Source organism: Anarhichas minor, unplaced genomic scaffold, assembly GCF_050575085.1.
Source record: "Anarhichas minor isolate MPS153535 unplaced genomic scaffold, ASM5057508v1 ptg000040l, whole genome shotgun sequence".
NCBI classification, from domain to species: Eukaryota; Metazoa; Chordata; class Actinopteri; order Perciformes; family Anarhichadidae; genus Anarhichas; species Anarhichas minor.
In genome coordinates, this window is record NW_027466486.1 from 11,513,256 (window position 1) to 11,801,613 (window position 288,358).

General features: G+C 44.0%; 8 protein-coding genes across 9 annotated transcripts; 4 read left to right on the plus strand and 4 right to left on the minus strand.

The window, feature by feature from the left end:
* Positions 1–430: 430 nt before the first annotated feature.
* kbtbd11 (kelch repeat and BTB (POZ) domain containing 11) lies at positions 431–4,309 on the minus strand. The gene has a single exon (XM_076108331.1). It carries the CDS (start codon positions 4,307–4,309, stop codon positions 2,453–2,455), a length of 1,857 nt encoding a protein of 618 aa, XP_075964446.1. The 3' UTR covers positions 431–2,452.
* A 2,793-nt stretch (positions 4,310–7,102) lies between these two features.
* Positions 7,103–41,778, minus strand: arhgef10 (Rho guanine nucleotide exchange factor (GEF) 10). Its single transcript, XM_076108515.1, has 29 exons — positions 41,742–41,778; positions 37,859–38,257; positions 36,585–36,944; positions 35,696–35,732; positions 35,325–35,413; positions 34,948–35,004; positions 34,483–34,670; positions 33,377–33,493; positions 32,742–32,853; positions 32,430–32,542; positions 32,256–32,333; positions 31,996–32,175; positions 31,281–31,397; positions 30,927–31,019; positions 30,277–30,447; positions 29,698–29,843; positions 28,875–29,059; positions 25,369–25,484; positions 24,070–24,197; positions 22,702–22,802; positions 22,393–22,514; positions 21,868–21,954; positions 20,766–20,992; positions 20,180–20,337; positions 16,864–17,006; positions 14,616–14,790; positions 8,673–8,795; positions 8,009–8,542; positions 7,103–7,931 (listed from the first exon to the last, which is right to left on the minus strand). Exons 1-28 carry the CDS (start codon positions 41,776–41,778, stop codon positions 8,025–8,027), a joined length of 4,377 nt encoding a protein of 1,458 aa, XP_075964630.1. The 3' UTR covers positions 7,103–7,931; positions 8,009–8,024.
* A 7,151-nt stretch (positions 41,779–48,929) lies between these two features.
* On the minus strand, positions 48,930–52,383 carry cln8 (CLN8 transmembrane ER and ERGIC protein). Of its 2 annotated transcripts, none has more exons than XM_076108183.1 (3): positions 52,270–52,383; positions 51,212–51,874; positions 48,930–50,907 (listed from the first exon to the last, which is right to left on the minus strand). In XM_076108183.1, the coding sequence occupies exons 2-3, from the start codon at positions 51,752–51,754 to the stop codon at positions 50,581–50,583; spliced, it is 870 nt and encodes a 289-aa protein (XP_075964298.1). In that variant the 5' UTR covers positions 51,755–51,874; positions 52,270–52,383; the 3' UTR covers positions 48,930–50,580. The 2 variants fall into 2 exon arrangements, with proteins under 2 accessions (XP_075964298.1, XP_075964300.1); XM_076108185.1 differs by having other exon boundaries at positions 51,212–51,877; positions 52,270–52,362.
* A 7,198-nt stretch (positions 52,384–59,581) lies between these two features.
* On the minus strand, positions 59,582–192,830 carry dlgap2a (discs, large (Drosophila) homolog-associated protein 2a). The gene is made up of 16 exons (XM_076108120.1): positions 192,813–192,830; positions 183,950–184,004; positions 125,589–125,657; positions 116,498–116,504; positions 101,927–101,948; positions 101,224–101,585; positions 100,443–101,190; positions 92,105–92,319; positions 84,854–85,004; positions 83,689–83,902; positions 71,363–71,748; positions 65,186–65,274; positions 64,608–65,047; positions 63,909–64,000; positions 60,596–60,769; positions 59,582–60,142 (listed from the first exon to the last, which is right to left on the minus strand). Exons 1-16 carry the CDS (start codon positions 192,828–192,830, stop codon positions 59,936–59,938), a joined length of 3,249 nt encoding a protein of 1,082 aa, XP_075964235.1. The 3' UTR covers positions 59,582–59,935.
* A 603-nt stretch (positions 192,831–193,433) lies between these two features.
* Positions 193,434–199,267, plus strand: erich1 (glutamate rich 1). The gene is made up of 6 exons (XM_076108422.1): positions 193,434–193,753; positions 193,988–194,128; positions 194,313–194,459; positions 196,240–196,623; positions 197,445–197,639; positions 199,011–199,267. The coding sequence occupies exons 1-6, from the start codon at positions 193,735–193,737 to the stop codon at positions 199,109–199,111; spliced, it is 987 nt and encodes a 328-aa protein (XP_075964537.1). The 5' UTR covers positions 193,434–193,734; the 3' UTR covers positions 199,112–199,267.
* A 7,797-nt stretch (positions 199,268–207,064) lies between these two features.
* Positions 207,065–219,866, plus strand: LOC142968638 (uncharacterized). Its single transcript, XM_076108612.1, has 12 exons — positions 207,065–207,393; positions 207,920–208,040; positions 209,748–210,359; positions 210,566–210,618; positions 215,700–216,199; positions 216,586–216,682; positions 216,815–216,881; positions 217,621–217,681; positions 217,919–218,015; positions 218,161–218,277; positions 218,364–218,423; positions 218,550–219,866. The coding sequence occupies exons 2-12, from the start codon at positions 208,001–208,003 to the stop codon at positions 218,637–218,639; spliced, it is 1,794 nt and encodes a 597-aa protein (XP_075964727.1). The 5' UTR covers positions 207,065–207,393; positions 207,920–208,000; the 3' UTR covers positions 218,640–219,866.
* A 1,057-nt stretch (positions 219,867–220,923) lies between these two features.
* Positions 220,924–233,339, plus strand: LOC142968678 (CD109 antigen-like). Its single transcript, XM_076108657.1, has 32 exons — positions 220,924–221,003; positions 221,134–221,285; positions 221,376–221,404; positions 221,525–221,758; positions 221,871–221,999; positions 222,118–222,157; positions 223,025–223,106; positions 223,188–223,293; positions 223,398–223,494; positions 223,583–223,692; positions 223,782–223,973; positions 224,257–224,361; positions 224,495–224,557; positions 225,049–225,219; positions 225,319–225,471; positions 226,208–226,277; positions 226,453–226,537; positions 226,624–226,741; positions 227,076–227,189; positions 227,367–227,585; positions 227,682–227,823; positions 228,473–228,649; positions 228,794–228,875; positions 228,954–229,185; positions 229,354–229,528; positions 230,106–230,296; positions 230,416–230,571; positions 230,718–230,783; positions 231,424–231,563; positions 231,701–231,857; positions 232,878–232,980; positions 233,137–233,339. The coding sequence occupies exons 1-32, from the start codon at positions 220,924–220,926 to the stop codon at positions 233,337–233,339; spliced, it is 4,173 nt and encodes a 1,390-aa protein (XP_075964772.1).
* Positions 233,340–254,093: 20,754 nt separating this feature from the next.
* On the plus strand, positions 254,094–256,777 carry LOC142968305 (uncharacterized). The gene is made up of 5 exons (XM_076108121.1): positions 254,094–254,584; positions 254,772–254,865; positions 255,569–255,743; positions 255,909–255,973; positions 256,457–256,777. Exons 1-5 carry the CDS (start codon positions 254,448–254,450, stop codon positions 256,775–256,777), a joined length of 792 nt encoding a protein of 263 aa, XP_075964236.1. The 5' UTR covers positions 254,094–254,447.
* Positions 256,778–288,358: the final 31,581 nt, after the last annotated feature.

Below are 288,358 nucleotides of genomic sequence, written 5' to 3' on the forward strand. Positions count from 1 at the left end.
GAGGCTCTATTGCATTACTTCTATCATATTGTGTTTCACTATTACTTCTCAGCCCTTTAACAATTGTTCACTGGCTATCCACCGTCTAGTGACACGAGTATTGCATTCATACTTTTTTTTCTCCGCATTTGGAGCAGTTAAACTCTTAAATGACAGGATGGACAGGACCAACAAAGACACATGCATTTGTTTTATTCTGTTTCATGTAGTTAGATAACATCTTGAAAATTGTTTAATGAGTCAGGAGAAGCATCTCACTATGAAATAATATATCATAATCACAGGGAACGTTTGAGAAAGTCAACGGAGTCATACTATCTAATCATTTTTATTATTAGACACAATATCTCATATATGTGATATATGAAAACACAGTTATAGGATAAGAAGTTTTATCATAATGATGTTCACATTGGCTTGAACTCGTAAAGCTCATGGAATTTCCCTTGACGTGATACTATGAATATTAAGACAATCACATGTATTAGAAAGGGAAATACAGCCAACCGAGTTCTTAAATGTGTTGTTGGGCACGAGCTCATGTTTGAACCGGTGTTACTGGGTGCCGTTACAGTCAGGATCCACTAGATGGCAGCTCTGTTTCAGGTTAAAATAATAATCCAGCACTTCTCCTCTCCCCCCCATTAAAGACATAGTGGAAAAACAGATCATATTCAGACACAAAATATTTTATTTGAAGCACTTATTTCTGACTGATATACATTATCCAACAGCAAGTGTGTTAGCCCACTCCATATGCCTTGAACAGGAAGCCTCACGTTGCATCACTTTACTGTCCATCACAGCAGCAGCAAATCCATACAGACAAAAGTATTCACAAAAATACAGATGCCAGCCAGCGAAATATCAAAACCACATCCATTTTGTCCTGCCTGGAGACATTCCTAAAAAAAAAAGTTATCAAAAGCAATTTATTCCAGGAGTGTAACCACCATTAGCTTCCATTGAAATGTGTTGTTGCAGCAGCAAACGGATCCTGTGAAATGTCTAAAAGAAGGAAATTTAAAGAAAAAAAAAAATGGTATTAATGTGCACGGATGCAAAAAGAACATTTGTTAGTGTCATGACAGCAGGGTGTCTTGTTTGTGGATGCAGTGAGGGCCACGACCCTGACCATGTTCCAGCACTGTAGTGGTGGAGTTCACCTTTGACCTAAACAGGGAGGAAAAGGAAACCTGCTAGCACTTGAACATGGGTCCTTTTACAGTTTCCTTAAACACCAACAGGGAAAGAAATACAAGAGCATATTTGCATCTTTATGTGTTCTAAATGGCTTACTTTCCCTCAACTTCCCAGACAGTGACTGTTGGCAGCTAACGTGATGCCCTTCCTCTCAGAAAACCACCGATTGCTTTCGGTTTATAACTCAACTCCGGTGCTGTCAGTGGAGCGCTTTTTATAAGGAACTTAATCCACAAAAGATGTAAAAGTCTTTGTCAGTTTTGATAGTTATTTATCTTTGGCAAGTGTGCTAAATATAGGACCTGTGGCACATGTGAGTAGAGTATGCTCTATCAGCAAAATAGCATTATTCTGAATGCAAACGTGAATATATGTACTCATGAAACTTAAAGTTCAGTTTCCAATTTTGTTTTCTGTAAGCCTGAAGCCTCTTGAAGACTGTTTCTGCAACTACTTTTGATTCGTTTTCTCAAGGAAAAATGGCAAACATTTGCTGTTTTCAGTTTCTCAAATGTGAGGATCTGAAGCTCTCTTTTATAATATATAATAATAAAACCAAAATATCTTTGGGTTTTGAACTGTTTGTTGTATAAAACATTCAAATGCATCTCCTTGGGGTGTATCGTTTCATTATTATCTGACATTTTGTTGACCAAACAATAAGTCACAAAGAAATGCTGAAAATAATCATAAGTTGCAGCCTTAGATCGAAGAATTATTGTATTCCTTCCAAGTCAGATTCCCATTATAGTAAATATTAAATAGCATTACAGCAGACACACCGGTCTATTCTGTCTCCTTTGCATAGAACCTGTGTTGCATCGTTCATAAGGCGCACTACGACTGCTTCCGTTCTTTTTTTCTTTATACAACTTTCAACAAAAACACCAGTCAACGAGTTAATATGTTCTAAATAATATCTATTCTATTCAAAAAAAGTGCACAAAATAACCTACAGTCACTGTCAGCATGTCATTATCTACAGTCAGATACAATTATTATTCATTCAACTCAAAAAACAAAAACAAAATCCTTATTAAGGCTTAACCCTGCAGACACATTAAATTGCCATGCAAATACACACATTCCATTGCAAGCAGGCAATGAGACACCGAGATAGAAAGCTGACATTGAAGAATGTATATAAGGTCTTCTGCTTATTCCAGTTTCGCTATTACGCATTTATTTTGTTGGTCTGGAACACACACGCACACACACACACGCGCACAGACACGCACACACACACACACTATGTCACTTTCTCAGGCTTTTCAGGCAAAGTGAGAACAAAAGGAAACAGAACACCTTTTGCCTCCAGAGGCGCCCTCAGGGCCTCCTCAACAAAGTAGGCGTTCTCCTCCTCCACCACAAACTGAAGAGTCTGGCTTTTGTTCACACAGTAGATGCAGTTCCCGATCACGGCACACCTGAAGGGCAAATGACTTCCGAGCCTCTGCGCTGCGCAGTCATGCCACATCTTCACGATGCTGTTGTACTTGAACACGGTGATCCCCTGCTCGCGGTTGACGTCAAAGCGGTAGATGAAGCTCTTGAACGCCACCATGTCGGTGGACTTCTTCCTGCTGTTGTTGAAGGGGCACTCCTGCCACTCGTCCCGCTTGGTGTCGTACTTCAGAAGGCGGTAGAAGAGGGAGCCCCCTGACACGTAAAGTTCTCCGCTGCAGGCGGTGGCCTCGTGGGCCACCGCGAAGGCTCCCTTGGGCAAAGGGGCCACGGCGGTCCAGCGGTCCATGCGAGGGTCGTATTTTTCCACTGTAAACAAACATTCCCCTCCAATGGCGTACAAGTAGCCCTCCATGGACACGAGCTTGAGCTGGGCACGAGCTTGGGTCAGAGGTCGGACCTCGGCCCAGCGGTTGGTTATGGGGTTGTAACAGAAGACCTTGTCTGAAACCTTGCCCTTGTCCCCGTAGCCCTTTATCCCCCCTGCCACAAACAGGTAGTTATACATTGTGCAGATCCCGCATCCTTTAGTGTTTATGTCCTCGGGCATCGCAGTTAAAGGTCTCCAGTCATTTGCGGTTTCGTTGAAGCAGTAAATCATATGACTCTCCTCCAAAGACCCAACCGACAAAGGGCTCTGCGGTCGGCTGCCGCAGCGGCTCGGCGGCCGGCTCCCAACGCGATCGAACACATCGTTTATCTCCGCCACCATCAGAGTCTTCCTCCCCTCCATTCTCTTCTTCAGGATCAGATCCCGCTCGGACCCGTTCAGGCGCCCGTACGCAGCGGGGTCTTTGAGGACCCGGAGGAAGTTGTCGCTCATGAAGCCGTAGGCGGTCTCCTTCAGTTCGCTAAGTCGCTGCTTTTTGGCGATGGCCAGGATCTCGTAGCAGTTCTCCGCGGTGATTTGCTCGGACATGGAGTCCATGGCTGCCTGGACGGCGCAGGGGATCTGGAGGATTTTGGCCCCCGTGATGACTTCCACGACATTGCCCTTGCAAACATTCATCTGAGAAGTGTAAATATAGTCGATTAATGTAGACATAGTCTTGTAACTCACTCCCTTCACTTTCAAGATGTCGCGTGACAGCCGTGCTTTGAAGTAGTCACTCTTCTCCGCCAGGACGGCCTTGTGAGCGTTGATCTTCTGCCCGCCGACTTCGATGACTAAATCAGGCTCTTTTGGGGACTTTCCAGCTCCCTGGCTGCCGTCCCTGCGCTCGAGGTTCGATTTTAGGACTGACCAATCTCTTTCCTGTTCGGCTTGGCCAGGCAGGCCAACTGGGGAATCTGCATTGAGAGACACTTTCGCTCTGGCGCCATTGTGGATTTCACAGTTTTGTTGCGGACCTCCGTTATCATTGGAGCGGTGATACTGAGCCGCCCTCGAGATGTACGGGACGTCGCCTTTCTGGTGGCCGATGTGGTTATTCTCCATCAGCATACCGTCCAGCAGGTATTCCTTCTCAAACACTGGAGGGGGGCTAAAATCCTGGTTGTCCTGCGGGAATCCTTGGACGTACCCTGGACATAAATTCCCATCGTCGTCAGAAGGCGTGACAAGGTCAGGGTTCACGGCGTGGAGGATGACGTCGGCCTCCACGGTGACGGCCCCTCCATCATGCCTGCGACACTCGTTCATCTCGACGTGCTCACTTGTGACGGGAGGCGGCGCCTTCACCGATCATGCTGAGTGGATGGACAAGCTTGTGATTGTGCTCCTCTCTGTTCACCTACAAGGGGGGGACACAAGGAGGGAATTCAACCAAGGCCAATGAAGGAGGTAAAAAAGGGTCATGAAAGCTGCAAAGGCTTCTTTATTCTCTAAGGGGCGCCCTTTCTCCAATAACAAACAGATTGGAAACCTTGAAATTGAAAGGAAAACATGACTTTGTGCTGCCATTTCCAGCTCTGCTGAGTATTACACTCCTTTCTTAATGTTTCATCGGGTGAGTCAAAACCAACTGCAGGCTTCAGCATGCAACACCTACTTTTCAAACAAAAGAAACCTATGCAATCCCCAACATGCGGCTTCTCGTGGCTGTAAACTAACTGCATGACCCACTGCAATAATCACTCTGCCGGCCCATGATTTGTGGTGGTAATCTGGAGCCATTCAGAGCGCATGCGCAAATGGTGTAGCGCTGATGGAGGGATTAATCTCCAATAAAACTGAGAAAGGGCGTTTGTAATCACGTCAAAACTCCCGTCTCTTGTCCAACGCGTTATCCCATAATGTCGGACACACGCCGAGAAAACAGCCCAGTTTGTTAAACCAAGAAAGAATATAAGTAGGCTATTTTACGTTAACCTAGTATAAATTAAACGAGTACACATAAATACAGATGTATGTCCATTAACAGTGTGATGTGATTTACCTGCGTTTCCTCTCTGCGATTAAACAGCTCGGCACCAGCAGTTTCCCTGCCAGTCCGGCACAAAGCTCCGTTACGTAAGGCAGTCCGCGATACTGGTGATCCCAGCCAGGCTGTGCTCACTCCACCCACAGATCCGATCCCAGACCCTCTCAGCTGCTGCTGCTGCTGCCGCCTCATGCGCCCCTGCACTGCGAGCTCCCCCCCGGGTTCAGTGGTGGAGGCGAGGCAGGCAGAAGAGGGACGCTCAAACAAACACCAGTCATTTCAGGTCGCACCTCCTCCTTCAGATCGGCAAGATCGCAAACTAATTTCCTCCGGTGGAAGAGGGGAGAGCTGCCCGCGCACATTCACCAACGCGTCGTCCTCCAGGAAGCGGGAGCTGTCCAGCGTGGGCAGCAAGAGGCACTAGCTGTCGGACCTGCCAGGGCTGTGCTTTTTGTTGTGTGTGTTTTTTTTTTTTTTTTTTCTCGGTACCGTTGACTACAGTGAGGCGGTCATCGTTGAGCAAAACCACGCCCCTTCAGTCGGTATTAACCCTACTCTCAATAGCAGGCGCACGAGGCTCCATCTGTTAGAGATGCGACATTCCTTTACGCATCATCCCCGTCCCGGGTACAACTCATTTCATCATGAAAAAGTGGGACCCTTTATATGAAATAATCCTATAGAGAACAATTTAGTAGGATATTACAGCTGCACATTAAAATATAATTAAACACTAGACCCCCAAAGGAATTTTATATTACACCAACGCTGTTCAAAAATCAATAGATGGTCCATTAATACACTCCACCTGTTTGTGCATGAGACAGTTTATCATAAAATATACCTGTAGGACTGACATGATTGCTCTCTAAAGTAAATTGCCGAACGATGCTCTGGAAATATGAGTCACACTTTCCTTTTATTTGGAAATGATCCAGCATCATTTCTGACTAACTCCCACACGAGATACAACCAGAACCAGAGTGTAAAAGTAACAGAGTTGGAAACGTTTGTGTTTCTACAGTGATAAAAGAGGCACACAGCATGTGACGAGGCCCGATTAGAAATAGCGAGACCTCACAGGGCAGCAGCAGTTATTTTATTCAGGGTCCACAACCTCTCCACCGAGGAGACTGCGTGTCTTAACTGGCCTTCAGATGTAAAAATAGAGGGGAGCCACCGCAAGGGCATCACACAACTATCAGCCGTGTGAGATTAGAGGGCATTCAGCTGGGAGGTTTTAATGCCGGGTATTTTGAGAACAAAGAATCGTCGAAAGACTGATACGCAAAATGAGTTATCTCCATGGAAACGTCAGGGTCAGAGAGGGAAACAAAAGACTTCTAGTTGCAACACCCAGCCAGACAAACTGATAGCTCGGGTTGGTTCAGCGGACCGAGGCGTTGCCACGTTTTTCTAGAAGTTAATAAATACAAGCCAGTATTCAGTTACAGAAGTTAATTATCTTAGGCTCAAGTCCCCATTAAGATCAGACAATATTTGGAATAAGCCCAGCAGGCCGTGGATTCTAGCATGGGATCAACTCTAAGCCGACATCCGCCTATCTTTGCTTGTAAGAACTGACGATGTAGTGAAACGCGGTTGTGCAACAGTGGACGTGGGCGTCGCAAGAGAGGAAAAGCCTTGACCCTCTCCTTGCGGCAGTGCGAGAAATGAGCAGTGAAATCCCGGAAGAGCGGCATCGGGCTCGGCTCCTGCGGCCCCTCAGGCACATTGCTAGTCCCAGCATGTACCGATGTCTGCACACAAGCCGAGTGGAGCACAAGTGCAAGGTTAGTTTGAGTCAAGAGAAATAGGCACACTAACACTCTCTCTTCCCCGGTCTAAAATAGGACTTAAATATGTCAGCGTTAGTAACTGGTGCATTGCATTATTTATTTTTAGCTGGAAACTTGCGAGAGAAGTTGCCATAAACTCCATGTGTATTTCCCCGGAAGAGAATCTTCAATGAAACAATACATTAGGATGTATAATGATACATTGTGGACATAAGTGGAGAACTGCATGCATCCTTTGAAGAATTGGTTCAAATGAAGTACACAAGGTTGCTCAATAAAACAGTTTATGCATTTGTTAATACACAGAAGTAAATACAAATTGTGACAAAAGTATAAAGCTTTTTTTCCTTTTTTTAAAATATCCTTATGCGAGACAAAACGATTCATTGGGAGAGGAACTCTCTCCTGGTGATGACAACACTTTCACGCCTTTATTATTAGGAACCTGGCCAGCCAGGGATCCTCATCAAGCCTTCCCGAACAGATTCAGTCATCGATATATTTCACCTTTTCTTTCCCCATCCCTTTTCCCTCCGTTACCAGAATGGTAGAAGCGCCACGCTGGCACAAAAGATGACCCCGAAACTCACACACACACACACACACACACACGTAGTCCTGAGTTGTCATACTTCATATTTACAACTCGGGGCCTCGACAGATGACCGACAGGCCTGGCCAGAACCCTACTCTTAATAAAACTTTTATGTAACAGATTGAAAGCCCCATCGTTTCCTTACACACCTTTCATGAAGTCATCAACACTGATATGAATACTGCAGTCCTATACAGTCAACTGGTACGGCACAGACACTGGAGAGTAATGCGTTAGCCATGTTACAGAAAAAAAAAAAAGAGCTTTCAGTGTTTTCCAACAAGTATACAGTATATCCTCCGACTGGTCCGGAGGCTGTTTGCTCCGTCAAGCGTCATGATTGAGTGGTTATATTAACCCTTTGTTTTTCTTTTCTTTAGGAACATCATCTGGAGTATTGTGGAGTGCTTGATGCATTTCTCGTTTCAGTTTTGATTGATCCCAAATATTCTGTGAAGTGTAACAGATCTCCTTTGTGAGAGTTGTGTGCAGCACTTTTGTTGAAACCTGAAAAAGAGAGAGGATATCGGTAAGATACAAGTATGTATTGCTTGGTTACAGAGAAAGTGTTATTTCCAACCTACTGAGGCACTTTGGGTGTCACATGCTGAGCAAGGGGATCTGCCAGATCATGATGGTAGAGGTGGTGTCCTCGTGGCGAGACTGTTTGGTCTTCTTGCTGACCCTGCGGTGGCCAAGGCCTCCAGACACCACCAGCAGAGAGCTGACGTCCACCTTGCTGACCCGGCGGCCCCTCTGGTGATGGGCCGGGTCGTGGAGCACGTCGTAAAGGGCCCCGTCCTCGGGCCCGTGCTCCAAAGAGACCAGGGACGGCGCTAGGGAGCCGCAGGACGACGAGGACAGGGAGTCCCGGAGAGCCATGGCGGTGCAGCCCGCCTCTCCCAGCCACACGCCCCGTCCCTGAGGGGCGGTCGGGGCGGAATCCGAGGAGGGGGGCTGGGTGTTCCCCCCATCATCGTCCACAGTCTCTGTTGGCTGAGCTGAGGTGGGCGGGGTGGAGGACGACGGACCAGAGGAGGGCCGGTTACACACCGCGGCAGCCACGCTGAGGAACTTGACCGGACCGTTGTGAGCGTGTAAGGACACCATGCCCCGACCTGACAACAGGCACAGACCCTTTAATATTCACTGAGGACGTTTCACACACTTAGGATGAAAATAATCCAGAGTTGCGGGACTGTGTCCGAGTACATCTGAATATGCAATACAGTGCTGCGACGGCGTTACCTGTGACTTTGGGGATCCCCTGCAGTCTGGGGACAGAGAGGGCCACAGTCACTCCCAGGTTGGTCCCCACCAGCAGCAGACCATGACAGACCAGCAGACTACTCACCGACACTCTCTGGTTTCCTGTGGGGGGGGGGGGGGGGAAGAGAAAGAAAAATGGAAGCATAACTTTAGATTCAAGATTTATACCTTGCATGTATCAAATGTATTTCTGAAATATTGAGAGAGCGATTAAGTGTTGAGCATGAACCCCTAGACCTCACACGGATGGACGGTAATCAAGCATCACTTGTGTATCCTGGAAAAACCAGAGAACTGCATAGTTAATGGCACAGGGCCACTCGAATACAGCCCGATGCGTGGGAGGGAGGGAGGTGTGTTGTGTTTTTTTCAGCGAGTGGCGGCATTTCGGCAGCGACAACGGTTTTCTGTCTCCAGGGCAACGTAAAAAGAGGAGCCTGGATGAAAGCAGCTCTTTTCAAGCGTCTGAATGCAGAAAAAAATGCACCATTATGGGTCCGCTTTGACTCAGACAAACAAACACAAAAGTGTTTTGTCATAGAAGGAGTGAAGCGTAATGCTGTAATTAAGGAAAGGAGCTTTGGACAGTCTGAACTGACCTTTTCCCTTCTGGTCAGAAGAATAAAAAAAGTCTCTGTGATGCCTCTTTGGACTGTAAAATGGCGTGATTGTTAGTTTAACTGCACCTCTCAACGAGGACGGCAGTAAAATCAGGCTCGCTGTGTTAGGTGACTTATTATGTGTAATTTGGCACTCGTCTCAGACCGTCCGCACACAGAAGCTCTGTCAGGACTAAGCTGTGCAACAAATGCTATCGAGTAACACATTTTTATCATCACTTTTTATGATTGTAATAAGAATCTGGGGTTTTTGCAAAAACAGCCTTTTGGGTCCCGCTATGTGGGAGGCGAAGACTGTCATGAGTCATTACTGCTGCAACAGCTTGACTTGAATTTCCTCCCTCAAAGTAATCCTCTTGGGGTTTAGGGGAAAAAATTACTGCCAGCCTCTCTGCCTGACCCCCTCACTGGAGCTGACCCCTTGCATGGGGCGCACACACACACACACACACACACTACATACTTCCAGGAATCATGCCAGATAGGCAGGCAGGTACAGTTGAAGACTGGGCCCTGCCCACATGTGCTTCTAATGAGGGCCCGGAGTTAGCAGGAACGCACGGACTGCTGGTCGGGGGCCTTGCTCAACTTCCTCCTTTCATAATATTTGGAGTTCCCCACCCAATGGGTGAACTAAAATAAACCCAGAGTGAACGTCAACACGGCCCAGCTCTGGCCCTGATCCTACACCGGAGCACCACTTTGATCCGCACTTAGTCCCGACAAGCAACAGCAGGAGGGAGGAGCAAATCCCAAGCGTTACAATAATACACTTGATCAGCCATTCAGTCTCGAAATAACTCGGTCGGCCTATATTACCCCTATTGTAATGCTGCTGGAAGCGTTCTAGTTCCTAAATTCACACCCACATTTTCTCTTTGTTCACCCAATGAAATACACTAAGAGCCACGTTTACGGCTCTGTGAGCATGTACTTAGGGACAGCAGTGCTTTGAACTAGATGCTAACGCTAGCATGGCAACATGCAGACAAATTGACAGTGTTAACATGCTGACGTTTAGCAGGTATAATGTGTACCACGTTCAATTTTAGTTTAGCATGTTAGCATTGCCTATTTAGAGGATCAGAGGGTGATCAAAATGGTGAGGGGAAAATGAAAGTATGCACTGAATTTCAAGGGACTCCAATAGTTGGATATCACAAAATGCCATGGTCCCCAGAGGATTAAGTCAGGAGGCTTCATCCTCTGGGGACCATGAACGTCTGTATACAATCTTATAGAAATCTATCAAACAGTTGTTGAGATTTTTCAGTCCGGACCAAAGCGTTGGATTGACCAATCGACAAAAAAAAAGGGAAGCACCATGAGCTCTTAGTCGGCGAGCCGGAAACTTCACACATATCTTAAAATCATCATACCTCATACCTCACTGATCGTGAGGAATTTCCATGTCAATCTGAAACATCTCAGAGGAGAAAAATCGAATTAGGACGAGTTTGAACCAGAGCTTCTTCACATTGCAGCCTGTCATCCAGTCCTTGTATCTCTAAGAGAGGTGGATGTTCTCTCATTAAAAAAAAGAAAGTGTCTTATCCGTGTTGGGACGTGTGCAACAACAAACAAAGAAGAGCTGGAGGTGTTATTTACTGACCCCCCCCCCCCCGCCCTGATGTTTGTCTCCCATTAAGCCATGCATGGCTGCCTATTTAGGTCACAGAGCAACAGACAAAGGCAGACTAGAGCCTCAGCGCAGCAGCCTGCCAGCTCGCCACCTTCCTCTGAGACGCCATCCTGGTGCAGTCTGCTTTGATGGAGAACCGCTGCCTTTTGAAGTGCTTATTATTAGGAGCTTTTTTTTTTTAAAGCTTTTACTAAATTTGAACTTAATTTGCATTATAATTCTCCTAACTTTTTTTTCCTCAAAGACAAGCACTTTATGAATATTTCAGGACTATTTTACAGCTTCTGTACTCGTCCTGAGGTGGATCCTCGTCCCACTTTCCTTTGAGATTCAGTGGGTATCACAGAGGTTCAATAAGATAAACCCATACTCCAACAGGGAGCTCTAATAACATGTCTAACTTAGAGGAAAATATATTTTCAGATTAATACTTTGGAATATACAACTAAATTAGTCTAAAACATGAGCCACACACGGTTCCTCAACAACCACTAGCTATGGATTACGTTGGAAACGACTGCTATTACAACACATTAGCTCACTGTCTGTTGAATGTAGGGAGTTAGCAGAATTGCTCCAACATGCATGAACATGAGGTGGATTACTCCACCTCGAGCATCTCCTGCATTCAACACTGAACCATTTACAGAGGCATTCACGCTGAAGACAACGCCTCCATTTCTGCATTGGTGTGCCAAGATTGCGTTAGGTGTTGTAATACAATACACCTTCTTAACAATGTGGACTTCCTGGACACATCGATTGCAGGCAGTCCCTCCCGTCCAAACAGTTTGGATGGCAGTTCCAATTACATCAGAGTTTGTGCAGAAACAGCACTTTTTAGATCTCAGAAGACCACGGAAAGAGCGGCATACAGGTGGACTTCATGCAACTGCTTCACCAAAAACGCTGCTATCAGAAGGAAGTGAGCTCTTAATGGCGAGGCCCAGAGGATGAAAGCTTTCGAGTGTAGTCGTCTGTCCCGGAACCAGCTTCCTCTGCGGTTGCATGGATCCTATTAGCAGTGAGGTCCCAAACCGGGCTGCTTTTATCATTCACATCTGTTTGACAAGGAGGCCCTTCTACTTGTTACTCTAAACACTGGCTATCAGAGTGAGATCCTCCCACAATATCAAGTCAGTGTGGACGGCTGGTCATTACATTTTTCACATGCAATTAGGGATTTCCTTCAGGAAACTCGGGGTTTGTAAATGTAGTATTTCTGCTGTTGCCAATGCAGTTTATAAAATCGGTTTCCTCTGCAGACGGCTCAGCAGAACTGTGAACCAGTCTGCCTCTTGGAACAACTTGTAGCCATGGATACGGGAAGCGGTGAGCGGATGGCTCTTTCACGCGGTCTGTATTTAAGCCTCGACATCATTGGATTCCGTCTTCATAGCCGCAAGTGGTATTTAAAACTATCTCCCCCAAAAGCCAATTACAGGAGATGCGACACTGCTGCTGATTTATAAATGCTGCTTGAAGTGTCCGATGAAAAGAGCGAACCTGCTTCAGCAGATGTTACGCAACCTCCAGACAGTCTCTTTTGCTACCTTGCGGCAAATAACAGAGAAGTCGCTCTGAAGACTAACTAGAGCAGAGCTGGGTTAATAACGGCACTGAGATGAGATTGCACAGAACAACTGTGGGCTAGTCGTTGATTGAATCATCAGAAACCAAAACCTCATAAACTCAATACACTGTAAAGAGGAAGCCAATAAATAAATCCACATAAAACTTCTAGACAACATCAGGCCAAACCACAGCTGTCTGCATTTCTAAGCATGCCGGAAAGCGAGACTGAAAGCAGCAGCGATTGCTCTGTACTAATCCTGACTTTCTACCAACAGAAGAAGAAACTACAATCATCCTTTTTTTTTTGGGCTGTGTGTGTTTGGGGTCAAGCTGATGTAACACAGCAGCTTATAAGATCCAGAGCAGCAGCAGCAGCACCCCGACGACTTCAGCCCGGGACACTCGTCACAGTAACAGTCGTTTGGTTTGACGTTTGACTTAAACACACGTGGCAGGAAACTGTTGCAGCATCACAACCAACTGCCGCACACCAAATACAATACCATCTACTGTGATGACAACAATCGCCTTAGCAACACAACTAATGTCCGTGCTGAAGCACATGTTCGAGAGTTCTGCACGATGCAATACACTGTACGTTACATATATGATAACTTCAACTTCTCCATTTTTCAGAGCTTCTAAAGCAAACATTTGCTCCCCACAATTACGCCTCATCTCGTATCAAATAGTCACAAATGGTGAAATACGGCTTATTTGTCTCGCCTCTGACGCAGTCGGGCAGATATTACTACCGAGTGATGACAGGTTTACATCTGGAGTGCACAGTCAGAGAGCAAAGGTGGACCATTACAGCAGGATGATGTAAGTGAACTGCTTTTCAAAGCAGGAACAAACCGCTGCTCTCATCTAGATTACTGCTCTCACTCGATCGTGTCAAATGAAATAGATACTCCTACATTCTGATTGATTTTTAATCGAGATAGCTTTGGTTTTAACTGTCATCACAGTTCATATTTTTTTGCCAGAACAACATTCTGATCGACCGACGTTACTAATTGTATTTCTACTTTTTAAGTGATGGATGTATTAGCATAATAGTGAGTTCCAAAACAAGCGCTTGATCTTTGGTACCATCGATGTTTCAGACAGCTGAGGAATGTTATTTTATGCTGAACTAGTAGCTCAGATGCAAATAAGCCCTATATTTCAATGTGATGTCATAATTCATGTCGTCTTTGTTTGGCCGTTTATCAAAACGATGTCTCATGATTTGTTTTTACAAGTGTTCAAGTCTGGGCTGGAGTTTCCCCTTTTTGACAGCGCCTTCCAGAACACACAAAGTTTCCTAAAAGTGACTTGACGAGGTCAAAGCTTTCCTTTGTGCAACTCAGGAATAGAGAGAAAATGAGAGGTTCCCGATTCCCTGTTTAGACTACAGGAGGACGAGTGCATGACGAAGCTGCCACAACAAGAGCTGTCTGGATGAGCACCTACACTGATGACAGGCACAGGCAGCACTTTGAAGCCATGAGGTCGTCGGACCTGCACAGCAATCCACAAATGCTGGGCTGTATCTGAAAAAGTACATTTGACTCGAAGATCAAATATCAAAAAGAGAGAACTAGGCTTAGCTGTTCTTCTTCAGACAGTTTGATACTCTCTGAAAAGGTTTCAGTCTCAGTCAGGGGGGGGGGGGGGGGGTTGTTGAAGTGGTAAATGTGGTTTGATTGACAGAAGGTTCATTTTTTTGAAAGTGCCACCCTTCTCTAAACAGTTTCTAATGCCGGCTTCTCAAATGATTCTGTGTAACAATCCGTCGGGTGGGTCAGGATGTTCGTGTTTAATGCTTTTCCTTTTAACATCGTAAACCTCCAGGACTTACTTTGGAGAGGGAACGAGAAGATCCCAAAACAGATTGTATTTGTCCAACAAAAATAAAATGTTGGGGATGGGACACGGAGAAAAGAAAAACAGTAAAAACAAAGCCATGTGGGCCGACTACATTCCGTCTTTGATGCTGAACCTTTGAACTATAGACTTGAGGCGTTACTAAAATGATTTTCAAATCTGTTGATTGTCAGCATAGTTGACCCTGGATAGGTGAAGGGACGCATGTCTTACCAGGTAGTGTGTTGTGGACAGGTGTGGCAATGTTAATGTCCTGCAGGTGCTCCAGGGTCTCGGTGTGGAAAAGGCGCAGAGTGGAACCTGAGCTGAAGGCGATCCATATGCCCACCCCAGCCACCACCATGTGGGACACCACCATGCCCTCTTCCTGGTGGGCCTCCAGCTGCCTCTGGATGAAGGGGGACAGGGCAGAGTGACAGGCCTGAGGCATTACATACTGCACATTCATAATAACTCCAGCACAGTAACATAACCATTATGAAGAGTGAGTGTATTCAAAATAGACTTCTAAGGACTTTTCCAGTGGTGGTCGGACTAAAACAGAAAAACAAATTAGCAAGTATGAGTTAACATGAGACCTTTGAGAACAGCAAAAAAATGAAATCCGACCAGAAAAACTGAAAGGTACGGTTAGTCTGTATTGAAGAGTAAGATCCGCAGCAGCATCTAAACGAACCAAAGTGGTATATGCATGCTGTTCAATGTTCTGTAGCTGATTAGCAGTGCGTTATCTGATTACCATCTAATTAGCTATATAACCTGCAAACCTTCACTGTGAATATTTGTTCGGTGGCTCCTTCAACGAGTTAAGTTGCCGGAGACTCGAGCATGAAATCTTCCTTAATCTGGGTTGTTGTCCGGACTCTGTGGCTCTTATATTGTGTACGAGGTTGCTGTCTGCTTGACAGTCTGCCCATGAGAGAACACCGATGCCCCAAAAGAAACTGCACTGTATACTGTCGTTGACATTTTAAACCCAGGCTAAACACGACAGAGGCTGCAGGGTTTCTTGTGTGACTACAAACTAGAGAAACTAAGCAATCAACCCACAGAGAGCCTGTCCCAGACTGTTTAGACTACAGCAGCACATGCATCGTCAGTGGTTGTAATGTCTGGGACCCTGTGATTATGCTTTACCATCCAAATGGTATCAAACGAGTCGCATTTCTACAATAAAGCAACAATGGTTTTTTTGGGGGCCAAATGCCCAACCATTAGCCAGACGAATGGCTATTTCTATATAGCAGTTCTTAATGCTTAATTCTAAGTCATCGGTGCCATAGGGACTGGACTCCATACACGAAATCATGCAGGATCGCCAGAAACCCCTTTAGCTCAGACTCCAGCGGGCTGTGGTCGTATTTCTGGGCACACTGGAGGGGCCGGAGGCACGGGACAACCAGGACCGTGCGGGGGAGACTGTGAGACCCTGCTGCAGTACAATGTGAGGTTTTCTAAAGGCGCTTTGAAACGCTACCGCCTTTGTCCACAGGAACCGCCAAAATCAACACAAAATTAAAGTTCCTTGTAGTAGCTTTAAATTAAATCAACTTTTCACAAATCATTTTTCTTTAACTCTTGATTTGGCCTTTCTTTCATTAGTGTGGACAAGAATAGCTTCAAATATGCGCAGAGTGTAATTTTAAATTCTCTGGTCATGGAGACCACTAAACTGGGCTTTTTCCATCCCCACTGGTTACATAATCTCACCACACATTGCTTCACATGTAGGTGGAGTTATGTTTGGCAAAGGAGAGCCCGTTCACAAGTGTGTCAGAACAGTAAAGTGTTAACGAAGGAGCATGAAATGTTAGTGCAATGCCCTGCATTGTGTTTAGTACACATTTGTAACCATTGTCATTTAAATTGTAACTACATTTGATTATTTATTACATACCTTTTCAAATTTAAGTCTAATTTCTCTGCATCCATCTCACCATTTCTTCCTCTCCGTCTCTGCCTCTCTCTCTCTCTCTCTCTCTCTCCCCTGTTCAACTTACAGTCACCACTCTGGTGTAACTGAGTCCTCAGTGAGGAGAAGAGAGTGAGACAGGCAGGCGGTCCAACATAATGAGCTTAATGAGGCTAAACGGATTATTAGTGAGTGCATGTCACAGGAACGCTACTATTCCCGGACGCATGGCAGGTGCTTCCGTTCCCTAAACCAGGCCAGAACACACACACACACACACACACAGGCAACACCATCCATACTTCAGACTATGGAATCAAGAAATCCCAGGAAGGGAAATGGGGCACCTTCATCTACTTGCGATTCTTTATACTTTAAGTAACTGCAGTTTACACTCTTAAATCTCCCCAATGTTCCTTAAATGTTACTCTGTACTCTTTCCGACAGATATACGAGGGTTATTTACACCACACACGCACATCTGCTAAACTGCTCTGTTTATGATGTAGACATGGTGTGCAATAGTAGCCTCCAGCAAGGGTTACGTACCTCCACACAGTGTGTGTGGGCACTGATGATGAAGACCTGTCCACCTGTTGAAGCCCAGAGGTGCTCCTCCACAGCCAGCATGGCCTTGACCGGGAGGACCCCCAGTTTCAGCACCGTAGGCTTCTCGCAGCTCCACGAACCATCTGTAACAACAAACACAATACCGGCACCTCAGCACTCAAGCAAATAGACAGTCTGCATTTCACAAAACGCAGTTTAAATGCAAACACACACACACACACACACTCTTTTACAAAGTAACCCTCTAGCAATTATCCACGTAACCGTTACAGAAGAATGGTTTACACTTCATATGGAAGACACAATAACAGACAGTGTCTTTATAAGCGTTGCCTGAAAAGGTCATGTGCATTCATGGCTCCGCTAATGCTGGTGGAGAGGCCATTGATGGTTTTCACAGCCTTCACTGTGAATACAGATGGGCTGCGAGGCATTAGTCAGAGCCGAGCTCTATCCCACTCGCACCTCCTACACACTCGGTTCTACATGTGCCTGGGCCCCCACGGCGTCAGCTCTACTGCAGTGAAACAACCCCATGCAGTGCCTTGATAAATAGCAACACATTACATTCCTTCAACCATTATATACACTGGCTGAGATTTCAATCAATGTCGTCATCCAATAAGGGGCCAATGTAGGAGCGGCGGACGGAAAAAAGCTCTACATTTGATCGATTTTAATCGGGCTTGGAAAATAAATTGATATCATACCGATATTGTGGTAAGAGACTAGATATCAAATCAGATTTTGCCTTTACACACTTATAATCATATCCACTTTGCTGATGATTATTTATCAAAAATCGCATTGTTAAAATATTTTGTAAAAGCACCAATAGTCAACTTTACAATATCATCGCATAACGACATCAAGGTATTTGGTAAAAAAAATGTTGCATTACTTGATTTTCTTTGACGTGCACTTTTGCTTTGCCCTGTGTGAACACAGACTTCATTTCCTCCAGATACCACATTCCCTGAGCCAATCTAGGCCAGGAAGTGAATGAGGCCTCACCAACGGTGTTGTTAAGAGAAGGCACAAAGGCGGCTATTGAAGGCCGAGGTGCCACGCAGGGAGAGGCGTTCTTTCAGAGGTACAGTAATGACTGGGGAAGTGAGGGCAATCTCCCACTGAAGGGGCTAGGTGGGATTAGCATTCCAGCAGTGCCCCGTGTATATTATTCTAACAATCATACTGTGTAGGTAGATGTCCACGAGACAGAGAAAAAAAAGAAACGGGGGGGGGGGGGGGAAGTACAGTGGAGAAAAAATAAATAAAAATGAAAGGAGTGCCAACTTGCAGTCTTACGTAAGCCTGCCCACATCCCTCACTTCTTAAACTGTAGCATTCCTTCAAGTCAGTGTCAGCTGGCATAAACTACTCATCACAGTGTGTGTGTGTGTGTCCAAATAGCAGCACACAAACCAGACAGTGAACGCTGATTAAATAAGCCAATCATCTTTCATACTGTGACATCGCTTGCAACAAACAAGACGTTACGCACCATACCCTCAACGTGAAGAAGTAGGTGATGCAGGATGAAGCCGGACGGAGTTTATGTTCCGACTGGCTGGCTATGACGTACGACCTTTGCCGAATCATTGCCTCCTTCTCTCTTCGTCTCTCACACGGTCAGTCACAAAGGAAACAGCCAGCATGGCAGAATGAGGCCGAGCGGCCAGCTTCAGACACGCTGCGTCTACAGCGGGAGAACTCGGCCCCGATGGCTTTAAAAGACAAAAAGCAACATCCCCAATCTGTTCGGTTGTTTCTGACGTCTCGTCACTATTCACTGCGAGGGTTGCCTTCGAACACGCGACAGTTTACCGTCAAAAGAATAACGGCTGATCATGTCCCTCGTTTCTGCTCGCTTTCTTCTCTGCGATGTAAACCGTGAGTCTACTTTAAATGCTAATGAGGTGCCGACAGAGCCTTTCACCGTGATGAAGTACTGGAGCAGCATTACAGCGGGGGACGGTTTCCCTACCAAACTATGCGGGATGACTCATCATTCTGGCGTCAAGCATCATGTTCCAAGTGACAGAGCTGTTGAAGGGAACAACGGGATGATCTAGGGCCAGGATCTTCGTGTTGGAATCAATTCGACTCACCAGTGGTGACGAACGATGAAAAGTGGCTTCTGAAACAGCCAACACTGGCATACTCGTAACTGGTGTGTGTGTGAGAGAATGAAGGTGGGGGAGAGGCGACATGAGCATCAAAACAAGGAGAAATGAGTAACCCTGAACATTCCTGAACGGTTGCATACATCCGGTATGTTTTATCCAGGCAAACTCAACTGTGGAATGAGCGAGAATAGTTTTCCACCTGTGCTTCTGTCCTCAGGCCATCATCTGTAATCTTTCGGTGTCTCTTTATCGCACACAGACCAACTTAACAGAACAACCAAAGGTAAAAAAAGGGCACTTAAAAGTTCTTCCTTTGGAGATTCAATTTGTGTCATATGAGCACATGGAGAGGAAAGAATATGTGGGACTGAGGTTGGTAAAACATGCCTCTAGCAATGGTGGCATCACAGGAGGATAGGGATACCGATATTTGACAAGGAGTCTGTTCTGAAATGTGTACTTATCTTAACCCACATTGTGACCCAGAGGAAAAAAAGCAGAGAGAAAATGAAACGCAGAGACAGAGAGAGGAGGCCCTCTGTTTGCACCGCTATGAGAGCCAATAAGAGACGGAACAACACACGGAATGGGAAAGACTGTGGGAAGAGTGAAGCTCGGATCCTCTCTGATGCGTCTGCACTCGTCTGGGACGGAGGACGTTAAATAGGTCACCGACAACAGATTGGCTTCTCCCAGACAACCGAGCAAACGGGAACAGAACCTCAACAGAGGAGACTCCCGACCTCGAGCTCCACAATTTTGCATTGTAGCACACGAAATGTCCTGCCCATCATTGGAAAAAGTAAACAGATATGGTGCTGGTTGCATTTTTGGTAGATTAGGTGAGCAGAAGTGTGTTAGAAGCGGTTAAATCTAACAACAAAGTTGCCAACAGTGCTCTTACTCATGGCCAATGGTTAAGGTTACAAAACTCAGGGCTGGTGCAGACTAAATATTGAGGTAAACACTGTCATCCTACACAGTTTATAAAACCAAATCTAATTAACTCAATGAATGCATATTTCTGTTTCACACAAAACCAGTGATTTACCTCGTAATTGCCCTAATTATGGCTGTTTAAGAGTATCAACAAACATTGCGGAGGGAGAACTCAGACACTATAACGGGAGGAGGCACGCAAATCCCTCCCCTCCTGAAACACACACCTTGTGATCTGGAGTAGACGGCCACAGAGCCGCTGACCAAGCCGACGTACAGACAGTGTTTCTTATGGACCAGGCTGGTGACGGTGGACTTGTCTGGGGTGAAGAAATGCTGCAGGCGGACTTTCTTGGACCGTTGGCTGCTCTTATACACAATGATGCTGAAGAGGACGGGAGATGAAATCAGATCAAACTCAATACTTTGATACGCACGGCTATCTGCATGTTGCATTTTGAACGCTACATTGCATTATGGGCCACTGATAAGTGGACAAGTATCATAAATCTATTGGCCACTGTGTTGGATCCCTCTCTAGTGATTAACTACGGTGCTAAATGAAAAGGCTAGAAAGACGCCCCTTGTTCTTTGATGCTGACATTCACCATTAATGCATAATTAAAACCTGACATTTATCATTTATGGATGCAGAATTAGAAGTCTGCCCTCTTATTAAAAAGTAACAGTGTGCATGGTGCGGGTACAGATGACTTTAAAAGTTTCACAAAATTACGTTTATTGTAATTTGTAGACATTGAAAGATATTAAAAGGAATGCAGACACAGTATTGAAAGTACTCGCGTGCTGTACCTGCCCTCCTCCATGCCCAGACAGACACTGGGAGAATCGCCGGCCTTCGCTGCGGAGGCGTGGTTGTTTTCGGGAATCTGCTCGCCATTCTCTTGAGGCTGCTCCGCCGGGACGTAGGCCATGCAGAGGATACGGGACTCCACATTGAAACACTCGGTCACCTTAGGGCTGGAGCTCTGCATGGCCACGATGGATATCTGGCCCATCTGGTTGGTGCAACTAGCAACCTGAACAAAGATAGAGACGCCTTTTGTTTTAGGGCTACTTTCATTACTAATAAATAAATAAATAATATAGCCCGGTTAAAAACGGAACATCTTCAAGAGTTACACAGCATGGAAAGCGCAGTATAAGCAAAACAAAGCAGACAGCGCTCAACAAATAAGCATTCGACTGAAGCACTCTTAAAAGTATTTATCCAATTCATGCCATAACGTGCCAATTCAAAAAGGCAAGATCCAATAAGACTGATACTCATCTATGACATTAAATCATGTTGAAAACAACCAAAATCGAACAGTTTATATCTTACCTCACCATTGAAATAACAAGCCAGAGGGATGTTTATATCTTCAACAGACTCGCGCTTCTCCCTGACGGACTGAATCACTGCATGAGCAGTGATTACCACCGTTTATTTTGAGAAAAACTGAAGTACTGAATCAATCATTTGCAATCCCAGATTTTTGTCTCTCTAGGGGACATTAGAACATTTTAATTGAATATCAAAAACCTACCATCTGTACAGCCAACACTAAAGAAACACATTTTTAGTGAAAAACAGCTTTCTGCCAAAACTAAAAGTCAGACTCACTGAGTGAAACGTGGTGAGGCTTAAATCATCTAAGCTGCTGAAAATAAGAGGACTGCGAGACCATTTGCCAAGATACAGCTGTTAAAGCCTCTCAACACACTTAAACTAAATCCTCTCGTCTAAAACTTTCAGGGTTGAAGGGCTCATGAGTGTGTTCTTCCTCTGGGTGGAGGAAACCCAGATATGTGGAGGTTAGCTGCTCTCATTTTGTGCAATTCTTGAAATGTAAGCGAACACCTTGCTTCTTTTTTTTTTTTTTCATGAGCGGAGTGGAAAAAAACACCTCACCCAGACACAGCCGTGGCCCACGACGGGAGTATCTGCTGTGCTCTCCGTGTTGATGTGGGGCTCTGGATTATGAACGGCACATTCCACCTGACACAGAACGGCAAGAAATAAGAGAGGATGAGAGAGAAACATGGTCGGATGAGTGGGAATCCACAGGGTAAATAAAACAGGTGTCCAGTTAGTGTTAATTAGTGTCAAGATGAAAAACCTAAAAAGATGTCTGAGAGGTTCAGCCCTGAAGCAAATCACCTACATGAGACTACAAGTCATTTTATACTGTGAGAATTCAAATGGACATAAAGTCAGGTAGAAACAGCCCACGTTACTGTTATATTTCCAGCCAGCGTCCAACAACATGAGAAACTCTCTCTGTTAACAGGCCACACATGTCAATGCTGTAATGTGAGCATTGGCCCGTACGGAGATGGAACCCACAACCCTGGCATCACTAGCACCACACTCTCGTTGACTGAGATAACCAGCTACCTTCTTTTAAGACCGTTATAGGAAAGAAACAGGTCTCACCTTGAACTCTTGGAGTTTTGACATGACCACGGGCATCTGTCGAAGCAAGAGAGGGTGTTTCTGCTTTTTGATCTGATTCCCATCCTCCTCTGCGAAGAGCCATCCCTGCAGGTTGTCCTCCTCTGATGTAACCCACAAACAGCACTCGATTCATTAATGTGTACAGTATGCAGCAAATGTTTTTGAACCACAAGTTATCCGTCGTCAGAATAAAAAACTCCAGGCAACACATTGTTGTCATATTTTATAAATGCACGCATACACAATTGAAACGGTAAAGACAGCTGAGACAGTGGCGGTGTACTGTACCTAGAGCCAGCTTGGCCATCTGCAGGTTACTGATCCATGACTGTTTGATGGCTGGGCTGAGAGTGTTGAACACCGCGCTGAAGTACGTCGGTTTACCCGACCTTCCAAAACAAAAACACGAGTGATTAGAACGTGAGGAGAAAACTCCAACCGTAAACACAGTCATATCACAAATATACGATCAATGCATTCCAGGAGATGTTTTTTTTTTTAGTGCCTCCACTTTCTCTCCTTCTCCTCCTTGATTTACTTTACATATTCTTGTTTTTAAAGCTCTATGTGATGACTCAGCACAACAGTGACACACCAACTGGACAGAAGATCAGAATTCACAGCTGCAAGCTGCTGCTTTCACCTTTCTATTCATTACAAACAAAAAACTCCTCACAATCCGTTTGTGGCTTCCATATCACGCCAGTTTACTAAGTTAATATTTAATACATAAAAGTCTTCACATAGAGCTTTAAAAAAAAAAAAAAAAAAAAAAAGTACTCATGTTGCAGAATATGTCAAAACATGAGATGCTTTAACAAGAGTGTACTGAATGAATAATGTGCCAACACTTTGGTAACCATAGGGCCTGAATTTGCATGAACATCTCACTATGCAGCCATGTCGATGTTTGAATATTCTTCTACACACACCAGTCCAGTGTGTGAGCTCAGCATCTCTTAGGGTAAAATACCAGATATGTTCAAATGAACAGATCTCTGTCTGGCTTGAATCCAAGCCGAGGGGGCACATGAGTCTGCCCATTCAATGCTGAGTGACTAGACACACTGTGACAGAATAGCGATACAAGTCAATGCCAATTGTCGTTTCTATCAGCAGCTCATGTAGGCATCGTGTGTGTGTGTGTGACTCCTGTCATTGGCTGATTGTGAGAAGAAGTGTGTTGTGTGCTTTGCGATTGAGGGATCGGGGGAGGAATGACAGAAGCACAGCTGTGTTTCCAAACATACCCGTGGATAATCTCACCCGCTAAGAGCAGCAGGGGTGAGGGATGGGGAGAGGGAGAGAGAGCGTGTGAAAAAGCCAAAAGTATATGCACCCGTGGGGGACCACGTGCCGACAATAACAGTGTGTAAATATGCGACATGTGCCTTTGAGTTAAGCAACAGCTGCAGCACTGGGTAGCCTTTGGTTGCAAACACTGATGCACATTTCCTCCCCTGAGATTCATGGCTGGGATTAGAGCTGGTGGAGGAACTTGTTTATCCAAATATCCAAATGTGCTCTTATACTCTCTCCTAAAGCTATAGGCACAAGGGGAAGAGGGAAGGAGAAAATATGATAAAAGGGGATAAAGACAAACCCAGGATAAACAAGACGTGTGTGTGTGTGTGTGTGTGTGTGTGTAACACAAACTTGTCATGTTTGCCAGGCAGCTGGAGCTGGATCCTACACCGGTCAGCTGCCCTGATCTCCTCCTCCTTCTTCAGTATCAGCCTCTGGAGACCAGATACCCAATCCTGGGCCACTGTGGAGTTCACATTCTGTACACAGGGAGGAAGAGAGTCATGAAATTAAGGGGGGGGGGGGGGGGGGAGATAATTGAGTGTGCACAATAATGGGAATAGGAATAAAACTATTGTACTTGAGAGCATTTAAACATCTATAAAACACATTACATTCATTTATGACACAAACAGAAAAGGCCCTGACTGAAATGCAATCCAATACATTACATACGGACATATCTCTGAAGCTGAAAGTTGTGTTTTTGTATTGGACTGCATTATATTGGACTGTCTGTGGTTTCTTGCATCTTTGCTCCTCCGTATTTGTCAACAGAATAAAATGCTGTTGAAAGTACAGACGTATCATATAACTGACAAATCATACACGAATAACTACAATAGCCGTTTAACCAAACTGAAAATCTTAATTGCAGTATATGCTTTACGGTCTTATAAATTATCATCAGCATTGATGAACAAAATGTATGAAGAAGCTATAAGTATATCTAATATTACAAGACTGTCAGTATCATTTAGGTTACTTCATTTAGAGTTGAGGAAGAAGCCGAGCAGCGTGCAGATCAAACATCTCAGCCCGGCTTCTTTCTTTCCTTTCCCATCAATGTCTCCGTCCCTCCATCTCTGGGACACATGTCTCTCTCTGAGAGCCTCTCTGTTACTCTGCCTCCCACTCTGCTTCTGACAGACCTACCAGCACAGCACAAACACAGCCTCTCACACACACACACACACATGCTGTGCTCTGCAAACTAAACCTCCACCCTAAGAGCACAGACAGACTTGTGTGGATATGTGTGTGTGTGTGTGTGTGTGTGTGTGTGTGTGTGTGTGGCCACATGATATGACTTAAATGGTGCAAATCAAGACTTAAGAGACTCCTTGTCTCCCAGAGACAGATTGCCTACTCTGGCACATTCCACGGTTTAAACATTATATGGCTTCATAGCAGCCCAGCCCCTTATGGACATCTGAGGGGAAACACGATGAATGTGATTTTAAAAGTCCGGAGGTACACGGGAGGAACATTTGTCTATGTCAACTTTTGGAAAGCTTCCAAGAATATTAATAGACAGTGAAACTATTCCAACTCTTAGTCAAAGTAACACAAAAATAGTACTTCAAGGGACAATGAAGACTAGAAATGTATTGAGTTGAACTGATGTACTTTAGCTCAGTGACACAGTACCTGGTAGTTGCCTTTGAGGCTGCTGATCATGCCGGAGATCTGGCTGACCAGGCTGAGGTCATGGATCAGGTTCTGCAGATCTTGGTACAACTGACCGGGGCCCATGTACAGCTTGTCTACAGAGAAACACACAAAAGCAAAACATAAAAAAAAAAAGAAAAAGAAAAAAGCTTCATTTTTGTTTTCGGTAATTCACAACTTTTAAACTCTGAATAACTTGCAATGGATGTGAAGCTAAAAAAAAGTGTTCAAATGAAGTGTTTTTTGTCACAAAGCTTTAATCAGCTCATATCATTCAAGGGTGCTTTATAGTCTCATTTTCAACTCACAGATAGCGGTGACTCATATATTTAGGATCCATCCGTGAGCCGGAGAGAATAAACACACAGCAGTGAAAAAGAGCTGAGACCTAAAGAGCTGCAACAGCCCCCTAGTAGAACGTCTGATACGCAAGCAGCAACGAGTGAGACAAGCAGTTCAAATTGGACTAACAAGGACGAAGATCAATAAAGGCTAATCAGTCAGTTTCCCACGGGGAGCGGTGACGGCTCTGCAGTGATTCTCACCAGTGTGCTCGCTTGTTGAGCTTTCAGAGGTCAGCAAGTATCATCCTCACTGTTCTTTACTTTGTGTATGAATGCTGCAACAGGTACGCCGTTAGGTTGCTCTGCCTCTCGTAATTGTTTTGCGCAAAATATCAAACCTCATGATGCTGTGTGATGTGACCGTTACCGTGCTGTTGTTCTGTATCGAAAGGAAACAACGACTTGCTTTGTGCAGCGCTGCTCTGAACACAACCACATAGCTCATCAAAGGCACACACACACACACACACACACATACTTTGTACAGAGCAAACGGGGGGGGGAATGCCTGTCAGTTGGCCAAAATTGTCAACAGAAAAGTTATCCATGTCATTCAATCAAACGGCTGAATTAACAAGTAGAGGCCTCTTTCCAATTAAAACCTAACCGCAAACCACATGAACCACGTTTATGTGCGTATCGGTGACCAAATGGTTAAACTGCATCAGTCTTTGGCACCAAAATGACTTTGTTTGCTGCTGCCATTCTACTTTCTCTTCCCCCTTTCCTTCCTTCTCCTACAATAGTCAGTCTGCCTGGTGCTCCAAACTCCATGGCAACCCAGTCCAGTCCTCTGAAGGTCTCGCTGACTGGCCATTCAGGGGACACTTTACCCCCGTTTGTGCGTCGCCAAAATCCACATTTGTAGGTGGTCTCTGGGAGAATTACTCAAAAATGTCTCCCTCTGAGCTTGTACACAGGAGGCTGCTCACTTCCACAGAACCTCTCTGTTGTCCTTACACATGCATGAGCAGCCCTGGACACAAAGGCGCAAGCAGAACACAGCAGGCCTACAGTAGTGTGTCAATGGGTTTTAGATTTCTTTAATGTTTTCATGGTCAATTACCTCTTATTATATTTCATTCACTGGCTCAAATCATAGCCACCTTTCAATACAACTACAGGTCACGTATACTTACTCAAACCATTAATACGATGACGTGATAAATGTATTGTTGCAGTTTTGTGGAGCTGTAAGCAATTTTCATGGCTCATCTGTCTCAGCAAAACGAGTCGGAGGGTTGAATTCAGGTCAGGGCAGAAACGCTGAATAAACCTCTCATGTGTTCTCGATGGTGTGTCACGCTTGGAGCAAGTGCAACTACAACAGCTTATATACAGCCAGTGTCACATGATGGAGCACAATCCTAAGGCATTGTTTAAAAGCAGAAAAGTGATCGCATTATCCGAGTTTAAACAGGCATATAGTTAAAATTTGAAAATCTTCATTTTACTCTGTAGACCTGTGATCAGTGTATGACGAGAGTCTGTGCTCCCTCATTTCCAACCGTCTTTTGCTGTATATTGTCTGTATTTAACAGTACAAATGATAAGACGCAACTGAATTGACCGTTCCCACAGCCAGAACTGCCACTGTGCAACTCCTTTCAACCTGGGTCCAACTTCCTGACGGCTCTTTGTGAGAGTGCCAAATGCCGGGAGTTTTTCAAACAAATCAAGCCGGGCGGGCAGCATCATAGGAAACATGGCAGTCATCCCAGCAATTACACACTTCCTAAAAACAAACAACATATCTACAAATTACATACCGACGGTGAGCCGCAGGAGAACGTAACCTGAAATGAAGGGGCTGCCTGGCGGACTGATTGCTATGCAGTGGAGAGAGGAAGAGTTGAACTAAGCAGAAGGACATGAGAAGAGGCGACCTCATGTGCGGGAGAACCTTTTCATTGTCACAGAGCTGCTTTTGGCTGCACACAGTCGGCCGAGAAACAATTGTTTCCACTTGTTGAGAGTTCCTGGACTATGCACACATCTGTATGCAGACAAACATCCCCCAGAGACGTACACAAGGCTGAAGTTGGTTGGGGAATAGCTAAATCAGAACAAGGGAATAGAGCGAAGGTCAGCTTTTTTTCAAGCACTGTGGTCAGATCACATCATTTCAATATCTACAACATCTAATTCACTTAACTGCTATTTGTAAGAACAAAATAACATTTATACTTGACTGTATCCTTGTCTGTTTGCGCCATCTGTTACTTACAATCGTGCAATTGCTCGACTTTTCATACAGCTCAGTGAAGTAGAGAGAGAGACCGGGGGTCTGAAAGAACATGGGTGCAATAGAGAGTGTGCCAAGTGCGGCTGAAGTGAAGGTAAAGGAAAAAGGGTATAAAAGGCAGATAAAAGAGGGGTACAATATTCTAAGGCTGTGGAAGAGCGGAAAAGTGGAACAATCTAACATGGCAGGTGGGCTGTCTGCTACAACACACAAAAGAAAACACCAACTATTAAATGATAAATGTGACACCTGGCTGCAAAAGACTGAACATTATGTAACTGTGTTGCGGATGTTAGATTAGAGGGAGCTGGAGAGATGGACAGTGCGAGAAAAAGAGAGGGAGCTATAGAGTGCAGTGTGTTTTTCCAGTGGTAGTGATTCCAGCCCACTAGCATTTAGCAACCGACAGACTGAGCCTCCGACCTCGGCTTGAATACATAAGACCTTTGACGTACCAGGGATAATACGGCATCAAAGCACTCGCCACTTACCTCGGCACAAACGCGGACACACAGAAAGAAAATCTACATCCTGGAATAAAAACTGCAGCGCTCTGACCACAAAAATATAGACTTTCGTCATGCCTCGTGTGTGTTTTTTTTTTTAAAGTGGCTGAGCAGCTGTCTTTGACAGGGGAGAGCCCAGTGGAAAGACTGAAATCATTGGACTTGGAAGGCAGCACACCAGAGGATTGCAGAAGGAAAAAAAATACACCATCGGGCTGGATGGTCTGGGCCAGACTGACCCCATTCTAGAGATGTGAATGTGCTACAACAACAACAATCAAATCTCTCCGACTACTATAGTTTTTGCAATGCTGCAAGCAATATTGATAGCTACATATAGCATAGCTAATATGAGCTATGCTTTAAAACCTGTGACAGTGTGGTTCATACTTGGCTTAGCGTTGATGACCACCTTCTCCCCTGAATGGGACGTTGGGTAGCGGCTGTTGTCGGCCATGTCCTCGCTGGATCCGAACTCCAGCACTTCCACGAAGCTCAGAGGCACGCTCCACTTTAGAAGGAACTTCTGGTCGGGCGGGGCATTGCCGCTGCCACTCCCACTGCCATCCTGACACCTGGGCAGAGCCGAAAAGAGATGAAGGTCATGTGACAAAGTGGCTCCTGTTCATGTTGTTTCGTGGAAAAGAAATGTCTCTTTGGCACCGTGTGAGGAGGAAATATGAGTGGAAGAAAACATCAGTGCAGTTTGAAAGATAAGAGGAGGTAAATGTCACTCATCTTGAAAATGTATATATTTTTTTGTACACGTCAGTGCATGTTTCCAAGAGGAAGTATGTGGTGACCATCATGTTACAATTACAGGACAGAAGCTGAAAAGCCGCGGAACCGGGGCTCTCCGTCACTCTTGGCTGAAAAGCAAGCCGCAGTGGGTACAAATGGGTCCAAACCTCCAGATCCAGTGTGGTCAAAAGTCACCCGAGGTGACCAGTTTCATACGTGTGCTGACCATTTTAATTTAGTTCTCTTTAAGACAGATTCTTACCGTCAGGAAATCTTACTTACATTAAACACATTCCTTTAAGTGAACTATACAAACAAGACCACAACAAAAATACACACACACACACACACACACACAACAATTAATTTCTAAATTTGTAAAGTAGTAAAGAGATTACAGGATATTGCACCCAAGGTGCAAATTAGGGGACAGATTCAGGGACAGGTCTGTCTGGTTTGCGGGCACTCTTACCGGATGTTGGGCGTGGCACACATGAGAACGTCATTGAGGAGGAAGAGGCGTCTCTCCTTGGTTTTGATGATTTCCCCACGCTCATTGTAGACCGTCTCCACCATGTCGTCGGAGCGGATCAGGTAGCGGCTGCCATTACTCAGAAGCTAAGAGAAGGGGATGATAAATGATACGAACTAAACTCCTCTGCCTCATATAGGGTATCCTGTAAACACATGAGTGGGTGGCGGCAGATAGACAAATAATTACACCTTGGGGAGAGCTGGTATTGTGTGCATATGTGAGAAGCCACGCGCTAAACATATGCTATTCATGCAAGAGAATACTTGAAAAAAAAAAAAAATGTGAAGTGCCGGATGGCTGCCCACACTGGGACGGAGAGAAATGCCACAGCATATGCTCAAAGACTCGAAACATCATCAGCCAAAATGTGTGTACTGACGGCGCAATGAGTAAATCATCAACTCAAACCAATCGCACGTGCAACAACCTCATGTGTCAAGAACACGGACTCCGTTATGCTACAGCATCGTACTGTACGATGATTCAGACCACACACACACTGAGCAGTGGGCGGACCTTGTTGAGGTAGCGTTCGTTCATGGCCTTCGCAATGTGGCGGATCTCGCAGCGTTGGTCGGCTTCCCTCTTCTTTTCGTTGAGCTTCTCCGCCAGTGTCTCCAGTTCGGCCAGGGCCATCTGCAGGGGCAAACGGTCTGCGTGACCCACTGGCGTGTTCTTCAGCATGTCCTGATGAGGATGCACAGAGAAGTCACACTTTAGTCATCATTCGCTGATTTATACACACACACACACTGAGGACCTCTCTCCCAGTGTTTTCTAACCAGTACAACTATCCATACATCTGCATAATTGCATCCCACAGCATTTGAAAGCATGCTCTCTGTCTTCTCATCCATTTTTCTATATAGCACACATCCTCATGACTGAAGTGTTTTTATAACATAATGTGCTCTTACACGTTTTTACGAAAAAAATAAAGCAATCCAGTGTCCTATATTTTCTGCAAGAGGCAGAGGAAAAGTCAATATGCCGAGCAAGATTAAAAGAGATCTGAGAAAATTATTTCCCCCGAGACCATTTCTCTGGTTGGTAAGAACTTTGAAAAACAGAGCACCTTGATTTATGTGTACGGCACTCCCTCTGCTGGTCAATGAACATACCACACACTGTCTTCTAGATTACTGTAAAGTAAGAATTCATCAAACCTGAAGGAGCAGAATGAACTGTGGGAATCTCTGGATAGGTTTCATCATCAGGCCGTACAAAGTCATCCGGTCGCTGCTGGTCTCCTGGCGATGCTGTAGGTGAGAAGACGGGTCAGTGCAGTGTAGCGAGAAACCAGTCCAAAGATTTTTAGAGGATGCATTAGGACGTAAAAGCATGCCAGCAGGGTAGCGAGTTGTATTTACCAGGCAAATCCATGTACTTTGAGTAGATTTATTTTGCATTTATCTGTTATATGTATTGAATGTAATTAGCTGTCTTTAGCACAACAGTAAGAACAAAAAATCCAAAGATAACATTTATTCATGACACCGTTTCAACAGTTTTTCTCAAACCTTGAGGAATTCCAGGAAGCCAGGTTTGGCGGCGCACGTCTTCCTCACCACTGCCATTGCGGTGCTGAAGTTGTTCACATACTCACTGTAGGCATCCAGCACCATGGACTTTGAGAACTGTGGAGGAACACAAATGTTTAAAACACATTACAGCTGGGGTTGGGATCTTCTTCAAAAAAATGTTTTTGTGAAAAAAAAAAAAAAGCGGTATCTGTAGCTCTAAAGGCTGTAATAAGGCTGTCCAATTATTAACTTCAGGCCCATCGCTGTGTGTGTGTGTATATGTATGCGTATGCACGTGCTGGTGTGCAAGTTCTGCTGTTTTATGATGCGATATGAATTGTGAGGTGACAGAGGGTAGTGAGCAGACTTCAGATGGGTCTCACTGCTCCTCTGATGTCATGCCAGGAGTCGATTTTCTTACAAAAACCAGGAAGTGATGTCGTGAGCAGGGACTGTGGGAAATGAGGCCTTTTGTGTTGATCCCTGCCTCTGAGTCGCTAAGCAGGAAGAAGGTGGACTACATGCTATAATAGAACAGACTTCAATTTCTGCATCTGCATGAGAGCATGCGTCTGAAGACGGTAAGAAAGAGGAGAGCGTGGCTGTGCTGCATGTAATCACAAATGTCATGAATATCAAACTAGTTCAGCTGGAATCAGGGGTACCACAGCTAATGTTAAAAAAAAAAAAAAGCTTTACAACCCCAGCTTACCGATGCAACAAAGACATCCCCGATCATCTCCAGGCTGTCCCACTCAGCAACGCGGCTTGCCAGGGCGATCTGGAACAGGAAGTGGCACTGCAGGATCTCACGCACCCGATAGAAGGTCATCTTCAGCTTCCTGTCGCTCAGCAGCCTCGGCTCCAGCTGGGACAGCGGCTTCTCATATTGCTGATAAAGCAGATAATGTGAACTGTGTTAACAAACATTTCAAAGTGGATTTGTCAATCGCCGCAGCCGCACTTGCTTACCTCTAATATCCTTTTCAGGGCGTCAAGATAGTTCTTCTCGCTCTCCAATATAGATCCCAGTATACATCTTCTCACCAGCTGTGGAGGAAACACACCAACACATTCGGCATGGTTTTCTTAAAACGGCAAAGAGTTGCAGAACTTGGGATAGACGTTGAAAGGCGCGTTTATCACCTGTTGCTGTGAAAGACCCGCTGGTGCTGGACACAGCACGGGCTCAACATTGAAACAGTCCACCTCAATGAAGAGTTCAGACTCCTCGTCCTCAAAACAGGCCGACTTCCTCTCTGAAGGATTTAAGACGAGAGAGCAAGTAAAGCACCAGGAATACATGACCGCAATTAAACAAACAAGCCTTCATGCTGAAGAGACAGAAAAATGCTACGTTGCCGTTTGCTAAAATGCTGAACCTTCTTTACATTAACACCGGTGTAACGTAAACAAAAAGCTAAAGGGATTTGCTGTTTAACAGAGCAAACTACATACCCTGACAGAATGACTTGGTTTTGATGAAAGAGCGTCCCTTCTTCACTGCAGCTTTGGTTTTCTCAAGTCCATCTTTGGTCCCTTCCTTAGCTGCCTTCACCAGCTTTTGCATCTTCGACGAGACAAAATACACGATTATCTACATCGCAAAAGTAACACAAATTCTATATTTGTCTACACCTGTGGCTGAAAAAGCTACTGAACTGAGAGCTAAGCAGGACGGCAGCAGTGTTAGAGGAGGGATGAAGGTAAACGGCAGGTCATGTAATACAGGACAACAGGAGAGCAAAGTCGACCAGAGAACGACACAGTAAGTGGGACATCAGCTGAAAGGAACAGATACTAGAAATACAGAATGACAGCTTTCAGCTACTTTTATTAGTGAAATATTAAAACTCAATCGCTTCACAACCTCCAAAGCACGAACGTATAATGAGACAGGTGAGTGCAGCAGACAGGGAGGCAAATGAATTGAATGCAAACCCATCACCAGTACCACCACCACCACCACCACCAGTCATTCACATCAGAGCAGGATGAGGGGACCGAGTCAGTGAGAGACGCCCAGAGTGAGAGTTAAGGGTTTGGGACTACTGTCTAGCACAGGCAGGTGAGGTGAGCCTCAGGTAGTTTACCTTCTGCTCGTGTTTCTGTTTTAACTGCTGCAGCTCTACCGTTCCCACTGTGTTTGCCATTAGATCTTTCATCTTTTTCTCATAGTGTTCTTTCAAGCGTGTCAGATCTTGAGAGAGCTAAACAAAAGCAAAGCAGGCGTTACTGGTTATGGTTTTGGAATGACCTCGCACCTTAGACCTACCAGCAAACTCACTTTAATCTTGATATACGTGTTGCTAGACTGCTGATCCTATCTTCTTCCAAAAAACATTATTTAGCTTAAACTCATTTAAACTGTGAATCAGGGGAAGAAATGGACTTTTCCAAAGAGCATGCCTTCCCCTTGATCTGATTTTTTTTCCATTAATGGGCCCAATGAAATATGCAGACAAATCTGAACATATTGGGAAATTAAGTTATACTAATACTAATCTGATTCACCTAAAATCAGTTTCTGAAAAATCGTCTATAACCACAATACCATTTGGTTTTTATTTGAGGTTTTTTCACAATGTTGCATTCATATGTAAATAATCATGTATCAACTCAACACATAACTTGTACAAAATGATTTATCTTGCCAGAAGCAATCATTAATATCTGACCACGGTTCACTGAAAACAAAAGCAAAGCTGAATTCTCAAAACCACAATCCAAAACATTAGAGTGCAGCACGCCGACTGTAAACCAGAAGCTGCAGAAACAAAGAAACTATTGATTCCGCATCCATGCACAAATAGACTGTACATTATTGAAATCAATATCCACCAATAATTTGACCAAAAGGTTCAAAATAGGCACATTAAGAGGATTTGTTTCAACTTAGAAATGAAAAATACAACTTCATATAAAAAATAAAAAAACTTCATATTCGCAAATATGTCAGATCTATATCAATGATAATGTATATCTGTAGATATGTATAGGGTAGAAAAGAAGACACAAGCCCTCTTGCTAATCACAAACAATTTAAAATGCAAAATTGCAGATTACAAATAAAAATGACTCTCTGCTTCATCCACTGCTGTTATCCACCCACCTACAGATGTACAGTGATATACGTGATAAAATATGTGTTTTGTCTGTAATGCTGTCAGAGCAGTGGGAGTGTGATTGTTATACACACATGTGTTTTCTTCTGGGGGGGCTTTCCTCTCATGAAGGCATGCGGCAGGCCGTTCTCAGGGCGACCTTCCCCGTCGCTGGCCTCGTCGTAGCTTTCAAACTCGCTGGAGCTCCAGCCGTTGTCGAGGGAGCTGTTGCAGCCGCCCTCCTCGCCGAGTTCCACGTCATCGTAGATCATCTCATCTGGATCTGTGTGAAGCAACAGGACAGACACAGAAAACGTCATCAGAAATACGAAGGTTTAGTGAGTCAAAGCACCCACAGAAACAATTTGTAGGGTTCTTCTATCAAAGGTCAGTAGCATAAATGTATATGCAGATTTATATCGAGTATTAGTATCTTAGTTTTTGACTAAAGAAATTAGGACAATAGAAGTGAAAGTGAGCAGTGCTGACAGGCTTAAAGCTACAGACGGGAACAAAAATACTGAATTTGTGAAATGTAGATTTCTTTTTTTTAAACAAACCTGTGTTGGAGTCAGAGTTCTCTCTGGGCACATCATCGTAAATCACCTCGTCTGGATCTGAAGCATAAAAAGAGCCGTTCACAACAACTAGTGTCTGATTTGTCACATCACACAACAAACAGGATGCAAGAAGGGATCTAAAAGAAAAAGCACGCACACACACACAAGGCTGTGCTTCCTCAAAAGAACAGGGAAGGAAGTGTCTGGGAATTCAGCAGCGTCAAAAGAAGAAACAGAGATAATATCCCCCTGAAGGCATGCACTGTGTGTGCAGAGGCAAGTACAGGGGACTGAAACAACAGCAGCAGCATTCTTTCCACGAAAATGATTCATGCATCCCGACAAGATGTGCAACTGTTGTGGGCATCGCTCCTTACTTTCCATCCATGCAGTGTTGGCGGGATCGGATGCCCATTTAGCCAAAGCGTCCTCTTCTCTAATAGGTGGAGACTCTTCAGTGAAAACACTGAGAAAACATGCAAACAAACACAATTATAACTGCAAAGAAATACATATTTTCTTAGGCAGAAAACCAATAAATAACTTAATTTTTTCTGTATTAATACAATGATATATCTATGGCATGGCATGAGGGGGGTTGTATTTTATTACACACTGGAAAGGGTTTAGTAAGCATGACTGTAACTGAAAGTGGGAAGTATACTCTGCGTACTTCTCTTGAGACATAGCCCTAAATGTACTAAATGACTGGTATAGACTTGCTTCAGCTGCTTAGTATGAAACATACCTGTCTGCAGAGGTGTTGACAGTCCCAACCACAGTGACTGCAGGTACAAAGAGAGAAAACATTACCGAGAGGAAACCTACAATGCTTACTATTGTTAAGAGCATGGAATGAAGGATACATTTATTATATTTAATATATCCTCAATATAATTGTTCCAGAAATCAGCACGCCGCATGTCAAGCAAACGCAAATAACTAACAATAAATAGATTAAGAAACTCCGTTGTAATTTTCCTCATACGCCTCCAGGTGTCACTGACGATTCGGTATCTCCTCAATTACCGTTCGATTTAGTCAAGATGATATTTTCTTATCAATGTGCTTCCACAAATGTCACTTCACAAATGTACCCAATTTAAAAATGATAAGACTATAAGAAGAGTAGAGATGACTGTATGTCATGGCCAGAACTTGCAGATGACAACACTGCAAAACGTGTACAATTATTTTCTACATCACACACACACACACACACACACATACACACACACACACACATCTATGACTCTCAAAACTCTTTTCCTAAAAATCTCAGTATTTCAATGTGGTGTGACCGTGGTAAGATAATGACAGTGTAATCAGACTCTTCAGCTGAGCCCGAGCCTGTGGCCGGGCTCAGCTGTTGCCAGATTTTAAGGAAACCGGAAAATCCTCACAGCACAGCACAGATCTTTGGGGAGGGCTAAATTTAGCCCCTACTTCCTTGTGGCAAGGCTTTGGGAAAAACAAGAGAAAGAAGAACGGACGGAGGATAGAAGCAGCTGAGACAGCATTTACGTGTCATTGCATTGCATCTCTAGGTCCGAGTGCAGTGAGAAAAGGAGAGGGAAGAATTTCTCTCAAAAGTAAAAAGCAAAACAAGAGACTTTTCTCTCTCGGCTCTACTTTACCGTCCTCATCCATGGAGAGGTGCCGAATGAGGACGGGTGTGGCGTACGTTGGTGTGATGAGCGGCACACCAGAGGGGGTTGCGTAGCCACAGGGCACTGGGACCGAGTATCCTGAAGTGATGCTAACGGGGCTGCTGGGGATATCCTGGGATTCTCCCTCCGGCTCCTTGGGCTCCGTTGGCGAGCAAGCGGTGGAGTCGGAAGAGGAGGGTCCATGCTGCTGCTCGAGCTGCTGCTGCTGCAGTTGGAGAGGAGTGATGTCGATCACAGAGTAAGGGTTGACTTTGCCCTGGGAGGAGCTTCTGGGGACGGCCTGTGGAGGGTGAGGGTCACTGATGGACTCGTCCTGGCCTTCACTGCCTGGTGAGCGACAGAAGATACATCACAATATACCACGTCAGGGAGAAGGATACTGAAATCTAAATGAAGTCTCTGACTGAAACATAGTTAGCCTGAAACTAACATTTGGACAAAATGCTTGCTGCACACGTAACACTACCGAGTGTTAGGATCCCACAGTGTTCCCATTCTTCCTGCTGATGCCTCACTTTTGTCTTCTTAACAGCTCAGTATTTCGGTTCGGCAGCTTATCAAAACTTAGTTCTGGGTTCATTAACCTGTTGGTAGAGCATCCCATCACACAGCGGCTTTTAGGCATTTTTCGGTTATTTTCCAGGCACCTTCACGCGAGTAAAAAGTCTTCTTTTACTAGAAACTGATCGGGTGGTCCACCTCAAGAATGGGAAAGTGTCATTCTGGATGAGCCTTTGCAAGCAGCTCTGGTTAAGGGCACAGAAGATCAGGGTACCATGTGGCATTTTAAAGTAGTAATTTTGAGAGGTGAGAATCAGAAGATATACAATTTCTCATGATGATGGAAATGCAAGGCCTGTGAGTGTTCAAATCACACATTCTTTAAAAGGGGAAAACCTGAAAAATGTGTGCAGTGTTGACGTCCCTTCACTGCAGTACAACAGAATGAGTGAGAACAAGTAGAGCCTAGCGCTTCCTGCTGCTGTCAAGGCTTTCAGTGATAAAAGCCAGACAAACTCCAGCACCAGGCAGCCAGAGATACAAGGTGTCATGAGAGAGACAGGCTGCCCTACTTTAGCATGAGCTGAAGGGGCTATATCACAGCCAGATAATGTACACAAACATGAAAGGGGAATGTGGAGAATTCTTTTTTTAAATCGCTGTTATTTGCAGCGAACTAATTTCCAAATACCGTAGTGCAGAGAAACTTCTGCCAATGTCAACACTTTTGGGATGCAAACCTGTTCTCGCAGGATCCGTCTCTGCGTCACCTTCAAGAGGAGGGGGTGGAGGTGGTGGTAGATCTGTCTCCATGTCATCAGTGCCCTCAGCAGCAGATGTCCCCTCTCCTTCTGCTGCTGCTGCTGTTGCTCCACCTGCTGCTGCTGAGGATCCGCTTGTGGCAACTGTTGTGTCTGCCGATGATGGAGCTGTGTCGGAAGGTGCTGGGGGGTCCGGGCCGGTGAGATGGCCCTCGGGGGGACCGACCCCCGTCTTGTCCCGATCATTGGTGCTTGGGGCAAGAGGAGCTGGAGGTGCAGGGGGCAGGCGTTCAGCTTCAGGGATGTCATCACAGCTGTCATCAAAGTCGAAGGCTTCGCCCTCGTCTTCATCTGCGAAGGGGACGCTGTCAGCCAACACTGAAACAAGAGAAGTCTTGTGAAGGTGAAGCGTCAAGCGTCAAGCATACTATTAAATAAAGTACTAATATCTAAACTTCTGAAAGATTGTGACCCGTTTATCTACTGCAACAGCCGAGTAGATACACGCTTTGTATACAAATGAGCTTCGGCTAATAACATACAGAACTCCTGGATGACAGACAATCACACCACACCGTAGGCTTTTCAGGATTTGGCGAAACACAAGTTAAATTTAGGTAGGATTTAACTCAATAATCATATAATTCCACTCCTTTAGAGAGTGTTTACAGATACGCTGTGGGTGGCAGTTTTAGTGCTTGGGCTGCTTCAAGTTAAAACACTGAGCCACAAACAGACTTATAATTAAGGGTGGGGTCTACGACAGCGGTATGTTTTCTTACACGAGGGGATCGGTTTCTGCACCCAAAAAAAAACACCAGCTGCTCTACTTTATAGCAAAGACAAAGTAGGGCAGAGCTGGGAGGTGTAGTTAACGTTCAAAAGGGGCGTCACACTCGCATCAGCGCACTCGCTTGGCAGCAGACAGGAAAAGGGAAGAACAAATGTCTTTCCAGTTTCCACACTGCAATTAGGCCTGCAGGAAGGAGGGCCGCTACTCCCTTCAGTGACGAGCACAGCCGGAGCTTTGCATTATTTCTGATCTGATGAACAGAGCGTGGGCCCCGAGTCAGGGAGAGCTCAGTAAAAAGGAGCAAGAGAGAGAGTTAACGGATTAGGAAATGCCAAGGCTCGACTTTCATCAGCTGGCTTCATGTTTTTGGGCCCCGAGCTGAATGTGTGAATGAAAGTATTTCAGGTTTCATTCAGTGGCGGGGTGAAAGAAAAAAAAGAAAAGACTTCAGCAAAGAAAACATTCAAAAATATTAGGCAATCCTTTAAACCGGGTTCACAGAAGGATAAACCACAGAGCCTGAATGGAAGGAACTCCTAATCGCACCATTTAACCCTTAAGTGTCGCTGGGCCAACCTGCAACTTTAAGGATGATATTCTATCTTTGTCACAGCTTTGCTTCAGAGCATACCGCGCATTCTTCGAGAGCACTTTCATCAGTAGCCACAGCTTGAGTGTATTAACTTACAGTCTAAAAAGCCGGATTTTCATATCCTGTGTTTCCCAAAGAAAGCAGAAAAATTCCAAGTTTGCGCAGGTTCATTTTAGATGTCACGGTTCGATCCCGAGTTTCGGCATTTTGACCTTTCCCTTTCTTCCCCCGGCCATTTCTGATTTGCAGATAAATGTGTAGATCCTCCACAAAGCTTTGCTGTAGCGCCATGGCTCTACCCTCTCCTTTTGACACATGTCAATATCCATTTCCGATGTTCTTCCTCCCGGACGCAAGTCGACTTCAGCATTTACGTGGCCATTTTTAAAGTTCAGCGGATAAGGTTATTCTCCCCATCAAAATACGCACGTTTCACCGTTGCAACATGCCGCGTTCATTGAAAGTGACCAAGTAAACCTTAACTCAAAAAGAAACTCCCTGTCGCAAAAACCCCGCAGTAACTTTGAAGTCCCTAAGAGCAATGTACACACAGCTACTAAATCACCGGTACGATCCCCTCCGGCTGTGACAGGTGGTTGTTCCACGCTGTAGCGTGTGAAGGAACGGTCTGTGACTAATGCTCCAGGTCAACACTGCGACCCCACGTCCATCTGCAGCCACGACTACAGTTACCACGAAAAGAGGAGGTGCACAGAGCAGACCTGGAAACAGAGATGCCATCTGTCTTTTTCCATGTGTTCCAGTAATGACACTGAGATAAGGCACAACTAGCTGGCTCATAGTCAGCGCTACTCCAGGACTGTGGGATGTATACATTCATATGCTCATAACTGCCCCGATGTGGACGCAGATCCTACCTCTGTGGTGTCGACGTGAAACACTGGACTTTGTCAGAGTACAACAGGGCCGGATTGGAGTGGATTTGGCCAAATGACGAGTCACAACCGGCCCTTCAGTAGTACATCTGCAGCCATGAGTACATGAGACCACTGATGGCCGGCTGTATGGATATTAGGGCTGTTAACGAATATTCTGATTTCAAATATGTATTCAAAACCGAATAAGACATTTAATATGGTGACAGAGAACTCAGACACATCACGTCCTAACAGCATTATGTCACGTAATGTAAAGAAACCACGTACCCATCAGCTGTGTGCTCCATAACAGACTGGAGATGTAAGCACTTTAAAAAAAGTGGGCGAGTAGTACTTCCTATCTTCGGACAGTTGTACTTTTTAAACAGAAAACACAAGTTTTATATTGTGGTATTTACTGGAAATGACAGCCCTAATGTGCCGGCAGCCTAATTATGGAGACTGTGCTGCTGGATGTGGACCTGACTTTACAGTGCAAGCACACATATGAGTACGTACACATACACACACACACACACACACAGTTATGTGAGGATCTTACAGCCCTTCTAAACTACATTGACAACCAAACCATGAGAGGATTTCGCTCATCCTTTGTACAATATCATGAAGCACACATGCACACACACATGCACACACACACCCTTGCTGAGGTGCCCATTGTCGATTCATAATGACAATATGGATTCTGTTCTGCGGACCCGTCTCCACTCTACTACATAATAGACCGCTCGAATGAGTCACTGGGTTACGACCCGTTCAGGCATCGCCCCGGCAACAAAGCAAGTGACTGGCCAGCAGGAGACGAAGCATTTCTCTGGCCTGTGTCAATCCCCGGAGGCTGTGTGCGTGTGTGTGTGTGTGTGTGTGTGTGTGTGTGTGTGTGTGCGCCGCAGCAGTATTCAGCATATTACTGAGGCACATTGTCTGGTATTCACAGCAGCACAGCACATTTCACCCTCCTCGCTCCTCTGCCCACACACTTCTCAGCGGAGAAAAAGAAGAGAGGAATCTGTGCCGTTTACTCCCACTGTCCAGCTTCACCCCCCCCCCCCCCCACCACCCCCCCCCCCAGGAAGTGATGTGACCACAAGACGACCCACAGAAGCTAGCAGGCGATACTTCTGGTCCAACACTGTAATCTTTTTCTAAAAACAGACAGAAATATGTGTGACAACACTTACACTCGCTTACAATCAATCAAAGTAATGTAATGTCACTGGTATAAGGGGGCGTGGCCACAATTGTAATAGATAGGCCACACCCAGTGGAGAAACTATTATGAAAAGAAGGGTGGGGGGGGGGGGAATACTACAAAGTAGTATTCAAAGAAGAGTAGAAAATCCTCACAATTTAGAACGACAGAACGTTTGACAAAAGTCCGAAACAGTTAACCGATTAGAGAGAATGCCTATCAAATAATGTCTCCATTCATCTGTTCTCCCATCACGGTGTCATCATTCTCAAAAGGTAAAGATTACGGCCCGTATGGGGATCGAACCCGCGACCATGGCGTTATTGGCAGCATGCTCACACCAAGCCGTGTGTGTGTGTGTGACAATGCTTTGTTGACTTTACTTTCAGGAGGCGGGGGAGGAAAGTCTTCCACGTCCATGCTTCCCGCTCTTCTCTTCAGACGGCAGCATGTAGGGGATCAACTACGCCGACACACATTCCTGGAGGAACAAGACAAACGTTGTAAAATGTCAAAAAATAGGTGGATGTTACACACACGTGTTTTCAAATCAATTTAGCACTGAAGAATGTTTCCATGCATCAGCGGTAAGGGACTTGACTGGCTCGGCATTTGTACGCCGGTCAGTCTCCAAAAAAGGCCCCAACCACACTTATTCATTCCATGTTATTCAATCACAGCAGCAATTTGTCAGCAGAAGGTTCACGGCTGTGCTGCGGTGGTCACGGTCTGGTACCTTTTGTGTCAACATCAGAATCTGGAGCAAAGCTAATTCAAACAAATGAATGGAAACAAAAGAAGCTCTTGCAGCGCTCCTGGGGACTGTTGACACTACGGCGAGTTCAAGTGTACACACCATTCTCATATGCTAATCGTGGGCGTGTGTTAATGTCACGGCTATAAAAGGGGGGCCTGGCCACCATTGTCGTCGACAGGCCACATAGCCTGTGGAGAAACCATTAAGAAAAGAAGGGAGGGGGGGGGGGGCTTGTATAAAGTAGTATTCAAAGCAAACTCACGCACAGACTTGCACTCGTGTAATATTTTACTCAGCTGTGGCTCGTTCAGTAGTTACACGTGCACACTTAAAAAACACAGCCTAAGGCAACCACTGCTCGTATCACTTTGAGGCATTTTTGTTTCAAGCCCAAGAACAGTCTTGATTATTCAAAAGGTTGCATTCCGCCACAGACTGAAATATGTTCTAATGTAAACTAAAACTCGGGTACATTATTAAGCCTGTAGGTTTAACTACAGTATGTATGCGCATTAAAAAAGGCGCAGAGGTCAATGTGTCGTTTTTGACAGCCGCACATTTCGGCCCAGGAAAGCATGCCGAGGCAGGAGAGGTCTTAGGACCTGCATGGGCATGAGAGACACCGCATTCCTCAGCAGCACGGCCTCTTGTTTGCAGATGTACAGTTCGTATCCACAGGTGACTGTTACTGTCGAAGGCCTCCTCTAGAAAAAAAAAAAAGCTCTGCTATTTTCAGACTTCAAGAAGTTGAGAGCAGATGCCAGAGTCGTGACATCATGTCGTTGCATAAAGCCGCCATTGTTGTGGTATGTATGCCCCCCCCCCTCCGTAATCTATCCACGCAAGTTTACAACAAGTTAAATTCTGCCAAAGACAAAACCTACACCGCAGTACTGCAGCAAAGAATCATCCGAAGTATAACTCAGAGAGTCTCAAAGCTTTGTTTTGTCTGTAAATAATGATGAAATCCTCTGCTTCTTTGTCCTCCTCCTTTGTCCTCTGGCACGGGGCCAGAAACAGTGGATGTGAACACACAGGGCCAGTGTCTGCGGAATACAGTGCGGCTAACAGATAACACTAGTGCTAACAGAGGCAGGTAGAGTATGCGTAGCCTGAGGAGAAATAGCCCCACACAATAGAGGCAAAGAGACAGACGGCAGCAGGTCCGATGTAACGCAGTGCGGCGGATGATGAGGCCCTCTTTAGGTCACTTTTCTGCATGTATGAAACAGGTAGGAACACGACAACTAACAGCCAAGCCCCGACTTTGAAGGGTGACTCATCTCTGCCCTTCAAATGCATTGCTCGAGGTCTAGGTCAGTAGGAAGGAAGGAAGGAATAAAAGGAAGGAAGGGAGGGGAGACGAAGTAAAATATTCAGGTGTGCTCTTCTTGACACAAAAAGGCACAGAAGAGAGAAATCAACATGTTTGGTAGAAGTAAAAAAAAAAAGGTTCTCTTTTGTAACTAAAAATGGAGAAGCGAGGAGAGACCTTCTCACTCCTGTTTTGAAACCAGTCTGAGGAATCCTTCATTCCTCCTCACTCCTATAATTACTCAAGATTTTTTTTTGTCTTTTTACCCGCTTCTTGAAGCAAACTAAACGCACCTTTCCACAAGTGACCTCCCGCATGGTCTGTGGTGTGGGCGCGACTTCAAAATGAGCGCCACACAAACACTCGGCCCATGGAGATGACCGACTCGACAAAAGCGAAAAATATACACAATTAATATATAAAACGCTGTGCTAATATGTTAAGTGTTTCAATATATACGGTACTCTATTACGGTCTGATCTGAGAGCAGTGATTGAGGAAGACACCAGAGAGGTAAAATCAGCTGTGTGGTTGATGACAGACTCAGCTGAGCGTGTCATTACATGCTGGGATGGCTGAGCTGTGCTCTGCAGACGGGAAAAGAGAGACAATTTGCCTCCTGGTGTAATGCAGACAATTTGCTCGCCTGTGTTTCTCTAATAACCTCTGCTATAGAACAGACAATAACAAAGATCAAAACACACATGTATGGTCCATAGTGTGGAGGAAGAACCGACGCCTGTGTCCACTCATTGAGGACATTTTACAGCTCTCTACAGGATAGCACTTTGCATGTCAATTGCAAGGTTTCACATGACTCGGTTTAAAAGTGAAACTTCTTAAAAGTCATGCTCTGTTACAGCAAAATCACCTTTCTCTAAATGTATAGTGATGCACAAACTGCACATCTTTATAGAAGAAATCAAGGAATGATGAAACAGACAGACAGCATATGGTAACTGGAAATCAATGCTTTTCATCAAACATTCCTTGAAAATTCCCAACCAGGATTAATAAACGCTAACCTCTTTCAAATGTTTCTGATCTGCTCCAAACTCCTTACTCATCACTTATGGCAAACAGATTGAGTCGCGTGTGCTTATGAGAGCGATTCTGCACCAAACACCCTGGTTTTTGTGAAGGGTTTAGATCCTTCTGTAGAGTTTTCTGGGGCGCACTTAATGACAAGTGGCATTCCACACACAGGGCTGAAAGTCATAAACAAAAGCCTGGAGGAGAGGGTGGTACGAGGGAGCGAGACTCGGAGGCTGCTGAGAGTGTCTGTTTTATTGAGCAGCGAGTCCCAATAAAACATTCAGCCAAAGACAATCTTCTGCTTCTGCCAGGATTACAGTAATCAGGCCTTGACCGAGGACAACACATCCCAGGCCTACAAAGAGCGCACGGACGGGCTTAACAAAGTACTGTAACGGATTTTGCAGGAAAGTTCAGAGAAGGGCAGGACGGAGTCCTGCAGCATACTAACAAGGAAGGAAGAAGGTACCTATTTGTAGCCTTTGCACAGCCAGTATTAAAGAGTAGAACAGCATAGCTACAAAGACCTTGTACTGAGTAGTTTATGTCATTAAGAAAAGGTTTTACTATGACATTATATATTGCCTGTGCTGCAAACAGGCACAAGATAGCTGACTTTCAAAACAGAGAATCCTGACTCGGAACGAATTAGAACCATATTCATAGACATATAATACATCCCAGCTACACAAGCGATCTTCCTCATAATTACATCTCCTAGCAGCAAAAGCCCCCCACTGAATGTAACATAAGCTGCCTGTCAACACACTGAACAATCAACACGACCAGAAGACCAGTGCGGTATTCCCCATCAGCTCCCAGTTATAATTATAGGCCTAATGGGAATGGATTGCAGCGAGTGCACTTCATTAATCCGGGCCGCAGGATTTGTATTTGATGTCAGAGGTGTGATCTATTGGACATGTGAGGGGGGGGGGGGGGGGGGGGGGGGGGGGGGGGGATCAGCTACGAGCTCTGGAGGCATGTATCTAAACGTGGTCAGTGCTAAGCTACCACAGCGACTCAATGCTGCGTGGTGTCAACCATCGCAGAACAGTTTTACCATCATGATGCGTCACAAAACGTTATAATACCCCATTATAACCAATAATGTTTATGTTTTACATCGGCCTAAACTTGGAGCCAGATTCGGTTTTCAGTAAAAAGACAGGAGGTAGTGACGAGGCCCGGGCAGACAAAATGAAAGACTGTGGCTGTGTGATAGTTGAAACATGGCGTCCATTTGAAAACAGAGGCCGCTGCAGTCACTCTCCACCAGTCTCCTGCACCCACCCAGCGAGCCACACATGTCACCAGCGGAGCACTGTTCAGTGGACTGCTTCAAAGAGCCGTTGACTGTGGATTTAAGCTCTGCGTGCATTTTAATATGAACAGAGCAAACAGGAAATGACCACAGGAAATCCCAAACACTCTTGACCGTCACTGCACTGACTTCAAAAGGGCGGAGACCCTTTGTGAAGACAAGATTGCCGCTGACCTCTGACTTTACTCATCGCTATGCAGGGCAGTCATCGGTAGCTCCAGTCACAGAGCGTGGTACTTAAGCTGCGTCCCATTTCAACTGGGATGTCGGAATTTCCATATTCCCAGTCGTAAATTTCAACTGGAACGACGCCTGAAGTCGGATTTCGGACTATAAGTCAGAAGAATCCAAGATGGCTGCATGGACAGAAATATGCTGTCTATCAGCACTTTTGTCATACTTGTGTCTCATTACACCTACAGTACGGTCTGACTTCTATCTGTAGACATGTTGTGTGACATATTATTACTCTCTCTTCCCCCCCCCCCTTAATGTCCTGTCTCTCTATTCATCTCCTGTCATGTAAGGGCAATCATGCCCAAAAAAAACCCTTTTCAAACTGTTTACAATGTATGGTAAGGTGCATACTAAAAAAAAAAAAAAATCCATTATGCACTAAACTTATCTGACATATGTTCCCGACTGCGAAACAAGTGTGTGGTATGTGAGCAATTTCACCAGTCCACCTGCAGAAGAGCAGTCCTATCCCAGCTGTGGCTGAGCTGTGTCCCTCCTCCACGTCTTCTCTCAGTGGGTCCTCAGTGAGGCGGTGGGTGGACAGAGATGGTATGCTCCCCTGCTCAACCACTGTGTACTGTGAGTCTGTGACACCCCGAGCTTAGTCGTGGTAAACACAAGGGATTCCCATGAGCCGAATACGGTCTCGCTAAGCATGTAGAGAACCGACATGGCAGATAGCATTAGCATCGATTGCCAACAGGCCTTTCCTCGAAACACCAACATTTATTTGTCCCAGAGGTATCTGTAAACATCCAGCGTGAGAGCGGCTGGGAGTTTGGTGGACAGTGTCGCAGATAAAGGACTCTGTGTCCACAGGACTTTGCATGAGTGCTCATGGAAAATTGTGGTGAATTTGGTGCAAGGACAAAAAAAAAATATCTGTGCTCTGAGGGCAGCTTTTGCTGGGTGTTATTACAGCGTGGGGAGGTATTAAGCGTCCGCGTTTGCAGCCAGGCCACCCTGGCTATTTGCTTAACAAACTACCAGTGGAGATTGTTGTGTACATGCACGTGTGTGTGTGTGCGTGTGCGATGCCCTCAATGTTCCATCTCAGCCATGTATTGGCTGAGTGAACTGGACATGCAATGACACCGGATGACACAAATGCAGATCAAAGCTCTGATCATAGGCAAACTGTTTTTGGAGGCTTGGCTTAACTAAACAGATTTCCTGAAAGCACTTTCCTCCAGCTGTGCAGAGAGACAACTCCAGGTAAACAGTGTAATTCTATCATGGTGTCGCTACCTATTCAGACTGGTCTTCCAGTTGACTGAAGGCGCGCGGGGCTTTCACTGAGGAATGCTATGCATGACTAATTTAATTTGTAGTTGGGGCCGACTGCCGCAGCTCAGGAAGACATTCTCACGTATTCATCATTTTACGTGTCAAAACCCACGAGGGTTCTTTTAATTGTTTCAGTCTTATAAAAGACAAACACGTTATCGTGCACCTGCAATTGCACCATTGAAGAGGGACAAAGGGGTTAAAGAAAGAGTACGAGGTGGAAATCTATCAAAATGTAACATGACAAGAGGCAAAGCCTGAGGAAATGCTCCATCATGTTCAGTTAAAAAAAAAAAAAAGTTGAGTTGATACGTTTCAAGTTCTCGTGAGCAGTAGCTTGCTAATGTCAACATAAGGACGTAGTTAACGTCAAAGCGTAGAAACAAGTAGCTAGTTCACGTCGTACACGTTAAGTTAGTTGACAGTGTTGGCAAAGTTAGCTGAGGCGCCACGTTATCGCATCTCCCACTGCAGCGTTTTAAAAACATTAATACACTTGTACCGTTACTTTACATTGTCTTTTTTATCACATATTTAGCCTAACACAACTGCTCAACTGAACCAACTTAACAGTTCGTTAAACATGTTTGAGTTATCTTAAAACTTTGACAGAAACTTAGAAAAATGTCCTCAACTCACCCATTTTATGACTTTTCCCCAGAATATATATATATATATATATATATCCCTCCGCGGTAACAGCTCGCAAGTGTTAAACACGATGCATTTCTGACTTCAACACATCAGAACACAGCGCTCGCCCAGCGTCCTTCTTTTAACTCGACTCACTTCGATGCAAGCTGACTCCATCCATGTAAACCCCGTACCTACTCCAAGTAGCTGATTGGCCGACGTGTCGACCTGGGCCAGCTGTGATTGGCTGCGCAGAACGTCAATCAAGCTTCCAGCGTCTTCGCCGGTAGGAATCGGCTCGGGATCGTACGGAGGAGTTCCACACTGCCCACGTGACGTGGCGCCCTTCGAAACAGCTGTCCGGAGATGAGGTTTGATTTGATTTTTTGTTTTGTTTTAATGAGGAACTGTTTTAACCAAACTGGACTATTTTTTTTCAACAGTCCTGAAACATAAAACATCACTTTAATAGATACACATAGAAACAAACAATTTTAATAGTAAAACAAAAACAATTAGCACCATTCATTGTACAGCACGCAAAATAAAAGTAAAACATTAAGACATCAGAGCATGTACCAGCATTTCTATACATGTATATTGTCAGGTGCATGTTAGTAACAGAGGCATATGGTGGTCTAGATGTGCTCTCTTGCAAGTACACATGCAGATAATTGCTTAAAACTGGAAAATAAAACGTTCCCACTTAATTAACTTCTCCACACCATTTACAATTGGAGAAAATAAAACTATATTTTTTCTCTACAAACTGCACAGAAACAAATCCATGTTACGTTTTCATATCACTACTTGATTATTATTAATGATACAATATGAATCGAAACCAACTTGTATACTTTGTAACATCAACTTGTTAAAAATGGACGTGTTAGTCTTTTATGGACAGTAACATTTGGACAGTAAAAGCATGTCAAACTCATGCATGTCAGGTCAAATAAGAAAAACTAGTGCCACACACTTAATGACTCTTATTCTGCCACCTACAGGCAGATGCTTTATTGCAGACTGAACAAAATAAAAAGACACAATACTGTATATTACAGCCAACATTTTATTCTGAGACTCATATTAAAGCATTTCCCAAAACATACAGCATGTTAAACCTTCGATCTTCATTACAAAGTGAAAATCAAACCCTCTCTTATAATAAAGTGAACACAAATAAAGTGAACACAAATAATAAAGTGTGTTCAAATGTACAGTTAGAGGACAAATACTTGTTTATGAATGAAAGATGAAAACACCTTTACATTTTATAAATACATTTGCTTCAAACGTATTTGTGTCAATGTCTAAATTCTAGGGCTCATACATATGACACATGAGCTACAATGCTGTTGAAGCTAAAACACGGTTTGTAAAATGGGAGAATCTGTAACAGGGTCGGGCAGTTTTCAGCAGAGTGACAATGAAACTAAAACCTCAGATATAAAACAATGGACACACCCAACACACAATGCCAAGGCTTCCAGTACAGTGAGGCCATTGTGTGAAAACCATAATTTAAGTTTCGCATAGGTAGAAATAAAACTTAATTTGATTCGTACAGTAACACCAAAAGAATATCCTCATGATTAACAAATAGCTTGGTTAACCAGTAAACGGCTTCAGTTACGCAACGTTACATCTCCATTTTGAACAAAGGAGCCTCTATGGAGCGGGACCAGTCCGGCAGCTTCTTCCACAAATAAAGACGGTTGTGTTGAAGGCCTTTTCTTTCAGGACCACGGTCAACATTCCCCTCTCTGCTGAGAGAGGATCCACAGTCCAAAAACACCAATGTGACTCATGAGTGGACCGATCCAATTGTGCACTTAAGTATGTAATAGCTTCAATGACTAACCGATGGAACCTCCTTCTTTAAACGTAAACCAAGTTTCCTGCTGAACAACAATGTCTGTTATAAAAGTGCCACTGGAGCTGTGTATGACAAAGGCCACACTGTGACAGGGCTGTTCCAAGTCTACTGAGAGAGTTTAACATCTCCTCTCTCCCTCATCACACGCGCGCGCACACACACACACACACACACACACACACGCACACACTACAGCATATAAATCTTTCAATACTGTAGGCGTAGAGTACCTATAAATGCTGCGGTAGCAAAATAATTTCCCCTTGTGGGATTAATAAAGTATCTATCTATCTATCTAGAGTGGCATCGGAAAGTATTATTAAGACTCCTCTGTTGTTGTTTTTTGATAAACAGGACTTTATATTTGCAGGTTTGCACTCAATGGCTCCTGTAAGAAGCGCTTTCTCGTGCATTTTGTTGTGAATAAATAACCAAAGACATGATTGGCAAACTGGATATTTCACAACAGTGTACCGAAGGTGATGCAACCAAACCTATTAAAAAGATAAGCTAACCAGGTGGAAAATCTAAAATAAACCAATCTGCAAGTTAAGCCTGAGGGAAGACAATGTGGCAAACGTGATCAAGATTAAAAACGTGATCAAATGTTCCTGTTAGTGCTTTTCTGAATAGCAAAGTTCACTCAAGGAACGGGTGTATAAAAACGCTTCATAAAAGAATAAACACCAATCGTACTTCTATCACTCTAAAAGTAACTTCAAGCTCTCATTAAAAACGTCTTCCTCGGTTCCCCATCAGCTGGCGTGGGGTTTGACAGGAACAGCAGCCTGACCCTCCGGGGCTCCGTTTAGGGGGGCGGGCTTGTCGGCGAAGTTCCAGTCCACCGGATTGAGCAGCTGCATGGTCTTCTTGTGCGTCCAGACGGGGTTGATGATAAACGTGAGCAGGACGAGGCCGATGAAGAAGATCAGGCGCGTGGGAAGGGCCACGTGGGTGCTGAGCTCTCCCCAGTGGGTCAGGGACACCCACCACATGTAGTAGGTGAGCACCATGCGACAGTGGAACGAGTGGATCATCACCCACTGGTTGGCTCTCCAAAACAGGGTGCGTGCCCAGCCGGCCTGTCAGGGAGGAAGAAAGATGGAGAGAGGAATGATGCGAAGCATTGGGACACAAACTTTAAAATACCTTAAAATGCACATCCTTGTAACTTGTAACTTAAGTCACATCTGTGAGCAGGAGGAACCGAGAAAGTTTAGGTACAGACTCAATCCTTTTTATAGAACTTCCTCTTTGTAAGAATGTTATCTCTGCACAATCAGGAGGTGCACGAAACCCAAAAAGGAACTAAAAACCTTGCGACTCTTCCAGTCATTTCTATGGTAGTTGAACACACAATACACCAAAAAAAAAAGCCCGCACTACCTTCAGTAACATCCAGGATATGCAGGTGAATGGCGTGCTGATCTCCAGCAGCAGCGTCACCATCGACAGGAAGTGGCCCGAGGAGTCCCAAACCACCGCCGACGCGAACCCCGACAGGGCGAAGAAATGGTGCGTCGCCAGCGGGAGGTCAAAGGACCGAAACACCACACTGGAGGTGTGGAGCGCTACATTCTCAAACACGAAGAACCCCGTGGCCGTGAGGACGTTGAACCACGACCAGTCTTCCTGTCCCCTCACTCGGTCCCTGGTTAACGCAGAGTCCTCCTCGGTCAGGGCCCGGAGACCGGCCGCGGTGCTCTGGATGCCAAACACCGCGCGAGTCGCCGCGAGGTTCCAGAACACCTTCTCCTTGGCTATCAGGGAGCTGTAGGTGCGGGACAGCGCCACGGACAGGAGGTGGGAGAGGAGGAATATCCCCGCGTAGAAGCCAAAGCCCAGGCCGATGAGCTGAAGGCGGTAGTCCCACGAAAAGTAGTCCGCGCTGGGCTGGGGGAGAGGGACGGTGTGCTGCTCGGGGTCCATGTTGTGTGAGGGAGAATACCGGAGCTCAGCTGCAGGTGGGACTGTGACAAGGGGCTGGTAGGTGCATGGTGTGTGTGTGTGTGTGTGTGTGTGTGAGGCCACCTACGGAACAACTCAACCCTGCTGAAAGAAAGACATCATTCACTAAAACACTCAACTTTAAGTTACATGCATCAAAAAAAAAAAGTTTTAATAGATCTTGAGTCTGGACCTGAAGCAACATAAGGTGAGAGCGAACCTCTCATGTCGGTAAGAACAAGCTCACTAGTTCGAAAGTACAAAGTACAAAGTATCATGTTATCCGTTTCAGCCACTGTTACGTTCAAGCCCTTCACAAACACGACGAGTCAGCCAGCCTTAACCTACAGTAACTGTGCTGTAAAGTTAGCACAACAACGACCGAACACGCTGTAACGTTAGCCGGCTCAAGCTAATGAAATGCTCAGACGTCTGCTGTTAAGCAGTTTTCGTTTTGTCGCCACAAACAAGTGCGCGGACATCATTGTCATACGTACCGTATTCAGCGGCGCTTCTGCTGGACACGGTGTCCCGGTGCTTTGTGTGTTTAAGTGCTGTCCACAGCAGGACACATCACAAGACTTCAATCTGATCATATGACCCCCAAACAGGAAGTGACGCCCACTTCAAACCTCCGGATATCCCATTGGTCAATGCCGCTGTAGCGCCCCATCCGATTGGTTATTTCCTGGCTCATTGGTTATATGCATAAAGTGGTGTATACATTTGTAACTATGTTATGTTTGACTTTATGACACACACAGTAAATAACACAGATATATATGGTTGTATGTTTTACATATAGTTAATGTTAACATCTACATATTGCAGACATTATAATTAAAAATAGCCATCATAATGCAATGTAAAAATAAAAATGAAAATGAAGAGACATTTCAATAGATCTGGACTGAAGGGGATAAATGGTCTTATACAGCAACTTTCTATTGTCTTCCGACCACTCAAAGCGCTTTACGCTGCATGTCGACATTCACCCATTCACACACACATTAATTCACTGATGGCAGGGGCTGCCCTACAGGGTGCTGCTCATCAGGATCTAATCTAAATGCTCATTGACACACATACACTCGCACACTGATGGCTCAGCCTTTTGGCGTTCAGTATCTTACATATACGGACTGGAGGAGCCGGGGATCGAACCGAAAATGTTGAAACAGCACAGCAGTATTTGATTATGACAGGTTGTGCAATACAATCTTGATTCAATTTCTAAACTTTATGTTGGAGGGTTGCAGGAGGAAGTGCAGTTTACCCTCTCATGCACTGAGTGATAACACACATTCACACAGACAGATAACCACAGAACTGCTGGAGGAAACCCACAGAGACACAAGGACAGTATGCAGGCTCCACACACAAGAGGCTGGTAGAGCCCAGGAACTTCTTGATATGATGTGCTTGGTGGTTCAACAACTGATTCCACACACACACACACACACACCATGAATGATGAAGGAAGAAATGTGTGCTGTGAAATCCAACTGCAACAACCCATGAGTTTCATTCTTTGTCCAACAGAGGGGGATCTTGCCTTGTATATTTGAAATGTATTGAGAGAGGGCAAAGGGTTTGAGTTATATGAAGTTCTTAATGGAAATGACCTAACCCTAGTTAAGTGAATGGCTGTTTTTTATGACATTAACATAATAACTACAAGAACATATAAAACCAACAGAAGTTTAATTGAAAGAAAAAGCATAAAGCAGTAGGATTTTTTGAAAAACAACATACTTTTTAAGGATTGCCACCTTCCGGACTCTCCCGTAAACTAAAGACCGTGTAGGTGAAAACGTTGCATTAATAAAGACTTACACCTGAGAAGAGTGCAGTCCTGAACCACTGCAGCATCATATTCATGCAGACACACCTACAACCTGCAGAAGTGTAAGTAGATGAATATCATTCTTAAAACGTCTACTTAATGATAATAGGACACAGGCGGTCTAAAAGGAAATCTGCAAGAAAATATTTGTCTGCCACACCAATTATACAACGCTGCCAACAAAACAGCTACACAGCATGAAACCTGCTGTGGTTTCGTCATGTGCCTCAGTCAGATTAGCATTAAAATATCAAAACCTAAACCTGTCTGTTATCATCATGAAATACATTGTCAAAGACTATCCACAACCAACTCTCCACATGTCTTAAACTGTAACAATATCGCCACTCAGGCCACATTTTCATGTGCATCTTCTGTAAGAATTCCTCTCAGACAAATTGTCAAGATTTCAATCGCAGTGGTGTCTTAATCCTGATCTTTGACCAGTGTTGTTTTTGAGCTGGAGGATCTGATCTTTTCAATATTTTGCTCTTTTTTTAAGGGATCACAGTCAAAGGTGAGTGAACTCTGATTGATTTTGATGTGTCTCTGAAAAATAAATAAATATCAAAGGGGCTGTCAGCAATTCTAATCCAATGCACTTTTTTTTGTCAAGTTCAGCAAACATCTCCACACTCAGACAGCTACCTGTCCACTCTATGTGTGTGCTTTCACACATTGCCCTGGCTCTGCAAATGCGACACTACATAACACTATTCCAGTCAAGCAGCAACAGAAGGGCGTTAGTGCACAGGGCATTGGAGAGGCCATGGACTATAAAGAGAAAGGCAGTGAGAGGGACGGTACATCTGGAGGGGGGTATTTGTTTGGGTGTAGAGTTCAAATATCAACAATCTTTCTCCAAAATCACTGACTCCACCTTGAAATGATATATATCTTTTTTTTTTCTTTTAATCTTAAGCGATATTATATTCCAAAACACAGATAACTGTCCCGACTCAGTAAAACAGTGAAAGATAAATGCAGCATTTTCTTTGACGGATGACTCAGAGCTGCTCTTCATCTTTATTTCATTCCTACTTTGGTGAGCTATACAGATTTAAAATGCATGAAATGTCAAGAAAAGTTAGATAAATTCATTGAGGTTTCCTCCTGTAACCTGAAATACTACTGCTGTTATTGGGACAAGCATCTGATGGCTGAATAATGTAGTTTGGTGTCTGACAATAGGAAATCATCTTTAACAAGTTTTATGTAAAATATTTCACAAATTGGAACATTTTTTATTTTAATTGGCACAGTAGCGTGAGTGCACGACTTAGTTCACAGTTTGATCCTTCAAAGTAAAGAGGCACCACACAGACACATCTTTCCAAACGTTTTCTTCAAAAATTTAATTGCAGAACTATTTACACTGGATGACCTCAGCAATGATCAAACTACTCAAAGAGGCAAAAGTCTTTCAATAGCTCAGCTAGGAAAGAATGGAGGGAAATGCAGATGTGGTTGCAAACTACTCAAATAAAACAAAAACAAAAAATAACCCAATGATAACGGCAACTTGCACTGAAATAACACACATTGAGAAATGCATATGTGATTGAGTTAAATAAATACATAACATATCAGTGGGACAGTGGCATAAGTTCTAACTCTCTAAAATTAATAAATAAGCCTACATTCAGAATCAGTATTTCGCATGCCATTGTATCAGCTTATAAAATAACCATAACAAAGAAAAGATGACAACAAAAACATGAGCAAATGCAGAAAATAGTCATGTTTCAATGAAGCATATATTATATATTTATATATCTATATATATTTCTTTACAAATAATGAATATTTGGCATTATATTCATCCTCACTATAGATAAGATATACAAGAGATGAAAATAGTTTTAGCTAAAGACTACCTTTTTTAAATTTGTATCTAGTAATTATAGAGTGGTTTCACATTCCACGTTCAAGGAAGTGTTGTACGAGTCAGTCTCAGTGAGGCTGACTCTCTCTTCACGGCATGGTTACGAAAAAAGTCCCCTTGAAATATTTCACATCACGGGTCCTATAGAGTTAAAAGCAGACAGTAGACAGTCGTACCAGAGGTGAGGCCACGGATGTCGAGATACGAGCTGAAATAACAGAAAGGTGTGATTGGAAATGGGGAAAGGAAGTTGATGGCAGGAATGGTTTGTTTACACATAAACGGGGATAATGTGGCTGCGCAGATGATTTTACAGTATGCTGGATAAGTCAGAAAAGATGGCACTTGTAGTTAATTGCTGCCCTCATGACATTAAATGTGACAATGGTGCAATTTGTCTGCCCTTAGGGTTTCCAAGGTTTTGGTGGGTGACTAGCTGTTAAATTACCCTAACTTCACCACAGTTGAATCACAGTCACGTTGTATTCCTCCAGTGCTCACATGCACGCCACACAAGCGCACGTCAACCAGAGGGATCGTACATAAAACGCCAACCGGAGTAAGTTTCAAGGAAAGACGAGGTCACATTGTGACAGGAGGCCCTCACAGCTGTTCATGTGAGTTCATACCTATTTGGACAAAAATGAGGGAATAGGTTAGAAACTTTTTTTGTGAAAATATTTTCACTGGGAGACAAGGGAGACTTGACCCAGCTACAATTTGCATAAAGAAAAAAAAAAACCTCTGTTGTTTCAAATACAGCCTTCAGTGAAACTAGCTGAGCACAGATTGATGTAAATACGTGTGGCGCTGATGCTTAAGTTCTCCAGTACAGGCCACTATTCAGCAATACATTTATCAACACAAGCTTTGAAGGGCCTTGGAGGCTGTTTGATTGATCTCACCAAGGACCTGAAATCTTACATAAGCTGCTTTGCTTAGTCAAAGGCAGGCTGAAAAATACCCAGCACAGCGCCTAGCGATCGTCACAGAGCAGCCTTCCAGCTACACAACAGCGTACAGCACCAGCAGTTTGGGGCTCAGCGCGGAGCTCTCGTCTCCTCTAAGCCAGCATATGTCAGGCCGAGTCTGTCTCTCTCCCGTCTGCCTGCCGCTGTGGCAACAGCAGGGGAACGTCTCTGCTCTGCCAACTGCCTGGCATCACACAACCAGATGCTTTCCAGAAACCCACTGTCGTACTGTTAAAGGTCCCTGCCTCTGCGATGAAGAAAACCCCCCAGCAGCATTATAGATTGGTGTGCTTTTAAAGAAAAGTGTAATCTAACACTCAGCCTTGGGCTATTCAAAGCCAGATATTTAATTGAAGTATTGCACTGCATGTTTGAAACACTGTCCCCGCTGAGTTTGGTTACTTGGTGATTTGTAAGACTGAGTATACGTCTCAGCTCTCTGGAAAGTATTGTCAGAGCTCTGCTACAAGACTTCATGTAAACTAAACCATGTCTCATGCATACTGATCCCGTGAAAGGTTGTAAACAAATCAAAGCAAAAGACATCTGTACTTGAAGTCACGGTGGGTTGAGAGACAGAATTCCATAAGACCCCTGCATATGGATAAAAACAAATTGGCACCAAAAAGTAAATTATATGCTATGGTATGGTATTCAAAAAAAAAAAGGATTCTGGAATCACCCTCTCTTTTCTGAATGTGTCAGCACTGCACTACAAACACAAATGTACTTTCTCGTTAGTGCCATATGATGAACTTCCCAGCTCCGACCCATAATGAACACTGGCACAATCCCTCAATCAAAAAGTCATAAAAATAGATTTTTATGTGATGTATTCATCAGCTGACAGCGCATGTTGTTGCATTGATCGTTTGTTGAGTACTGTATTCGTTAAATAAAAAGCAGCACCGTGCAGTTGGTTGATTACCCAAAACTTTCACCAACAGACTTCAGTTCTTAGATCAGTAATTTTAATATGACATTAGCGACGCAATTAAGACTGAAGTTTCTGACTCCAAAGTTTGATGATAAAGAGCAGCAGAATTTTAGCTTTTGCTCAAGATGAGTTAACTATATGAGAAATGTGTTTTATAACTACCTGGAAGTAAATTCTATAACCACCAGAGACTCCTATACAAGGCCCCATAACTTTAGCCTTTTCACTTTCACAGCACGTACCATGATTGGGTCGCACCAGCTCTTCATAAATCCTTCACTGAGTTTGTGTGGGAAGTCTTTTTCTAAATTCTTAGCATCTATCGGCTTCTTTCAAATGAGTTGTTTAGGCTACTAAATTGAGTTGCACCGTAAAAACCTGTACTACTCGTGTCAGCAAGCGTTTAGTAATTCAAATTAGAAACACGAGTTTCAGGGTTAGCAGTAGTATTCATGCAGTTTTGAAAAGAGTTCAAAATAGCTGATTAAGCTAACGGCCATTTAGCCTGCACGTTATTAGCATACCGCTATGTAATTTGAGGTGTGTTGTGTCCTTTTCATGAAATGTAAGTTAAAATCTTCACAGTTTGCATCATTATTAAAAGACATTTTGATCCAGCGTGACATCATGTCAACTATTTTTGTTATGAACTCTTTAACTCCTCAATCTCTTGCTATATATATTTTTCAGTGGGATCAGTTAGCTAGGTAACAGCTACACCTGGCTGGTGGTATGTGTGAGTATTTTGTGACAACTTATCTGCGGAATCTATTTGTGTGGTCGACCCATTTCTATTTAATGCAGAAACCTCCACTTAGCGTTAAACACTTATGTTATCAGAAAGCTAAACTTATGAAGAGCTGGTGCAATTGGTACATCTCAACATTGTTACGGGATTCAAAGGCAAATGATAATGTCTCGCTCTCCACATCATGTTATGACAAAATATCTCATAGCTCTGCATAGCCACAGAGAGCCAATATCTTATTCCTCATGTATTTCCTTTTAACAAACTTGCAAAGTTTGAGTTATTTGGGACGTGCTGCTTGCATCCCTGTGGAATGCCTTTGCCCTACTTTAGTGTCATTATTTCCCCGCCTTTTTCTAGAGGGAGTGAACGACTCCAAGACACTGCTTCAGGAGACTTTCAACAACACAGAACTTTTCAAGAAATATGAAGATTACAAATCATTTCTTGGATTAATGAAACTAGTATGCGGATATTTTGTTGTTTATGTTTTGGCAGTTTTTCTATCACTCCTCATTAACTGTGGCTGAGGGCGCTACTTGAAAGGGCCTGAGAGACGTTTATTAGATGAAAACACAGCAGCATGGTTTGGTGCGTGTGTGTGTGTGTGCGTGTGTGTGTGTGTGATCGAGCCACGGTATGTATGCACCAAATCTTAAATTTGTCAAAAGCAATAGAGAGGGCAGGCAAGAAGTGGACATGAGGGAAAACAATGTACACCATGAATATTCTTCCCGCTCACAATTCAAAAATACAACAGTACTATTGTGAACTTGGGTATGTACATTTCCCTTGGAAATAGAGAGAATTGTAATAAGTGCATAAGTGCATTTGTCTACACATTTTGATCTAAGGAGTTACACAAACCTTCATCGTTTTTTACTACTGCATTGACATAGTGAAAATGTTGGCACAAGACTTGCATGTTTTCAGCTTCAAGTAAATGTCAATATTTGAAAGTTGGCAACAGGAACATGAGCTATATAGGAAAGTTGTTTAAAATGTGCATGTAAATGAGCTGACCGATGTCATTCTTCCACAATCCAGACCGAGAACAACGTTTGACTACAACCAGATTGAGTAGAAAACTGCATTTTTCAACACTGACCAGTCCAGAGCTTATAAGGGCTGCCTGAATAACCTTGAATGGGTGATCAGTGCCACATGCACATCGTTGAGGTATTTCAAGCATTGGCACTTTTCGAAATATTTGAACTTACGACAATTTTGTGATATTTTGCTTGTAATTAACATTTATCCCATAAAGACAACAAAAAGAGTCATAATGTAACCTTAAATTATTGAAAAATACTGAAGGGTTACTAACGTTGACCATTTTTGCACAACTTTAAATAAATATAGTTTCTATCATTTACTCTTTTTAGCTCAAAGGCCTGGTTGCTGGTAGGTTTTCAAAGCTGCACTTTTTAAATGGCACTTTGCAAATGCTGAAAAACTACGGACGTACCCATCCAGGAAATTGGATGAGAGAGCTTGTAGGCTGGGTATCATGATCACCAGCAAACCAAGGAGGAACCCAACCGACCCATGTCAGACATACATATCTGCTCACACTTATTCTGGCAATGGGAGAAGAGGCTCGGCACATCCTACAGACCAATGGTGTTTGGCGATGGGCGCTGAGGATGGCGATCGAGATCAGACAACGGATGGATAAAGGAAGAGTACAGAGAGTAGCAGTCTAGAAAAAAGGCTAGTTTTGAAGTTGTTTGAACGTGGGAGCAGGGAGACGCGTCGACCCTGGACCCTATCTTCTCAAAGTCTAGTCTGAGCCTCGGGAATATAGATCTCGATGCTGTCTGCCCGCTCCGAGACTGAGTTCTGCCGGAAGGAGGCTGCCCGCTTGGCTGCCATGAGCCTCCGACGGGCCTCCTGCCGCCCCCTGTCTGGGAGGTCCAGGGATTTCTCCCTCGTCACCATACTCCTCTGTCGAATTGTCTTCTTTGGTACAGGAGCTGGTGGCTTTAGGAAAAAGTGAGGATTACTAAGGCGTGTTTGTACAGCTTTGATGAGTACTTCAACAATTTACTGGGGACTACAGTGATCAAAAAACACGAACAAACGCAGCGTCCAGGATGTTTATGCAGCCCTGTTGGCGTGTTTTGATCTTTATCACAAACAAATCTGTTTTTCTGTTCTACATAGAAATTAATGATGTCAGTGATTTATGAATTTTGTTGTATTCAATGATGATCTGAAGACACTCTGGTCCGATGAATACAAATTTCATAATTCTGTCACAAAGACAAATAACTGTTCAGTCTTTGTTTCTGTCCTTTAGTAAGATTTTTGCTAAGGGACTGTATGGAAATATACGGGAGGTGGAAAAGTGATCAGTTTCAGTCTTTGAGGTTTTATCAGAATCATTATACAAAATACATGCAAGTAAAAACGCAGTAATATCTTCGGACTCACAGTGCCGAGGCGATCCCTCACCTTCTTCTCCGGGCTGTCTACGGGCCTCCAGTTGTTGTTCTTGATCTGCTGCAGCTGGTCAAACTTCATGGTGACATCATCGATGGAGAGCTGCAGTAGGTCCCAGAACCCAGCCAGGTCCTGAGAGGTGGGCCGCGGCATGGCACTGGGGTCCTTCGAGGGAAGAGGGGTAAAGAAAACATGAGGTGGTGACGTTGAAGAGCCACATTGTTGGTTCAGTGCCTGTATTCCAGATAATAAGCACTGTAACGCTGGCACACAGATTCACACTGTACTGTACATACATACGCATACAAAAGAGACACGAGCACACCAGTTATTGTACTTCAGCTTAGAGCCACTAGATGTCCTTATCAGACTTCAGACTTCACGAATGCCAGTTTTGGGGATTTTGGTTGAAACGAGGGATGTCGACTTGCGATGGAGACCAATCCTGTCTTATTTCCATGAATGAGCTCGGAAATAATAATCAGCCTTTGTCAGTTCAGTCCTTTTCATCACTTAATTCCTGACATGAAAGAAACATACGACTGAGGAGCGCCTCATTGTCTCTGCCACCGGCCGGCAGTTGCTGCAGGTTTTGTTGAGTCATGAGATTCTGTGCTAATACTTGATGTTAATAAAAGATAAACAGGTAATTGTATTCTAACTTGTTCTGTTAGCCTTGGGCTTTGTATGTAGTCCCATCTGTTCACCATGTTCATTATTCATAAGCAAAAAAAAAGGTCATCGTTTCTGCTTGCAGACGTAGATATGAACAGAGATGCTTGAAAATAAAACACACCAGCTGTTTCTTTACTCTGATACATATCCAATCACCATCACTGAACATTGAGTGTGACCTATGACTGTGAATGTTACCAGAAAAATCTACACCCCACCTGTGTAACCAAGTCGCTTTATGCACTATCAAAGAAACAAATGTTTATGGGTCACATAGTTTCAATGTTGAGAACGAGGTCAGGTGTAAGCATTTGTAATCCAAAATATTCGCTGTCTATCAAAATTCAAATGTAAAAAATTTAATTGGAAATACGGGTTAACTGGACAGAACTTCTTGCTGATGCTGGACTGATCTATGGTGAGACAGACAGCCTTGACTTAACAATGGTCTCACAAAACAACACTGTTTCATGTATTCAGAACCTTTTACACAACGTTTCGCTGAAAAATATCAAGGTCATGTGTTTGCTCTCTGTGTGGCCTGTGGACATTTAAGAGGCAACCCTCAACACATGAATGAGTTAACTATGACTAAAGCAACGGAGCACTGAGGAAACGGTTTATTATAAAGCTGTTCATGTGTTCCAGATAAACATCAATAGAACCTTTCAGTCCTTCAGTATTTTTTAGATTTACACCGTTTATGCACCTACTGTATGTTGTTCATGCACACATTGCTTTAATTATAAACTAATCCTACTTGTAATTGTACTTCAAAATAATTACGTATTTCATGGCTTGTGTCTAAGGGACTATGTCTATGGGATGCACAGGCATAATGGTAATAGCTAGGTGGCATATTGTTTACAACTAGCATGATTGCACTGGTTGTTTGAGAGTAAAGCGGTTGCACATATTTATATTTAGTCTCAAGCCATCCGATTCTGCAATTTAAGCTATGATGGGACCTGTTGACTCGGTAACAGAGACATTCCCGCACTCACATATCTCATGACATTTAGATTAGGTGGCTGCTGAAGGGTGCGGCTGTCTGATGGTATAATATATTTACAGTACGGCGGCAGTGCCTGCTATTTCCTATGCTACATTTATCGGTGAGTTATTTCCTTATTATTTATTTTATTTATTCATAATTTTGTTTATAGTGGCTTTTCCTGCACGTTATCCTGTCGTACTACCCTGTTTTAACAAACAATATATCAAAGAAATGAGACACGCCATGACCCTGTAAAAGCTAAATGCTTCACAATAAACAAGCTGAAAATGTGAAAGAAAACACTTTTTATTCAGCTCTTTCCTTAAGTTACAACTCATTGAATCAGATGACTTAAGACAAATTGTGCATCACTATTGTGTCAGTGATACTGAGATTAAAGTTGACTGTAACTTTACGGTTATTTAAAAAATAAATCTTTTGATCTGACTCAAATCCTCTAAATTTGCACAATATTCCAATAGAGAGCCGGCGTTTCACTTTGATATTGTCATAACATTTTGAGATTGGTATAATTCTCCTTTCTAAAGGAAATAATAATTCTAAATGACTCCAGAATCACTCCATCATGTAAGGTAAGCAGGGAACAGAGCGCATTTCTGTTATCTGCAATTACCGAGGGGGAAGCCTCGGCACTTCATCAGCTTTATTCTGACCCCTGAACTTGTGACGTTCTGCAAACTGTCTCAAAAGTCTCAAGGCTTCAAATATCCAGAGCTGGCAGATTTAGGAGGAGTCGGTGAGTTTTAAGCCCCGACTGAGGAAGTGTGTAGCTCTTAATCCTGGATCTCCTCCCAGAGAAGAACACTGTTTGTCTCTCGTTTAGAGCATTTTTAAAATCAAGCTTTAAGAAAGTTGATCCAGGTAGAGAGAAATTAGACTAACTTGAGGGACATTTATTTAACAAATTAAGCCTAAGTATGAAGTAAATGTTGCATTAAATATGAAAATATGTGCATTATGTCATGTGGAGAAATGCTGCATCTTTTTGAAAATGATGCAGTAAACCTGCATTGTAAACCTGCACAGTGTCCTCCAGCAGGACATATTACTTGACTTGGTCTAAAAGGCTGGTTCACTGTATCTAATCCCGTTTGCGGTTCCTTCTTCCCCCGAATGAGCAGTTTCTGCTGCACATTGCAAAACAAGCAACACTTTCTCTCATTACTCCTCACCAACTTCGTTTGAAATATTGTGTACTTGCTCGGATCAATAAAACGAGTTGTGAATAGTGCAAGAAAGATACGAGGCAGAAATCTCTGACCCTGTGTGTGTGTTCCGGCACTGGATTAACAATAGAGTGGCTGAATACGTAGGTCTATTTCCACCCAGGTTTGGCTCAGCTCTTCTTCTCTTCTCAGGACAAAGCTGCATCACCACGCCCATCCATGCTCACGCATTGGTCCTCTCAAAACCTTCAGGTCACGTATAAATGTGCTCGATGGCTATTGATTCTCAGTGTTGTAGCTTTCCCCAATCAGTGATATTCAGGGAGCTCTGATTCAGTGTCATCAGCTGTGATCACATAAGTCCCTTGACATACAGTCATTTTGAGCATGAAGGACACACACACACTTACACACACACATCAACTCTCTTAGATGGGTTTCTTACCAGGTTTTGCTGACACAGCCAGTAGAATTGCTGGAATTTCTGGGACATAAGCAGCTGAGCGCTTCCCACTGCACTTCGGATTTTACCTAGGGCTGGAACACACAAACACAACATATCAAGAACAACACAGTGCAGTATATTAAAAACTAGAATCACTGCCTCGTGGTTGTACGCCTCCGCCAACTAGTCACGTTGCAGTGTACATCCATGTACAGTATGTCCAAAATGTCATCACTTCATCATTTATTTCCTATTAGAGTTTTTTTGTGAAATCGGCATAATAAACATATGAATTCTTGTTTTGTGAGGTCATAGTGACCTTTCAACTTTGACCACCAAATTCTAATCATTTTCACACGAGTGCAAGTGGACTTTTTGGTCAAATTTGAAGGAATTCGCTGATTGTGTTCTCGAGATATCTCGTTCAAGAGAACAGAACGGATGTGAGGCCCCAGTGACCTTTGACCTTTGACCACCCAATTCTAAGCAGTTGATCCTTGAGTTCAGGAGGATGTTTATGCCAAATTTGTGGAAATTCCTTCTGGGTATTCCTGAGATTCACGAGAATGGACCGTATGTATGATGGACGACCCGAAAACATGATAACTGGTGCGGAGGCGTAAAAATCCATCTTTTAATCTGCCTGCGCAGAAGCAGCCTCAAATCAGACAAACATGAAACTTTCAGCACAACACTCACTGTCCTCTGACATGTCATTCTCTTCAGCTTCTGCCTCCATCTCTTTACACCAGCCCTCAATCCTCTTGGTCTCTGTGTGGAGCAGTTGCATGAACCAGCTCCCATCCCTCCTCAGGGAGGGGGATGCCCTGCCAGACTCGCCCGACGAGGCCACGTTCTCCCGCGGGGAGGGGGGTTCCAGCTGCCAGTTGGTCTCGCTGGTGGTCTCCCTCGGGCTGGGGGGTTCAGCGGTGGTACGGTAATCCTCGCGGTAGCTGAAGAGCCCCTGGGTGCGCACGGTTCGCACCGCCCCGTACTGGGTGGGCGTGGTGGGCTCTGAGTGACGCTGGAAGCCCCCGCCGAACTGCAGGCCCTTGTCCTCCATGGTAGGGAAGCCCTCCAGCTCCATGTCAGCCTGCACACCTGCAGTCACGCTGTTGGAGCGTTTGAACCTGCCTTGTCTGAGGTAGAAAGACAAAGATGAATGCACACACACATACGTATATACCCACAGACCATAATGGCAAATAATGGCAGGGAGCAAACATCAAAGATGGAGGTCTTCTAATGAGCTTAAAATCCCAGAACCATTATCTCACCCTTTCTTGTTGTCCTCCACCTGGATCCCAACAGAGTGGTACTCCCGCAAACCTTTGCTTTCAGACTCAGAGTCCGTGGCTGCTTCCACCTAATGTGAAGAAATGATACAAACCAACAGTGCTTCTCATTATGTGAGCTTCCATTCCCCAGTGCCTCTGGGTTTATTGGTTCGGGACTGGACGGAGCACCTTAACTGTACACAGCCTGTCAGAAAGTAAACACTGTGTGATTTATGGAGGCAGCAAAGGCAACGAGACAGAAGAGGTTTCCTGCAGAGGATTTTAGGTTTCTACGGAAGTTAATCTAAAAAAATGAGAAAAAAGGGAGAACGTGCTGTATCTTATATTGCACAATACGTAATGTCTAAAAAAAGCTCATTTTAGTTATAAATGTTCATAGTTCTAGTATTTAGAGTATTTAGGCTTATTAAACAGTTGCCTTGCTTCAGTTCGGTGATGAAAATAATCACCACATTCAGTATGTCACCATGTGATTCTCAAATTCAGCTCATATGATTTATCACATCAAATACACAGTAGAGGACGCAAAAAAAGGGAAGGTATGGATTATTTTGTTGTACTATAATCTTATATTTTATAAATCTTACAATTGTTAGCATCTTTCAGCTCAGTGTTTTGGTTTTTACAGCCCACAACATTACTGGTTTGGTCCACTCACACCACTCTCATCAGCATCCTTTCTGAACACGGGCGGTACTTTTAGTGACAAAGCTCTGATACACCCGCTGTACTCTACCTGCCCAGCAGCAAACATGAGAACCAGCTGGTGATCAAAGTGCAAATGATTTAACAGCTGAACAGCCAGATATGTTGCTCAGAAGTTGGTTTGGACCAAACAAAAGCCAAAAGGAGAGTGAATATTGGATTTACACTCGTCAGGCGGCCAGAAACACGACTTCAAATGAATGCTAATGTTGCTCCGTGTCTGCCGGACGTGTAAATAGGCAACTGTTCAATTGATGGCAAAATCCCCAAGAAAAATGCTCCGTACTTAAAGTTGGATAGTATGGATTGGTCTTTGTCAAGTATCCACAGCTGTGCGATCACACAGTGACATATAGGGCAACATTAGTGGATATTATGGGATGGGAAGGAAGAGTGACTGATGATGATCCTGCCTGCCCCTGCATGGCTGCCGTCCTGATCCAGGAGCCCGGGCCCAGAGCCTCTTCATCGTCGCCTGCACCGCTCCCCGGAGCCCCATGTCTTACCGACTTTATGGAAACCCTGTCAGTGCTCACCATTTCTGCTACGCTTCTCTATCTATTTGTATCTGTCACTTCTTCCTGGTTCCTCCAGTTGTTCGTCTCTTCCCTGATTCATTTCTTTGCTTTCTCTCTTTGACTAGCATTAACAATTTTCTGCTGGCTTACTGTCACAATATTTTGCTTTTATTTTGCTGTCTTAAGCCTTTCTTTTCTATTTTTTTTTGCCATTTCAGTATTTCTTCTTCAGTGCCCACGGAGCTTCTTTTTTACTCTGACTACCAGACAGGGTCTGCAAATAACATATAATGGTAGAGAGTGGTTGAATTCTAGGCCGGGTCGATTCAGAGAAAATCAGATGTCGCGATATTTTTGACCAAATACCTCAATATCGATATATTGCAACCATATTGAGTTGACATAGGTGCTTTTACAAAAATATTTCCAAAATGATATTTTTGATAAATAATCATTAATGTGGATATGATGACTAAGTGGTTAAAGGCAAATAATAGAACAGCTAGAACAGTCTCGAAAGTTCAGAAAATCACTTTACTGTAATGCAGCCTTTAAAAGCAGGAAAAGACAACATGTACGCCATATTATTGACGATATCTGCTCTCATATCATGAGATTGACATATTATCAATATGTTGCCCAGCCCGGCCGGGTAATGAGAGAGATGTACAGCTGCTGTTCAATATCTTGGTTTATGGCCAAAGATTCCCATCAGCCTCAGATGTACTCTGTGTTTGGTGCTAATTAGCAAATGTTAGCACCGCTGAGCCTAAGAAATGACTCGATGAGCTGCTCGAGTGGCTGAAAGATAAATCTGAGTATATTCCTGTACTAAGAAGAGCATCATCTCTGCCTTCTCCACCGCAAATATCAATGAGGCCTTTAGATGGTCTGGCATTAACAAATCTTCAGCTCGATGTACTATTATGACAATGAGAGTGAGTCAAAAGCGCTGGTTCGCAATAGGGCATGCCTCTGTTGTGAGGAAATGTCAACACTGCCGTTAGCGTAAAGTGGTTAGTATTGGAGCTTGGGAGTGACATTTTTGGAGAGCCATTTTGTATACCATCAGGCCGTTTGGCTGAAGCCGTTAGCAGGGATGAAATGTGTGTGGAGCTGCTCGCTGAGGTGACCTCCACTGCTTTGTGTTAGAAGCAGCGCAAAGTCCACCTCATGAAAAGAGAATGAGTTTCATGTCTGTGATGGATGAGGACTGAAGGAGGACAAAACGTCCAGGAGGCTTTAGAGAGGCTGGAGATTTATGTCCAGCAGGTTTACCTCCCCTGAAGATGTCTTGGTCTACCTACATAGAGATACGCCGGTGTGCGCACACACACACACACACACACACACACACACACACACACACACACACACACACACACACACACACACACACACACACACACACACACACACACACACACACACACACACACACTGCATCAGTAATTACAGTCACATCGTCAGCACAGGTGTGGAAACTGTGAGCATCAGCACAAAGTTGAACAGAGCCACTGTGCCTTTCATCCGAAACACACAAACAGCACCTGGTGACATTTCCCAGCCAATAACTGTGCTTAAGATTAAAAGCTCCGACTTCCCTCGTCGAATGATTACGGCTCCAATTAAAACTATTTCTGTAAATACATCAATTAGTATTCTAGAACACAAACATGTCTCAGCTAATGTGCATCCAAGGCACCTATAGAGTGGTCCTGAAGGACAACAGGAAGTCAGACAACAACACGTCCGCATGGACAAAGATCAAAGATCAAAGATACGTTGACCCTGTCTAGAGGTGTCAAACAGGAAATGGCAAATCGATACAGTGGCAGACTAATTGAGGTTAATTATACAGTCAGTAGTAGGTGAAAGCAGACTGTGATATTATGTCGATGCAGGACAAAGTTGTCTGCATTATAGATAAATCAATACTTGCCCCTAGAGTTGCCTGCTGCGACACATTATTGTCATCTCATCTAAACTGGCAGACAACAATGTCGTAGTGATAGAGAGCAGCTCACACCCCCCACTCCACACACGCAGAAAGTCTCAAACTTTTGTAATTTGGATATTCTTTTGCTATGCATTGAGGTAGCAACGAAATGTTTCTTGGTGCATATAATTGGAGCAGTTCTCTCATGGAAATTCTCTAAAAATCAACGACTGCTTATGAACTCAACTAACCAAATTAAATTTGAAATAACTAACTCGGAATTAGCATCAGAATAGAACAATTTAGAAAACATCCTGGGAAATGTGGCCCAGTTAAGTAAAGCATTACTGTATTATTTCCCAACATGCTCTCTCTGAATGCTCTCTTAAAGCCCACACCATGAAGCCAGGAATACAAGTCTGGTGTAAAATGAATAAACTATAAATACATTTATTTTTGTTGATCTAAAACAAGTCAAAATTAAATAAATTGACCTCCACCAGATTGATAAAATGCCAAAAATTCACAAAAGAGATATGACCTGTCTCCTCAATGTGAACTCCCTAAAACTGTGATGTAAAAGCTGCCCACTCTACATTTCTGTCCCTCTTGGATGTTTCTGTAAATGTAGACGTTTACTGCACCTGCCTTGGTAATTAAAAGTGATGATGGACTCCACACACATCACTGGAGCCCATTTTAAAGCCAATATAATTCCCCGTCGTCACTCACATGCACATGCATACAAATACATTTACTTGCTCCTCTTTCCTTTAATTCACGTTCACGTCCTCATAAAGGTGAGGATAAACACTGTCCCCTATAGTTATCTCACCCACGCTCACACGTTTGATTTGTATTCCCCTCAGTTCGTAATGAATTAACTGAATTAGAGCCGCATGCCGGTTGATTTTGGAGAGGTGGTGCAACCATTGCGTGTAGCCCAAATTCGCTGAAGCATGACAATGAGGTTTTTTCGTGTTGCAGTTCTGCTGTTTGAAATGAGCACCCATCAGTGTGGTGAGGTGCCCTGAAACTGTAGGTGTGTGAGGTCATTTGGTTTCTGAGAGAAAGAGAAAGTCACCTGCTCTTTGAGTGAGTGATGCGGCGACTAAGACACTGAGTGAGTGAGTGAGTGAGTGAGTGAGGAAGTCATACAATCAATAAATGAGTCATGGAATGAACACTTTGGGGCCTGAGTGAGCAAATGAATGAATGTGAGATGGAACAATGTTTTGCATGTGAGTGAATCAAGATGTTTTACACGAGGCAGGTAATTACTGGAACCTGGTTACTGTGAAACCTGCATTCAACTGATTTCTCCCCTAACTCCCGACTATATGTGTGAAACAAGGCTGGCATCTGTACATGTATTAGTGATTACTGATGATGGCTCAGATTCAGGCTCTGTTGTGAGAAACCAGCTTTTTTTTGGAGGGGCTTATTTTAAACATATCAGTTTTAGTATCAGTTAAATGTTGGATTTGGCCGAACACACAAATCATTTTCACAGCTTAACGAGGATGGCCAGAGTACAAATGCAAATTAAAAGTTTGAATCTAGCGACCAATAGGCCCATTCAAATATTACTCAGACATAAAATGCAGATTTCTAAGGTGTGAAAATATGTCCAGGCTCCGTAGTGCCCCCTGTAGTGTTCGATTTTTACCAACACATTTTTCTGTTTTCCCCACACGGACTTGAAAACTGTAATATAGTAACTATGGTCAGTCAAGTTAAAGTCTAAAAATCTGCGGTGGAGGTTTCTCATGTAAATTACAGTACATCACTTTAATAGGCTGCTAGAACTAATGTGTTGGAGGCTATTTTGAATTGCTCCCATTTACACATTACAGTGAAATGTAATGTGTGGGCAAAACTTGCTGCTGGGTACTCTCTAACTTTGGATGTGATACAACGCAGCGAGTGTAGCAGGATCAATTGACTTTGAAGGGATTATTTATTCTCTGGCTGACCCCCCGATGGCAACATCTGACAGTCAACGGCTTCTTTGTAATTTGGGTGTTAGGCCAATCTCCAGCCATCTCTTCTTAATATCACCTCGGAAAAAAACCCAAAAAGAAAACACAGCAATTACCCTTAAAGGTGTGCTTGAGTTATTTGCGCAAAAAAACTTGAACATCGCCCAATGACATTGAAACACCTACAGCATGAGATTAATGAAGTGGTCGGCTTTTCTCCCTTGAAATATTTGAAAGGTTTAACTTTGTCCCGGACTTTGAGTAAATAGCTTTAACTAATGAGTACACGAGGGAGTGATTAATGAATGTAGACGCTGACGAGGGGAAATAATGACGATAAAGATAATTTAGTGGCTGAGACCAAGAAGAAAACAGAAAGAAACAGGAAAACTACCACTAACTATGCACAGAGCAAGAGCAGATGCCAACAATGGCTTTGAAAATCTGAAATTCACACAATACCTTCGATAGTCTGCTTTGATGAAATACCATTACTGGCCCTGAGGTGATGGTGTGAGCTGACACTGATTCCTCAGCCTTTGTTGTGCAACCTTTAGACTGCGACTGGAGATCAACAACACCATGACCTCAGCTTGTATCAGAGAATGAGGCAGACAAAGCCAAGATTAAGATCACACAGAGTGGGAGGTGGAGAGAGAGAGAGACAAAGAGAAAGAGGGGAGAGAAAGAGAGAGAAGGAGAGAGGGAGCGTGAGGTTGGAGAGAAAGAGAAACAGGTACAGTAAATGGAAGAGGAGTGAATGAACCATGGAGTGAACTTCATTCACTACAACCTGCTCCAGCATGAGGTGAATCTTAATGGATGGATTGTGGTAAGATGACTCACTCTTGCTATTTTTAGCTGCTGAAAAGAGAACATTGTTTCTGAGTTGAATTTATGTGTGTGTGTGTGTGTGTGTGTGTGTGTGTTTGAGTAGTCTGTATTATTATGCAGTCATGCATAGGTCCCATGTGAGATCTTGTCATTATTCACACTCTCAGACCAGACTAACCTGTATCCCTATAGAGGATCGAGGGGTCTTCAAGTACTCCTCGGCCTTCGACACCAGGATGGCCTTGTCGCAGGTGAGCACCGAGCTGTGGCTGTCTGTGGACGGGTGTCTTTTTCCAGCCATGACTCCGGCGGCCTCCATGGCTATGGTCACAGCCTTGGCGCTGTCCAGGCTGTCGGTGGAGTTATAAAGGGCCCTCCCTGGGTTCAGGCCCAGGCTGAGGCCGTCGGGGGCCCACATCCCGCCATGAGGGTGCCTCCCCTCATGGTAGGCGTCCTGGGTGGACTCGGTGCTGCTCTGGGCCGTGATGGAGATGAGGGGTTTGGAAGTGGTACGGGGCGGGACTGGAGGAGGGGCCTTCTTGTAGTTGGGTGTGTAGGTGATGGCTGGAAGAGGTGAAAAGACATAATTATTTAAAAAAAGTGAATTTATAATAATATAAAAAATATTAAAATGCTGCATTTATATTATCAGGTCACTGCCATTATGGGATTTTATATGTACTGTATAAGTTTAATGGCCGTTGTTTAAAAGTTACTGCAGAAAATATAATTTTGTTAAGTTTTCATGATTTAAGAATGTAATAAAGTTCATCCTGTAAAAACATTCCGCAATTAAAAACAATGATTCTACTTAAAACCAGAGTATCTCCTGTAAAGGAGGAAAAGTGAAGTAAATTCCCAACCATGCACAGAAGGTTACTAAATCATAAATATTCTCTCTGGTGTTTCATCCTTCATAAATTCTATGTTTATTAAATTGTCTTGATACGTATTTAACAGGCCATCACATGATTAAGCTACTGGGTCTTACCAGACGGTTCTGGGCACGTTTTTTGTCCAAATATTTATTTCACTGCAACATGGACGTGTGTGTGTGTGAATCTACACACTCCTCCCAAGATCAGTATATGGCAGAGACATCATGCAGGCACCACATATTTGTGATATGACAACAAGCCATTAAAATAAAGTACTTTCCAGTGTATTAGCGATTCAATTTAATTAACTCGCTTTCATTACCTGACGACCTCATTAGCATACGCGGCGAGCTAATATATCATGGCAACTATGATGGGAAATTAGGCAGCAACACCATTTGTTTCACAACTTGATCAAATATAGCTGGTTACTAAATATGTCTAAGCATAATTCATGGCAAACTGCTGATCATCTTATCGATCCAAAGCTCCTTGGCTGAGTGAGTACCTTCTGTTCAAGAGGCACGTTTGCCCAGCCTGGTCTCCTTAAAGTTACGTTCCCATGCAACAAAACCTGCGTCGTGAGTTACGTATTTTGTCGTGGATTACATTTGCTTTCAAATAAGTTTCACAATGTAGTTTTGTAAAAGAGAGGGTCAGTTTACCTCTTGGTCCCCTCCTCCTTCAGCACTCAGATAAGGGAGGGAACGGTTGGAAATGTGGGCAACGTTTAAAAGCTCTGAAAAAATATTTTTGGGGAATAATGAATAAGTCGATGGAGTAACAGAGAACTCCAAAGCCTCTGTGACACGAGACACTCATCAGACACGGATGACGGTAAAAAAACAAACAGAGAAGTAATCAAGAGTACTCATGTGTGGAGGATCCCGGTGAGGAGATACCGTTCAAAGAAGCCTGACAGCTCTCGTCTTCTTATTCCGTCCATTTCATGACAGAAAGAGGGGGAGGATTACTTCTTTCAAGTGCAAATCAGAACGTGGACTTAATCCACAGAGAGATGGACTTGAGGAACGGGTCACGAACGCCTGCTAAGCTTGACGTGTCTGTATTTTCAAACGAGGCTTTTAGAGGGAAAAGCTCAGTCAGTGTGGTTACGGGCTGAAGAATCTCAAGCACAGGCTGTGCTCGGTGCGTTTTGATCAAAGCTGAGAGTGTGCCAGGCACCTCAGAGCCAAACAACAGAAGAAAGAGATAAGGCGAAGAGGAAGAACACCGAGTCACGCTGCAGGTTAAGTTATGGGTTATCGTTTTCCTTGACAAAAGAGGTAAACCAGCTTGAACTCTGTGTTTCTGTTTCTGTCTCACAAATGCTTACATCACACAAAGCAATTAAGGAAGTCCTTATGAGACCGAAATGTGATCTATTTTGAGTTCTAATGAGCTGCACCCCCCCAACGCAGAATCCCAAAAGTTGTGCCGGAGAATTGATAGCATTTCAGCCTAATTACATTGTAGCCTGAACACAAAGGTTTTCTTCTAGTTTGCAACCCTTTTTACAAAGAGCATCATTTGTGGTGAGAATACAAACCCAGGGCTATATTTACCTCGAGCCTGCCACACCTTTTGGCCTTTTTCCCATTCAGACTTTGGTTGTGTTTATAAATAGCTAGATGTCTGGTCTATGAAGAGTGTTGTGCTCCGGGGGCTTCATGACTCATGCCGCTGTCCATTCACAAAATGAACTTCTCATGGCTGAAGAGAACAAGTAAGAGAGAAAATAGAGATGTAGAGGTGAGAGGGGGGACAAGAGGAGAGTGGATCCGTGCCGACAGGATGAGAGGGTGAGAGAGAGGGTGTGTGTGTGTGTGTGTGTGTGAGATAGAGAGTGGAAGATAAATCAGGGAGCGAGGAGAGAAAAAAAGTAGGAAATAGATGACCCATTCAGGGTTCATGATTCAGCAGGAGGACCAAAATAGAGCCATTATTAGCCAGCCAGTCGTGCAAAGGGGAGCCATAATTCCTGCTCCCATCTTGGCAGTGGCAGCGTTACTCAGCATTTTAAGATTTCATCTGAAGTCAACACAGCCCGTGCACACTCGCACACTCGCTCGCAGTAAAAGTGTGCACATCAACAAAATGATTCACTATAATCGTACAAAAAATGTGAAAACAAAGCGGTGTGCAGACTCTCATAAGCACAAACGAAGCTCATCAATTGCAATAAACTGTCATATTGAACATCATGTTGCCTGTTTCATCTGACAAAGTACTGAACAACCACAGCTGGATTAACAATGAGGCAACTGCGGTGCAGTGTGGTTGTGCCGACAGTATTTCAATTAATTGCAGATTTTTTGGCAAGGAATTTGCCCCACAATATCAAGGCGCGTCCTGCGTTACCTAATCTTGTGGCCCTGTCTTGTTTTCAGACTTTACTTCGGCTTTTATCAGCGGTTCTCAAACCGTTCGGGAAATCCACTGCAAGGCGAATGGGGGGGGGGGGGGGGGGGGGGGGGGATGCAGGGTGCATCCAAAGTTGAATTAATTAGATTTATCAGATTCATTTGTGAAGGAACAATGGCCGAGCAAGCATGGCTATCAAGATATATTCAGGCAGTAAAACAACATGTCAAGTAAAAGATGGTCAGATTTTGGACACGGAAGAAATAAAAAAGAAAAGTGGAGTAGATAGTGTGAATGTAGAATATGAACAGCTTCAATTATTGGCGTCTAGACCCCGACCTGGCCACTCCCCACAAGGAAACACCAAGCTCAACAAAGCAAGAAGTGGGGAGTGATGATAACTTCCCCCCTTGGGGAGTGTCAATTCATATTTTTGAGCGAGTGCTTAATATAGAGCATATTCCTAAACAACTTTGTGCTGAATCAAATGGCCTAAAACTGACACATGTGGAAAGCTAAGGACAAGGTAGCGCACCAACATTTAGGAACTGTTTTCTGGTGTACTGTACGCACAGAGGCAACCACAGAATAACTTATTATGTAGCATGCATTAAATATATAAACACTAGTTTGGATCTAAAGCCATTTAGCATCTAAACAATTGTCAATATGCCTCTATAAACATCTCCATGATAGCAACATGTTTCCTTGTATACCAGGTTTTAGGAAACAGTATGTAAGGTGAGTACAGTTTAAAAGAGGTGCGTCAACAACAGCGGCATCGTTAGAAGCTGCTTAATGTATCCATTGTGAATACTCCATTTAATCTCTCTCTCGCTCTCTTTCTCACACACACACACACAGACACACACACACACACAGTACAAGTACAAACAACTACCAGTGTGCCAATGAGTTTGATTAACGTGAGACACAAAGGCAGTGATTCAACCACTCCATCTCTGTAGGACCTCTCTATTTATCAGGACTGGCTTGTATGCTAACATGGGGGTGGGGTAGGGGGGAGCTGAGTGACACGTCGTTAAGAGTCTTTCTTCCCCGTTGGATTTATCACTGTAAAGGAAATGCAGCAGTTTGTTTTGCAGCAGGCTTTTAAGGATATGTAAATGATCTTGGGTCGAGGGAGGGAGAGGAAGAGCGATGGCCAACTCCGTTATTGGCACTGTGAGTGTTGCAGGCAATAAAGACATTGTTGTAAAAAACAGCTAACTATAGATAACAAAATAAAACAGACTCAGAGTCTTTACTCCAACTCGCTTAACCGACCCTGGATGGTTTGCAAAAGTTTAAAGATTGTGATGAAACGCCGAGAACAGAAACACTTTTTGCACCAAAGAAAACAACCCTTTAGCAGCAAATAGAGACATTTCACAGAGAGATTCTATCGATCTGCGGATCAAAGACGTTCCTTTGTTTGGCCTATAATGCCTCAGATCAAGTCACACTGCAGAGGCCGTCTTCAAGTAGCTCTCCTGCTCCTGGTCCCGGTGACACATCTGCATGTCACCAGTTAGATGCATGCCACTGGGCTCTTAACCTCACCCTGCATGAAAACAAATCAGCTTCTCGTCCACTAGATGGGTCACTTAATAATGGAAACATGCTGGTGTGTGCGCGCTCGTGTGATATCGCACACTTTGAGATGGAGGGACGCTCTGTCATGGCTACAGAGTTAAACAAAAGGAGGATTGTTTCAGGGAAGGGAGGCGTAGTAAAGGTGTAGCGGAGCAACTGCGTCCTTCAATCGAGCTGCTATGGAGTCAAGTGCTTCATGAAAAAAGATGTTGTCGCGTGAATGACTCATTTTGTATTCAATAAACTCCTAATTGCTAGTTAGAATATCGCCGCTTGCTCGCTGCATGGTGACTCGTAGTTCATTAAACGTGTGAGCAATTGCATAAACATTATTTCAACATGTGCTTAACAACAACTTGCTCGAGGACAACTCGAAGTTTCATTGAAATCTCTGGCATTGAAGCGGAGCAATGGAGGATGCCCCAGGTAGCAGGATTACCTGGGGTTTGTTGGGGAGTCCGATCAATGCTGCAGGTGGAGGGGAGGCAGAACTGGATCCCTGAAAACAAGGGAGTGGGGTGGGTATTCAGAAAAGTGGGCATTTCTGCCCAAACATAAAGTACAATCTATCCACTACACAAAACATACGCAGAGTGGACATTAGGTAACCAGCACTCACACAATTGCTACTTTTTTTCCATCTTTGAATGTTTACTTATTATACATATCTGATGTTTATTGTAGACCATTTTCAGATAGACACGGAGAGACTTTTTTTTTTTTTATTGAGGTTGGTGTAACACATCACCTCCCGACATGGTCTTACCACTGACCGGAAACTGCTACACTCTTACAAGATGACCAAATATAGAAAATAGATTCCAAAGAGCACGTTTAATGAAATGAAAGCTGACGCCCGTCAAGGTCTAGTGTACTCCCATGGTGTCGCAGTACAGTGGCAGATGTTGGTCTTGTGTGATCCATACAAACCAGGGATCAATTGATTTTTTTTACCAGTCTGGGATGAGTGGAGATTATTTCTTGAAAATGTAATGTCATTTTGCTGATGTGTTCTTGATACCAGTATACATTTTTTTTACTTGTAATCGGGTAAGAATGCATTTTCATTTCTGTTTTTATGAACGTAGCATTTTGAATGTATTATGTGGCAAGTGCTTGTTGAGGTGCAAGATCACGATCCCAATTTAACCTTGTAATTGGAGAATGTTTCTGCAATTACACTCCCCTTAATCTGTAAGACATTCACAATAAAGGAAAGTAAATGAATGCGGAAAGCAATCAAAACAATTATGTGAACTGCAGTAGAGCAGTTCACTCTTCTGGCAGGCCACTGAGGTTATTGGTTTCCTTGTAACGCCTTTGAAATAATATAATGTAAATCTTGTGTTCTAGGAAACACAAAGACAGCAAGCATGTTTTTTTCTGCTAAATATACCTTCTTAAGCAGACATTTCACAGCTACTCATCAGCATCATTGCCTCGGTTACAAAGTTATTATACGCATAGATCTTAACGCATGACTGTCCTGAAACAGTTTATATTTGGATTATATCTTATGAATAAACACTGCAGTACAGGGTCAACTATGTGCTACTTTGAGACAAATATGTCGCAAATGAAAAGTTAACCATGGAAGGGGTCCAGGGAGGAATAGGGTGGTGCCTTTGATGCCGGTGAAATGAGCAAAAAGAATACAACAATACAACCTAATTAACTTCCAACCCCTTTGAAAACCTTTCAGAGTCAGTCAATTTAGCAAAACTTCCATAAAGTGCTCTGCGCATATTCAATTGGAGACAACACACACAGGAAAATCCTTTTCTGGCAGCTCACTGATGTTCAGCTGAAAGACTCTTTTTGTTCCAGCACACTTTATTAGAGCACAGACTTCAGTGGGCGATTCCATATAGAGCCCGTTAATTGGACAGATAGCACAGATGTATCTTGTGATTTGCCTGGCTCTTTAGTCGTTCATTGCTGGTCGCAGAAGTCTGCGTATTCTGCGGTATGTAGGCTCCTTTCATTGCACGGAATATCAAAATGAAACAATGAACAGAACCAAATACTTACAATGAGGCACTGTATATGAAATGCACAAAATATATTGAGGCCATCTGTCATGCACCATTACATCATTTTCATCATTCAGTATCACACATGTTATATCATATTTTGTACACCTCTTTTCAGGAAGGAGCACAATTCAACATGTCATTACACTTATGTCCCAGTACTAAATTCTTCGTCTTTGATTCCTGAGCATTGACATATCTTACATTTAAAAAATCACCTCTCAACAAGGCCTGTTATTACTATAGTCAGATTAGCAGACAAATTAAATTGATTTTGTGTATTTTCTCGATACATTTACCCTTATACTTATTGTCCAGCAACGTTGTGTGTGTATATATGCTGTATGTTTGGCAGCAAAGTGTATGCGCATGTGTAACATGAGGTTGCGTGTACAAAGAGGCTACATACCATAACTGTACTGGTTCGTCATATTTGAGCGGGAATTTAAATAATGGGAGTTACTTTCTATTTTCTGTTAACAGTACAATATTCCAGCTCAGTCGAGGCTTGTGCAAAACATCATTCCACAGCATCACACCCTTTTTCTTTATACCCGCAGAGTCCATCCAACAGCTCACATAGTAAACAGTATGCTTTCATAGTTATATGATAACTGCGAAGATTTACTTCACTCCACTCTAGAGTGACAATAAACAGAGAGCTCACAAATAAGTACAGGGAAGGAAAGTTTCCATCATCATTGCAAGGGTTGTCAGGACCTTGCATACATTAGGCCATCTTGTAGTCTATAACAGAGCTCCAAAAGAGTCTGTCAAAATAGATGTGTCAAATGTCTTTGATGTAATACACTGACAGAACAAGAACATTCATTATTAGTGTATCCAATGATTAAAAAGGCAGTACTGTCCTGGAAGATAATTCACATCAGTGGTGACAACAGCTTCAGAAAAATTCATACTGCTTTCAATAAATGTCTTTAAAGCAGGGTTGTTCAGTTAATTCATCACCGCCAAGGGTTCATCGCATTCTTGCAGTATGGTGCAATCACCTGTTTTTTTTTTCTGCTGCTACAAATGCAGTCTTTTTTCATGGGATATTAATGCAGGTTTGTGTATGAGGAAGTCCTTGCTTTGAATGCCAATGCTCACATGGCATTTAGATCTGCACGGTGCACTCCAGCGTACTGGCAGCTATAAACCGTGAGCTATAAATATACTTTGAGCTACATTTTGTCTGCTGAGAATGAGGTATGAGCTCACAGAGTAAGAGACACGTATGTGATTTCTGCACTGTTGTACTCGTATCTCCCGCTCCAGAGTTCCACGCTGTTACTCCTGTGCATATTTTTTGGTTGCTGGCCCCTCCTCTGCCACCTGTACCACAGAAAGGCCTGCTCGCTTGAGGAGCTCTCCGGACTACCTGGGATCTCTTCTCCCACAAGTTCCCCATACTCCTGGGATTCAGCCATACATTCCAGTGTTTCTGCAATCATATCATCTGGCTCCATGGGTGCAAGATCCACTGAGGGTATGTCTTGGAGATCTGGTGGTGATGAATCTGTATCTGGTGGAAGGGGATCTGGGGCTGGACTTGTGGGTCCAAAGTCTATTTCCAATGATGTATCAGGAGATACTGAACTCGGAGGGGATATTGTGACAGTGACCTGTGGTAGTGGGACCTTGTGTATTTCTGAGGCTACATCCTGAAGCATGTGAGCTAAGCGATACTCAATAGCTGGATCCAAACAGACAGATTCTGTTGACAGTGAAGGATCCAAGGGGCACACTGTGGCAGGGTCAACAGTGGGTAGGGATGAACTTGAACTATCTGATTGGTAGAGGGGTGGATCTAAATCCTCTGTAATAGATGGAGAGTCAACACTCAGGTCAAACGGATCTGGTTCAGGGTCCATAAACACAGAGTCAAGATCATCTTCATCAAAGGAAGTCAGCATGACTAAATCAAAGTGGACCAGATCGGCATGATATATAGGGGTGGTATCAAGTGGTTCAGGAAGGGGTGGCCACTCTGAGTCTTCTGGGTCAGTGTCGGGTTGAGTTTCTACTAAAGTGGAAGCAAAGGCTGAGGCCGATGTCATTTGCTCTGGGGGAGGGTCAGAAGGATCATCTGGAAAGGTGATAATGGGCTCTGGATTTGTGTCACTATCAGTTGGACTTGTAGGAGAATCTGTGTCAAGGTACTCTGACACCACAATGGATGGACATATGATGTCAGTCTCTAAATTACATGATGTAGCAGTATCAAGATCAAGTGTGGGTGAGCCACAGACCGAGAATGGGCCTCGACTAACAGGGTCAGATGAGGACACTATTGGTAAGTCTGATGGTTTTGATTCTAATTCTGTTGGGTCTGCAGGATCTGGATCATCTAATCCTGAATATGGTAAAGACACAGCAGCAGGGTCTTGAGACACTGGATCTAGTTCTTCCACAGTGATAGGATCCGGAGACTCTGAATCTGACATGATGTCACAATCACGTTCCTCAGGTGGAGACACAGTAACTACAGGAACCGGATGTGGTATCTGTATCTTATCACTTTCAATTAGTTCTGAGTCTGTGGATTTCATGTCATCAGGGTGAGATGGTTCAGTATCGGAATAGGACTCATTAGCTGGGCCTGTAGCTATTAGCTGTGCAGTGACTGGCATTTGTTGTTCCACTGTCACAGAATCCTGTGGGCTCTCAAGGGCTGCTTCTGAGGAAATTGGCACTGTACCATGACTGGTGACTGGCTCATTAGTGACCATGTCAGATGAACTCATAATTGCATTGTCTGATGGCTCTAGCTCTGTTTCTGGTTTAGCTCTAGAGGGCAGAGCAGTCAAATCAAATGTCTCTGGTTCTGCTGCCCTAACAGAGCCTGGAAGTATTGGATCCAAAGAAAGTGGTATGGCACTCTCCACATACATTGACTGTGGACAGGCAAGAATGCTTGGGTCCATAGAGAGCTGTTTCGGCAGATTTCTGCGGCCTCCTTTCTTTTCCTCCTTCTCCTCTGGACAATTGACCGCTGCATCTGCAGTGCTTTGCCGGACCAGGACCTTGCTTCTGGCCTGGGTCCCCACAGACACTTTTGAGATCTTGGGTTTCTTCTCTCTAGCTCCCCCAGTGCCTCCATCTGCCGCAGAGGTTCCAAGTCCGCCTGCTCCTACACCTACACCTACACCTGCCCCTCCCCTTGGTCCTGTCCCTGCCCCTGCCCCTGCCTCTGCCCCTACACCTACACCTACACCTACACCTACCCCTGCCCCTGCCCTTGGTCCTGTCCCTGCCCCTGTACCTGCCCCTACACCTACACCTACACCTACCCCTGCCCCTCCCCTTGGTCCTGTCCCTGTCCCTGCCCCAACCCGTCCACCTGAACCCACCTCAGCTCCAGCAGCCATGTTGCCACCTTGGGGAGACCAAGTGTTGTAATGCTGCGTGAAAGTGTTGAAATTACTGTTGAAAGCACGAAGCTCTACACAGAGGTCCCTCCTTAGATCGGCTAGCTCTCGACGCATGGCTGAGACCTCTTCCTTCCACTGCATGCTGATAGCTGCAGCCAAGGTAGCCGACTCTTTGATACTGGCCTGGATGGCTTTTGGCGATGGCCGTTCTGGGGCACTAGATCTGGGGGATCTGAAGAGGCTTGGAGAAACAGGTGGTCCAGACAGAGGTTTGGCTGTAGTGCCCATGTTATCTTGTTGGTAAAGCCTGTCTCTTCTGATGGGGCAGCCTAGATCATCATGAGCCAAAGGGGCCGTGTCTGCCAAATCCTCAAGTACACTGGCCTGGTCGGGTAAACAAGAGTCTTCCTGCACATAATTTCTATCTGGAAGACAAATATGAATACGTCTCTGTAATATGGCCACAGGTGTGAGCAGCTGGAGAGAATGTGCTTTTTATTGCTACAAAAGCAGTAACATCAAATCATGCACTGAATGCCATGAGTCAAAATAAGATAATAGCAGAAATCTACAACAACTAAGTGCTAACCTTGTGATTATTGCCCCAATTCACTCATCTGTATACTGTAGATGTGTATAGAAGTATTTTTATTCTAGAATTTTTATTATCTGTGATATAATCATACATTACGGTGCTGAAAACCAGTGTAACACTGGGAAAGTACTCCCATTTTGACTCATTTCCATTAATGGTTTACACTGCCTTCTCAACCTTAATTTGAAGCATGCATTCTTTGCATCTTTTCAATGCACAAAGCTGAAACTCCTAGCTCCCGGAAAACATCACAGAGAATGGACAATATTTCTAATAAATGAGGTGTAAGAACAATCTTTGCATGCTCGTCTGCTTTCAGTCGAGGTAAAGAAATGTGTACTTTGTGCAATGAAAAGAGGCAAAGATGAGCAAAGCTTCCAAACCGTTTTCCATCAATCAGGAAGTATAGTATGAACCCTATTGAAAAAGTGAGGTCCAGTTTGACAGATTGATTCGCAGCACCAATTGCCTCATGTCTAAAATAGTGGCGAAATCTATCACATACCAAACTCTGTATCCTAAAAATGGAAATATATTTGAGTTTACTGAGAAAGCAGTGAAAGTAAACATTTATGAAGAATTGATCATAAGCACAGCTCCAGATGGCCACACCTCTAACCTTCCCTATTATAGTCCAACTGATGTTGTTAGTTCATGAATCTACTGTGGGAAAAGGTGGAATCCGCTCAGACTTCTCATCCCGGACACTTTTTCTTCTTTTCTTCCAACATCCTTCATCTGCACAAGGACGCATCATTTCCTCTGTGAAGCCAGCAATCACGGGAATCGTTGAAACCACCAGAAGCTTACAATATATAATCAAAGCTGAGTATCGGAAATGGATGCACGCGTCAGCTGAGTAGCTTTTGATTTATTGTAACAAGTTTGCATTATGTGATTATTATATATGTGACGAACCAGTGTGACAGTTCAGTTACCAGTATATTCATTGTCGGCATTAGATAATTCATGATCCAGGTCTAGACACAATAGTGTGCACTTCTGTAATGTGATCTCATTGTGAGTAAACAGGAGCTTTGCAATGATACAAAATAATTTGTGTGAAGTGAAAAATCTGTGTGCGAAGAAACCTCATAGTATATGCTGTGATATTTAAGTGTAAACTGGGTTTACAAGTTAACAATGCAGACTTTGCATACTGGAATTTCCCCATTTCTTTGCCCTGTTCGCAACAAAGCCGTATGTAAGTGTCAAAAGTGTCATCCTGTGGCACCACAAAGAAAGTCAGACTTCCAAAATGTAGAGGAAAAAGCAGCCATGTTCTTATCCTGACCTGAGTTTGTTCTTCAGACAATTTCCATTTGTGATTTTCAATAGGGTTCATAGCTTTACTCTCTGATGCATCCAATGGATGAGCAGATGAAGCACTGTATCCAAAATACAGTTGGATGAACTAGCACAGCTCACAAGTGGTAGCTACGGTAATCATACGTCCATCAAAAACAATGGAAACACACAAGAGTGATTCATGCAGCGATATGAAGCTGTGTGCACTAACTGCTCTATATTCATCCATTAACACACGTTAATGCCAAATGTAAGCTTTTGGTGTTAATTTGTAAGTACAAATAAATAAAAATACCAACATCCAGGATGACACACATTGAGTTGTGCGGATTGAAATAATGTCAAAATGCCCTTACCTGTGGTCGACCTGATGGTGGAGGTGACAGAGGCCATGGGGGGGATGCAGTCATCGTCTTGGGAGTAGCCGGCCTGGATGGCTCGCAGGTAGCTGTGACTCCGGGTTCTGAAGCAGCCGGGCAGGTCCAAAGCCTCCATGGCCTGGGATTCGACCTCACTGAACACCGACTCGCACACCGATTCAAACTGGCCGTTTATTTCTGTTTCACTCACCTGTGAGAAAGAAAAGCCGTCAGCAATGCTTTCTCCATTGTTAAAGCAAGTGAGGTTATTTCTTTGTTCATCTGGAGAAATTAATTGGTCGGTTGTAAAAACCTCACATTGTGTTCTCTGTCAATTTCCCTTCAAATAAAAACAAAGTATTTCAGACAAACAAGTTGCTAAAATCAAAGAAATGCGTGTGTTAAAAAGACAGCAGAGAGATCAAAGGAAGATGTGTTCTTATAATGTCACAAAAAACACACTAGAAGATAACCTGCGTGCTGGTTCAGTAGATCTCGCTTTGTGTGAATACAACCAAACAGCATGGTGTACATTTTCATTAAATCAAGGTCATACCTTATCAGAGAGTTTGCCGTAAAAGATTTGTTGTTGATGTTGACCAGAAGTATTTCTGTTTCCTATTACAGATGGGTTTGATGCATCGAGTAATGTCTTTGGATACTGACTTGTTTGGCAATATCAAGAATCAAAGATAAACATCTTATTCTATCGGGATTTTGAATTAGGAGTTTAGTTGAGCTTTTAAGACTCTGAAGAAATCAATATGCCCCTCATTTAAGAGGTAGATGAATATCTCATCAACCCCTGCTGGAGTCTTTTAATCTATCCAGATAAACAGTGTGCAATGAACTGTCATAAACAAATATGTGTCAGTAAAATGAAGCCAAAAAAAAGGGATGTTTGTGTGGGTTATTGAAAAACGATATCTACACGGTAGGAGAATCAAAATTATGTTTAGGACAGTCATGCTTTTTCAGGAGTTTCAGGAGTTTTAAATGAACAACTTTGGTGTGAAATTATTCCAATCCCTTTCATTGAATACTCCCTGGGACCTCTTCAGGGTCCCTGAGCAGCCCCCAGTGTACAAACCACCGCTCCCCAGGACAAGTTTGGATTTGAAAAGCCCTCCTAATTGAAAGGGCGCAGACTCACCTGGCTCACTTGGCTAACACAGCTAGCCTGACTGAGGGTGCTGACTGCCCGCATGTAGCTCTGGTTCCTGGAGCGAAACTTGGGAGAGTTGTAGTTGGCAGAGGGATCCAGGGCAATGCTTGGGTGCATGTCCCTGGTGGCTTGCAAGTGGTAGCTCTGACTGAACAGAGAGAGAAAAAAAGAGAAGCAGCAAGGGAGTGGGACTTCAGCCATGGTGAGGATGTCTTCAGCAAGTCAATAAAACACAATTTAACTAATAACCAAAGCAGTTTGTCCAGTGGCTACAGGTGTAACACGATGGCAAACACAATTAAGTGTTCTCCTCTGGGCAACCTGAACTTAAGAAGGAGACAGTTATGACATTGGGCGTCTCCCCCACTAGACTGATGTCTTCACCAGCGTCCTCAAAAAGGCAGTTCGATTTCTGTTGTGCTGAAACACCCAATCAATGCTTGGAAATGAGGGAAATGCAAAACAGGAGCTAGTTAGTGAGCAAGCGCTTCAGAGAGCACCCCGGTGTCGGCCAGGTCAATTAAATGTGCTACCCCAGCAGTGCAGCAGGGAAGGTCAGAAAGCCAAGCCTGGTTTGAAATCTGCTGGAGAGAAGACAAATAGAAAAACATGCGAGAAGAAAGGCACTTTAAGTAAACTAGAGAATGCTATGTGAGTCACATTAGGAATACCAAAGTGAGTTTTCCTCCGCCAGAGCCATTTCTAATGGCAGGCAGAGATGAGTAAGCAGTTTCGGGGCTTTTTATAGAGATAAACACTGGTGTTTGGCAGCGAGGAAAATGCCAGCGTGATTAAAAGTCCCCCAATCCATCTTGTAATGCTGAAGCAAGGCTGTGTGTGTTTGCAAAGTAATATCAACCTTCTTAACATCCGAAGAAACCCGAGAGCAGGAACGTCCAGAGATTAAGTCTGAATAAAGTAAAGTAACACAACTGAAAATGGGAAGAAGTACGGCGGTGTAATGTATAGCGGTGAATCAAATCAAATCTATTTTGTGCTTAACAGAGCCCCATCCTTTGCCAGTATGAGCTGGCTTCCCCAGGTGACCTCTCATTGACTGGTCTTGAGTGTTTGCTCCGTGAGGCGTTCATATTGGGTATGTCAGCAGGGCAGCGAGCCAGCTGGCTCCGCCGTCTGACCACTGCAACATGGCAGCAACAGAGAGGCAAGGGGAGGGGTGGCGCTGTGGAGCCTGTATTCACCTCAAGTCTGCAGCAAAATTGGTGATGTAGTTACGCATGTCACTGTTGATTTTATCCAGGCGGTAAGAGCTGTGGGTAGAGAAGAAAACAGAGTTACTGGGTCCCACAAGTGGGAGTTGGATGGATGTGACGTCACTGGGCACAAGTCTAATGGAGCTGGCCCTGTATGGGATCTGTGGTGAACTGAATGTTTGCTTGGGAGAAATGCTGCAAACATTAGAGCAATACAATATGACCGACATGGGCCTCAAGTAATGTTACAGGTACATTACGCTGGCAGTAAGAATTGCCTGGTCATGGCAATATCTTATAAATGAAACATGAACAGACACGTTATGAGGAGTGTATTATGGATTTTGTCTCGCAGTAGGCGTACACACACACACACACACACACACACACACACACACACACACACGCACACACACACATACACACACACATACGTACACACACACAGACTGTCTGCCACCACTGACCAAAAATGATTACAAAGCACTTGATGACAAAATGCTGCACACAAAATACAATTACACGACATCATAAAACACATTCTTCCCCTATGTGGCGAATTAATTGCTTAATTGAGCCAAGTGAGAATTTAAAAAAAAAACATCCTTCCCTGAGGAATGAAACTTAGTCGAGCTTTATAGCTGACAAGATCTGATATAAGTGCACCAGCTGAGGAATAACTGAGGCATACTTCGTCAGTCCATGCCTGTAGAAATGTCTATTATCGTCAGTTGAGTGAAGGGAGCCTGTTTTAAGAAAGCATTGGCCCTTTATCAAATCACGCCAGAGCAAGATTCCTCTAATGCCTCTGATTGGTGCTAATCCACTGCCATTGTTGACCAATATTAAGGCAAGGCATGATGGGAATCTGACACCTCCTGCCTTTCACGCTGCCAATGGAAGTACTCTGTGGTTAAACAAAGCCCGGCCTCGACAGTAGCTGGCGTGTGCTAATTTCTGAGGAGAAACGTTGAAAGTAAAGGCAGTTGATTGAAAGAACAGAAGGAACGAGGACAAAGGACAAGGACAAAGACGATTTTGCAAGAAGGGTTGACATAGTGCTAACACAAGTACAAACTTGAGAGCACAAGGATGAGACTTGTGTCTGCTAGTTTTCTTCCTGGCGTAAAAAAATGCACCGCAAAGCCCTGTGGAGGATAATTACTTAATCATGTGTTTAATACACTTTGCAACGAGTGTATTCACAGTCTCCTCACTCTGTCTTGTAAAGCACACACAACGGTATACTGTGTGTTCCGTTCAAGCCACTAGCACAGAGATCAATACAGCAGTTGACACCTTTCTGAAGGTAGCCTGATCAATCTTTGACATGGTATTAAGTGTTACAGGCAGAGAGGTGTTGAGAAAAAAGCCCTGGCCAACAGAAAGGTAAGATAACTATGCATGACACGTCCCACGCAGCCACAGATCAATGGTCGGGAATCCGGCTATTGACCTTGAGCTCTGAGGGAAAAACTCTCATACCCAATGCAGAAATGAGTAATTACATTAAGTCAAATCAGGAATTATCGAATGCTTTGCGATTGCTAACTCTGATTAATTATGGTGCCTCAAGAAGCTAATCATGGATGGGGGGGGGGCAAACAAACGTGAGTTATTTTCGAAAACTGTCAAAAAATGGGCGGGTTTGATTGACTTGTGGTGTTTAGACACCGGGCCAAAGTCATTTAAAGAGAAGTGAAGTTGCCCGAGATGGATGTTAATTGTCGATGTTCTTCTGTGCACGTGTGTGTCAATGCAACCTGCTATCAGACTCATTATGCTGTTGGTTAATAGTGAAATTTGCCAGATGTCATTCCGTTCCCATCATCGTTAATCTATTTTTAAACATCTTTGGCAGGTCTTACTACTGCACAAAAAAAAAAAAAGCTGATTCATATTCAATTCATCATAGCTGTCGGCTCACGGGACGTACAGGACCCCAAGGTTAAGTTGTAATGGAACGGGGGCTTGGAGGGTGTAAATGATTATTAATTAAAACAATCATTGACATCTAATTTTCCCTCTAGTGCGCAGGCTGTTCCAGCTCAGCGGGCCCGTGACTGTGATGTATTCTTTATTGGTGTGACGAACAAAGAGGCCGACCTGTCAACCGCGAGAGAGCTTGAAAGAGGGAAAGATGGAGGCGGGTGACAACCTGACAGTCTGTTCTCACTTTAACATGATTTGCTTCAGGGAGCCGATGTTGTCAAATTTGTCTTTGACCCGTCTGCATGGCCCCGCGGGACATCAAATTGCTACAAGAGCAGAGGAAATCCAACCCGCACCTTGTCTGTCTTGAATCCAATCTAATTCCATCCCAACACGCCCAATGGACCGTAATAGCATGAGAGCTCTCATGTCAGGTCGCATCCGCGGAGCCTTTTATGTGTGGACTCAAAACAGTGACAGATATGGATTACAGCACAATGGTGCCAAGGACTCAGCCTATGTACTCTGTAAAAAGTTGAGAATATCTTTGTCTAAGTGGGTGATTTTAAACGTTAGAGTGTTAAACAACTGTTGTCAACAACTCTGAGTATTTCCCCCTTTTGCCCAAAAGCTGTCTTCACCAGCGTTTGGTTTCCTGTCCCTTTGGGATCCTTTGGTAGAAAACGATCACAGACAGACGGGTTTGCAAAAATGAGTGTGCCGCCGTGTATCCTTTAGTGTTGTCAGCTGATTTATGGGAATTAAAGTGCCCTGCACTTTGAAGCTGATCTGTACCCTGTTCCTATCAACCTCACTGGTCTTCTTCTTGTGCTGCTGTAATGCAATGTTTTCCTCCAGGGATAAATAAAATGTGATCTCATCTTATCTTTTAAATTAGCTATTTAAAGAGTTGTGACCCACTGAGTGGGTCATTCTAAGTTGAAAAATGAACATGTTAGTGCTCCATGACACTGTTTCTAAATGACCTCACACATGTCTTTTACCTTTCTATTTCTGTAATGCAATTTCTTGTTATTCACTGGCCAAAAAAGACGGCAGTATCAATATATATATATATATATCTGCCTTTACCTAATATTGATCTCACATCGTTGCAATCAGAAGAAAAAAATGATATTTCCGAGGATGCACAAAACTGATATATGTCCATTTAATTCAAGAGCAAAGAGACCATATTATGGCATTCTTTAGAGTGGGTTCAGTGTCGTATCAGGACTCTTCTTCTGTCAATGGACTCAGACGCAGGCCACACAGGCTGATCCATGCTGGTCAATATCTTCCTTTCAGCTGAGCCCAGCATGACCCTCGGCCTGAGCACGGAGCGAGCCATTATTTAGAGGGGCCTTGGAGTACAATAACTGCAACCGATAGCCCTTCCTGCTGTTGCATCCTCATAAATCATTCACTGTTTACAGCTATTCAAAATGGATAGCCAGGGGAAGCTGTGCAAGATGTGGGGAAATGAGCATACCTCACTGTAGCTGCCTCATACATTACCTCACACTCTAAAAGAGCCGTTGAAAAGGCTGCATCCTCTCCGACAGATATCATTATGGTCCGGCCTGATCGCAATCAATAACGTTCGATTTGTCATTATATATCCTTGGGGATGAGTTACTGGCATATTATGTAAGCATGCTATTGCCTGTTGCCTAGGACTGTAAAAGCTGAACATCTCTGCTGCCCCTCTTCTATCTCCTGTCATCCTGCAGAGAGATGTCCAAAAACACTCTGCCAGAGATGCTCATCGTTTATTCTGTTTGTGCGTTTTCATCAGGCTCAGGCTAACAGTCAACATTAGCGGATTCTGTGGGTGCTGCTCGCTGCGGTTTCCGAGCTTCCGGGGAAAAATGCTGTTCTCTCCGAGAGAGAAGCAATTCCAAAGCCTCTGCTGAATGGCAATGACCACGGGGTCGTCGGCGCGCAGAGCGAGGGACGAGGACATGACAATAAGAGTGAGGGAATCATCAGCGTTATTCGATGTGTGTATATCCCCGCCTCTCGCTGTGACTGTCCGACATCACATACTGCAGCGACGTGTCTGTCACAGGCCACACTCTACACTGAGGTCAGATACAAGGTCTTCCCTGCATAATGTCTACAGTTTATGTCAGATGATGTGCCTTTGGGCTCGTGCGGACCAGAAGCGGAACAGACACACACATGCAGTGCCATTTATGCTGCAGGCCTGTGAAGAGCTTTTTCTACACAGTCCAGCAAACCCTCCCTGAGTAAAACACGCTGCATGAAGGAGAAACGAAGTAGGAGATACTCACATTTTGCTCCAACAGATGAAGCAACAGCGTCCCAAACCTTTTGACAAATAATTCTAGCAGTCATAGTATTTTATTTTCAGCCACTGCTGTGACTTGTGATTGGATAAACACAGAGTACATCTATTCATTTCCCTCTCTTTCTCTATCTGTATTCCCAAATATTTACTGAACATTTTATTATTGCGTTTGGACATAACGCACTTTGTAGCACTGATGCATTCTACTAGCTAGTAATGCCAGTTGTCCAAGAAAAATCCATATTTTCTTTTCTATCAAGACACTGACAAGAGAGACTGAAGAAAGTACACAGATTGTGTCTAATTAGACAAATTTTTCAATAAATTCAGCATAAAAACTGCAGTTTTTTGTTCATAGTTTTGGATTATTTGAAGTCCCACACACACACTGGTTTTAGTTGATGGGACAGAAAACAGGTGATTTAATTGGTCATAAATGAAGGGAGGCCCACGACAAATTGTAAAAGCACATTCCTCTAAAACCAAACGTGCAGTTTTTGTCACATGCCGTTGATTAACACAAAAAGAGCTTCTGGGAGTCATTCCAGCAAAGTGTAAGTTACTTCTAAAGTTCTCTCGAGCAGAAATGCATAATAAAAGGAAAAACTGCATCCAACTGTGGAGAAATGACAAGGTACAAACAACCGGGTCTTCTTTGCGGTGCGGCTGAAGGCCGTCGATGTGGACCTTCACGCTGAACTCAAACCTCGACTGGTAGATGGACTCAATATACACGGCTCACAAAGCACAGCAAATGCAGATAAAAAGATTGTGTTTTAAAAGAGCTGGCCCGGGAGATTTTTTAAACTGGAAATTAAATTGTTAAAATAGGCTTCTGTTTTCAAATGAAAGAGGAACAGGTCCCTTTGAAGAGTGAACAAAAGTGAATTTTGCTTCCTCGTATTGCCACCTTTTAAAAAAAATGGCAAGAAAAGATGAATCAGCCATGTACAATGCAATAATTTGGTGGCCCAAGTCTCCACGTATCTCTCCATAACAAAGTTGCTTCTGTTCATTTTTCTGTGACATTGTCTTCAGCTCGTCTTATCACGTAATCCTCTTATGAACGCTTCCTTCCGCCGTCGAGGAACCACAACAAAAGCCCTCTATTTCCTCACCGCTTAATGGGACGCATCCCAGAAGAACCCGCTGAACACTTTCTTACAGTTGAAGACAGATATGAATGTGCACGAAGGGATTCTAATGAGCACAGGGTTCGAGTTCTCGACGCTGATGTAGTGGTGGGGCACTAGTAGCACGATGAAACTGCCAAGAGGAAATGTAACAAGTATGATCAAAACAAGAGCAAATATTAAGCGGACCAAAAGGTGTTCTCTTAAAACGTAAAACAGGAACGCAGAAAGCAGCATGTCATGGAAATACAAACATGCATTGACATACTCCCATTCCAATACATCACATTGTTTTCTGGAACAAGCTTAATTACATGATAATAACATTTGTTGCACACCCAGTGGTGGTATTAAACACCTCAGTGTGCCTAGTTTGGATCCCAGGGAATCCCCCCCCTAGGGAACACTAAATCAGTGGGCATAAAGGTTTTTTACAAACAAACAAAAACAGAGAGACGATATAAATAGATTAATATCCTGTGATCCTATCCACAGGGTTACCTTAAGATTTCAAGACACAAAATGAGAGTTGAATTGGCTGATGAATTGTTACGATGGACAATGTTCGCTTTGCGACATCTACCTCTGAGGTGAAGTGAATACATAAGCAGGGACGTGCACAAAAACAATATTCTTAAAGCGGCATGTGTTGTACCTCTGGGAGTCCAGCAGCTCCCTGGGTCTGATGATGGCCTTGACCAGGGCGTCAGGTCGCACCAACTTCTGAGGCGATGTTTTGGGGCTGGAGTCCGACTCTCCGCTCTCCTCGTCCCCCATGGCTTTAACGTAGCTGCTGCTCCGCATCCGACGACAAGGGATCTCGTCTTCCTTCCCACCGCCAGGGTAACCCCCCCAGTCATCCTGGGGCACCTGGGTGGCATGGGGAGCGTAAACAGTCATTGTAATAAAATATTTTTTTGGTCAATTGTCATATTAACATCAGGCTGCCCGATGAATGTTTATCCACCTTCCCATTTATTTCTGCTTTAGTTTCATCACCTCCTGAGGAAAATATCTGACTCTGTAGCTGCTGAATGTTCATCAGAGGGATCTGTCTTTGGATATTGTTATGCATCCTATAACTCTTTTGCAAGACTGTACGTGTTGCCTGTATCTTCACAATACCGGAGGTAAAATGTCATAATAGTACACTCAGGAATATTCCCACCTCTGCATTACAAGAGCACAACAATACAGTCTTGAATATATTATACAAGGATTTTATAAAGAGATTTTTCTTAACTTCTGAACCCCGTAGATCTAAATGGAGCAATGTTAACGCATTGAAAACATCAAATCCAGTGTTTTTCCCAGTGATGAAGCATCGTGCTATTTTATAGACACTTGAATTGAACCCCCTTTCTCTCGCACAGTTAGTTCCACCATTGAGTTGCACAGGACCATTTTCCACGATGAATCAACACACATTAAAGCCTTCCCCACAGCTGCTCAGTCTTTTAGCTCTCCTGTAGTTTGGCCAGGTTAAAATCTGCTGAAAACCCCTTGACTGAAACGATGTCATGAATTTGGCTGGGCTGTTAATCATAATTACTGGCAATATACAGCTTGAAAATGGAGAAAGGGAGCTCCCTTTGTGTACCCTCGTCGTAGCTATCGCACATGGAGACCTGCCATCAAAACAAGCAGTTTACATTTAGAGCGAGAACAGGGTGTCTCACTTGCGCTCGTCTTTACTACATATGGAGCGAATATTTCACGCCGATCACGACAGTCTTAAATGTTGAATGTGGAGCGAGCAGGAAGACAAACAGAGCGTCTTGGATACAGGCTCTCTGCAGCAGTAAGTTAATGCACTTTGACATTAGTCTGGCATGCTTTGCTCACAGAGGCAATTTTTGTTATTGTAATCCATTTCAAGCAGACCAAATGTAACTGATATAATAGTACAGAACATCTGTGAATACAGATCGTGTGGACCAATTATTTTCTGAATCATGGTGTGAAAGAAAAACGGGGTTCCATTATTGTTCGTGCCATTATACACAAGACGTGGAAATGTTATCAAGTGATCCTTTCTGTATTAGAGGTGGTGGTGTGGTTTATTATAATCTGCGGGATCATTTCACCCGCTCGTTGTAAACAACTGATGATGACTGTTCCCAAGCTCATTACACACAAGACCACTCTCTCTTCCCCTGTCTCTAACTCACACACACACACACACACACACTCTCTTGCTTTGCGTTAGTGAACCAGTACAGCATAATTCAATCACTGGGACAACAACAGGAGCTGCTGAGTCAGGGTCTCCTTCAAACACACGCGTAGACGACACAATACGACAGACGCAGAGACCCTCTGCGGTCGCACAAAAGCACAAACCTCTCTCGCTTCTCTTCCCCCTGTTTCCCTTCCTTTACTTTGCTGACGATGTGTGCTTGAGCTGGACGCGCATTTACATGGTCAATGATTTTGCACTCATAAAATATGACATTGTCAGTAATCATCACATTCTATGTGGAAGTTGAAGGCCTCAGTGACGCATCCATCCGTCTCTTTAACATCCTGGCAGCCGGGTCAGCCTTGGCCCGGCTCTAGATTTCATTAAGTTAAATCTGACTTATATTGACTTGACTTTATAGTGAGACTGGACCAGAGCTGTACTAAAGAGGAACGTTAAAATAGCCTCCCAACCACTATTCCTAATTCAAATACTGTATCAATGTGTTGTTGTGCTTAAAGCACTGATTCTATGTTCTTCTCAAACTCTCCTCAGTGACTAACTCACTACTCACAGGTTCACAATGAACAGGGCGGCAGCTGACTGGCTGTGGGAAATGTCAGGAGGAGATAGGCTGCATCCAAATGTCACTAATGCGTCAGACTCGAATCACTTTCGGATGCAAATGTCATCTATTTGGAAAACAACAATTGAAAAGCAATTATTATTCAAAGAGATACAAAAACAGACATTATCCATTTCCAACACTGTACCGTCAAGAATAGAAAACCAGCAGTTTCGTACCGGAAAGACAAGAACAGCAGCTGGAATTGTGAACGAAATTTTTTTTTAAAATGCAAACACGTCAGACGCGTCCCATGCAATTCTTCAACAACAATGAAGGTATCCGTTCGTTTACATCCTGGAAAAAAACCGACTTCCCCCTCCGACACCAATTCTACTAACCCCTGGCATCAAAGCACGCCCACACAATTACTATTCTAACGAGTGTCACATCAAATCAAAACAGCTTGAATAATTGATCAATTATGGCTTTATTACAGCCCACTCTTTGTTATTCACAGAGACTGCAGAGTCAAAGCAGCCTTTGACTCTTATCTTTCATCTATATTGGGATGATAGCATTGGGGGGGGATGGGTGGGTGATGATTGATGCTGATTATGGTGCATCCACTCGGTCTGTAAAGCTCGGTAACAAATTTTACGGCAAGGATGGTGTTACATCATAACAAGCAGGTAACGGCAAATGTATACGACGCATGGAGACAAAGCCGTGCAGAAAGGGACATGCATGAATTTGGAAAACTTAAGCTTACTGCCACGCCCCCTTTTTCCAAAACATGCACGCACAGATGTACACCCCGAACGCACACTCAAACACACACTCTGATAAAACAGGCATGCACCAGCTACCAAATGGAGTCGATGGGTTAATTAAGTCTTGGAGGGGTTTGATATTTTTAGACGTCTAATTAATGAACGTAACGCCAGAGGACAGGCGCAAGCTGTGGTGAGATTTGTTTAATTTGGATTCGCTGATAAACTGAATAGATTGCAGCGTGTCTCCTTGTGCAGATAACGAAACAGCAGCGCGCTCCTATCGATTGCTGGGAAAACACAAATGGCGCCCCAGCCTGTTCAATGGAGTTGAAATAGGGTCACTTGTCATCATGAAACAAAGATCCTACAAAGGGAAGGCCATGGGATTCAGTGGTGAGCATGCATCCGCAAGTCATGTGCAAGTATTCTGTGTATTTTCGGGGGCGTTTTTGGAGGATTCCACTGTTCCTAAATAAATGCGCCGCATCCTGTTCTGTTCAGACTTGAAGCCCTTTGTGAATATCAGCCCAAGTTTGTGGGAGCAGTGTGAAAATTCACAGCTCAAGTGTGAAGATCCATAGTTAAAGTCACATTATCACAAAAGCAGAACTTTCACTTCCTATCATTTTTTTTGGATTGTGCTCAATTAAGAACAGGAATGACTTGGGGAAAATGATTTGCCTTTTTTCTGATGACAACAACTCCTCACACATACCGTGGAGCTCTTTTAGCTCTTCAACTTTGCCAATAAATTAACATCGGTGAAATGGATCAGTGTCTCATAGCAGGATTATGCAGACATTGGCATATTGGCTGTGTGTGTGTGTGTCTTTACTTGCAGTGCTTTGATCTTGTGTGTATTTATGTGTGTGTGTGTGTGTGTGTGTGTGTGTGTGTGTGTGTGTGTGTGTGTGTGTGTGCTGGCAGGCCTCAGCCAATGCTCCTGCAGTGCAGCAGTGCATTTCATTGATTAACTCTGCGGCTCTATCTATATACAGCACCTCTCCCACGAAGAAACATAAGTCATTGTCATTAAGTTACGAAATAAAGTGAGATAGACAGAGAGAGAGAGAGAGAGATAGACAGAGAGAGAGAGAGAGAGTTAGAGAGCTCAATCATTGTTCTATCATTCCCACCCACCAGCCTCCAGCCCCTCACTTGCTCCCACAGGATTGCATGGATATGCTGTTTGTGTGTGTGTGTTGGAGAAGGTGCTGTTTTCTTTTTTCTCTCTCTTACTAGCCAACAGTTACCCTACCTGAGCAAACGCCTACCGCACGCCCACCACCAACTCTTCCTCTCTCGTCTCTCTCGTTCACACATACATACGCCCACACATGCGCCACTGTGTCTGTGTTCGCCTTGTCTCCGTGTGGTTTATTTGCTGACACTTTATGCGTTCAGATGTTAGCAAGGAGGTGTAAACAGACGTGCTCGACGAAAAGGAAAAACTGATCAACCGACTTCCATACTCTTGTCCTTTTGATTGATTCTAATAGTGGAAGAAAAAACCAATGCTATTTCTGAAACCAACTCTGAATCTAAGTCTAACACTCACCAGAATATTGAGCCTTAGTGTCGAACAACTTATAACTAGACCAAGAGTCTTCAGCCATGCTGAGTGCTTTGAGCTAAATGCTAACTTTAGCATATAAAAATGCCCCCAAATGACTGTGCTAGCATGCTGGGGTATCATAGACTGTATATAAGAAGTGTTAGTGGTCTGCGTGACGTCACCCATTGGTTTGTGGATTACAGTTTGAAGCCTCAAGATCGGCATTTTGGCCATCGCCATCTTGTTTTTTTGCAACCATAAAAGATACGAGAGGATGGAGCTAAGTACAACTGAATGCTCAATAAGACACATCCAGGCAACCAAAATGTTACATTCACCTTTCATGGACCGCAAACAAACCGTGAAAGGGTTAAAGTTGTAAGACGAAAACACGAAAAAACAGCCAGACTGAACAACGCCTCGGTAACAATTTGTCAATTGATAAGAGCAAAATGAAGCAAAGTGCAATGGAAACTGACTTAGTGAATAAATCATGATGTACATGAATTAAGTGAAGCTTCTTCACCAACTCCGGTAAAAACAAATCTGGCTCCTTAGCTTGCCAGATTTGTGATTTTTTTACTTTAGCTGGTCTGTCTGCTGATGGTGCTGGGGAGATACCATAGAGTTGGTTTATTTAGAGACTTTTCTAAGTGAATGGCTGCCTATGGGAGACTGGGGAGAGCTGTTCAACAGACGGAACAGGACACATCAGAAAGAAGAAACAACAAATCAAAGCCAGTACAATAATGTGAGGGGTCCCTCTATCTAACACCATTACATTCTCTAAACACCATGAGAAGCTACAAGGTACTGTAAGTCCTGGACGGGGCACCACATGGCATGAGCTTCTATGTTACAAGACTCTAATAAAGTGACGAAAATGCTACTAAAGCAGCACATACTGGTATTAAACCCTCAAAACATTAGGACGCTATCATAGCTGGCCGGTCGTATTGATTTGGCGTGGGAGAGCAGCTGCACACACAAAGAAGATATGGACGAATGTGCTTAACAATTAAATGGTTATAGCCTGACAACCTCCTCTGAGAATTGAAGGAAACTTAAGGTTTGAAGTAATAAAACACAAATATGAGCAGATGCTCGCCGTCACGGTGGTAACCACAGAGCCACGCTGTCGCCTCAGGCAACAGAGATGAGTAACATTAAGCTACAAACCGCCGTCTGATCCCAGAGTCAAGGCCTGATAGCTGTCTGGGAACCCCCTTAATAAAAAAAAAAAAAAAAAGAGTTAGGGAACCCCAGTGTGGTGGTGTTACTGTAGCTTTCAGTCACAGTGCCAGTTTTGTTTCTGCTGCTTTGCACTTCACTTTTGTAATTTAATCAGCTGCCTCTCTGCCTCTCAAGCTCCACCTTTGGCAAGCCAACACGACAATTAATTGGCTTATTAAATCCCTCCGCACTGCCCTATCAGCAAAACGATCAAAGACTAATCCTGCCTTTGTACTACAGGACTGCATGCAGGGAGAGAGCGGAGTAGCGTTTGCTGGAGCGGCTGACTTAATCAAGGCTGAGAGTTGTCACTGAGACAAAGTTATTGTGCGGTGAAGTTATGGACTGGGTGCAAGGAAGGTGGAGGAGGCTTTAATTACAGCTGTTGCTGCAGTCCAGGTGTATTTGCATATCTAATTTAGAAAGTGTTCACGGAAGAAGGTTTCGCCACAATCACCTCGTTTCATTAATATCAAGCTGACGGTCAAACCTGTGAGCATCCTAAACACTATGTGTGTGTGTGTGTGTCTTGGGGAGGACTAATTGAGGCTAATTTGTGAAATGACTTAGCCAGAGACAGAGAGCGATGGCCAATGCCAGGTCCGATCCCGCAACATTTGTCATTTCAGAGAAAGGGCAGCCAATATCACTCTATCTCTGTCTCCCCCGATGTTCAGTTAATCGATCTCTCACACGCACACACAAACACACACACACACACACACACACACACACACACACACACACACCTGCTGCATTCACACAGAGATTAACAAACAGATACTTCAGCGTGACAAGTCACGCATTTCTTTCTGTCCGCTGTCTCCTCGCCTTTCGCAACACTTCAGAAAGGTTTTCATTCCCTCCGTCATCAACCAAGGACGCAAACAAGGTGACTAGCACATCATCAAACCATCTGGTGTGCGATAAATAGAAAAAAGAAGAAAAAAAACCACCCCCCCCTCCCACACAAGACACACTCACTCACACACAGACAGACATTCAGTGCACACACTCTCCCAGGATACAGCTTATGTTGTTACATTGTAGACAGTTGTGGGTAATCCCAATTCAGCAGCCAGGAAGGGGAAACTTCTCAATGTGACCCCTTCGGTGTGTGCAAAGCATCCTCCCTGACTGTTGGTTCTATCTCTCTGCCTGACAGCTCCTGGTGACGAGCAACGACTGTAGCCACCGTGAGCAAAAACAGCCATCTCTTTTTTCTCCCCTCTGCTTCCCCGGAGCATCCGAATGCGTCCACAGAGGCACAGACCTCGGCGGCGTGTTGCCCCTCAACTTTCTCCCTGGAAACATCTCCCAGCTCCCTGAGAGGGCATTGATTCTCCTCCGGGGGGAGGGACGATGTGTCACCCTGCTCGGATTGGATTGATAACGCTGGGCTAAATTTAGCCCTGCGGCAGAAAGGAGGGGGATATTTTTAGAAAGTGTTTATAGTGCCGCGACTCGGACACTACCTCAGATGAATGACCAAATGGAAGTATTCAAGGAGCTGGGGGGGAGAGGGGGGGCACTAAACCGATCCGACTCTCTCATTGAGAGATTACTGCACTTAGTGGGATTGTAACAATCTTTGAGTGGATGAGTGCACTGCCTGTCCAGTTCTCAATGTTCATCGGTTATGTTTAAAAACACGCTAGTCAAGATGAGTCCTCTAAAACATTTTCTGTTGACGTAAGCTCAGATTGAGTGGTTTCCTTGGCTCCATTGGCTGATTTGAGTAATGTATTGGTTTTCCGTTTACAACAGCCTCTAATCCATACGACACACTCCTGCTTAGAGAAGTGCTCACTTTTCTTTTGGCTGGAGGCGGTACTTACATGACGCTATCAGATATCGCATTGTGGTATATTGAGCAGCGTTGTTACACAATCTATTTTTGCCAGCTTTTGCAATTTGGGATTTTCTTTCACATACCCGCCAGCATGCATATAAAACCTGTGAGACACTTCGGTGTAAAGTGCTGACTCGCTCTGGATTGATCCCCGCGGAGCCATGGGTCTCCCGTAGAGCCTATCGTGGGCTAAATGCTAACCTTCTTCTCAGGGCTGAAACCTATGCAAAATCGAAGCAACAACGCTCTCTGGTCTTTTCTTCTCACATTGCTGAGTCTTCCCCTCCAGCGCAGATCATTTGTGGAGTTAATTGATTTGTCCTGCTGTGCTCGCGCCTTCTGCTGCCAGCCACACGCTGAGCCTGAGGACAGGTTCCCATTGTAATATCCAGGGCAGCCACGAACAACACACTGTCTTTTAGATCAATTGGGAATCCAGCGGGGATGAGCAACTTTTCTACCTTGTCTACTCGCCGCCAACGCCTGTAGAAGAAGATTGCTTTGTGTTGTACGACACAGGGTTAAGTTTTGGGATTGATGCTTTTTTTCCCTCAGGTTCTTATAAATTTTACATTATGGTGAACGGAGGCTCAATCACTGTAGTGGCTGAGAGATGAAATGGATGTTTTTATCATCTCTTCAATCGCTTGTCGCTATCAAATCACCATCTTCTCCTCTCACCAATAACCTCCGAGTACCCATCACCTGGCCACACACAGATCCTTGCATTTAAATACACTAAATATCAGAATGTGAATTTCTCCATTCAAGTCAAATCATCATCAAAGTAATGTCCACAAATGACACATGGCAAAATAAGCCAAACTCACCTGTAGATAGTGGCAGGGCCTGGGGTTGGGCCTGAGGTCGGTGGGTGTCATGGGCTTCTCCAGGTTGAGCGAGGACTTCCTGTAGGCCTCCTTGGCTTGGCTGACCGTTAGCGTTGACCAAGAGCTCCTCTTCATGAACTTTCCCTCTGGCGCCATGCTTATGCTCTCGCAGGCTGAGCACTTGACATCGTTGTTACTCTTGGAGGTCTTCAGCGACAGTTCTCCAGCCAGGTGGCCGTGCATCGAGTCAGGGTAGCAGTGGCCTATGTGGTCCACAGGATGCCGTGACATGACGCTGGGCGTTCTGTATGTGCTGTCACTATCCAGGTTGTCGTCCGAACTCCACCAGCCTCCCGAGCGTTGCTTGCCGCTGCCGTCAGACTTACGTTCTTTGCTCTTGCTGCGTTTGCTGTGTTTGTGGTGGCCTTGGTGGTGGTGATGGTGGTGGTGTGAGTTGTCCCGTTGCGAGTCGCCTTTGGTTCCGTTCATTTTGGAGGAACCTTCTAGAGAGTGCGACTTTGTGAAGAGCTTCTGTACCGAGTGGACCAAGTGGCGTATCCGCCCGGGGCTTTCGTTGCGCTGCTCTGTAGTCGTGGTCGTGGTGGAGGTGCGTTGGTATTGCAGCGTGTGGAAGCCGTCCCGGTGCAGGGGCATCTGCTTCTCAAATTGGTCCAGGAGGTTCGCTGGGATTCGGTTCATTTTGCCGCTGCCGCCATGCGAGGAGGAGCCACCGTCGTCTCGGGAGTCCCTGCCGCCGGAATTGTTGCCGCCGCTTTCCCGCGCTGCGCTGCCATAGTGCATGCGGGGGAAAGTGCTACTAGAGATGGAGTGGTCGGTGGCCGACATGGACACCGGTACCACCATGCACTCAGAGTGGATGGAGCTCCGCGGGGAGCAGCGATGGTGACTCTCGAGGGGGCAGCTCTCTGTGGGGCTGAGGAGGTAGGAGGGGGGCCGTGAGTTGCCATGGTGGAGGTGATGGTCCAGGGAATGGTCGCATTCAACCAGGCCGCAGGTGTGGGCTGAGGTGGGAGAGGTGATGTGGAGCTGGGCAGGGCGGCCGCCAGAGAGACCCTTCATGTTCCTGGGTGGAGAGGAGTAGCTGTCCTCATCGAAGTACTGCGTGGGCGACCATGAATACTGCTGGTCTGAAAGAGAGACAGAATATTAGATCACACTCAGGGTTAAAAAATAAAAAGCGTTTTTCCAGAAAAAGAAATGCATATCACATTAAAAGATGAGGGGGAGAAAAGCCTAGTCGCGAATTACTAGGCTTCGGACAGGTTGGTCATTATCGCCCCATACGCTCACTCTCCCCATCCACTTCAACTACAAAGGACATGAAAAACTCAAAAAGTAGCACATCGGAAATGTGAAAGTGAAATCAACAGATTGCACGTACAAAATCCATCCTATTTCATCTCTGCTACGGCATACTGCAGGAGAGACAGGGAAAAAAGAGAGAACGGAAGAAAGAGAAAGGCAGGCGACAGGTCGGAGCCAGCACTGCCATTTATCCAATGCAAAGTGAAATAATAGCCTATCACTCCGTGGTGCTGGTGTCATCCGTCAAAGCCCCGAGGAGAGCGCTGTGAGGCATACGGCCAGAGGGGCGTCCTTGGGAGACTTGATCACCAAATGCGCCCTCCCTCCTTTTAGTTTCTGTTGGCCATTTAGTCCGAGATTAAAACCCAGTGCTGCGGGCAGACGTCCCAGTACTCTGTTCCATTGTGTTGAACTTAATCGGAGGATGGGTTTACTTTATCTTGATGCCTCACCACCGTATATCGTCAGTCATTACAACATCAGTCCGTTCAGTCACGTCAGAACAATCGGGGTTAAAATTCAATGTGGAACAATAAACACGACCCCGTAAATAATATTTTTGATCATCTGTAACAATTAAAATGTTAAGTATAAACCAATCTCAAGGCCTTCATATGAATACTTTTACACTTTATGAGGTTTAAATTAGCCAATGAGTGACAATTAAGTTATGCTATATAACAAGAACATATAAAAAGTGTAGAATCTTATTAACAACAAGCATTTCTAGTTACCTGCTGGCTGTCTTTCCTCATTACTAGCTTCACCATGAAAAACAGAATATTGTAGCAGAATATCTAGCCCAGGTCATATTTTAAACTTATCTGCATCCTGTCTTGTCCAATCGCAAATAAACAAACAAAAAAAGAATAGCCGTATCTAAGCTTGCCTGCCAAAGTCCCGCCTCATAAACCCGTGCACCTTCACTCTCTCTGCCCCGTCAAATGAAGGAGAGCTTTTATGAGCTACAGTAAGAGAGGGAGAGGAGGACCGGAGTTTTAGGCCAAATTGTAGCACTTTTAAACTATATCAATGTACTGACAAATCAATAAATTCTTAATTATTAAATATCGACATAGATACCATTAAGAAAATGGGCAAGAGGACCGTTGTGGAGGAAAAAGCACCTTAACTTAGCTCATGCAGGTGCTCCAATGATCCAATCTTACTGCTATAGGTAAAATGTTCATACCGGTGGTATTCTCAGTGCTGCTGTTCCTCAAAATGAAGGCCACATTACCCTTCAACAAAACTGGTGTCTGTTTTTTCTTCTTGTCTCAATACCAATAAAACCTTTGTCGATATCTTTACCAGTGAGGACAACAAATGTGTCTTTCCCAGAAGCAGCTCCCTCTTTCCTGTTAAAGTGTAATCTATCATCATGGCGCGCTGGATACGAAGAGCATGCACTCTTCTTTTTTGTCAAAACCTGGCGATTTGGGTGTCTTGTGCTAGTAACTAACATTGCCTAAAGCAGAGATAAAGAGCGGGCTGCAGAGGTCTGGTAAGCTCACTTCTTTCTAACTCCACACCTTCACATTTTTCAGACTCGCAGTCTTCAGCCCCAACCAACGCTGACTCAGGTGACATCACTAGAGCAAAGTTATTAAGACCTCATGCACCTCCTTATGGAGCCACAAAAGCCTCCAGAAGGAGCTCCCCTTCAAACGTTGTGCCATAAAATGAAATAAAAAAAGTCATTTTAATTAACCTGAGCAGGAATGACCAGTCACTCTCAGGGCTCTTAATTTAAATTGCCTTTTTGCTGATGGACAATGTGTGGAATGTTAAAGGCTTCGGACAAAACTAGAAATGAAAGAAAGAAGTCTTTATTAAGGCCCTAAAGAGACTAACCTGCAATGAGGGGTTGGATATATGGTGCGGTATGTTGAAAGTTACTTTGTCCACCTTCTACAACCGTAGAACGGAACACTGGAACACTTTATAAGGTCATATTACACAAACTGCCTCCTCTATTTTCACGACTCAGAAAAGAGATTTTAAATCTCATTGAGACTATCCTGGAAAAATAAAGGTTTGACAAATAAATCCTATAAATTAAATACCTGACAAATAAAGTTACTTTATCACACTTTGTCAAAAATCCTACAGCATTGCCACATTGCTCAAAAAGAGCCAAATGAGGATTGGCAGATTTGCATCTCCGAACCTTTCCTGCAACTACCCAGCAACAATTCAGTTATTAACTTAAAACTTGTTTTATTTACTGGAGGTTCTACATTCAAACACATCTGTGTCAGCTTCACTCACACAGGTTACAAACCAGACCGGGCTTCTCTGTTGAACCCCCCCCCCCCCCCCCCCATGCCCTGTCCCTGCACCCTCAGCATGTTTGTCACTGGGTATATTGAGGATTTTCCTCGTGATTATTTTGCCAACAGCTCTAAGAAAGCCTCATTTTTGCAAATCCAACCCGTCCGAGATCACAGGAACGACTACTGTGATGTTAGTGACTTGTGACTAAGGGTGGCTGTTTCTTTTCATCTTTCAAATTGGATAAAATGTATTCCATTCAAACTTATTTTTAATGAGGTCTAAGATCTCAACCCCTGAGGTACAGCCTTGCTCTTCCGTTTGCTGTCGTCTTCCATCTGTCGAGATGATAAAAAAAATTCTCGTTGTTTACCGGCCTTACACGAGGACGTCTAACTCCGCAGCCTGATGCAAAATGAACCCAGGCTGCTGCTCTAAGCATGCATGAGGACATTTCTCCTCAGGAGGGACTGCTTTGGTAAGGCTGCACATCGCAGAGCTGAACATGCAGAACATGCAATAACATCACTCCGGAGTACAGCTCTACAGGCTAAATCAGGTGCGCTTCCTGAGCCCGAGTCCGGTTAACTGCTTGCTAGTCGTTGCAGCAGAAGGATGATGGTGCATGATTGATTGATTTGATGCTACATTTCTGTCTGAAGTTATGTCACTGTCTTACTCCAAGGCCTTTCTCTGACGGCTGACTCTTCCTTGAGGTATCTCAGGGAGCTGCTCAGAATAAATTATCTACCGGCGGAGTTACGGCATTTCCTGGGATTACACACGACAGATGACAGACTCATCCGGCCTCCATATCTCGTTCTCCTTTTTTTTCTTCTTCCACCTCTTCCTCTGCTGATACAAAATTAAAGTTTTGCTTAAGGAAAGGAAAAAAAAGTATAGACGCACGATTCAAGGAGTGAGTCCTACAACACATTTCGAAGGCTATTTCATATTTTACACGAGACGGCTCGAAGGGAAAGCAGCTCTCTCTCTCGGTGAGTGTGAGTCCTTCTGGCGAGTGCTCTGCAAACGTGGGGAGGAGACAAGTACCTGTGACACCTGTGGACAGAGAGAGCTGCTTGTTGTTTTTACACTGATACCAGCACCTGCCGTCACATTATCGGCTTCCTGGCAAGGGTGCCAACTGCTGAGATGGACTGCTAGGATGGGGGATGAATTTAGAAACTGGCTGGCAATTAAATGTCAGCACAATATCCAGCATCATCATCTTTGAGTGTCGGGCCATCGTTGATAGGAACAATAATTATCATGCGGATGAAGACGAATGAGACTATTGGATATTTTTAAGAAAGGAAAAGACAGGGGTCCTTAATGTTGTCCTCTGTAAAACAATCCACTTGACATATAGGGGTTTTCAGTCCTCCATGTGATAAGCAGACATTTCCCTCAAGAAAAAATGAACCAATCCCATTCAGCTCAACAATTGGCACATTGGGCAATCTTCCGATCATGTCTGACCTAACACCTGAACCAACTTCCAGCTCTATGATGTAGTCAAATCCCTCTGAGCTCGACGGAGATAAAAAAAAAAACACCTCATATCAGCGGTGGAGAGTCAGAGGAAGAGGCTCATTTATTAAGGGCTTTTGTTTTGTGCTGCTGCTCCGCCCGAGTGCAGAGTGTGAGTAAAGGTCGTTTTGCTCCTCTTAACACATTAGCATTTAAATAGCATTGTATCTGCACAGAGTATCCCTGACAGCCCCCACTCCTCCACCGGCCCGGACCTTAACCGGAGTTGAAAACAAAGTTAAAAGATAATAAAGCGCTGGACTAGACTGAGAGATCAAAGGCGTGCGACCTTCAGACTTGGCGGTTAGCGTGGTGGGTCGCCACCGCACTAAGTGACAGGCGTGTGTGAGGAAGAACTCCCGATGTTTAGGCCACACATGAGAGACTTAGGATGGCGGCTTTTAATGTTTTTGCATCAGCGATGAGATCTGTCATTTCGGAGTTTTCTGGCATCAAACGCGCCAAAACTGCTTCAGTACTTGTTGTGTTTTGTGCCCCCTGTAGAGAATCTGAACACTTGGAAACATCTGTCATGTTCATTTCAATCCTACACGCTTTTAGATTGGCTTAAAAAAAATCTCTACTGTGCAACACATGTTAGTAGCGGAAACCAGAATGATTCAGAACATATTTCCAAAAGGCTATTTCCAGCAGCATCCCTTCCAACTGGCCGGAGGGAAGTCACACCCCTCATTTTCGACAGAGGAGCTTTCTTATCCGTCTCCCAAAGGTTAAATGCTCTCCGCAGAATTCTGGCCTTTCTTTAGAAAATCAAAAGGAAGGGGAATTATGTCCTCAACCCTCGGTGCAAATCAAGCAATGGTTCTGAGCTATTAGATTGGGGAAGGAGGCAGCGGACAAAGAGGCAAAGCAGCAAATCTGTCAGCTTTGCAAGCCTCATGATATCCACCACAGCAGCTCCGCTCAAAATAAGGCCCCAGCTTATGGCTCTGGCAGATATCCTGCTCACTTGTCCATCCACGTGACGTGCACATCGTGGGCTGAAACTGAACCCGCTGCATTTTAATTGCTAATGCGATGCTCAACTAACGGAGCTGTTTCAAACTGCCACCGCAATTGGGAGCCAATCACTTGTCACTGATACATTTTTTTCTCATGGACCATCTGTCTCTGGCCGAGCGTGACACCTAAAATGGCAGAAAAAAAACCCCCTCTGTTCCTTTCCGTGTTTGCTGCTACGACTGAGCCCTGATGCTGAGACAAAGAGTCTGTTGTATTGCTTTGTGCTGAGTCAGCACTGCTTGTGTCACACGAGGACATGTATGTTCGCATGGCTGCTCATGCAGTCACGCGACGGGGGAGAACCCGCTCTTACAACTGGCCTTAAATCAAACTGGGAATTCATGCTGGGGGGGGGGGGGGGGATTCAGAGCACAGCCGGTGCGACTGAGCCTACACCACAACGATGATTCAGCAGTACGCACACGCTCGCCTCTGCGAAAATACACAGGGACACTCTGGAGTCTATGATGAACTTTATCACCTGTGTTAAAACAATGACATTCAACACAGTAAAACAATAACTGTGATTAGCAGATGCACAGTTCACAGGGAATGTACATCATGTTGCTTTTATTTTGGAAACATCTGACTAAAGTCCCATTGCAGAAAATAGAGATATCATCGTCAAGTGTTGTGCTTTTCCACAAGTGTGTTTGCATATCTAAGAAGATGCACTGGGGTTGCATATGGGGAATTGAGACCCTTGCATTAACTGGGAACTCTGGCCAAGAGGTACAAGAAAACAGCTGCAGGTGGATCAGCGAGAGCATAAGATGCTCAAGAACAAGGTTCCACTGCTTTACGTCACAAGCAGATAAAAGAGATCTACCTCCCCTGCGACTGCCTCATCAGGTGGTACTCTCAGGTAGGTGGTCCCAGACAACCACTCTGACGCATTAAAACTGGAAAGAAGATAAGCTAACAATCTATTCTGTGACGTTGGCATTTTTACTTTGCAACCTCAAAGACAGTGTTCTGCTAAAATATAACCATATAATCTAATTGAGATGAAAGAAATAAAAAAAGAAACTTAAACACTACTCTGTGATGATTTATTCACAGTTATGTGATTAAAATGACACAAAAATAATCCAATTCACCTTTATTGGCCAAGTATGTGAATACATGTACAAGAAATTTGACTTCTCTTGCATTGCTCTCAATGTACTGACACAGCAATAGGCATACAGTAGCAACTAGAAAGTTAAAAACTAACAGTGGGAAAGATATGCAAAACTCCACCAAACTGCTGAAACTCAGAGGCATTCAAAATAACACTGCTATCATATAATCTTCAAGTCGGCCTATATTGTGTTCACTGTGCCACTACCCGGGTCCTGTATGGTGCGTGTACGTTTTGATAGTTGCTTCATTGGATTAAATCCAACGTGGCCAAAACAATAAACAACGACTCGTCTTTGACATGTTGATAATTCATGATAATTCATTTTTGAAATGTTTTGAACTAAAATACTGTCCTATAGCTTGTTGCGCTGTAGCCTCTAGCGGTTCCTGTTGCACCAAGCTGCATGTGGCTATTCTTACACACCTGAGAGGGCTGTCTGGATGTGAGAGATGTCAGAAAGAGAGACCCTCGCCACCGCTCCCACCCTCCCAAACGATCGAAGCCTACAACCCACTATCTTTCTCCCAGCAGGGGGGAGGTTTGCCTGCAAGCACAGAGGGGTGGATTACAGGAAGGAGAAGCTAGCGGAGGTAAGCGGGTATTCTTAGCTTCTGTAAGGAACAATTATAATTGAGGGAAGACAATTTGCGCGTGGCTGTATTGTTTTGGAAGAGTCCGTGGAGTTACCAGGCACAGGAGATACAGATTGATCCTGATGTGAACAGGACTACAGCAGCACATATGCATATTCCTGTAAACCCCTCCAAAGAGCTCTGCACACAAAAGTCTCTCAGCCTCGGCACTAATCTCTTCAAAAATGATTAGGCTATTGGCAAGCTGTCCCAACAAACATAAAATGGCAATTTCTCTTCTCTAACACCCAATTCCACCTACAGAGTGGCGAGCTGAAGGCAGCCATAGTATTTAGCTGCAGAGAGATTACGGCGGCCAGATAAGGAGAAGCCGCTGAATGGCTGAATACTTATCGTGAGTTTGCTAATGACGAAGTGTGTTATCTGCGCTGCGCTCAGCGCTCCTCCTCAGCTCCTCTCTCTCTCTCTCTCTCTCTCTCTCTCTCTCTCTCTCTCTCTCTCTCTCTGCCAGTCAAAGTGGACGGAACGATAGGTGGTAGAAATAAATTTAAAATAGTGTCAGGATCAGCGTTCCTTGTTCCTCCCAGAATGACAATTGATGGGGCTTTTGAGCTTCCCAAACGTTCTGGTTCCTCTTTTGTATTTTGCAATTGAAGACAAAAGGCTGCATTAGCAATGCTTACTGAACATGTACAGCCCATCTCATATTCAACATCACAACTGCAGCAGCAACGGTGTCAAATTGTCTCGCAATCTATTGTATCATTTCTTATTCAAGCAAAGGGTCTCCTCAATCTGAATCTTTTCAAAGACCCCATTTAAGTTACAACAGCCCCAGAAATTGACTTGGACTCCAACAAACAGACTGCATGGGCTTGCATTTACATGGTAGCATCATAAATCCAGTGCAGCTACCCAGCTATGAATAACTCATGCTGAATGTGAAATTCTGCCACAGGAAAAGCCCTGTCTGTGTCTGTGTGTGTGTGTCTGTGTCTGTGTCTGTGTGTGTGTGTGTGAGAGAGAGAGAAAGAGAGTAAGTCACATCTTATGTAACAGCCAGGACTGCATTCCCAGGCAACTTGTTAGAGGAAGCCTCAGAACTGCTCCTGGTTGCCGTAGCAACACGCTCTGAAGTTCCCATCATCCTTTGCAGCCACTGAGGAGTTCAGGACAAAATGAGAGATAATTTGATATTGTCAAACTGTTATTATTTGCAGGGCTGACGTTAAAAACAAACACACATGCCCATAAAGAATCGGATGTTTTTTTAAAGCTCCGGTGAGCAGCGGGTTCATCACTGACTGTATCCCGGCAGACGGGGGAAGGTCCACACCAGCCCCCCGTCCCCAGAGACAATCCCATCACGGAACTGATTTTAAAAACACTACAGGTCCCCTGGGCCCTGCAGGCATCCACACTCCTCAGCCTGGAGAAGACAATTGAAAACCTTTCCCCTCTAATGTAATTTCCCTCTCTACAGACCACAGCGGAGCAGAGGGTGGGGGGGGGGCCAAAAGGACTTTTGGGAGACAGAAGTGATACCGACAGTCCCCTTCAGATCCTTGTCTCTCATTCGCCGGTTTCTCCAAAGACAGCCGGGACATTAGAGGCACAAAGTCAATCAGTGCATTAAAGGATTTGCTGTGATGTTAATCAGGACAAAATCTGATTGGAGAAATTACGTTGCACTGACATTATTTGAGGGTGGGAAACAATTAGCACTGATAAGAGTGCTATGCAATCTCTTAAATGCTACAATATGCACTGTATGACTGGAAGAATTCATATACTCACAGGTTAAAATGACAATCACGTTTGTGTGCACACAGACACCCGATTAACGCCCAGCGTTGACTTGGATGGAGCAAGGTTGCATGTCGCTCTGGGGAATGAAGGTGAACCTGGACGTGTCTGATAGTAAAACGTAATTAGTGTAAGTGCCTGTTCTAGTGTTTTACTGGCCTCATTTCACAGCGGTGAAATGAAAGAAGTGCTATTGACAGTGCCCGGGGTGCACCTAAACGCATCATACAAAAAGTATTTACCACCCAAACAGCAGATACAACCACTCCGTGGAGTTCAGCTGATAAACTAGAGCGACGGGCTGTAGAAAGCTATTATGCGCTAAAGAAGTGATTCCCAAACTGGAATCTGGGGACCCCCAGGGGTCCGTGGCACTCTATCCACTAGAGTCCAATAAATGATTTGCTATGAACTGCTAAATTGCGCTGCATCATTAAAAAGTGCATATCTACAGAAGGGAATCATTTGAGCCAGTAAAACAAACATATTGTGTCCTTTACTCCCACCCACAGCTTTGGGCCAATAGAAACTCTGATATGATTGTGACACACAGCAATAAGTTTATTATTCTTAAGTTGAAGCACTAAAAGTCTGCTTCAGATAAGTATGTTTAAATATCTCTACTTATTAGGACTATGCCAGTTTTGTTACTGTTCATCTTCTGAAAGTGTTTAAGATCAATTACTTGAAATGTCGGCTATAAGTTCTGTAAGTTTAGTCCAAATGCAATTTAATAACAAATAACAAATAAAGGATTATCTCGTTAGATCTTATCTCAACATGATTCAAATTGAAAAGTTTCTATTTGTCACTATGAAACACGTCTGATGTATTGAGTTTAAAAAGTTTTAGAACACAAATAGTTCCCCAGACAGTCACTCAAACCACACCACTCTAGTGATAATTGAATGCAGCGAGAGCGCTGATTTCGTTTACCCTCAGATCCAACACAAGCAGCAGTAATGGGATGAAAGGTGATGCGGAAAACCTGGATCTAGGCTTTGAGATCAGCCAGACTGGATCGGATTCAAGGCAGCTGGCACCTGGTGTTTGAAGTGAGCGACACAGACGACAAGTGAAAGAAACACACACACACACACACACACACACACACACACACACACACACACACACGAAATAGAGAAAAACATATTGACAGCAGGCGTTGGGATTGATCGCTGACAGGCCAAACATGTCTCCCATTTTACGTTTGTATCCCTAACTTCACAAACTTTGTCTTCTTATTCCCATGGGTCTGCTTCCGCTGAATCTCATCGACAAGCCTATTTTTGAATCTCTGCGAGGCGAGCGGGTGTAAATGAATGTCAGACCGGTTGGCACACGCTTGTAGTTGCGTGTGGGAATCCGTGCGCTGTCAGATCGAGAGTGTGCACGAAGAAGAGTGGCAGGCATAGGTATGGTTAGTATTGTGAGGAACACTCTGCGTCGTAACCGGAGAGCACACAATATGACTCTCCTCTTGAGGAACACTCTTTGCTGCTGAAATGCATTGTAACTTGGCAGCAATATAATAAAAAAAAACATACAGGCAGCAATGCCTGTTTGTAAAGCCTTGTGGTTAAAAATACACCTTTGAGTATATCATTTATTCTCCATGTGTCGCAAAACAGGCTTCAGAATGAACATTTATGAACCGTTGATGAAGATTGTTTGCCAATATGTGGACTTACATCACGGCTGGGAGGCCGCGCATCTGAAGATGCGGCTGAAGTTCAACACTGCTCTCGAAAGCAATCTTTGACGTCATTATTTCTAAAGCGAGTGGAGCCACAACAGATGTCCATCCCTCCATCCCTCCATCCCTCCACCCCTCCATCCACCCACCCAGTCAAGACTCTCCTCGTTCATTTCCTCCGCGCTTCGAGCCGGAGGTCGCTTAGAAACGATGCGCGAGCACGTCACAGCCAGGACCAGAGTGTTTGTCTTTGCCGGGGGCCACGCACAGTGCACGGAGAGATGTGACGGTCGCACACAGAACAGCAGCCACCAGCTGTGTCCTCACTCGGGGGGGGGGGGGGGGGCGCCTGATCCTAGGAGGTCCGTATCTCCAGATTCCAGGCGACCAACAGTGGCCCCGTCTCATTTCAAAGGCTCTTCCCAACGGGGTTTAGACATACTGCCTTCCTACACACGTCATCATTAGCAATTTGTAGTAAAGACCAAACTGTTCATCAACTAATCGAGAAAACAACCCGCGTGTAACGTCACTGCTTCACACCAGCTGCGCGTTGTAAAATGTCCTCGTCAACAGGCAACGTTGAAAATTCAAATCAACAAGAATAATAATAGCAGAATAATTGCAGCAATCTAATACGGCCCTGGTCTCCTCTCCAGTATTTGCATCGCTGTATTTCTTGGCAGCTATTATTACCATCATTATTATTTTTTTTAATCATGCATGAACATGTGGATTTCTTTTCCGTATTTATTGGTATGGATGGAGGGAACTGCACAACATCTGGGTGGTCCGTTCCTCGACTGAAATCAATTAAAGTGCTTGCGACATCCCTCCCACTGCCATCTCCATCTCCAACAAGGCGAGCCCCGGAGGGTAACGACCGCATCGGTGCGTCACACTGCTTCCTGATTGGCCTCTAATGCTTTGTCCTTGAGGCCTGCGCTTTTGGGAATCTCCCGCATGTGATGCGTACGCACGCTGCAAATGAATGAGCCCACAACAAATTACTTCGCCGCGCAGCTTTGACGATCAGGATCCATTGAAGAGCGATTCGGGTGCAGTTTGGATGACATAGCTCTCTGACTTTGTTTTATTTTGGGAAAACAGAATTACAAAAGCGTTTTAATATTCGCAGGTGTGATTCCGTATCAACAAACGTTCAGGGAAGTCTGCGTGAGAGTACGTGATCGAAGCTGTGAGTGAGAAGAAGGTGCCGTAAAGAGAGGGTGAGATTCCGCAATGCTTGCACGAAGAAGGTACGACCACAACTCTGTCCCACTCTGTTCCGCCTCCGTACCTTTCACACAGGACAGCGAGGCGGGGTAACGCCGCAACAGTCCCGCCTCGAACAGGCCGCGTGAAAGGGGCAGCGGAGGATACGTGAGGAGAATTAGCATACGACAAGTTGAGACAAGGCGAAGCATGCAGCAAAGCCCTGCTCGTGATGGCTTAACGCTGCTGTGCATGAATTAACTGGGAATATATGAAACATGCTGTGAATCTGTTTAACTCAATGGTCAATTTAATAAGATTTAATACCTAATTATCTTTCCCTTGTCAGACTTCAATGCCGCCTAAACGTGAACAATGAGAGGTGTGCGATTTAATTGATGCTGGTGTCCTCGTTCAGCACTCCGCTAATGCCATGGGTTTTGTCAATCTGATAAAGGCAATAGATAATAACCCATTACCTTGAGTTATTAATGTTGTGTACTCTGGTGAAGCATCACTCACTAAGTCCTATTGGGCCGCTTAGTGCAAAACTTGATCACAAACCGATTAGGGCGAGTTGAGGTATGCGTTTGTAAACACTGGCTGTGGCTCCATTATGTTTACAGGAGGGAAGGTCCACAGAGCTGCAGTATATGAGGATATAAAGTGAAATGGTACTGGGACTAATGAAAGCGTTTAAGGGCTTTCACATCAGCTTGACGAGATACTTTACGGTCACCGGAGAAGTGTAGAGAGAGTCAACAGCAAGGGTCAGTATGTCATGACCTCATCTGCTGCTGTTCCTCTTGATTCCCCTCTTAACAACATGAACTTGTTCCTGCCTGAGGAGGGAAATCTGCACTCTGAGCTCTCCTAAAGTTGTCCCAATGTTGTGATGTAACGGATCACCAGTAAAGTGGTAGATGGCAAACTGGCACACTGGCATTTAAGTTGCATCTCACGTCCTCATTTGCAGAAAACGATTTAACAGGAGGTGAAACTCATGAAATCAATGTTGCGGTGTGAAGTTAACTCCGCTTGCTCACAGAAGAATGCTGCATGGTGTTCAGCTGTTGCACCTCAGACGCTGAGCAGTGTGAGGGAGATTTATTATTTTTTTTTACCAGTATAGAGATGTCTTCTGTGTTCCAGAGAGAAATACCACAGGTCACATTACCTGTGCAGAGGTGCCGTCACGGCCGACAGTGATGGATGGTTTGGTTTTTTGAATGAACGTTAAGTGGGGGCCGGCTGTCACAGCGTGCAGTGTGTTAGAATGACCCCCAAATTAAGTAGCTTGTGTGCACTTCAGGAGAGCTCAACGGGAGTGACCCTGCTGCTACAAAATGGGCATATTTTAAAAAATGGAACTCCTGCCTGAATTCTTTTGATTTCACAAAAATGCAAAACAGGCTTAATTCCACCTCCATGTGTTTCGTGACTTTTAACCCGAGACCTCTTGGCCGCAAGTGATGCGACTGTAAGAGCAAGTAGGCAACAGGGTGTGCTGCGTTTTAGCAAAAGACATGTGACGGAGGGCCATGAGCCACGGCATGCATCCATCATCCACGGCTCCACAGCACAGCTTCCTGCCACGGAGATTAACCTAACGTGACCTCCACTGAGGCCGGGTGAAGAACACATGTTTCCTCGGGGCCACATCAGACCCCGGCATTGTGTCGTTATGAGGACCCTTTGAGGAAGTGGGGGCCTTCAGGGTGAGGACACAGTACACACTATTAACCCCTCTGATCTTGGATTATTGCCACATCAGACTGATGCTGGTTATCACACACAGACCCCACCAAAAGGGCCGGCTATTACGTCCCGAGGTTAGCTTGCCGAAGGAGGTGCAGTGATTGAACACAGTTGGGGACAACAAAAGGCTGCACTCGTTCCTCTTTTCAGACGCACAGAGTGAATTTCACCGGACAAAAGAAACCAAATTTGAAGCAATCACTGCGACACTTTTTGACGGGATTCACATCGCCATCGGAGGATCCTCAAACCTACTACCCCCTGTAGTTAACGATGGAATCTCTGAGCAGTCTCACCAATAAATCATTTCCAAGCGAAACACTTCTCCTTGTGTGGGAAGAGAAATCATTTGTGAGTGAATCAGCCTCAGTCATGGACGACGACGGGGAGGGAAAAGTAGAGTAGGGAGCAGCCCAAAACTCACAGAAGTGCAGTTTTGTCATAATTGTTGCAGGAAATAATGACAGTCCCTTCCGGCAGTTCATGCTGTGAGTATTGTTCCTCTCTGCCTTGTTTATGTTCTTTGAGGGAGTGTTTCCTCTTGAAAACGAGGATGGGGGGGGGGGGGGAGTTGTGTTTATTTTTAGCAATGAAAAGTGTGTCTCCAGCTGCAGGGCTGCACGCAGGCATGTCTGTCGTGAATGGGAATGAGCGTTAAATATTTGTGTTGAAAGTGCTCCCTGCGTTTAATAAGATGCACTTTTTAAATGATGTAAAAAAAAAGAAAGAAAACGCTGCGTCTTAGAAGTTTGAAAAGCTGGCAAGGAGGCTCATCAGACACAGAGCGCCATGATCAAAAGAAAATTAGAGACCGCAGTCAGTTATTGACCTGAATTATTACGGAAGGTTTAATACTGCAGGATCCAGTTTTGTCATAGCGATAATGGCAATGGTGTTCTCCTCCATCATTAAATCTTCCCGAGCTAAACTTTTGGTCCTCTGAGCATATGTGTGTGATGTCGCCGCCACTATTTAGCCCGACTGGAGGCAATGAACTCTGGGCCGCTGGGAAATCTGTCTGACTTGCTCAACTCATTTTGTGTTCACCTGAGTTGCTCTGAGGTTAATAGCTAATAGAAGGTGCAGACAGAGTGGTCGCTGAAGTACTATATCCCAAGTTCCCACATAGCGGGATGTGCATGTGCCCAAAACACATCGTTATTAAAAAGTGTATTTGGCGCATTACTGGCGATATTATGGGTTTTCACACGAGCTGTGAGGTTTGTCTACTGTCATTAGGAGAAGCAGGGTAGAGAGGGAAGAAAATAAGCCTTATTTCCCGCTGGCTGACATGCTTTCGAGAATCCAAAGTCTTTTCCCAGTGCTACTGAGCCAAATATCTGGCTAAATGAAGAGGCTGCAGAGCATGATAATGTGATTTTGGTGCAGGCGCGTGAACTAGAGAGGAAAAACACAGAGTGAGAGGGAGTGTTTGGCAATGAGACCAGCACATCCTTGACTCGAGTAAAAAAAAAAAAAATAGCCTGAATGTTGAACTGTAGGATGCTTGCTGTATTCATTATCGCCGACGTCGTGGTGATTCAGTGTCACTGAAAGACTTACTGTCTGTCATAGGGCACAGAGGACTGAGTCTGTCTGTTACGTAAAGAGATTGTGCTTCTCTGTGACCTCAAGCTGTTTGAGTTTATCAAGTTGTAAAACAATGCACCACAATAAACTGATGAGCACTATGTCATCCAGCCACGGCCCTGCTTGTTTCATGAGCTGCTCTGCCAGCGCAATGTCAAATGTCGACGCCGTCAATTCAGTTTTCAAACGGAGAGAGTTGGCGTGTACACAGAAAACGCTGGTGAAAAGCAGACAGCTGATGCGGGAGGAAATGCTCAAGAGGTGGAACATTTTTGTGGGAATTCAGACGGTTGAAAATAGGAGTGTTGGTGATGACGGTCGCCATCAGTCTCATGCTCCTCTCGAATCCATTCTTCTGAGTTCTCTGAGACGATACGCAGCAACAGTGTGCTCGCTATCTATGGCCCTGTCTGATGCTTGGCTGGCCATGCGATGCCTCTGCGGAGACTTCATAAAAAAAGAAAAAAAAGAAAAGTGCAGCAATGAACTTTGATTGTAATCAAAAACCAATACAGGGCTTAAATACGGAGGCTTTGCGGTGCTCTGTAATCACTAGCATCTCTAAGGTGCCATTGCGATGGAGAGCGGTGATTCATTTCTGCGGGGCTCCATACGCATGAGACCCCTTGATCATATAGGCCAGGGCTGACTAAAGAGAGAGAGAGAGAGAGAGAGAGAGAGAGAGAAAGAGAGAGAGAGAGAGAGAGAGAGAGAGAGAGCAGAATCATGATGTGAAATGATGACATTGGTGGTTCAGTAGGGAGTTTGTTCGTACAGTAATTGGTTCTCGTCGCTGAAAAATCTGAAGAGTTCATGCCTGACTGGGTGGAACAAACTGGAGAGAAATTCCCACCTTTGCCCCTGAGTGTGTGTGTGTGTGTGTGTGTGTGTGTGTGTGTGTGTGTGTGTGTGTGTGTGTGTGTGTGTGTGTGTGTGTGTTTGAAAGAGTAAGGGGAACAGAGAGAAAGAGGTGGTGAAGGAGAAAGATAGCGAGAGGCTCCCAGAGGCCAGGTTTGGGGTTTAAATAAGCAGCTCTGAAAGAAGCGGCGCCCGGAGGGAGAAGACCTCAGCATTGATGACCACAGCAGTGTGAGGCAGTGGACACACTCTTATTAAGAAGAGGACAAAGGGAGGACGCATTGGAAGAGAAAGAGAGAGAAGTACTTAAGATAAAAAATTACCTGGCCGATTTATTTTTGCCAGTCTCAGTATACTGCACACTTTAGTGGATGTTGTAACGTTTTCTAGGTTTAGACGGTGGTGATATATTCAGCAGCAATCAGAAGAGTTGTTAACGGCCATTTTTGAGTGACATAATGCATTAATGCAGTTAACAAACTGTGTCAATGAGGGAAATGAGAGAAAGAGAGTAAGAGAAAGAAGAGGGAAAAGAGTCAGACGGACAAGAGAGTGTACAAAAGTACTGGTGCCCCATTAGAGGACTTTCCTACCGGAATCCAAATGTTAACGGTCTATTACAGTTCCATTTTTACAATGGTTCAAATAAATGTTTTCAGATTGGTCATATTACTTGAATCAAGTATTCTCTGTGTGAATGCTTCATCCTGTTTATTTGCCCTGAATCAAGAAAATGGACTGAATTCAAAACTTTACGTGTGTTATGTAGAAACATAACGTGGTTCTCTTCTGCCATGGCCCTTCTCAGAAGACAAGGTCATGCCCCTTGTGTATACTGTAAAATGTTTTTAAAAAAAAGCTAAATATAGTTAACTCAAGAGCAAGATAGACTTTGTCACATTTCAAACATGCTTTTGTGTTTGCTTACTGAGCATCACCTATTTTTCCGCCAAAAGTTTGCCCATCTTGTGGACGACGTGTCGCTCTGTCTGAATAAATCTTGCAAATCTGAACTTGGCCTCACAAGCATCAGATCACACTTGTTCCGGTAATCGTTCCGCCATGAATTTGTGCAGAATATCCTGAGATACGGTGGTTTTATATCCAACTGTCTATTCTCATACTGGCAACTAATCCAAAGTGAAAGCATGTCATATTTATTCCCTTCCATTGCTAATGCCCATCCAAATGATCAAGTGGAGTGTTTGGCATTTAACTGCCATCATGAAATGGGACCTGAATGATTTCTGCACCAGGAGCAAAAGTGATGACCCCCCCACAGTCAAATTTGCCTTTGGGAGCTTTCATAGTAATGAGACTGTTTGCATGCCGATGGTCAGTTGATCTTGTTATCACCCCCAGAGTCCAATAAAACCACATGAGCTACAGCGAAGTTAGAGGCAGCAATGAATTCAAAAGTATCACTCTCGTTTTATTGACCGCATTCCGCCTCAGAACATGAAGCTCATGGGTGATAACGATACCAATATTTGGAGATGTATTCATCAGTGAGTCATCTCGCTGAAAGAAAACAAGTATTGCATTTTTGTTTTGCCTACAAGCTCTCGCTGTGTGTTTTTAAATGAGTCATAAATGGGAGCATTCGCAAAAAAAGCCCATCCAAGACATTCCCCCTCTGAGTTGGTTCAAACTTTCCACACTGTCTCTGCTGCTCATCCGTCTTTTTGCCTGGAGGGACGTCAAGCTTCCCCCCGTGCTATCCCAGGATTCTCTGAGCCAAGCTGCTCTGTATGCGCTCCCCCTGCAGCCATTACAGCCCAACCTGGACAGCTCCTCACAGAGAGTCGAGGCTCCTACTCCCACCTGCAGCCTGATTGGGAGTGCTGGGGTTTCTCATTTCTCACATTGCGGAAACAGAAAATGGTGATCGCAGTAGTCAGAAACTGAACTTGCACTTGACTCTCGCGATATCACAAGATCACACGAGAGCCATCTTGTCGGGCTTCTAGTTTGTGTCCGAACAACAGTGGTTCTCCCGACTCGCTTTGGCTAAAGTTTGACTGACAGAGGATTCACCCATCCCCCTGCGATGGATTTTTTTGGAAAGCGACTTCCATTTTTCCAAACAGTTTCCAATGGCGGCTTCTCAGACGGTTCGTTGTAACCCACCATCTGGCGCATCAGGTCAGAAAGAAACCACCTCTGATTCAAACTTCTCTCAGCAGCTCTCTCTCTGGTCAGGGGTCTGTATCGTTGCCTTCTCATTACTCTAGCCACTGGGTTTGGTGTTCCTGGTGACTCGGGGACAGATTGATGGCAGCAGAGTGAGAGAAAGAGAGAGGTGTTCCATTTCAATCTGCAGAACGGATATATCCCCTCCATTTTCACATGCCTGCACTCAAATTGAAGCTAGATTAGATGACATGTAATATCTGAGGGCAGTGCCAGCTATCTGCCACAACTTTCTTCATCATGTTGGCCTGAAAAGATTCTACATGTCGCATACCTAACTAAAAGGGTCTCCCTGAGCCATCAAATGTAATGAAGGGTAATATTAACTATACAAAATAGCAAAGCGGGGGACTAAAACGTCAGAAAAGTGTGTGTTGAGTGACATTAAGTGGTGGTTTTGTGGCTCTGTGTGTGTGTGTGTTTGTGTCCGCGACTCGAAAGAGAATAAGGGCTCAAGAAAGCTGAGAGCGCAACTTTGGTTACTTGATGATAAGCTCCAAAAATTGACTGCCTGCTGCACTTTTCCATGCTGCCTGGAAAAGGAAGAAAAACAAGACTCACAGTTTAAATAGCATGGTTTCCTAATCCCACTTCACTGTGCAGCTGTAGGCAATCTTCAGATGTTATATTTTCTTCTCACTCTCTCTCTCACATGGCTGTCAGTGACATAAAGCTGCTGCTTTGCCATCCTCTCAAACACTAAGCCTCTGGTACGTAGCGTAGCGGCTGGGAACTGCGCTGCAACCCCATGTTGCACTATTGGCCGTCAGGGTGCGTGGCTACTGTGTGTACAGTATGGTGCCTGCAGCACAGCCAGGTCTGCTGGCAAAGGCCGGTGAAGCTGCAGCCCAAGACCTGAGCTGAGAGACATGACGTGTCAGACTCAGGGCCAAAGGTCACTGAATATGCCAACTCAAGCATCGACAGCATAAATTGCAGCTTTGTGAGGTTTCAACACACAGTACTAACATGGATAGCTAAAGATACTTAAGCTCTTACAGTTCCTCTATGGAGCACTCAGTGGCCGTTGGAATTAAAGTGACGCTACAAACTATTTTTTAGTGCCAACATACAGACATTTCTCCAATCGTTCCCAGTACGAGTGACTTTAAAAAGCATCTTACATCTTTCAGTAGATTACCAGAAATCACATATGGAAGCTGTCGGAGCACAGAGTGCATTATTATGGCTGCTGAGCCTCTGTGTTGTATAATGCACAGCATCAGTACTCCCCTCACACCTACCAACAACCTCCTCTATATTGGACACTGACCTTGGCTAGCGGTCTGGCACGCATTCCTCTTCGTCTAGCCAACATACAATGTAAATGGGTTTCTGAAAATTAAAAATCCATGCTGCCCAATTCAATATAGGACCGTGTCTCTGGGCACGGGGAGGAATATGCATTAAGCGTAATGATATTACCCACAGTATCCAAGACGTCTTCCATTCTCCTGAGGAAATGACTAGATGGCTATTGAATACATACATGTACAATGCTTGAATATGGTGGGGTTGTACCAACACATTCATTCAAAAGGGTTGATGAGGGGGCACCAAGGAAATATAGAAAACATTAAAATGGCAATATATTGCCACCATGCTGACAACCTTTCACGTCAGTCATCTGTTGTCATTTCTCAATTTTTATCCGTGCACCACATCCTCCCGCTCCGATCCTGTCAGTCATATACTACTACTTTACATCTGCAAATACGTTTTGATAGAAATCTTATGCTGCCCAGATTGTATTTTATCACCAAAATGAGTAAAACGTCTGCCTAGTCGCAAAATGTTGATATTCAATGTATCAGCACAATGTTCACTGTATTACATTTGTTTTTACAACAATATCTGCTCATCCCAAGTAAAGGATGGTTACACTTTGTTATGGTTATGTTTAAGCTGGTAGCAATAAGGGAAAGATCATGGTCTCAGTTCAATACCAATAAAATAGATAGAGACCTCAAGGACAAGACTTTTTAAAATGACTTTTAAACCACATTTTTCACCAACCATGCACGATTTGCATTTGGCATAAAAATGGATGAATTCCTTTACGGTAAATAAGCCGATGAACATAATCCAGGCAGCAGTTATGTTTCCCATCAAAACACACAACACAGATTAGTAGCATATAAATGTAATTATTAAGAGGCCGGGTTGCCCACTCACCCTTCACTTTCTTCACTCTCCTTCTCTGTCCTCCTTGATGCATCCCACACACTTCACCTTCCTCTCCACCATTTATTTTCTTTCTCGCCCTCACAGCGAAGTTCAGGGTCTCGGTGACGGTTTGGTTAATGACAAAATGCTCCGTCTTACGTTCTGCTGTTGGTGAATAAATCTATCCACGCATCAGCTGAAGGACGCAGCTCTTATGACTCAAAAACAGTTGGGATTTCCTATTCTCAACATGAGTCATGCAAAATGAGACTGGCACCACATGTCAGACCTTGACCAGACTTATTTAGAATTTTCATAATAGGTTATGTATTCTCAGGGTATGGCTCTTCTTAATCATTTCACTTTTGGGGTTTGAAGTCATGGAGTTCCAGTCAAGGGGAGTCCAGTGTCTTAGACTTCTCATTAACGTTTATGGGGGGGGGGGGCTTTTTCTTTCCACTGTTCGGTGCTGTGTCTTCTTTTATATCATTGCAAATTTAGGGCACGGTCCATTTCGGCGAACAACCCAAAGAAAGCGGTAATGGATTTTTCTTCTTCTTTTATTTAAAAAACAAAACAACAATTATTTTGGCTGTCCTGCATGGAGAGTTACTACAGAAAGAAAACCAGCTGAACACAAATATTGTACAAGAGTTATTCGGTATGCTGACTGAGCAGCTGTGCCTTCAGCTTTTCAAAGTCTCATGTGTGCGAATTCTGTACTGTGTGGGGAACACTGCTGTGTGACTTATTAGTTGTAGGCGCTACAAATTACTAGTGGTGTAACGGACCATTCGATCTGTGCTCCATACGGACCCCCCCCCCCCCCCCCCAGATTAATTACATAGTTTAACGTTAACCATCACAGTGTGAAATAAAGTTTTACTGCAGTCGTTATCCACCAATATTCAGTAAAATATGCCATCAGGACATCGGCAATTATGCTTTTCTAGTCGTCGATCCTTAATAATGTTACATTGTAAGCAATTAATCCGTGTTTAATTTGACAGGCGGAGAGCTATTAACATGTAATCTCGTAAAATGTAGTGTTGGTGAGAAACTTTAATAAATACAGTTGTTTAAAGAGATGTTTTCACAGCAACATAAATAGATATTAGAGATGAATTATGACCTGTTTACACTAAGCTCTAAGCAGCTTATAATACATCATTAAAACTACTAATGACAAGATTTGTTTTAATCCATAGAAGTACAATCTTTTATTTCCTTTTTTATGAAGAAGAAAAAAATACAGATGACTATAACAAAATAAAAGGATAACATTTAGAATCTTTGATGGTTCACACTGACTTAGGAGCGTTGAAACGATTGTTTAGACAGTGGCAAAAAAAGAAGAAGACGCCTTGTAGACCAGCTGCTATAATCAAACAACAAATGGATCTGTGTCTGCTAATATGGATTATCAATGATCGGCAATTAGTATCTGCGGCAAAACCGTGGAGTATTATAATCCGTTGCAGGACTACAAATGACTCAGTAAAAGCTTCAAGGAAACGGGAATCAACACATTTATACTACACTTGGACTTTCTAACAAACACAAACTGACAAAGTCCCCTGACACCCCCCAAAATCATAAATATCTATTACGCATCATGCTGCCTCCTAAGATAGGGTCCAATAATCTTTTATGTGTTGCTGTGTGTTATTTGGTGTACATGCATTATGAGATATGGGGGTGAGGGTCCCAGCAGGACATGTTGCCCCTGGCTCAGCATTCTGAACAAAGACAAAGGGACCAGATGTGCAAATGTTGGCACATCAAACTCTTTCTATCCGTCTCCATCACACATCCTTTCTCTGTCTCTCTCGCAGGACACCAATTACCTGCAGGCAATGAGGCCTTGCTTTGCCTTGTTAATGCACAGAGCAAACACACAAACATGGAGGTGAGGGCTGAGTATTTCATTTGATTACGAACACTAGTGACAATATGATACCTCAGTTTTAATAAAGATTATTAAATGGCACTATTTTGTACATTGAAAAGTTTACTTTACTGCTCAATATCGTTATATTAACAGAGGCTAAAATGATAAAGACGTTAGCCATAATAAACCCACAAAGAAATGACCCTCTGACTCTGCAGTTCTCCTCAGCTTTACGCAGCGTTTGAGCATCTTTCAGCCATTTCTTCTGGTTTTATGGCAACTTCGCTGTTTAAGTTTACTCTCAGCTCTCCTCAGCCTCATTTCTAGGCACAGCAGGAGCTGTTTTCAGCAACAACAAAAAAACTCGGATAAATCCACTATACGCTATACCTGCACACTATAGTGGAGCATTTAGTTCCTAAAAAAACCCAGAGAATTTCCCTCGGGAGCTAAAAGGAGAGCAAATATTGGACTTTTATCAGCTGGCCAGAAATACAACTCCAAATGAAGGCTTACGTTGCACCATATTTGCTGGATGTGTAAATAAGTAACTGTTTAGCAGATCCTCTTTATGAGCTGAGAAAATATCAATGTAGATAGCTTATTCTGCTGGCCCAAAGTGGCCAATTAATGCCGCTTTTACCATGTTTTTTTCAACTTTTTTCTATTCAACAAACTATGCTACACTTTTGAAATACATGTGATTAACGTCGTCTTAACGCAAAGAGGTTATAAAAAATGCCTGCACCTCAATAAAATACAGTATATACTTAGCAAGCGTGTGTTTGAAATCAATAAATCAAGCGAATAAAAGAATAAGTATACAAGATTAAGAATCTCTCCAGACACTGAGTTAAGGGGTCGATACCAAGCGCTACAGACACACAGCGTCTCTCTTTCTATCCGGGGGTTGGTCTCTCTCTGGAGGTATTAAAGACACCACACTTCTTCTCCCTGTGGCTCTGTGGCCCTGATGCCCTGTGCAACAAGGAGCAACATGGAGCAACACCATGGAGGCGCCTCTGGTGCTCCCTTCTGCCCAGCTACACACATAACATACTGTACACACACACACACACACACACACACACACAAGCGCACGTATTCCCTGTCCTTCCCTCAGGCCTCTCCTCTCTCCGCTCTCTGCCTGTCTCCGCAGGAAGGTCACAGGCACACAGTTATCGCACTTGATTGGATTACGTCTTAATCCAATCAAGCAAAGCGGAGAGAGCACCATTGATTTTGGAGACATAGAATAATGCTTATTGGACTGAGAGGCACATGGTTGATTCCTGGACAAGGTTAAGTCCAGGGGGAAATATCATATCTGTCACTGAGCCTGTCACTGAGCATGTTCAAGGGTTATTTCCAGATTCACCCCTCTCACTGCAAAACAGAACCAAAGATGTCAGCTCCTATTGTGTTTACATGTCATTTCTGGTCACTATTGTTGTGCGGGATTGTCAGTAACAGCAGACTCACATATGAAACCCAACAACAGAGAATAGATGAAACGCTTGAGCGATCATGACCAGCTGGAGCTGAGGAGAGGGACCGCCGAGGAACGATCGTCCCTCAAAATGCAATTCATGCAAAGAGAAAGACTCTGGCTTTAGGATCAAAATGGATGGAGGCTTATGGGAATGATTTGCACTTGGCAATGGGGAATGAGACTGGTGTCAGTAGTGCACGGACACTCATGGAATGAGATGTGCTCACAAACTGTAACATTCAGTGAGATGTGAAGCAGAAGCAAGTGTGGTCATTCAGCCCTCTGAAGCTGTGTCCTTCAGCCTTCATGCTGTCACTCAGTCAGGTCAGCCAGAGTGCATAAAGATGGCCGCCTCCTGGGGTTACATTTGTTGAGTTCATTCTGAATTCATTACAGTACAGTAAGGGGCATTAAATGGAAGCAGAACCAGGAGGACGCTATCTTTATGTACAGTGTATGTTATGTCGGAACCTAAATCCCGGCCCGCACCGTTGCTTTTGCTGAGATGAGGAAGACTGAAGAACAGTGTGTCTGCAGCACAGCGTCGCCCGCACTCCACCTCCCACCCTGCCCGAACAGCCAAACAAGAAGCCGGGAGATGACGACGACAAGAGCTATTGGGGAATGGCGAGGCCCACTCACCTTCTGGTTCACCACACAGTGTGCACTGTGATTCTAAACAAGGACCAAAGAGAGACAACAGGAGATTAATAGAGGCGACACAAATGCGAAAGTCTATGTTTGTGCATGCGTGTACGGGAACAAATGTCAGTGTCACCGCCCTTTATATGAAAATGTTAACAACTGCTATTCATGATTCAACATCTCTCTCTCTGTCAAAAACAAATAAAAACATTAAAGCTGAACAAATAACACGGAGAACGGTGCTTTTTTTGCTCCTAATGTCCTTGCACAGTGGTACCCATGTGCAATTTAATAGGAACCCAGCCGCCGTGCATAATATGACCATCAGCCAAAGGCAGTTGCATAAAAAGATGCAGAGACAGGCGTCAGAGGGAAAAAACGAAATAAGATCATATTGCCTCAATTCATCACTGCCATGTGCACGTGTGTGCCAAAAATATGAAGTATTAAAGCAAAGAAAAATGCATTGATTTGTGATTGCATCAGTTTTAGTATTCACATTAGGAAACATCCTTTAATACAAGCATATGCCAGCTTCACATGCATTATGCATTTATGCATTATTCCCATGCAAACATAACAGCACACTGGACTGTAAGCCTCAAAATATAATTCAATAGAAGTGCATTACTGGTAATGAAGCATCCGGGGTTTTTTTTTCTTCCCAGGAGACAACAGAGTGAAGGCAGCCTCCAAGATTATTTTAATCAAATAAGATCATTAAATGGGTTTGGTTTCAAAGACTGACAGTGGGCATAATGAACAGAATGATGATGACAATGAGCTCTTTGTCCTCAGGCCTTAGTTTTCACAGACAGACCCAAAACAGCTGTGGCGTGTCAGTGTTTGTCTGTCATCCCTGACGTAGCTTTGGCCAAAAGAAGTCCGGTTTTTTTTGTTGCTTTTATTTTGCAGAACGATGCTCTCCTTTATCTAATCGCTGCTAATGAGGGGCTTAATTAAATGTGCAGCAACCTCAGACTCGTGACTTTTGGTGAAAAACAGTGAGACGGCTCCTTTGAACGGGTCAAATCCCTGCTGTACATTCATGGGGGTACAAACGCAAACAATACACGTCCATCAATTCTCTCTCCCCAGATGACCTTGCTCGTGGGCCGAGAGTGAAACGAGGACAGCTCGGCAGACCGGCGGACGAATGAAAGAGCGCTTTTAAAGATCTGTTGTCACTGTCAGTCCGGGCAGGTTGTTAAGTGTCACAGTTCTGCCACCATCTCATCACCCTGTTCTTTCCTGAGCACTGGGCCCACATTTGGCTCAGAAGTCTTCTAAACTTTCAATACTCCTTCAGAGCACCTCTTATTTTTTCTAGTTCCAAAATGCTTTTCTTCAATTAAGTGTCCATCAAAAAAGCCCAAGTCCTAGGGTTCAGTTTCCATTGCTGTCAGAGAATGCTGCACGCTCACACCACAGACAAGAACACTGAGGACTGAAAAGACAATTGCACCGAGAAGTCGCAGCTGCTATTGTCACTTTGCAGAGGTAAGTGCATCGCCCTGTTTCTTTATTTGGATCTCTGTTCTCATGTGTGCTTCTGTGGGTCGGTGGAGGTCGGGGGGGGGGGGGGGGTCTGTGGGGTTAAACCGCACTCAAACGCTGTGGCCGGCAGTGCAGTGGCGGAAATCCGAAGCCTGCGGAGAATTTACTAGTTTAATTAGTCTTTTTTACTTCCCACTCCCTACAGTATAATTCCACAGAGTCAAAGCAATTGGCTCTATTAGTTTTCCCTGCCTGTTTAAATTTAAAGTGCTCTTGAATTTCTTTGTGTGGAGCCCATATTGATCTTGGTCAGGCTGCTATTACAGTATGGGAACTGTTCTCGGGTAATTCTCATTTGCTTTCCAATTGAAGGTGTAAAGTGGCTGCCAGCCTTTAGCTGTCAGCTAAACTTATTATGCTTTCGCTTGTGAGGATGAGAGCGATGGCGTAAACATCGACGGTGCAACCGGAGCAGCTGCACAGGGGCAGAGCAGCAAGCGAGCATCTGCGTTAGCATTGGACGCTCTCTGTCCTCACTGAATCGGTTACTATGCAGCTCTGTTATGTGTTGTGTCATTTGTTATATTTACTGGAAGTAAAAGGAAACTTTCCTTCACACATGTGCTTTGAACTAAATGCTAACAACAGCATGCTAACATGCTCCCCCTCTTAGTTTAGCGCATTAGTGTGCCAACATTTGCTAATTAGCACTAAACATAAAGTACAGCTACAAAATCCATTAGATGTTTCAAAATAAAAATAAACAGTTAAAGATAAAAAAATATATATATATATATATATCATGCAGTGAATTAAAAGCAACTGTACAACAACAGTAAACAATTATAACTAAGGATTCATCCTATGAAACCACGGCTGAAGGCAGGGGATTTCCTATTTACTGTGCTACCTAAGATACCGAAAAGGGTTTCAAGCAACTGTCTGAAGTGCGCCGTGATCCGGAGGTAGAGAGAAAAGGAACCCGTAAAAAGACTGACTTCGGAAAATTGACATCAAGTCAATTACTGAATGGTTTATAGATACTATTACCTTTATCATACTTCTACGCATACAAATCTAAGAGATGGTTTTATTGCAGTCGATTTCAGTGTGCTAGTCTCAGTTAGCATGCTTCGAAAATAGAGCGAAGCTCTACTCTGACCTCTCACTGGTTGTGAGTAAACAGAGAGATATTCACTGGGGTCTGTGGAGTCCCCTGGTATCAGCCCGTCTCCAAACACAACATGCACGGAGAGCAAATCCTTAGCCTTGATCTGATAATGTCTTCATCCATAATTAAAGCCTTCATTTCCACATTAGTGCAGCTTGCTCACACCTTCCCCAGTTAGATGATCTCTTTCTTTTGCCCTCACTCTCTCTATCTTTCTCTATTTCAGACGATACGTGTGAGACACAGGTGCTAATTAGTGCTAGGACTGTTCTTGGCTTTTTTTTCACAAGGATGCAGAGTCTCCGAGAGAACACACCAGGTTATATAAAGCAAGGTGTGATACCACAGGTGCGAGGCCTGACTAACTTTATTCGGGGAGTTGGTGAACTTCCCCAGCACTTGGGATTCACTGAGAGGAACGGCCCATTCACACTCTGCTTGTTTGCTCTGAGTTGGGCGGCGCACAGATTGCGAGACACAAGTCAAATAAAGACTTGTTTATTTCGTCTGGGTCAATAGGGAGTCAATAAAGGGAAGTGCACAGTAATGTACGGCTCGCACCGATGTGTGCCGACGCAGATGAACCAACGCGGTCGCAGGCATGACCGCACACAGATCAACCGACTCACACAGTTATACTGGAACAAATCACAAGGACAACACACAGTCCCACGCCGACAACTTCTAGCCCCATCCGTGTGGACGATCACCAATTTCAGTTTACCTTCCCCTTCACCGGCACAATCCATCTTCAGCGGGGGGGGGGGGGGGGGGGGGGGGGCCCCTGCGTATCTGCAGCCTCCCCCTGGAGCTGATCTAGCACTTCTCAGAGGAGACGAGGCTGCTTCTAATTACACTGCATTGTCACACGCAATCCCAGGGCGTGCTGCATACACACACACATTATGCACTGCATGTGAACAAGCTTGGCCGCAATTATGAATTACGCAACAGCGGTAATGTTTTATGGGATCAATATTTGTGAATCAAGCCTCGAGCTTCAAGAGGTCATTTGACACTTTGGGGAAAGCTCCTGTTTGCTTTCCTGCTGAGGGTTCGATGAAAAGATTGGTATCACATTCATCATGTCTGTCCATTAAATAAGTAACATCCAGCAGCCTGTTAGTTTTTGTACAGATCATCAAACGAGATGTCATGCGTTCATTTGTGAGTTTTAAAAGCTGGCGGTTGAATATTTTGTCGTTGTGTTATTTTTGGATGGAGCCCTGTTTTCCAGTCTGTATGCTAAGCTAACGTCTCCAGTCTCCACACAAGCTCAACAAGAAAAGCGTATAAGTATTTTAGATTTCCCAAATCAACATTTATAATCAGCACTTGAATTGAAGAGGTGTTTACCGGCATTTTACTGCCACAGTGACATCAAAGCCATCATAAAAGATTGCGTCATGTAGATCATGTAATGCATTAATCCAGCTCTTCGATTGATTGCATCATGGGGTAAAACATGACACTCGATGATAATTGGAGAGTTGATTGTTCATTCAATGTAATTTGAGTTTACCGTAGGGCAAAACTGTCTGTTACATGCAGCATCAAAACTCACATCCAGTGCAATAACAGCACAATAAAAGCAGATTATAAATCAGAGAACCACAAATATCACTTTCTAAAATGGACAGGGGAGTCAGCACCTACAATAGAAGGAGCTGTTTGCCAAAAATATTCACAATATTCCCTCCTAAGAAGGGAAACAGCTGGCGTCTGACATCAAACAGCGAGTGTTGAAATCATGCCAGCCATTAGTGTTTGTGGATGAAGACACTGTGAGAAATCTACAAACAGCGTCACTGCTGTGGGAGCTCCAAAACATGATAAATGATAAATGGTTAAAAGAAAAAAACAACAACCTTTTAGTTGGCTCCTGTGGCTGTACGTGGACGAAACAGTGGGCGTTCGGAGTGACGCGACTGCACGGATCTAAGCACGACCTTCAGTTACAGACAAGCACTGTCATTCTGCGGCGAGTAAAAAGCCATCACATGTCAAGACGCATCCCCTGTCTATTTAGGAAATCTGTGTGTCTGTGTGTGTGTGTGTGTGTGTGTGTGTGTGGCTATGAGGCCATTGATGCTAACTAAAAACCCAAGCACATCTAACTGCAATGGGAGATTCATAACACTGCTGTCAGCGTTATTGCTGATGCTGAGGATAGAGTTTCTTGAGTTTGAGTTTGCAAGTGACTAAGGTTAATATCTGTCCAAAAAATACATCAGGTACAAAATATGTATTGACTAACGCCGAAAACACAGCTCAACCGACATTTAAAGTAAGTCCAGTCTGTGTGTGTAGGTTTAGGAAGTAATATATTACTTTCCCTGTGGCTAGTATAGGACTGGGGTCTGCTGTGGGACTAAAGTAAGCCTGTAACTGAATGTAATGATCCTATTGACACAATCTAATAATCTGATAATGTTTACAATGAACATGTATTAAATAACGGAAGTTTCAATGAAATTCAGTGCTCTTTAACCGCACGTGACAGTGATGTCACAGTGTACAGACAGTACACTCCTCCATCACTGCAGCGGGGCGAGAAGTACAAACCATTGATGGTGAGCAAAAGCAAGATTTTCAGGGGGTTCAAGTTACTATTTAAATTTGGTTTTCAACTAAGTGCATATCTTAAACCCTATTCTGTTTTTTACATGTGTGAGTGGGTGTGGAATCACTCAAAACTGCAGCAGCTATGCTGTTAAGTCATTCATATGTGCTTTCTGCATGTTAGTGCAAGTATGTAAAGGGCAGTACATGGATGTGAAAGTGCGTATACAGTATGTATATGTACACTGCATGTGTACTGTGGTACAGTTGGAGGGTTGACACACACCGTGTTCTCACTGTGGGTGTTTGTACATATCAGGAAACATTTGGTTTAGCAGTTTGTTCCCTACATTGTTCCTTGAGCTCCACACCTGTCAGTGACGATAAGAGGCAAAAACCCCGACAGGGAGGATTGAAGGGATTTGATTGGAGGAAGGTAAGAGAAGGTCATTACAAAAGAGTAGGAAGTAAAACATACCATCGTTTTTCCATCAACCCCAAGGGCCCCCGGGTCAGATTGATAGGTGGTTTCTCTCACCTCCCGGCAGGCGAGGGGAGTCGACAAGAAGAGGGAGATAAATATTTTAGGGCGGAGGAGTGGACTGAGCGTAGGAGTCTGAGAACGTATTTAAGTGATTTGCAGCTTCTAAACGGTGCCCGAAGTGCGGATGATGGAAAAAGAAGAGAAGTGGATGTGTGGAAAAAGGGAAGGACAAGTGAGGTTGGACAGATGGAAAAGGATGGAGGGCCGGAGAGAAAGAGAGAGCTGTATAGACAGAAGTAGACAGAGAGACTTGTGCCGAGAGGATATTGATGGCCTCCTTCACGCCCCAGCAGCCCTTTGTCTTACTGGGCCATCTATCAGGAGCGCTCAGCCCCGTAGACGAGCAATGACACGACACGTCCCTCACTTCTCCTTCCCCCCTGCATGTGCACATCCCCTTTTTATTCCCTCCATCCTCTCGTCTCTCTCTCTCACTCACTCATCATCATTTCTTCTTCACTCTTCCCCAGATCAGAAGTGACAATCCTTATCAGCCTCCACATGTTTAGTTTGCAAAGAGGAGCAAACGGCAACATGATGCGAGTCAGTTATTTACAACCGCCCACGACGGTGCATCCGAGGTCAGCTGATGTCAGATTGTGACGGATATGTGACAAGTCATATACTGTACGTGAAGGCACTCGCAATCAGAGAGCTCCTAAACGTGTCAATCAAACTGTGATAGTCGTGTCATCTTTGGGCTCAATTCACATTAAATGTATCCTACTGAAAACTGTAAATCTGTGTCAGGCATCTACGGCCATCTTTAAATTCATATAACATAAAGTAAAACTTTTACAATAATTGTGTTACTTAATGACACCAAATATGGAGAAGATGTCATTTTTACAATACAACACATGTTTATTGTCTTCCTTCAAGCTAAAAAGAGATAAACAGATATAACTTTGTTGTAGCCACACACCTGTAGCAGCAATGTAGTGAGTCAGCATGCGCCGTATCTATAATTAGTGTAACAACTGTTTTCTACAGTATAGCAAAACGGCACCAGGATATAAATATCCGAGAAAGTCAACATCCTGAATTGATGCCGAGCCTACGCAGCATCGCCGTTTGTTTACGTGCTTCAGTGACTCATCATTTTTTTAAATCCCTCCATTCGTGAAAGGCACTCTATTCTACAAATCCCAATTCCACAGACAACAATCATTTGGGCTTGCTTTTAACTACAAATGTAATGAATTGTAAAAGGAAAATCAGGGGTTGATGTCCCATAACTGTTATTTCTATGAATCAATACATGCCATCATTGCCAAGCTCTGCTGCAGCTCATTGCCTCCAACATGTGTACGTCATTGCGCTCGATAACGGCGGACGAAGTAGCAGAAAAGAGAGTCTGTCAGGCAAGTAATCAGCAAGGCCAGTGACAGAGGTACTGAGGCGACGGTCTATTATTTGTATTCATTCAGACGGTGTAGTTTTGTGGACAAAACGCAAACACAAGAAAGGAGAAAGTGGGAGAGAGGGGTAAGACACAGAGACAGGGAAGAACAAAGTGTGTTGTGTTTGTGTGTGCATGGGGTTCTCTGCAGGCAGGTTTGGGGGTTTTTTTGCCTCCTAAAACGAGCGGAAAAACATGACTATTCGTTTCCGATGGAGTTCTCCTTGTTTCAGTAATTTTCAATAAAGGAACAGGGCGATCAAGGCATCAAGAAAATGAGTCTAGATTGATGTAAGTAATTTGGTTTGAATTAGAAACCCATCTCACGGCAGTGAGACTGTTAATAGAACAATTATTTTTGCAGAACACTAAACTGAAATCTACATTACAATGCCACCATACTATGTTTTGAACTAAGTTGTGTTTTATTGCTTATCAATTTAACTTTTCATTTGTGCAAGGAAGAGCCTTTCCAACTTACTTCATCATGTGCCAGTGTGTGTGTATGTATGCATGAGAGTGTGTGTCTGACTCAGGAGCAATGGCACAATGTCACCACACACTTATCAATCTGTCCGCTAGGGTGATGTCATTGGCACCGGGCCTGGCTGGTGGCCCAGTGGACTGAGGGAACCAACTCTCATTATCTCCCGTCCAGATTTATAGGGCTGCTGTGCTCATATTTTACACAGAGGGACATCGAGGGGACAGAGGGAGGGAGGGAGGGGACAGATGGGGGGAGGGAGGGGACAGAGGGGGGGGAGGGGGGGAGGGAGGGAGGGAGGGAGAGAGTGGGAGCGACTGAGAGTGTTCACTGATAAATCACCCTGCCCGACTCTTTAAAGAAAACTCTTCTGGCTATCAGCACTCTCAGCAGCATCAGATATCAAATTGTGTGTGTGTGTGTGTGTGTGTGTGTGTGTGTGTGTGTGTGGTATTCCTATTCATCTTTACACACCATATGCTGTCACTACGGACAGAAACTCAATTCAACATTGGAGGCAAAGACACGCCATTCAATTTCTGTTTATTTCTCTTTTGCACACAACTTACAGAGGAGGACCAGGTCTAGTTGTCATCCCGTTTGGAAAACAAACACACACACTTACACTCATTCACTCACACACTCACTCACTCACTCACAAACCCACTGTCTCGCCAATTCCATCATATCAAAAGAAACTTGCCAAACCCTCCATGTGCTGGATGCAGATGTAACAGAAAAGTTGGCATCGCTAGGAAGCACACTCCTCCCCTCCTCCCTCCTCCACACTCCCTCTGTCTCTCTCTCCACGTCGCCGTAATGTCACAGCATTGTTCCACGTGATCGGGTGTCTGTGTAACTAGGAAAGATTGGCACCCGGCATCTCCGCACAACAGATTTCAGAAGCTGCACACCTGCTGCTTTTGGCGCAGACCGCTACCGCCTGGGATTGGTACACGGTACAGATGCAGCAGTGCACGTTTACGTGTGTGTTTACCTTACGAGTACTGTCCAGGGTATTGCATTATGCTCCAGCTCCTGGAATGGGCCTAATGGGGTGTGCGGCGGAAGCAGACGAAGCAGGCCCAGAGGCAGCGTGCGATGTGTCTAACACCTGGTCAGCCATGTCACTGGGCGGCCATATTGGATCTGTGCCGGGTCCGTCTGTCTCTTTGTTAACTAGTAAATGCAACCTGGGGAGAAGCTGGGGGCGGCTTTGCTTACAACTTATTCTTGTTACGCAAGATGACAAAGTGTATTTAAAAAGTCTGTATGACGAGTACTTGTTTTGCACAGAACTAAAAGAAGTGAGCGATGTGTATTTATTTTATTTTTTCTAAATTGCTACTTCCTCTGAAAAACGCTGCGTTTGATCCGGTGGAATCACAAGCGCTGTGTAGAGTGACTGCCTTTACTGACTAACAGTATTATTCCAGAGGGACCTGAAGATTGCTTAGGAAAGAGTTGTTCTTAAATGTTGCCTAAAGTCCAACAGGATTTAAACATATTTTTCTGAAGATGCAAACACCTTCAGTTTTATTTAGTTTTTCAAACTAAACTTTTCATTTTAAAAATGTTCAAACCCTGGACTTTGATAGCTCACATGTGTTCTTGTACTATGATAATAAAGTTGTAATTGAATGAGAATCATGTCGTAATATTTCAAGAAAAGAAATCTACCTGTCCTCTAGTCTGCTGTGCAGAGCAACAGTGTCTGCTGTGGCACTTTATGGTTATTTACGACTATGATTACATTTGCTAATTTCGGACAGCAGCGCGTGGTTGCCTGTCCAGGCACAGAAATTATTCTTTTTTTAATATTCGAAATGTACACATAATTCCACGTATTGGTATCTTTGGAAGCATTTGCATCTGAGCAGTCTGCAGTACATTTAACACCAAATGGATCATTAACAATATATATGTAGGGTGCACTAGACCAACACCGTTTTGCCAATAACCTCAGGCAGGAAGAGGAATTAAGGAAGCTTCACACCCACACATATAAATCATGCTTGATGGACCAGATAGAGGTGTTTGCTTTAACCACATTGAACGGGTAAGGATGCGGTTCCTTGTACTGCTGAATGACACAATTGACACAATCACGCTGTTCTCTGGGCTTTCCCTGCAGCATGATGACCTGCCTTTCACACAGCTTTTAACCTCCTCTCTCCTCCAGTGGCACTTGAATCTGTGTCACAGCACACAATATACAGAAGCTACCGTTCTCCATAGGATCCACCCATTAGATACTGCAGGTGTTACTTACAAGGGAAGGTGCTTACAGTGCAAAAAACCCAAAGGGCTACAAGGGAGCTGACACCGGCCTGACCCCCGTTCATCTGCGTCAGGCAGGTGGGGAATACCGCGTGAATCAGTCGAGCGTGCAGCAGAGGTGTTTTGGCAAAAGCTCCTTAATGTTTAAGGCCATACAATGTGGTAATTCATAACGGAGGACGTCTTCAGAGATGCTCCTTGTTCCTCTGTAGCCTAGCAACCGCAATACAGCTCTTTTTTTTTTGTTGCTCTGCAGCTACAGGGAAGGCAACGCTGCCTCGGCCGTGGAAGAAGAAGACGGGGGAAAAAAAACTGCAGCATTTCTGAGAAATGACGTGTGAGAAGAGAGAGAGTGCACATGTGTCACAGAAAGTGATGCAAAAGAAGTGAGGGAAGAGACTAACAGAGAGACGAGAGGAAGAGGAGGATCGGAGGGACTCGCTTAATGAAAAGAGCAGGCGATCCCCGGCCTCAAGACGGCAGACCTTTGGAGACTCTCTCACACGGGTCGTCATCACATACACAAAAAGCCACTGCAGTTATGTGAATTCAGACGCACACATCACAGCTCTTGCATATCTGCAGACACCCCGTTGCTATGACAATGGGTGAAAAAGGAGGCGGAGGAGGCAAACGAGGTGTTTGAGGAGTCTCCTTCCTGTGCGCAAAGTGTTTTCCCTCGCACTCTCTTACTTAGAGCAGAGGCATAAGCATGAAGCTAATCCGCCTCCTCCGCCAAGACTGATTTAATGTGGCCCACTTCCAGTCCAGATAGAGAGACACCCATGGAGGCGGGACCCTCTTTACTCGCTATTCAACCCGTGGTCCTCTCTCTAGGACCTGTTGATTATGCTTGAAGTCAGGGGTTGAAGCGTGGGGTTTCTCTCCGACAGAAAGAAGAATATTACACGACGCGAGGTCATCCTCAACAGATATGCTCATGAGTCATGGAGTCGTAGCTGAACTGCATTTGTAAATGCGATAAATATTAAATCGATGGCCTCTTTTATGTCCTCTTTACGACTTCATAGCCCCTGGCCATCAATCACAGGGTGTTATTTATTTCCTACTTTGGTGGCGCGAGGATTGCAGAGATTATATCGTTCACTTATTTATGCAGCCATTCGTTTGGTTTAAACTCCTCGGTTTGAACAACGTGCGGTACAGCAGGTGAGTGATAAATGAGGGAACAGATCGCTGATGCAGAGTCCCACTGTTCCCTCGCCTGGTCTCTAAGCATTGATCAGTGGGCCATGTGGATGGATGGGTAGTGGTGCGCAACCAGGCATGGATTCCCCAGATGAGCCCCGCCCACACCATCACATCAGCACTAACACACTCTGGACACGCAGCCTGTATTAGAATGTGTCCACGCACGCACTAAAGTGGACGTACACGTGTGCTGCTACACTGGTGCTGGTGGCTGTACACGCCTTCTGCCCAAATGTATTCAACGCATACATATGAATGGTGACAGTCCATTGTTTCAGCTCGTTAATAGACTGAGGGCTCTCCGAAATAACGTCTGGAGTATATTAGCCCTGACCTTGTAGTCAGAGTGCCCGGGCTAGCGAGCTCTAACTAGCAGGCCGGCAGCACACGAGTCCATCAGAGCTGTCTTTAAGCAGCCATGACTAAGTGGGAGCTGGCTCCGGACGGGGCCAGCTCAGGTTTTAGGGGACTCTGTGTTTTGTTCTCCTCAGAGGCTGAGAACTGCTGACAACCTGTGGTGATTAAAGCGCTAAAACAAAACACAGGCATGTCATAATAATCAGTCTTTGTCGAACGATGAATTGGAATCAGAAAGGGTGGCGGAGAGTATTCAGAGATGGAATGTGATGCTCTTGTACTTGGAGTATCATGCCACAAAGAGTTGTTCAAGCTGCATCATACATGCGAGAATTAACCGTAAAGAATTGTTCCTGCCATGCAACAAACAGTAAGCTATCATGCCGCACCTGTATTCATGTTTTGCATGTAAAATGAGCCTGTTGGTCACCGACTGGCCTGCTCCAGCTTCTCTAGGTGGACAGGCGGGCAGCTGCGACCACCTGAGGGTGTGTTCACACTACTCTGCTTTACTTTAAAATGCCACCGCCGTGTTTTCACTTTCAAGTCAAGAGGGGAGCGGCCGCAGGGTGATTGGAGAGAAGCTGGTTTAAACGGATTTGTGCCTTGTTTTTAAAGCGCAGGGGAGCACCTTCTAAATTGGAGCAAAAAATAACACTTTCGAGTCGGTTAGAGGTGCTAAATCTGAAATGCTGAGCATTAATATAACAGCAGTTGCTATATCATGATAGCAGTGGAGTAATGTCGTCCTGAGCAGAGAATGAAGTCCCACTCCCTCTCTGCGTGTGACGTTATCCAAGCCGCCGATTCTTCAATGCCCTCTCCTGCTTAGCTCACGATTTATGACACATTTTCACACATTTGTTCTTGTCCTTCTGGCACAGCACAGCCTGTTTAATCCCTACGACTCTAAAAGTCGACTGTTTCCACCCACACAACAATATAGCTACACCAAAATGTTGTTTCCTGGCATGCACGTGATGCCGAAATTTGGAGCTAATCACAGCGTGCGGCGCCCAAAGCTCCACTTTGCACTCGCGCTTTGCAAGACGCAGTGAAAAGCTGTTGTGGCGCGACGCAAGCCATTGGAAATAATGGGTTTCAGAGCTCAGTGGTTACGTGGCGTTCTGTCTAAAAGGGCCTTCAGTGAGTGAGAGAGTATAAAGAGAAAGAAATACTGAAGCAGGGGCAAAAGACTAACGAATGTATGAATGAAGGAATGAAAATTGATGAATATTAGTTCATTTATGCAAGTTCACTCCAGCGGGGCAAATTATTCTGTATTCGTTCCTGAGAATTAAAAGTATTTAACATAAAAATGCGGTTGCAGTGTTGTTATTATTTGGTTATTTTCATGCTTTAAAAGTCACCAGAATGCAGCAGTTTCTTTCAAACTCAAATTCACCAGACTGCACTCGCTTTGGTCTCAAAATCCTCCCTATTTCTGAGGACTTAAGGTCGGTAAGGTTAGTGTATGTGAGTCCCAGCGTGAGCGCCTCACTGGCTAGCTACTCATAATAATTCCCTGATCCTGATATTGTTAACACTTGACTTTCTAGTTCTATCGCTATAGAAATAAATTTGCCAAAGCAACACGTTCTATTCTTATTTAACTGCTGCTCAGACGGATCTTTGTCTCTTTCTGCCGTCTCATTTGTCAGTTCAGTTGAATTGTATTTTTGAAATAAAATCTATAACAGTATAAAGACATCCTGACCTCATATCGGCCTCACTGGATATAAAAGAGTAATCCAATTTACCCAAACTGTCCGCTTGCTTGTATCAGCAGTTTTTTTAAACGTGAAAGAATATTGATGTGACTCAGTCATAAAGAGAAAGTTAGGCCAGGTGTTGGGTGATGGTTACAGGGGAGGTCTGCTTACAAGTGGTGGTGTAAATGGTGAGAGGATGAAAAAGGAACACATGAGAGAATAGAAACAGATGAAAGTGTCTGAAACATATTCCTCTTTGTGCTTGAAATAAGAGAGAACCAGAGCACCGGTAGTCTCACACACTTAGGTTTCTCTAACATGATTTAGGACCCTCAATAACAGCTAAAATATGGATTTGCATCAGCGTTTCACAGATGGTTCGCATTTGGGCTCACGTTCAGCGGCTCAGACATCAATTTCACTGGGAGAAAGAGATAAAGAATATCGAGCCTCATCTCCATTAGTCAGTCGTCCCTTTGGAGACAGCAGAGAGGGATTGATGGCCCGGCGACAATAAACAGCTGGAATTTATGGGAGCGGTCTGTCTGTGTCAGAATCAGCCTTGAATTTCCCATGGATAGAAGTCGAGTCACGACTTGGCTGGTTATGGCTGAAAAACACGCAGTGATACATGAGTCTATCGTCGAATTTACAAATGAATCTCTGCGTTGACATGTGAATCTGGGATTGAACCAATAATCGCGTCTGTCTGAGTCATTTAATGCAGACATGTGGATGTCGTTCTGTGGCTGCAATACAGAGACGTGGAGTCTAAATCACAGTGACAGAGCTGTATGGAATAAATCCATCCAATCAAAGAACACTCGGGGGACAAGTGCACTTCGCTGAGGCCTGCATCATATGAATATTTCCCCACAATGCCGGCGATTTACGCTCCTTAAATAAAAGCCATCATCCACTGGCAGTCCATGGCCCAGGGTGATTTAATTAATGGCGAGCACATCAACTCCCATATGTGGAACATGCCTGGGAGTTTGCTTGTCGATCAGCATCTGCCAACCCTGCAACAAAACATGATTCCAATCAACACTGTAATGGCTTAGAGAGCCTGGACCTAATCAGCCTGGCAGGAGCCACAACAGCAACGGCAGGAATGATGGAACAGTGTGTGTGTGTGTGTGTGTGTGTGTGTGTAGCCATGGAGAATTATTTCAGTTTTATGGGTGTAAACAAATCCAGTATTCTGATCAAGGATGTTTCTATTATAAGAATTGAATGGTGTTTACCGATGCGTTTGACTAGACGGCTTACACATGAATAATAAAATGAAAACCCGCCTTTGTTGTAAGTGTAAATAATGCACGCTTTGGAACCCATGGTGCAAAAGAGGCGGAGATGATGGTGTGTGTGTTTTCACTCTGCTATTAAATTATTCCCAGGTCTCTCAAGTAAGAACACGCGAGACACTGCAGGACAGTCGCAAGTATAAACGATTTAATAAATGATGGTCCTGGGATGATGCACTTTCTTTAATAGCCAGCTGCGTAAAGGACAGATCAACAATGCAAAGAGGATATCCTGGTGATGGGATTACAAAGTCACAGAAGTCCTTATTATTCAAACTGGCACATGTGTAAATGAATTGAATTGTTGTCTGGCTTCTATACATTAAGAAAAGCAGGTCTGATGCCCAGTGAGAGAGCGACCCGTGAAGTCTTCTTTATCTAGTCTGCAGCGGTGAACATTATCATTTTAAACTGTTCAATAAGTTTCAAAACAATGCCTGAGTATTATAAGACGAGATGTGGCAGGCCCCGGATGCTCTAGTTGCCAGCCGGAATGATATCATAAATGCAAGCCCATTGGACACATTGAAAGCTGGCTTCATATGCCTGCTAGGGGAAAAAAAAGACCAGTGCCCATCTGTACAGTGCATCTGTTCAGTAAGTTTAGAAAGCTGACACGACGATCCCCATTGTCATTCATAGAGAATGCTTCACGCTTGCATTTGGCAGGCGAATGGAGAGTTGTCTTCGTCTCTAAGATGGGGACTGGGAGTTGGCTGATTTCGTCCCCAGTTGATCCAGTTCTCTGAGTTCGGTGGTCGGCATGATTTAGATTCTAAATCGGAAATCGATCAAACTTCCGAAGTCAAAAGCAGGATCGTAGATTCTCCCGGGAGTCGTTGTTCTCTCCACCCTCGCCTACGTGCACATGTCCAAAGGAAAAAACAAAGGAAACCTCTTCAGATAAAAGACAGCACAGCTTAGGGGGTTTGCCTTCCTCGTGTGATTATGTGTCCACCTCGCTTTGCACTGTAAAGCATTTGGGCGCTGACAGGTACTTCATGGTGCATTCAGGCGTATCTCGTAAACTGAGTTACTTCACCTGTTGTTGTAAAGCCCCCTCGTGCCATTTAGTGCATCTTCTTTCTGTTGTTTAAGGGCATAAAACCAATGATCTGTGGATTACATACAAAATGACATCTAATCATGACCTTAAAATCAAAAGTCCAATCTAATCGTGCTTTTGAAAGAATCGTGTGACACCCCAATTTTTACCCCAAGCTACCTGATGGCATGTAACAGACAACATGCCCCCCAGGAACAGCTGGAGATGTCGGGACATTGAAGCATCACACTATACCTCTCAGACTTTAATACCTGAATTTACTCTAATGATTTAGTTTACCTCCTTAAGCCCAGCTCCAGTTAGTGTATGCTATGTATGACACTGGAGTCTCAAAATGTTTTTTCATCCAGATGGTTAAGAGGAGTCTTTGAGGATTCGGGGAAACATCTTCAGAGCAGCAGTAAGTGTTATTAAACAACCCTCTGGGTTTTTCAGAGATCACTGGATATTCATTTTTCAGGGAAATGGATGCTTAGCTCTGTGACTTGAATGTAATGGCAATACATGAGAGCCACAAATTGGAGCTTGTTGAGTATTTTTCCCCACCACTAACCTAGGTTCACTTTCAAACAGGTAGAAACGGTACCTTCACGCCTCAGAGCTGGTACAGCACAGTGCACATGACTCTGAAGTGATCTGCTCACATTCACTGCAGCTTATAATGAGATGCAAACTAACAAACAGTCACAAGCCTGCCTCTCTAACTTTTTAGCTATTTCCAGCGCAATAGCAGGTCAAGTCCTGATTTTATTTGACTGGGGCAATGATTAATGACCTGCGTGTGCTCATCTATAGTCCTGTCTGTAGGTGTTAATGCCAGACGTGTGCTGCTCAGTGGATATCACAGCGGCACCACCTGGCCTAATGACCCGGCATCTTACGAGGCAGCGGGTCTCTGGCTCGCCCTGCTACAGATCAGCTGTGAGGAAGAGGAGGGGCCGCCGGTCGTGTGTGTTGCCCATACACACATGGACCTGGAGATGAAGGTGTTAGATCGCCACCACATCAATGGCGGAGGTGTCACATTTCTACTGAGCACCACATGGTGAAGGTGTAAATGTGAAATTTGTGTTTTTGATGGCTCAATGCTGCACTCGCTGAGGCAGCTGTGTGTTTTTGAAGCACAGTTCCCACCAGCAGCGTGACTGTGAGTTTTGTTTTTCATGTCTGTGGCATTGTAGTTATTCCCCATCTGAATTATTGGGACGCATTATGTTTGGGGACCACAGCCATTGGATTAGAATTTGGCAGTGTGTCACGGACATGTCACATTGATGATTTATCTGAGGCTATTAATAGGAGCTGTGTTGGGGGGGGTGTAGTTGCATTCTCGTGATGACTGACTGTGTAATGCGGTGAGCAATGTAAGTAGATGGCAGCGAAGTGACTCATGTGTCATACGCTACTGTAGCACATGGCAGGGTATTTGGTCACTTCATAGAAAAAATTGATCAACGACAATCATTCTCTTGGTTATCTGATTTTAAACAACTCTAAAAGGTCTTTGAGGTCTAAAACAAGCGGAGTCGGTCAGTCTGGCATCTTATAGTTGAGTCTTCAGGTCGTAACGGGGGTCAACTTTAACATTGCGTCTACTAGGAAGGTGCCCACTAGATAAACCCAGTCTGCTCCCATTCTCTTTTCGTTACGCAACTATTTGCACCTGCTGTACTTCCTGCTGCAGCTGCCCGTACCTGAAATCCATTAAAAAAAATGATGCCCCCTCAGCCTGCATTTGTAATCTGTTACAGTTACCGTCACATTTCACCCAGAAGGTTACAAGGGTCCAGAATGAAAAGCTCCATTAAAAACTCCCATTACGTCTGTTTTGAGTGTGGCAAAGGCATCAGCTATGATTTACCAACTGTAACCAAATAGCAATTTGGTGCCTGTGTGGACAGCTACAAAGCACAAACAGGAGGCTATCAAGCCTGCAAAATGACTGGGTCTTACAAAGTGACTGCCAGCAGGAAAAACAAACAGTGTAAGAGACATGTTGCCAGGCTTCTGGGACCTACAGTGCCTTTAACACAGTATTACCAATTACCACTGTTGGGCAATTTACTAGAAAGCTGCAATCAACTACTCGTACAGCATAAGATGTTACTCATTGAAAACATTCAGCAGTTACATTCTGCCCAGCACCATCTACGGTGCCTTGAAACCCCTCAACATCCTCCACACAAACAAATCACATCTTCTGTATTTAGCTAGCTAGTGTAGAAAACTACACGGCATTGTGGTTTCACCAGCGGCCAGCCTACCATGCGGATGCATTTAATCAGAATCTACAGATAGCTTAGCCCCGGTGACTCTCCAGAAGTCCCAAACTGAACAGAATCCAGTGATTCCTGAATGTAGGCTTGCCAGGCAGCTAAGACACAATATATAAATAAGACAACTTTAAAACTACTTCCACGCTCCACACCAAGCTAACCCGTCCTGGACCATGTTGTTTGGGACATATTCCAAATAAATATCTTCAGTAATAGAAGATGAGAGTATACTTTAATACCATTGAGCGGATCTGGATGGTTTGTTTGTGTGTTTTGGCTTCTGGTGCTGTCAAAACTGCACACTTTCAGTACATGAACTCGTCTCTGTGCTGAAATCAGGCAGAGAGAGAGAGAGAGAGAGAGAGAGAGAGAGAGAGAGAGAGAGCGAGAGGCGTTCAGAGAGAATTCACAGCAGCAAATTCACACTTGATTCTTTCAAGACGTCCAAGGCGATATCAAACTTTGCTTGTGCTTGTGCTGCAGAAAAACACACCGAGTAAACACAGGAAAGAGAGTTCTCAGGACTGAGAGAAGAGAATGCGTGCGTACCGTTGTGTGCGTGGGTGGATGGAGGAGAGACAGACAGTGAGAACAGAGAGTAAAGAGGAGAAATAGTAAAGTTCATCCTGTCAGCCTCTCGGCCATGGTGCAGTCCAGATCCAGAGGGTCACTATATGCTCACGAGAGTCTTGTGTTACAGGGATATTTGGATGAGGGAAGATCTGAATCTTAGTTGGAGTCTTATTTGGCTGCACATTTGTATCCCTGCACCAACAAATACAGACTGAGATAGGTCTCTTTAAAGTCCCAAGATGGTTATTACTATGATGAACGATGCTGGATCTGAACCAGTCGCTTGATTTTGGTTTATCGTTTTGTTTTGCGGAACAAACGCTGTTTTTTTGCTTCTCATCGTAACTCTGAAATGTTTCTCCCGTTTATTCAAAAGCTGCTGTTACTGACGGAAACCATTACTATTACATCAAAAGGATCGGTTGAAACGTTTAAAGTCTATTGCGATGTATCAGTCAACGAAAGAAACAGAACAGATGCCTACAGCTGCCACTGCCACCTTTATCACAAGGCCCTGAATAAAAGCTAACAATGATGACCCCGTTTTCCCCCGTGACTGAGCAGTCTCTTCTTGGACCATCCTCTCCCTGGCTACTTGCCTTGAGGGAGCGCAGTGTGTCCAGAGCACATCGGAGGTCACGACTATCTGTCACAGATCTAAGCGTCTCTGTTCGCCACAACCCTCTGAGAGAGCAACGCTCGCCCGGCAAAGCGGAAGCAGGCTCCATAATGAGTCAGGAGTCCAAGAGATGTTGGAGGCCGCTACATATTTTTTAAAAACCCGGGGTGATGGATTGAAATTTCAAAGAACCCCTGGTCTAATAAAAACCTAAGGCAATCATATATATTTAAGGCAATCACAGTTCAATTTATATATTTGTACTTGAAGGTGGTGTATTGATGGAGTTGTGATTCTGAAGCACAAGACAAGAGGCAGGATTGCAACATCTGGATAGTAGAACAATATATCTAGATGATTGAAGCCATGTTTTCAGCGCATCTTTGGAGATGTAGAATATCAACACAGCATATGCCACGTTATGTCCTAAAATATCCAATACTAATTCAACCAGAAAAGACAAAGGCTATTTGACTGACTGATGTAGAAGCAGGTGGTAAAGACAGATACCACCTGCGGAGAGAAGTCTAATGATAATGGCTGAACATGATTGAACCACGTCATTTAACCAGCCGGTCGCACTAAAATGTGGTTGAGTTTGTGAAACACAAATCCACTGTAGAAAGGACAAAAGCATCACTTAATTGAAATATAACTCATCCAATACGCCGTGAATAATGCATTTAAAAATTAATGGTGTCCAATTGTGACACCTGCTGACCAAGAGCAACAATGCAACCAATGAGAATCACAGAGCACTTAAAGTGTGCAACTTTAGCTGTTGCTTAAGTTGTAATATCATAGTTCCATCATCGAACTACATGCGAACGCGGTGATCATGTTGTTTTGTGTATGCATGCCAATTGATGCAGGAAGTCATACTATTAGTAAATTGATCATTTTTTTCCAGTAACAGAAAGGAGCAAATAGTCACAGTGGATTAAAAAAAAATGGTTTATGTTACAGAAGGTAAGATTGTATAACCTGGTGAACCAGGTGATGAGTAACCAAATTATCCCATTTGACTTCTATTGCGTTGCATTTTAACATGTCTTCTTGTCTCAGAAAACAAGTCAATACACTGTACAGTGATCTAAAAAAGATTATCATTACTAAACCCCCCCCCCCCCCCCCCCCCATGTGTGATCATGATAAGAGTGACTCTGGATTTGGCCTCGTGCTGTGCGAATTGGCTGGAGGTAATGCAGTGAGAAGCCCCGGAGAGACGGATGCAGGGATCAATCTGACGGCAAAGTAAGCTGCACCGTTGCGGCATCCCTCCACCCACACACTCGCCCTGCTCACTCACACGTACGTAATCCAGTCATCTGTGCGCACTGTATACCAGTCTGTGATCATCGTGTATGTACGTGTGTGTGTGTGTGTGTGTGTGTGTGTTTCCCACTCGTTGTCTCTATCATTCATTCCTCTCCTTGTCATCCTCCCCCCCCCCCCCTCCCCCTCCCTCTTTTCATTCATTCTCTCCATCCCTCCCACCTTGTTTTGATCTTTTTCTTCTTATCCTCTCCCACTCGCTCTCGATCACATAAAACATGCACATGCACCCATCTATCCACCCACACTTTGCAGTTGGCACAGGCGAGTCCCCCCGACAAGCAGCGCAGTTTGGCGTGGGGTTATGCAGGAAAATAAATAAAATAAATACAAGAATCGGTGCAGCACCACTGCCTAATGGTGTCTCCATGGCAACTAAGGGAGCAAGGCCCTGCGATGCGGTGTCAAACAAACACAGCATTTTAAACCTTAAAAATAATTAGGTTTTTCACCATTAATAATACGCAGAGGCATTACCATTATGTGCTGGTGGGTGGGATGGGGTCGATTAAAAAGCAGCTGTGCACATTTGTACACATTCAACATACTTTTGGTTCAGGATATCACTTTTACTAACAGCGCATACTATTTACTATGAAGAATGCAGCTTGTGCTTCATACTTTACTATGTTAACTAACCCTTAACATCCAGCCACAAAGTCAGCATGAGGAAGAGGAGGTTGGGGGCAGACGGATGGGCCAATAAAATGTTGGACTAGCCACAGGAGATTGAGTAGGTTTCTTATTTCCAACAAACGGTCAATGTTGGTTATTTTAACTTTAATTCAAAACCACAATCTTTCCCTAAAACCAACAAGTTAGTTTTGCGCCTAAACCTGACCAAATCTTAAACGTAGCGGCATAAGATCAGAAAATGGTTTTGTTTGTAAAATGGCAATGTTACCCTTTGTTGCTTTCCAAGTTATGAGAATGTGAAATGGCCAACGGTATTTGCTGCTTCCTACATTTTGTTGGATGTTTAAGAGTTAATATTGAGAACTGACTCTACTCTGTCTCTGTGGGAATTCCTATGAAACTTAAAACAATGCAGAATAGTTTGCCTTGTCATAACCCTTCTTAAAGCAAAGTGATGCATCTCAAGGGGTTTGGGCTGCAAACAATACAGATATTTCATAGTATTACTCATATTTGCATTCTTTTTGTTTCACGTATAAAAAGCTCCACATACTACACAGACACAACTATATTGCAGGGGGAAAAAAAAGTGCAATTCCACACACACACACACACACACACACACACACACACATGCTCAATACACAACAGCACAGGGTGGGAAAGGCGGTGTGCCAGAGCACACAACAGTTTATCATCCTGTGACTTGGTGCATCAGAGGCGTGAAGGTGTGTCAGCAAACTGCTGGTGGAGGTAAAGGGAAAATGCATCACGGCTGGTGAAGCTTATTCAGGTGGAACTTTTAAGAAGAGGGCCCGAGCGGCGCTTTCAAGTAGCGAAGAGGTGATTCTGTTTCAGTCCTTTGGCTTTAATGCTTTACCTGTGGCTCAGAGGCTGAGCTCTGGCACCGGCTTCAGGCTGCAGTGCAACCTATTGACAGCCAGTGAGAGAGGGCGGGAAAAAAGGGTGAAGCAGGGAGAAAGAGGGAGAAAAGGGCAAGAGAGAGTGTGTTGGTGTGTGACACACACGGACACAGAATGAGAGAGGGTCAGAGGGATGCTGAGAATAGAGAGCTTCTTTCTTTTGGATTTCTTTTGGGTTCAGTTCAAGATTCCCCACCGGGGGAGAGGCCTGAACTCAAGAGGCGACTGAGGCGTCCCACATGTTTGCTTGTGTGTGTGTGTGTGTGTGTGTGTGTGTGTGTTCGTGTGTGTTTTTCCAGAAGCAGAAGGGTTGATGGAGTCGGTTGGACACTGATTGGATTCAAAACCATCATCCCAGCAGACCGATTGTGCACCTAAAGTTGTTCACGCCTCAACCAAACACAGACACGTTCAAATGAACGCACACGTTTGGAGCACCTGACTGACCAGTGACTTCATTTAAAAAGCCAGGCCACCGTCTGCGTGTCCCACTACAGTTGTGCACATCCTATCCAGAGCTGTGGAACACCATCCCCGTCTCCAAATAAATACCCTGCCATAGCTCTCATCCATGTCAGCTGCTGAAACGGTGATCCATGACAAATTAAACTCGTCCAAATTAAGCCATCAGCCATTTTCCAGCTCATTCTCCGTTTCATCCAAACGCATTCCTTCGCCGTAAAGTTTTCTCAAGGCTGCACGGCAACAGATGCGAGTCTCTCCGTGGACTGTCGGTAACCATTTTTCAGAGACACGTCACTGTCAGTCCAGCAGCTGGTCCCTTACACTTCCTTAAGCTGTGCAGATCAACACGAGTGGTCCACAAAGCATGAAATCGTTGCTCTGCAAACATGATTTGTTAGCGTATCCACGCGAACAAACCTGAATCTTAAGAAAACAAACAATATAACCTTTTGAAGAACCCTGGCTTTAAAGATGTGTAACTGCAGGCTTCCTGCACAAATCGAATGAATTGCTCCATGTCATAGTTATTATGGATTGTTCTGTTGTCCTTGCAGTTCATGTAATGATGTAGATTAGTATTGCAATATGCTGATGGCAGTATTCCACACATGGTCTCACAGCTACAGCTACATGTCAAGATGCAGAGGGTTGATAGGCTCGTTTCCTCTGATTTGTTTACGGCTGACGGCTGTTTTCATTGGCTGCGAGCTTCGGGGGTTTGAGCATCCATGACTTTTGCTGTCGAAAGCTGTGAGTCCTTTGTCCCAGATATCCAATGTGAGCCGCCAAGAAGGCTCAGAAAGGCTCGTCTTCTTCAAAAGCGCTGATGTGTGTGCGTTAACACCGATTCGTCTTTCATTTGCTTCTTGTGGGAATCACCCGATTAATTCAAAAGCATGTAGGCAGAAATGCAACCAACATGTCGCACAATCACAGCTTACATGTACCAGGGCCTCAGCCTAAGCTAAACATGACACACACACACACACACACACACACACACACACACACACACACGGGGGCTATGTTAATCATCTTAAGCAAGCTGTTTGTGCGATCAAACTCAGCAGCCACTCAAGAGTCATTCATCTTGCGTGAAAGTAAAGTGTGACAGCATCATTTTCAACGGGACAACAGCTGTATCTGTCTCGCTCCTGCTGCGCCCTGCTTCGCCCTGATCCGCTGTCAGGCTGCCGAGAGAGACAAACCAAACACAGCAGGTGTGTGTGACGAGACAATCTATACCCTGTCATTGTGAGCCAGGTTAATTCATACCGTACGTCTAGATTGCTCAAGTTTGGGGCTTGTTTACAACTGATCAGTGCTGTGTGCATACGCCATTTGTGACCCGAGTCCCGATTCTACTGCAAATGGCACAATAGTCGGCGCAAAGTGCTCAGTCACGTGTGCGAAGGCAACGTCGGTATCCGTGGCCCCAGCTTGCACTTGAATCAATTAGGAGCTATGCTGTGGAACATGGATTGAAATTCACGGCACTTACCCGGAGCCGTGACACTTAGGGTGGGGTCCTATGCCTCCAGCCCCTTATATTAATGCAACAGCCATGTCTTGCCTATATATGCATGTGAACATGAAGGCGGCAAAACAAGCACTTGCATTAAGTGGGAGGACGCTCAGCTAGGTGATGTAGTACCCTTCGAGATGGCCGGGATTTAGTGTTCTGGCTCAATGATACTTCAGCAAGACAGATGATTGCTTTTGCTGTGACTTGAACCAGGGCTTCTCTTTGGCTGCATATAGAGCCGACAGTTGAATGGTGCACAATGCAGGATGCATGTATTGGTAAGCCCCTTTGAAAATAAGGCTTGTTACTGTAATTAATGAGCACCACTTGGGAAGGATGGATGAGCCACAGGAACCGCTGCAGGGGGGGGGGGGGGGGGGGGGGTGTCTGTTGCTGAAAACTGGAGATCCCCCGTTCAATTATTACAACTGATTCTCCATCTTAGATTACTGGTGACACAGTTGTTGTACAAGTACGACAATAACAACACCAGACACCGGCTATAATTCCCATCGGATAGGTCCACCTGCACCTGCACCAACACAGCCTGCTGGAGGTTCCTCTGGATTACAAGCATCTGTTCAAACACCATAGGCTGATAGACGAAGAGCCACTCTAACCAAGCCTACGCTGTCTGTGGCTGAGCAACACGCTGTCTGCGAGCAGCTTTGGTGGGAGAGAGTCTGCCTGCAGTGCAGCAGTGGACAAGAACGTCCAGAGCATCTCCGCCAACTGGCCGCAGTGGCTCTGTGCTTCACTGAGAAAAGAAACTAGGGATCCCAGGTTGTAAATCGTCACCAAGTCACCACCCGCAGCCAAACGCCACCCCAATACCTGCAGGAGAGGACACTGTGCTGGAGACGAGTGTTTCCCCAAAAGCAAGTGTGTCCTGCTGACGTCACCGACCACAGTCGAGGGATGAGAGACAGTTGATAGTGTTGAAAGGGAAACACACACACACACACACACACACACACACACACACACACACGACAGTGGAAAACATGCGTGCACGCACACATGCCCTCTCTGCCTCGCACTAAAAGCACTTCATTCACAAAACAAAGCACAAGCCGCAGACTCGGAGCTCAGCCCAGAGAGTTTACATTAGACGCATACATCCGCCCACACAGTTGCATGTACGCACTCACACACACTCACACACACACACACAGTGTAGTGTGCCGTCATAGAATCTCTGTTATCATCTGTGCTGTACTGCACTCCACGCTCAGTGCGTATACAGGGTTTCCCTCATGAAAGAAAATATAATAATGCTGCACTTTTCTTTTTTTAACCCCCCCCCCTAAAGAAACACACTCAGAGAGACTTGAATCAACATTAACAGAAGCTACCACCACTCCCCAACACCTAACGGATTTTGGATGACATGAAAATCCCGTAGAGTAAAGGTAAAACACAGATAATCCTGCCTGCATATTTTAAAAAAGCTAACGATGTCAAGTTGCTGCAGTAGGTCAGGATTTATTGCAGAGCTCTTTGGTAAATATGATGGAAGCTCAGCGAGCCCAAGTGGTCTATTATGAAGCACAGATTTGCACACACACACACACACACACACACACACACTATGCCATATGTTGACCGTACCCTACGTAGGACCTGTTTTTGCACAACTTCTGCCAAAATATCACCTCATTAGAACATGCAACCCCCCCCCCTCAGGGAGAAACAAGCAAAAGACGCTCCTGTGTCACCCCCACCACATCAAACGCAGAATAAAACAAAACATCAAGTCAGGGAAAGAACTTACCTGGCACAGAGTCTAAAAGCAGGAGGTGTCTAAGAGCACAAGCTTCTCTGTCACCCGGAGACGGCAGAACATAACACAGTCATGTGTGCGAGAGATTGTTGGATTAAACACTTCCCTTCTCTCTTCCCCTCTCTCTCGTCTTGTCCTGTGACTTTTTACCCCCCCTCACATGTATCCAGGCCCTCTGACGAAGGAACGAAGGCTGGAGACGAAAGGAGGGTTCGGGAGAAACGACAGCGAGATGCTCGGGTCTCCTCCACTGAGACGAGCTGCGAGCGCACGGCGAGGACCATCCACTGCAGCAGAGCAGAGGAGCGCGCAGCGAGAGAGGGAGAGGAGAGGAGAGGCAGGCAAAACAGGCATTTGCTGCTGCTGCTGCTGCTGCTGGTTCCAACAGCACGGCTGGAGCAAAAATACGGCACTGGAGTGTGGATCCTGGACTTCTCCCGTTGACTGAGCGTTTACCCGAAGCAGATGGGAGAGTTATGGGAGAGGATGGGCGAGAGACAGTGGAGAGCAACAGAGAAACAGATAGTGAGAGGCTTTTTTGTTGTTGTTGTTGTATTAACATGGCACCAAGCAGACTCCACTATCTCAGTGCCGTTCCTCTCTTGCGTGCAATATTTTTTCCCTACTCCTGCACGTTTACCACCATTCTCCAGATTATCCCGCGTCCTCATCTAGTGTCGCCGTGGATAAACTATAAAACTCACATCACATCAAGAGCCAATTTTCATTTTTTTCTCTTGCAGAACGACGCCATCATTAACACTGACGACTGTCTTCGTTATGCTCCTACTCAATGTCTGCCTTTCTCTTCCTTGCGCTGTCTCAGTCATCAGAAACGTGTGACACAGTGCAAACAGAGCATGTGTTTTTCACCCTATGCCTTTAGAATAGTAGGCGAAAGACATATATTGTTTGAAATGTGCTCATGCAAAAGGAGTGCACAGTGAATGATGGTTACATAACTGGCCAAATTATCCCCACCAGGCACACAAGTGATATGCATATTCAAAGCAATGCCGACTTTTAAAGGGGATGCACTCCAACAATGTGGCACATTTAGATACCCATCAATCTCTCTTATGGGGCAAATGGGCCACCTGGCTGAAGTGCCTCTTGCTTGCTGCAACAGGGGAACAGGCTTTTAGTCGGAGTCCTTCGGCCCCGGCAGGGCTCAAGGTCGCTTGGCAGAGCTGCTTGCCGGCAGCCCAAATCCTTCAATGATTAACAGTGGCAGACAGGACGGAGCAGCTGTCAATCCAGATCTATAGTCTCGGCCAAGAGAGCCGGACCAGCAAACCGCCGCGCATTCCAACGCTGCTCAAGCAGGTAGAGCGGGGATTTATGAGCCCGCTGGAGAAATGCATTCCCCAATTCACCTGGAAAGATGGGTACATGGCATAATACTGATATTGTTCCCTCCCTCACTTCCCTCAAAAGAAATGAAAGAGAACAGAGGATGGGATGGGCTGTCTGGGTGTATAATGAGGCTGCGCTTCCATCAGATGGGCTGAGAGGGTGATACCTGTTGGAATAATATTTGCACAGCACTCTTTTTTTGTATCTTTTGCTGTAAATCAATTGTCAACTCAGTTTTATATCATTTTCATTTTCATATCCAGTTTGTTCACTGGTCTTGAATCACATTTCAATAGGTTGAAATCGAAGCCCACGCAACATACAAGACACGCCATGCCGAGGCTACCAGTCTGGGAGGTTCAAGTCTCTGAAAGCCTTTCAGTCACTTGTCATTTGTAGTGACAAGTGTCCCAGTCAGGATGCTCGTACATATTATGCAGCAGAATAAAGTGACACATTCTGAAATCCTACAGTGAATAAAGGATGTTGGGGATATTGGGTTTGGGGGTCCTCCCTAAAGAAAATGTGAAGGTTTTTGACCTCAAAACTGCAATTTTACATCATTTTAGACCATTTGTATTACAATAAATAAGCTAAAGAACTAGCTATAGTTAGATAATAATTTTATTATTTACAAATATCACAGCCTTTGTCGGAGCATTCTTCTGAAAATGTTTGAAAATCATATTCTGTAAATCAAAAGACCAGATACAGAATGGAAAACACTGGTGCTGCACCGCTGTGAATCGCTAAGAGCACCTGATATGGAGAGGGTCAAAAGGAGTACCGGCAGCTTGGGAGAAGTACTGATGCGCAAGAAAAAGTCCCAGCAGGCCAAAGAGTAACAGGTAGACGTGCCGGTACTGCTGACAGGTGAGTACCGTCCCTCTTAGAGTCCCTCTAATGCTACTTCTAACTGGCCCCCGAGCTACACCCATTGGAGGGCAAAACAGTTGCTGAAGCCATGTGCTGTCTTATTTAAAGTGGCATGCGTCCATACAGCTTTATGATAAAATGCTTAAATTCAGAAGAATGACCCTGACCCAGGAACTGAAGTAAACGGCAGCATTTTAGTTAAACATCTCCTAGAAGTGGCTAACAAGTCATCCAGCATACAGTATCCCATTTTCTGGGATATTTTTGATTTAGTATTCAAAATAAAAAATGAGAAACAACAAAAAAAACAACCCTATAGATTCAAGTTCTATAATATAAGCATTGTCTCTTTGCTATTTTGTTGCCTGCCACAACAATCCACCTTTCATCCTGCCCTTCTTCCTGATCCCTCTTCTCTTCCTCCTCCCGCCCCTTTTCTCCGGTATTATCAGTCTCTGAGCTCTCCGTGTCCTGAACGTACAATACCTCTACTCTCCTGTGTCGGGTGTTTCTCGGTCGGTTGGAAAAGCAGGCCTTCCTCTTTGTGTATAACAAATCTCATCTCGGAAAAATATTCATTTCACGGGTCGCTGTCCCATACAAGCCAATATCCGCGCAGGGAAAGGCATTAAGCGTTATTCCCTTCTCTATTCAAATTGGAAACAGCGAAGTGGGGCTGTGCCAAAGATAGCGGCCTCCCGCTGTACCCGGTTTGTCCTTGTAATGAGGATGCAGCCACTGCTAACTATTCATTCACCAGCTGGTCTTATCATTGCTCTCCATTGACTTTGGCTTAACGACGTGCAAAGGCGACGTGTCTCACTTGTCTTGTTGTGTTGGACTGATGTGATCTTAATAACAGCGTGTCATGGTTTAATGATGCACACACCACACCCCATGAGGTCGAGTGCGCCACGCATCGAGGGACAGGGCTACATTTGAAAACAGTCAATCTTGTTTCCTCATTTTAAAACACGTCAGCGGGAAATACAATATGTACACCGTGCATCGATGTATTGACGACGGCATCCCAGTTTTACACGATCCACATCTTAATTGTCTTTCTTAAACTCATCTGCATCCATTCAGTACATTTTCTCTGCGAGTAATTTAGAGTGAAATTCACTTAGAATAGTGTTTTTTTAATTCCTCACCTGGTCCTGGTTGACAATGGCAATAAATAACACAAATGTTTGTTGGAGTGTCACCAACCTGGTTGGTCAATGACATTTCACACTCAAACAAAAGTATTACACAAAAACTATTCCGTCTGAAACAGTCTAAAGAGGCATGAAACTTAGTTATAATCCGTCAAATGATGATGAAATTAAACGCTGTTTTTGATACTGTTCGTGGTCGACCTTTTGTTCATTTACATTCTGTAATCATCTGTCTGAACACTGCAATAGTTTTCATTGCCGGTGGCGGACTCCGCCATTCCTACATGGAATTGAAACTTACTTCCCTACACACGAGGGATTCACAAGAAACGATGCAGGCATGTATCCATCGTTACTATCTGAAATTCTAGCTCAGTGATATCAGTCTCACTGTTTATTGTTGCGAAACACCCGTTGGCTTTTATTGTGAAGCCACAAGTAACACATTGTCTTTAGGTTAGCACTGACAGCAATCAGTGCTAACCTCATTTTAAGGCATTTTGTTTTAGAGTGGATTGGTTTTAAATACTGCAGGGAGTAATGTAACAAAAAGGAGCAGCCACAGTGAGATGTTAGATGGATGAGTTTCAGAACTCAGGCTGCACACTCATTATTTTAACGGCACCCTGCTGCTGTGTGGAAAAACTACTTGCAACATAAAATCATGAGATCTGCACGAAATCGGATCGCTGCTGTTAAATGCACGATGGAAAAGGGGCAATTATTGACTTTTATTGACCGATTATAAACATTTCTGCAAAATAATAAAGTAGCCAAAAACCTACCATGATGCCTGGTAAACGCTTTTTTTTTTTTTTTTTTCCATCCCCACTTTGTAATGCTGTAAAAAACAAAAGTGGTCTACAAGCACGAGCTAAGATACCCGGGTGATATATGCAGTAAATATCTATATTATAATTATATATAATTTTCTCAAAGTTGACACTGCTCCTCCAGAGGCTGAGAAGTACTCCCAGTGGCTACTAAATTGACTTTGACGTGTGAAACCAGTGGAATCCCTGGATTCACCTCCCTCAGTGTTGTTCACCAAGACTGTCGCAAATATTCTTTTCCCCCTTGAGTGTCTTGTAGTTCCGTCTGAATCGTGACCTGTTAACCTGCCAGACAGCACAAACAATTACCAGTAATGCAGTACCTAAAACCTAGATATTGTTTTGGAGCAATTTTAAAAATCCTAAAACCAACCAAGATCACACGCACTACTTTGACACACTGTACTGTATCAGTGGTGGTCGTGCGCTTCGCCTGCACAACGTCAAAAACTGCTAAACTACTGTGACACTAAATGTATCCAAGAGGAAATATCTTAGTCCATCAGACAAATCAAATCCAGAGATAATTTAATACTCTGTCTGTATTCCAGGCATATCTGGCTCTGCTTGCTGCCGGGATAATGGCTCCCCTAGTTTATCTGCTTTCTCTGATCTCATTTGCTGTTACGTTTCGTACGTGGTTTGTGTAAACGGTGTGTGTTGTATGCAACCCATCGCTGAACACGGCTGCAGCTGCTCAAGGTGATACCACCCACAGTATTCAAGGGTTTCAGTACATCTACATCTAGAGTGCGGCGCATCGATCCACATCTCAGCTAGTCGTTCCACACTGGGGAATAAAGCAGCTCAATAGTGTTTGAATCATTTACGGCAGGTGGACCTGCGTCTGGGCGGGGTGGCTCTGTCATACCAGCAACATCCTCAGGCTATGAGAAGAGTGAAGTGCAAAGAGCGCCGTATAACCCACATGTATTGTTCATATCCCCAGCCGCCTGCGCATTGACTGGGTCAACACAGGGTTTGATGAATGACGCCTGGTTGGGCCCCGATAAAAACAATGTGCCGAGTAAGCCACGTCGTTCTGTTTGCAGTTTAGGGAAGCACAAGAAATGACTCTGAGCAGGTGATTACTTGGCTGAATTAAGCGGTGTGATGGATTTTCCCGACGGTAATAACACACCCGGCTAAGACAAATGTGTGAGCGAAAGCCCTCCGACTGCAAGAGCATAATAAAGAGGCAAAACGCACATGCAAAGGTCTGATGTACCGAGGAAACCTCGTGGTGGAAACTAATGGCTGAGCATTCATATTTCTTTCATGTTGCTTATGCCTTTCAGTCTATCCTCTTGCCATAACAGTTCACTTAGTGTGAATGCTGCTTCAGTCTTTACAGAGTGTGTCAACTTGGTGCTATTTGTCACACTTCTGACAACTGACAGTTGAGATTGTGTTTGGACCTAAAAACAGAAACAGAAATGTTTGACATTTCCAATTTCTCCACTCGTTGTTTCTTAGTATACCTTAAAGCTACTACTTGATTCGACAAAACTGAACCGAAGCAGAATAAAACCTAATTTTGCTCCTCTATTTCACTCTTGTCTTTGACTGTAACTGTGACAGTGATAAGCACCGCCAATTTAATTATATCCACTCTCGAAGTCTCTTTCCTTTGTGGGCTCTTATAGTCGACTTTTATTTCACCAGATAGGGAACCCTTATGCATAGCGTTTAAAGGAGCTGTATTTAACATTCTGAACATTAATATAGCAGCAGACAACTATTTACTACGTGAAGATATAGTGGAGCAATGTCTAGCTGAGCAGAGCACGAAGTCACTCTCCCTCTCTGTGTGTGTTGTTATCCGAGCTTCTCCTTGCTTTGTTGCCATAGCCGGGCTATGTTAGTGCATGTGAGCGTGCCACACTCATTATCTCACGGCCGTCAGCGGTGTACTGCTCTCATTTCATGTCTATTTGGGAGGGACAAATACATATACATAGAGAATTGCACAACAATTATCCCATGCGGCGTCTCACAGCATTTTTAGCTACTGCTAATTTCCAATGCTGATCCCTCATACGGCGGTTACAGCTGACCAGCAACGTTGTCGCGAAAGTGTAGCACCCCTCTCTGGTTCCCCCTCAGGTAAACACTGTTAGCTCTGTCACATTCGTTAGCCGTGAGCCGCCGGCTCGCCGTCGCCACGTTGAGAGCCGTTAAGAGGAAATCCAATTCCCGCACCAATCTCATATTTTGCGCCATTAACCCAACACTACAAGTGGTGTAAAGAACATTGCAGCATAACGTCCATCTCACCCCCGGTCCGCTCGATCAGAGGCAATCCTCGAGGCCTGCGTCTCGTGCAGTTTGTGATGAGCTTCGTAAATGATGTGTTTGCCTATTCAGAGCCCTGACTCAGCAGGCCGCTGTGTGGCAGCGGCCCAGTAGAAAGCCGACCTTCAGCACTTTGTCTCCGATTCATCTAAATCCTAAGTTCTTTAAAACACTGTGGTTGAATGTTTACGGCCAGGAGACATCAGAGGTATAAATCAGGGGGGCCTCTGGCCCCTCCCCTGTGGCATCATCAAAAATATGATAAACGGTAAGCACATTCGGGAAGAGTTTCTCATTCGGAGGCCTTTTTACCGTTGAGGTCACACCAGTGAAAGATGACAGGAAATTAAACAATAAATACATGCATGCACGGTCTCATTATTGCACTGCTGATGTGTAGTTGTCGTACTGTAACTGATGTGTTTCGTCTTTCTCAATGTAATGGTTCATTAAAAAATAAATGCTCTCTTCAACTAAGACTGAAGTATGACCAGGTTGCCCTAAAGCCCTCTAAGTTAAGGCTTGAGACAGAAATTGCACTTCATGATCATTTAAAATACACATTTGTCATTCTGGGCTCTGGAACAAAAACCTCGTCAGTCGGCCTGCATTTGATTTGACGTTTAGACATTGAAATGGACTTTTTCTTATTTCTATTACAGTTAAATAGAAATTCTGTGATTACTTGTTGATGTCCACGTTCAAAGCGTTCTGAAGGTCAATACAATACAAAAGAAGCCAAGGCTTAAATGGTGGCCTCCGGGTTCAAGGCACTGTTCGAACGTGAACACACAAAGTCCCTGGCTCTCGTCGGGCCGGGGTCATTCCCCATCTCTCTCGCCCCTCATGCCCCGTCATCTCTGTACTGTGTACTCCCTTGTAAATGCATCAAAACCAAACCCAAAATGAGGTTCAATATTTCACTTCAGAACTAAAAAACATTTTATATCTGAATTACAAAAGCATTCGCTGCTGATATTCACATCAGTCCGAATGCAAAATGAAAACTGCTTGTACACAGTAGTTTGCTGCATTAGGTTAATGCGCATATTATGTGACATAATGTACAACACAATGTTTTATTTCCCAAGAGGGAGTGAGTGCTGCTGTTTAAATGACTGGCTTATCTATAAGGCCACATACATGACATGTTATACAGTCACATGCTCCCATGGCGCTAACCTTCTAGTTATTGTTTACATGCAAGTGAAAGTAATTAAGCTAAAAGAAAACACTTTTCATGATACTGAGAAACAACACAGCAATCACATGCAGCAAGGCCGGGGGCATATTCACCTCCTTCAAGCTCTCAGGAGGCCACTTTGTCATCAGCAAGTCTAGAGGCCTGAAACGTGCATTCTCAATGACGCAGTGTCAGCAATTACTTCTTCCTAATCTGACACGAACCTTGGGAAAGGACGCCGGTAATGGTGACAAAAAAATTCTGTCAGGATGTGCTATTCCGTTCTCGGGGAGGGCGACGGAGACACAAAAAAAAAACCTCACATTGCACAAAGTGGAACGAGAAAAAGGGAAATGAGCCGCATTAGAGAATGAGCTATTGCGATTGTTTCACTGCCCGAGATGTGGTGGTGTTTGTGGAACCAAAGCCGGACTTAATGAAAAGAGGGCACCGGATGTAGAAGAACAGCGCTCAGACCGAAATTCAATATTGCTTGATGTTCACAAGCTGGGCTTCTGCTGCGCACCACCGCACAGACCGTAACGAGAGTGAACTATCTCATTCAGATGGGAGGAGTAGTGAGCTCAATAAAGAGCAAATCAGGGAAATTATGCACACAGAGTCCCGCTATTGCAGGTCTGAATAATTCTGACACTGGCCTCAAGTCTGGAATACCAAACATCCCAGATGAAATGAATTAAATTAATTAGGACAGTGATTTTTAATGCCTGGGTCAACGTGGACACACAATTTGAAAATTTGGATTTCTTCACATGTTGAAGCAGCGTGCATAGGACCACAGTGAGAGAGTTTGAAGGATGAAATCCAAGCCAACAAACTGTCGCTGGCGAGTAATGAGAGCCCTTCTTCTGTCTGCCTCTGTCTGAAACCATGGCCCCATTATGAACTGTGTACCGTCTGAGAACAGAAAGCATGACGGGCATAGCAACAGTAACTAATGGGGACGTGCTCAGCAAACAACTTATTGAATATTTAAGTTATTATATTACAAAAGCACTGTAAGGTAAGAGTTACACAACTATATTTAAAATCAGCATTAAGAACAATGATTGTACAAAAAAAACCTGATTTAATCTACATGGATAAATGGAAACCTTTTTGTATTTTCTCCCACTTTCAATACGGTGACAGATTCTTATCACAGCAGCAATTATCTTCTAGTAATTAGCATGTGACCACGTCTCATTTCACAGGCTCTCTTGCAGAAAATGCTGCCTCCACATGTTCAACTCCGCATCTGCTGCTGCGACACAAAGACAGATTAGGGGTCATCTGTTGCTGTTTACCGAGGAAAACTCGTTAAATGAGCTTGACCCACTGCGGCGGAACCGCGCACGCATGCGGGTTCCGTACGGTCGGCTTTCCCCCGTCGCCAGACAAAAACACGCCAGCTGGCCCGACGGCAACAGAGGAAAAGACACGGAAACACGCGTGTTCTCCCATGAGCTGGATTACTGTTGGTGTGATGTGTATCTGTGTGGTTCATAGAATTAAGCTTCCTTTCTGCTTGTGACAAGGGAAATTAATTCTACAGGGTGGGAAAACAACAGAATAACACTGGTCCCCCATACTGATCACCAGATCTATTTCTATAAATAAATTGATCGCCTTGCTTCCTGCTGAGCAGAGCATATTTATTGAGAAACAAGTAGCTACATTAGAGGCTGAGGACACTGTTGGTAGCCATTTTACAGGCAGTGTTGAAAGGATCCCAAACGTCCCTCGTGTTTCTGGTCTGAGCTTCATAATCCTGTGTTCTAACATGCAGACAACACCCGTCCTCCTATCATCACGGTAAATCTTGTCTGTATTTGCCTACTTATTGGATATTACCAGCAGCACAGCACATGCTGACACAAGGATCACGCTGTTTAACATGTAACAGTAGGTTATCTGATCCCACTCACTGCGAGAGCTCAGACTCTACAAATACACAGAGATGGAGACGAAGTTCACCGTTTCTGTAGCAAGCCCAGTTTAGACAAACTGCTCTGCTTGTTTGGGTAAAATTACATAATACAAGAGTTATTTCAAAAAGGCAAACAAGACAGAGACTGATGCTGAACTAACACTGCACGGCGATAGAGGTGCTATTGTATTGCTGTGGTTTGAGTTAACAGGGATAGCAGATGTCCCTGCCACCCTGACTTTTTTCGGAATGGGCTTGCTGGTTGGAATTGACACTTCGCTTCCCACGCCAAACATCCCGGACCCTCCAAGAGGGAATCTGTTTATGCTAGATTAGATTTCTAAAGCGTGCATGTTTTTGTTTTTGTTGTTGTAATTCCACAAATGTGTTTACCAGAGAACAAGCTGGAGGATAACCATGAACTGCCCCCAGTAGTTGGACAGAGGTTCACCCCGCCACCCAGAAAGACTCAGAGGGTCTCATGGAGAGTGTAAAAGAGGGATGAAGAGAAAACGAGAGACAGAAACCGTGTTAACTGAGTAATAAGGTTAATACTTGTTCTGACTGGTGTGAATTTTAATGTATGTGTATGTCAGTCACTGCTGGATAAACAAGATTAGGAGCTACGACATGTTGTACTTCGACACATTGGTGCTAAACGCTAACGTCAGCATGCCAACATCCTCAGAATGACAGTGCTAATATGCTGACGTTAAGCAGGTGTAATGTTTACCATGTTAAATATCTTAGTTTAGTGTGCTAGATTGCTAATTAGCACTAAAAACAAAGAACAGCAGAGGATGTTTCGCAGGTATTTGGTCGTGAACCAAAGCAGATAAATCTCTACATTGACCTGATGATGGCGCTAGGACATAGACAAATACGTACTTAACTGTACCAAAATTCATCATCTCTCCATTGGTTGGACGTCTCACCAAAAAAAAATGTCAACCAAATCACGAGGGTGCCAGAGTAAAAGTCAGGGACTCAAAGTCAAAGATCCTCTGGGGACCATGAATGTTTGTCACACATTTCACAGCAATCCATCCAATGGTTGATATATGTCAGTCAGGACCAAAATGGTGGACCGATCAAAAGACATTGTCATCCATAGAGCCATGTTGGAAACATGTCAAAAACAAGGGACAGAGAGATTTCGGGTGGGGTCCAAACCTGTTCTGATAGGAGTTTTCAACATATTATCCTCTGTATTGGCAACCACTGCACGGTAACTGCTGTTTGTTCTCATATAGCCTAAAATCTCCAGAGAAAAGAAAAGATCAGAAGCTGAACATCCCAATGCCACTGTTCATCCATTATTCAGCGCCAATCTGACAGAGTTTCTGACTGCTCGTCTTTGAAAATCAACTTATTTTCCAAAGTGTATATTACCTTTAATATTCCCTTTCTACACGACCGAGAGAAAAAAAAGAGCCGATGGGGCTGTCATTAGAATACGTAACAGATAAGCAACTGGGCAAAAATAAGGCCTTTCTTACAACAGTGTTGCTGCTTTTCTTCTACTAAAAACAAACAATGCTCTGTGCCGATTGTATGATTGAGATGTTGGACAGCATGAACCTCCTCCATGCTCCCACTAGATATAAGTGCCTTACCTCTTGCCTCTCCCTCTTACAAGACTCAACTGTGAGAATAGTCAGCTTTGGGAATGGGGGAAGCCCTGTGAGTTCACAGTTGTATCAATAATGCAGAGCTTCTCGGGGGTGAATGAGGACAGAGAGGACGAGAGCAGACTGTCATCAACGTTCCCCTGCTGCTAATTCTCTCTGCCAGAATCTGCACTTTGATGAGGAGAAAAAAAAAAAGCAGTTCCACAGCTTCACTCCACCACTGCAGTTTGTGATTCAACATGGAGGACGTTTTCCAACATGATACACTCAGTAGATCACAAACATGTGAGCTGAGGCAGACGTCATGCTATGGATGCTACTCGTCAATGCTTAAACAAAGCTTTTATTACTCTTTTATGTCTAGAATGACATTTGTGTGACGACGACTCACCGGTGAATATTCCAAGTTAAACCGTCTCCACTGGAGCGTGACCGATACGTCAGCCGGGTTGATATTATTGGCCAATTTGAGCCTTTCACAGTTGTGATGTATGTGTTGGCACTAGGACCACAGATAGAAAAGATGTGCTTTGAAAATGCAATTTTCATTGACTTTACTTTGTTGACATAAATAGCGGATGGTAAAAGCTTCCTTGTAGCTTGCATCGCAGAGATGGAAACAAAAGAGTAGTAAATGGCAGATAAATTGGTGACAGGATCATTTATTTATGTCATAACACATAGTCGCTCATACCCGACACGACGCCATTTACCGTGTTTGTGTGTGTATAATGTTTATGTCTTACACTCCAGTCATCCAATGAACCCCAAGCAGTTTCGGCGTGTTTTTTTTTTTTTTTTTTGCTCCTGTCACATTTTTCTCTCCGTGGCCTTGATTTTCACTGCACCTCTATGGAAACAGCACAACCATGGCTAGCAGTAGAGAGAACTCAAACATGTATTTTGTGCAGTAGAACACAATTATAATGCCATAAATCATAAAAAAAGTAAGTTGAATTTCTTTGATAATTTCTTTTACAAAAATTGGCAAACAATGGAATCTATACATCCAACAAGTGTCCACAAGTGTAACCAATGTTGAAAAGAAGGAGGCTCCACGTGCTATATATATTCAGCTATTCACATTTTTACAACCTCTATTTACAGCCTCTCCTGTCCTCTCCAGCATGCAATTGTTGTCACGTGACTGTTGGTCTCAGCCAAATTAATCATGGCTTCCGAGCTGCAACTGAGGAGAGCAGAACTTTATGCTATTTACAGGATCTGATTACTTCAAACGGTTTATTTGGGGCGAGATTTTAAATGAGACATGTAGAATAAAACCTTGATGATGAAATCACAATTTTAAGCTTAGTTTTGGTTGCTTGTTCTGACGGAAGCGTTCCTCACACATGATGTGTTCAAGGATCGTCGTAAAGATGAAAATCTGACGATAATTACTTTCTTTGAACTGATTTTTTCAGCTTCTGGCTATGATAAACAGTTTAGTTTTGTGGATTGTTTGAAGAAAACATGCTTTTCCATCCCAACGCTTTTGGGGTTCATGAGGGTTAACCATAACAACTTAATATTTAGAGGGTCGTGGGTTTATTTATTTATTCTTTTGCATTTGTGTTGTTGCTTATAGCTGTTATTGATATTAATTGAACTATTAGTGAAGTTACTATTATGTATGCTGTTATAGTTTTTGATAAGTAAAATGGCTTGCTCAAACACATCTTATTTCACACCTTTCAATTTTAAGGGACCATGATCAAAACATTTTTGTTTACGTTATGTGTTTATGTTAAAACAAACTACAAAACTACAAAAAAGCTGTTAAAGCATGGTGGGCAACACAGTCCTGCTTGGCTAATTAACGGAGCTAACAGCTAACGTACGCACGTTGCATTGAGTTACATTACAATACATACAAGCTCTATTCAGTAAAAATGAGTATTGGGCGAAGGTTAATTATAACATTATCATGATGTGTTTGTATGTAATCTTGTCAAATTTAGTTTTTGGCGAGAAATTTGAGGCGGATTATCAGGGATTAATAATCAGGGATTTAACCATTAATAATGAAGTCGCAAAAACTAGTACGCAAATGGTGATAAATACATTTATTTAAGTACTGTTTGTTCAAAAGGTTTACATGATGACCAGGGCTTTTTCCCAAAGTCTGTATTTATAAATGTTCCCATGTCAGCATCACATGTGTCCCTGCATTGCTGCTCAGTCTTTGGATCAGCCTCCCAGCTCCCGTGCAACAACACTGGGCTGTGCCTGAAAGACATGCCTTCCTCCACACAGTCTGTCTTTCCTCATTCTCCTCTTCGCTGCAAACACACTCTCTCTCTCGCTCTCTCTCTCTTTCTGTCTCTCCCCCCCCCCTCCTGTGTTCTCATGCCGATCCGCCTGTTCATCTAACAGCCCAAATGGCAACAGGCAAACCAGACAGCACGGCTCCGACAATATTACCTCGCGACAGACCATTTTTGTCAGAGTTCTGGCCGAGTGTGGTTTCAAGTTAAAGGATTAATCGTTCAGAAGGTCTTGGGAACTGGGGGCAAGCTGTGAACTTTAAAGATGAACACAAAGCATGAGGTGGCGTGCAAACATGGGCGTACCCATGCTGTTCGTCCTCACAAAACTGTAACACCAGTGATTTGTATCCCATAAAGCCTTTACCTCTGCAGCTGAGACGCGTTTCCCCTCGGCCAAGCCGAAGTCAGAGGGATGCTGAAATCCCTGAAATAGCAGTGGAGGACAACCACTCTGCCAGGACTTACAATAATCCTTCAATTTCATATTGTAGCCGGGTGTGATAACAGGGCCACTCTATCTGCCTCACTCTGCTGGCACTGTCGAAAAAACAAAGACAGACGGTCAAAAGATCGCTTTCCTGCAATTAAGATTGGTCCCTTCAGGGGTCAAAAGTAATATATGTGAGCAAGTGTGTGAGTGTGCCTGCTGCGTGCCATGCTCTAAGGCACCAGTATAGCAGTATTTCATTGTACCGTGGCTTGGAATAAGAGATCACAGCTCCCCCATGAGGAAAGAAGCTGGCATAAAATGACATGAAAGTAAAAGGCAGTTTTGAGGGACAGAGAAAGGAGGCTCATACATCTGGAGGCCTCGGCATTCATTATGGATGACTTTTACAAACACCGTCAAAGTGTGTGTACATATCGAAACACAGCTGAACAATGCAAATGGCAAAAGGGACGGTTGAGTGGCAGTGGACGCGTAAATCATTCAGGGGAGGAAAAAAAGAACAGAAGTGTGTGAGGGACAGGAAGTGGTAGATAAGATGAAGAGCAGAAGTGGTCCTGGAAAAAAGCAATGATCTGGAAATGGGTTTTTGGCCCCTGGAACATTACCGAGGTGTATCAATGTCAAAGGTGTTGTTGTTTTTAATCATTTCTCCCAGACGAAATAGATCTACAGTAGCTAGCCAATCTGTTCTTTTTTCTTTTCCCTCCCAAAAAACAATGAAGCCAAGCCAGTCCTTTTCATCCCTTTTCATCCCATGTCCCCCCCCCTCCTCCTTCTCCCCCTCCTCTGGGCATCTGGGTTAGGGTTAGCGGCGGCTATAGTCGTCTCCAGCATCCTCATGTTACCCCTGCACGGAGGCTTGTTCCATCACAAAAACTGGCTGGAGATGATTTGCGAGCGCGTGTCTGCAACTATTATTTCCTAGAATAACTCTTCACGCCTCAGCAATTTCCCAAATTCCTACACCGGGGGCGGACGCAACACAACACCTGACTGGTATAGCGAGATAACCCTGCAGGATTAAATCAGAAAAAACACCTGCGTTTCTCTTATCGGTAAGAAAACAAAATGTATTTTGTGTCTGAAGGAAAGGAATCTGAAAGGCTGCAGACACGGTGGAATCTGCAAGGTGTCAATCAGACGGCGTCCTCTAATTGCCTGGAGCTCCTACACTGTTACCCTCTGGCCTCTACACTTTCCAGCGAGGAAATCCCCAGCTACAAGTATTTCAATCGCTTTCATCGATATATGTATACCCGGGGCCAGAGCAGGCGACATTGAGTCCTATCTGAAAGTACTGGCTAAAGATACCGTAAATACAGTAAGATTGTTATTCATGTTGGCGGTAATGACACCTGACTACGGCTCTCTGAGATCACTAAAGTTAATGTGGAATCTGTGTGTACATAACGCAAAAGCCATGTCGGACTCCGTCGTCTTCTCTGGCCCCCTCCCGAATCTGACCAATGATGAAATGTTTAGCAGCATGTCATCGTTTCACCGCTGGCTGTCTTGGTGGTGCCCAGCAAACAATGTGGGCTTCGTAGACAACTGGGACACTTTCTGGGGAAAACCTGGTTTGCTTAGGAGGGACGGCATTCATCCCACTTTGGATGGAGCAGATCTCATTTCTGCAAATCTGACCCAGTTTCTGTGTGGACCTGGTCCATGACAACCCAGAGTTCAGACCAGGAAGCAGAGTTGCAGTCTTACACACTCTGAGCTTCCATTAGAGCAGTTACTCACCCAAAACCACATAGAGACTGTGTCTGCCCCACGGCCACTTCAATTAATTAAATCAAAAATAAACTATCAAGGAGTTAAACAAAATAACCTACTCCAAGTTAAAACTACCGCAACAGTGCAACAAAATAGGATAATTAAATGTGGACTCTTAAATATCAGATCTTTGTCATCTAAAGCTGTATTAGTAAATGAGCTAATCATATTGATTTATTTTGTCTTACTGAAACCTGGCTGTGTAATGAAGAATATGTCAGCCTAAATGAATCAACTCCTCCAAGTCATATCAATACTCACATTCCTCGAGGCACCGGCCGAGGAGGTGGAGTAGCAGCCATCTTTGATTCAAGCCTATTATTAAACCCTAAACCTAAACTAGATTATAACTCATTTGAAAGCTTGGTTCTTAGTCTTTCACACCCAACCTGGAAAACAATACAGCCAGTTATATGTGTTATAGTGTACCGGGCCCCAGGTCCGTATTCTGAATTTTTATCAGAATTTTCTCAGTTTTTATCAAGTCTAGTCCTTAAAACAGATAAAGTAATTATTGTAGGTGATTTTAATATTCATGTGGATGTCGAGAACAATAGCCTCAGTACTGCATTTATCTTATTATTAGATTCGATTGGTTTCTGTCAGAATGTACAGAAACCCACTGTTTTAACCACACTCTCGACCTGGTTCTGACTTATGGTATTAACACAGAAGATTTAATAGTCTATCCACAGAACCCTCTTTTATCGGACCATTATCTAATAACCTTTGAATTCCTACTAACGGAGTGTACACCGGTAAGCAAGAGTTACTACACTAGATGTTTATCTGATGGTGCCGTAGCTCAATTTAAAGAAGCGATTCCGTCTGTATTTAACTCAATACCATGCTTCAATATAACAGAGGACTCCTGTGCTAACTTTAGTCCTACCCAGATTGATCATCTTGTCGATAGTGCTACAAGCTCACTGAGAAGGACACTAGACTCTATTGCTCCTTTAAAAAAGAAGTTAGTAAAACAAAGGAGGTTCGCTCCTTGGTATAACCCTGAAACCCGCAAATTAAAGCAAACATCGCGAAAACTTGAAAGAACATGGCGTTCCACTAACTTGGAAGAATGTCGGTTAGTCTGGCGAGACAGTCTTAAAACGTATAAGAAGGCCCTCCGTAATGCCAGAGCAGCTTACTACTCATCGTTAATAGAGAAAAATAAGAACAACCCCAGGTTTCTCTTCAGCACTGTAGCCAGGCTGACAGAGAGTCACAGCTCTGTTGTGCCGAGTATCCCTATAGACCTCAGTAGCAATGACTTCATGAACTTCTTTAATGATAAGATTATAATTATTAGAGAGAATATAAACAATGTACTGCCCTCGACTAGTACCGATCTTTCCACAAATAGAGTAACCTTAGAAACAGCTGTAAACCCTGATATACGTTTAGATGGCTTTACTCCCATCGACCTTGACAAACTGACTTCAACAATTTCTACGTCTAAACCTTCTACCTGTCTCTTAGACCCTATACCGACTAGGCTGTTTAAAGAAGTGCTACCACTAATTAGCACGACTTTATTAGATATGATCAACCTGTCTTTACTAACAGGCCATGTACCACAGTCCTTCAAAGTAGCTGTAATTAAACCTCTTCTTAAGAAACCCACTCTCGATCCAGAGGTGTTGGCCAACTATAGACCGATCTCTGACCTTCCCTTCCTCTCTAAGATCCTTGAGAAAGCAGTTGCGAACCAGTTGTGTGACTTTCTACGTAACAATAGTTTATTTGAGGATTTTCAGTCAGGATTTAGAAAACATCATAGCACAGAGACAGCTCTGGTAAAAATAACTAATGACCTTCTAATCGCATCAGACAAAGGACTAGTCTCTGTTCTTGTCCTGTTAGACCTTAGTGCTGCGTTCGACACTATAGACCACTACATCCTGTTGCAGAGACTTGAACATTATATTGGCATCAAAGGAACCGCACTGAACTGGTTTGGATCCTATTTATCGGATCGATCTCAGTTTGTTTATGTAAACGATGAAGCCTCGATGAAGACCGACGTCAATTATGGAGTTCCACAAGGTTCTGTGCTTGGACCAATCTTATATATGCTTCCTCTAGGATGGATATAAACTGCAAGCATGTCTTAAGGACATAAAAACCTGGATGACCTGCAACTTCCTGATGTTAAACTCAGACAAAACTGAAGTTATTCTAATAGGCCCAGAACACCTCCGAAATCAGTTATCTAATGATATAGTTTCTCTAGATGGTATTGCGCTGGCATCCAGCAGCACCGTAAAGAATCTTGGAGTTACCTTTGATCAGGATTTGTCTTTTAACTCTCAGATAAAACTAATTTCTAGGACTGCCTTTTTTCACCTCCGCAGCTTGATGGTAATAAAGTGCGTCCCAACACTGATTAATCGCCACAATTTTGCCGAAGTAGTCCAGGTACATTTGTATTGAAAATTCTACTGTGTGCTCAAAACACTATGATGAATACACAGAGCGACTGTGAGAAATTACAGTATGAAGTACTTTGGACCTACACAAGTCTTCATAGAGCCTTTGAGAAAAGAGTATGACCTGTTAAAGACTGATCTAAGAACCAGTCACGTGCAGAAAATCCACCACAAACCACCCTGCAGCCGACCTGTTGCATCTCCCGCCTGGCTTCAATCATTCTTTCAAGCCTTCACACTGAACTGGCACCCTGTTTAAATTCCTCCGACTCCGCTTGTGTTGACCTTGCAGTATTTAGGAAGGCTGCTAATACCTCTCCAAATAGTCGTCTGTGTGTGTGTGTGTGTGTGTGTGTGTGTGTGTGTGTGTGTGTGTGTGTGTGTGTGTGTGTGTGTGTGTGTGTGTGTGTGTGTGCAGGCAGGTAGCGGGGCTGAGCTGATGCATTGCGATGGCACACAGATTGAATGCTTCACGGGTCTCTGGTCCGCGCCCGCTAGCCCGTGTCCCGGTGCTGTCCCCCCCCCCCACCCCCACCCCCCATCCCCCATCCCCCATCCCCCATCCCAGTGCTCCGCGATGTAAATCTATTGCATAGGCCTGTTCGCTGCAGCCGGAGATTCACCCTCTCAGTCGCGCAGACTAAAGATAAGCTGACTCACTGTGCGCGATAGGTGAATGCTAAGCAGTGTGGGTGAATCTTATCATGAAGAGGAGAGAAGTGGGTAAAAGAGGTTGTTGTTTCCTTTTCGACACCAAAGATCCCAATTTAGGCACATAGCACCATCTCATGGTCTCACTCAGAAATTCATGTCTAATCAGTGAGGATACAGCGGAGTGGTGCAAACAGCACTCGTACTGTAGAGATATGTAACAGAGTATGCTACTCTGAACAACAAGCAAAACCTGACTGTCAATAACTCCCCTTTGATCTCAAGTAAATCTAGAGCAACATCCAGTAAATGTCGTCTCTTTCAGAGGTAAAATGTTCCAAACCCTTTGAAGTGCATTCTTGGTTTTCGTAGCTGTACAGTTCACAGCATTAACACATGCAAATAGCATTTGCACACCCCTAGAGAGCCATGTGTGCCTCCTGATGTATCCTCTGTGATTTGCTAATCCAACAGCACTGCGCGGGGTTGCCGTCAGCTGAACTACATCAACTCCCTTTTTCATCTGAATTGTACAGAACAGCTGAGCAGAATTTCATGAATCGATTCCAACACCAGAAACTGGGCAACATCTTCAGACAGGCCTATCAATATTTAACGTGCCGTTATGTATTCCGCTACCACACTAAATACTTTGAAGCGCTATCAAAGGGGACTGTGCCAGCCGCTGACGCGAGACAGCTCCAGAGATATATATATATATATACAGTAAAGACACAAGCTGCACAACTGGATGAATTATTAACTCCTCTCACTGCTGCTTGAAGTGTGGCTGCAAAGTAATTTAACAACAGCTGCTTCAAACCGTCTCAGAGCTGAGAATGTGGCAGGCCGCGCGGAGTTACGTAATCTGCCTCACGTAGACCGAAAATAGAGGCTGTGATAAGATGGCGCCCTCTGATGAAAGCAGGTTTGGGTTGAACTTGTAATACTGTATGGCTTGGTGGTGCAGAAAATTGAATAGATGTAGACGCCGCTTCACGAGTGCAGGGTAATGCATGGACTGCGAAAAAGGAATATTTGTCACACACACACACACACACACAAAAAACCCACAAAACCTAATTATGAAAGCAGCTCTGTGATTATTTTGTGACACAGTGAGTGCTCAGCAGCGTGCAATCCCTCTCCATATTCATCCCTCAGTTCTCAGTCACTTCCATCTCTCACACCTTAACTTCTTGATTATGATGACAACCATATGTCAGTCTGTCTGTCGTCTACGCGGCCCAAACAGAGAGCCATCAATCCCCTCAGGTTGGATGCGATGCCCTGTCGACGCTTAACACAAACGACTTTCCGCACAAAATGATGCATGAGCCGTTTACCATTAACGGGGGGGGGGGGGGGGGGGGAGTGTTATTATCCTTTATGCAGATGCTTCCTCAAGATGTCGCTCCACCACTTGGTTACAAAGTGGCACGCTGATGTGTAAGCTTCATCTGTGGACAGCGTTAAACATGTGGCAGTGTATGTATCCACTGATTAGCTATGATGCAGCACAGCAGGCAAACAAAAGCTGTGGATCAACGCTAATGAACCGTCTCTCTTTCTACCTCTCACTTTCTCAAATCCACATTTTGCAGAGGCAGGTGCGTGATGGTGAAACGCCATTACTGCCATCCTAATGAGAGCCCTGTGTCTGTTCCCCCCCCCCCGTGGTGGTCCCCAGCAGGGCCTTATCTGGGACTGTGCCATCGGACATGCTAGATGGGCGCGATAACCTCCATCTGTCTTCATGACCGTCCGGCTTTTATTGCTTTAGGAGAAGCGCTGCTTTCACAAGCTCTGCTCGGCCGGGGGAAACCAATATTTGTTTTCCGCGCTCAGGCCTGCGTGATTTGTAACATCGGCTTTACGTTTCTGTTCCCTGCAAAGGTTAACGTAAGGTGCTAATGTTGATGTAGGATTTCAAGGGCACCCTCTCAGCTCATTATGAAGCACCTGATTTTTGGCCTGTGAACATAATGTCATCTTGAAAGAATATTACCGTGATAATATGACCTTGAATCACTTTTGCTCGTGCACGTTTGGGCAGCTTGTAATGTAAGTATTAACGAGAGCAAGAGCCTGCAGCCATAGCAGCATTTGCAGCTGTAATTAGGCACAGCGGTGCTTTGAGCTAATTGCCGACATCAATATGAGCAGCTGTGGATGAAGGGGTAAAGCGAACGTCCAATCAACATATGGTCCTGATGGGCAGGTGGCACATTGTATAGTAGCCTCTGCCACCTGTGTACGAACGTGTGCGTGAATGCTGGCTTGTGTTGGAAAAATGCGGTGGCCGCTGACGCTAGAAAAGCACTACACTGTATATAAATGCAGTCCATTGCATCAATGAACTGTCAAGCTATTGCCCTAATAGATGTATCATCTAATGCAATTTAATACAGTTTAATGTGGCCTCTCACCTACTGAGAGCTTGGAACAGAGCAACTGGTGTTCGCCATTCCTTTGTCCTCAACGGCACTATAAAGAGCTGATAAATCACAATCCTGGCGTTTAGATTGCAGACTCTTAATATCTACTTTGGTCTTTTGAATGTTAGATTACAGAACAGTGACATTTATTTCATTTCACTCACTAAATAACGAGGTCCAGCACCTCTAGCTTTTGCTGTGATTGGCTGTCATTCACGGGAACAAGTCAAATGTTTTGAGCAATTTTGACTGATTTGTCCCCTAATGCTTTGTGTTTAAAAGCTTTATGATGCGTTTATCATCAGTAGTATTGCAGGGTTTTGATTGAAATACTGAAGTACATACTGACTGTATTTTATTTTAAGGGAATAGTTAGAATTCTTTCAACGAAGTTAGACCTAGGAGACAATTATCTTAACTTAGCATAAAGACTGGTCAAGCAAACTGTACAAGTACAAAGATGAATAAATAATTAATAAAATGTTTTTATAATTAAAACAAACAACAGATTTGGCTTGTATCATCTGTACATAAACAGCAAAAATGTTGAAATGAGTCTCTGCTCGTTCTCTGGCAACTTCACCTTGAAGACAAGAGTCAAGAAATGGTTCATCGACAAAATAAGAGTACTTCCCAAAATGCAGAACTATTCCTTTTGACCCTTTAAACGATTGCTTGTCTCTCACCGTGGTAATGTTATCGTTCTCATTTAATTGTCTTTCCTGATTAAGTCTACCTCTTCAAGTCAAATTCAGCTCTCTAATCTTCTGCTTTCAAACAAGATTACACAACATCAATGGAGTGTCAGCACTACTGTCTTGCTTGTCACAAAACCAAAGATAATTTTCCACGACTGAATAAGCTTCTTCAAGCGTTTAAGACAGCGCCTCAAAAGAGATCAAAAACAGAATTGAAAAGAATTGATGACTGGGATTAATTATTAAATTAGTGTTTGCGATGACATTATTTTTGCATGGAGTTTGGGCGATTCCAATCCTACAAATCCTTCTCTCTCTCTCTTAAATGTCTACGACACACTGTAAACTTTAACCCTGAGCAGTGAGTCATCCTGGTGAGCTGTGGAATGAGGTTGACACTGGTCGTCTTTTATCCTTGGCCCGGTTGGAGGTTTGACTCGGACCGCAATCGGACAGTCAGGACGTCACTAGAGAGGCACTGAGACTGAGGCCGTGTTCGAAATCGCATGCCGACATACTAGTCGCACTAATAATGGGGTAAAATTGAATACTTAGTGCGTTGACACTGCGTAGTATGGGGATTTTGTGTATGCGAGAAATGCCCTCATGTATACCACATTAACAAGAATTTCTGAGCATGAGAAGTGAGCTTACTGCACATGCCCACAATGCACTGCACTCTGGGTGCTTTGAGACCAGACGTCAGCCATGTGAGATTTTGAGCCAGGCTAAAAGTTGTTAATATGTCACTTTATATAGTTTTAATATGGCTTCAGGCGAGAAAGTAGCCATTGAGATTTCCCAATATGTGGCCAGTTAATCTAAATTTGCTGCGTTTGCTTTCGGAGATGTGACAGAGCTGCTGGTGGGGTGCCTTGAAACCGAACCAGCTGTCGCTTGAGCATACCAGTATATATTCAGTGTTCAACAGTCTGCTAGTAAAATCGTGCTTAATTGCTTATTCAGTAGGTAGTATGCAGTACATACTGATCTACCACTCATACTGAGTAGTGTGTTAGTATGCCATTCTAACACAGCAGGACACTGATTGGTCCATATTTGCTCTATTCTAGAGCTAAAATCATTTGTGGATTAAATGGTTAATCCGCAACAATCTTTACAACAGAAATACTACACAATGAAAAACATGTTACCCACACTTCACACATGTTTTCCTCTACATGGTTTGCGTCCACCACTGGGAGTCAGCCTTCCTTCTTTCATGTCTGAGCATTTTAACTCATCATTTTGCTTCTAAAGCTATCGACAACCCACTCCAACTGCAACCTTGATAAAGGGACTCTCAGAAGACTTCACAAAAGAAGCAAAAATGCCAATTTGTGCGCGGCAATGACAGAACAGAAGGAGAAGGTCACTCCAGAAATAACGATTCCCCGTGACAAAGAGAAGTAACTGATGACACATCGAGAAAAATGTGAGAAACTCTTTGAAATAGCCGACACTCGGTACAATAAAAGCCTGAGTCAGTCACAACTTCAAAGAGAGCTACAGCTGAGGTCTCACTTTCCGTGTCCTTGAGCAGAAGAGGGTGGCAAAGTGTTGGTCTATGCATGTTTCTTATTAGTGAACTATCACCATCAGCCAAAGTAATGCTCACAAACAGTGCGAGGGTGGACGTCCATGCTGTTTTTGTGATTATTATTTTGAATTGGTCTTGATCCGCCTGCCCTTCTGGGCATAAACACATTCAATTATATTGAACAAATGGTGTTTGTGTGGACGTGTGCGCTCTAGGAGCATGTGGTTCAGATGTGCATTGATGCACAAAAAAAATAAAAAATAAAAACTCATGGTCAGCGAGATGAGGGAGGCAAAAGAAGCAATGGACAGTGGCACTCACAGATGGCAGTATCTAGAGCAGAATATGGTCCCGACCAGCCTGAACGGTCAATGACAGAGGGAAGTCAAACAAGAGAAAGTTTTTAAAGAATGAGCCCAGTGAGAATATGATTTTTTTGATAAGCATCATTGACAAACGGCGCAGTGTATTTATCCTATGAATAAAGTCATACGCTACTTCTATCTGCATATCTGAAAGTAAACATGTCTTTCCCACAGAATCGAGCTTGTTTACAATACTAAATTGAAGCGGTGATACTGAACACACATCCAATATGGACGTCTGCAAACAGTCACCTCTGCTCCACAAAGATCCCAAACAACACTGGTAACAGCAGCTACACACACGGCTTATTCAACGAATGCTCCCTTCAATACAACTGTGCAAGGCACACTTCATGTATGACTACAGTACTGTATATATATATATATGTGTCTGTGTGTGTGTATAATAAATTAATTGTTTGAGTAATTTCAGGCCAGACATCGCTTGTTCCAGCTTCTCCGATGTGAGAATTTTTCATTATGTTTTGACATTTTAGAAAAGAAAACCTATCGATTCATTGAGAAATTAAAGGGAACAATATTATGTTAATTCAATTGATTGATAGCTGCAGTCCTAAATCTGTCAATGTCTTCACGAGACAAGAGAGGATCAGTCATAACAAAGCAGCTTGTTGGTATTTGACTTCCTGCCTCGTCTTTGTTGTGGCTGTGATCCTGGCTAATCAAATCACAGCTAGCCTGTCCAGACAGCCAGCCGCTGGCCCGCCGGCCACAGCCCCTCCACAGATAATGTCACTTCCTCTGTAAAACAAACTGATCTTGTTACCAGGCATGGTCACTGTTATCTGTCACAGCAAACAACACAAAAAAACGAAACTAAACTTGAACTGTGGTAAATACTAAAAAGACGACAATGCTGGCTGACAGGCAGAGAAAACGTTTTGTTCAGGGAGAAGTGATAGTGTGAGTTATAACCTCCTTCTGGAACCTGGACATTTGACAGTGCAAACAGTAAGACAAGTGTTTGTACTGACATTGTTTTTCATTTGCTTGCTCTTACTTGGTGATGGCGGTGGACACATCCGACACTGCACGTGTCAGCAAAGAGAGACGCGCAGTGATAAATGTGAAGAGACGAGACGAATAACAAACGCTGTGCATAACAGAGAGAAAGACGTACAACTGTTCCGCCTGCGGAAATGTTCGGACCTACAGGTGGAGCTCAGTCTTTGTCAGGTGTCACAAGAGCTCCAGGCTGCCAAATGGGTGCCATCTTTTCAGCATAGCTACAGGGGAACTATGGGGGGGGAAGGTACGATACGATAAATGCACCTTCACTGCAAGCCCGTGTATGGCATGAAAGCCTTCCAGATACCACGATGTCAGGAAGTTAAAACACACAATGACAATTGTATTCCGTTGGTCGACTGTGGGAACAACTGACAATGAAACGGAGTGTAGTAACAAAGCAGTGTAGCCGCATGACGATAGGACAGGGGGGGTTAATTAGCTGATACATTCTATGCTCTCGTTATCTGCTGCTAAATAGACCTTAATAATGACCGACAGTGGGCTATCTATCACACACACACACACACACGCATGCCGATCAAAGATACACAGCAAGCTGGTCTCTGCCAGTGTCTGTGTGAAGTAAGCCCAAGACTCCATTTTTTTTACTCAAAGGCAACGACTCCAACTTCTTCATTTTGACTTGAATCATTTCTGACACGTACAACCGTTTTGCGAGACACTCTACACAGACGGACTGTGAAACACAGTCTGCGGTGAGACACTTGGGAGCATCAGAGCATAGCAGACAGCTAGCTATTTCTCACTATCACCTTCACACACACACACACACACACACACACACACACACACGCACAAACACTGTCCGACTTTGTTTGGACAATCTAGCTGAACAACCACTCTACAGATTTCAGATGAGCTTCTACAATCACCCGTCTCTGTCACCTTGCAACCCCAATTTCATCTGGCTATTCCATGGAGGCACGTAGTATTAACATGCAGGTAGGCTCCAGCTTTCCCCTCAATGTCCTCAAGGAAAAGACATGTCACACATATGCCCCTCTCTTTCAATCCTCATCTTGCATGTACAGCACATGCACAGTCACTGAAAGGCGTGACGTGAACCACAGTCGAATCAAAACAATATTCATTCATTAACCAAACAAGATCGTCACGTATTGGTTTGGCAGTCTATGCCTAAACCAAGCGGCAATACATAAAGCTAACGTGGAAGAGCCAAAAACTGCAGTTCCTCAAATGGCGAATGGAGCCTGGTTCCAAAATCGAGTCGATCTCCAAAGACCCGAATGGTAAAATGTCCAACTTTACAGCAGAAATAAACATGTTTACAGCCTGGTACAAAATGCACTTTAGGTTTCTTTTCCCCGTTCATGACAACTGTACTGGGGGTGAGTCGTTGGTATAACTCAACAGATTAAATTATATTAAGGCTTTAAATTATGCATAATTCATATATGCATAGTTAATAGCTTCTCCTCTCAAGCTAAATCTGATCTACATTTTGATCAAAAGACAAAGACTAAAACCGAATTAAAATCAGGTGTTCAGCAGCATGAGAGCAAAATGTACCATCTACTGCATGAAGAGTAGACAGAAAGAATTAAAGGGAATTAAGGGATTGCCATCATAGCAACAACAACGGGACCTCCTCCCTTTTCTTTCACGTCCTGCCACCGTCATTCACTCATTAATAAGCAGCTTGGAACGGAGTGACTCAGCGTTAAATCAAAGCTTACTCCCAGCTCGCTCATTATGTCAGGGACAAAATGAGACAGACAGTCCACAGAGACCAGCTGTCCTCCTGTCAGACACCGTGTAGTCTGATGACAGGAGTCTCTACAGAGAGATGAAGCGCACACTCACGAAGGCATTCACGGGCAGGTAAGTGAGCAGCACACTCACGAACACACACACCTGGAGTACGACACTGAAGAAATGGGGTTTTCTCCAACGTTCACAGTCATCGATACAAACAGGGAACACAGTTGGGTGGGCATTCCTGTGGAAGACCAGTATTAATGTTAGAATATCCTCAAGTCCTACCCTCGCCCAAGCAAAGAGCAGATACTTGGCTGCTTGATCAGGCCTCATATCTACTTTGTATCTGCTAAGGCTAAAAGGCAATGGCTGGCACGCCTGGTTCAATGGGAACTTTAATCTGAATGCAATGCCACCATCTATACCCCGTTTATCGATATAAACATGTTACAAAGTAGGAAGGGTGGATATTAACAGAGGCCCCACAACACAATATTACCAGGATACTTAAGTCACGATATGATGTTATGGAGATATTAGACATTTTGCGATATGCATATACTGCGATATATCGCGATTTATTGCCTTTTTCAACAGCAAATTGTGCAGTTTGTCTTCCGTTTTATCCAACACGATTAAGTTTTCACTCTGTTCATCTCACTTCAATCATTTTTATCCCCGCAAATTTGGTTCGACAGTCAAACAGACACAATGACAAACACTCCATCTTAGTTTTGACCAACTTCCTGCCAATCCCGCTGACTTTAAACATGACCGTACCAGAAAAACAAACTCAGCACAATCTTGATGACTAAAAAAAAGTAATTGTAATGAAAAAGGTTTCATTTATATTTGCAATATTGATAGTTTATATTATAAAAGATCGATTATTTGGCGTCTGTGTATCGATACAATATTATCACGCAAAGTATTGTTGTGAGTGAGTGCAACAGGGTTATCAGGAGGGCACCGTCTCAACACCAGCTTACATCATCAGCGGGCAAAATGCCATCCACCAACAACCAGCAACTGCATGATGAATATTCAGCTAAACTGCACCATGACTAGCGTGCCCTATTTCAGAGATCTCTGACAACACATGGGAGCTGTGTTTCTAAAAGTATCACTGAGTGTACGTACCTCTAATCCATTATTCCTCTGTGTCATATTTGCTTACAGTCAATTTGTTGCCGCGGCAGCGCAGTTGCGTAGAGACAGGGTCCAGGAGGAAGAGGCCATGTTTCAGAGCTACCAACTCTTGTAACAGTTCAGTGGGTACGCCTCGGCGGTGCAGGAGGGAGTGCAGAGGAGGAGAGAGCAGGGAGGGTAGGGGGTGTCAAGGGTACAGACTAACAGTAGAAAGTAGGGAAGGCTGGGGAGGAGAGATAGTGCAGGATTTGTCGAGAGTTTAGCAGACATGAGGAGAGCTCCTGAGGGCCTTCGGCACACAGCACACTCTACTCTGTCAGCTCTCACTCATTCTCTCATCTTTCTCTCTTGTTTTTCCCCTCCATCATCATGCATATTCACTAATCTGCTTCCGCTCTTTTTGCTCATGCAGTCCACACATCTTATTTATGCTTCGTATCTTTCTAATACAGCGTCTCCCTTTCTCTGTGGGCGTCTCTTTTTTTTTGTCGAGCGGGTACGAAGTGCATACAGAGTTGGCATCAAGGCCTCTGAGAGCTATCAGAGGGAGACAGGCCCGCCCTGGTTGTCTTGCCTCGCTACAGATTGATATCAAGTCTGCTGGAGGACACATTATGCATGTGTGCTCCGACTGACTGTGTGCTCGTGAAAACGGGGTGTCCATGCGCATCGGCGTGTGTGTATGTGTGTGTGTATGCATTCACAAAAGCACGGCTGACACAGAGGGAGAGGCGACAGCTCGCCCGTTAATTACTCAAACTAATAGAGCAGCTGCTGATTCACTCCGGTGTCAGTCAGAGTCACAGCGGGACGGGGAGGCTCGGGCAGGACGTGTGAAGCATTAAGACGGACGTTCTGTGACATTGGACAGAGGCTAAGTGAGGTAAAGAGAAGACCGATGCAGTTCAAGGACTTCGGCTGTCTCTGGATGAGGACAAAACAGGACGTTTTCAGACAGCGGACACATATAAGTATTCAGGGTGCTCTTAGGATTAAGTAGAAAACGTTCCCCGACACAAAATGTTATGACGTTGTTCAGACTTTAAAGCACAATTCCCAGATAATTATCTCTGCTATTTCTGCCATGTGAGTGAGTGTTTGTCCGTGTCTGTCCATGGCTAATCTCGCGTACTGCGGCACCAAACTGCATCATCTTGTGGGTGGCCAGTCATGGTTGCATGCTCAAGGACCTCGCATGGTTGCATGGACTCACACTTTTTCAAAAACACCTTTTATAGCCTGTTTCATACTGCCATTGAGTGCCTTCTTGACTCCTCACTCGCTACCTTTAATCAGCCCCCGGCCGGTAGGGGCGACTAGTGTTAACACAGCTGAGGGAACCTCCGCCCGATGCCAGGTGTGTCTGCTTGTTACAGACACACCTGGCATAGATCTGCACTTCACTACGTGCGCCTTTAAAGTTTGTTATGATTTTCATCTCTTGCTTTCTGGAGTCTCCTCCGTATCCCCCGAGTCCTCCTTGGCCAACTTGTTTCCATGGCAACATGTCCTAAGACAAACCCTTCCACTTTAAATTGACACAAAACACGCAGCAGGAGTGGAACGTTACCTCATGAAAGACAACATTTATGTGAGTGTAACCCAGCTACTCTACTCGAACGCCATTTTGTGAAAAGAACTGTGGCAACTTACCATGTGTGTCTTGTCTTACTATACAGAACACATGCAACAAATACCATGATGGGGGTTTCACAAAAACAGCAGCAAACTTCAAGCACAACAACTGAACTTTGCATGCTCCACCATTTGAAAACCATATGTAAATACTGTGTTTACAATGCAAGACAAACAATAAAAGTAGGTGCACTTACCTGCACACAGAGTACAACACATGGGAATTGTAAATGGAGGCAATGGGTAACGTTTGTGTGTGTGTGTGTGTGTGTGTGTGTGTGTGTGTGTGTGTGTGTGTGTGTGTGTGTGTGTGTGTGTGTGTGTGTGTGTGCATAGGTGGGTTGTACAAAATCGATGAGGATATAAGGCCATGAATGTAAAACAGTAGTGTCCAAATACTGCAAAGGATGACAGAAGGGCATCCCAGAATTGACCAGTCAGCATATCTCTGTACAGCATCTTTGCATTCATGGTATAATTGTGGTATAAGCAATGTGATGTACTTGCTCTCTGCAACAAAGGTACCCTGCTGCTCATGCAGTGGATGTGAACATGTTCTCACTATTACAGACGAATCTTCCAAAAGTCAGATTTTAGGTTTCACTGAGTCATGTGTAAATTACTAGATACATTTTTCCAAAATGCTCGAGCAGCAGAGAGGCTCTGGACAGGGGATGGAAGAGATGATGAAAGGGTGCCAGACATTCCGCATGGACATAAAAAGTGGCAACAAAATGGTGAAATATTCACAAGTTAATTAATGTCTATAAATAGGCATAATCTGTGAATTTGTAGCATTGAAACGCTTCTCTTACGAGCAGAGGGACGCACTGATAACAGAGAGAGCGTAAGGATATAATAAGTCTCATCCCACCAGTTTCTAGGCACAATATTTGGAATGTGAGAGGCAGCAGTGGGGAGCGGCTGAAGGAAGTGCTTCCGAGGAGGAGATGTGATTTGTGAAAGCTGGGAAACTGCCCAGGAGAGGGCGCCCCTTGCTCGATGGAGCAGAGCACATACACACACACACACACACACACACACACACACACACACACACAATGCAGCGTCTTAATCGTACTCAGCAGCAGGAGATACCAATCTTTTCATGGCCATTATTTTCAAAGTCTCTTCTAATCTTACTTGCTCTTTATCATTTCCCAGACATTTTCCCTCTTCCTCCAACGTCTTCCTTCCTCGAGCCCCGCACTAAACCGTTCAACTCGTGTGTCTTTGCTGAGGCCCCCGCCCCCCCCCCCCCCCCCAGGCCCCCGCTCACACTGCTGAACTCACCAATGAGCATCCTCATCCCATGATTTACGCTCTCTGTTTAAGCAAAGACAAATACAACAGATCAACATCATCCGATCAGCAGACGGAAGTAATGCTTACTGAAAATGGACACAATGCGGCCTTTGCGACTGACGCCGCGGGATGTGTTGCCATGGAAACAGGATGCCAAGGTAGACATTGTATGGACACTGAGGTTGTTCACAACTGTGCCAGTGTGTGCGTGTGCGTGTGTGTGTGTGTGTGTGAGGGTGCCTGGCTGAAGTCAATTCAGCAAAGGCTCTGCGATGGAAACCGGTGGCTGAATGATGATCTATGAACTTCGGTGAAAGTAGTTTGAGGTTTGTTGATGCGCCGCTGCTGAGTATTCAAGAGAGGCGCCGCGTACTCTGTCTTCTTGACAGCGTAATCAATCAGAATAAGGACATTTTCGGGTTGGAGCGACGTCTTGTCAAAAAATAAAAAACAAATGGAGTTTGTAAGCAAGTGCAGTCAAGCCGATTGCTCTCATGTTAACAGTCGCATGCATACAATGTAGCCTGTGCACTAATGAACAAACACACACAAACATCCTTTACTAAGACTACGGCTAGCTCTCTTTCCCACACCAGCGTCTGCTGAAATACCTCTGGAAGAGTTTCAGAGCTTCACACATCCATATTCATAAGGTCATTATGAGGTGATTTTGTCCACTCCGTCAGAACATCTTGTTCTGAGACCAGTCGAGAGGTGCACCCCTGGGTCCTGCGTATTCATGCAGCGCTTCCCAGCCACCTCGACTGAACACACAGCAGCTCGTCCTGCTGAGAAAGTTAAGTCTAAAAGGCAAAAAACTTTGGCTAACATTTGTAAATCTCTTCACGCACTTCTCTGTAACTGATTGAACTTGCGTGGCACAAAAAGAGGATTGTCCCATAACAGCGAGCCCCACACATCTGGCACCCTTCAAGTAGAGTGGACTGGATTCTGATTTGGCCCAGGTCTGGTTTACAGAGCTTTTATGCACAAAATAATTGCAAAACTGCTGAATTACCAGTTTGTTGAGTTTCTTATCGGCTTAAGTGCAGATCATCTCGCCTATATGCCCCGTCAAACATTAATTTCACGCTGCGAGATGCCTCGCAGTTATCGGTTATAACTCTGGAGCTCCAGCACCTGAAACTCTTAACAAGTTTCCAAGTCTCTCTTTATCGCCAAGGTTGCTGAGCCCTTGCTCCACTCGTCAGCAAGTTTCTCTCACACCTGGGAATGGTGTGCAGTTAGCTTTCTAATCACGTGTCTGAGAAACACAACATTCAGAAGGTAGACATCAGTCAGTTGGCAGAACCAAGTGTCGAAACACGGGACCGAGTTCACTGCAGAAGGCAGCTATGGGATGACAAACTGGCCACGAGTCCGACAACTGTGTAGCCACTGTGTAGCCGACACGCGTCGGTGCAGCGTTAGTGAGCTTTTGTTAGTGGGATGGATGGTGTGGGAGGCCATGCAGTCTCGTTGCAGTCGAGAGGTTAGAGAGGTTGAGTCGCCCCAAAAGTAAACGCAAGGAGAGCAGCAGTAGAAGAAGTCATTACTGTGAGGACTGCGGCCAGGTACCTGAGTATATCTCCCTGCTCTTCAATTTCATCAGCAACCTCTTCACACCTGCAATGATGTGAAGCAGCTTGTCATCATCACAAGATCGCAACAACTGTTCCCCCCCCCTAAATTTTCCCAAAAACATATGTGACCCACCCGCTGAGCATCCATCCCTCGGCATCACCACCCCGGTCATTACTCCCACTGACGGGCTCCCTCTCCTTCTGCCTCTGCACTGCGTGGGACTGGTGTGTTTGCTGGAGAGGGGACATCTGTTTGGTCCTTACCTGTGTTCCTGTCTGGTAAGATACAGCAATGCTTTTTCAGTATGCCTGGCAACACCTTCCAAGACACAACAAAGGAGGAGAGAGAGAGAGAAAGAGAGAGGGAGGGAAAAGAGGGAAATATGTTAATATCACAGCAGCTCAAAGCAGATAAACAAGGTGGCGCTCAGAGGAAAAGCACTGAGCCATGCTGCGAGCCACGAATAAGAGTCGCAGGAGACACCCATTTCTCACACCATTTGCATCAAAAGGAGCTGCTGCCATATTTATCCGAGACCTTTTCTTCTGCACCGCGATCCGAGCAGTGGGGCACTAAATGACGGTCCCGGTGTGCTGAAGGTTCTTTTTCAACTGTGCGTCCCTGATTCAGACTAAAAACAGTCAAAGGTGGGTTGAATGGTGTGTGAAGGAAAATATGATACGCTAACAATCCATTGGGATGGAACAGCCCAGAGATGGATTGAGATGGGAAGAAGGCTGGCAACTCTTATCGGCCCGATCCGGTGCGGTCACGTCATCGGGCCAATTTTAGAAGCTTTCTCTGCTCCATCAGCAGCTTCGCTTTGCCAGGAAGGTGTAGCAGCAAATACTTACAACGGACAATTATTGCAATCCTCACAAGGCTGAGGAGGTCATACTTATCAATAATGCAGTCTTACAATCTATTCAGCGAGAACACTAAATCCCTAAACATCTAAATCGATCCAAAGTTGTATCTTAGCTGCCAATATTTTGCTACCCTCCCCTGTCTCCTGTTCAACAGTTTATGTCTCGTTCTTGGGAAACACTGAAGACTTATTCCTCCGCTGAGTATCCTGTTTTCATTTCTTTGCGAGATGACAGGTTTGTTATAGGTTTGCTGTGACTCTGAATGCCGTTATAGGTGCTCACAAGGCACAAATATGCAGAACGTCCACTAGAAAGAGGAAGCAGAACATAGAAGAAGATGCGGAGGTGGCTCAGCAGGTGCTACCGAAAGCCTCTTTGTCCTCGTCTCTGACTGACAGGCTCATTATTGTCCAGAATGACTTTTGTTACATAGACAGCCCACCTCTTCTTTCCCTCGGCTCCATTTTTCCTTTGCGATAGTGTTAACATTGGCACTTGGTGGCTGTATCAGACTTCTCTTCTGGGCCTGAACAAGACCGATCAGATAAGTGTCCCTTTTAATTAAGGAGAGGGGCATTTGTATAAAGGTACCTCTCGAAAAGCGAGAAAAGACCAGGAAAGTAAATGAGAAATGAACTCTAATGGCTTGTCTCCGTGGGATATTCAAAGAGATATCAACCCACTGCATCATTCATTCAGGAGAAGGGCCTCAAGCACAGACTCTTCTCATCCAGTCTCATCTTCTACTTTATCGGCAGCATATGAAGAGGAGAGGTAATCCTGCATTCATATATAAACACTTCCATGCACGTGTGTCCTCGTATGTTTCATTTGTCCTGTGAGTTTTGCTCTTACGACTGCTCCAAATCAATCTCTGAACTCTTTTAAATAGACCAACTTGACGTAAGTGGCTCGTTTCTGCTTGATGTTTACCACCCGTTCATAAGGAGGTGTGCTTTTATGAGATTTTATCATTTGCATAATCAACGCCCCTAAATTCCCATATAAGGCTGTGTGTTCTGCTCTGTGACTGGGAAAGTTACCACAGTGTCATTAGTGGTATTTGAAGACGTGAAAGAATTACCTGAATCAAATCGATAGCAGAGTTCATTGCCGTGACTGTGACGGACACATGCATAAAGACGGGGTGGTTTGACTTCTTTCCAAAGCAAAGAGGTCCATGAGTAATATGGGAGGCGGTCATGGGGGAGTGATGATCACAAAGATATTAGACTGGGGAACTAGCGTGCGGGGTGCCCTAAAATAACAACAACAACAACAAAAACAGGAATATAAGACAAACAACAAATTCTCACACTCACAATAACTCCCTCATAAAGGACTGGCTCCATCCCACAGGGTCAAGGGGCAGAGCAATATGAGAAAGGATGACCCGCAGTGGGCCAACTTTGTCCTAAAGGCAATGACACCCGGGAGAAAAAGATATGAAAACTTAATGCAAGGACCAATAAGAAGGGATTATTATTATTTATTTATGTATTTCTCTCTCTTCTCCTCACACAAACCTGCAAATACCTCCGCTCAGAGCTATTCACATACAGCAGGAGTATAAGACACTTACACAACAACGTTTGATACATGCACACAAAACACTTCAAATACTCCAAAATCATACAAATCATATCATCTGTTTCATACGTGTTATGTGCGACACCTTTGTCTGTATAAAAATGCCACCTGTTTGTTAAACAGAACTGCCAGTGAATGCCACACATTCTATATGTAAGTGACAAATCTATGTGTGGTTCTTGCATAAGTCCAATGTCTTGTTGGACCATCACAAACACTTTAATCATCCCGTAGAATGTAATGTACCTTCAACTGAATAAATGCTTATATGACCATTTTTACCAAGGGGTTACTGTATTAATTTGAACTGCTATATTATGCTTAATATGTACTTTTTGTACTTCACAGGAGAGAACTATGCTGAAGATGTGGACTGACGACGGCAAAACAAAGACATGGCGACTGTTACTGTCCAGATTTCACATGAAAACAATTTGCTGGACTAAAGCACGTCCTTGTGTCTCGTCCTATTCCAGGATATGCAACTAAATGCTATTTAAGAATCAAGTGTAGAAGAAACAAATATCTCTGCAGAGATAAGAGACACAATGACTGATTTGTGATGACTCAAACAGCTGCATGATGTACAGTTATAATTGATGCTGAATAGCTTGGTGGCTGGCAGAGGCTTGTACTGGAGGAGTGTGGAAAACAAACTGGCACTGACACTCTTCAGTGTTTCCGAGATGTCACTTGCCTCTCATTTACACTTTAAAGGGATTGGAGTCTGGAGTCAAAGCGTCTAATTTCACATGAGAAAATGCATCGGGCATCCGTTTTGTTTGTCTCTTTGTGCTCATCTCGGGATGAGCACAAAGAGAGGATTTATGTCAGCGCGTTTCAACAAGACAGATTCTTAGGACACACCAGGACAATCCAATGGAAAACATATCTGGGACAACTGGAAACGCATAAACGGATATTTTGTACAGATTTGTTTTCTCCCATTATTCAGAGATGTGAATAGCTGGTTTCATACAAAACAGTGTTTAGCGAGCTTGATTGTATTTTAAAGACCAGCCATACTTGAAATAAATAACCTTTATTAAATCAAAAGAACTAATCAATTTCAGTTTCGCAGTTTTTCATTTTAGTCAATGGCAATTCAACAGAAGAAATCCGCAAAGAGAACCCAAAGCAGTGCCCTCGGGACTAGAGGCCAAATGTTGTGAATGAGTCTTCAGACCATTGAGTCAGCGAGTTAATAAAAGGCTCCATTTGGCAACGTTGTAGTAGTTTACCACCTTGCTCTTCCAATAGGACTGGTTGCTATTCTCTTTGAGCTTGAGGCTTTCAGAAAAGGGACTTCATTAAGCGGCCCTAAAGTAGATGTTTCCGCTAACTCTCCATATTGTTACCCTGTTACATTTCTCTTGACATATGGGGTACAATAAAGTTTACTATTTAGGTTTACTATTTTGGTCATCAAGCTATAAAATCAAGCCAATGCAGAATTATTGACTTTTTTATTTTCTGTATCTCAAGCATATTTGTTGAAGAATGTTATGAAACTGACGATTGCCAAGATATAGTACAAGCCATTAATATCTATGTTAATATGAAGCTATATCGTAGTATAGTCTATATCATTCTACACAACTTCAGACACTTTTTAAATGACTCATCAAATCAAAATGAGACAGCTGAGCCCCTACAGGCTACAGTAGTGAGTAGCACAACACATGCATCCATTTAGGTTATTGTTCTTAGAATAAACCAAAAAAACAAGGCTTACGCATTTTGTTGTTTGTTTTTTTTCACACCTTTTTGATTATTGGTTCAAATATAGCTACATCATGTCTGACAAAGCAGGTACTGAGTGGCCTCTTTTCACAGAGCCATACTTTAAATTATAAGAGCACTCAGGAGAGACAAACACAAAGACTGCTGAGGCAGAAGCGGAAGAGCAGAGAAACAACCAAATGCATGCTCATTAACTGAGACGAACAACCAAATGGGCCGACTCAGGTGAATCACGCACCATTTCAGTCCATGAGGAAACTTTCTCTCTGACATAAGCTCTCTGAAAATGCTCTCTGGACACGAAAGAACTGATTACTCCCCCCCCCAGAAAGTCCACTTGTCTGGGGGGCGGTTTCTATTTACTGTGTGATGGGGCCTGTCTCCTCAGAAATAGGCTCTCTGATTTAACCCGTGCACAAACTGTTGCTCATAAAAGCAAAGTTACGACATTAAGAAGAATTAGTCGTCTTCTTGTTGTCGAACTTCTGATTTCCCCCCCCAGTGGTGACCGGGATGAGAGAACCCTGTCCACCTAGTTGTACTAGACGTCGGTGTAAATCCCTCAAAGCAAGTCAAGCTCCAATGCACCCGGTTTATTTAATGGCTCTGCGCAAGATCTGAAGCCTAGTTTGACCAGCGCAGAGAGCGGCCAACAGGAACCCCTCTTGTCCAGCCGGTGTTTCAGGATGCTCACAAAGCAAAACAGCTGTCTACATACCGGCCACATAAACACACACAGGCACGCGCACGCAGACATACAGGCTCACTACCTATATCTCCCAACACCATTACTGCTGGGTACAGGCAATTATCACAAGTGGCAGTGTATAATAGGATACCTTGGCGCCCGCTGCTGAGAGCTGGAGTGCAAGTCTTGGTGAGCTAATGGACATCAGAGAGGACGGAGGGGAAGTGGAGTCACTCCAGTGTGCAGCTCAAAGATCTTTCTGTTTGCCTTAAGCGCTGTCTGCTCCCTTCTTACCCGGGCCAGTTATCAAATGCAGTGGTGTCGATACGGAGATAAGGTTTGCACACCGTAACCACTCAACCCAGCGATGGCGGAAGAGATACGACACGCAGAAATATTAGAGGCACCTTTTCGATGCAATAGTACAAAACCACATGCTGGGGCTTCAGAAATTCCCCCAAAAAAACTCAGTAGCAAATCCCTGTAAGTATCACAAAGTTGTGTGTGCAAATGTATCTCAAATGTCTGAAATACATAGCAGCCAGCATTCCTACAAATATAAAGAATTCATATAAATATAAACTTTACGGCAATCTCAGTCTGAGAGACAGGCCTACCACTTTACTACGCATAGTTTCCAGTTCACCTTTACTTTACTTTGCCCATTTAGAACATGCAGTACCCGAGACAAGGGTAGGCAATCATATGGGGAAAATGTGAAGCATTCAAGCATCATCTGCATGAGAGACATATAATAATGCAAATTAGTGCATACGCCAAAAGTTGGAGGGGCCATACATGAAACAAATGGCCCATGGTCAGCTCTCCGGAGGTGAAACCCATTTAGTAACAGCAACATACATCCATGGCCACAGATTTCTGACTTTTACTGAAGAATCATTTGATGCCGAGTATTTAGTCGCTGAACAGCAGTAACAAGGTTGAACTAGCAGGAACATTCTCGTTTATGTTAAACAGCTTGACCGCATTGGGGCTATTAAAGCACTGATTCAATATCTGGAGATGAATCAAATCTCTTAGACCTGTCCCGATCCAAAAAGAAGCTGCTGCCTCGATGTCCTTCGCTAGAGCGGGCTATTTCATTGAGCTAATATATTCAAGTTCACTGCTTCGGTTTAAAGGATCTAGTAAAGACTCGGTTGTAAAAGATCTGGGCCTTTCGCCAACGATAATGGTATTAAGACTTATTATACTCTACAAGGCAGAGCTCAAGCACACTTGGGACTTGTGCGGGGTCTTTCACTTGCATTAGTATTACATTTCCCGTTTTGACAGTGCTAACACAGTAGGGCCTTAAGGGACACATTTGTAAATTCTTTTAGACCACGGTATGATTTAGCTTCGCTTCCGGTCTAAGAGTTTCAAAAGGCATACACCTGACGGGACACACGGGCCGTCCTCTTTCAAAGGCAGCTGCTGTTATGTCCTCATAAATGATGATTTTACCAACGAGGGGATCAAACTGTCTGTATTTATGACTGTGCAATTACAATACAAGAGGAAAGGTTACAGATAGTCAAGCAGCTTGCTAACGGACCTTGTAATGAGTCACATCGGACTTGCGGCTGTGTGGCAGCTATTGCAGTTAGCGGTAACACTGGCATCCATCAGGGAATGAATAGAGACACAAAAAAGAGACAGATGGACAGAAAGAGAGAAGGAGAATCAGATGCATGTGCCGGTAAGGGAAAGCATGAAAGTGAGAGAGCAGAAACACATCGGTCCCGATGAGTGGATGAATTAGAAAGGCGCCTGCAGAACGTTTGAGCGTTTACTTTTAGTCAGGCTTGTCTACATTCGCTGCTGCTCCTCTCCCCCTAAAATGACATCACCCACACGCATAATGGAGTTTTCCCTGCATCTGCAAACAGATTATGAGAGCCTTATCGTGTCACTGCCAAGTAGGCAAAGTCCATACAAGCTTCCCATTGACAACTCTGTGAGAGTCTGTTTGTGTAAGCATGCATGCGTGTGTGCGTGCAGGCAATTTGACAGCCGCTTTGGAAATATCCTGAAACGAGCTACTTTCAATTACAAACAGCTTCTGGGGGGAAATGGTGTCAGTTTCCAATTAGTTTTTTTTTTTTTGTGTCCTTTCTTCTTTGGTAGCTTTTAATGAGGCTCTCTTCTTTTTAAGTAAATAAATTGCCTCGTAGGATGAGGTAAGATTCCTCCATCTTGTATGAATCATCCGGCTTTCATTGAAAGAATGGTTTAAAGTAGGGATGCACCGATCCGACTCCTTCAGTCCCGATACCTGGACTCACCGAGTGCCGATCCAATACCCTCCTTTAATTCATGAACTGTATGCCTCACTGTGTGGAAGTGACTGGGATCATTCTTTTATGTGTCAGGGAACATCCGGCTCGACTTAAACACTGCTTTCTAAAACAAAATAAAACACAAATACATGGTTATAAATTAATAGTTTTTTGTAAATAATAGTATCCAATACCAGATCAGCCCATTGTCCCTGATATCCCATCCAGCTTTTTGCACAAGTTCCGGATGGATATCCAACACCAGTATCGGAGCATCTCTAGTTTAAAGCAGAGGGAGTGATGTGGATGAGGTGAAAGGTGCCCCCTCCCTAAAGCTGGAAAGTCATTTATTTTTCAGTCATTTTTCAGTCAGGCGACAAGTCTTTCTCACCGTTCACCTGTCCGCCCACACACTCCTTCTGTTTCTAGGTATACAAAAGCTATGCATATTGTGCAATGTATACACAGGCAAAGATACTGTCAATTACCCTCCTTATTGCTTAAAGGTATTGCTGCTGCACTGCTTGTTGCCACTGCGCTGTAGCACTTCTCGCTACCTGCATAATGAATGAACATGGAAGGTCTCTCTAGGACCTGAAATAAAACATGCTTGTTGCCATGGCAGAAAACACAGCTTCCATATTTGTGTGCCCCTCCTCCCTTAGTTTCGGAAGACCAGCGAGTGAAAAAGTCCATCATCAAAGTTTCACCCAAGCAGCATGAGAAAAGGCTGGTCTACCACTAAAATAAAGACATTTTGTATTATTAAGCAGGGATGTTGGAGCACAACATCCAGGAGCATCTTAGTACAACTAAAGCATTGCAATGAATATGGTCTCCTATTTTTAGCACCTCTGTGATTATGATGTCTGACTATGCGAGTGCTGGCAGCCAGCACTTTGTCCCTCACAGTGTGTGCCGAGTATACTGTGCATTGCAGCGGATTTCGGCGGCAGTGCTGAAGCGGGCGTTCTACACAACTTCCCTTGTTTTTGTGTCGCTCTATGATGGAAATCTATTGGAGCTGAGACATCGATACCTGCAACTGGACTGAATCTTAAACAACACGATGTGTCATTGTAGAAATGATGACAAGCGTTTCACAGAAACAGTTAACTTTTTCTAATCCCGCAACAGAAGAGGCTTGATTCCTAAGTAATTGCCCAGTCACAAGTCTCAGTGTATATCAGTGGGCTTGTAGGAATTGTACATATGCTTCATATCACCTTTTTCACGGCAAGGTATTATGTAACATGCTTGTACAGGTCATTGTAGTTCCTTGATTCTTACAAAACCTACAGCTCATCCAATGCCCTCTTTCCTTCAGCTTTCTGGCGCTCCGCTCTCATTCAGGGTTGCCGGTGCTGGGTTTGGACTCAGATGCAGTCAATGAAAGTCACACACCCGCAGAGACTACAGTCGGCATGGCACATACAGAACTACGTGACAGTGCACAAAAAGGAGGAGTCGGGGGGAGATCAAAGCTGACATAACATGCATTTGAGAAGTTGGCCTTGTACTAAGAGGGCTTTTTTCCGCTTGAAATGCTCCTCGTCCAAGCCTCCTCCTCAGGGACAAATGTAAGTGCAGGAATGACATCCATGAGGCAAATCAGAGGAGAACAAAATTCGCTTGCATCCGAGTGATGCAGAAATCAAATCCTATTTTGATTATTTGTGATGGATGGCCATATTTAGATAAATTAGCATTTTTGTTCTTAATACAGTTAAATTATGGAACGTTCTTACATTTCAAAAAAGCAGTCCAAAAGTCAGATTACCAATTAAGAAAATCCTGCATCCAAACTGCCTGAACACACCCGTTTTCCACTACTGTACACATCTTCTCTTTTTACTGTAAGATAATAAAAAATAATGTATAAATCCTGCACTTATCATATTTTAGGAGTTACTGCTGAAAGATTAATTAGAGAGAGAGAGGGGGGGGGGTTTACCTTCTTCAGAGCTGACATCCTAGGTGGATCCTCCTCCTGCAAAGCCCGTTCACATGCTGAGGTCCCAAGCCAAGTTTGGAGGGTGCGCAAATCCTAACTCAGCCCGGTGCTGATGCTGAGCCACGAGGTGCCTGCTTAGTATTCTCATCTCGCTCCCTCTCCGTCCTACAGCTGGCTCGGTGTGCGCACGCCCCAAAACCGCTGTTATTGCAGGATCCAAACACGTGGGGAGCTCTAGTCTGATGCATCGCACTCCATGACAGAAAGTTGGCAAAACTGTCTTCAAAAAAAAACAACGTGGGAATGACTATTTTGGGAGCGAGATACGCGTGCAAAAGTGACTTAACATTGTTTTTAAAGTACTAGGAGTCACATCAAATATCTGAAGCTATTTGCCTCAGTAAGTTGTATGCTTATGATACTATCCGTATTTTACATCAAATACACAGTGGTCGAGCAGTTCCAAAGATGGACAAGGCTGCTTTGTATGCCGATTTGAAGAATGGATTCAGCTGATTAAAAGTATATATTCATGTATAATATACAGAGTACGTGTCTTTCCTGACAACTATGGTTTCATGAAATTGACGTCCTCCTGCATGCATCAGTCAGTGGGCTGGTCTTATGCAGCTGGAGGAGTCGGAGCATTATCGCACTTTGGCAATCGTAGCCGACATGCTTTTTTAAAGTATAGCTAACACTAGCCATTCCTTTAGCGACTTAAACACAACCCGTTGAGCAGCTACATTAGTTCACCGGTGTCTGATGTTGTGAATCTGTTATGAATGGAGCTCGTTTTAAAAGCTAGCAGGCTGGATAGCTAGCCAACTCAGCTAGCTAGCTTGCTAGCTCATTAGCTACAGACACATGTTGCATTACGTTTCCGTCCTCTTCGCCTCCACGCACACACAGATGTGTCAATATGGCACGTAGGAAAGAAGGTGAGCATCACCTGCGTCGTCGACAACATTATTAATCTCTTGTAAAAAAAACGAATCTGTAACCAGTTAGCTAACGAAGCTAAAGTTAGCCATGTTGTAAACAAATGCACGTGCTCGAACTGACTGAACTGCCTTTGGCTTGAGGTTTAAGATGATATATTACAAGTACAATGTATCAGATTAACAGGTGATGGTGTCTCTGTTGTGTGTCCTTTTTCTTCTTCTGTCACTTAGTATTTCAGTCAAAAGTACTCCAGAAGCTTTACCCTGCAGCTCCCACACTGGAGCAGGAAGCCAGCCCACCAGGCATAGTAGATGCTCTATCCAGAACAACCCACGTGAAAAGAAAAGCCTCTCAACAGGACACTGCCATTGGTGAGATCACATTTAGTTCAACTTGCATCTCACACACGTACTAAGTACTATGTCTAGAATAAAATCTATTCCCCTCAAAATACACACATTAACATCATACATGCCATGCCAGGATACCACCCCGCTGCTCTTCCATATGCATTGAGGTTATATTACCTTCTTCTATTTGCCATGTCTGTCTCAGGAGATGCAGGGACGACACAGAGTGCAGACAATCCGGTCAGGCGGATGTACACAGTCCTACCTCCTCCCGCTGACTACAAGACCGCTTCGGAGAAATCCGTCACACTCCCCCAGTTAGAAAGCATGAATAGTGCAGAGGACACAGCTGGTAAGACGACCGTAATCGTACGTTTATGGACTTGTGCAGTGCACCGTGAAGCTAGGAGAGATTTACTGCATGGGGCTTCTCCAGGCTGGCCCTCTCATGTGTTAAAGTCACTCTTCTCGGTTGGCTCTGCCACTCAAGTTAACGGAAACAATGATCTATTGTGTTTCTGAACTGGGGAGAACTTGAATGCAGCACAGACGGTGTTTTACCCTTGGCTAATTTCCACTTTAATCTGTGTTGTTTGTCAGAGTAAACTTGTACAACTTATCCAAGCTGCAGTTGAATGCATCCTTTAAAGGCTGCTTATTTTGTCTGCGGTCCGTCTGCACTTTCTCTTGTCATGAACCGGTGGAATGATCAGACTGTGATAAGAGCCCGGCCGCATTACACGTGTCTCTGTGCTCATCATCTTCCTTAATGCAGACCTCCATTTACCCGACAGGCTTCGGCTTTACTTTAACGTCACTCACTGTGACCACTGGAATAAACAACACGGTCAAGTGTGATTAATTGCACTCGTCTGCCTAACGGCGCCTCAATTGAACATGTTTTACATTTAGTGGGAAATGACCCTCGATGGTAATTGCAATCCAAACAATTTCCGTGTTGCTCTACCTGCTGTATGCTGCGCTGGGTATTCGTTTACCAACCAGGGACAACACTGTCTCTTAAGTTATCATCACAAGACATGATGTGTACTCCTTAGTTTTTACTGTTTGTCTCAATTCTTTGATACCAATTATCACAGATATGGCTATTTAAGAAGTGCATTTCGGTTTGAACACACACATTGATATGAGATCATTTGGTTCATTTTTAACGCACTGACATGACTGCAGCAAATGGTACAGTGCTCTTTCAGATGGCACATCAGATTAATCACAAATGACAGGAAGTTCAAGGTAATTTTCACCTTTTGCTTCATTGATACTCAGTTTGTCGTCACCAAAATCCATGATAGACTAACTCGAAAAAAGTGTCTCTCTACCCCATTCCACTTGCTTTTCAGTATTGTTCGCTGCTGCACTGCCACCGTCTCGGGCTGAGAGCCAGTTCGTTACTCACTGAGGGTCACTAAGAATTCTATAGGCGCTGGTTTCTTTGACCTCTTAATGCCTCTTTGAGTCGTTCAGCAGAGGGGAGGAGGTGGAGGGGAAGCTACTCCGCCAGCGAGAGCGCCGTTTCTGTGTGGGCTCACGGTTCAGCTCGAGTCATTAAATCTAAGGTTCGAGTAATAAGACGTAACAGAAGAGAGCCTCAACACTGATAACATTTATTGTTGTGCTACTTTTGTCTGCGTGTGTATGGAAAAAAAGCTAATGCATAGCCTGCCCCGTTTGCCCCGTTTGTATTTGGTCTGTCCTCAGAGTGCTGGATGCCGGATTCGAAATAGGAGGAATTGTTACAATCAGCATGGGAGACGCAGATTCCATTGTGCATAGAGAAAGAATTAAAAAAGACTGAATCGAGGCACCGACTAACAGCACACATACAGTTTACTGATTCCATTGTTCTTTTGTTAACCACCTTTGGTCCATAGTCTGCTCCATATGAGGTCACGATTCAGCAGGTTTTATTTTCAATCAGTAAGCAGCACACCAGCTGATTAGAATGCAATCCGCTATAAAGACGGAGTATCTAATTAGTGGGATCAGCTGTGAACACAATGATTTAGCTCAACAGCAGAGGTGCATATGGAGGCTGCAATGCAACAGTTCAATTTAACAATGTTTCTAAACTAATCACGAGGTTTTTTTTTTTTGGATCCTGTTGCCCACAGAGGAGAGTGTCCATGACAGCAATGCAGAAGAAGATAAAGAGGGAGAAGAACAGAGAAGAAAAAGGAAGAGAAGGAGAAGGAAACCAGCCCTCCACCGAGACTCTGGGAAGGATGGAGCAGCTCTAGTGAGTGAGTGCCGCACGGGTCAGAGTCCGGCGCCCGCGGACGAGGGAGGAGAGCGCGTAAGCAGGAACAAGAAGAGGAAGCTGAAGAAGAAACGGCACAAAGAGAAGCTGCTGGCCATGGGTCTGATGCCCCGGGCCACTGCACTGGAGTTCACATACCGGAAAGATGGGGAGGAGGAGGAGGAGGAGGATAACGAGAGGAGAGCTGCTGAGGTGTCAGACTTCCTCTGGACAACAATGCAAATCTATATGTCAGATTGTAAGTATTGATCTGAGCGAGGCTCGTGTATTCTCTGTGCAAAATCTGGTAGCCATTGCTACAGCTTTTGTTGGCTTATCTTTAATTTATTTTGGGTGCTATGATGAACACAGCTGATGGCTTTCTAAGATGTAGTTCACGAACACATAATTAAACTCTTGACAAATGCTGAAAACGTGTCAATGAAAACTGTTGAACAGAATTCAATTACTCTTCAGAAGAGAAGTCAAAAACACAGCACCAGTAATTGGATGGAAGGGTGAAAGCTGAAATTGCTGTTCCATAAGAATGAACTGGAAGGAGATGGTGTGTGAGCATTCTGTCTGAGTGCCGATCAGTAAATATAGTGAACAGCTTTGATTTATTGAACATTTATTTCAAATGAAACCAAAGCCAAGATAGGCTCACTATTACGAATTTTACAAAGCTTCAGATATTATAAAAGTAACAAATGAAATCATGTTTAATATAAGGACTATTTGCGTCAGACTGACTATATATAATCCAGCCAACCAGTGGGTGATCTGAAGATCAGGCCATGACCAGTGTTGACCTCGGTACCGAGCAGAGCAGCCAAGTAAATTAGTGAGACTAATGACAAAAGGCTTGACTGCACACGTTTGAGATTCGCCCAGTATTGCTTTGTAAATCAAAACACACACTAGTCATGTACTGTGATGACACAGAGTCCACACAGTCACGACAACGCTTTAAACATCTGTTGCTGTATGTTCTCCTCTGATGTTACAGAAAATACTAAATCATGACGTCGATTGGCCTTAATTAACAGACCACCTCTCCCTGCTCCCGTGCTCCTGCAGCCTCTTTGCGTGCAGGCGAGCGCCCCCTCCTGTCCGAGACTGTGAATAACCTCCTGAGGGACATAGCCAGCGGATGCCGGCCCCCCTCTGTCCTGAAGCGGCTCCGCGGCCTCAAGGCCTTCGTTCAGCAGCAACAGGCGGACGAACTGGAAAAGGCACTGGGGGAGCTCCTCAGCACTTCTCCTATGACTGCAGGTCAGTGATGCGTCGATCGGGCCGAACGTCCATAATAGAAATGGAATGAGGGATTATTTAAGGAAAGGCTACGCGACATGAAAGTGATGCTTGTTTCATGTTCATCCCTGTCCACACTGCCCCAGGTACCTCACTGGCCTGTCCCTGCATGTCAACACATGCCTCTGTCTGTTCCTGCTTGCCCCTTGAATTCTTGTTTATTGTTCGCCATGAGTACACCTGCCCTTACTTGCCTTCCTCCGCCTTTTTATTTGCGACACTACAGCAGGTCCTGTGCGAACGACCATGCTTCGTCTTGCCTTTTGCTCATGGAGGTCCCGGGGCACGTTTTTCACCCGTGCATGTGTGTCTGTGCGTTCGCATGGTCGGCTAGCTGGTTGCATAATAGGATCAGCGGGGACTTTGCTGCTGTCACGCACACACAAGTCTTTTATGTGTGAGCGGGAGAGGGAGAGGCGGAGCTAGAGAGAGACCAGACAGGAGATTCAGGCCAGCGCCTTATCGGTGGCCCCAAAGTGCCGCTTGTTTCCGCTTGTGCCCGTCGCCAAGACAACACCGTGTTAAAAAAAAAAAAAAGCCCGCAATATAGCCTGCCTTAGTTGTGCCTATCCTCTCATGCACCTGCTCCATGGCTGCCTGAAAGCTTTTCAAACCCCCCCCCCCCCCCCCCCGCCGCCTCACATTGTATGAGTCATGCTTCCATTCGCTGCTTGTAAATGCTTCATTGTGAATGAAAAGTTTCCCTTTAACTCACCGTTGCTATGTTTATCATTTTAGCTGAAGGCCACTGGCATTCTTGCTATGGTTTGACTTCACACCGATGCTTCGCCGCAGTGTGACAATTTTAAATTATTTGATATGTTTGAGCCAACATCCACCTAAAATCACATAAAAGGCAGCGGTCTGTATTTGAATGTAACCCACGAGCTTGTGGAGCGGTGTGCCTTCTTAAAAAAGTTCTTCACTGAAGCTCTGCTCCCCCGTCTGCCCTTCTTGCGGCAATCGATTGACTGCAGGTTTTCTTTTGAGCATATTTTACCGCACCCTAGAGTTCATCTCGTAAATGACATTGGCTTGACTGGTCCCCCTTTTATAGCGTCCATTTTGGGTTCTCAAAAAGATTCACTGAATTTAACTCTGCGTGTTCCAGAATAAGTCAAAGAGATAATCCGTCTCGGGTGGGAGACAGACAGCGTTAGGTTGAATGTCGACGTGCAAAGAGGTTAGAAGTACTTTTGTACGCTGGCTGGGGATTTTGAGGTATTATGGTTAAAAAAAAAATAAACTCTTTGGTGAAAACACCGACTGTTCCTCTGGTGTTGTGTTGTCAGCTCTAGCTGAAATGTTGCTCTTTGTCTCTTTGCGTTTTAGAAGAAACCGCTGCAGTCGCTTCACTGTTCCAATACTGGATCACAGACATTCTTCCCATGCAGGGAGACAAGAAGACGGGGCTTTGTACGATGCACCCATGAGACGGTGACTCACGGAGACGTCACCGAATGATTACTTCCATTGCGCTCCATCACGTATTGAAATGTCGTACTTTTTATATACTGCACTTCTACAATGTTGGACCTTTACATGATGCTGCATGAAATATTTGAATTATTAAATTATTTTTCCCATTTGATCTGTGCCCTTGTCTGATCCGTTTGCACGTCTCATATTGTACAAGAACAAAAGCGGTTAACACTGAGCTTGGCAAATCCTTCTGCGCGCCACGAGTGAGCTTGAAGTTGTCGTTATCGAACCAAGCTGTTACTTACCTCCATGTTTCCAACATTTAACCGGTATTAACATAACAACCGTTCTCTTTAACTTACATTCTAATTGCCAGAGAAGCAAATGTCAGCTCTACCGGAGCTCCGGTATTTATTTTGCAGATGCTCTGACATTTAAACCCGGGCAGTTCACCTAATAGCTCCTCCATTATCTACAGTACACGCACCACCAATCAATCTCTCACCAAGTTACTATTACACATGCCTTTTTTCAAGTATGCTGTTAAGCACTGGGTTAAGTAATGGTCTTAAGAGATGCAACACTGGTTATACTTAGGGATCATTAGTACCAATATTAGGATCCCCACACACACTTGTTGTTGTTGCCGCCCTTATCTAACTGTACACTCAATATAGCAGCCTGGATTGTTGTTGATGGACCTTGGGAACAAGTACCACCCGGGGAGTCGGTAGCTTAACCTTCCACGCTACGCGTCTACTTCCCAGGTAATCTATTCTAATACATTTGCCCGTGACTCAGTGCCAAGGGATGAGATCAGGAAAAGGTCAGAGAGTTAGTGATGATGACCTGAGCGAGCGTCGTCTTTCCAGAACTAGGATGCACCAGCACACTAACACACAGCTCTAAGTGTGTGTGTGTGTGTGTAGAATTATAGTGATGAACAATTAGCATGAGGACCATCTGTGGCCTCTGCTCATGGACGGACGCACCGGGTGCTGTCTGGTGGAAGCTCAGGGGCCTATTGTGCAGGCGTTAGCCAGAGGAGACAATAAGGGCAAAGAGCACGTTGCCTAACATGTTACATAACATGGATATAAAGGCGCTCATCGGTGGTTTTAATTGACTTTTCTTAGCAATGTAAGCGACGGGGCTCTAAGGATGTCGGTCTGTCTGTCTGTTCACATCACAACTTTGGTCCAGACTGAAATATACTAACTATTGGATGGATTGCCATTTAAACTTGGTGAAGATATTCACAGAGCATGATATTGCCTCTAGCACCACCAACATATTCAGTAAAACATCTCAACTTCTACTGGATGGATAGGCACAAAACTTGGCACAGACACTCGTGTCCCCCCCCCCCCGCAGGATGAGCAACTCTGGTCAGAGCGGCTGTAATCAATATTTTTATAATTGCGAGATATCAAATGACAATGTGACGATGAGAAGGTTCGCTAGTGATGAACCTACAGAGGCATTGAAGTCATTAGTGGTTCTTAGTTTTTACTTTAAAGGCCTTTATGCTTTCCTTTTTCTGCATAAAACCCAGCAGGCATCACAAGTTTCAGTGGCATCATGACTTTGCGGCATTACTGCCAGAGTTTGACAGTATTCATGGATGCATGAGCTGGGAGGCAGAGTTTGGTCCTATTACCAGAGATGAGAAGAAGGTCATTGCTGGCTGCTCTCACTGGAGAGAATTCCTCTCTTCCAGCGAGAGGGAGAGAGAGACCTTATCAGCACAGCTACCTCATTATAGGACCTCAGTCCAGGAGCCCGAGGCTACGAAGGATATTAAAGCTTAAAGAAATCTGCTGACATGGCAGGAGAAGCCATTCTCAACATCAACAGAAAAACATCCAAATCAAACCGCTTGGCAGATTCAAATGGATTCCAGTGGCTCCGATTTCAAAAGACTTGGGGTTGGGCCCTCTGTATGAAGCTATTAAAGGAACTGCTGAAGTCAGAAATCAGTTAAACGTGATGCTGTATGAGTTAAGACCTCATTCATCCCTTTCACTTTGTTTTGATGTCAAACCCTTCAGAAAGAAAAAAATCATCAAAATCCTCCTATTATCTCCAAATTGTGTACATCAACACCCCTCTCATTCTCCACACACGTTCACCATATACATAGATGAATATGCTCCATTATGACTGGATGTTTGAGCTGTTATAATAAGCTATTAATAAGAATATGTATTGATATTCACCTCAATGTGGTAAATATATGCATTAGACAAAACTCTGCATACATTATAAACCAAATATAAAAAATCGAATGATTCATTAGTTTCCACAACAGAAATCTGTAAAACAACAGCACTTATGATTTCAATATGATTCCACTACAAGTCGGTATACTGTGATGTCAAAGTGTCACCCAGCCCTACGCTCCATTCAACCTCCCTTCTGCTTGGACGGACTTCTTTCTCCCTGTGTGCCAGCTCCTGTAATCCTATTAGACACACCACCTGTGGATAGCCTGTTGTGGTAGGACAGGAAGGACACATTATAAGGGCTGGGCAGGCAGTTGTCCCGCACCACATAGCCGAGCACAGGTTGGAAGTGTCCAAGCGCAGACCCGGACAGGCCCGCTGTCGCTTGGTTTCCCGTCCTGGGCGTCCAGGAAGAGGAGCTTGAGCTTATCTGGCCTTCAATTCATCATTACTGATTTACCAGGAGGACCGTCGCGGAACGCTCCAGAAATGTTTTTCAGAGTCCCAAGACTGACTCCGGGCTACATCCGGCTGCTGCAGGTGAGTGTGAGCGGTTTCATTCATAAAATAAAGTGACACTAGTTTAGATCTTTCAATGATACTTTGCTGTAAAGGTGAACAAGATTTAGGGTCAAGTAGATACTGTGTCAACAAAAGAATATTTTGATGTGCTGTGATTTTCACTCTTAAGACGCGTAGTGACACTAAAGCTGTCCTTAGTGCCGGATAGCAGGAACATAAAGCACTGAGTCATTGGACGTTGCTTGCCAATGATCTTATAAGCAGAAGTGGATTGCACTTTATTGCAATTTTTCTGCATCAAGCAACTTGTTGTGATTTAAGACCTTTAAAACAAAAAAGGCACAAAGCCCTCTCAATGTCTGGGATTTGAAGTCTAGAGTATATGCTGCCTGGCATTCTCCGTCTCTACTGGCCCTTAAGGACTAGAAGGAAATGGCAGATGAAGTAACTTTGACAATTCTGAGAGCAGCCATTGATGTAATGAAGTGTTTGCAAGGTGCTGGTTTTATGGGCTCGTACAGAAGTTTATTGACGGAGACACTGCACACCGCACGTTGGTTTCGCTAAGCCTCGTGCTGCCATTACGCAGCGATTTACTCAGTCGAGTGTCTCAACAGATTGTTGTGAGAAGATGATGAAGTACAGTACTATCACATATCATATCATATACACACACCGTCCTCAGCTACGCGCTCGTTCCAGGCTTCTGTTCCAGTATGCCTTTTGTTTTAGCTCACAAAACACAATCACCTTTTTGGTGGTGTTTATCGCAAACAATGGAGAAATGCAAGCCTGTGACGGTCCATTGCATTGTAAATGGAAATGGGAACCGGGCGAGTGAGCTACGGGAATGGCTTCCTAACTGTCTGTGACACGGCTCCATTTGAAACTACGAGGTTTCTATTATTTGCTCCTCTGTGCGCTTTATAATTGTCAAGGGCCCACTGAGGAAATTGGCCGTATCGCAAAATAGACGAGCCTTTTGTTTGTCAAAAGAGATAGACTGCAATCTGGTAAATGAGAGAAGATGAGTTTTTAATCTCTGTGGGTGTGGGGGGGGAACATATTGTAGCTCAGTCAGATGATGCGGACAAATGTTTTAAAGCGGGGTGGGGGTGGCTGCAGGGCACAATCTCCTACTGTGCCGAAGGGGCCTGAAATTGATCTGCACCCATGCATATATTTAGCACATTAGCAAATCACAGCTCTTCGGTCATTGTTTGCCAGGAAGATGTGGTATTTCCAGACTGCTCTGATCTTTCATGCCCGCATAATACTTAGGAAATCAAACATTCCTCTGATCACGCTTCATCCTCTCCTTTCAGACCCAGGCCTACCACAATGTGTCTGTGACGCCCCCAGTCGTGAGGAGCATGCCGGGCATGGCTATGCTGCTGGGGGCCCTGGGGATCGGGATGTGTGGCTACAGCTCCAGGCAGTTGGCCCTCTACCACCGGCCCTCCGCCCGCGTGCTGCAGTGGGTCGGCACGCACACGGACGCCAGCATGGTGGGCACAGCAATCCAAAGGACCCCCTTCCTGGATTTCAACCGCCGGGGCGGTGCCTGCCAGGAGATCCCACCCCCGTCCTTTGTGGGCCAGAGAGTTCCCGTGAAATAACAACCTTTCGACGATAGGTTGGATATACGTAGATTGTCCAACGTCTTAGGTTGAGCTCCAGTAACTACACTTGTGCACGACTAAGATTGTAGCTATGATGGCCCCATGTGTGGCCCATGTGCTCTCTGAAGCTGCGCAAGTGTGGATATTTGACCTCAACCGTTGGATGTCGTATAGTAATAATGAATTCTGTGCAACGCATGTAAAAATAGTTGTAAAGATATCGGATGGTATCAATTACTCACTAATATTAGAGTCTGTAATGCACCGAGAGGGAACGAAGCAATTTGAATGATTTGATTACGCAATACCAAATACTGGGGCTGAATGTGGCTTAAAGGAGCCAACATGTTTCATTTGGAGGCATTGTGTGTCTTTTTGTGGCACTGGCGTATAAAAAGGGACTGGCGCTTGGCAGTGCCCCTCTGTACACAGATGGTTGGCAACTCTTTCTCTCTCCCTGTCATCCTCCCTCCCCAGCCATGTGTAAGTGCTTGAGCACCCCCCCTCCCCGCCCATGACTTCAATTGATTTCCTCTGAGGAGAAGCAGGTGCAGTCCATCAACAAGCCGTGGCGTTTTGCTGGCGTGGTCTGGCACCGGCTGTCAATCAAGAGACGGCGGAGGGAAGACACGGGTTGGCTTTGTGGCTGAATCGATGACCGCTGCTTCCTGTGTCCAGGGAAAGTTAAATCCTCCAAGGGATTGGTCAAAGTGGTGCGAGAGAGAGCAGAGAGTGGCGGAGCAGTTTTGTAGACTGAAAGCACTTCTTTTGATAGAATAAAATGAGGTACATTTGATATGAAAACCTAACGTAAACAACACACAAATACTGGTTTATGACTCCTAATTTACCTCGCTGGGACACTGCGGGTGGCAGGCAGGCATGGCAGAATGGCGATTCCTCCTGGATAAACCGTTGTCCTCTAGAGGGGGGATTAAGGCAGGTGGAAAATCAATCCCTGGCACACATATTACTTCACCTAATCTGGTATTAGAGACAAGGACCCGTGAGAGGCAGACAGTCCCTGTGCATCCCAACTTTGTACCATTCCCCCTGCAGTGTCCACCATTCGGCCCACTGCCATACATGGATTTATTCATTATGGGATTGGTGTTTCCATTTATATTTACACCAAAAAAATGTAGCAGTGAAAAGGGACTTGAGATTTGGCGAGACACCGAGTGTGGTTGAGAATGCGTGCTGTGCCTTATGGATAGCACAGGGTGATACTGTATTTATGTGTACAGCCTCTTCATTTGACTAAGAATATTTAAAAAAAACTACTGAATGCAGTTAATTTTGTGTTTCACATCTCAAAGTGTGACGGCACCAAGCCATAAAAGGGGGAGTTTTATTTCTCGGCGAGCAGGGGAGACAGGAGGAGGAAGTATCTAAGTATAATGGAAAGCTGTGAAAAAGGAGGGTGGTGAGAAAGTTGCGTTTTTCATCAATTAAGCGGTCAGCCAGACCTTGTAATCCGTTTTTCATTGTTTAAGAGCCATCCTTGTCCGTCTGCCAAATTGGACCAGCGGCCAGTTGTTGGGAGTTTTTAGAGCCCAAGTAGCAGCCCCTCCAGAAGGCTAGCGCAGCAGGTCACCAACAAAATAGTCGTAATCCACTCAGCAAAGGAGGCTAATGGCTCCAACTGGCATCAGACACTGAACAAACAATAGGTCGCCTTGCTCCGGACAGAGACCGACATCCATTAAGTATTTCATAATGGGGTTGCGACGGCTTTACAACAACAGGATATTCTGTCACTATATGAAACGAGAAAAAATAAATACATTAAATTAAAATGTACACAATCGGACACATGTATGATGCTATACTCTAAAATCTCTAGAGTCTTAAAGTATCCGTCACGCTGGCGAGAAACTGCCTTTTATAGTAATTTTCAGGCATTGCACTTCCATGAGCGTTAACTCAACATGGGCGGGGGACTGGAGGTTGTGTAATGCACCTTGCTGCTTTTGATGGATTCTCTCTCTTCACTGCAGTGGTGCACAGTGAGCACAGAGCACTGTGGAAACCTATTGATCTCAATCAGAGGGCGAGGGAGAGAGAGAGAGCTTGCCTCCTCACTGCAGCAAACTTCCTGTTTCAATCAGCACCGTACAGTTTGTGAGGGGGAACTGCCAAGACAAGTGCGCTGACAAAAAAAACAAATGATTATCTGAGAAGACGTTTGGTGTTGGCATAAAACACAGGGAATGTTTGGAGGCACAGTATTAAACCTGTTAGCTTGTTGTGTGGGTGTCACACCTCAGTGCTCGTTCATTTTAATCTGTAAAGGTCTACAAACTCGACGTCGGCTGTGCCCATTAACGGAGAGATTTGTTCTGTTAGCAATACAATGAATATTTAATGAAAAGATGTTGGAAGAGATTTACAAAATAAAAGCATTTGGCAAACATGATGCTCTACTGTTGCACTTAGTCACACCTGTGGGTCTGGTGGTGTTTGTACTGTGCTGTGCGACGAAGTTGTGCTTTTTGTACCGACAAATAAATGTGTTTTTAGTCAAAGTGAGAAATTCATGCTGTTTTGCTGTAATTAGGCTTAATGAGGTTAGACGCTGATTTTACAACTTGTTGAATCATTCAGTTGTGTAAATTTTAGACCTTAGATGCAGGAGACAGGTTTCACTTGATGGGTCATCCTCGTTATTCGGGTAAAGCTTTTCTGAATCCTGAGTCTTGAGATCCACATTCACATTATTATAAAGGGGCGGTGAATCCAAAGAGCAGTTGCGGACACTGATATTGATGCTTCAGACTTCATCAAGTGGACAATATACAAATATGTGCCATTGTTTATTTCCACATTTTATTTGCGAACATGTATCTTGCTCCAACCAGATTTCTTAATATTGTCCCCTGCAATGTAGTCACGATTCAATGGCCTCTATGTCATCCTTACAGATTTGACACAATAAGCCAAGACATTACATTTTTCATTACAAGAAAAAGAGACAATTTAAGTGTTAAGAGTGTTAAGTCGTATAATAGCATAGCATAGCTATTATACGACTATTATACGACGCATAATCAAAAGTTAGTCACAATTCACAGACATGGTTCTTCGTATCTAAAAAATCTGAATCTTTCAGTTTTTTGAAAACATACAAGTCCTTGAAGAGAATTTATTTAGTATTTTAGTGAATGTATTATTTGCGGTGTATAATGAGTAACATTGAATTAAATTAGCAAGTCACGACTTAAACCACTTAAACCTGTAAAGTAGCAGAGCCACAGCAGGCCAAGGCTACTGTGGAAATCACTTCTATTACATTTTTGTGTCCGTTATATAAAATGTTATGGTTCAGATTCATGCAAATCAAAACGTTTCTGCACTAATAAAGAGTCATCAGAAAAGTGATTTCATTTATTTAGAGGCCAAACACATTAAAAGGGGGAGTTTAAACACATCTAAAGCTGTTCTTAACAGAAAAGGTCCAATAAAACTGTGCGGCCTGGATCCGTCTGCTACAGTAGGGCAGTGGGTCACCGGCCTGTAAGGTCAGCTTCATATGAGGCCGAGAGGTGAGAGGAGGGGCCACCCAACACCCCGGAGGCAACAAGTTGCTGCTAGCGCGGTCTAACGGTGCCCTCCAGCGGACACACCGAGCGCCATCTGTCACCGGTGTCTTTTTGTGCCATGGAGTTTTGTTGTTGTTTTTTTATCCGCTCTTTTGTTCGATGTGCGGATTTAGATCATGCGTGGTCTTCGTATTGACACGTTTCCAGCGGCCACAGGTCGCGGGGATTAACCGGTGCTCTGAGGGTCTGTCTGCCGCTCCCTCTCCTCCGCGAGGACTCGGCTGAGCAGCGCTGAGAGGAGTCAAAGCGGCGGAGAGGAAGAGTTCACCAAACTGCGAACAAAAAGGATTTTGGGAGTTTTTATTTTTGCCGCTTTCAAGGGGTTTGTATGCGCCTTTCATTGCTCTTTAAAACTAAAAAGGTCAATCGGTTTTAACGTAGCGGGCGATGAATTGAAGTTACTTTTCGAAAACACGGTTTCAAACTCTTGGATGCGCATAATCCGGACTGTTTGTGTAAAAGCGTCGACAGCGCGTTAAAGTCAATGGCCTGAGAATGAAAAATGATTGGTGTTTTTCTTTTAGTTGTTTTTAATCAAATATGTTTTGCAAATAAAAGTTATTAGTTGTGTTGTTTCGATGGCGCGAATTTCAGTTTTCAATGAGGTCTGTGTTCACGTTTGCGCTTCGGTCGTCACATGTTCCCTGTAGACTCCACCAGTGCATCATGACATTTAAAGGCACGGAGGTTATTTCACTACACAGCTGAGCTCACTGAATTATGTCTCAGCTGGATAACATACTGCCTACTGGAAGTGCATGACTTCATGCATCATCTTTCTGGATGTCCTGTGTGTGTGTGTGTGTGTGTGTGTGTGTGTGTGTGTGTGTGCGTGTGTGTGCGTGTAGGTCACTTTGGTCTGAGCTGAGTGAAAGAGCAACAAGCACCTGCAGGGCCCCCATCAGCGGCCCAAACCCCATTACTGCAGTATGGGTAACTTTTCCAGCAAGGACAGCCATGGACCCACAGGTAGGTCAACACATAAAACACACACACACACACTCCCACACACACACACACTCACACACACACACTAATGAGCCTGCAATTCCTTTTTTTCTTCTTCTTTTTTGAAACTAGCTCCGGTCAAATCACTTCCCTTGAATCTCCGTTGGTCTGTCTCTGCATGCTTCTGTGGATTTCAAATGTTTGGCAGTACACACAGACACCTGACAATATGTGTGTGTGTGTTGGCCTCATTTTTATTTTATTGTTAGAATCAATTCAGCACACCTTATTGCACCGATGAATGTAGTAGAAGGAGGATGGTAGAGCAAGAAATACAGGAAGAGTAAGGAGACTGTATGAAAGAAGGGTGGATAAGTGGCGATCAGGATATTGAAGGCAACAAAAGGAGAAGCAAGCGGAAAAGGCTGTGTGTGTGTGTGTGTGTGTGTGTGCGTGTGTGTGTGTGTGTGTCGAGCAGCAGCAGGAATCTTGGCAGCCCTCCTGTGTGTTGCACAGTGAGTGGTCATTCTCCTGGCGTCCCTATGTGATTCGTTCAGGCCAGCTGTGATGAATCGGCAGAATTCCCCGGCTCTGCACAAGGGCGGCAGATTAATCATAGGACGCCTAATGCTATCTGACACACACACACACACACACACACTCTCTCTCTCACACACACACACACAGACCTCAATGGACACACGCACACTCATTCAGTCAATCTGCCCCCCGTGCGCATGGTTGGACGAACAAAAAGCAGAGGTGGCATGAGAAAGTTATTAGACAATCCTGTCATTCTTTCCCAATGACTTTACAGCAGGTACTTTACAAACACGAAAAAAGAGAAAGGGACTTCATTTTACGAGCAGTGAGGCTTTTGTCCAAACAAGGAATAGGAGGAAAGAAAAGACGGATACACGATGCCCAGTGGTTCCCATAGCTTTGAAAGTTGTTATTAGTGGCATGCTGTTGCGGTCGAGGAGCGCTGAGCCAAAAAAGTAGAAATCACTTGTGTTATTGCTATTGTGTCAAGTTTGGAAATTTATTTGTGCCTGCCTGCTGCAAATTGGTCTATGTATGGGAAACATTTGTCCTCCGTGTACGCGTGTCCACCGTTCCTGAATTTGGAGAATGAATGTCACATTGTGGATGAGCGGCCCGAGAGGAATGTCTGTATTAAAGCATTCATCTTCAGGGGCTTGGCCTGGATGTTTGCTGGCCCGGTCACCGCTCTCAATGGTGTTTTCAGCGTCGACATGCCAGACGAATGACCACGAAACTTTTTAGTTGTTTTTTTCCCTACAGTCTGTATATGATTCAGTTTCTCAGTCAGTTTTTTTTTCCAATCTGTTTTGTTGTGTTTTATTCATAACTTTAAAGCCTTGTTGCTTTACTTGGATGTTTGGATGTGCAGCATGGTGTATGTGCAGAGTTTTCGCAGTAGAAGGCTGTTCTTCTATGTTTCTCTGTGCTCGCTGTAAATCTTAGTTTAAGACGAGCTGGAGTTTAGGAGCCAATCGTTGAAAGACAGACAATCCTCCTGCTCTTGTAAATACAAAATACGAGTTGCTTTTTCGACACATCTGGGTGATGTGCAACGGTGACACCTGTATGGTGACAGTTGAGCACAACTAACAAAACACTAAAGCCCTAATATAAATGTTTTGAGAGGGTTTTAAAATGTATTTGCTTTTCTTATTTCATCTGAATTAGTTTTTATTTTTCTAGGGCCCCTTGGGGATAGCTTCCACACTCCTCCTGCTTCTCCACAGAGTGATGGGCCTGCTTCCATGCCCGGTGTCCCCCAACTCCTTCCCCCTACCTCACTTCAACCTTCCCCTGGAGCACCGGTTTCATCGCCACCTCCGGTCCCAGTCCTCGCATCCAGTGGGAAAAAAGCGCAGCCAAGCACCAACCCTACCACTTCCAGTGCCGCTCCTGATGTGAGGCCTCATCCACCGGCCAGTTCAAATAGCTTCACCTTTGGCCTTGGAGTTAGCCCACTGCACCACAAGTCAGGAAGTGCTGTGGGTAAAGGACAAGCTGCTTTGGGGAGGAATGGGGGTCCTCCTACCTCCGCCCCTCGACCTCTGGCCTCCCGGGGGAAGACTGCGGCCATCAGCCCCACAAAGAGCCCCTCCACTCTGTGTAGCGCCTCACCTGTGGCGGGCAGCTCTTCTGGGCAGAACTGGAGGGAAAGGGACAGCGGTCTGAGTCAGTCTTTGCTGCCGGCTCACAAAGCTGGGGACAGTCAGGGTCAGGAGCTGGAGAAGCTGCTGGAGGAGTGTAGGTCAGCACTGGGTATCACTGCCGGTCAGGATGGGGCCACCAACACAGCAGGTAAGATATAATACAATATACTTTATATTCTGACGATAAAAAATGATTCAGGTCTGCAGAATTTTAGTTTGAGAACTAAAACTCCTCATTTCATTGTGGGCTTGACATTTCCGTGCGCTGAGAAGGGTAAATCCATTTCCTTGACATTTTTTTTTGTATTTGATATGCATGTGATGTCTTCTGACATTTCTGTCTCCTTCCCTCAGAGACACTGAAGCATCTACTGACAGAAGCGAAGAGTTTGAAGAGTACTTTGCAGGTGAGTTGCCTTAGAAAGTTTGTTTGTTTTTAAATAGGATCATGGTACGATAATGACGATTCGCTAAAAGCCCTCCCCCGAACAGCGATTGTCCAATCAGCAATTGTAAGTAGGCCAGGTGTACATGGAGCTATATTATGCCACCTGACCCCCCTAGAGGGTCCACGGTCCACCCACCATAGTCCCACTATAAATCCCATGGGAAATACGGCCATTCCAAAGCATGGATTGAACAATGTGTTTCTCTGCTCTGGCGTAAGCTACAAAGGTTAGCATGTCCTGCTAATTAGCTCACTGCCGATACTACTATCATGTATGTAGCCATCAAGTGTTTGCTGAAGACGCATTTTGCAGGGTTCTCAATATAAAACGAGTCAGCTGAAAACATTAAAAGTTGGCTCAAGACTTTCAAGTTTTTAACGAACTGATGGAGCTAACATTAGCATATTTAGCTAGCTACAGCTAGCGACAAGTACCATTTCAACCAGCAACATCAATGGCCCCCGGCTAGAAATGAGAAGCCTGCCTTTGTCTACCTCTGACTGAAGCGAAGGACCCGTTGTTACAAAAATGACTGTGACTTTCGAGAGTGGTAACTTGACAGACATAGTAATGGTCCCTAAGAGGAGGGGGGCTTTGCTCAGTCAATTAGGGACCACTTTGACAGAGAAAAGACCTCAGGCGTCTAAAAGTCGTAGTTTTTGAGTTTTTGAGTTTTCATTTTTCAAGTTTTTTGTTGTATTTCCCACCTTTTCCTATCTTTAGTACTAGTTCTCAAACAAGAACAAAATGCCCTTTTTGCAAACAAGTATAGCAATGTAAACAGGAAGCCACTCACTCCAATTATACATTAGTCAGAGTAGCGCTTGTGACCTTTCATCCAGGAGATAACAGCACAGCACGCCCTGTCACCCTCCATCCCCCTCTATCACAATAGGCCTTGGACTGGGCCCCTCTGGGAGCTGCAGCCTTGCTAATGGAGGTCTTCCTGTCCTCTGCTTCTCCTGAGAGGGCCCCAAAAGAGGAAAATCTTTGAGATCGTCATCTGTCAAAGTGGTTTTTTTGTAGCTCCCACTTGTAGAGTTGATCCTAGATAGTTGCATGTGCGTGTGGCTACTTTTGAAAGGAGAACATACATCTTGAATGTTAAGCCGGACACCTGTTTCCTTCACTGTTCATTTTATTTTTGCCACACTTTCGGATTGAGCCACTATTAGGCTCCGTACCCAAAGCTAAAGATGAAGAAACCATGCACAATAAGAATGTACATTCTGCAAGCACTCTTCAGTCCCGTTGCTCGGGCGTTCCATGCTCTTATGAGGATGGTGATATGCTGCGGTAATTTCCTGTGTGTCGTTCGTTCCAACTTCTTGACCCAGAGGCTCCCAGCTTCCTCTATATCTGCCACAGATTAACAGCTGGAATATGGCCTTACAGTACGCCTCCTTTCTCCGCCCTGTGACTGTCCTCCCCTTTACTACTTCTACTTTTATGAATTGTTTAAATTATTATATTGCAACCCTAACCCTAATCTGACACACATGACAATCATGTAGTCTTCCCCCCCCACACTTCCTTGTCACCTCTTTCCCTACTTGATATTCAATCCCTGCTTTCTCCTGCTTTTCCCTTCCCCTCTCCTCCACTTTCCCACGTCCCTGTAAAGGACCTGGAAATATCCGCCGTGCACTGGCCAGCTGAACCTCAGATAGACTTACTGACTGAGAGGATAGCCGTGAATTAGATATCGGACCAATCCAACACTGTGTTTACACGGGCCCTCTCGGTGGGGCAATATAAGCCTGCAAAGCTCGACTTTATGAACCCTCTCGGTCTGCTCTGCCGTCCTGGGAGCCTTTTTGTGGCGAGCCGGAGAAGGGGAGTGCAGTGCGGAGGAGGGGGTTCACATTCGGCTGTTCAGGAGACAAAACTTGTTTTGTGCTGTGTGGCGAGATGGCGGGGGGCGGCTGCGCAGTGACTGACCAGGCCATGTGTCTTTGTGTGTGTGTGTGTGTGTGTGCTCCATGTGAGACAGAGGACTCACAAACACATTCAGATATGCATTGAAAGTCTTGGCTGGTGCGAGTTTTTTTTCCCTTCCCTTGCTGTGCTTCTCCGCCGTTTCTTCATTCCCTCATTCTGGGAAGTGACCGCTCCTCCCTGAGCACAAGAACCCGAAACAATTACCCTCCAACTTTCTGCTGCGACGCACTGCTCCGTCTCATCCCTCCCTTCCGCTCTCTTCTCCCCGGCCCTCCCCTATCTCGCTTCCTCGCCTCTTAAGTCTGTTCTTTCCCGTTCCGTCCATCTTTTCATCAGACCGCAGGTTGCTGAGGCCTTTTTTCGCTTTAGCTCTGACGTCCTTGTTTTTTGACCTTCTTTTTTTTTCCCGTGTAATTTAAGAAGCCATTATTCTTCCAGTCCCATTCTGTGAGCTAAGCCTCTCCTCCGCGCCTCTTCATCCATCTTCATCCCTGCGTTCCCAAATGCTCCATATCTTTCTCTGTCTGTCTGCAGTCATAATGTATTCCTGATGTACCGCAGCTAAACTGAATTCTGAAAACACATGATTACCCAATGTGCATCGAACTACGAAGGATATTATGCGATGTGCCATCTGTCTGTGCTTATGCGCACCACCAGTCTTCAATTGTCTTAATCGACAAAAATGAAAACACTCATTCATGTCTGGGTACTGTGTCTGTGTGTGTGTGTGTGTGGGGTGGGGGGCAGCTGGTCAAAGTTGTGTTCCCTCCCTCCTGGAGATTCAGTCGATCACAAAGCCCTGCTTTGGAATCAGTTCCAGGTGAACGCTGCCAGAGATTTCCAGGAATGATCTCCCGGTTCCCTCTACTCTCTTTTCCTCCTCGCTAGGCTGCTCCAGCAGCTGAATAAAGGCCCCGGTATCTGGAGGCCCACGGAGGCTGTTCACATGTAGAATGAAGATTTAGTGTGTTTGGGAGGATCCGAGGAGGGGGGGGGGGGGCTTGTATCGAATTTGCAGTGGACTTGGGACCCTTTTCTTTTGATGTCTGTGGACATTTAGATATGCAACTTGTAGGCGCTACCGGGCTATTTTCATGTGCCAGTTGGGGGGCATTTGCCCATTTTGTGCGCGCATGTGACTGCTGTAGAGGAAATGAAATGTCCCTTAATAGCTGTAACGGCCTATTCAACTGCTTTTTTGAATGCACACCACAGGCTGTGGAAAGCTGGACAGAGGAGCCATTACAGAGCTGGGATGTTTCCCCAAGTATGTATCAAAGACTGGGTGTGGAGGTGAACTAGGGACAGATGGTTGGAACACACACACACACACATGCTGACACAATCTCCAAGTGTGCTGGACCCTTTCCAGAAGTTGTCAGGAACTCAGATGTGCATCAAGTTTATAGACAAGAGTGTGTGTGTGTGTGTGTGTGTGTGTGTGTGTGTGTGTGTGTGTGTGTGTGTGTGGGCTGGATACCACATCTGGTCTTGCAGTGGGGCACTAGGTCAGCTCTTGAGGGAGTGCGTGTGTGTGTTTGTCTCTTAAGACTGACAATCCACACCCTTATCTCAGTGTGAACCCGAAAAGCACTCCTTCCTGTTTCCTCAAACAGACATGCTCCAGTTGGAGTCATGTCCAGATAACGAAGACAAGATCCTTCAAGTCCAAAATGGGTGTATTACTTAATCTAGAACTTCTCCAAACATAGACCACTATGCTACTATTCACTCGACACATGTTGAGGGAATGCGCTCCAGCTCACCCCCGAACGTGTAGATGTGTGTGAGACAACTTAACAGCGTGGTGTGGTGGTAAGAGAATAGGGGAGGTGTATGTGGGGGAGAGGAGAGGGGAATATGATATGTGTGTGTGTGTGTGTGTGCGCAGTGTAATCGAGTCCAGCTGTGGTCTTGAGTCACTGGTCAGACTTGCCTCCTCCTCCACATCTCCATCCATTCTTCATCTAATTACCGACCTTCCTAACCGCTCCGCTCCTCAGCACTCGCTCACATCACTCCTACAGTTCTCCACAGTCTTAACGGTATTAAATCTGTGCGTGATTTCAACCACTTTTATTGTCTCTCCTCTTTTCTTTTTCCTTCTTTTTTTCCTCATTCCCTCCCACTTTTTGTGATGACGGTTGCTTAGCGTTTCTTTTGATGTCCTGGTATCTTTTGCCATCTGGCTTCATTGGTCGTCTTTTGATGTCTGAGGCAGTGTTTGTGCACGTCCGAGGCAATAATACTCCTCAAGAAGGAAAACTGAAAACTGAGCCTGTGTGAGAGCAATGGCCTCGTACGTCATGAGTAGCTCACACAGAATGCGAATATTACGCAGCGGAAACACCTTTTTTTCCCGGAACAAAGTTGATTTTTTTAGACCTTTCGCACCGCAAATAAAATATGGACAAACTGAAAACATACTCTGTACTCTACAACAACAGAGGCTCCATAGTCTGGACCAAGACAGCAAACTTTATTATTCCTTTCATCCTTGGCAGCGCATTCCCAGATCCACTCTTACCTATCACAATAAAAGCCTTAGACATATAAACTGCATAACTGTTTACAAAAGGGAACTCTATTTAACATGTTTTTTAATTCGTCGAGAGATGTGTAATGGCCTCAAACACACTCCCAAAATGTTGCTTAAATCTTTTTTCCAAACTTTCTTTCTTCTAAAAGCTGAGAACATAATCTTGTTGACTTCTCTAGATGACATGATTTAAACCTTTTGGCTCACAATGCAGTTATGCCTCATTAGAGAGGACTTGTCAGCCCCCATCCTCTCTCTGCTTGCTGAAGCTTGTCGCTCAGTTTAGTTCAACCTCGTCTCCTAATGAGCGCCAAATGCATATGTGATTGTTCATTTGATTATAGTCGTTGTCTGCTGAGGGTTCAGCTATGTTTGTTCTGGCACTCATTCCAGTTTGGCTTTAAAAATGGCAGTTTAATCCGTTTGTATGCTTTGTATTTAGTTATTTTAGAAAATGATTTGCAGAAGAATAATATTTGCCGACAGTAGTGTTGCAGTATGAAATCCCCGTTTGTACTGTGATAAAAACAAAATCTCAATATTCTTCCCCTTCCAGACGGAGCGTGGGGAATGGCTGCAGTTCCAGGCTGACCTACAGGTGGCAGTGTCAGTGGCGGACCGTCTGAGAGCCGAGGCGGAGGAAGAGCTGACTGCGCTCCGCACGGCGCACAAGGACGTGGAAAGGGAGCTGGCCGCGTCCCAGCAGAGACAGAAGGAGGCCGATATGCAACTGGTGACCCTGAGAGGGGAGCTGAAGCAGAGCAGGCAGAGACTGGCCGCTCTCGCCCAGGCTCCGTGTCAGGAACCAGAGAAGCCCAACGGAGAAGCAACCGACATCCCCGAAAGCAAAGACGGGACCCAAAGGGGCAGGGAGACGGGGCTGCACGGGCCGGGGCGAGAAGGGACGGAAGGCAAGAGTCCCAATGAATCCACGAAGAATGTCGAGGATGCCAAAGCAGACTGTAAAGGTGTGACCAAGCGTTACCTGAGGAACGTGACCAACAAGGAGAGGAGTGGAGAGGAGGTGCGAAGGCCGGTAACCACGGAGAGGTCAAGGTGAGATAAACTGTATGATCTCTGTGTGACTTTTTGGGGGAATACAGAGGAACACACCTAAAGCATAATGTTGTGTCGGTGGCACTTAAAAGTGTTCCGACAGTAAGATATTTAAAAAAAAAAACACCACATTTTTTGTCTCTGACATAGCAGTGGCAAATAAAATACAATCACCAAATTTGGTCAGGACTGTGACCGTTGTTTCTTTTGACCGTGTTGCACAACTGCTCAACCCACAGGCTGTGTTGGGGCCACTTGAGGACAGTTTGAACAGCTGTATCTACACAGCTGGAGCGGAGTGGAACACCTGTCTAATAAAAAAATAAAAAAATGCCATTAAAAGGTAGTTGGTTTGGTTTAACTAACGATGTATTGTAATGTTACAGGAGCCTTTCCAGATTGCCTGCCTCCTCAGGCTCCCCCACCATGCAAAATGGAACTTCCCAGCCCCACACCGCCTCAACCGTTGGCCCTACAAACAAGGTGAGACACTTCATCTCGAGGAGGATCCTTCCTTTGAGTTCGTTTGTTAGCCAGGAAAATACACACACACTTAATCCTGAGTTTGCTGATCATGGCGTGATTTTGACTGAATCTCGTCTTGTTTTTTTAAAGAACTCGGGGCAACTGAGAGGCCGAAGAAGTCTGGATTGGCAAGACAGCCGGTCGAGCACTGACACAGGTGTGTTTGTGTATACGTGTGTACAAAATGTGTCACAGTATGCTTGTGTTTGTGGCATAGACCATTTTTTTTTTTTTCAACGTTACCAGTTTTGCCGTATAATTGTTTAAAGGTACCTTGTGTCGTTTCTGACCACTGGCAGCGCTGTTGAGCAATGCTTTTCACAAATGGGTTCCCATTTTGTTTGCAGACCTGCCAAACCCGGACAAATATAGTATCACTTCGGCAACCTAAATATGTCAGGTTCAAGTCAATTTTATCCCACGAGCACGCAGACATATCTGAGAGCACGGGACAGGTGAAATAGAAATACACGGGCTTTACCGATTTGGGAGGCTTTAAAAGCTAGTTTACGAGGTAAACCCTCATTGGTCCTTTCTTTATCGGCAGATAGCTCATCGGTACGAGAAGAAACAATCCGTCGGTTAGCTCGGCTATATATTTTAATCCATTACTTAGAATGCTAATGTCGCTCAGTGTTCATGGGCATGTGTGTACATGTGTAAATGGGCAATTGTTTGCTAAATAGTTCGCTACTTCATAGAGTGAATGTCAATCTTACAGCTTGTTCTGCTGCCACCAAGTGGCCAAAAATCAGTGAAAGCTGCTCTAAATAGAATAGAATAAATATATGTGAGCATGTTTAAGGGTGGTGTGGCTAAACCTTCCACCGCTGCTTGGCGTGTTCATGATGACAGCATGCTGTTGGGTAATGAAGTACGGTTGCTTGTCTTTACAGGAAAACGCGAGGAGTCTCTAAACAAGTACAACTCTACCCTCACTGAGCTGCCTCCCACCAAGTGAGTCTTCACACATACACTCACGCGCTGACAAACCATGTTTGTCCAAAGGACCGGCCCAATTGCTACATCCTGTCGTTTCAACCCGAGTACATTTGTCTGGTGAACTCATACAGCTGGACATTGGGGCCTCTCGTACTTGGAATCAACGTGTTAATTAGGGTTTCTGACTGACAACGACTCCTGCAGTGTTCAAACCAAAAGCTCCTGAGCCTTACATCTTGTTGTTGTTGTCAGGTCCCAGGATGGTTTCAACCTGCTGCTGCGTCGCCACGGAGGCTCAAAGAGGAACTCGCTGCTCCGTTGGTGTCAGAGCCGAACACAAGGCTACAAGGTGATCCTGGACATGATTTAGTTTACATTTTCAGGGTTTTTTCAGAGCAACACAAGTATTGTTGTGACAAATTCTGATTGGTACAAATGTACAAACCCATTCTCTTGCGTTACCGTAATCTTCTCTGTCCTTTCCCTCCCTGCAGAATATCGACATCACCAACTTCAGCAGCAGCTGGGCCGACGGTCTCGCCTTCTGTGCCGTGTACCACACCTACCTCCCCTCACACGTCCCTTACACCACTCTCACTCCAGAGAACAAGGTAAGGCCTGTTCCCGCCGCTTGTTTAATGGATGGGACCGAGTGATTTATGGTGTTCCACTTATCGATTCGTTATTTTCTCCGTAGCGGGAGAATCTCAGCCTGGCATTCAAAACAGGAGAGACTGTTGGGATTGCACAAACCCTGGTACGCCCTTGATGTCTTTTCTGATTCAAACAAATGATTATACAGTAAAGCCTCATCTGACTTTTCTATGACAGATGCGAGGTCGATTTTGAGCTCATGAACGTGTTTGAACTCTTTGCTCCATAGACGGTAGAGGAGATGCTGAGAGCAGGAGGTCCTGATTGGCAAAGGGTCCTGAGCTACGTGGAGAGCATCTACCAGCACTTTGAGATGTGACTGCTGTCGGTATACTGACAGACAAGCCCCACATAGTGGATCCTTAAGGACTCTCCAAAGGAAACGATATTAGTTGTGATGGCTTCCCCGAATACTATAATATACCTATTCTTGTGTGTCCGGAAACTGGATGAACTTCTGTTAGTAAAAGCTACAATGACTTCATGTCAAAACATAAAAAAAAAAGTATTTCAAATTTCAACTGTGGACTGAAGTCCCCTCTGCTTGTCATACGCTTTGGAAAATGTCCTCTGACCAGAAGTGGTTTGTTTCCATTCTTATTTCTTATATACATTAAATCAGCTGCCATTTGACTTACATCAGTACGTAGTGAAGCATTCAGACACAGTGAAAGTAGATAGCTTATATACGAATCTGACCAACTGAGAAGGATTAATAAAACATCTTTTTTAATACAAAAGTTTCCATATTTTAGCTTTTAAAATACTATTATTGACCACAATAAAGAACATGTGGATCTTTTTTTTTATAGCATCCTTATGAGGAAGGTGTATGTTTAGGCTGAGTTTCTGTAAATGTCTCCACACTGGTACGTCACTGGCCATAAGTACTGTATAACATCATGTCCTTTATCAAATCTGTAAGCAGTCCTTAAACTGGTCGTTGTTTTACCCGCCAATGTGTTTTACCTTTTAAGCATGTCTGTTATGCTCCTCAAAGATTCTACTTCATCCTGGACCTTTTAAGCACTCTGTAAATATGCACTTTTGTCGACACCTTGTTGGTGTACGAATGTAATAATGTACAGTGCAGATGTTGCATAACTGCTGGTTAGTCTTCTACGGGCTCGGTAGGTATTCAGTAGAAAAGGCTGCAGACCAGTCAGAAGATTTGTCAAGTTCAACTTTCGGGTTTGACAGACAGCTCGTGTTTTCTCACAGTAACTGCAGCGACTGAATGATCAAAATCAAAACAAAAAAAAGTGCCTCCACGTCAACTAAAGTGGGCCAACGCTGTCGAGGTGCTCAGGGATGTGCACTACAGGAGTGAAATAAAAGCAAAACACAAGCCCACACAGGCTTGTGCATCCGGTTGCAACATCATCGCACAGACGCATCCTCGCACCACACGCCAGCTGAGAAACTGAAAAACAAGTTTCAGCAGGTGTAAAGCGGAGTTTGTTGCCAAAGTAACACCATTGTAAAACCTGTTTATATGTAACTAGTGTGAAAAGAATAATACCAAAGAAATAAAATGTTAATATGAAGCAAATAATACTGTGTGGGTATTTTTAAACACTTACTTTAGTGAAAAGACTGAGCATAGTAAAGTATTCCCATCTCGTCCAGGTTTGAGTTGGAACAGGCACAGCTTTGAGAGGAGGAGTTAGCCTACACGTTACTACCTCCTGCTGGTGAAGAAGAAACAATACAGGCTGTCATTGTGCCTCTGTCATCATGTTCCTTGGCGAAAATTTTAATTACTGCTTAGAGGTTAAAACATGATCCCACAATGTCAGCTCATCTCCTCCCTGCTGCTATTTTTACACAAACTCTTTGTGTAACATCTATTTCTGTGTCACTCTTGCATAACAGTGCAACCCCCCCCCCCCCCCCCCCCCAAAAAAAAAAACCTTGATACAATAAACTAAGTCCCATTTTTCAGTTTAAAATTGAACGTATTTCCCTGACTTATCACCATCATCTCCCGTGACAAAGCCTCAGTAACGCCCCGCTGTTCTGTTATCACAAAGTAATTCAAATGGCAGACCTGTTTACCACATACTGTGGCTGAACCGCAACTCTATGGATTTGCTTTCCGAGGACGGGGTATAAAGTATTCAAATGTTTACAAAAGCAACACAGATTCAAATAGCAGCTTCTTAGTTTTCAGATAACCCATCAAGAACACAACTCTCAGGTGGTTTTGTGTCACACATTACATGCAGGCTTGTGTTCTCTCTTGACATTCAAGACGGGCTTTCTTCACCGCGACGACTCTCTCTGTGCTTTGGACAGATTGTCAAATCCTAAAAAAAAAGAGAGATAGATGAGACACATCCCCCTGGGCAAAGGCGTTAAGAGTGTGTGAACTCCTCCTTTGTGTGTGACAAAGAATATACGTGTGATAATATGTGCGTGTGTGTGTGTGTGTGAGAGAGTGCGTATAAACGTGCGAGTGCGGGCCCCATGGGGTGTTGGTGGACAGACAGGGGGGGGAGGGGTTTCGTAAAGCGTAGGTCCAGGTCACTTCACGACGCGGTCGCTGTCAGTTTGGTGTCTGAGCCAGGCGTTGAACGTGTGGCAAAGCGCGGACCAGAAGCATGGATGGGATCTGGGCTCTGGTTGTGTGGGCGGGAGTTGTGTGTTCGGCTGTGCCTGGTTCAACCCAAGACTCCTCCAGGTAAGAGAGACGTGGTCTTTTGATACAGCCCTAATACAATCTTAATCCATATATTGATGCAGTTTTTTTATTTCATGCTCCAACTTGTTTCACCGATCTATAACAAGCCATTCTTCCAATGTTCTACTAGCCCATTGTTTCTGATCACAAGTCCAGAGGTGGTGCATGCTGGGACACCCACTTCGCTGGCTATCACTGGCCTTGCTGACTTCCCTGGCAGGGTGACTGCTGAGATAGCACACGGCAACTCCAAAGTTGCCCAAACAGAGGACTTCCAAGGAGGTGATACTGCAGTGACGAGGAGGTTTTGGGTTAATTTGCAGAATCACTTTTGACTTTTTAGAGGGCTAAAGTATCCATTTTGTTTTTCAGGTTTGACCAGAGTCCTCACAGTCCCTGCTGTGAGTATGAATTGTGTTCTTTTCTTACCGATAAGAGAAAAATACTTGGACATGATTAAATTACCTGTTTAGCCTGATATCACATGTATGTGTCTAAACCTGCTGATACAATCGCTCCAGATTCTTGGATCTACAACTGCAAATTCCCCCTTAAGCTTGACGGTGAGGGTCTACAGAGAGGACGATCTCATTTTTACCAACACCACCACCCTCAGCTTCAGCCCCAGGAACGTCTCTACCTTCATTCAAACGGACAGATCACGCTACCAACCAGGCGACACCGTCAAAGTCAGAGTTGTGTCTGTACAGATGGATAAGCGTCCGTACAAAGGCAGAGTGGATATCTCTGTACAGGTAGGCCTCTGTCTTCTGTGTGAAAGAACGAAGCCAGAGGACTTGAATGAATCTTTAGCCGGGTATTGTGTGGCGGTGGGAGGTTTGACTGACATTCTTTTGTCACGCGCAGGATCCCAGAGGGAACGTCGTCGACAGGTGGGAGTCCACGGGGAACCTGGGCATTGTGTTGTGGGAATTCAGTCTATCCCAGACGATCCCAAATCCTCTTGGCCAGTGGGTGATCACAACCACAATGAATGTAGGGTTGTAATAAAGAAATGACTTCACTTTTGTGCAGCATGTTGCTTAAAATACTGCTCATTGAATTGAATAAGAAAAGGATCTTTCCATTCTACCTCCCATCATCTTCCCTACAGGGCGTCACTGATGCGAGAGCGTTCACTGTGGAGCATTACGGTAATAGACCTATCAGTTTAGTGCAATATCTCTTTTTTTCTACCATACCAGCAGAGGATGGCACTTTCAGTCGGTCGATCAAGACTATCTCAAGAACTATAGATGGATTGCCATGTCATTTTGGTACCGAGTCATGGTCCCCAGAGGATTAATCCTACTGTCTTTTCCTCTAGAAAAGTAGACCAGCGGTCTCCAGCCTTTTGTCCTCTGAGAGCTAATACCACAAAATGAAAGTAGCCAATAGCTACTTACAGCATAGAGTTAGTCATTTCTGTCTTCTTTTTATGGTCCTTTAATAACATTTCAGCCACCGCCAAAGGGCTTTTTTTGTGTTTCGTTAGGATGCGTTCCACTAACAGAAGCCTCTGTTGCTGCGTCAGCCTTTTTCATCAGTTTGTTAAACAGAGGCTGTTGTCTTTTAAGCGTCGTTTTCAGCTCCTTTATCTTCTTTGTTTGTAGAATGCAACTAGCCGGAAAGTCACGTGAAAAGTTGCTGTGGACTTTGGTGAAGTGGCGCTTAACGTTGACCTTTCACCGACTGAGACACACACAATTGTCATTCACAAAAAACAACCCTGTTACCCATTCCTCATGAAAATAGTAGATGTTTTTCCTCTTATTGGCTGGCTATTTTTTTTGCGGTCATCGCCTAATGTTACGGCGCCACCGATGTAACTAAACTTAAAAAGTAGTGTAACTGGCAAAAAATGATTGTGTGTCCAAGGGGGGGGGGGGGGGGGGGGGGGGGCATGTCTGTGACTTTGATAGAATAGAAATTTTAACAGGTTTACAAAGGTTTGTGGAGACCCCTGCTATACTCGTAGTCTTGTTTGTAAGTAAACTTACTTACTACCATTCCTGTTGCAGAGCATCCTCACTTTGAAGTGTTGCTCAAGACACCTTCACGGGTCCTCGTTGGAGAGGACATATCAGGATCAGTGAGAGCACTGTGAGTTCAATTAACTCGTGCAAATCCATAATATCCCATTTAAACATATGATGCAGTACTTTATATGTTTGTTCCCTCTAGGTACCCCAGTGGACGACCTGTACAGGGAACACTAACTGTCTCAGTCACTCTGGCGCCCGCTATGCCCAATACTGCATCGCCATTGGTGCAAACACAAACTAAATCGGTGAGGTCTTAGTGTAGCACATTTATGAAAGATAGTTTACAGTTAGTACAGTAAGTATCTCTGTACTAAACCGCATCGGCTGACTTTTGGCCGTTGTTTTTCAGATCTACGGGTCAACACAGTTTTTCTTCAGCAACGATCTGCTTCAAGGAATTGGCAGCAGCGTGCACGTTGCCGTCTGTGTTACTGACAACTCCACAAGTGAGATATATTTTGAAACTACGTTGGATTCAAGCATCCCAGTCGCACCTTCCAAACCATTCTGTTACATCATCTCTTGTCACCCAAGGATCTAAAGTGAACAAAACTGTTGAAGTCCGACGCATGAGGAACACATTCCAGCTTGCGTTCCATGATTCGCCACCGACACTGAAGCCGTCTCTACTCTTCGTCGCACAAGTGAGTGGATTATTATTATTCTGTTTATTCAACATCTATTTTTAAACTGATGTTCCCATTTCATTTCCTTCTCTGCGTCTCCTCCACAGCTGAGGATCTCTAGATATGACGGAATGCCACTCAGCGCTCGGGATCTGACTCAGTCTGCTGCGATTGAAGTCACTCAGAGAACATCCACGGTGAACGCTGAGCCTACAACTCTGACACTCCGAGTGCCGGAGGACGGGAACATCCACATTCAGTTCGAGTTACAGGATCAAGTAGGGATGCTTTTTATTCGGGTGAGTATTTTTGATTAACAGTACAAGGAATGTTGGTCCTCTGGGAGAAGCAGTTTCGTTGTATGTAATATGAGAAGTTTCAGTGTCGAAAGAAAATCACCCCAAGACCCATAAACTTAATAAGTAGAGTGTAAGCAAACTTCCTAAGATTATGAAACTATTTACTTTCTTAATTTTTTGAATTTTTTCTTCAAAACATCAGCAACACACATTGATAATGTATTTTATGAGGTTCAAATGATTACTTATGTTCATATTTTCTGTTTCTTGTGTTTACATTCAGGCAAGATTCCAATCCAGTGAGGAGACTCTGACGGTCGACAACAACCACATTTCTCCCAGCGGCTCCTACATTCAGATCTCCCCAATCGACACCTTACCGGCACAGGTAGCTCTTAACAAATATCTAGCACCAATGCGGTACGTCGGCAAAATAAATAACACAGCAAACATGCCGACAGTAGATGATGCTGATAATGCAACCGAGAGACATAACTCGCATGACGTGTTTAACTTTTCAGATTCGATTGCCTCTTCAGATAGATGTGAAGAGCACCTTTCAACCAACTGAGCTGCACTTTGTGGTATGTTTGGTCAGATAATATCACATCACGCAAATAAAAATAAAAAAGGAATTTCCTTTTCTGCAATAACGACATATTGCATGTCTAGATAAGGAACCTTAAAGACAGAGTGCTGTTAAGCTTGTCCAATGAGTTTGATCACATCTATCTCGGGTGTTTGGTTAATGGATAAGGGGTGGTGAAAACTTGATTGCTTAGGGTTAAAACCCAAACACTTTTGAGTTTGATGTAATCATTTTTCTTTCATGTTTTATTTGAGTATATATTGTTTTGCAAAAGAAAAGCCGTAAACAAGCGTGCGAACCAAGTGAGGTTTACATATCTTGGTCTATACCGACCTTAAATCTATCTATCTATAATCACAATGCTAAAATACTGTATGCTACACGGAATGATCATTACAGGAATGTCTGGACTTTCCTGTGCTTAGTGAAATATTGGAAGAAGTTTGTGGTTCGTGCAAAGAACAAATACTGTGTTTGTACTTCCAGGTGAGCTCTGGAGGTCAAGTGGTGGCCGCCGGGACAAAGACTTCCTCCTCTTTTTCTCTGACCCCAACAGTGTCCTGGTCCCCTGAGGCCTGCGTCACTGTCTACTGCATCCTCTCTGACGGAGAGGTCACCATGGACACGGCGCACATACCCATCAACCAACACAACTATGTAATTTCATCTTGTCGACGTGTTCTATCGTATTATTCTGATAGTTGCAGGATTCTGCCCGGTCGTGTCTGTGATACGTTGTGTGCTCGCTTTCCTCAGGGGTCTCTGAGCTGGAGCACCGAGAAAGCTCAGCCAGGTGAACAGGTGTCTCTCACCGTGACGGCTCTCGAACCGAGATCCCAGCTGGGAATTGTGGTGATGGGGGCGCATGGTGACGCTCCGCGGGCTGACCTCGACTTAAAAGTGGAGCAGGTGTGACGACCCGTTTTAATTTGCCAAAGCCCTAAAAGGTTTGAAAGTCTGATATCTTCAGACAAAAGAGCAAAACATCATCTCTGAAACTTAAACTCCTGTGAACCTTCAGAAAGTCACTTGTTTGGATACTGTCCGGTTTGCTTCATTTCTCTTCCCCCCCCCCCTCATTTCACAGTTTCATTGCAAAGCCCCCGTCTTCCCGGTCTCTTAATCTGTTGTAAACACTTCACACTTTTCCCAGTTAGATACTGTATGGCCATTCAGTGTGCGGCCACTAAACCGGTTCGTCTGGGTGTAAACCATCTGTCTGCTTTGTTAGGAGATGACTGCTGTTTCTATGAACTGGTAACTTTAGTGTGCTGGGTCCAGGACCTGAGGGTTACTGATGGATGCAAGGTGGAGGAAACAAAAGCTTCACCACAGTGGGCTGTCTTAAACTGACCTTTCCCCACCTCCAAAGCTCTGGCGCCCCGTATTGTGTCTGGTACAATAGATCAGTTTAACAAGCGAGCTCTCCTCGGGCATTTACAGAGTTTTACTCCTTATATCACCTGCTGAGACCTGACCTATATATTAGTGGCTGTTACACTAATGATGCATGATCTGATAGTGGACGTCTCAGTACAGGCTTTTCATGCCTGTACTCCAAAAACTGCTTTTAGCTGTAATATTAGCAGCTATTGTAACAGATTTACCCATTGTTATCATCTTCTTTGTATCTTTCACTCCACAGGAATGTAATATTAGGATGCTGACCAATGCCAGACTGTATCAGAAAAACAAGCCCGATGGACCCACAAATGGTATGATATTAAATAGTACACCGAGTCAACGTGATCCTTTTTAGAATAGCATCTACATTCCATTCGGAGTCCCTCTGGGGACCATTTAGGATTTGTCCCACAATTTCCACTGGATTTTATCTTCATCTTTCCGCTACTTGTACAGTACTGATCTCTTCTCTCTCTTCTTGTTAAGACGGAGATGACCTAATGGTAGAGAAGTACTGGAGCCATTGGATGGATGCCACTGAATCCTTGCTGTGGCTCGACACTAGTGTCAGGTGAGTGCTGAGAGGGACATATGCTGGTGATTCAAATGAGTGCTCAATAAATTCAGTGTTGCGCTTTTCTCTGTCACTTCTATCAGTATTCAAACGTGGATAAGTGAGAAAATAACAGTGCCAGATGGCGTTACGTCTTTGAGAGCTTTTGCACTGGTGATGTCAGACAACCTGGGTCTGGGCTTCACTCCTGTGCCACAAGAGGTAACTAAATATTCACTATAGCCTCTATATATCAGTGATGTTTCTCAAATATGGAGTTTGTATTTCCCACAAATCTAATTGCTTCCTTTTTGCAAGGAAAGGAAAAGGGCCTGGAGACATGGGGAGAGATTTGATTTTCAGTCTTTCCCTTTGGTGGCACTCTAAGAACATCCTATGCTGTCTTGTAAACAAACTAAAAAGTATTTGCGCCGTAAAGAATTGCAGCTTTAACAATGTTCAAGGTTGTAAGCCCTGTTCCATAACTTTTAATATCCGCTGTTAACAATGTTAGCCGAAGTTGCTTTTGAATTGGTTTATGTTCTCTCGTTCACAGCTCACCGTGTCCAAAGATTTTTCCTTGTCTCTGGATGTCCCATCGTACCTCATCAGGGGAGAGGAGATTGTGCTGGAGGTGAACATCATCAACCATTTAGAGCATGACGTAGAGGTATGGAGGACTACATTTGTGGAATATTCTGGCTAAAATAAGACTGGTAAATCGTCTGAACTGGAAAATATGACTTTACTCCCTCACTGATGATTTATTTGTACCTTCCACTAATCACTAGTCATTTGTGGCACACAGAAGATGGTACATTGTTTTAAAAGACGTTCCTCTCAACAGGTAATCGTGCTGCTAGCACAGAGTGAGGCCTTTGAGTTTGTTTTGGCAGACAGAGGGGACGCCTCGGTGGTAAATGCCCGAAAACTCACCATGCGGAGTCATGCGGCTGCTTCAGCGCTGTTCCCTATAAGGCCCGCGGGTCTGGGCGAGATGGAAATATCTGTGGATGCCGTATCCGCGGAGGCCTCAGACAGCCTTGTTTGGAGAGTGCTTGTGAAGGTGTGGTATGATGGAGAAAAAAAAAAGTGTTTTCAGAAATGTAACGTGCTGCGTGGCATGCGATTCATCCTATAAATAACTTCCATGTTCCCGAAGCCTGAGGGAGTTGAACAGTCCTTCTCGAAGACTCTGTTCCTGGAGATGGCCCCGTTGAAATACAACAGTTCCAGATCCATCTCCTTCTCCTTTCCACCAGATGTGGTAGCGGGCAGCCAGAGGGCCTATGTGGCAGTGGTTGGTACGTCCACGATCTTGTCCTCCCTATTGTGCGAGTGGCAGTTCCATTTTTTTGCGCTCTTCTTGTTTACTTGAAGTCAATTAGGCATGCATAATATGTGCCCGCATTGTCCTTTGTGAATAGATGATGATTTTGGGTATATGTCCTGAAAACATTTTGGGTGCTGAATGTTGAAGAATGGTGAATGATGGACATCAAACAGGAATGTTTACGGCGGGCAGATTCCGAGCAGCTGTCCGGCTGTTGGACTTGGCTCCTTCCAGGTTGAGGGATGTTGGGATTTTGTCATGGTAGAAAGGAAAGCCTCTATATTTTCCTCAGTTGGAGCCCAATGTGTGGTTTCTGTGCTTGTTGTGATAGTGAGCATTACTAAAACATCAAGCAAACATGCAGGATGAGGTTTGTTGTCTACTGTGTAACTTTCTACTTGTGATGGTCTTCATTAGCTTCTTCTCCATTCCTCCGTACCTTGTAACTTTAAGATTTCCTAAATCGTAGTATGTAGTGTGGTAAAGCTGGGAAACGTTATAATAATTCCCAGTACAGACACTTTCTGTGCCCTTTTTAGGTCTGTTAAGACTGAAAGCTATTCATGAATATGTGCAACAGTTAAATCTCTCCTCCTTCCCTCATGTACTGCTTTACACAGGTGATATCTTGGCCTTGTCCATCAGAAACTTGGATTCGCTGGTTCAGTTGCCCGTTGGCTGCGGGGAGCAGAACATGATCCACTTTGCTCCATGTATTTATGTAATCCAGTACCTGGAAAGTTCAGTTGAGGGCAATAAAGAGATCAGGAGCAGGGCTCTGGGCTACATGATGGAAGGTAAGCAGCCCTGAGTCAATGTACTGTATACAGTTTTAATCTATGAGTAAAGTTAATTCATGTGCTCCTCAGATGCAATAGGGCATCTTGTGAGCGACGCTTTATTGGATTCAATTTGAAACTTGTTCTATTTTCTGCTGTAAGGATATCAAAAACAACTGTCCTACCAACGAGATGATGGCTCATTCAGCGCTTTCGGAGCCAGCGACACCTCTGGCAGCACATGGTAGGTCACCGGTGGAATGGTTTTTTCACTGGTTTAAAAAAGGACTCTAACGGTCCTTCTCCTCTCTGTGGTTTCCAGGTTGACAGCCTTCGTGCTGAGGTGCTTCCTCCAGGCTCAGTCATACATGCAGGTAGACCAGAGTGTCCTGACCAGAGCCATGACTTGGCTCTTGAGCCACCAGGGGCCCCAGGGTGAGTTCAGAGAGGTGGGCAGGTTGATCTCCACGGAAATACAGGGAGGACTGGATGGTGGTTCAGTGGGACTCACTGCCTATGTACTGATGGCACTGCTGGAGGACGACAGCTACGTGGTGAGTTATGGGGAACTTGTGTATTTTAATAAGTTACGTTATGGGATTAAAAATGTAGTATACATAATGTAGTATAAAAAAGTGTATATCATATGTTTGGCAAAGAAGTCAGTTGATAGTAGTGGTGCAACGGCTCATAAAACTCTTGTCTGGTTTGTCTGTGTGAAGGACAAGTACCCAGGGAATGTGTCCCTGGCTCAGACGTACCTGGAGAGCAAAGTGTCCAGTGGAGCGGTGGTCAGTAACTACAGCCTGTGTCTGGTGGCCTACGCTTTAGCTCTGACCAATAGTCCTGTGGCGGACACTGCCCTGGATGAGCTCAGCAGGAGAGCTGACTACAGAGGTAATTTAGCAGTTTATTTCATGTTCAGGAATATGCAAAAGTCACATATCTACTTCAATACCTTCTTATAATTATTATTATTATTGTTGATAATGCAGTGAAAATGCCATGATATGGATGATACGTTGGACTACATTACTATTTGATAAATATTTTAGGAGCGCCTTGATGCGAATTTAAAGTCAAATCTCAGATTAGACTTTGCAGTTCATAACTGCTTGATCAGCACATTCATTGTGGCTAAAAAACAAAGGTTGCTTTCAATTAGCAATGTAAAGAGACGTTGTATGGGGATGACTAAGTCAGAGAGGAGTTTGCAAATGTTTTCTACCACCAATGATTAAAGAAATATTCTGCAGGCCGAAATATAAAAAGTGTTGCTTTAGCAACCCTGAAATACTAATTGTTGATTTACAGGCTGCAACCATAAAAAATTACTTGTGGCTCCTATGTCTTTGGGCAATTTGTAGGTAGTTACTGTATTGTGCCAACATCTGGCCAAGTGCTAGAATTTGTGAGTGGGTGAGATTGTGCAGCACATAAATCTAATTCCGTAAGTTTCGATTTTGTTCCAAAGATGGAGTCAGGATGTGGGGATCCTCGGCTGGCCTGGAGTCACATGACTGGCAGACGCGCTCAGCACAGATCGAGATGGCCTCTTATGTGCTGCTGGCTCTTTATTGGCGCGGCAGCTTGGTGGAGGCCATTGAAATCTTGAAATGGTTAAGCGAGCAAAGAAACCATTTAGGAGGCTACGGGACCACACAGGTGACACCACGCCCGCTGTTGTTGCTCGAGAAACTGAAATGTAGCTATATAGCTGGAAATAGAATTAAGACCCGTTTGTTCAAATACACATTAAACTGGCAGAACATTTTCTTTCTCAGGACACAGTGGTTGCCCTCCAGGCTCTGGCTGTTTACGCTGCCTTCAGCGGTGCCAACGCCATCGAACTCCGACTCAACATATCCGCCCCGGCGTCTTCATTCGTGTCACTTTTTACCATCAACTCCACCAACTATCTGACGTATATGCGCCAAGAGGTAATGGACCTGGGTGGAATCCTGTGCTCGTAGCGTGCTTGATATATTGAATAATTTATGTGATAGTGTATTTAGTGTACCATGTGACTATACTGTTGTCATCCTGGGCTTTCTTTGTTTGCCTTCTTTTACTTTATGTTTCTTAGATCAATTCTGACAAAGATCTGAACTTAAATATATACATGGAGGGAAGAGGATTTGCAATATTTCAGGTACAGTAAGACAATGTTAGATTAGTTTGGAGCTTTAGTATGAATCGTGCGAAAAACAATCCATTTTTTAAGGAAAATGTAACACCACAACCTCCCATAATGCAGGCATGTTTCCATACTTCAGACATCAACATTAAACTGGTTTAACAACTGTAGCATGACCAGAATAAATTGAACACATGCAGCTGTGCATGGTGGCTTCACCCAGCACAACGTACTGCATTGTATGTGCTAAACCAAAACAGCCAAATGCAAATGTAGCATGATCATGGACTCCCAGCAATTAACATCTGGAACGCATACTGTAGCTTGAAGTCCTTTAGTGTCTCCGGATCAGATCTCTCACAGGAGGACTTTGGTGAGAGGTTAATCTTTTCATTATGCTCAATATTACAAACCACCAAATCCTGTTTATACTTCCATGATTCAATACTTTATTGTTGGAACAAATACAGAGATGCAATCTTTATTTCATCTTTGCTTTATGGAATGGAGAGATTCCTACAACGATACTGTTATTGTGACGTTGAGGCAATTTAATCATCTCCACTACTGACTCGTATATTAGCAGTAAATTTAATCTCTTCGCCACTAAATCTAAGTTTTTTACATTTTTAAACATCTCCATGAATCCATCCAGATGAATATCTTTTACAACTTGGACACCAAAGCTTTTTCACAGAACCTGCAGCACGCCAAAGACGAGGAGGCTTTCTCATTAAGTGTTGATGTTACTGAGGAAATAGACAACAGTCACATGCTGTTAACTATATGCACGGGGTAAGTACTACAACACAGATGGTTGGTCAAATATGCCTGCATTTATGACTTCATTCATATTTTGTGAATGTCATGCATGTCAAATATCCTGCAAGACAAGGGACTATAACCATGTACATCTTCCTTGTCCTCTCTAGGTTAAAGGACAATCAGGTGATATCTCATACGGGCATGGTTATACTGGACGTGGGCATGCTCAGTGGTTTCAGTCTCTCTCCTGGAGCAGCTGGCCTTACTGATCTTATCAGAAATGTGGAGATACTTCCTGAGAAAGTCAGCCTCTACCTAGATTCAGTAAGTGTTTCACCATGTGCTCATTTCACGGTCAGGCATGAAATGTTGAGGACGGCCACATTGTAATTGTACTTTGTCAAACCAGAACAATCTTATTGGTCGTGTTAAATCGTCACGGTTGGAGCTCACGAATAGAACTGTTTGACTAACCCGAATCAGATCTCTTTGGTTTTTTTGGCCTCTTTGTGAATTATTCAATTGATTATAAAGCCGTCAAACCCATTACATGTAATTTGTGTGTCATTTTCAAATGACAACTCCTCAGGTCATTAAAAGCCCCACACCCAAAGAGCAAACCCTGAGAACAGCTGCAGTAAGGGTTCGCAACAGGCGGCGACTTCCGGTCCTGAAAAATTAAGCTCATGCGGAAGTGCCTTAACCTTGTATTATTTCTACTGGCCAGCAGGGGGCGACTCACTCATCTGGCTGCAAAAAGAAGTCAGATTGTATAGAAGTCTATGAGAAAATGACCCTACTTCTCACTTAATTTATTATCTACGTACACATTGTAAACATGAGTTTATGGTCCCAATCGCTAGATTCAAGTCTTCTTCAATACAGCATGATGTACATTTAGTATATCATGGTCCCATTTAGAGTAAAATACACAATAAAGCAGGGTATGCTTTAGGGCGTGGCTACCTTGTGATTGACAGGTTGCTACCACGGCATTGTCCGGTGTGGGAGGTGTCCGTGTTTACGTTTTGGAACTTAAACTCTAAAAAACAAGATGACTACAGCAAAAATGCTGATCTCAAGGCTTCAAAACAGTAGTTCACAAACCAATGGGTGACGTCACAGTGAATATCAATTTCTTATATACAGTCTATGGTCTGCAAAGAACCACACTTTTCTTGTTCAGTACATTTTAAAGTGTAATTGAGGAGGAGAATATGAGGGCTGCTGTATTAGGCTTCCCTAACTTAAAAGAAAAAAATGATGAATAAGGTAATTAAATGTTGTATTGTGTAGTATTGTGTCTTCATGTCGAGACATTCACTTTTCTGGTCCCATTTGCAGCTGAACAAGTCAGAGGTTTGCATCAGACTTCCAGTTATCAGAGGTTACAAAGTGGCTCGCGTACAGGATGCTGTGGTGCGGGCTTACGACTACTATGAACCCAGTGAGTACAGTTACAGTTAATTAAATTCTGCTCCGTCTCATGTTGGACTGAGAAAAGTCAAGACCACTAAAACATACTAGCAAGCATGACTTTTCAGTGACATACACACGGTACCATGTACTGACTATCATACGATTATTTACCCCCATCTCACAGCGAGAAAGGCAACACGAACATACAACTCCGACATCCTGCACAACATGAATCTGTGCTCCTTCTGTGGTGAGAACTGTGATCGCTGTCGGCCTGGAGTCACCATCACCGTGAACTCCCCTCAGTCGTCTCGCTCTGTAAGCAGCGCCACCTGCAGCTTCATCGGCCTATTTCTTGGAGCCACTGCTTCTTTTATTGTCGTCTAATTGGAATGAATTATAGCTAAGATACAATCAGACATAATTATATAATATTAGCATGTATGTTAATATGCACTGGATGCAATCAAATGTTTTTTTTTAAATACAAGTTATTTCTTGACGAGTGATTGTAATATTTAGAGGCCTGTTTGCATGCAGCTCTTTTGCTTAGTGCACACGACTTCTACGGTTTATGAAGTGTTTTGTATTATTTCTTGACATAATGTGAATGAGAAATGACTGTCTTTGGAAACCTATCAGTCAAATTGAACTCATGTACTTGTATTTTGGTTCAATGGAAAACAAATAAAAGAATTTCTCTACTTGGGGTCATGAAAGCTGCCGTCCTCCAGTATGGTTTCATGTGTTGACTGGAATGAAAGCTTCAACAAAAGAACTCATGTTCAGCTGGCAACAGAACAAATGGAAATGTACCACATGTGTCCTGGTGTCACCACCTCAGAAAATGCAGACATGTTAAACTGCCGGAAGTCATACAAAAATCTAAAATAAGATTTAGTCGACAGGCTTGCTCTGCTTTACCGGCTTTAATGGGTTTTTACTCGTGCTGATATGCAACAGTCCTGCGTGAGTGAACCAGACCTAACTGAGTTAGGGTTAGGGGTCAGGGGTCAGGGTTAAATATGGCACAAAGGAAGAAAATGCCCCCTTCAGATCATTTGGAGCGATGTGAAATTGACCATTCCCCTCTGCCACATCACGAAACATTGAGCCAAAGGAATGCAGACTGATCTGGAAGGCACACATGTAAGTCATCACCAGATAGTAATCAGGCCTGACGCTGCTCACGTATCATGAATGTTATTTCAAAGCTTTTCAGCCTACTGTGTTCACTCCATGGGATATTTCATTTTTTACAACATAAACATTTCACACCATGTCCACATGACCAAGATCAGTAATCAATCATTTGAACGTGGAAGGGAGGTTTGTTTTGTCGCTAAATCTGACCTTTGACCTCTGACCTCTTTGTAGGTCAGCGTCACTCTCACCTAACTGTCTATTTTTAAAGAAAAGAATATGTTGTGTTGGTGTCTGTTTCTTATCTGCAAGATGTTTTATAATGCTCATTGGGCAAAGCAACTTCCCTCAGAGGGCAATAACGCAGACATGGAATGAAGTTGAGGATATAAGTTGTTACACTAAAAGTACTTCAGAAAAAAATACTTTTAAACCCTTAACTTTTGGCTTCATTTGAACGTAGTAAATCGTTACAACTTGTGAGATTATCTCCCACGATTGCTTCCCTTGCTTTAGTCCTTCAAATTAAACCTTTAAAATGAAGTGAATCCATCAGTAAAGATATCTGACCACAGCACTGTGGCATGAAAAAAGACAGATCCTGTTCTTTTAGTAAATACAGTGAAGTTTGGATATCCCAAATTTTGACCATATGTGACCACACTGTCCTGCGCTTATTCTCTGTACTCACATGTGTTCCCGTTATAAGACTTCACCTTATAGAACCATGTTGCTCTAACTGAAACTACACACCGGGAGCTCACAGGAGATTTATGCATCTTCATAAAAAGGGGAACACTTTCAAAAAAATCATGAGTAGATAGCAACTACGCTGCCACAGTGTACCCAACGCATAAATAAATGAATTCCATACAGTCCCCATAATAATGAACACCGTTTGTAACGTCTCTTGGCAATTTCCTCAAGCTTTGTTCCACAAAATAAACCCTGAGAGGTTGTAGTACCGGTCACACCAACACTAGATGGCAGTCTTGCTCTCATAATAGCCACAGTTTCAAAGCATAGGTGCGAGCCATTATGAAGTGATACTATCACAAACAGGAAACCCTTTTGGCCGGCACACTTTCCTGCCTGGGATTTAATGATAACTTTGCTGTTACCACTAAATACAACAAGTGGGTGTGATACCAGGCATAATATTTACTCCACCATAGTGTTGATGCATTTCAGCAGAGTGCATGTCATGTTCGAAATAATTAAGCAAGGTCCCATCGTGTCCTGTATGCAGTCTGAGAACCAAACTGCCTGTAAATGTGTGTGTGGGATAACGCTAACACACGTAAAGGCCACGACAAATGACCCTTACTCACCGGGGCCGTGTTGTGGAGCGTAGGGGCATTCACTGGTCATGATGTCATGTGTCTACTATGTGTCTACTATGTCAGAGGGTTGACAACTGCCGAATGCGGTGGCCTTAACTGACAGAGAGCTCAGTTAAGTGCAGTGGAGGTATTAGGACTTGATGATGAGTTGAGGGGAGCTCTATCTTAGCAAAAAGATGTATGGGAGAGAGAGAAAAAGAGACTTACGTCATTTGTCTTTCCCCACTTTGTTATCTAGTTATGAAGAGCAACGGGAGATTAAAAGGAAGAAAATGTAATATCCCCCAACGTGAAAGATTTTGCAGGAACCGCTTCACTATCTCTGCAGACGTTCCTGGAGCTTCGGGTTGGGGATCATACCATGCCCGAGAAATAATACTGAGCTCTAAATAGATCAGGCCCATTGAGTCTGATGACGTTTATCAATATTTCCCCCACGTCAATGGCAAATAATGTTGGCAGCGTGGTAAACAAAGTGAAGGAGACGTTTATTTATGAGCTGATCTTGTCCGGGTGAGAGCTTGTAGAGGAACATGCGAAATGTTGTCGTTGGACTCGCTGTGACAGAGGGCAAGATGGAGTGGGAGTGTTTGGTCCAAATATGTAATTCACCTTGACAGCAGGCGTCGCGGATGAATCTTCAAAAGTGGACGTGTTGACGTGCTGAGAGGAATCTGTCTCGTGTTGAACGGATTTGATCAAACGCACTCATCAAAGAGGAGAAGTCGGTTGACAGCGCTGCATATATATAAGTGTAATGCCCTCGTTGCTTTCAAACCGCAGTTATTTTGTGCAAGACTTTGTGGCTGGGAAGCATTTCCCGGCAATGCTTAATTTTAGAGCAACATCTATGCCAAAAACATAGATACTAAATGGCTCCCTGTGGCCCCCGGCTCCAGATGACATCAGTAGGAAAGAATCGCCATTTCAACAAACAACCACATCATATGGAAACCCAACGTTGTGTCGGGACAGAAATCGGGGGGGGGGGGGGGGGGGGGGGTTGCAGCAACAACAAAGATGAATCGAAAGGAAAACACCCAACTCCCTGGCGATGCTACCTAAACGACTGCGATTCGGGGAAGAGGGTGATGCATTTGTTTGGCAAGGCAAAGTCCCTTTGAGCTTCCATCCCACCCAGAGTGAGCGTGTGTTTGCACAACCCCCAGGCGACCCTGCTCAGGCCGGCCCAGACGGATGAATCCATCACAGACAGAGGGGACTCCAGAGGAACAAAGCAGGGCTGACGCTCCACTCAGTCATGATCTTATCACTGTGGGCTGATGCTCTCAGGTAGAGATGACCCCAAAGAAGAGGTGTCTGGTTCATTCTTCGTCATCGCCAGAAGATTATGTTTGGGTTATTAGTGTCTGTCGGGCCAAATGTCTGCCTATGTGAGTCACTTTCCTTTCATGTATCAACAGGTCAACTTCATGTGTTTATGTCTGGTATGAGCTGCTACGAGCCCAATGAGACATAATACAAACAAGAATCCAGAATTATAAACTACGTATCGTGGCCCTGCAGGGATACCGCTTCAACTTCAGTCACAGATCTGTTCATAAAATGTGTAAGTGAAAAGAATTATGAAAATGCACATTTGCTGTATTGATGTCCAATGTCAGGCGATTGGTCAAACCACCACTTTGGAACCACTTTGATGCTCTGACTTTTTCTTCCAGTGCATCAATGAGGTTGACGTTTGTGAGTTAGATGTCTATTGCGCATGCTGCATGAAATTTGGTCCAACCATTCATCTCTTCCTCACAGATTTCACAGCAACTTCGAATGACCATTTCCACCCCTTTCCAGCCCCACTGATGTTTCAGTGCAACAGAATGAATCGGTTTTCATTGCGGTCAAAGGTCATCATTGGGCAGAAAGGCTTCAACGGTGCCACCTTTTGGAGTGTGATTGATTGATTGATTCCGTCTGGCTCAAGGTGGTTTCTTGACTCCCCGCTTCTGGGCTCCATTTATCCAGGCCTCGCACTTGGCATCACCCGGTGAGTCACTTCAGACTCTGGGGTTCTGTTAAATCTTTGTGAGAATGAATGATTCACACTACAGACTAAACTAACCGGTACACACACACACACACACACACACACACACACACACACACACACACACAGAGGGAGAAAACACACCAAATTCCGCGATGACTTCTCTCACTGAGGTGCTCTCCTAGTTTTCCACTCACTTTTCACCGGGGTCAGTTTCGCTGCCCCAGATTCAGCTGTCACACATTTCCTCAACCTCATGGGCCAATTAGAGTAATCAGAAACAGGTGGGAATAGGATTATACCACTGCTCCTGTATGTGCAAATGTATTTGTACTATACGCAGACATAAGACAGAGACAAAGAAGAAGACGGTTTATGTGTGCGGAGGGCGGAGGGGGGGGTTATGAAAGCACCACGTGTTTGTTTGCACAGACATGTCTGGCTGATATGGGATTATTATGCATCTAGTTCCTGCAGTCTGATTAGGACCCAAACACTGTCTTAAAGCGTCCGAATCCACTGCTTTGATTACTCCACATGGAGGAAACGCACAGGACGTGCAGTTCAACACGTGTGACGTGAGGGTTCATGCAGTAGCAGGGTACACGGGACTGCTGAATGGAGGGGTGCTGGGAAAATAAACGCTCCCGCTCCGTTATTCCACTGACGTATGGCTCGATGATAACGAGCACTTAAACGGTGGACCTGCTGGAAGTACTCGAGCCACAGTTGAGATGGAGTGTGCCGAGTAAGACGTGGGCTTTCGTGTCTCGTCGGCTGTAAGCGGGTCATTAATGGCGTTTCATCCGACGAGTCAACACTTTACAATGTGCAATAAATCACTGAGTTGACGTAGAGGTCATTATGTGTGTGGAGCGAGTGTGAGTTAACAGGGCGGTGCAGATTTGTCCATTTGATTCAAATTATCCCCCCAGAACTTCCTGGTGTACTGTAAGAAATCCATATAATTCCATATATCCATACTGACTCTTTTGAACAGGCTTACCTTTCCTGAAGAAACACACTACATACTCAAAACCTACTCAGAATTAGTTTTTATAGTATTGGTACACAAACAGTGTCAGTGCCCTGACCTCTGCAGTGATCAATCTGAAAAACTACAGACAGAATTTTTAAAAAGATATTTTCTTTCAGACTTATTTGAAAAAGAAAATAATTTTGATTGTACAGGATGCCACAAAAGTTTGTGCATTATCTTTTAAAGTTGTGCAACGGATTCTTATAGTGGAAAATGGACCATAAATCATATAAAAATAACTACACATCAAGATGACTTTACCGAAAGCTTTAAAAACTCTCTCTCTCTTTCTCTCTCTCTCTCTCTCGTTGTCTAAACATGTCACAGTTTAAAGACTTTTACAGGAGGGCAGATGGTATAAAACTCAGAGGCGTAATATTTGCCTTCTGGTGCTGGGCTGCTGGCCACTTTCGGGCCAATACAACATAGTGAGTGACAGAGTTATGGGGAAGCACCCTGGGTTAACACAGGTGAGGTAATCAAAGCTTACTCTACCAGGAGCAAAATGTTGCCACTCCATTATACCATTATATGACGTGGCTGTATGTGTATGTATATGTTATTAGGTATAATGGCATTCAGGCGTGGGATATTTTGTCAGCAGGTCATAAATCCAGATCATAAAAGGAATGCATCCTTTACCAATATGGTTGTGCACCTTCAGATGTGACATTTGCATTTTTCAGATTGCTTAAAATGAATCTATACAATCTCCTCAAGATGATATTCAAGTTATCCCCATTCACAGTCAAGTGGACATCCGGCAGCAACAGCAAGGAAAGAGGACATGTCTAGAAAACGGATTATGCATTGTGAATCAGCTGTCTCTTTACAACCTCAGTGGAGCATGTAATGATTTCCATCATCATTTTTCGCATCTCTGCCTTTCTGCCCCATTAAAGGAGATTTATTGGCAGCGTTGATCTGTTGATGATTCGGACTGATCTTAGGTGCCAAACATGCTGCGTCAATATGCCATATAGCTAATGTGAGGATAATGTGTTTCCCATTTCTCTCCTGGTAAGACGATGTGAGGAATTGTTTGGGATTTCTGCAGGATAAATACGGTGCAGTGCTGTCTTTCTTTGGCAACGGCAAAGCTGCATGTTGGGTGCAGCCCCAGATGTGCAAATGCAAACATACACCCATACAGTCACAAAGAAAAGTCTGAGTCAATCATTATTTTTAAGGTGTGCTGCTAGACAGCATCTGCATGTACATGCACTGTATGACTGAGTGAACAAGCACTCCTCCCATGTGGAAGCTGCTGACACATGAAACACCTCAGGGAAACAAATTCGGTCTGCTCCTGATTTTTACACTTAACTCTAAACCCCCCCCCCCCCCTGTCAATCGGCTGGTGTTCGGAGACAGGCTGAGCTCTTGCTGTGGCAGACAGACATAACAGGAATGTCTGTCCGGACGACGTGTGTGACTAGCAGGAAAGAAACCGAGCAGGGGCCAATGGGCCCCTGCTGTGCCAAAACAAGATGCTCTGAATGTCTGTTTTGTCAGTACTGCCGCACCACACACACCTCTGTTCAGTTACCTACAGCACTGGAGACACAGTAGTCTGCAGTATTTTGCACTTTAACATTTTTTTAATATACACTGTAAGGCATTTTTGCATGGATTTTCCTACCTCTACAGGCAGCTTTTGATTTGCATTCATGTCTAATAAGAGAATAAATTAGGAAACTTGTTTGAGTAATCATGCTTTTAACATTTATCTTAACAATATATATTCAAATAGTAAAAAAAACTGGTATTTGAATGTGATAATGAATATTTGTTTGTGAAAAGAACAGCACTACCGTGCCTGTCTGCCTCGTGCGCACTGAATGCACTGCATGATGGGAATCACACGTCACCTTCATTAATTGAAAGAAGGAATAATTCCAGAGAGGAAGTGACACTGTGTCACTTCTGACAGCAGCACTAAGTTACATCATGTAAACAAACCACGTACCTATCAGCTGTTCCTCTTTCCCCCATTGCAGCCATTTTAAAAGCCAGCGACAGGAATAAATATGGCGTCCAACAAAAGTTCAGCTCAAAATGTCCTTTAAAGAAGTTGTTCTTCAGAGTCCGGTGGTCACTGTGAGGTTTTCCAAGCAATTAGCAGAGATTACACATTAAGATAGCGTGTATATTTACTGGGCTTTGGAGGTGCAGGCAGTGGATTTTTCTTTATTTTTACCTTAGGACAGAGCAGAAGCAGCTTTTGCCCCCGCTTCTAGTCTTTATGCTAAGCTATGCTAACTGGCTGGTGGCTCGAGCTTCATATCTAACGTACAGATACATGAGTGGTATTGATCTCCTCATCTAACGCTCAGCAATAATACAAATAAGCATATTTCCCAATGTTGTAGTACCAACTATTTGGTAGCTTTGTGTGGACTAGCGTCTTCTGTGAAGCTGCGGGGGAATTTCACTGTCAGTCTTTCTTGTCTTGATTTTCAATCTTTTAGGGAGCTTTGTCTTCAGTCTGTATCCTTAGAAGCATAAAAGTAACATAAAAAGATGATTTTGAGTGCTCATCATCTGTCCAAACATCACCTTAGCACCGCCATTGTCATTATGACTACATGCGTGCTTGTTAGTCAGTTCCATGCTCGGACTCTCAATCTAAAGTCATTCTGTGTTGACAAGGAGACCCGGCACTTAAATTAAGACCATACATCTTTCTGTTCCCAGGATGAACGGTCCCCAGGTCTACAGTAGAGCCGTGACCTCTCTGTGCTCTCATCGTCCAGATCTGTGTCCCGTCTGCTTAAGTCTTCACCTCCGCCACTGTCAGCCCCGCTGTTCTTATTCAGATCTGCTCATACCAGACCGTACACTGTTGAATTATTGGTTTTACCCTGTGGAATTTCCCTTTATTTTCTAGCAGCTCTCTTCAGACATCTGAGGTCCACATGAGGCCGGTCGCTCGGTCATCTGCTGCCATGGATGCTCTCCAGCACTGGTTATGTGTAGCTGCCTATGTACCTGGAAACACGTTCAGTCCAGCACACCCCTTTGATTCACTGCACACTGTATATAAATACACACACACACACACACACGAGAACACATTGAAAGGATGTTTCACTTGGAATAAGTGAGATGGAATTCATTACAGTCCAGTGCTTGGGCACAAGGTGTCCATGACTCCATGACTGTGTTCTTGTATGCAAGCAAATTACAGTAAGTGATGATTTCTTCTTTGGCGCATTGTATACTTGGCAGTAAATGTAGATCATTTGTCACAGAAAACTAGAGGTGGGCTGTGTCATGTTTAGGATATAATTTATTTCTTGGTAGTTGAGTATCAAAAACTGAAAAAAACAAGGTTGACTAAAGGCCTAAGAGGATACATTTAAAGGAATAGTTCGACATAAATATGCTTATTTGCTTTCTTGCTGAAACTTGAGAAATAGCTACTCGACCAAAATCCAGCATCTCTAAAACCCACTAATAAACATATCACTTAATCTTCAGAAAAACCAGAAGAGTATAAATGACATGTTGTGGTTTTACAGTTATTGCTGCATTCATGTAATGAATACAAGGAAACAAAACCTCCAGTTATTCCGACTCGGGAGAGCTCACACATTATTCCCTGTTTCTAGCCTTATAATGACATCACTGCAATTCTAAATTAAAGCTTAAATTAGCAACTGTCCCTGTGGTACATTTTTTTGGAGCAGTTTGTAAAGAACTTCAAAAGAAGCATAATTCAAACAAATAGTATTTTTGGTTCTTTTGAAATTAACTGAGTCTGTATTGTCAATGCCAAGTTGTTCCCGTCTTTCTGCTCTTAACAATATTTCCCATAATCTAGAGCTATTCCCTTAAAGTTTCCAATCCCATCAATCCCTGATTAAAGTTCCCTCCCAAAATGTTCGTCAACCCAAAATTTCTCAAGTCGAGCTGCTCGGTATAGTGACAAGCAGACAGACGAATGTCGGGAAAATGTTACTGAAAAAAGACCACGCGTGCTGAGCTAACCTCCTCGGATATTTCACAGTTAGAAAAAAAGTGTCTCCTTTGTCTTTCCTGTGTTTTATCATTGTAAGGGCTGTCCTCCTTGTTTCCTGTGAACTATGTAGCACACACGAGGCAGGAACATCTACTGGATGGAGACAAATGGAGTCAGGGCACTCCGAACCCCCTTAAACTGCTGAAGCAGGGAACGAGGGTTGAAACATAATAGCTCTGACCCAAATAGATTTTACAGCCGCTGCTTCCTCGCTGGGGGAGGCCAGCATATGTAGAAAACATCGAGCGGAGGTGAGCAGCAGCAGACGTTTTCTTCCTTGCATGAAATACAGTTGGGTGAAGCTCGATTGCCATGCGGGCTGCAGCCTGTACACGGCAGAGAACGGGTGAGAGACAGTTGTGCCAAGTCTTACACAACCCTGCCCTGTGTTCCAGCCTGCCCACACCGAAAGCCTTTTCAGCCACCTCCAGGTAACCTCTTCAGACAGTAAATCAGTACTGTAGTGGCAGAAAGTATGGGAGAGTATGTGAGGCTAGGGAAGAGAGAAGATAGTGAAGAATGATGGAGCACCATTTCTCCTCAGCAATACTGTCTAGACCTCCTCTGATGTATGAAGGAAGCCCGGACCACCAAACCCTCGGGGCAACAGGGGGTGGAGGTGTGTGTGTGTGGGGGGGTGGACATCCATCTGTATCAGAAACCACCATCTCCCCGTCTCAGGCCTCTTTCCAGGAGACGCAGCGGAGCCTCCACGGTGAACTCCAGAAGCTGCTGTGATTAACTCATGGAAAATCGGGGCCCCCGAAGCTTTTAATTGCTTAATTGGAAAGCCTCGCTGCCTCAAATATTTATCTAATCTTTCTTTCCCTATCTAGCTGCCACATCGACGACAACGTAAACCAGACAGGTCTGTCTGTCTGAGAGGCGCGTGTGCCTACGAGTGCCTGCGCGAGCATACTAGTGAGCGTTGGAGCTGAACTGTAGAGCCTGCCTGTGATTTGTGGTTCTCTGAGTCAGAGCCATTCTTTCCACTTCAAACCACTAGGCTCATGCCGGTGTGCTGGTCATGGGGGCTACAGCTGGGAGGTGTGTTTGGGGGGGGATGATTTGCGTATTGTCTCTGGTGAGTCGGACTGTCAGCTTCTCTGCCAATTGACAAGCAGTAAAAGTGAAACATGGGTTTCGATGGGAAAAACAGCAAAAAACATTAGAGCTTCACTTGAATTTGTCCTCAGTAGCTGAGATATTATCACAGTCTTTTTACCGTCTTGTAAACCGGTCAAATTATCGTTCTTTGCTACTAATAGTTTGTGATCTATGCCACAATAAAAGCGGACCATTACTTTGAAACATCCTGCGTTCGCTTTTACAGACCCACAGAGAGACACATGGCCCAATATGAGCCCACTGTACACTTTGCACTACAGAACACGGCTTATTCACAACTCTCAGGGGCCACACTTTCGCCGCATTTACACTAATCTAAACATCAGCCCCCGACGTTCCAAGCGGAACGCCCCCGGCGAGCGTCATTCCTAAACCGAGTCGTTATGCCACTTGAGCGCTGAAGCGCTATGAAAGTCAGTAGACCCCGAGGCCCCTGAGGGCCCGAAGTGAGGAACACCTCAATACCGCAGAACGGTAAAGAACCAGAACAGAACGGGGAAATACTCAAGTTTGCTGTGAGATGTCATGCTATAAGATGTCTTGTTCTCAAGCAGTAAGGCTTGCCAAGAGGAATGGTTTAGAGATCAGTCTTCTCTGTGTGTCTTAATGTCTAAAAGATGATTCATTGCTTTCTACAGAAAGATGCAGGGAAAATATAACAGGTTACACTTTGGATATAGTTACACTTTGAATATATATATATATCTATAAATAGATAGATAGATAGATATGGATAGATAGTGACTTTTCTGAGTCTCATTTAGCCCCATGAGACTATTACAAGGCTGTCCAATAACACGCGCAGCAAACACACTCATTCATCCATTCAGCTCAGGTCGTGAGCTGAAGAACAGATGCACGCCAAGTCAAAGGATTTCCTCTCGTCCTTAAATTTCTGCCATCCCTGTCAGTGCGCAGGTGAGTTATGACACATGTCCGTGCTGATGTCATTATTGTGTCAAGACTTCAACAACAGATCGAAATACCCGCTGCAGACAGAGAGCAGGCCTTTCCGGAGCACGTACGACTTAATTTCATAGAAAAATATTTGGATTCTCCTTCACTGTGGTCTCGACTTCACTGCAGTTTTTTTCCCTCAATGTTTTTGTTAAGATTTTGTATTTAAACATATTTCACCACATGCACTGGCTAATTACATTTACTCACCCCTTTTCATTTAAATGTAACTGCCAGATGAACTTTGATGGGCTCGACGAAGATGTAACTTTAACCTTAGAAATCCCACTTACTCTCAAAGCAGCTCGACAAGACGCTGATAATGAGGCATGCATTTCAAATAGGTAACGCCACATTTAATGTTATCATGCTGAAGATTGTAAAACCGAGAACCTTTTCCTCCCCAGAAAAGCCGAGACAACATTATTCTTGCAGTAAAAGTGTCACAGTGCATTTCCAGAGTGAAGTGATGTGTGTCATTTTCATTGAAGCTCAATTATTATCTCTTCTGGAAAGCAAGGTGACAAAACTATCGACATCGACTGTGTTTGTGGAATAAAAAGCATGGAGAAACTTTTTTATATTTTTTAAAAAGTGAGTTTTGTGGTATTTAGGCTTTTCCAAGAATTGTAGACCAGACTACAGAGAAACAGCTCAGCAACTTCAGACACAAACAGGATGCTTGTGTGTGTGTGTGTTACAAACTTCTCAAGTGTTCTCATAAAATCACTACTAAATACTTTCACTTCCATATTTTGTCACCAGCACGATGACATTTTAAACACTGGTGTCGTTTCACTTTGAAAATGATCTTCATCCGCAGAAAGGGTTTGTCATTGAATTGTAGACGTTTAAACAAAAGCCTGGTAAAATGAGCTACTAAATGGAGCTGTGTATACAGTTAGCTATGCTAACTCTGCGGCTCTGCACAGCAGCTGGTGATTGTGGAGAATGCAGGCAGAACTGGTTCGCTATTCACGTAATGTGTTGACTTGATGCTTTTAGGTCTAGATTTGGCTTCGAAGAGCTGCAGGAGGTACAAATACAGGATGTTCAGAGTTTCCTCATCGGGACATTAGTGTGTAGTGTAAGAGAAAGTCAAAGTCATTTCTCTCAAACACTGTAGTCCAAAACTGTTCAATCTGAAGTTAAGAACTGTGACAATGTTAAGTCAGACACTCGGCTGGATTGACTAACTTACTTTACCTTTTTTTCAGTCCGGAGTACAGCGTGTGTCTATAGTTTGCAGTAGGGCTGTATTACGGTCAACAGGAAATATCATATTATATCAAATGACAGCAGGCATAAAACAACATGAAATGTTGCATGTGCCGTATGTCAGCCAAGAATAACAGAAGGATTTTAATACATTTTACAGACTCAACCTCAACCTCAACCTCAAGATCTGGAAACTTTCCATTTATTTTCTACTTTTCACTGTGTGTAGTTTACCACCTGCCCAATTTCACTGAACTTAGTTTATGTTTTAGTTTAGTTCATTTAATGTAGTATGCATTATAAATAAAATAGATTTAAAAAAAATAGATAGAATATTATTAAAAATAATATTGTATAGGTGCGTCTGTACAGATCACCTTCAATTGATGCAGCACCATTTGGGCCTATACCCTCTCTGGTTTTAGTTGGCTGTGAGTAATAGCTGCTGCTTATCTCCAAGTGTGGCCAAATTATCCTGATGTGATAATGAGATTACCAGCTGGTCATTTTCTTATTTTATGTCATGACATCAGTTCGACTCAACAGTCTTCCCCATTAATAACCTGACACGATCCGTATGCCTGCAGAGTGACCTCATACCTCATTTAACACATGGCCAACAAACCAGAATGGAAGGTGCTGATAGCAATAGTGTAGATGATAAAATTGCCTAACGGGTGTTTTTCTAAGAGAAAAAGTGATGAATTCACTCCAGCAAGAGAAGTCATGTCACCGTTTATTTCTTTACACGCGTGTTGAAAAGCAGCTAATCTTGGGGATTTTGAGCCTCGGGCCGACTACGGACAGCGCAGGGATCCTGTCTTTGTCTTTGCCCATGATGTCATTCATGATTACTTTCCAAGCCTTTCATGCAAATTCAGCTCTCAGGCTTCACTTTCCTCTCATTAAAAACAGGCCCTCGAACTCCGGCTTCAGCTTGGCGAACCTCTTCGGTCACCACATTTCTGCACTAAAACAATACAACAGTGTGTCGACTCAGCACTTCCCACCGTTTGTTGCGGTTGCACGCCCCCCCCCCCCCCCCCCCCCCCGGTTCTCAAGCTGGGCCAGTCGCTCGCTCGACTGTCGGAGAGAAGGATTTGATTCACCGCACATCACATCACCGTGGTCTGGGAGGTTGGGTTACCTGGTGTCACTCTCGTCAAGGTTTCTCCTCTAATCATCCTTAACCCACTGCTTAACACAGTGAATGTAAAGGGGGGGGGACAAATGTCTCTGTGTGCAGAGACACCAGTGATTGCTTGTGTAGAAATAATCACCATTCGGCAGGAAATGGTGTCGCCTGAAACGGGCCTGATCATTACTTTGAGGCATGACCTCATTTAGCTGTGGCCAGCCTGTGTGTGAGTAACTCACTGGTATAAAGCTGGGTCTGCCATTATGAGCTCATAAAGGACTTATGTAAGGATTTGTCCCCTATAAAGCACAATGTCACCGCACACTGTGACAGAGAAAGGGCAGGCTGCTTATTTACACAATGGTTTGCTGGCTTGCGAGCGCCAACATTCCCACTGTGACAAGGAGAAGTTTCGGTGGCGGTGTTGCCCGATTTGTTACTTTTCAGCTAACATTCTGCAGCCGGCTATGTAGATGGCTGTGCTGATGAAAACAGAAGCTTATCTTCTCCATGGGGCGTGTGTGACGCCACGTGCATTACATTTACATTACAGTCATTTAGCAGATGCTTTTATCCAAAGCGACTTACAATTCAGATTCTATCACATTTCTACACTGTAGGCACAACTACGGGAGCAATTTTGGGGTTAAGCGTATTGCTCAAGGACGCATCGACATGCGACTAGCGGAACCGGAGCCGGGGATCGACTATGACAACTATGATCAACAATATCGTCCCCATTTACTTAAACTGCAAAGGGATTCACTTGTAAATCTGAAGGCCTCCAGGCAGATTTTTTTTACCTAGACACAGCATAGGGGCGAAATCTGATTGGATAAAAGCTCTACTTAAAACAAGCAGTGCTGGAAGCAGGGCAGCTGAGGAAGACAGTAGCTGTGCAATGAGATAATAAGCTAATGGGAAAACATATTTAGAATACATGTAGTGTAGAATATTTATGAAAAATTATTAAATTATGAAATCGCTATAACTTTGTGATTCTGTCTAGGCCAGCAGAGAAGGCTTTGCTGGCCCTGACGGCCCACCACTGAAAGGCATAATATGCAACAATTTCCTAAAAAAATAATGTAAAGACTGATAATCACTCTCAAACATCACTTTAGACACACTGGAAGATTAGATTAGATTTGATTAGATTAGATTCGAAAATGTTATTAATCCCCAGTGGGGAAACTCATACAGACAACAATAGACACAGTACACAATGCACAACAGACAAAAACACATTACAAAGAATAAATAACACCAGAAAATGCCATATGAAACATGACATCAGAAAGATAAAAAAAACCTCTAAAGGTGTTCATTAAAAAATCGAACTGCTGCTGGAACGAAAGATCTTCTTATTCGTTCAGTAGAACACTGAGGCATCCTGAGTCTCTCACTAAAGGAGCTTCGGAGTCCATTGAAGACACAGTGTAATGGATGGCCTTCAAAATAAACAATTGTTTTTAACTTGGCCCTTGTTCGCTTTTCTACAGTGACCTCTAGTGAGTCTGGGGTAAAACCAATCACTGAGCCAGCCTTTCTGATCATCTTATTGATCCTGTTTTTATCATCCCCCCCCCCCCCCCCCCCAGCAGAGCACAGCATAAAAAAGGACACTGGCTAAGATCCCCTGATAGAAAACATGAAGAAGCTTTCTGCTGATATCAAAGGGTCTAAGTTTCCTCAGGAAGAAGAGTCTTGACTGAGCCTTTTTAAAAACAGCATCAGTGTTCTTTTTCCAGTTTAATTTACTGTCCAGATCGACCCCGAGATATTTATATGACTGGACAATTTCTATCTGCTGACTCGCAATTGTCACTGGGGAGACCTCCTCCTTCTTCCTTCTAAAATCAACAACCAACTCTTTGGTCTTTCCAACATTTAGTTTAAAACAAATGTCATCACACCAGCTGACAAAAGATTCAACCTCCCGTTTGTAGGCCAGGTCATTGCCTCGGGTAAGTAGACCAACCAGGGCAGTGTCATCTGAGAACTTCTGGATGTTACAGGACACATGGCTCTGCCTGTAGTCAGCTGTATAGAGTGAGAATAAAAAGGGGGATAAAACTGTTCCCTGTGGTGCTCCAGTTTTAGTTAAGATGGTGTCAGACAGTTTTTTTATCAAGCCTGACAAACTGTGGTCGAGACAAAAGGTAATCCAAAACCCAAGCAATAGTTGTATTGTGCAGTTTAAAAGTCATACGTTTTTTATCATCTACCCCTACACCCGTCCTGTGTGCAAACTGTGAAGGATCTTGGACGCACCAGGGACGCTGGGAGAACTGGTCCCATGCAGTAATAGATTTCCAAAGGCCCCTTGAGTTACTATTGGACATCTGTCCTTCAACCCAGTGTGTGGTGGTGTCTGTATCTGCAGAGGCCCTATTTGTATTTTCTCTTTTCTTCTTATTTTGTCGTGTTCGTGTTTCTGCGTGTCAGCAAAGAGCATTTTGATCGCACCTGGGGGGTGTAACCCCCCAGCCAATGAGCAGGGTGTACAGTCCGTTCTCATTCTCGGGTCAAACACCGCGGCCTTGTCACACCCCTCGGTCTCTCTGCTGTACGATCGGACTGTGTCAATAACCGGGAGGAGACACCGACAGGCCCAGAGAGAGCAGACAGGCCACAGCAGGATGAAGCGTGCCTTGGGCTGCATGCCTTCAAAATCCGGCACCTTCACCGCAGGTTTGTGAGAAGGTGTGGATGTGTTTATTTGTGCTTTAAACAATCAGTAAAATAACGTTTCATTCTGATTCACGCGTTTGTCCTCACTAACACCTGTCCCTCTCTTCATTCTCTCTCTAGCTCACTTGACCGCTACTGCGCCCTCTCTCCCGCTCCCTCCCTCTCTCTCTCCCTCCCGCTCCCTCCCTCTCTCTCTCCCTCGCTCGCTTTGTTGAGCCAGAGAGGTGGGGCACATTTTGTTTACAAACAGCACTGGACATTGTGACTACATATTGGACAAAAAAAAACGAAGGGACTTATTGTTTTTTTGGCATCTGTTTATTATTCGGCAACCTGAGCTCAAAGTGAAGACAGTGAGCCAGAGATGTTTTAAAGGTGGAAAAATAGCAGGCAGTCAACAGAGGCTGTCTGACTTATTTAATTTCGCCATTATATTTGGGTATAGGGTTTCCTATGAAAGAAACATGAATCCAACATCTTGGCTCCCCTATTGTTTGGTCCTGTGTGTGTGTGTGTGTGCGTGTGTGTGTGTAATTTGTTGTCCTTCCATGAAGTTCCAGTAGTGAGTATCCAAAACTGATATAAAAAAAAATCTCAGGTCGTGGAACTCTAGCTTGTTGTATAGGAACTGTTGTGCTTTGTCGTACATCACACAGTCTTCCACAAAGTCACGTCTGAAGTTGAAGCAATTTGTTGCAGTTTTGCAAGAGAAAAGCAATCGTTCAGTCTGAATGTGTGTTCCCCAAAAACTTCAGCTGTGGAGGATTACTTGTAAGCTGTGACCAGAGGCAGTATGCAGTCTGCAGCCATGCAGAGACTGTATCTTCTGAGCCCTTCATTCTCTCTTAAGGCCGGATGTCAATAAATTTACCAAAGCTTTGGGTCAAGCCAGACAGAGGAACTGCTCAGAGGCATTTTATGGAGCATCTCGTAAGTTCAACACACAGATGTGGAGTATATTCTGAGGGTGGAAGGAGAGCAGGGCCCGAAAACTATACGTACATTATACTTTGGGTCAATGCAGCAGTGTAAGTGCTGTTCCTCAAAATGATACCTGAATTTAAAACCTCTACAGATTATATAATAGGGATGCACCAATACAGATACCAGTATCGGGTATCAAGTCCGATACTGTGCTCATGTACTCGTAAAACTACTCTGATACAACCGCACACGATACCACTACGGCGACGTCACCTTAACCTCTGTTCAGTTGAGCCTAATGAAGCTGCAACGATAACCCTGTGCACAAACAGGCTGAATCCGTCAAAACAGGCGGTCCCACAAGCGTGCTCCCTGTATTGTTGTGGACACATGCAGCCACTTTAGTCTCCACCACAACAATTGGTTCAGCTGGGAGGTTGTCAGCTATGTGTCTGTCTGGCATCCTCTGTCAGGGTTTCCGCCAGCAAGCCTGCCGCAACATTAGCAAGTGTCAGAGAGAGAGAGAGAGAGAGAGAGAGAGAGAGAGAGAGAGAGAGAGAGAGAGAGAGAGAGAGAGAGAGAGAGAGATCTGTAACATAACTATGGACGTCACAGTGCAGTGTGTACGCTTTGTCAGCCAGCTGCTGATTAAAGGGAAGAGGGGTTAGCCGGTAGCACTTTATAATAACTACACACTATGAAGCATTAGTTAAGTATGAGTAAACACTTAATTCATCATTTATAAAGCATTGTTCTACATTAATAATTCATTAGTATGCAGTTCATAACAACAGTTATAAATGTTTTATTCTTGATTAATAAGCCGGTCTATTACGTGTTTCATTATTGTGTTTTCATACTTTATAAATGATGGATTCCCCATTTGTAAATGAAGTATTATATATTTTACAAACCAATTATTAAAGAGTTGTAGATGATTAATAAGATAATTTATAAAGTGTTAGTAAATGATGAATAACTTATTTAGAGGTACATTATTCATGCATTTATATATATAATGATTTAGATATACACTAGTGGTTACACAGCAAAATTGGTAGTGTTAATTGGTGTTAACTTTCCAGTGACAAATATTTTGAGTTGATCAGTGTTGATTTGGGTGTTCCTTTAGCACTTGCAGTGCTGAAATAGCTCTGGGGGCGGAGTTCTTGCTGCGAGTTAAAGTAAAGCTCTCCTGACTGAGTTACTTACACATCCGGTTGTAACGCGCACTTTCTTCTTGAACTCACGGTGACGGTGAAGAAAACTCGGTGTCCGGAATATACTATTTCAGAAGGTAAGAACAAATATATTTACTTAACCAGGCTGTTTATCTTCATATGAAATGATGTGTTAACGTCAAGTGTGGTGTGACGTGATATATGTCATTGAAGCTGGTGGCTAATAGCTAACTAGCTAATACAAATTTAGGTTAAGATGCTAGCTAGCAAGCAGTTCACTTCGTCAATTAAGGGGCATTTTCTCTGGTAGAACGTCAAATGTATTGCTTCGCTAAGTGTGTTTCAATGTTATTCAGATGGCCAAAGTTAAATGGTTTTGCTATTCGGAAGTGAATTATTGTCAATGCAATATAGCTAATATAGCTAACGTTCAATGTTAGCTAACGTTAAAAATCAGTCAATATGTCTGGTGAACACTGGTGTCCAAACCGGCCGAGCATATTTAATTACAGGCCAAAATAATAAATAGCCTTTTGTATTTCAGTACATTTCTTTGAGAATATGTATGCCGCATTATTTTGCAATCACAAATGTGACTATCCACCATGACAGGACAGAAACGGGAGTTTCGCGGCACTGCTGTCTCAGTACTTTACGTTACTAGTTTCGCGGCACTGCCGTCTCGAACGCTAACGTTACTAGTTTCGCGGCACTGCTTACCACCATACAGAACTTAGTTAAACCATCTCTTGCATTTCACTGGTGTTTCGTTCACCGCCTTTATCGCAGTACAGGGCATCTCAACAAAGCTTACGTGCGCGGGTGTGTGCCAAACTGCGACACTGACAATAGAGGAGCAGCGCCTGCCTAATTGATACTAAAATGGTAATTGTAGACTCGGCATCTCTCAGAGACTGTATAGGTTCAAACATTTACCTATAGCCTGTAACTTTAGCCACTTGTTTGACTTGAGATATGTTTAATAACTCCTTGCCTGGAGAAAGTTGAACAGCTAGCTTTTTCCACTGTGTGCAGTTTCTGCAAGATGTCATCATGCTGCTGAAGGTGAAATACCAGAGTACCAAGAAGTACATCCGATTACAGCTTGGTTTCACCTATTTGGAATTCATCAATGAAGGTGAGTAACATCTTGTGTAAAATAAAAAGTTTTTAAATTCCCTTATCTGGATTCTCTTGGTTGCTTAGCTAAAAATCCAAGTGTTGCCACAACTGAACAGTTTGTCTGCCATTACAGCTATAAACATTAGTAGACGGCTGATGGTGCTTTTAGTTTTCAACTTGCTTATGAAAGTTACTGTTTTGTTTTGTACACTACAATGTTGGTAATGGCTACAATGCAACATCATAATACTGCTGTTAAGTCAAAGCATGCAATTTCAGATACGTTTTATAGATAATATGGTTCATCAGTCAGTTATTATGTGCAGTTAAAACCTGTTTATCTTTATCTGTTGTCATGCTCATCCTGTAGTCAAAAACAAGTTTGGGCTCCATGATGCAGCTGAACTTCACATTTTTGATGAAACTGACACAGCAGTGGAAGAAGACATCCTTCTTGAACTGATGGAGTCCAATCCAGACTTATGCCTGACAGTGCGTGACAGCATTTCAGATGAAGGTAGGTTTCATTATTAAATCTGTTGTAATCAATGCTCAGTTTTTCTGCTGTGAAGCCCTTTATGTCCCTGACTGTCTGACTACAGTGACAAAGTAGATGAACAAAGAAACAATATTACAGCAAAAGACAGATCTGCATCCAATTGCCAAAACAGTTTGAAAATTTTGGTTTGGTTGTAATTGTCCCAAGCTTGTGATACCTAAGGTCACAGTTTACTATGTTAAAAATGGTGACTTCCAGTAATTTTATCTCATATCACAAATAATCTCTAATAGTGGCTGTGCCACCCCGGAATGGCACATTTCTATCGGGTAACTGGATATATTTTATTAATAATGTTTTTCCTTTAAAAAAAAAAAAGAAGATTTTTCTCCTTTAGATCATTCAACACCATCTTCTCTCACGGATACCATGTCACTTTCTTCAAGTGACAATGACCTCTCCAGTCAAAGACAAAGGGGTAGTTTGACAGGAATATATCCAGCTCTGGCGTCATGAACAGGTCTACCACAGAGGTTTCGGATTCAGAGGCTGCAAAAGAGGTACTTGAGAGCATGATGTCAGTTACAATTTATACTCACAATATCATCAAGAAAATTGTTAAACTGAATTAAGCTTCTCACCAATTGGAGTATAATGACATTTAGAATGGTGAAAGCCAGATTGAGAAAGTTAAGAAACTTAATTTAGTGTCAAGTAAAAAATTAACACAGGGTTTAGCTGTTGCGTAGCTTTGTATTGTGTAACTCTTCTTTCATACATATTTATTCAATTAGGTTATCATTCACATACATGGAACAGTGCCTTCTCTTTTGTAGTGTATATAAGTCTATATTGCTTATTTTGGCTTTAACATGCCCCACATATCATGAAAAAGTGTTGCTGCATTACCTGATTTTTCATCTTCTTTTGCAGCACTGCTGTTTTATTTATTTTTATTTTTTTAAACCTTCCTCTGATGCAGGGAATTCCTTTTTACCCCTAGTCTGAATCGACCAATTTGTGGTTATTGTTTAATTAAGACTGAATTGTACACTAAAAAAAATTCTCTTATGTGAGTAGATGGTAGAAAATGGCTTGCTCACGAAACGTGGAGGTGAGGATGTCCTCGAAGAGTACAAGTCCGAAAATTCACTGAAGCACCGCACCCGTAGACAGCTTGTCAACATATTGGCTAGCCATATGACGGAAATGCATGGGTAAGTGTTTCTTCAATAAATTGTAGAATTTTAAACCATTTCGGACTGAAAGGGTTTATATTAAGAAGGAATGTAATTCATTTTCAGAATGCATGGCAGGGAATTAACAAAGGTGGTTCACTATAGTTATTACGGGGCATTTCAATTTCATGTTTTTTTTTTTTTTTTTATCGTCTTTGCTCTAAAGGAGGATTCCTTCCCGTAACCAGAAGGAGAAGTTTGCCCTGGGAATCATTACACTCTTTCCTTCGCTGAAGGATCCCTTTTCTCCAAAGGGCTATGTAAGTTTTTAAAAAGGATTACTTCCAGAATACACACCGGTTTTACAGACTAGAGTTTTGCACAAAAACTCTTTTTTTTCTTCAAAACATCAAAAGACTGGATATACAAACACACAAAATATTCTATATATTGATTTGATTGGCATTGTTATGAAGTCATTCATTCACAATCCCATAATTGCCTTTTTATATAAGATCAATGAGTGACCTTTGTAATTTCATATTTTTTTAAATAACTTAACAGGAGCACTTCTATGATGGGGAAAAGGGCACAGGATATTTAGCATGGCGCCTCAAGACCATGTCCAGGAATAAATACCAACAGCCAGTCAAGGCAGCCACAGAGCCTCAAGCACAGGGACCAAACCGCCAAAGATCAGCAGCCACAGAGCCTCAGCAGCTTGATGGAGATGCCTGTAGGGAAGCTATATCATTTCTTGTTCACTCTCCTGATGAAACGAGTGTGTTTCAGAAGATGAAGATGACCTTGCAACATCGCCAGGACCTAGTGCATGACCCGCTGAGAACCACAGATGTCTTAAAAACATTTCCACGTTTTTTAGATGTCAAAGGACTAGTGAGTTGTGATTATCTTTTATTTAAACTCTAGTCCTTAATTTGGGTGGATATAAGTAGTTAACCGTGCACACACCATTTGCTTGATTTTCTTCTCTTTGTTTTTGCATCTATGTATGATCAACAGCTGAATCAAGACTTCCTGCTGCTGTTTGGTGCTGAAACAGCTTCCAAGATGCTTGAGAAGTGGGATACAGCATTCAAGCCCAAGGTTATCAAAGAGGCCAAACACCTGACTCAGTCAACTGAGCTGTGCCGACTTCTGACAGCTGCTGAAAACCTTTCAGAGAACGATCACACCAGTAAGCTACATGATATCCTTGGTTTATTTAATAAATGGCTGATGCTATTAACTTTGTGTATTCCAAGTACATACTAATGACTTGTTTTGTCTCATTTACTCCTGGTAGACTGGGACAGTGACATGGCTTCTCTGCTGCTCCTTCTCCATCTCTTGCCACCCACAGCTGGACGGAAGAGGATCAAAATAAGTCCCAGTGATGCAGTGGGCAAAATGTTACACTTTCACAAGGTATGTATCATCTGTTTAAATCCCACAAGCCAGTTTTTCAGTTATATTAACTCAATTAAAAAGAGATTTAAGTTTGCAAAAAAGGACTCATCTGAATGTCTCAATATTGCAAACTTTACAACAATTCCTCAACAGCGAGGACTTTTTGGACACACACAAGAGCAACTCAACTTTTCTTTTGTCTATCCGACCCAGGTATGCAGTGAGCAGTTGAAAACTTGCTAACTCATCCCTCTCCTACGCTACTTTAAAGTGATAATTCAGATTCTTACGCACACTTCACTGGGAGTGTGTTCCTTTTAAAAATGAACTGGGACTTCATTTGGGAGGAACACACTCCCAGTGAAGCTTGCATTTTAGCAACACGTGGGCAGGTGACTGGTCAAACTGGAGGATCTATTAAACTCTCATGGAACAAGTACCACTGCATGGCTCAGATCCTGAGCTTCCACTCTAAGGTGTTCATGTTATTCTGTTTTTCAGTCATGCTGCAGCATCGTTGAACACCTGCAGGGAAGAGAGGCTAAACAACCATACATCCTAGCTGTTGGCCGAACCAAAAACAGAATTGATGCCTTCTACATCGTTGTGGACAAACAGCTCATCCCCTGCCAAGCCACCAGCTCGTTGGGTGCTTTTGATGAACTGTTTAAATCCCACTACGTGTTCAACCTGTCTTATGATGAAACCCTGGTCCAGCTCTTCACTTTCGTGCAGACAACAGTCTACAATATCGATATTACAACAACAGATGAGTCTCCAAGAGTCCGTGAGTTCCGGGCAAAAGTCTTACACGTGGTTTAAAAAAATGCTAAAGTGTTTCATTTGTCAAGCTGTACATGCGGCCTGCCAGGACTTGATAACCCATTTAAGAATGGATCACAGTTTCTATCCTAGCACCAGGTTTAAGTTGGTTTGTGCACAGGGTCGTTGTAGGCGTCAGTTTTCAACTTATTCTGGTTTAAAAAAACATTTAATTAGAGTTCATGAGAGGAATATTTGTCAAAGTGGTGATGCAGCAAACTCTGAGTCATTTCAAGCAAATTTTCACAGTCAACAAGATACTACAGAAGCTGTTGTAACAAGTGCCACGCAGAGCCCAGAGGCTGGGTGTTCTGAGGACAATGCATCAGGTCTTTACAGAGAAAACACAAGAAATATTTGCGAGTCAATTATTGCTAAACTCCAAGGTAGCGGTGTGGCAAATAGTGTGGTTTCAACAATTGTTAGTGATTTGGAAGAACTTGCTACTGGGCTGCACTCTCAATTTAAGCATGATGTACTGTCTGCTGTGCCTCAAGATGATCCTGTAAGATCTACATTAGAAGAAGGTCTTGAGAATTTCGAAAACCCATTTGTTAACTTTAATACTGAAACAAAAATAATGAAATATTTCAATGAGAAATGGGGGGTTGTGGAGCCAGTAGAAGTAATGTTAGGAGTTTGATTTGATACCAGGCGAAATAAACAAACCGGTACTTATGACCAAGTCCCAGTGAAAGACACTTTTGTTTACATTACAATTTTGGAAACAATCAAATTCATGTGCCGCAATTCTGATATTTGTAAACTGCTCGGGGAGGCTTGTGTATCAAAAACTGATGGATATGAAGACTTCTGCGATGGAAATTACTTCAAGACACATCCTTTGTTCTCTAAACAACAAACTTCTTTACAAATTCAGATGTACTATGATGACTTTGAAACGGCTAACCCGCTGGGTTCAAAACGTGGCGTTCACAAAATAGGGGCTCTCTATTTTGTCCTCAGAAATCTGCCGCCAAAGTTTAACTCTGCTTTGATGAACATTCATTTGGTTGCACTGTTTCATACTGAAGATTTGAAAAAATATGGCTTTGATCCTATTCTGCAACCTCTGATTAATGACATCAAAACACTGGAGAGTCACGGCCTTGATTTGCCTTTCTCCACTGGAAAAGTCCATGGCACTATATGTCAGATAACTGGGGACAATTTAGGGATGCATGGAATTCTGGGTTTTACAGAGTCTTTTAGTGGACATTATTTCTGTCGTTTGTGTCTGATTGGAAAAAAAGCTGATGCACAGAATGTTTACAATGAGGATGACCCCAAGATAATCTTGCGTGGAAAAGAGCTTTTTGAAATGCACTGCAATGAGTTGCAATCAGACCCACAGAAGTTATCCGTGTTTGGTTTAAAGAGAAATTCAACTCTTAACAGCCTGCAGTTTTTTCATGTTTTTCTTTGGACATAATGCACGACATTCTTGAAGGGGTGGCTCAGTATGAGATGAAGTTATTGTTAGAGTATCTCTCAGACAATGTTTTGTCAAAACTTGACATGTTCTCAAGGATTTGTGCTTTTGACTATGGGTACTTGGAGCGCACAAATCGCCCTACAAGGATTAACTTGGACAGTAGTGGCAATAACATAGGACTCAATTCCACTCAGACTCTTTGTCTGGTAAGGAACATTCCTTTGCTTTTTGGTGACATTGTGCCTGAAGGAAACCAAAACTGGACTTTGCTGCTGCTTTTACTGCAGATAATCAACATCATATTTTCTCCATCTGTTACACTAGGCATGACTGTACATTTAAAGCATTTAATAATGGAACACCATGAATTGTTCAAGCTGTTGTATCCACATAGAAACCTGATCCCTAAACATCACTTTATGATACATTACCCGGCTTGTATGAGAAAAATAGGACCCCTGATACATATGTGGAGCATGAGATTTGAAGCAAAACACAAGGTTTTTAAAAACACTCTGAAAAACTTCAAGAACATAACTAAATCTCTTGCAAAAAAACATCAAATGTCCATAGGATATCATTGGGAAACATCACCTATGAACCACATTGAGTATGGACCTTTGAAATCCTATAATGTGGACAATAGTGACCTATTTGCCCGAGCCCTGCATGCTGCTGTCCCGAAAGACATCTTCTCTACCAACTGGGTTAAAATCAGTGGGACAGAGTACAGGGCAGGACTAATCATTTGCAGTGAGACTGATCATGATATGCCTGGGTTTTGTAGAATAAAGAAGATACTTTTAGTCAACAGTGTTATCTACTTTGAAGTGAACAAGCTTGTGGTTGACCATTTCAGTGAGCATTTCCATGCCTACCAAGTATATGAAACTGATGAGAAAGATGTAATACAAGCAGACAGTCTTGTTATTTATAAGCCCTTTGATTTACAAAGTGCTTATGGTGAAGATGAGAGCCTATATATTGTACCATTATTTTCTTTGTAAATGTGCATACACACGTGCACAAAACTGTTGGTACCCTTCCGTTAAAGAAAGAAAAACCCACAATGGTCACTGAAATAACTTGAAACTGACAAAAGTAATAATAAATACAAATTTACTGAAAATGAACTAATGAAAATCAGACATTGCTTTTGAATTGTGGTTCAACAGAATCATTTAAAAAATCAAACTAATGAAAATGGCCTGGACAAAAATGATGGTACCCTTAACTTAATATTTAGTTGCACAACCTTTTGAGGCAATCACTGCAATCAAGTGATTTCTGTAACTCATTGAGACATCTGCACCTGTCAACAGGTATATTGGCCCACTCATCGTGAGCAAACTGCTCCAGCTGTCTCAGGTTTGAAGGGTGCCTTCTCCAGACTGCATGTTTCAGCTCCTTCCACAGATACCCAGCTACCCAGTGTCAGAAAGCTTGGTCTCAGTCACAGGCCATGGGTCCTCCAACAGGATAATGACCCAAAACACAGCTAAATACACCCAAGAATGAATAAGAGCAAACCATTGGACTATTCTGAAGTGGCCTTCTATGAGCCCTGATCTAAATCCTATTGAACATCTGTGGAAGGATATTGAATATTTAACACTATTAAAGAGTTAAAATATCAACACTATCGAAAGTCTTAATTTAACTCGGAACCCGTGAGGATTATATAAACACCAGCAAAGTGTTAATATAAACACTATGCGAGTTAAATTCACACTTCCGATTTTGCTGTGTAGGGACTATGTTAATATATGCTTTATAAACGCATATTAATACTGCAATTCATGATTAATTCATGATTTATTAAGGTAGTTACTACTCGTTAGTAAATTGTTTTGTGTGACCTCATCTAAAGTGAGGACTATTTATGCCTTTTATAAAGCATTTATTAAGTATTTTCAAGAACATGAATATTTATTGCAAGATGCAAACAATATACTGTTAAATACAAACCTCTCAGCCATTAATTCATGTAAGAAACAAACAAACAAAGACATTCTCCTTCAGGAGAACATGGCTGGATACAAAACATTTGTAAATATATGACTGGAGCTAAACAGGAGCTTTGCATATTAGTTTACATTTACTTATTTAATTATTCATTTTAACCAAGCATATCGATCTCATTCACATCCACTCCACATATAACAGCTCGTTAGCCATCTGTCACCTGGATTGCTCTATTTACAACGGAGGTGATGCGTTAGCGTGCGCCTGTCTCAGGACCTCTAGTGTTAGCTGGAAGGCTAGCTGGATACTCATCCTCCATAATATGTAACGTTACATGCCAGCAAACTAAGAAACAAACAGACGGGCATTGGAAGCCCGTCAGCAGTCATTCTTTCTGGCCCGGATCCGCGCGTCCTTTCAACTTAGGTCGGAGTTTTAGATCGCGTAAGTGCACTACCAGTTCCTGAGTGAAACATTTGTCCCAAAAAAAAGTCTGTACAATCTTTTCACATCGTACTGTAAATGGGTCATAATGTGTGGAGTTTTGTGAAAACTGTGCCATGGAAAACATGGTGATCGCTGAACTAGCAAATAGTGAATTCATAAAAGAATTCTTAAAATAATTCAAAAAATGCCATTGAGAAGAGAATGGAATGCTGGATGGAACATTCTGGATGGAACATTCTGGATGGAACATTCTGGATGGAACATGTATGTTCTGGAATAGAATTAGAATGTTGAATTAGAATAGAATGTTGACGTGTCACAAAGACCTTTAATCTTGCCTCTGATATAGTTGTCATATGCAAGATTCATTTCCCAGGCTTCTCCGGGAGAGACAGTCGCATCTCTTAACTCCTGCATGGTGGCATGTCGCTGTGTTGGGCTGCTGTTTCAAGAGTGTTGATAGAGGGCGGTCTGTATTTAAATCATGTGCCAACATGCGTTAGGGTACTTCAAATTAATTTAGAGAGCTTTGCTTATAGGAGGGATATTTTGAAATATAGTATTTATAATCATACAGTTGTAAAATAATTAACTAACTATGTCAAATGTTGGGATTTACTCTAACCTCCTACATTAGGACAGTGTTTTCATGCTCTCGTTCACTCACTCTCTGTGCTTTCTCTCCTCACAGGTTTCTATGGATCATCGTTATATCTGGACGCTGGTCGTGCCTCTAACGTAGTTGTGACATATGCAAGAGTAATTTCCCTGGTTATCTTGATCGTGACAGTGAGCGTGAACTGTCGGGGAGAGACAGTCACGTATCTCGCTGACTCTCGAGAGACTGTCGGGTGTGTATCTCCGGCGAGAGTCCTGCACGGTGACATGTCGCTGTGTTGGGCTGCTGTTTCAGTAGTATCAAAAGGGGATGGCCAGTCTTCAAATCATGTGCCAACATGCGTTAGCGGTACTTCCGGTGTCCGATGTACGATGATGGGGTAAGATACTCTCACCAAACTCCTGTCGTGTAAACCAGTAGCATATCTGACCTGTAACATTGGATTCAGAATAGATTTTGTCCGTTAGTACTTTTCATAATTTGGCTTAGTATGTTTGGTGCCACCATGATGGTTTTAGGATTACCAAATCCCTCCTTGAATATCAAATTGTTAGCATTGATTATTTACTGAGAGTTAAGTACAGTACAACTTCGAGAGCTTTGCTTATAGGAGGGATATTTTGAAATATAGTATTTATACTCATACAGTTGTAAAATAATTAACTAACTATGTCAAATGTTGGGATTTACTCTAACCTCCTACATTAGGACAGTGTTTTCATGCTCTCGTTCACTCACTCTCTGTGCTTTCTCTCCTCACAGGTTTCTATGGATCATCGTTATATCTGGACGCTGGTCGTGCCTCTAACGTAGTTGTGACATATGCAAGAGTAATTTCCCTGGTTATCTTGATCGTGACAGTGAGCGTGAACTGTCGGGGAGAGACAGTCACGTATCTCGCTGACTCTCGAGAGACTGTCGGGTGTGTATCTCCGGCGAGAGTCCTGCACGGTGACATGTCGCTGTGTTGGGCTGCTGTTTCAGTAGTATCAAAAGGGGATGGCCAGTCTTCAAATCATGTGCCAACATGCGTTAGCGGTACTTCCGGTGTCCGATGTACGATGATGGGGTAAGATACTCTCACCAAACTCCTGTCGTGTAAACCAGTAGCATATCTGACCTGTAACATTGGATTCAGAATAGATTTTGTCCGTTAGTACTTTTCATAATTTGGCTTAGTATGTTTGGTGCCACCATGATGGTTTTAGGATTACCAAATCCCTCCTTGAATATCAAATTGTTAGCATTGATTATTTACTGAGAGTTAAGTACAGTACAACTTAGAGAGCTTTGCTTATAGGAGGGATAATTTGAAATATAGTATTTATAATCACACAGTTGTAAAATAATTAACTAACTGTGTAAAATGTTGGGATTTACTCTAACCTCCTACATTAGGACAGTGTTTTCATGCTCTCGTTCACTCACTCTCTGTGCTTTCTCTCCTCACAGGTTTCTATGGATCATCGTTATATCTGGACGCTGGTCGTGCCTCTAACGTAGTTGTGACATATGCAAGAGTAATTTCCCTGGTTATCTTGATCGTGACAGTGAGCGTGAACTGTCGGGGAGAGACAGTCACGTATCTCGCTGACTCTCGAGAGACTGTCGGGTGTGTATCTCCGGCGAGAGTCCTGCACGGTGACATGTCGCTGTGTTGGGCTGCTGTTTCAGTAGTATCAAAAGGGGATGGCCAGTCTTCAAATCATGTGCCAACATGCGTTAGCGGTACTTCCGGTGTCCGATGTACGATGATGGGGTAAGATACTCTCACCAAACTCCTGTCGTGTAAACCAGTAGCATATCTGACCTGTAACATTGGATTCAGAATAGATTTTGTCCGTTAGTACTTTTCATAATTTGGCTTACATTACAGTCATTTAGCAGACGCTTTTATCCAAAGCGACTTACAATTCAGAGTCTATCACATTTCTACACCGTAGGCACAACTACGGGAGCAATTTTTGGGGTTAAGTGTCTTGCTCAAGGACACATCGACATGCGACTAGCAGAGCCGGAGCAGGGGTTCGAACCGCCGACCCTCTGATTGAAAGACGGCCCTGCTATCCACTTAGCCACAATCGCCCACCCACTTAGCCATAATCGCCCACGGCTTAGTATGTTTGGTGCCACCATGATGGTTTTAGGATTACCAAATCCCTCCTTGAATATCAAATTGTTAGCATTGATTATTTACTGAGAGTTAAGTACAGTACAACTTAGAGAGCTTTGCTTATAGGAGGGATACTTTGAAATATAGTATTTATAATCATACAGTTGTAAAATAATTAACTAACTATGTCAAATGTTGGGATTTACTCTAACCTCCTACATTAGGACAGTGTTTTCATGCTCTCGTTCACTCACTCTCTGTGCTTTCTCTCCTCACAGGTTTCTATGGATCATCGTTATATCTGGACGCTGGTCGTGCCTCTAACGTAGTTGTGACATATGCAAGAGTAATTTCCCTGGTTATCTTGATCGTGACAGTGAGCGTGAACTGTCGGGGAGAGACAGTCACGTATCTCGCTGACTCTCGAGAGACTGTCGGGTGTGTATCTCCGGCGAGAGTCCTGCACGGTGACATGTCGCTGTGTTGGGCTGCTGTTTCAGTAGTATCAAAAGGGGATGGCCAGTCTTCAAATCATGTGCCAACATGCGTTAGCGGTACTTCCGGTGTCCGATGTACGATGATGGGGTAAGATACTCTCACCAAACTCCTGTCGTGTAAACCAGTAGCATATCTGACCTGTAACATTGGATTCAGAATAGATTTTGTCCGTTAGTACTTTTCATAATTTGGCTTAGTATGTTTGGTGCCACCATGATGGTTTTAGGATTACCAAATCCCTCCTTGAATATCAAATTGTTAGCATTGATTATTTACTGAGAGTTAAGTACAGTACAACTTAGAGAGCTTTGCTTATAGGAGGGATATTTTGAAATATAGTATTTATACTCGTACAGTTGTAAAATAATTAACTAACTGTGTAAAATGTTGGGATTTACTCTAACCTCCTACATTAGGACAGTGTTTTCATGCTCTCGTTCACTCACTCTGTGCTTTCTCTCCTCACAGGTTTCTATGGATCATCGTTATATCTGGACGCTGGTCGTGCCTCTAACGTAGTTGTGACATATGCAAGAGTAATTTCCCTGGTTATCTTGATCGTGACAGTGAGCGTGAACTGTCGGGGAGAGACAGTCACGTATCTCGCTGACTCTCGAGAGACTGTCGGGTGTGTATCTCCGGCGAGAGTCCTGCACGGTGACATGTCGCTGTGTTGGGCTGCTGTTTCAGTAGTATCAAAAGGGGATGGCCAGTCTTCAAATCATGTGCCAACATGCGTTAGCGGTACTTCCGGTGTCCGATGTACGATGATGGGGTAAGATACTCTCACCAAACTCCTGTCGTGTAAACCAGTAGCATATCTGACCTGTAACATTGGATTCAGAATAGATTTTGTCCGTTAGTACTTTTAATAATTTGGCTTAGTATGTTTGGTGCCACCATGATGGTTTTAGGATTACCAAATCCCTCCTTGAATATCAAATTGTTAGCATTGATTATTTACTGAGAGTTAAGTACAGTACAACTTAGAGAGCTTTGCTTATAGGAGGGATATTTTGAAATATAGTATTTATACTCGTACAGTTGTAAAATAATTAACTAACTGTGTAAAATGTTGGGATTTACTCTAACCTCCTACATTAGGACAGTGTTTTCATGCTCTCGTTCACTCACTCTGTGCTTTCTCTCCTCACAGGTTTCTATGGATCATCGTTATATCTGGACGCTGGTCGTGCCTCTAACGTAGTTGTGACATATGCAAGAGTAATTTCCCTGGTTATCTTGATCGTGACAGTGAGCGTGAACTGTCGGGGAGAGACAGTCACGTATCTCGCTGACTCTCGAGAGACTGTCGGGTGTGTATCTCCGGCGAGAGTCCTGCACGGTGACATGTCGCTGTGTTGGGCTGCTGTTTCAGTAGTATCAAAAGGGGATGGCCAGTCTTCAAATCATGTGCCAACATGCGTTAGCGGTACTTCCGGTGTCCGATGTACGATGATGGGGTAAGATACTCTCACCAAACTCCTGTCGTGTAAACCAGTAGCATATCTGACCTGTAACATTGGATTCAGAATAGATTTTGTCCGTTAGTACTTTTCATAATTTGGCTTACATTACAGTCATTTAGCAGACGCTTTTATCCAAAGCGACTTACAATTCAGAGTCTATCACATTTCTACACCGTAGGCACAACTACGGGAGCAATTTCTGGGGTTAAGTGTCTTGCTCAAGGACACATCGACATGCGACTAGCAGAGCCGGAGCAGGGGTTCGAACCGCCGACCCTCTGATTGAAAGACGGCCCTGCTATCCACTTAGCCACAATCGCCCACCCACCTAGCCATAATCGCCCACGGCTTAGTATGTTTGGTGCCACCATGATGGTTTTAGGATTACCAAATCCCTCCTTGAATATCAAATTGTTAGCATTGATTATTTACTGAGAGTTAAGTACAGTACAACTTAGAGAGCTTTGCTTATAGGAGGGATATTTTGAAATATAGTATTTATACTCATACAGTTGTAAAATAATTAACTAACTGTGTAAAATGTTGGGATTTACTCTAACCTCCTACATTAGGACAGTGTTTTCATGCTCTCGTTCACTCACTCTCTGTGCTTTCTCTCCTCACAGGTTTCTATGGATCATCGTTATATCTGGACGCTGGTCGTGCCTCTAACGTAGTTGTGACATATGCAAGAGTAATTTCCCTGGTTATCTTGATCGTGACAGTGAGCGTGAACTGTCGGGGAGAGACAGTCACGTATCTCGCTGACTCTCGAGAGACTGTCGGGTGTGTATCTCCGGCGAGAGTCCTGCACGGTGACATGTCGCTGTGTTGGGCTGCTGTTTCAGTAGTATCAAAAGGGGATGGCCAGTCTTCAAATCATGTGCCAACATGCGTTAGCGGTACTTCCGGTGTCCGATGTACGATGATGGGGTAAGATACTCTCACCAAACTCCTGTCGTGTAAACCAGTAGCATATCTGACCTGTAACATTGGATTCAGAATAGATTTTGTCCGTTAGTACTTTTCATAATTTGGCTTAGTATGTTTGGTGCCACCATGATGGTTTTAGGATTACCAAATCCCTCCTTGAATATCAAATTGTTAGCATTGATTATTTACTGAGAGTTAAGTACAGTACAACTTAGAGAGCTTTGCTTATAGGAGGGATATTTTGAAATATAGTATTTATACTCGTACAGTTGTAAAATAATTAACTAACTGTGTAAAATGTTGGGATTTACTCTAACCTCCTACATTAGGACAGTGTTTTCATGCTCTCGTTCACTCACTCTGTGCTTTCTCTCCTCACAGGTTTCTATGGATCATCGTTATATCTGGACGCTGGTCGTGCCTCTAACGTAGTTGTGACATATGCAAGAGTAATTTCCCTGGTTATCTTGATCGTGACAGTGAGCGTGAACTGTCGGGGAGAGACAGTCACGTATCTCGCTGACTCTCGAGAGACTGTCGGGTGTGTATCTCCGGCGAGAGTCCTGCACGGTGACATGTCGCTGTGTTGGGCTGCTGTTTCAGTAGTATCAAAAGGGGATGGCCAGTCTTCAAATCATGTGCCAACATGCGTTAGCGGTACTTCCGGTGTCCGATGTACGATGATGGGGTAAGATACTCTCACCAAACTCCTGTCGTGTAAACCAGTAGCATATCTGACCTGTAACATTGGATTCAGAATAGATTTTGTCCGTTAGTACTTTTAATAATTTGGCTTAGTATGTTTGGTGCCACCATGATGGTTTTAGGATTACCAAATCCCTCCTTGAATATCAAATTGTTAGCATTGATTATTTACTGAGAGTTAAGTACAGTACAACTTAGAGAGCTTTGCTTATAGGAGGGATATTTTGAAATATAGTATTTATACTCATACAGTTGTAAAATAATTAACTAACTGTGTAAAATGTTGGGATTTACTCTAACCTCCTACATTAGGACAGTGTTTTCATGCTCTCGTTCACTCACTCTCTGTGCTTTCTCTCCTCACAGGTTTCTATGGATCATCGTTATATCTGGACGCTGGTCGTGCCTCTAACGTAGTTGTGACATATGCAAGAGTAATTTCCCTGGTTATCTTGATCGTGACAGTGAGCGTGAACTGTCGGGGAGAGACAGTCACGTATCTCGCTGACTCTCGAGAGACTGTCGGGTGTGTATCTCCGGCGAGAGTCCTGCACGGTGACATGTCGCTGTGTTGGGCTGCTGTTTCAGTAGTATCAAAAGGGGATGGCCAGTCTTCACAAATCATGTGCCAACATGCGTTAGCGGTACTTCCGGTGTCCGATGTACGATGATGGGGTAAGATACTCTCACCAAACTCCTGTCGTGTAAACCAGTAGCATATCTGACCTGTAACATTGGATTCAGAATAGATTTTGTCCGTTAGTACTTTTCATAATTTGGCTTACATTACAGTCATTTAGCAGACGCTTTTATCCAAAGCGACTTACAATTCAGAGTCTATCACATTTCTACACCGTAGGCACAACTACGGGAGCAATTTTTGGGGTTAAGTGTCTTGCTCAAGGACACATCGACATGCGACTAGCAGAGCCGGAGCAGGGGTTCGAACCGCCGACCCTCTGATTGAAAGACGGCCCTGCTATCCACTTAGCCACAATCGCCCACCCACCTAGCCATAATCGCCCACGGCTTAGTATGTTTGGTGCCACCATGATGGTTTTAGGATTACCAAATCCCTCCTTGAATATCAAATTGTTAGCATTGATTATTTACTGAGAGTTAAGTACAGTACAACTTAGAGAGCTTTGCTTATAGGAGGGATACTTTGAAATATAGTATTTATAATCACACAGTTGTAAAATAATTAACTAACTGTGTCAAATGTTGGGATTTACTCTAACCTCCTACATTAGGACAGTGTTTTCATGCTCTCGTTCACTCACTCTCTGTGCTTTCTCTCCTCACAGGTTTCTATGGATCATCGTTATATCTGGACGCTGGTCGTGCCTCTAACGTAGTTGTGACATATGCAAGAGTAATTTCCCTGGTTATCTTGATCGTGACAGTGAGCGTGAACTGTCGGGGAGAGACAGTCACGTATCTCGCTGACTCTCGAGAGACTGTCGGGTGTGTATCTCCGGCGAGAGTCCTGCACGGTGACATGTCGCTGTGTTGGGCTGCTGTTTCAGTAGTATCAAAAGGGGATGGCCAGTCTTCAAATCATGTGCCAACATGCGTTAGCGGTACTTCCGGTGTCCGATGTACGATGATGGGGTAAGATACTCTCACCAAACTCCTGTCGTGTAAACCAGTAGCATATCTGACCTGTAACATTGGATTCAGAATAGATTTTGTCCGTTAGTACTTTTCATAATTTGGCTTACATTACAGTCATTTAGCAGACGCTTTTATCCAAAGCGACTTACAATTCAGAGTCTATCACATTTCTACACCGTAGGCACAACTACGGGAGCAATTTTTGGGGTTAAGTGTCTTGCTCAAGGACACATCGACATGCGACTAGCAGAGCCGGAGCAGGGGTTCGAACCGCCGACCCTCTGATTGAAAGACGGCCCTGCTATCCACTTAGCCACAATCGCCCACCCACCTAGCCATGATCGCCCACGGCTTAGTATGTTTGGTGCCACCATGATGGTTTTAGGATTACCAAATCCCTCCTTGAATATCAAATTGTTAGCATTGATTATTTACTGAGAGTTAAGTACAGTACAACTTAGAGAGCTTTGCTTATAGGAGGGATATTTTGAAATATAGTATTTATAATCACACAGTTGTAAAATAATTAACTAACTGTGTAAAATGTTGGGATTTACTCTAACCTCCTACATTAGGACAGTGTTTTCATGCTCTCGTTCACTCACTCTCTGTGCTTTCTCTCCTCACAGGTTTCTATGGATCATCGTTATATCTGGACGCTGGTCGTGCCTCTAACGTAGTTGTGACATATGCAAGAGTAATTTCCCTGGTTATCTTGATCGTGACAGTGAGCGTGAACTGTCGGGGAGAGACAGTCACGTATCTCGCTGACTCTCGAGAGACTGTCGGGTGTGTATCTCCGGCGAGAGTCCTGCACGGTGACATGTCGCTGTGTTGGGCTGCTGTTTCAGTAGTATCAAAAGGGGATGGCCAGTCTTCAAATCATGTGCCAACATGCGTTAGCGGTACTTCCGGTGTCCGATGTACGATGATGGGGTAAGATACTCTCACCAAACTCCTGTCGTGTAAACCAGTAGCATATCTGACCTGTAACATTGGATTCAGAATAGATTTTGTCCGTTAGTACTTTTCATAATTTGGCTTACATTACAGTCATTTAGCAGACGCTTTTATCCAAAGCGACTTACAATTCAGAGTCTATCACATTTCTACACCGTAGGCACAACTACGGGAGCAATTTTTGGGGTTAAGTGTCTTGCTCAAGGACACATCGACATGCGACTAGCAGAGCCGGAGCAGGGGTTCGAACCGCCGACCCTCTGATTGAAAGACGGCCCTGCTATCCACTTAGCCACAATCGCCCACCCACCTAGCCATAATCGCCCACGGCTTAGTATGTTTGGTGCCACCATGATGGTTTTAGGATTACCAAATCCCTCCTTGAATATCAAATTGTTAGCATTGATTATTTACTGAGAGTTAAGTACAGTACAACTTAGAGAGCTTTGCTTATAGGAGGGATATTTTGAAATATAGTATTTATACTCATACAGTTGTAAAATAATTAACTAACTGTGTAAAATGTTGGGATTTACTCTAACCTCCTACATTAGGACAGTGTTTTCATGCTCTCGTTCACTCACTCTGTGCTTTCTCTCCTCACAGGTTTCTATGGATCATCGTTATATCTGGACGCTGGTCGTGCCTCTAACGTAGTTGTGACATATGCAAGAGTAATTTCCCTGGTTATCTTGATCGTGACAGTGAGCGTGAACTGTCGGGGAGAGACAGTCACGTATCTCGCTGACTCTCGAGAGACTGTCGGGTGTGTATCTCCGGCGAGAGTCCTGCACGGTGACATGTCGCTGTGTTGGGCTGCTGTTTCAGTAGTATCAAAAGGGGATGGCCAGTCTTCAAATCATGTGCCAACATGCGTTAGCGGTACTTCCGGTGTCCGATGTACGATGATGGGGTAAGATACTCTCACCAAACTCCTGTCGTGTAAACCAGTAGCATATCTGACCTGTAACATTGGATTCAGAATAGATTTTGTCCGTTAGTACTTTTCATAATTTGGCTTACATTACAGTCATTTAGCAGACGCTTTTATCCAAAGCGACTTACAATTCAGAGTCTATCACATTTCTACACCGTAGGCACAACTACGGGAGCAATTTCTGGGGTTAAGTGTCTTGCTCAAGGACACATCGACATGCGACTAGCAGAGCCGGAGCAGGGGTTCGAACCGCCGACCCTCTGATTGAAAGACGGCCCTGCTATCCACTTAGCCACAATCGCCCACCCACTTAGCCATAATCGCCCACGGCTTAGTATGTTTGGTGCCACCATGATGGTTTTAGGATTACCAAATCCCTCCTTGAATATCAAATTGTTAGCATTGATTATTTACTGAGAGTTAAGTACAGTACAACTTAGAGAGCTTTGCTTATAGGAGGGATATTTTGAAATATAGTATTTATACTCATACAGTTGTAAAATAATTAACTAACTGTGTAAAATGTTGGGATTTACTCTAACCTCCTACATTAGGACAGTGTTTTCATGCTCTCGTTCACTCACTCTCTGTGCTTTCTCTCCTCACAGGTTTCTATGGATCATCGTTATATCTGGACGCTGGTCGTGCCTCTAACGTAGTTGTGACATATGCAAGAGTAATTTCCCTGGTTATCTTGATCGTGACAGTGAGCGTGAACTGTCGGGGAGAGACAATCACGTATCTCGCTGACTCTCGAGAGACTGTCGGGTGTGTATCTCCGGCGAGAGTCCTGCACGGTGACATGTCGCTGTGTTGGGCTGCTGTTTCAGTAGTATCAAAAGGGGATGGCCAGTCTTCAAATCATGTGCCAACATGCGTTAGCGGTACTTCCGGTGTCCGATGTACGATGATGGGGTAAGATACTCTCACCAAACTCCTGTCGTGTAAACCAGTAGCATATCTGACCTGTAACATTGGATTCAGAATAGATTTTGTCCGTTAGTACTTTTCATAATTTGGCTTAGTATGTTTGGTGCCACCATGATGGTTTTAGGATTACCAAATCCCTCCTTGAATATCAAATTGTTAGCATTGATTATTTACTGAGAGTTAAGTACAGTACAACTTAGAGAGCTTTGCTTATAGGAGGGATATTTTGAAATATAGTATTTATACTCATACAGTTGTAAAATAATTAACTAACTGTGTAAAATGTTGGGATTTACTCTAACCTCCTACATTAGGACAGTGTTTTCATGCTCTCGTTCACTCACTCTGTGCTTTCTCTCCTCACAGGTTTCTATGGATCATCGTTATATCTGGACGCTGGTCGTGCCTCTAACGTAGTTGTGACATATGCAAGAGTAATTTCCCTGGTTATCTTGATCGTGACAGTGAGCGTGAACTGTCGGGGAGAGACAGTCACGTATCTCGCTGACTCTCGAGAGACTGTCGGGTGTGTATCTCCGGCGAGAGTCCTGCACGGTGACATGTCGCTGTGTTGGGCTGCTGTTTCAGTAGTATCAAAAGGGGATGGCCAGTCTTCAAATCATGTGCCAACATGCGTTAGCGGTACTTCCGGTGTCCGATGTACGATGATGGGGTAAGATACTCTCACCAAACTCCTGTCGTGTAAACCAGTAGCATATCTGACCTGTAACATTGGATTCAGAATAGATTTTGTCCGTTAGTACTTTTCATAATTTGGCTTACATTACAGTCATTTAGCAGACGCTTTTATCCAAAGCGACTTACAATTCAGAGTCTATCACATTTCTACACCGTAGGCACAACTACGGGAGCAATTTCTGGGGTTAAGTGTCTTGCTCAAGGACACATCGACATGCGACTAGCAGAGCCGGAGCAGGGGTTCGAACCGCCGACCCTCTGATTGAAAGACGGCCCTGCTATCCACTTAGCCACAATCGCCCACCCACCTAGCCATAATCGCCCACGGCTTAGTATGTTTGGTGCCACCATGATGGTTTTAGGATTACCAAATCCCTCCTTGAATATCAAATTGTTAGCATTGATTATTTACTGAGAGTTAAGTACAGTACAACTTAGAGAGCTTTGCTTATAGGAGGGATATTTTGAAATATAGTATTTATACTCATACAGTTGTAAAATAATTAACTAACTGTGTAAAATGTTGGGATTTACTCTAACCTCCTACATTAGGACAGTGTTTTCATGCTCTCGTTCACTCACTCTCTGTGCTTTCTCTCCTCACAGGTTTCTATGGATCATCGTTATATCTGGACGCTGGTCGTGCCTCTAACGTAGTTGTGACATATGCAAGAGTAATTTCCCTGGTTATCTTGATCGTGACAGTGAGCGTGAACTGTCGGGGAGAGACAATCACGTATCTCGCTGACTCTCGAGAGACTGTCGGGTGTGTATCTCCGGCGAGAGTCCTGCACGGTGACATGTCGCTGTGTTGGGCTGCTGTTTCAGTAGTATCAAAAGGGGATGGCCAGTCTTCAAATCATGTGCCAACATGCGTTAGCGGTACTTCCGGTGTCCGATGTACGATGATGGGGTAAGATACTCTCACCAAACTCCTGTCGTGTAAACCAGTAGCATATCTGACCTGTAACATTGGATTCAGAATAGATTTTGTCCGTTAGTACTTTTCATAATTTGGCTTAGTATGTTTGGTGCCACCATGATGGTTTTAGGATTACCAAATCCCTCCTTGAATATCAAATTGTTAGCATTGATTATTTACTGAGAGTTAAGTACAGTACAACTTAGAGAGCTTTGCTTATAGGAGGGATATTTTGAAATATAGTATTTATACTCATACAGTTGTAAAATAATTAACTAACTGTGTAAAATGTTGGGATTTACTCTAACCTCCTACATTAGGACAGTGTTTTCATGCTCTCGTTCACTCACTCTCTGTGCTTTCTCTCCTCACAGGTTTCTATGGATCATCGTTATATCTGGACGCTGGTCGTGCCTCTAACGTAGTTGTGACATATGCAAGAGTAATTTCCCTGGTTATCTTGATCGTGACAGTGAGCGTGAACTGTCGGGGAGAGACAGTCACGTATCTCGCTGACTCTCGAGAGACTGTCGGGTGTGTATCTCCGGCGAGAGTCCTGCACGGTGACATGTCGCTGTGTTGGGCTGCTGTTTCAGTAGTATCAAAAGGGGATGGCCAGTCTTCAAATCATGTGCCAACATGCGTTAGCGGTACTTCCGGTGTCCGATGTACGATGATGGGGTAAGATACTCTCACCAAACTCCTGTCGTGTAAACCAGTAGCATATCTGACCTGTAACATTGGATTCAGAATAGATTTTGTCCGTTAGTACTTTTCATAATTTGGCTTACATTACAGTCATTTAGCAGACGCTTTTATCCAAAGCGACTTACAATTCAGAGTCTATCACATTTCTACACCGTAGGCACAACTACGGGAGCAATTTTTGGGGTTAAGTGTCTTGCTCAAGGACACATCGACATGCGACTAGCAGAGCCGGAGCAGGGGTTCGAACCGCCGACCCTCTGATTGAAAGACGGCCCTGCTATCCACTTAGCCACAATCGCCCACCCACTTAGCCATAATCGCCCACGGCTTAGTATGTTTGGTGCCACCATGATGGTTTTAGGATTACCAAATCCCTCCTTGAATATCAAATTGTTAGCATTGATTATTTACTGAGAGTTAAGTACAGTACAACTTAGAGAGCTTTGCTTATAGGAGGGATATTTTGAAATATAGTATTTATACTCATACAGTTGTAAAATAATTAACTAACTGTGTAAAATGTTGGGATTTACTCTAACCTCCTACATTAGGACAGTGTTTTCATGCTCTCGTTCACTCACTCTCTGTGCTTTCTCTCCTCACAGGTTTCTATGGATCATCGTTATATCTGGACGCTGGTCGTGCCTCTAACGTAGTTGTGACATATGCAAGAGTAATTTCCCTGGTTATCTTGATCGTGACAGTGAGCGTGAACTGTCGGGGAGAGACAGTCACGTATCTCGCTGACTCTCGAGAGACTGTCGGGTGTGTATCTCCGGCGAGAGTCCTGCACGGTGACATGTCGCTGTGTTGGGCTGCTGTTTCAGTAGTATCAAAAGGGGATGGCCAGTCTTCAAATCATGTGCCAACATGCGTTAGCGGTACTTCCGGTGTCCGATGTACGATGATGGGGTAAGATACTCTCACCAAACTCCTGTCGTGTAAACCAGTAGCATATCTGACCTGTAACATTGGATTCAGAATAGATTTTGTCCGTTAGTACTTTTCATAATTTGGCTTAGTATGTTTGGTGCCACCATGATGGTTTTAGGATTACCAAATCCCTCCTTGAATATCAAATTGTTAGCATTGATTATTTACTGAGAGTTAAGTACAGTACAACTTAGAGAGCTTTGCTTATAGGAGGGATATTTTGAAATATAGTATTTATACTCATACAGTTGTAAAATAATTAACTAACTGTGTAAAATGTTGGGATTTACTCTAACCTCCTACATTAGGACAGTGTTTTCATGCTCTCGTTCACTCACTCTGTGCTTTCTCTCCTCACAGGTTTCTATGGATCATCGTTATATCTGGACGCTGGTCGTGCCTCTAACGTAGTTGTGACATATGCAAGAGTAATTTCCCTGGTTATCTTGATCGTGACAGTGAGCGTGAACTGTCGGGGAGAGACAGTCACGTATCTCGCTGACTCTCGAGAGACTGTCGGGTGTGTATCTCCGGCGAGAGTCCTGCACGGTGACATGTCGCTGTGTTGGGCTGCTGTTTCAGTAGTATCAAAAGGGGATGGCCAGTCTTCAAATCATGTGCCAACATGCGTTAGCGGTACTTCCGGTGTCCGATGTACGATGATGGGGTAAGATACTCTCACCAAACTCCTGTCGTGTAAACCAGTAGCATATCTGACCTGTAACATTGGATTCAGAATAGATTTTGTCCGTTAGTACTTTTCATAATTTGGCTTACATTACAGTCATTTAGCAGACGCTTTTATCCAAAGCGACTTACAATTCAGAGTCTATCACATTTCTACACCGTAGGCACAACTACGGGAGCAATTTCTGGGGTTAAGTGTCTTGCTCAAGGACACATCGACATGCGACTAGCAGAGCCGGAGCAGGGGTTCGAACCGCCGACCCTCTGATTGAAAGACGGCCCTGCTATCCACTTAGCCACAATCGCCCACCCACCTAGCCATAATCGCCCACGGCTTAGTATGTTTGGTGCCACCATGATGGTTTTAGGATTACCAAATCCCTCCTTGAATATCAAATTGTTAGCATTGATTATTTACTGAGAGTTAAGTACAGTACAACTTAGAGAGCTTTGCTTATAGGAGGGATATTTTGAAATATAGTATTTATACTCATACAGTTGTAAAATAATTAACTAACTGTGTAAAATGTTGGGATTTACTCTAACCTCCTACATTAGGACAGTGTTTTCATGCTCTCGTTCACTCACTCTCTGTGCTTTCTCTCCTCACAGGTTTCTATGGATCATCGTTATATCTGGACGCTGGTCGTGCCTCTAACGTAGTTGTGACATATGCAAGAGTAATTTCCCTGGTTATCTTGATCGTGACAGTGAGCGTGAACTGTCGGGGAGAGACAATCACGTATCTCGCTGACTCTCGAGAGACTGTCGGGTGTGTATCTCCGGCGAGAGTCCTGCACGGTGACATGTCGCTGTGTTGGGCTGCTGTTTCAGTAGTATCAAAAGGGGATGGCCAGTCTTCAAATCATGTGCCAACATGCGTTAGCGGTACTTCCGGTGTCCGATGTACGATGATGGGGTAAGATACTCTCACCAAACTCCTGTCGTGTAAACCAGTAGCATATCTGACCTGTAACATTGGATTCAGAATAGATTTTGTCCGTTAGTACTTTTCATAATTTGGCTTAGTATGTTTGGTGCCACCATGATGGTTTTAGGATTACCAAATCCCTCCTTGAATATCAAATTGTTAGCATTGATTATTTACTGAGAGTTAAGTACAGTACAACTTAGAGAGCTTTGCTTATAGGAGGGATATTTTGAAATATAGTATTTATACTCATACAGTTGTAAAATAATTAACTAACTGTGTAAAATGTTGGGATTTACTCTAACCTCCTACATTAGGACAGTGTTTTCATGCTCTCGTTCACTCACTCTCTGTGCTTTCTCTCCTCACAGGTTTCTATGGATCATCGTTATATCTGGACGCTGGTCGTGCCTCTAACGTAGTTGTGACATATGCAAGAGTAATTTCCCTGGTTATCTTGATCGTGACAGTGAGCGTGAACTGTCGGGGAGAGACAGTCACGTATCTCGCTGACTCTCGAGAGACTGTCGGGTGTGTATCTCCGGCGAGAGTCCTGCACGGTGACATGTCGCTGTGTTGGGCTGCTGTTTCAGTAGTATCAAAAGGGGATGGCCAGTCTTCAAATCATGTGCCAACATGCGTTAGCGGTACTTCCGGTGTCCGATGTACGATGATGGGGTAAGATACTCTCACCAAACTCCTGTCGTGTAAACCAGTAGCATATCTGACCTGTAACATTGGATTCAGAATAGATTTTGTCCGTTAGTACTTTTCATAATTTGGCTTACATTACAGTCATTTAGCAGACGCTTTTATCCAAAGCGACTTACAATTCAGAGTCTATCACATTTCTACACCGTAGGCACAACTACGGGAGCAATTTTTGGGGTTAAGTGTCTTGCTCAAGGACACATCGACATGCGACTAGCAGAGCCGGAGCAGGGGTTCGAACCGCCGACCCTCTGATTGAAAGACGGCCCTGCTATCCACTTAGCCACAATCGCCCACCCACTTAGCCATAATCGCCCACGGCTTAGTATGTTTGGTGCCACCATGATGGTTTTAGGATTACCAAATCCCTCCTTGAATATCAAATTGTTAGCATTGATTATTTACTGAGAGTTAAGTACAGTACAACTTAGAGAGCTTTGCTTATAGGAGGGATATTTTGAAATATAGTATTTATACTCATACAGTTGTAAAATAATTAACTAACTGTGTAAAATGTTGGGATTTACTCTAACCTCCTACATTAGGACTGTTTTCATGCTCTCGTTCACTCACTCTGTGCTTTCTCTCCTCACAGGTTTCTATGGATCATCGTTATATCTGGACGCTGGTCGTGCCTCTAACGTAGTTGTGACATATGCAAGAGTAATTTCCCTGGTTATCTTGATCGTGACAGTGAGCGTGAACTGTCGGGGAGAGACAATCACGTATCTCGCTGACTCTCGAGAGACTGTCGGGTGTGTATCTCCGGCGAGAGTCCTGCACGGTGACATGTCGCTGTGTTGGGCTGCTGTTTCAGTAGTATCAAAAGGGGATGGCCAGTCTTCAAATCATGTGCCAACATGCGTTAGCGGTACTTCCGGTGTCCGATGTACGATGATGGGGTAAGATACTCTCACCAAACTCCTGTCGTGTAAACCAGTAGCATATCTGACCTGTAACATTGGATTCAGAATAGATTTTGTCCGTTAGTACTTTTCATAATTTGGCTTACATTACAGTCATTTAGCAGACGCTTTTATCCAAAGCGACTTACAATTCAGAGTCTATCACATTTCTACACCGTAGGCACAACTACGGGAGCAATTTTTGGGGTTAAGTGTCTTGCTCAAGGACACATCGACATGCGACTAGCAGAGCCGGAGCAGGGGTTCGAACCGCCGACCCTCTGATTGAAAGACGGCCCTGCTATCCACTTAGCCACAATCGCCCACCCACCTAGCCATAATCGCCCACGGCTTAGTATGTTTGGTGCCACCATGATGGTTTTAGGATTACCAAATCCCTCCTTGAATATCAAATTGTTAGCATTGATTATTTACTGAGAGTTAAGTACAGTACAACTTAGAGAGCTTTGCTTATAGGAGGGATATTTTGAAATATAGTATTTATACTCATACAGTTGTAAAATAATTAACTAACTGTGTAAAATGTTGGGATTTACTCTAACCTCCTACATTAGGACAGTGTTTTCATGCTCTCGTTCACTCACTCTCTGTGCTTTCTCTCCTCACAGGTTTCTATGGATCATCGTTATATCTGGACGCTGGTCGTGCCTCTAACGTAGTTGTGACATATGCAAGAGTAATTTCCCTGGTTATCTTGATCGTGACAGTGAACTGTCGGGGAGAGACAGTCACGTATCTCGCTGACTCTCGAGAGACTGTCGGGTGTGTATCTCCGGCGAGAGTCCTGCACGGTGACATGTCGCTGTGTTGGGCTGCTGTTTCAGTAGTATCAAAAGGGGATGGCCAGTCTTCAAATCATGTGCCAACATGCGTTAGCGGTACTTCCGGTGTCCGATGTACGATGATGGGGTAAGATACTCTCACCAAACTCCTGTCGTGTAAACCAGTAGCATATCTGACCTGTAACATTGGATTCAGAATAGATTTTGTCCGTTAGTACTTTTCATAATTTGGCTTACATTACAGTCATTTAGCAGACGCTTTTATCCAAAGCGACTTACAATTCAGAGTCTATCACATTTCTACACCGTAGGCACAACTACGGGAGCAATTTTTGGGGTTAAGTGTCTTGCTCAAGGACACATCGACATGCGACTAGCAGAGCCGGAGCAGGGGTTCGAACCGCCGACCCTCTGATTGAAAGACGGCCCTGCTATCCACTTAGCCACAATCGCCCACCCACTTAGCCATAATCGCCCACGGCTTAGTATGTTTGGTGCCACCATGATGGTTTTAGGATTACCAAATCCCTCCTTGAATATCAAATTGTTAGCATTGATTATTTACTGAGAGTTAAGTACAGTACAACTTAGAGAGCTTTGCTTATAGGAGGGATATTTTGAAATATAGTATTTATACTCATACAGTTGTAAAATAATTAACTAACTGTGTAAAATGTTGGGATTTACTCTAACCTCCTACATTAGGACTGTTTTCATGCTCTCGTTCACTCACTCTGTGCTTTCTCTCCTCACAGGTTTCTATGGATCATCGTTATATCTGGACGCTGGTCGTGCCTCTAACGTAGTTGTGACATATGCAAGAGTAATTTCCCTGGTTATCTTGATCGTGACAGTGAGCGTGAACTGTCGGGGAGAGACAATCACGTATCTCGCTGACTCTCGAGAGACTGTCGGGTGTGTATCTCCGGCGAGAGTCCTGCACGGTGACATGTCGCTGTGTTGGGCTGCTGTTTCAGTAGTATCAAAAGGGGATGGCCAGTCTTCAAATCATGTGCCAACATGCGTTAGCGGTACTTCCGGTGTCCGATGTACGATGATGGGGTAAGATACTCTCACCAAACTCCTGTCGTGTAAACCAGTAGCATATCTGACCTGTAACATTGGATTCAGAATAGATTTTGTCCGTTAGTACTTTTCATAATTTGGCTTACATTACAGTCATTTAGCAGACGCTTTTATCCAAAGCGACTTACAATTCAGAGTCTATCACATTTCTACACCGTAGGCACAACTACGGGAGCAATTTTTGGGGTTAAGTGTCTTGCTCAAGGACACATCGACATGCGACTAGCAGAGCCGGAGCAGGGGTTCGAACCGCCGACCCTCTGATTGAAAGACGGCCCTGCTATCCACTTAGCCACAATCGCCCACCCACCTAGCCATAATCGCCCACGGCTTAGTATGTTTGGTGCCACCATGATGGTTTTAGGATTACCAAATCCCTCCTTGAATATCAAATTGTTAGCATTGATTATTTACTGAGAGTTAAGTACAGTACAACTTAGAGAGCTTTGCTTATAGGAGGGATATTTTGAAATATAGTATTTATACTCATACAGTTGTAAAATAATTAACTAACTGTGTAAAATGTTGGGATTTACTCTAACCTCCTACATTAGGACAGTGTTTTCATGCTCTCGTTCACTCACTCTCTGTGCTTTCTCTCCTCACAGGTTTCTATGGATCATCGTTATATCTGGACGCTGGTCGTGCCTCTAACGTAGTTGTGACATATGCAAGAGTAATTTCCCTGGTTATCTTGATCGTGACAGTGAACTGTCGGGGAGAGACAGTCACGTATCTCGCTGACTCTCGAGAGACTGTCGGGTGTGTATCTCCGGCGAGAGTCCTGCACGGTGACATGTCGCTGTGTTGGGCTGCTGTTTCAGTAGTATCAAAAGGGGATGGCCAGTCTTCAAATCATGTGCCAACATGCGTTAGCGGTACTTCCGGTGTCCGATGTACGATGATGGGGTAAGATACTCTCACCAAACTCCTGTCGTGTAAACCAGTAGCATATCTGACCTGTAACATTGGATTCAGAATAGATTTTGTCCGTTAGTACTTTTCATAATTTGGCTTACATTACAGTCATTTAGCAGACGCTTTTATCCAAAGCGACTTACAATTCAGAGTCTATCACATTTCTACACCGTAGGCACAACTACGGGAGCAATTTTTGGGGTTAAGTGTCTTGCTCAAGGACACATCGACATGCGACTAGCAGAGCCGGAGCAGGGGTTCGAACCGCCTACCCTCTGATTGAAAGACGGCCCTGCTATCCACTTAGCCACAATCGCCCACCCACTTAGCCATAATCGCCCACGGCTTAGTATGTTTGGTGCCACCATGATGGTTTTAGGATTACCAAATCCCTCCTTGAATATCAAATTGTTAGCATTGATTATTTACTGAGAGTTAAGTACAGTACAACTTAGAGAGCTTTGCTTATAGGAGGGATACTTTGAAATATAGTATTTATAATCACACAGTTGTAAAATAATTAACTAACTGTGTAAATTGTTGGGATTTACTCTAACCTCCTACATTAGGACAGTGTTTTCATGCTCTCGTTCACTCACTCTCTGTGCTTTCTCTCCTCACAGGTTTCTATGGATCATCGTTATATCTGGACGCTGGTCGTGCCTCTAACGTAGTTGTGACATATGCAAGAGTAATTTCCCTGGTTATCTTGATCGTGACAGTGAGCGTGAACTGTCGGGGAGAGACAGTCATGTATCTCGCTGACTCTCGAGAGACTGTCGGGTGTGTATCTCCGGCGAGAGTCCTGCACGGTGACATGTCGCTGTGTTGGGCTGCTGTTTCAGTAGTATCAAAAGGGGATGGCCAGTCTTCAAATCATGTGCCAACATGCGTTAGCGGTACTTCCGGTGTCCGATGTACGATGATGGGGTAAGATACTCTCACCAAACTCCTGTCGTGTAAACCAGTAGCATATCTGACCTGTAACATTGGATTCAGAATAGATTTTGTCCGTTAGTACTTTTAATAATTTGGCTTAGTATGTTTGGTGCCACCATGATGGTTTTAGGATTACCAAATCCCTCCTTGAATATCAAATTGTTAGCATTGATTATTTACTGAGAGTTAAGTACAGTACAACTTAGAGAGCTTTGCTTATAGGAGGGATACTTTGAAATATAGTATTTATAATCATACAGTTGTAAAATAATTAACTAACTGTGTAAAATGTTGGGATTTACTCTAACCTCCTACATTAGGACAGTGTTTTCATGCTCTCGTTCACTCACTCTCTGTGCTTTCTCTCCTCACAGGTTTCTATGGATCATCGTTATATCTGGACGCTGGTCGTGCCTCTATCGTAGTTGTGACATATGCAAGAGTAATTTCCCTGGTTATCTTGATCGTGACAGTGAGCGTGAACTGTCGGGGAGAGACAGTCACGTATCTCGCTGACTCTCGAGAGACTGTCGGGTGTGTATCTCCGGCGAGAGTCCTGCACGGTGACATGTCGCTGTGTTGGGCTGCTGTTTCAGTAGTATCAAAAGGGGATGGCCAGTCTTCAAATCATGTGCCAACATGCGTTAGCGGTACTTCCGGTGTCCGATGTACGATGATGGGGTAAGATACTCTCACCAAACTCCTGTCGTGTAAACCAGTAGCATATCTGACCTGTAACATTGGATTCAGAATAGATTTTGTCCGTTAGTACTTTTCATAATTTGGCTTACATTACAGTCATTTAGCAGACGCTTTTATCCAAAGCGACTTACAATTCAGAGTCTATCACATTTCTACACCGTAGGCACAACTACGGGAGCAATTTTTGGGGTTAAGTGTCTTGCTCAAGGACACATCGACATGCGACTAGCAGAGCCGGAGCAGGGGTTCGAACCGCCGACCCTCTGATTGAAAGACGGCCCTGCTATCCACTTAGCCACAATCGCCCACCCACCTAGCCATGATCGCCCACGGCTTAGTATGTTTGGTGCCACCATGATGGTTTTAGGATTACCAAATCCCTCCTTGAATATCAAATTGTTAGCATTGATTATTTACTGAGAGTTAAGTACAGTACAACTTAGAGAGCTTTGCTTATAGGAGGGATATTTTGAAATATAGTATTTATAATCACACAGTTGTAAAATAATTAACTAACTGTGTAAAATGTTGGGATTTACTCTAACCTCCTACATTAGGACAGTGTTTTCATGCTCTCGTTCACTCACTCTCTGTGCTTTCTCTCCTCACAGGTTTCTATGGATCATCGTTATATCTGGACGCTGGTCGTGCCTCTAACGTAGTTGTGACATATGCAAGAGTAATTTCCCTGGTTATCTTGATCGTGACAGTGAGCGTGAACTGTCGGGGAGAGACAGTCACGTATCTCGCTGACTCTCGAGAGACTGTCGGGTGTGTATCTCCGGCGAGAGTCCTGCACGGTGACATGTCGCTGTGTTGGGCTGCTGTTTCAGTAGTATCAAAAGGGGATGGCCAGTCTTCAAATCATGTGCCAACATGCGTTAGCGGTACTTCCGGTGTCCGATGTACGATGATGGGGTAAGATACTCTCACCAAACTCCTGTCGTGTAAACCAGTAGCATATCTGACCTGTAACATTGGATTCAGAATAGATTTTGTCCGTTAGTACTTTTCATAATTTGGCTTACATTACAGTCATTTAGCAGACGCTTTTATCCAAAGCGACTTACAATTCAGAGTCTATCACATTTCTACACCGTAGGCACAACTACGGGAGCAATTTTTGGGGTTAAGTGTCTTGCTCAAGGACACATCGACATGCGACTAGCAGAGCCGGAGCAGGGGTTCGAACCGCCGACCCTCTGATTGAAAGACGGCCCTGCTATCCACTTAGCCACAATCGCCCACCCACCTAGCCATAATCGCCCACGGCTTAGTATGTTTGGTGCCACCATGATGGTTTTAGGATTACCAAATCCCTCCTTGAATATCAAATTGTTAGCATTGATTATTTACTGAGAGTTAAGTACAGTACAACTTAGAGAGCTTTGCTTATAGGAGGGATATTTTGAAATATAGTATTTATACTCATACAGTTGTAAAATAATTAACTAACTGTGTAAAATGTTGGGATTTACTCTAACCTCCTACATTAGGACAGTGTTTTCATGCTCTCGTTCACTCACTCTCTGTGCTTTCTCTCCTCACAGGTTTCTATGGATCATCGTTATATCTGGACGCTGGTCGTGCCTCTAACGTAGTTGTGACATATGCAAGAGTAATTTCCCTGGTTATCTTGATCGTGACAGTGAGCGTGAACTGTCGGGGAGAGACAGTCACGTATCTCGCTGACTCTCGAGAGACTGTCGGGTGTGTATCTCCGGCGAGAGTCCTGCACGGTGACATGTCGCTGTGTTGGGCTGCTGTTTCAGTAGTATCAAAAGGGGATGGCCAGTCTTCAAATCATGTGCCAACATGCGTTAGCGGTACTTCCGGTGTCCGATGTACGATGATGGGGTAAGATACTCTCACCAAACTCCTGTCGTGTAAACCAGTAGCATATCTGACCTGTAACATTGGATTCAGAATAGATTTTGTCCGTTAGTACTTTTCATAATTTGGCTTACATTACAGTCATTTAGCAGACACTTTTATCCAAAGCGACTTACAATTCAGAGTCTATCACATTTCTACACTGTAGGCACAACTACGGGAGCAATTTTTGGGGTTAAGTGTCTTGCTCAAGGACACATCGACATGCGACTAGCAGAGCCGGAGCAGGGGTTCGAACCGCCGACCCTCTGATTGAAAGACGGCCCTGCTATCCACTTAGCCACAATCGCCCACCCACTTAGCCATAATCGCCCACGGCTTAGTATGTTTGGTGCCACCATGATGGTTTTAGGATTACCAAATCCCTCCTTGAATATCAAATTGTTAGCATTGATTATTTACTGAGAGTTAAGTACAGTACAACTTAGAGAGCTTTGCTTATAGGAGGGATATTTTGAAATATAGTATTTATACTCATACAGTTGTAAAATAATTAACTAACTGTGTAAAATGTTGGGATTTACTCTAACCTCCTACATTAGGACAGTGTTTTCATGCTCTCGTTCACTCACTCTCTGTGCTTTCTCTCCTCACAGGTTTCTATGGATCATCGTTATATCTGGACGCTGGTCGTGCCTCTAACGTAGTTGTGACATATGCAAGAGTAATTTCCCTGGTTATCTTGATCGTGACAGTGAGCGTGAACTGTCGGGGAGAGACAGTCACGTATCTCGCTGACTCTCGAGAGACTGTCGGGTGTGTATCTCCGGCGAGAGTCCTGCACGGTGACATGTCGCTGTGTTGGGCTGCTGTTTCAGTAGTATCAAAAGGGGATGGCCAGTCTTCAAATCATGTGCCAACATGCGTTAGCGGTACTTCCGGTGTCCGATGTACGATGATGGGGTAAGATACTCTCACCAAACTCCTGTCGTGTAAACCAGTAGCATATCTGACCTGTAACATTGGATTCAGAATAGATTTTGTCCGTTAGTACTTTTCATAATTTGGCTTACATTACAGTCATTTAGCAGACGCTTTTATCCAAAGCGACTTACAATTCAGAGTCTATCACATTTCTACACCGTAGGCACAACTACGGGAGCAATTTTTGGGGTTAAGTGTCTTGCTCAAGGACACATCGACATGCGACTAGCAGAGCCGGAGCAGGGGTTCGAACCGCCGACCCTCTGATTGAAAGACGGCCCTGCTATCCACTTAGCCACAATCGCCCACCCACCTAGCCATAATCGCCCACGGCTTAGTATGTTTGGTGCCACCATGATGGTTTTAGGATTACCAAATCCCTCCTTGAATATCAAATTGTTAGCATTGATTATTTACTGAGAGTTAAGTACAGTACAACTTAGAGAGCTTTGCTTATAGGAGGGATATTTTGAAATATAGTATTTATACTCATACAGTTGTAAAATAATTAACTAACTGTGTAAAATGTTGGGATTTACTCTAACCTCCTACATTAGGACAGTGTTTTCATGCTCTCGTTCACTCACTCTCTGTGCTTTCTCTCCTCACAGGTTTCTATGGATCATCGTTATATCTGGACGCTGGTCGTGCCTCTAACGTAGTTGTGACATATGCAAGAGTAATTTCCCTGGTTATCTTGATCGTGACAGTGAGCGTGAACTGTCGGGGAGAGACAGTCACGTATCTCGCTGACTCTCGAGAGACTGTCGGGTGTGTATCTCCGGCGAGAGTCCTGCACGGTGACATGTCGCTGTGTTGGGCTGCTGTTTCAGTAGTATCAAAAGGGGATGGCCAGTCTTCAAATCATGTGCCAACATGCGTTAGCGGTACTTCCGGTGTCCGATGTACGATGATGGGGTAAGATACTCTCACCAAACTCCTGTCGTGTAAACCAGTAGCATATCTGACCTGTAACATTGGATTCAGAATAGATTTTGTCCGTTAGTACTTTTCATAATTTGGCTTACATTACAGTCATTTAGCAGACGCTTTTATCCAAAGCGACTTACAATTCAGAGTCTATCACATTTCTACACCGTAGGCACAACTACGGGAGCAATTTTTGGGGTTAAGTGTCTTGCTCAAGGACACATCGACATGCGACTAGCAGAGCCGGAGCAGGGGTTCGAACCGCCGACCCTCTGATTGAAAGACGGCCCTGCTATCCACTTAGCCACAATCGCCCACCCACCTAGCCATAATCGCCCACGGCTTAGTATGTTTGGTGCCACCATGATGGTTTTAGGATTACCAAATCCCTCCTTGAATATCAAATTGTTAGCATTGATTATTTACTGAGAGTTAAGTACAGTACAACTTAGAGAGCTTTGCTTATAGGAGGGATATTTTGAAATATAGTATTTATAATCACACAGTTGTAAAATAATTAACTAACTGTGTAAAATGTTGGGATTTACTCTAACCTCCTACATTAGGACAGTGTTTTCATGCTCTCGTTCACTCACTCTCTGTGCTTTCTCTCCTCACAGGTTTCTATGGATCATCGTTATATCTGGACGCTGGTCGTGCCTCTAACGTAGTTGTGACATATGCAAGAGTAATTTCCCTGGTTATCTTGATCGTGACAGTGAGCGTGAACTGTCGGGGAGAGACAGTCACGTATCTCGCTGACTCTCGAGAGACTGTCGGGTGTGTATCTCCGGCGAGAGTCCTGCACGGTGACATGTCGCTGTGTTGGGCTGCTGTTTCAGTAGTATCAAAAGGGGATGGCCAGTCTTCAAATCATGTGCCAACATGCGTTAGCGGTACTTCCGGTGTCCGATGTACGATGATGGGGTAAGATACTCTCACCAAACTCCTGTCGTGTAAACCAGTAGCATATCTGACCTGTAACATTGGATTCAGAATAGATTTTGTCCGTTAGTACTTTTCATAATTTGGCTTACATTACAGTCATTTAGCAGACGCTTTTATCCAAAGCGACTTACAATTCAGAGTCTATCACATTTCTACACCGTAGGCACAACTACAGGAGCAATTTTTGGGGTTAAGTGTCTTGCTCAAGGACACATCGACATGCGACTAGCAGAGCCGGAGCAGGGGTTCGAACCGCCGACCCTCTGATTGAAAGACGGCCCTGCTATCCACTTAGCCACAATCGCCCACCCACTTAGCCATAATCGCCCACGGCTTAGTATGTTTGGTGCCACCATGATGGTTTTAGGATTACCAAATCCCTCCTTGAATATCAAATTGTTAGCATTGATTATTTACTGAGAGTTAAGTACAGTACAACTTAGAGAGCTTTGCTTATAGGAGGGATATTTTGAAATATAGTATTTATAATCACACAGTTGTAAAATAATTAACTAACTGTGTAAAATGTTGGGATTTACTCTAACCTCCTACATTAGGACAGTGTTTTCATGCTCTCGTTCACTCACTCTCTGTGCTTTCTCTCCTCACAGGTTTCTATGGATCATCGTTATATCTGGACGCTGGTCGTGCCTCTAACGTAGTTGTGACATATGCAAGAGTAATTTCCCTGGTTATCTTGATCGTGACAGTGAGCGTGAACTGTCGGGGAGAGACAGTCACGTATCTCGCTGACTCTCGAGAGACTGTCGGGTGTGTATCTCCGGCGAGAGTCCTGCACGGTGACATGTCGCTGTGTTGGGCTGCTGTTTCAGTAGTATCAAAAGGGGATGGCCAGTCTTCAAATCATGTGCCAACATGCGTTAGCGGTACTTCCGGTGTCCGATGTACGATGATGGGGTAAGATACTCTCACCAAACTCCTGTCGTGTAAACCAGTAGCATATCTGACCTGTAACATTGGATTCAGAATAGATTTTGTCCGTTAGTACTTTTCATAATTTGGCTTACATTACAGTCATTTAGCAGACGCTTTTATCCAAAGCGACTTACAATTCAGAGTCTATCACATTTCTACACCGTAGGCACAACTACGGGAGCAATTTTTGGGGTTAAGTGTCTTGCTCAAGGACACATCGACATGCGACTAGCAGAGCCGGAGCAGGGGTTCGAACCGCCGACCCTCTGATTGAAAGACGGCCCTGCTATCCACTTAGCCACAATCGCCCACCCACTTAGCCATAATCGCCCACGGCTTAGTATGTTTGGTGCCACCATGATGGTTTTAGGATTACCA

What these genes read in the sequence shown, in the direction of transcription:
- kbtbd11 (XM_076108331.1), bottom strand. Translation starts at nt 4,309, where the DNA reads ATGAACGAGTGTCGCAGGCATGATGGAGGGGCCGTCACCGTGGAGGCC.
- arhgef10 (XM_076108515.1), bottom strand. Translation starts at nt 41,778, where the DNA reads ATGGACGTGGAAGACTTTCCTCCCCCGCCTCCTGAAA. An exon ending in GACGGATCCTGCGAGAACAG is followed by an intron (nt 36,945 to 37,858) that starts GTTTGCATCCCA and finishes GTCGCTCACCAG; the next exon opens with GCAGTGAAGGCCAGGACGAG. An exon ending in GGTCATCAACGCTAAGCCAA is followed by an intron (nt 25,485 to 28,874) that starts GTATGAACCACA and finishes GTTTCTCTGTAG; the next exon opens with ACAAGCTGTACATGGGCCCC.
- cln8 (XM_076108183.1), bottom strand. Translation starts at nt 51,754, where the DNA reads ATGGACCCCGAGCAGCACACCGTCCCTCTCCCCCAGCCCAGCGCGGAC. An exon ending in TATCCTGGATGTTACTGAAG is followed by an intron (nt 50,908 to 51,211) that starts GTAGTGCGGGCT and finishes CCTCCCTGACAG; the next exon opens with GCCGGCTGGGCACGCACCCT.
- dlgap2a (XM_076108120.1), bottom strand. An exon ending in GGCTGTGTCAGCAAAACCTG is followed by an intron (nt 60,770 to 63,908) that starts GTAAGAAACCCA and finishes CTTCCCTCGAAG; the next exon opens with GACCCCAGTGCCATGCCGCG. An exon ending in TGAGGGATCGCCTCGGCACT is followed by an intron (nt 60,143 to 60,595) that starts GTGAGTCCGAAG and finishes TTTTTCCTAAAG; the next exon opens with CCACCAGCTCCTGTACCAAA.
- erich1 (XM_076108422.1), top strand. An exon ending in TCAACAGGACACTGCCATTG is followed by an intron (nt 194,129 to 194,312) that starts GTGAGATCACAT and finishes TGTCTGTCTCAG; the next exon opens with GAGATGCAGGGACGACACAG. An exon ending in TAGTGCAGAGGACACAGCTG is followed by an intron (nt 194,460 to 196,239) that starts GTAAGACGACCG and finishes TGTTGCCCACAG; the next exon opens with AGGAGAGTGTCCATGACAGC.
- LOC142968638 (XM_076108612.1), top strand. Translation starts at nt 208,001, where the DNA reads ATGGGTAACTTTTCCAGCAAGGACAGCCATGGACCCACAG. An exon ending in ACTGAGCTGCCTCCCACCAA is followed by an intron (nt 217,682 to 217,918) that starts GTGAGTCTTCAC and finishes TGTTGTTGTCAG; the next exon opens with GTCCCAGGATGGTTTCAACC. An exon ending in GCCGAACACAAGGCTACAAG is followed by an intron (nt 218,016 to 218,160) that starts GTGATCCTGGAC and finishes CCCTCCCTGCAG; the next exon opens with AATATCGACATCACCAACTT.
- LOC142968678 (XM_076108657.1), top strand. Translation starts at nt 220,924, where the DNA reads ATGGATGGGATCTGGGCTCTGGTTGTGTGGGCGGGAGTTGTGTGTTCG. An exon ending in GAGGCTACGGGACCACACAG is followed by an intron (nt 230,297 to 230,415) that starts GTGACACCACGC and finishes TTTCTTTCTCAG; the next exon opens with GACACAGTGGTTGCCCTCCA. An exon ending in TGACGTATATGCGCCAAGAG is followed by an intron (nt 230,572 to 230,717) that starts GTAATGGACCTG and finishes TATGTTTCTTAG; the next exon opens with ATCAATTCTGACAAAGATCT.
- LOC142968305 (XM_076108121.1), top strand. Translation starts at nt 254,448, where the DNA reads ATGGTAGAAAATGGCTTGCTCACGAAACGTGGAGGTGAGGATGTCCTC. An exon ending in CATATGACGGAAATGCATGG is followed by an intron (nt 254,585 to 254,771) that starts GTAAGTGTTTCT and finishes TTTGCTCTAAAG; the next exon opens with GAGGATTCCTTCCCGTAACC. An exon ending in AAATGTTACACTTTCACAAG is followed by an intron (nt 255,974 to 256,456) that starts GTATGTATCATC and finishes TCTGTTTTTCAG; the next exon opens with TCATGCTGCAGCATCGTTGA.